Source organism: Lemur catta, chromosome 4 (genome assembly GCF_020740605.2).
Source record: "Lemur catta isolate mLemCat1 chromosome 4, mLemCat1.pri, whole genome shotgun sequence".
NCBI classification, from domain to species: domain Eukaryota; kingdom Metazoa; phylum Chordata; class Mammalia; order Primates; family Lemuridae; genus Lemur; species Lemur catta.
Genome location: NC_059131.1, coordinates 67,073,199 through 67,313,646, shown reverse-complemented (window position 1 = coordinate 67,313,646; position 240,448 = coordinate 67,073,199). Strand labels below are relative to the sequence as shown.

General features: G+C 38.6%; 2 protein-coding genes and 2 non-coding genes across 9 annotated transcripts; 3 read left to right on the top strand and 1 right to left on the bottom strand.

Annotated features, from left to right (window-relative positions):
• Positions 1 to 25,878: 25,878 nt before the first annotated feature.
• LOC123637144 (charged multivesicular body protein 3) lies at positions 25,879 to 119,103 on the top strand. 6 transcript variants are annotated; one of them, XM_045550030.1, is made up of 7 exons: positions 26,516 to 27,118; positions 29,283 to 29,422; positions 83,344 to 83,404; positions 92,754 to 92,933; positions 114,233 to 114,354; positions 117,086 to 117,200; positions 118,571 to 119,103. In XM_045550030.1, exons 1-7 carry the CDS (start codon positions 26,893 to 26,895, stop codon positions 118,714 to 118,716), a joined length of 990 nt encoding a protein of 329 aa, XP_045405986.1. In that variant the 5' UTR covers positions 26,516 to 26,892; the 3' UTR covers positions 118,717 to 119,103. The 6 variants fall into 6 exon arrangements, with proteins under 6 accessions (XP_045405981.1, XP_045405982.1, XP_045405985.1 ...); XM_045550027.1 differs by lacking the exons at positions 26,516 to 27,118; positions 29,283 to 29,422 and adding an exon at positions 68,596 to 68,788; XM_045550028.1 differs by lacking the exons at positions 26,516 to 27,118; positions 29,283 to 29,422 and adding an exon at positions 69,145 to 69,396.
• LOC123637632 lies at positions 65,458 to 65,576 on the top strand. The gene has a single exon (XR_006734987.1). It is a non-coding gene; the product is annotated as a small nucleolar RNA SNORA32 (small nucleolar RNA).
• On the top strand, positions 109,041 to 109,146 carry LOC123637591. Its single transcript, XR_006734955.1, has one exon. It is a non-coding gene; the product is annotated as a U6 spliceosomal RNA (small nuclear RNA).
• Positions 119,104 to 130,128: 11,025 nt separating the features above from the next.
• Positions 130,129 to 181,081, bottom strand: KDM3A (lysine demethylase 3A). The gene is made up of 26 exons (XM_045550024.1): positions 180,936 to 181,081; positions 180,160 to 180,375; positions 173,052 to 173,207; positions 171,427 to 171,537; positions 166,672 to 166,774; positions 165,773 to 165,897; positions 165,451 to 165,523; positions 165,245 to 165,333; positions 158,581 to 158,744; positions 156,291 to 156,796; positions 152,977 to 153,181; positions 149,313 to 149,527; positions 146,338 to 146,490; positions 146,102 to 146,197; positions 145,593 to 145,720; positions 143,952 to 144,147; positions 142,441 to 142,613; positions 141,812 to 142,048; positions 139,915 to 140,086; positions 139,406 to 139,493; positions 138,193 to 138,323; positions 133,448 to 133,567; positions 133,229 to 133,368; positions 131,833 to 132,009; positions 131,597 to 131,731; positions 130,129 to 130,814 (listed from the first exon to the last, which is right to left on the bottom strand). The coding sequence occupies exons 2-26, from the start codon at positions 180,343 to 180,345 to the stop codon at positions 130,734 to 130,736; spliced, it is 3,960 nt and encodes a 1,319-aa protein (XP_045405980.1). The 5' UTR covers positions 180,346 to 180,375; positions 180,936 to 181,081; the 3' UTR covers positions 130,129 to 130,733.
• Between the last annotated feature and the right edge of the window lie 59,367 nt (positions 181,082 to 240,448).

Genomic DNA, 240,448 nt, shown 5'->3' with positions numbered 1-240,448 from the left:
CAGAGCAGTGAACAAGTCAGGCAACAGCCTTTCTAGTTGTGGAATGTCAGATAATACCCAGTAAATGAATTGATTAAAGATGGCTACCTCATTACCAAAGGAGGAAAGAAAAAAAGTTGGTAATAAGTGCTATGAAAGAAAGAAAACAGAACACTATACTGGAAAGTGACTTGGGGAAGAGATAGGGCAGAAAGAAAGTTACTTTAGCCAGGATGGTAAGGAAAGATCTCAGGGATGACACTTGAGCTCAGCCATGAAGGATGAGAGTGAGCCAACCATGTGTATTAGTTATATATTGCTACATAACAAATTATCCCACAATGTAGCAGCTTGAAACTACAAACATTTATTATTTCACAGTTTCTGTGGGTCAGTGATCAGGCATGGTTTGGCTGAGTGTCTTTGGTTCAGGGTTTCTCATGAGGCTAAATTCCAGGTATTAGCTGGGTTTGTCATCAACTTAAGGCTGTCCCGGAGGAGGAGGTCGGCTTCCAGTCTCACCCACATGGTGTTGGCAGGCCCTGGGTCCTCAGTGGCTGTTGGCCAGAGGCATCTGTTCCTTGTCACATGGGCCTCTAGTGAGTAAGAGAGAGAGTGCGCCCTGAATGGGAGCCACCTTCTTTCTGTAACCCATCATCTTTCCTGCATTCTGTTCACTAAAAGTGAGTCACTAAATCCAGCCCATACTCAAGGGCAGGGGATTACACAAAGGTGTGAGTGCCAGGAGGCAGGGATGGTTGGGGCCATCTTAGCAACTGCCTATCATATGATACAAAGAGATAGGAGAGGGAGACCCTAGTTGTGCTTGAGAAAGTGAGGGGAGGCTGATAGAGGCAAGCTGTACTAAATAAAGTAAAAAAAAAAAAAAAAGTGGTAGATGAGGTAGTCAGAAGGCAGACCATGCAGGGCCTAATAAGTTTTGATTTTATTATATGTGCAGTAGGAACCAGTGAAGGGTTTTAAGTAAGGGAGTTATTTCTTTCTTTCTGTTGAGTCTGGAAGCAGTGGTACCCCAGAAGCAATGAGCATACCTAGGACCCAGATCTTGGTTTCTAAATTCTATTCTCCATTAAAAGAAACCAGGGCTCCTGAAAGGAATGGCTTATTCCAAGGCTGAGGCAGGGAAAGTATAAAAGCCTAGAATATCTTCTGGTACAAGAAAGTAAGGAAATGCTCAAAATGATAGGGGAATATTGAAAAAAATATAAGAGCCAATGTGAAGGTGCCCCCAGTAGTCAAATCTGGGACAATATGACCAACAAAAATAAGGATGGTAATGAATTATAAGCCATAGAATCAAATAAATACCCTTGAGTGCATGCTAATGTAAAAATTGAATAAATAAATAAATGGAGGAGAATAGATGGCTCTTCCTTGAAATTGAGTTATAATTAATAAATGTAGATAGAAAGATAAAGATGGAAAATCACCATTTGGCAAATACCACAATAATAATTGTTGCAGGCAAGAATCATCAAAAAATGCTAAAATTCATAGACAAAAGTATAATGAGAAATAGGATATTTTAGTATCTCCCCACAAAGTGCTTAATATTAATAATTACAAAGGAAACAATAGCAACTGTTCAGTAAAAAAAAAAAAAAAAAACGTAACAGATACCATACCTTAACCAAGTGATCTAAAAGTAAAAGGATGCAAAAAGATACACTATCCTAACACTAGTCAAAAGGAAGCTAGAGTAGCTACACTAATTTCAGACTAAGTAGATTTCAAATCAAAGGATATCACTATGGATAAAGAAGTTCATTTCATAATGATAATCAAAAGTATAGAACAATCCTAAACATTTATACATCTAGTGACAGAGCTTCAAAATATATAAAGCAAAAATTGATAGGATTATGCAGACAAACCCATAAGTTGAATTGGAAATTTCAATGTTCTCTGCAGAAATTCAGCAAGGATAAAAAAGTACATCCTTTATAACATCAACCAACTTGACTTGGTTGACATTTATTGAACACTCTACCAATAACAGCCAAATGCACATTCTTCTCAAGTGCACATGAGACATTCACCAAGACAGATCATATTCTGATCACAAAACAAGTATTAATAAATTCAAAAGGATTCAAGTCATACAAAGTATGTTATTTGAACACAATGGAATTAAATTAGACATTAATAACTGAAATATTTGTAGAAAAATCTGCAAGTATTTGGAAACAAAAGGATACGTTTCTAAATAACATATAGGAAGAGATTTAATCAAGATGGTGGACGAGAAAAACCGCCAGCCAGTGTCTCTGCAAGAAAGATCTTAGAAGAAAGTGAAAAAAAATAATAATAAAGAGGCAGACAAACATAGATCAGGAGAGAGTCGGAAGGAAGGGTGCCTGAAACTACAGGAGACTCCACAGGAAGAAGCTGCGGAGGAGAACTGGAAGGAGAAAGGCCCCAGGGAGGCTTGGAGACCAGCAACAATAGTAGGTGGAGCAGTTACATTTCCCCTCCCTTGTGTTTTGGACTGCAGGTGGGCTCCTGAGCAGAGAGACCTGCCCACACCAGCCCAGAGACAGCTGCCGCCAATGAGCCGTGAGTCTCTTGCGCACAGGGCACCAGGCTCCCAGCTCCCTCGGGGCACCTCTGGATCCGCAGACCCGAGCCCATCGGTAGGCGCCATATTTGCTTCATTCTCCCCTCCCCTTTCCCTACCGGCTGCTGCCGAGAGAGACAATTTAGCCACCACCCGGAAGCATCTGCAGGGAACGGGACCTTTCCTTTGGGGGACCTACAGCAGACTGAGGGGTATTCAGATTGTGAGCTCCCTACCCGCCAGCCCTCCTAGGTGCTGCTTGCCTGGTGACTCCAGGAGAGCAGGGCAAATCCTGAGGCGAAGGGACTCGATCCAGCTTGGGCACCCCGTGGGTGACTTGAGACCAGCACTCCTCTCCCTGGAAGGGTCAGGGATTGATCTCCAGGACCCAGGGGACAGGCCTGCAGACCAGATCCTGTACACTCAGGTCTTGATTGTATTGCCCTGGGGCACAGAAGGGATATTTGTGAATGACCCTACTGAGTGTGTGTGCCTTCAGGGGTAGATCAGCATGCTTAAGGGGCAACCCTCCTCTCACAGGAAGGCCGTGCACCCAGCCCAGGCTGTGATCTTGGGCAGGGACCCTCCTGGCCTGCATGACAGCCAAGGGAGATCCACTGGCTTGAGGTCCTGCCTGCTGGCAGAGCCCTGGGAGAAACTGCGGAATAGGGGGCAGTGGAAAAGAGCAAGGCCTGCTCTAGACTGTAGGTCTCAGACAGCCCTATCCCTACATGCAGACTTTTCTGCTGAGTGGGGCCATTCCAGCCCCTCCCTGGCAGCTTTGCCCAGAGGCAAAGAACAGAACTTTGACCCTTGCTAACAGCATTTGTGGAGCTTGAGGGCAGGCTCACCCAACCCAGCTCTCCCCAGACTCACACCCTGACCTTTCCCCACTGAGGTGCAGAATAAGGACACACCTGAAAGTCCCAGGGCCCCAGCCACCATGTGAAGTGCCTCTCCAGAGGAACAAAAGCTGGTTACAGGGCCCAAAAATAACACTGCAGCCTGCCCCTCCGAGCAAGCGCCACCTACTGACAGGGAGGTCATTCTGCACACCCTTTTACTTCATCTACTGACTCATCATATAGAGTGTGGTCGAATCTCACCCACAAACACCACCTACTGGCTCAGAGACTAAACAGGATGTATCATTATCCAAATGAAAATCTAAAGGTAAGAAGCAACAGCTGATCTAGATGGGAAGGAATCAGCGAAAGAACTCTGGAAGTATGAAGAATCAAATGGAAAGCACACCCCCAAGGAGAAACACCAGCTCTCTAGCAAAGGACATTAACCAAATTCAGAACACTAAAATGACAGAAGAATTTCAAACATGGATCTTAAGAAAACTCAATATATGCAAGAAAAAATGGATGACTAACACAAAGAAACCACAAAAAAATTCCAGGACTTGGAAGAAAAATTCACTAAAGAAATTGAAATATTAAAGAAAAATCGAACTGAACTCCTGGAAATGAAGAATTTATTCAGGGGTGGAAACCCTCAAGAGCAGGACAGATCAAACAGAAGAAAGAATCTCAGAGATCGAAGATGAAACCTTCCAGTTAAATAAGTCAGTCACAGAGATAGAGCAAAGAAATAAGAGAAAAGACCAGAGGCTGCAAGAAATGTGGGATTATGTGAAGAAGCCTAACGTGAGAGTTATGGGCATTCCTGAGGGTGAAGAAGACAATACACAAGGGTTGGGTAAGCTATTTTAAGATATAATTGAGGAAAATTTCCCAGGCCTTGCTAAAAATCTAGATAAACAGGTACAAGAAGCCCAAAGGACCCTTGGGAGATTCATTGTAAATAGGAAGACATCATGTCACGCAGTCATCAGACTGACCAAAATATCCACTAAAGAGGCCCTTGGAGCTGTAAGACAAAGGAAACAAGTAACATACAAAGGAAAGCCCATCTGAATAATGCCATATTTCTCAACTGAAACCTTACAAGCAAGAAGAGACTGGGGCCCCATTCTCACTCTTCTGAAACAGAATAATGCCCAGCCTAGAATCTTGTACTCAGCAAAGCTAAGTTTTGTATATGAAGGAGAAATTAAGACATTTTCTGACAAAGACAGGGAATTCACCAAGACAAGACCAGCCCTCCAAGAAGTACTCAAAACAGAGTTGCACATGGACCAGCACAAGAAACACTCACAAATGTAAAACTACTCAAAAGCTAAAGATCAAAGGCCAGATACCACAATGGTGCAAGAAAGAAAACATAGCAATGAAGTTCTACCCAACAGGATGAACACAAATCTGCCCCACCTATCAGTTCTCTCAATAAATGTGAATGGCTTGAACTCCTCACTCAAGAGACATCAGCTGGCCCAATGGATAAAAAAAAAAACAAAAAAAAACAAGCCAAGTATCTGCTGTCTCCAGGAAACTCATCTAACCTGCAAAGATGCATTTAGACTGAAAATAAAGGGGTGGAAATCGATATTTCAAGCAAACGGAAATGAAAAGAAGGCTGATGTGGCAGTTTTAATTTCAGATAACTTAGTTTTTAGATCAACAAAAGTAATGAGAGACAAAAATGGTCACTATATAATGGTGAAGGGTACAGTTCAACAAGAAGACATAACTATACTTAATATGTATGCACCCAACTTAGGTGCGCCCAAATTCATAAAGCAAACCCTACTTGAACTAAACCAAATGATAAACAGCAACACCATAATAGCCAGAGACTTCAACACCCCTCTGACAGCACAGGGCAGATCTTCCAAACAGAAAATAAACAAAGAAATAATGGACTTAAAGAGAACACTAGAACAAATGGGCCTGACTGACATTTATAGGACATTCTATTCAAATTCCACTGACTATACGTTCTTCTCATCAGCTCATGGGACATTCTCTAAGATTGACCATATCCTAGGACACAAAGCATGTCTTAAAAAATTAAAAAAAATAGAAATTATACCATGCATCTTCTTAGATCACAGTGGAATAAAAGTAGAAATCAACCCTAACAGAAATTCTCATTTCTACTCAAATTCGTGGAAGCTAAAGAACCTTCTCCTGAACGACCATTTCATAAATGAGGAAATCGAGATGGAAATCAAAAGGTTCTTTGAACTAAATGAGAAAGGAGACACAAGTTATCAAAATCTGTGGGACACAGCTAAAGCAGTACTGAGAGGAAAGTTTATTTCCATAAATGCCTATATCAAAAAGACAGAAAATTTACAAATAAAAAACCTAATGAATAGACTCAAAGAGCTAGAGAAAGAAGAACAGACCGATTCCAAACCCAGCAGAAGGCGTGAAATTAATAAGATCAAATCAGAACTAAATGAAGTGGACAACAGGAAAACTATATGGGAGATTAATAAAACAAAAAGTTGGTTCTTTGAAAAGATAAACAAAATCGACATGCCTTTGGCTAGACTAACTAAGACCAGAAAAGAAAAATCTCTAATAACCTCCATCAGGAACATGAAAGGAGAAGTTACAACTGATGCTACAGAGATACAAGATATCATCTATGAATTCTACAAAAACCTTTATGCACACAAATTGGAAAATGCGGAGGAAATGGACAAATTTTTAGAAACACGCAACCTCCCTAGGCTCAACCAGGAAGAAATAGAATTCCTGAACAGACCAATATCAAGAACTGAAATCGAAACAGCAATAAAAAACCTCCCCAAAAAGAAAAGCCCAGGACCAGATGGCTTCACACCCGAATTTTACCACACCTACAAAGAAGAACTGATGCCTGTCCTACAAAAGTTATTCCACAACATTGAGGAATACGGAGTCCTCCCCAATACATTTTATGAAGCTAACATAACTCTAATACCAAAACCAGGAAAGGATGCAACAAAAATAGAAAACTACAGACCAATATCCCTCATGAATATAGATGCAAAAATTCTCAATAAAATCCTAGCAAATTGAATCCAGGTGCTTATCAAGAAAATAATCCATCATGACCAAGTGGACTTCATCCCAGAGATGCAGGGACGGTTCAACATACACAAATCTATAAATGTAATACACTACATAAATAGAAGCAAAAACAAAGACCATATGATCCTCTCAATAGACGCAGAAAAAGCATTTGACAAAATTCAACATCCTTTTATGATAAGAACGCTTAACAAAATAGGCATAGACGGGGCCTACCTAAAAATGATACAAGCCATATATGATAAACCCACAGCCAACATCATACTGAATGGGGAAAAATTGAAAGCCTTCCCACTTAGAACTGGAACCAGGCAAGGTTGCCCCCTGTCTCCACTGCTATTCAACATAATGTTGGAAGTCCTTGTGAGAGCAATCAGGAAAGAGAGCAGAATCAAGGGTGTCCAAATGGGGACAGAAGAGATCAAACTCTCACTCTTTGTGGATGATATGATATTATATCTAGAAAACCCCAAGGATTCAACCAAGAGACTCCTGGAACTGATAAATGAATTCAGTAGAGTCTCAGGATACAAAATCAATACACACAAATCAGAGGCATTCATATATGCCAATAACAGTCAAACTGAGAACCAAATCAAAGACTCAATAGCCTTCATGATAGCAACAAAGAAAATAAAGTACCTAGGAATACATTTAACTAAGGAGGTAAAAGACCTCTACAGGGAGAACTATGAAACACTGAGGAAGGAAATTGCAGAGCATGTAAACAGGTAGAAAACCATACCATGCTTGTGGATCAGAAAAATCAACATTGTTAAAATGTCTATACTACCCAAAGTGATCTACAGATTCAGCGCAATCCCTATTAAATTACTAACATCATTTTTCACAGATATAGAAAAAATAATTTTACACTTTGTATGGAACTAGAGAAGGCCCCATTTAGCAAAAGCAACTTTAGGCAGTAAGAACAAAATGGGAGGTATTAATTTACCAGACTTCAAACTATACTACAAGGCTGTGGTTATTAAATCAGCTTGGTATTGACACAAGAACAAGGACACAGACCAGTGGAACAGAACTGAGAATGCAGATATAAAACCATCCTCATATAGCCATCTAATCTTTGACAAAGCAGACAAAAACATACTCTGGGGAAAAGAATCCTTATTCAATAAATGGTGCTGGGAAAACTGGATAGCCACATGTAGAAGACTGAAACAGGACCCACACTTTTCACCTCTCACAAAAATCAAATCACAGTGGATAACAGACTTAAACTTAAGGTGCGAAACTATTAGAATTCTAGAAGAAAATGTGGGAAAAACTCTTATAGACATTGGCCTAGGCAAAGAATTTATGAGGAAGACCCCAAAGTTAATCACAGCACCAACAAAAATAAATAAATGGGACCTGATTAAATTAAAAAGCTTCTGCACAGCCAGAGAAACTGTCACAAAAGCAAACAGACAACCTACAGAATGGGAAAAAATTTTCGCCTACACATCTGATAAAGGACTGATAACTAGAATCTATTTAGAACTCAGGAAAATCAGCAAGAAAAAATCAAACAACCCTATCAAAAAGTGGGCAAAGGACATGAATAGAAATTTTTCAAAAGAAGACAGAAGAATGGCCAACAAACATATGAAAAAATGCTCAACATCTCTAATCATCAGGGAAATGCAAATCAAAACCACAATGAGATAACACTTAACTCCAGTGAGAATGGCCTTTATCAAAAAGTCCCTTAGCAACAAATGTTGGTGTGGATGTGGAGAGACAGGAACACTCATACACTGCTGGTGGGACTGCAAACTAGTGCACCCTCTGTGGAAAGCAATATGGAGATACCTTAAGCAGATACAAGTAGATGTACCATTTGATCTATCAATCCCATTATTGGGCATCTACCCAAAAGAACAAAAGACATTCTATAAAAAAGACATCTGCACTCGAATATTTATAGCAGCACAAGTCACAATTCCAAAGATGTAGAAACAACCCAAGTGCCCATCAATACATGAGTGGGTTAATAAAATGTGGTATATGTATACCATGGAGTACTACTCAGCTATAAGAAATAATGGTGATATAGCACCTCTTGTATCTTCCTGGATAGAGCTGGATCCCATTCTACTAAGTGAAGTATCCCAAGAATGTAAAAATAATCACCACATGTATTCACCATCAAATTGGTTTCACTGATCATCACCTAAGAGCACATTTAGGAATAACATTAATGGGGTGTCGGGCAGATGTGTAGAGGGGAGGAGATGGGTGTATACATACATAATGAGTGCACCATCTAGGGGATGGACATGCTTGAAACTCTGATTTGGGGCGGGGGTGGGGGGCAAGGTAAACTCTTGTACCCGCATAATATGCTGAAATTTTAAAAAATGTAAAAAAAACAACATACGCATAAAAGAAACAAAAAAGTAATTAAAATTATTTTGAACTGGTAAAACTAAAAATGCCACAAATCAGAATTTGTGGGATGTTGCTAAGGCAGTTTTGAGTGGAAAATTTATAAGACCAAACACATAATAGAAGAAAGGTTTCAAATCAATAACCTCAGCTTCCACCTTAATGAACTAGAAAAAGCACAGCAAATTAAACCCAAAGTAAGCAGAAGAAAGCAAAAAAATAGGATCAAAGCAAAATTAATAAAATAGAAAACAGAAAAACAATAAAGAAAATCAATGAAACCAAAAGCTTGTTTTTTGAGAAAACCAATAAAATTGATAAAACTGTTGCCAGACATGTTAGGGCAAAAAGAATAAACAAATGACAATGAGAGGAATGAGAGAAGGGGAATCACTTCAGATGCTTACAGATATTAAAAGGATAAAAAAGGAATATTATGAGTAATTTTATGCCAACAAATTTGACAATTTAGATGAAATGAATAATTTCCTTGAATGATAAAAATTCCCAAAACTCATTCAAAAATCAATAAATCGTCTGAATAGACCTATATTTGATAGAGAAGATGACATAGTTCAAAAACCTCCCACAAAGAAAACTCCAGGCTCAGTGATTTCATGGGTAAATTCTGCCAAACATTTAATAGAATAAATAATACCAATGCTACAAAATTTTTTTCAAAAATATTGAAAAGAAAGGAATAGTTCCCAGTTCTTTCTCCAAGGCCAGGATTAAACAAAAACATTACAAGAAAAGAACACTATATGGCCGGGCGCAGTGGCTCATGCCTGTAATCCTCACACTCTGGGAGTGCGAGGCGGGCGGATCCCTTGAGCTCAAGAGTTCGAGACCAGCCTGAGCAAGAATGAGACCCCGTCTCTACTAAAAAAATAGAAAGAAATTAGCTGGACCACTAAAAATATAGAAAAAATTAGCCAGGCATGCTGGCACATGCCTGTAGTCTCAGTTACTCAGGAGGCTGAGGCAGAAGGAGTTTGAGCCCAGGAGTTTGAGGTTGCTGTGAGCTAGGCTGACACCATGACACTCTAGCCCAGGCAACAGAGTGAGACTCTGTCTCAAAAAAAAAAGAACACTATAGACCAATATCCTTCATTAAAAAATTCTATACAAAATGTTAGCAAATTGAATTCAACAATATATTAAAAGGACAATACATCATATGATCAAGTGGGAATCAATTAATATAATTCAACATATTAACAAACTAAAAAAATTATATGATCATCTCAATAGATGTTGAGAAAGCATTTAACAAAATTCAGCATTCATTCCTGATAAAGACTCTCAGGAAACTCAAATTAAAAGGAAACTTCTTCAACCTGATAAAGTGCATCTAAGAAACTGATAACCACCATCATACTTAATGGTAAAAGCCTAAATACTTTCCCCCTAAGATCGTGAATGAGGCAGGAATGTCTGGTCTTACACTTCAACTCAACATTGTACTGGTGGTTTTAGACAGTGCAATCAGACAAGAAAAAGAAATAAAAGACATCAAGATTGAAAAGAAACAAGTAAAACTGTTTTTATTTGCAGATGACACAATTGTCTATGTAAAAATATGATAGAATCTAATAAGAAAGGTATTAGATGTGAATTTACCCAACCCCTCCTCAACCCTCCGACCTGCTTGGTTTCTATTGAGTCTTACTACTATATGTGCACATGGGTATTGATCAATTAGTTCTAGTTTAGTAATGAATACATGTGGTATTTGTTTTTCCATTCTTGCAGCCCACATATAACTTTGACTCAAACTGCACAAAAACAAATCATATAACTAAAACCTTTGTACCCCTATTATATTCCGAAATTTAAAAAATTTTTTATTTGAACGTTGTCACTGTGGCAGTAAATGAACCAGTTTTTTTTAAAAAAGAAAGCTATTATAACTAATAAGATTAATGATATTAGTAAGATTTCAGGGTAGAAGACCAATATACAAAAATCAATTGTTTCTTATACTAGCAACAAATAATTGGAAATTGAAATTTTAAAAAGTACTACTTAAAATAAAAATGAAATACTCATAGAGAAACTTCACAAAAGACCTGTACACTAAAACCTACAAAATATTACAGAAAGAAATTAAAGAAGAATTAAACAAATGAAGACATATGCTTTGTTCATGGACCAGAAGACTCAAAGACATCAATTGTTCTCAAATTGATCTATAGATTCAATGTGATCCTAGTCAAAATCCCAGAAGGATTTTTTTTGTAGAAATTGACAAGCTGAGTTTGAAATCCCTATGGAAATGCAAAGACCCTATAATATCCAAACAAGTCTGACAAGACAAAGGTGGCCCTTTATCAGATATGTAGATTGGGAATATTTTCTCCCATTCTGTAGGTTGTCTATTTGCTCTGTTGATTATTTCCTTAGCTGTGCAGAGGCCTTTTTTATTTTTTCCTCACTCACTTTATTTTTATTCAGTTCATTACATTAATATCCAGTGGATGCAGCTCTAATAAGTAGCTTGAAAGGTATGAATGCTGCTGGTCAGGTATTTACTTGATTTGAAGATTGAACAAAAGGAGGAAGATGGAATGAAATTAGAGCACAAGAAAACTAAGAAAAGAAAGATCTCATTATCCAGGGCTATCATGAATTATTAAGATAAATTTTGATATTTTCTCCTTTTTAGTCCTGTTAGCTTAGATTCTTTTTTTTTTATTTCAGTTTATTATGGGGGTACAAAAGTTCAGGTTATATATATTGCCCATGCTCCCCCACCCCCCCCAAGTCTGAGCTTCAAGCATGTCCATTCCCTAGACAGTGCACATTGCACTCATTATGTAGGTATACACCCATCCCTGTCCCCCACCCCCCATCCCCCGAGTCAGAACTTCAAGCGTGTCCATTCCCTAGACAGTGCACATCACACTCATCATGTAGGTATACACCCATCCCCTCCCCTCACCCCCATCCCCCCTAGTCAGAATTTCAAGTGTGTCCATTCCCCAGACAGTGCGCATCGCACTCATCAAGTAGGTATACACCCATCCCCTCCCCCCAGCTCCCACCTCTGTCTGATACCCAATTGGTGTTATTCCCAAATGTGCACTAAGGTGATGATCAGGGAAACCAATTTGCTGGTGAGTACATGTGGTGTTTATTTTTCCATTCTTGGGATACTTCACTTAATAGAATGGGTTCCAACTCTCTCCAGGAGAACCAAAGAGATGCCATATCACCATTGTTTCTTTTTTTTTTTTAATTTTAATTTTATTTGAGACAGAGTCTCACTCTGTTGCCCGGGCTAGAGTGCCGTGGCATCAGCCTAGCTCACAGCAACCTCAAACTCCTGGGCTCAAGCAATCCTCCTGCCTCAGCCTCCCGTGTAGCTGGGACTACAGGCATGCACCACCATGCCCAGCTCATTTTTTATATATATTTTTAGCTATCCATATTATTTCTTTCTTTTTTTAGTAGAGATGGGGTCTCGCTCTTGCTCAGGCTGGTCTCGAACTCCTGAGCTCAAGCAATCTGCCCGCCTCGGCCTCCCAAGTGCTAGGATTACAGGCATGAGCCACCGTGCCCAGCCCTCCATTGTTTCTTATAGCTGAGTAATACTCCATGGTATACATATACCACATTTTACTAATCCATTCATGAATTGATGGGCATTTGGGTTGTTTCCACATCTTTGCAATTGTGAATTGTGCTGCTATAAACATTCGGGTGCAGGTGTCTTTTTTATAGAATGACTTTTGTTCTTCTGGGTAGATGCCCAATAATGGGATTGCTGGATCAGATGGTAGGTCTACCTGAATCTGCTTAAGGTATCTCCATATTGCTTTCCACAGGGGCTGTACTAGTTTACAGTCCCACCAGCAGAGGCCTTTTAATTTAATCAAGTCCCACTTATTTATTTTTGTTGTGGTCATAATTGCCATTGGGATCTTAGTCATAAATTCTTTGCCTAGACTGATATCTAGAAGAGTTTTCCCTACATTTTCTTCTATAATTCTTATGGTTTCGTGCCTTACATTTAAGTCTTTTACCCATCTTGAATTAATTTTTGTGCATGATGAGAGACAGTGGTCCTGTTTCATTCTTCTGCATGTGGCTCTCCAATTTTCCCAGCACCATTTATTGAATAGGGCTTCTTTTCCCCAGTGTATATTGTGGTCTGCTTTGTCAAAGATCAGTTGGCTGTAGGTGTATGATTTTATATCTGGGTTCTCTATTCTGTTCCTTGGTCCATGTCTTTGTTTTTGTACTAATACCATGCTGTTTTGGTTATTATAGCCTTGTAGTACAGTTTAAAGTCTGGTAATGTGATGCCCCCAGCTTTATACTTCTTGTTTAGAATTGCTTTGGCTCTTTGGGCTCTTTTCTGGTTCCCAATGAAGCATAGAATTATTTTTTCTATTATCCGTGAAATATTCCATTGGTATTTTGATGGGGATTGCATTGAATCTAAAAATATCTCAAACAAATGAGCAAGAAAAAAACAAGCAACCCCATTAAAAAGTGGGCAAAAGGCAGGAACAAATGTTTTTCAAAAAAAGAGAGACAAATGGCCAACAAACATATGAAAAAATGCTCAACATTATTAATCATCAGGGAAATGCAAATTAAAACGACAATGAGATGCCACATTACTCCTGTTAAAATGGCTTTTATTTAAAAGTCCACGAACAATAGATGCTGGTGCAGATGCAGAGAGAAAGGAACACTTATACACTGTTGGTGGGACTGCAAATTAGTGCAACTCCTATGGAAAATAGTATGGAGATTTCTTAAAGAACTAAAAGTAGGCCTACCATTCAATCCAGCAATCCCACTACTGGGTATCTACTCAAAGGAAAATAACCCATTTTATCAAAAAGACACCTGTACTTGAATGTTTATTGCAGCACAATTCATAATTACAAAAATCTGGAATCAACCCAAGTGCTTATCGATTCATGAATGAAGTAACAAAATGTGGTATATGTCTACCATGGAGTACTACTCATCCATAAGAAAGGATGAATTAATGCCTTTTGCAGCAATTTCAAAGGAATTGGAGACCGCTATCCTAAGCGAAGTATCTCAAGAATGGAAAAATAAACATCACACGTACTCTGTAATAAATGGGAACTAACCAATGAGCACACATGTGCACAGAGGGAAGTAAAAGTCACTGGAAATCAAGCAGGGGAGAGGGGCAGGGGGGAAGGGGCAAAATCCCACCTAACAGGTACAATGAACACTATTTGGGTGATGGAGTGTTGTTTATAGCCCTGACTCAAGCTGTGTAACAAAAACATTTGTACCCCCTTAATATTTTGAAATAAAAAGACAAAGTTGGGAAACACTACCTGACTTCAAGAATTATTTTAAAGCTATGCTAGTGAAGACAGTATGACATTGGTGTACAGATAGAAAAATAGCTCAATAGAACAGAATAGAAAGTCCAGAAATAAACCACACATATATGGACAACCTATATGTGTGTGTGTATATATATATATATATTTTTTTTTTTTTTTCAGATAGAGTCTCTCTCTGTTGCCCAGGCTAGAGTGCAGTAGCATGATCATACCTTACTGCAACCTCAAACTCCTGGGCTCGAGCAATTCTCTTGTCTCAGCCTCCCAAGTATCTGGGACTATAGGCACGCACCACCGTGCCTGGCTAATTTTTCTATTTTTTGTAGAGAAAGGTCTCACTATGTTGCCAAGGCTGGTCTTGAACTCCTGACCTCAAGCAATCTTCCCATCTTGGCCTCCCAAAGTGCTAAGATTATAGGCATGATCCACCATGCCCAGCCTGGACAGCTGATTTTTATAAAGATGCAAAGGTAATAAAGTAGAGAAAGGATAGACTTTTCAACAAATTGTGCTGGAAAAAATTGCATAAACCATGGAAAAAAATGAATTTAGATCCATATCTCACACCATATGCAAAAATTAACTCAAAATATGTCATAGACCTAAATTTAAAACATAAATCTATACAACTTCTAGAAGAAAACACAGGAGAATGTCTTTGTGACCTTGGAATAGGCAAATATCTCATAAATACAACACCAAAAGCATAATATTTAAAAGAATAAATTAATTAATTTTAACTTCATTAAAATTAAAAGCTTCTATTCTTTAAAAAACCCTCTTAATATAATGAAAAGCCAAGACACAGACTGGGAAAAAATCTTTGCAAAGCACACATTAATATCTGCTAAAGGATTTGTATCCATATTATGTACTCTCAAAACTCAACACTCAGATAAAAAATAAAGCAATAAAAAATTGAGTGAAAGATTAAAGAGACAATTTAAGATACATGGATGAAAAATAAACATACCAAAAAATGCTCAATGTCATTCGTCATTAGGTAAATGCAAATTAAATACACAATGAAATAACACTGAACACCTATTAGAATGGCTAAAATTAAAAAGATTGGCCATAACAAGTGTTGACAAGGATGTGGAAGAAATGGAACTCTTGTGAGTTACTATCAACTTCTGTGATAATGTAAATGTTACAACCACTTTGGAAAACAATTGGCAGTTTCTCAAGAAGTTGAACATATAATAATCATATGATCCACCCATTCCACTCCTAGGTTGTCACTCAAGAGAAAAATAAACATATAACCATACAAAAGCTTTTATGCAAATGTCCACAAAAGCTTTATTTGCAATAGCCAAAAGCTGGAAACAGCTCCACTGTCCATTAACAGGTGAAGGGATAAACTATGTTATATCCACAACATGGAATACTATTCAGCAATAAAAAAGAATGAATTATTCCTACATGTAACAATATGGATGAATCTTACAATTATCATGCTGAGTGAAAGAAACCAGCCAGAAAAGAGTATATACCGTATGATTAAATTTATATAAAGCTGTAGAAAATGCAAACAATCTATAGTGACAGAAAGCAGGTCAGTGGCTGCTTAGAGATGGGGAATAAGGTGGTGTGGGAGGGAGGGATTACAAAGACGTAAGAGAAAACTTTTGGGGGTGATACACATGTTCACTATCTTAATTATAGTGATGATTTCAAAGGTGTATACACATGTAAAAATTGTAGATTTTAAACTTGGAGTTTATTGTAAAGTTTATATATATAAAGCTTTATGTATTATATATAAACTTTAATATATCTACACACACATATATCTTTATTGAAATATAGTTGACCTATGGTAAACTGCATATTTGCACATTTATATATAAGGCTTTAAAAAAAAAACAAACTTTAGCCTAGAAGTGAAAATGTCACTTCTCATGTTTCATTGGCCAGTAAAAGTCACATGTCCTCACCTAACTCCCAGGGGGCAGGAAAGTACATGCTTACCACATGTCTGGAAGAAGAGAGTTGGATATTTGTATATAGTACCAATAACTACCACACTCAACAGTAAACAAGCTGTTTTTTAATAACTAGAAAACTTGTCCCATTTGTTACATAATAGAATTCACATTCTATGCAGAATGACCAAACAACAGTGGACTTAGCAGCCCTTACTCAAAAGTCTTGCAAAGATTCAGCTGTTTTCACTGTAATGGGGAGGAACAAAAGTTAAATAAGATTAGCCAAGTAACTCAAACCTTTCCCTATCAATCTTAGAAATTAGTACTTCTTAGAATCTAAGAAAATAAGTTTTAAAAAAAATAAACTAGGAGAAAGTGTGAGCAACCATTTGGCCTAGCTCCTGTCTTCTGGCCCATGAAGTTTAATGTAAACAATACAAGAGAGAGAGTGGATCAGAGACTGACTTCACAATGATAAATTTCTTTTCCTGAATTGATTCTCTTCATGGTCAAGAAATTTTTCATGCCCAACAAAAACAAAAGATTATGATTTAGAGAGAAGGTCTCACCATTTTGCCCAGGCTGGCCTTAAACTCCTTCCTCAGTCTCCTGGGTAGTTGGAATTGTAGACACAAGCCACCATGCTGGCTTTTAATTTTTTTTTTCTTTTTTTAGAGACAGGGTTTCACTCAGTCACCCAAGCTAGAGTGTAGTGGCATGATCACAACACACTGCAACCTCAAACTCCTGGGTTCAAGCAATCCTCCCATCTCAGCCTCCTGAGTAGCTAAAACTACAGGTGCCCCCACAATGCCCAGCTAATTTTTTTTAATTTTTTATATTTTTTGTAGAGACATAATCTTGCTATGTTGCCCAGATTAGTCCCGGACTCCCAGCCTCAAGTGATCCTCCTACCTGGGCCTCCCAACGTGCTGGGATTACAGGCGTGAGCCACCAAGCCCAGCCCAAAATTTTTTTTATTTTAAACGAATTTCCTTTTTTCTGTTCTTAGCAATCACTTTGATGACTTGGTCAGAAATATTGAAGCAAAAGCTCTCTAGCATATGAAAGGGCGAATATCTTAATGTGCAAAAAAACTCTTTGTACTCAGTATGGAAAAAAGACAAACATTTTACTTCTTTTTCTAGCAACATGGCAGATTGTGTTAATATAGTCCCTACCTCAACTCCAGCAGGCCTTCTTTCTGAAACACACATAGAAATGCTGTGTCTGCTGTATTATTTTCTGTACTTTTTATACGTACTTTTAACTATTTTTAATTTTTTAAAAGAAAAACAAACGTCCTAATAAAAAGTGGTCCTAAGAGAACATGGGCAATTCACAAAAGAAAAACACATATGAACTAAAACATATGAGGAAAGAAGTAATTTATTATTCTAAGAAGTAGTTTAAATCAAAATAGCAATGAGATACCATTTCAACTACAAAATTGGCAAATATTTTTTAAATGAGAATATCCAGAATAATTGAGGTTATCAAACCTATATTTTAGCAGGATAATCAATTGATACAAACTTGTGTGTTATGAGAAAGTGGTGGGATAGTGCGTATTTTACATTTTCTTCTTCTTTTTGCTTATATGTATTTTCTAAATTTTCTAAAACAAACATATATTACTTTTGTAATAAAATATACATTTTAATCCTCCCCTTTTAATTGAGAGCAATATTGCTATCTTAAAGTTCTCTCTTTAGTCTACCCTTCTCCATGCTAACCAATGTCAATTTTTTTATGTTTCCTTAAAAGACCTAATTTTCATTCTGAAATTGTATTTATCAAAATTTTCAGAACTTTCTTCATTTGTACCATGTGCTTAAATTGAGTTTACTTTCTGAATTATTCTACCATAACAGGTTTGAATTTTTGAAAAAGGCTTTTCTAGTTTCTCTTAGATTTATGTTTTCGTTACATTTCACCTAAAACATCCATTGGCCAGACTGATACTGAAAAACATGTGCATACTAACTGTATTCTTTTGTCTAAAAACAGACTTATTAAGTACTGTCTATGTACTCTGGTACTGTCCCTATGAATCGTAACAAGGATATGTATGTATCAGTGAATGAGGGCACATGTATTTGTGTGTGTGTGTGTGTGTGTGTGTGTGTGTGTGTGTATAAAACATGTGCCTTGCACAGGGCTTAGTGCTGTCTAAGCTTTACTTCATTTAGTCCTCACAACATTCTTATGAGAGCCTTATTGTTATTTCCATTTTACAGATCAGGCTTAGAGAGGGGCTATGACATGAAAGCGCAGAAGGTAGGCCATAGAGATAGCATCTGGGAAAAAAAGAGAGTAGTACAGACTATGTACGTAAGACTATGTACAATGCAGCATATGAGAAATGCCACAATTTGTTGAAAAATATGCACACAAAGAATTTCCTGGACTTTCACTTATTTCAATAATTCTGTTCCAGAGTGTAAGGGTTTTTGGCTTGGCCGGCGCCAGAGAAAGAAAGATGAGCAGAGTTGAAAGGGATAAGTAAAGAGGCTTTATTGGAGCACTCCTGGGTGAGGGTAACGGGTCCCAAGAGAGAGGGGACCAGGCGAGGTTCTCAGGTCCCAGGGGAGAGGGGCCTGAGAAGTCACATTACCCAGAAGTCTGAGTAGGTTTATATATGTTTTTGGGGCTGGGGGCTGGGGGTTTCTTTGGCGGGAAGATTTTGGTGCCAAGAATGAGGAATTTCTTTGTTGCAGTTTTAGGGTGGGCATTGAGAAGTAGGAGGGGCCTGTGGTATGTGTAGACTCCAGGAACCGTGACTCTTATCAGGGTAACCATCCAGGTGTGGTCATCCTTTAACTTAGCTGGGCCTTGCAGGCATTGTTCTCGCCAGCTCTCGTGGGCTGCTTCTTTTTCCATTAGGGAGGGGAGGGGTGCCCGCCACCAGCCTTACACAGAGGACCAGATTCATGGGTGTGCGAACAGTGCAATTGGACAGGGCCCCAAGTTCAGAAGGGCCCTGCGCACTTGAAGTTTAGCACTCTGTGGTTGCTGTCTTGAAATTCTTAATCATTTTACTTTTGAATTTGTGTTTTGCAAGTGAAGTCTGATGGACATTGGAGCGTGTGCCATCAGCTCACATGTGGTTCTGCCTGCTGCCAGCTCCCCATCTCCCTGGAATGGGTCCTTGGCAGCCTGTTCTCCATTGCCGGGTGCCTGGGGCCCTGCCCAGCCTCCTCTTCTCTGTGTGTGCTCTCCCCACTGTGGCAGCTGCTCCACCTTCCCAAACAGGGGTGGCAACTGGGTTGTGTCCGTGGTGGGGGCGGGGAGGTCCGTGTTGCCCTCTGCCCCCAGTGAAGACCTGGGCTCAAGCCCAGGGAGACTTGAGGCTGGGCACTTGCACCCTAGGGTGTTTCAGGGCAGGGCTTGGCAGCACCACAGCTGTTTAATGACAACTCGCTGCAGGCAGGTCTCTGGCCCACCCTTAATCCAGATACTGAGCTTGTCCTGGCCCTGAGGTTGCAATCCCTTCAGGGCCAACTGTCTGTTACATGTTGGCCTAGCACTAAGCATTGGCCTGCGGCTGGAGGGAGGGGGCCCCTGCGCCTGTGAGCACCTGCCCTTGCCCTGCGAGTATCCCCTGCTCAAGGGGCAGCTATATTAAATGGCAAATTTAAAATAACCATCAAGACAGGTCAAGAGAGAAACCATCAAAGAAATGAAGAGCTTTATATTTTAATACTTTTAATGTCACTGTTTGTCCAGCTTTTTGAACAACGGCCTGCATTTTCATTTTGTAGTAGCTGGAAAATTATGTAGCTAGTCCTGCTGTCCCTGCATCAGATCATGTGTCATTGTAGCTTCAGGCGATCAGAGAAGGGACCAGTTTACTCCAGAAGGAAAGGTGACTTCTTATTTGCTTTTTACAGCTTTATTTACCTTTGCCTTCAAAGTGTTTATTTGGGAAGTCCTACTGCTTGTTGTTCCTGGTGTTGGAAGAAGCACCACTGGTGACTATTTTCTGCAGAGGAAGCTGCCAACCACTGATACAATTTCTTGACTGTGCACGGGAAGGCGAAGTTGGAAGAATTGAGAAAGGAAACAAGAAATTAGGAATTTTAGATTCCTAAACTGTATGACTAACCATTGCCTCCCATAACTACAATTCTGTTAATTTTTTCTGGGTTTGATGCTGTATGTTCCTCCTTTTGGCAACCTCATCTTCAAGGAAGCCACACAAAAGGCTGGCTAGGTGGCCAGAGAAGGGCTGTTTATTATACTGATGGCAAAGTACAAAGAGAGCTGCCCCAGGGTGCATTCCTTTCAGCTTTATTGAAAGTCACTTTCTCAGGTGAAAACACAGTCCTTTTTTTTGAAGATACCAGCTTGAATGCCAAATAGGCCTCCAAATAAAGCGTGGAGGCATTGCTTTTTTCTGCAGAGAATGGCCTCAATGCACTGGAAAAAGCAACTTGGGAGCAATGCTGTGGTGATAGTCAGTCAACAGGGTCATCTCCACACAGGATGGACAGGACAGACAGTTCTCACAGTCACAGCAGGGGAAGTGCCTGGAGAAGGCATTCTGGGGCAAGTGGGATTTTCTCACAGCAACAATGTAGTAGGTAGCTACAAGCTAAGAGCTTAATCTTAACTTTTCTTTTTATTGACCACAAATGCCATATTCAAATCCACTATAAATTACATAATTATATGCTGCCCAATAGTAAGCTCTCAAAATGTAAATTAGTTTGGTAATACAGAAATTGATTATATAAATTTTCAATTAACTTTGTTTAACTGTTTAGGGGACACCCCTGGAAGCTGGGTTGTGTAGGTGTGGGAAGTATGGGAGGAGAGGATCAAAAGAAGGAAAGAGAGCTATAGGCTGAGAAGGCAGAATCTGGGGGGACTGCAGGTTTCAGGAGGTGGTAGGTATGTACCTCCTAGCATTACCTTATAACAGTGATGAAACTGGCAAAGAGCTCCCAGGGTGAGTTGCTGAAGGGGGAGCTTTTCTACATCAAGGGCTACCCGTATCATCCTTTTTATTATTAGTTACTAATAAAATTAACATTTAGGTCCCCAGATAGAAAATATCAAATATGTTTACATGCTGGAGACAGACTTAAAATAGTTCCCTTACCTCTTCAATCTGTGCTTAGCTGTTCATATCAGCCAGACATAGATGATAAACACCTAACTCATCTAAGTAGGACTCAGATTACTAGCCATTTTTTTTTTGCCATTTCTAGCCATTTTTACCATTTTTTAAAAAACCAAAATGTGTATTTGATAATGGGATGAGAGAGCAAAGTACAAAAAATAGGGTGTTTTCCTTTGCCTTTATTTGCCACTGTCCTTGCCCACACAGAAAGCAAGTTAGTGAATGATGGGATTCTTTTTCCCATGCTCCCTGCCTACCATTCTCAGGTCCTTTGAGTTCCATCCTTGCCCCTCTGGCACTCTGGAATTGATTATGTCTTGGATGCAGAGAGCTCTATAGTTTTTTAAAAAATGCAGCTGAAGATGACAACAAATTCCAAGAACCCCAGAGCCCAACTCTTTCATGCTCTAGCCTATAGGGCCTGCTATAGTGCAACAGTCTCAGGGACGTTCTCTGGGCCCACCCTCTTCCTGGGCAACCAGTGTGGAAAGGGCTGGAGGATGTTTATGAGAGCCAGACCCGAATGGGGTGGACATCACTTCCGCTCACCTCCCATTGGCCACAGTTCAGTCACTTACCCAACCTAACTGCAAGAAAGGCCACAAGCTGTGGTCTGTTGAGACTCCTAGGAAGAGGCAATGACACGGTGGACTCATAGCACTACCTCTGCCATACTAACCAGCTGATGCCACGGAACCCAGGAAATGTTCAGAAATTGGAAGCACAACACCCTGGAAGCCCAGGGTGGAGGGTGAGGCCAAAAACTGGAGGATTTGCTCCAAGTCTCCTAAGGTACAGTTGGGCCCTGTGCAGCCAGGCACTTGCCCCTCCACTACCACAGGGAAAGATGAGAGGTTTATCCTCTGATGTAAACAGATTGGCTCTGGACTTGGAAACACCGGGCACAGCTCATAGCTAAGACAGGGAGATGAGACACCCTACTGAAAAGTGTGATATTAAGCACAAGCCTAAGAGCTAAGGCTTGATATCCCCAGCTCCTCCCACTCAGTCCCCCAATGCTGGCCATACATGAACTTTCTAGGCAGGATTCCTCACTCAAGAAAGCAAACAGGTTGGAGAAAAGAATGATAGGTCCTCCCAGAGAAATAACTGGGCTCTGCCCTTTCATCCTACAGTGAGTCCTAACCACTCTCAGAGAACTTGCAGTGAGCTTTCCAGTACCTCAAACATATGAACCTATCAACAAACAGAGAGCTGGGAATTACCAATTAATTAAAGGGAATCTCTAATGTAAAAGACAAAGTCCAAAATAAACAAATAGAAAATAAGCCCAGATCAAAGAGGCAATGTAAAGGGAAAAAGCAACCTTAGAGGAAAAGCCGCTGTAACTAATATCTTCAGAGGGATATGAGAATATATTGCATACATAAAACAAAAAGAACAGGGTGCTATAGACAAGGCACATCTCAGTAACAAGAAAGCTTTTGGAAATTAAAACGATAGACAAAATTAAGAATTTAGCAGAAGCGGTAGAAGATAAAGTTGAAGACATCTCAGAAAGTAGAATGAATGGCAAAGAGAAAAACTGGAGAAAATAAAATAAAATTATAAGATCAGTTTAGGAGTTCTAACATCTCACTAACAGGAGTTCCAGAAAAGTGAGAAAATGGACAGAGGAAATTATCAAAGAATTTCCCGGAACTGAATGAAGGTCATGAGTTGCCATATTGAAAGGCATTCAACACAATGAAGGGATGGAAACTTGCATTGAGGTACATCATAAAAGTTAAGAACACCAAGGATGAAAGGAAGACTCAAAGAGTGTATAGATAGAACAAACAAGTCACTTTTAAAGGACAGGAATCAGAATGACACTAGACTTCCAACAGCAACAGCAGAAGCCAAAAGATAATGGATCAATGCTTTCAAAATTCTGAGGAGAAATGATTTCCAACTTAAAATTCTGTACTTGGCCAAACTATCATTCATTCAAACATGAGCATAATTACAACTTACTCCCAAATGGTTCAAGAAAGAAGTATGCATTTATACTCTAGAGAAAAGATGTGATATAAAAAAATATGGCAAAAGGCTAACAATTAATGCATTGGTAAGGAAGTTTTTGTAATATTCTTGCAAGTCTTCTCTAAGTTTGAAAAAAAACAACACCCAAACACCAGCATGAGGGTAAAATAAAGGAATTTTTAGACGTGGAAGATTTCCAAAGCTTATCTTCATGCCCACTTTCTTACTAAACCATTGTAGAACAGGATGTGTTCCCTGCAAACAAGGAAGTGAAAGAACAAAGTGCAACCATGGGATCAAGAAAACACAGAATCCAACATAGAAGAGAAGAAACAGGAAGTCCTAGGATGACAGATGTGGAATGGGTATGGGGAGTAACTAGCATGGCCTAGAGCAAGAGGACAAAGGACAGAAGGTTTATTTTCAATAAATTATGGAAGTGGTAGCCCTGCTTTTTGAGTAATTTTAGAGTTCAGAGCATTTGGAGATGATAAGTGGATAGGGCCATAGAAAATAGAACAAACCAAAATTTTGAGTTAATTATTAACTCCAGGGAAAATGAATAATTGTGCTAGAAAGGAAATATAAAAGATGTGGTTCAGCCATGAACAAGATTTATGTGGTTCTTCTGGATAAAGACTTCTTGAAATAAAAAAAAAGATTTATATGGGCATATTAATATAAAAAGAATATATAATATAATCATGATGTGAGTGAGGGGAGGGAAATGGTTTGTGAATGGAGGGTATAAAAGAGATAATTCCTTATCTTCCATGGTAAGAAATCAATAGATAATGTATAAAATGGAAAAATCAAGAAAAGCAGTAGAGCCAGGCACAGTGACTCATGCCTGAAATCCCAGTATTTGGGGAGGCCAAGGTGGGAGGATTGCTTGAGGCCAGGAGTTTGAAACAAGCCTGAGCAACATAGAGAGACCCCATCATTTCAAAAAAAAAAAATTTAAAAATTTAGCCAGGTGTGGTGGCCTGTTGCCCCAGCTACTCTGGAGGCTAAGGCAGGTAGAGTGCTTGACTGACATGCTCAAGGATTCTGAACTTTCAGAACCAAGCTTGTTAGAATGAATTGTTTAATACAGTCGCCCACACTGATCTGCCAGTCATGGAAATAAAGCCACATGGAAGCTAGTTAAGACAGCACAGCAGTGTCCAAGAGCCGGCTGGACATTCCTTTGCCTCCTCCTCTGATTCTTTCTCTCTGCCCCCTGGGCCCATGTCCTTCTAATACCTCCCCCACTAGCTGAGCACTGAAATGCCTTTGTTCGCTTTATTTCAAATGGGTACCATTCTGAGGCTACATTCTTACAGTCCATTCTTTGCTTTCCATTTCTCATTTGCTTCAAGATTGAGTGAGGATCACACTCCCTTTCTTCCTAAAACTTTCACCCATAGTTTAGGATAGTTGACAGTTTTACACAATGGCTAACATTTCCCCATTTCCCTTGTAATTCTTTTCTTTCTTTTTCCCTTCCTTATCAAAAGGGGCTGGTCGAAGCCAAACTTGTTCAGTTTATAAACCCAACTCCTACCTCCCTCAAGACTGGCATAGAGATTGATATAAAGAATATGCTAGCCTGGAGCGGTGGCTCACGCCTGTAATCCCAGCACTATGGGAGGCAACCGGGAAGATTGCTTGAGGCCAGGAGTTAGAGACCAGCCTGGGCAACATAGTGAGGTGAGGCCCCATATCTACAAAAAAATTAAAAAAAAAATTAGCCAGGAGAGGTGGGGTTTGCCTGTAGTCCCTGCTACTGGGGAGGCTGAGGCAGGAGGATCACTTGAGCCTGGGAGTTGGAGGTTGCAGTGAGCTGTGATCAGGCCACTGTACTCCAGTGTACTCCAGTGTGAGAAACAGAGCAAAATCCTGTCTCACCAAAAAAAATAATAAAATAAAAATTAAAAAGTATGTTCGACTCAGGCTAAATAAATACAGAACCAAGTATTGCATGCTTGTCCGTATTACTCATTTTATATAAGTTCCTCTTGCTGGCAGTATCCATATTCAGGGTGGGTCACGAAATAAAATACACGGAACTTTGGAACTTTTGAACTGGACGTATCAACACTCAACAACCTTTGTCCTAGGAACTCATGACAACTGGGCCTAGTTCTAACTCCTATTTTGACTAAACCTCCAACAAAACCATATTCTCGGGTGGAGGTGGAAAAACATTTGTTTTCTGGGTTTTGCCTTCTATCACCTCAAACCAAGTGTGCCAAAATTTTCCCAATGCACCAGGGCTCAGCATAACACGTACATTTTCATTTTTACCGATTTTAAGAGGACAGTTAACTACCCTATTTTTACAAAAAAATACACATAGTGACACAGTCCAAAGACCAATGCTCACCATCGATTACTAAATATCTGCAGGACACAACGGGTGAGAGCAGACAAGACACCTGAGAGGCAACTTTTGGAGCTGTCGGGAAGGCAAGCCCGGCAGCGGCCCCGCCCTTCCTGGCCGCCCGGTCGCTTGGCCCGCCCCTCACCCCGCGGCACCCATCTTTCCCCACCCCCGGCCCCTGCGGGCCCACCCCTCGAGGCCCCGCCCCGGTCCCGCCCCCGCCCCACTGCGACGTCAGTTGTTATGTCTCGGCCCCGGCCGCGGCCGCAGCTGATCCGCTGCTCTGGAGTCTACGGCCGCGGCCTCCGGAGGTGCCCGGGGTGTCGGGGACGGCGGCCGCGACCCGTGCCGTCCGTCTGAGCGGGGCGGGCGCTGCGTGGCCAGGAAGCAACCTAATAGCCGCCAGGGGCAGCCGTCTTGGGGCCTATTTTTGCTTTTTTCCCTCCGAGATCGTCGCCCCGCGCGCCTGATTTCCCTCTGCAGAGACCGCGACGCCCCCTCCTGGGCCGGCCGCGGTGCCCGCCCGCCTGAGAGGCGCCGCCCGCCCGCCGGCCGGAGCGAACCTGGAGCCGCCGCCGCCGCTGTGCCCGCCGCGCTTCTCGCGGAGCTTGGGCTGCCAGCAGGGCCTGGGGCCTGGGCGCCGGGCGGGGCGCTGCGGCGGCCGCCTCTCCTCGCGCCAGGCGCGCTGGGCCCCAGGCCTGGCCGGGCCGACCGCCGCGCCCTCCTGACCCGCCGCCGCGGGAGTCCGGCCCCAACCGCCTGCCCGACCCGCCGCCCCTCCGGCCTCGCCCTGCCGCCCGGACCCCGCTTCCTTTGTGGATGTGAAATATTTTTTGGTCTCTCCCCCTGCCCCTTGAGATTACGGTACCGGAGGGCCGCCCCCTGCTGCCTGGGTCAGTGTCCCCCGCCGGGGGAAATGTCCCTCGTTTTGTTCTACTCCGCGGGCTCTCCCTTTCGGTGTTTAATGGATGGGATTTTTTGACTTTTTCCCGTTTATTTTTCTCGCCTCTTGACTGGAAGGCCGGGCGCGAGGCTCTGCGCCTCTGTCCCCCTCGTCTCTTCCTCACCCCCGCGCGGACACCCCAGTCACCTGTCTCCCGGCGGGGGATGGCTGGCCAGTGACTGCGGCCGGGCCGGCCCGCGCGCGAACCCGGTGCCCTCGCCCAGGCCGCCGCCGTGAAGCCACACTCCCCTGCCCTCGACCCTCTTTCCCGCATTCCGAGCCCTCTGGAAAGAGAGGGGACACTGGGGAAGATGTGGCTGAAGCTTTTTTTCCTGCTCCTCTATTTTCTGGTCCTGTTCGTCCTGGCCAGGTTTTTTGAGGCCGTTGTGTGGTATGAAACTGGCATCTTTGCCACCCAGCTGGTGGATCCGGTGGCGCTGAGCTTCAAGAAGCTGAAGACCATTTTGGAGTGCCGGGGGCTGGGCTACTCAGGACTGCCCGAGAAGAAGGATGTCCGGGAGCTGGTGGAAAAGTCAGGCGAGTGTCAGGCTCCCGGGGTCCCCTCCACCTGGGGGAGGGGGCGACCTGAACCCCTCGTACCGGGCTGTTCCCCCAGAGTGAGGCGTTCCCTGGAAGTGTTAAGCAGACTGCTAGGAGAGCTGCCCATGTTTTCTTTGTCCAGGTTTTCTACAGTAAAATACGTGGATCCCAGTTTTAAGGAGGCTGAAATTATTTGTAGGGGTGTTGGTGTGTCTTTTTAAGGTTTTTTTAAAATGACAGTTTAAAGTGTAGCTTCTTAGAGTTGTTTACTAAGTTGAGTGATTTTTCTCAAAATTCGGGAATGTCAACCATTAGAAACTCAAAAGCATCGTCAGTTGAAGTTCGTGAGAATGTAAGAAAAGAAAAACTCCAAAACGTTGTCTGTAAGTAGCCGTATTTGTCACTGTAGTACTAACAAGCTACCCTGAGGAGAAACCATCATTGGAATACTTAGTATCAAAGAGGCATTTGGGCCTAAGGTTTAAATGTTAAATTATGAGTTTGGATATAAAGTGTGCACTATACATTTTTAGCTTTTCATACTTTAAATTTGGTGAAAACAAGGTGAACATTTTGTGTGAATGCCTGCCTTGTTTGTTTTGAGTTTGTATTTCTGTCAGGATTAAAAAAAAAATTTGTCTCACATGTAAACTTTTTTTTTTTTTTTTTTTTTGCCTTCTGTATCGCAGGCACCCTTGCATCATGTAATAGGTTGAGAAATAGAATTGAAACAGTGCTAATGTATTTTCAGTAACTCCTGGTTTGGGGTCGTATTGGGTGAGAAATATAGTTAATTTTTTTCAGTGCTGGACAAAGTGTATCTTTGTTTAGATGTACTTCATGAGAGGGGAATGTATAATAATTTGAGACAGGCATTCTGGGTTGCTGTAGGAAGCAGATGAAACTGATGGTTATCTCTTTTTTGTTGTTTCAAGTATATCTGTCAAGCCGTGTCTTTTACAAAACAAATTTTTTCCTTATTTAGTACCCTATAGCCATGTAGTGTGATATATAAGACTATGAACTCCATAGCAGTTTAACACTTGCATATTTGTAGGTTAAGGGTTATAAAACTCACATCTTACTACAGGGTAGAGGAGGGAAAACCACTCTGCAAAAGTGATAAATTTTCTCTAGAGAAAATATGAAATCATGTATTATTCTTGCCCCTTGTTTACTGACTTTTTTCGGTGACTTTTATTTCTACCACAGGAAGGAAAAATGGAGTAAGTAAACATATCTAATAAATAAACTCTCAGTTTAGAAATGAGAAGTATCTTAACTGCCAAAGCCAAATCATTTTTCATGTAAAATAGTTTGATTGCACATTTATTTTTTTTGATTTATTATTGCTTTCCTTTGGGGCTAAAAATTCTTGTCACACTGAATGTTTAAGGAGTCCACATATAATCTAAAGAATATATCCCATAAAAATGACTCAAATCTCATATTTTATAGCAGAAGAGTCTTGGTATGATAGTTTAACTTTAAAACTTTATTTGTTGTGAATGGTTTGGCTGCTATCATGACACAGCATCTGGTTTCTCACTGTGTAATATTAAAGACAAAAGTTAAAATAATTTGACTTTAGTGTTTTCCTTTGTTTTTTATTTAGTGATACAAGCTCCAAATTAACACGGTAAATTTGTGTTTGAATGTGGAGTTTGTTTTATCTAATAGTAAAGTTGTAACCTCCAAGTCATGCAAACCCCACTGCTATTTTAAGTAGCGCCGATGGCAAATTCTGTGAACGCAATTCTAAATTTTAAGTAAGAAGCATATAAGCCATATTATTTAAAAATTATATGAAGCCTGGACATGCCATACACAAAACTAAGTAATTCATATTGTGATGGCTTTTTGGACTGGTATAATTTCAATAATTTCCTAACAATTATGTGATGACCCCACTAGAATATAAGCTCTACTCTATAAGAGAGGGATTTTTTTCACTCTTGCCTGAAACATATGAAGTTCTTATTACATATTTATTGAATGTATGAATCTTAAATGGTGTATTCAGGTTCTACTGTTCTTTTCTGTGGATTGCAATGCAAGTACAATAAGATGATTCTTAGCCGTGTGAAAAATGGAATTAATCATTGAAATTGGAAACAAGATTTTTGAAATCTTATTAGTGTTATTTTTTATCTTTCTTCAGGTGACTTGATGGAGGGTGAACTCTATTCTGCTCTTAAGGAAGAAGAAGCATCTGAATCTGTGTCTAGTACAAATTTCAGTGGTGAAATGCATTTCTATGAGCTTGTAGAAGATACAAAAGATGGCATCTGGCTGGTTCAGGTATCAGAAGCAGTGATAGTTCTTGATAATTTGAGAAGCTTAAAAGAAGTTATTTTTACTAAAATAGTATGTACCAGTGACACTTCTGTGTACTTGTGTCATGTTTCTTAGACATAACTCAGTTCTCATAGGGAGGCTCTAATGCCCTCTTAAAGAGGCTTGGAGACCAAGGAGAATGAAAATTGAAGAGTGGGAAAGTTGGGGAATGAAGGTTGACTTTTTTGTTTAGAATCAGCAGAAGCAAATCCGTTTGAGTTGTTGGCTCTTCATTGAAGTGAGAAACACACATATATATCCCTTTTATTTAGTGATTTGCACTGTTTGTCTCAGTTTTTATTAACTTCAATTTTGAATTCAGTAGCCCAAATAATTTTTGTATGTAAAGGAAGAACCCTAAAGTAAAAGTTAAGGAATCCTTCTATTAGGGAAATAGCCAACTTTGTGACTATGGAGGGGCAGCTGTGTTGAGGGGAATGGTGGGAACTGCTCATTACTTTGTTTATGATGATGAGATTATAATTTTTAATGCTAGTTTTTATGATATCAAAACTGTGAGATTTAATTAGCATATCAGAAGTTTAGAGCTATGAAGGACCTTAAAAAGAATCTTTTATACTTCCCAAAATGTAGTTTATGGTAAACAAATGGGCATATGTTATCATTTATGTATTTTAATGTAAATTAGAAAAATCTATATTGAATATGTGATTTCATAAATATTGCTTAGGACAAAGCTAAAGTTATTTAAATTTTAAAAATATGAGTTTACCTCACATCAAGTAAATCAATGTCATGAATGTGATTAAAATTATTAATGTGATCTGTGAATGGCTAAAGCTTGGAAGTTATGTCAGACTAACCTCTTCTGAGGCTCTGAGAGGTGGAGTAGCTTGCACAAGGTCATGGGACTAGTTGATGATACTGAACCAGGATCAAATCCCAGGTTCCCTGATTTGTTGTCCAGTGCTTTTTGTCACTTCACACTGGGTTTGACAAAGTTTGATTCAGGGTATGAAAATTAAAACAGCTTCATCTTCATATTTCTTTCTGAGAACAAAGACCACAAAATATGGTAGAAAAAGCTTTGAGTTCAGAGACCTCAGTTGCAGATCTGGTACTGTCACTGACAGTGGTATGATTGTGGATAGTTAGATTTTCTATTATATATAGCCTCTAATAAATACATATACATCTAAAGAGGATGGGATAATACGGTAGTTCACTGTGCTTAAGGGTTGTGATTTGGGAATTCTTCCAGAGATTGCACTGGATATCTGTGGCCTTTCCTTTATTGTAACCTTCCTATTGTGTTTGGTCTTTTACCTTCCAGATAATCGAATTCAGTAATTTTTAAGTTCAGCGATGGGAGAATATGAGAGGGTATGGGTGCAGTCTATACATTATCCATTTCAATTTTAGTTTATTTCTGTGTTAGTTAATTGGTATTGAAAAATAAGCCATAGCTTTTTTAAAGCTTTAATTTATAAGTAAATTGTTATTCATTTCTTTTCTCTGGTATTTATTTCTGATAGTCTGATTAAGAAAGACTTAACCAGTTTTGATAATTTTAGATTTTATTGCTGAGATTGAGTTGAGTAGCCAGTTCCACTCCCCTGTGTTCATTGTTTAAATGTCACCCACATTGACTAATCCCATAGGAATGAATGGTGAAGATGCTGAGCACCTTTGAAACTTGGAGAAACCGTGACAAAAGTCTGGAAATTCTTTTGGTGTATATTACTAGGATGCTATCTGTAGGCAACCAACACATCCTGGTTCACCAGTTAGCAATATGTTCTTGGCTTATTAATGATCTATTTTTTGATGTGCTATTAAAGATATACATGAATTAAGCTCCCTTAATATGTGACAAAATTCATTGAATAGTTTATTCAGCAGATATGTGTGTGCCGGGCCTTGTTCTGGGCCCTGGAGATATACCAGGAACACACATCAAGCTAAGACCTTGCTCTCTCAGGCAGCTCACATTCCAGCTGGGAAAGGCAGACACCAAACAAATAAATATTTAGTATTACATCAGTTAGTGGACAATGCTAAGAAGAAAAATAAGCAGGCTAAGGAGATAGAGAATGGCAAAGAATTCTTTGATAAGATGTCACTTGAATGAAGTAAGGAACAAATAATGACAGTGAATGTTAGCATTATAAATCCTGGTCACTAAATTATTTTTCTCTGAAAATGTTTTTAAACCTCATATGTATTAATAGTAGAAAAATGACTCCTAAGAAAAATGGAATGTATTTATATGGTTTTCTGTGTATAGAAATGATGCAGTAGGGCACACAGTTTTTCCAGTGACGCTCAAGGTTTGTATTTATCACCACTGTCTGGCTTATGTTCTTTGGGGCCAGTGGCTTACATCTGTCAAATGGCTGGCTTGGTCTTGAAGAACTATCTCTGGCAGGACAACCAAGAAGAGTGAGGTTGAAACCCTGTCCTTGGCACTGTAAATAGCCAACTAAGCACAGACATTCTGGTTTAAACTCTCAAAAGAGGATTGAGAGGTTTTTTTTTTTTTTTTTTAGCTGTACTTAAAATTGAAAATATCTGCTAGAAACAGAAGAGAAATACTCTCTGTTGCTTGCCATTCTTTCAGCTCCAATCGTATTTATCAAAAGGATAACTTTTACGAGTTCAGTTTTTAATAATTTTAATTATTATTTTCTTCTATTTACAGTAGTTGCCCGTGTCCAAGCGGGATACATCTAAGACCCCAGTGGATGCCTGAAACTGCAGATAGTGTACCCATGTACACTATGATTTTTTTGTGTACATACATACTTATGATAAAGTTTAGTTATAAGTTAGGCAAAGTGGCCGGGCGCAGTGGCTCACGCCTGTAATCCTAGCACTCTGGGAGGCCGAGGCGGGTGGATCGCTTGAGGTCAGGAGTTCGAGACCAGCCTGAGTAAGAGCAAGACCCCGTCTCTACTAAAAAATAGAAAGAAATTATCTGGCCAACTAAAATATATATAGAAAAAATTAGCCGGGCATGGTGACGCATGCCTGTAGTCCCAGCTACTCAGGAGGCTGAGGCAGTAGGATCGCCTAAGCCCAGGAGTTTGAGGTTGCTGTGAGCTAGGCTGATGCCACGGCACTCACTCTAGCCGGGGCAACAAAGTGAGACTCTGTCTCAAAAAAAAAAAAAAAAAAAAAAAATAGGCAAAGTAACACATTAACAACTAATAATAAAATAGAATAATTATAATAATATAATAAAATTTATGTGCATGTGGTCTCTCTCTCTTAAAATACCTTATTGTATGTAATATTTTTGGACCGTGGTTGACCAGGGAGAGTGAAACCCCTGATAAGGGGGAACTATTGTATTTTAAAAGAAGCTGACTAATTTGTTTGCTTTATCATTTTTTTTAAGTCTGTGAGGAGTGTTGTCATAGATGAAGATGCATAGATCCCAGCTAGATCCTCTTCAAATTTTCAAGCTTTTCCATGTTTATCCAGTATTTTTTATAATATGAGATGAACAGAACTAATTTTAGTTTTTGAGGTGGCAACATACATGTGACATCTTTACCAAAACATACTATGTAGTCCATAAAGAACTAAGTCCTCTTTTTTCCTAACAGTTTTTTCTAACGGTGTTAGTTTTTCTGCTTTGTTTTTAACCTAAGCTCACATCTTTCATTAGCTATTCATTTTTCAGTTTTGTGGATTCTTTGACCCTAGTCATCTTCTTAGAAAAACAAATAGAAGATAGTAACTTTTCTTTCAAAAGACTCTTGGTTAGAGAGGCAGATGGTATAGTGCATAGGCTTGTGAAATGTAAAAGTTAGCAGAATTTATAAGTTTTAGGGATTTACCTTCTTAACATTTCTATTTCTCTATTTTGACTTTTGTCTTAGTTCAAAGAAGGACATATTTGTTCTCTACTGGTTGTGTCACATCATAAGGAATTTAAAGTCACTGGAATTGAGGTAGCAGTGAAAAGTATCATATGATTTGAAGTAAAGCTTTGGGTCAATATTTACTGAAGTATTATGTTAATATATTTCCTGCTTGGCTGAAAAGAGTTAATGGCTGATTTTAAACTTGTTTATCTTTGTTCATAGACAATAGTTTTGTTCAGGGAGATTCTAACTTATTTATTCCTCACTTAATACTACTATGGAGGTGAAATACATAGCAAGCCATTTTATCCTATATTTTCTATTGGTGAAAAACTTTTATATATGTGTACTCATAAAGTAAGCTAGTGAGAATACCAAAAAAAAATTAAAATGCCATTGAGTTTTGTTTTTGTCAATCATTTGTCCTCACTTTTAATGATTTTATACAGTTTGCTTATCCATCTATATCTATCTATATCTATCTATCTATCTATCTATATATATACACTTAGGTTGGTCTATGATTTTGAACATTGAGACTCCCTATTATAATGAAATATTGAGAGATGCAGAAAATATCATAGCATAGCACTCCGTTTGGTGCAAGGAGTTACGTTATTTAATTAAGCCTGGATCTTATTGTGTGGGATTAACAATATTAAAAGAGGTATACCAAATATTCTTATCAGTAGTAAACCTCACCTCTAAAGAATAGGTAGAAGTGTATTTTTAATGCATGGAATTGGACGTCTTTATGTCTGACTGGAGTCAAGAACATTGGGGCAGTTGCATAGCAAGGTACTATTTATGCTAATGTTTGTCCAGAAAACATTCCAGATGACAGGTTGCTGGGGAAGGGACTTTCATTGTAACAGAAATCAAAAACTTGGAGTCTTTCCTTTAGACAATCTGTGTAATCAGAAGTAGAAGAATGAGTTATTGAACTATAAAAAGCTGAAATAGTTTGGTTTCACGTAAATATTTAATGAGCACCATTTGAGCTAGGCACGATATTGGCTGCAAGGAATATATATATTGGTGAGCAAGTGTAAGGGTGCCAAATACAGAGGCAGATACCCTGGGAAAGGGAATGGAAAGATTGCTTCACCTCTACCCTGTGTTGCCAAGTCTGTTTCAGACCTGGAACTCAAGCTGTACTTTTGTCCAGTTTTTTTTTCTAGTGTCTGAAAATATTCCTCACAGAGAATGCTCCTTCCCAAACTACTGAGGAATATGTCTCCCCTTTTTATTAGATTAGCAATGTGGTTGCCACTCACAGTCATCGTGCATGCTTTTAGGATATGAGCTATAAACTGGGGACTCTTACTGGTATAACATAGTAATAATAGGCTTGCAGTATTTTGTTGTTCTGTATGACTCATCCAGATGAGTTATTTTGTGAAAATATTAACATTTTTATAGTAGTTGTTTAATTCAACCTCCACCAAATTTAATTCATGCTAAACCTTCAGTTGAGTAATATAACTATATAGGACATTGGACAAAGCATTTTTTAATTGTATAAATATAGCTATAGAGCATATAAAATACTTTCATGCAATGCCTAGGGGATTTTTCATTTTTTTGTAGCTCTCTCAGTCAGGGATCCTTAAACTCTTCAAAAACAGATGCCAGAACAGCTTGCTAAATAAATAAGGACCTGGGGTTGAACATTGTCCTGTATGTGCCCCAGGGCTGTTCCCAACTTTTTCTCTCACTTCTGTTATTTTCAGCTGGAGCCAGGAGGTACCTGGGAACAACCCCCTCTCATTCCTCCTTCCTTTCCTAGCATTGGAGCTCTTATCATATGTCTGAAAGATACCTGTGCAGTGAACAGTATCTTCACTGAAAGATGTCCCCAGACTTAGGGCCATGTTTACATTGACAAGGCAACTTCTAAATTCCTTGAAGCAATGTCATTATATACATAGGCCTGAAATGTTTGGGTTATTTGTAACCTTGATCAAGAAATAGGAAAATGTCTGAAAAGAGAGTTCTTTAAAAAAGAGGGCAAAGAGCAGAGAGTGTGGTGATACAATTGCACAGAGACTTCTTCATCCTCCTGGGGAATACAAAAAATGAGTTCAAGATTTCTTTGATCACTTGACCAAAAGAACTGTTGTACTGACTCTTGAATAGTAGCAAAAAAAAAAAAAAAGGAGAAAGAAGAAGAAGCCTTCGTTGCTTGATCTTCCTGATTCTCCAGGTAAAACTTGTAAAATACTTTTGGACCACAGAAAAAATGTGAAAGCTAGGGACTTACTGGGTAGTGTAACCAGTATGAACCTCCTCAAAAAGAGCTTTTACCTCTTCAGACCATGGCCTCCAATTGCCTTTTCTTTCTTACCTCAGCCATCTTAGTATTTAAATAAGAACTCACATCTCCCTTAATAAGACCATTTATTTTCATTAAAAAGTACTATCAAAACCATTTGCTTAATGCCCTAAATTGTGTATATGTATTAAGCATCAAAGTTACGTTAGAAGATGTTCAGTATGAATGTACATTTCTGTAAGTATGAGGATGATAGTATCAGTGGAGTATCTCAGAGGTTACTGGACAATGACTTCTTGGCACATAAAGTGAACTTCAAGTCACTCCTCGTCACTGTGCACTTTCTCTTCTGCTGCCCTCTGGCATTTATTAGACTTTCCAGCAGAGAGGCCACAGATGAAGTAGTACACCACCTCCTGCCTCTCCCAGGGACTTGACTTTTGTCATTCATTTCACACACCCATCTGGAACTTCACTTCTGAAAGCTTTGTGAACATGAAAATGGCCCTTTCTCCCAGAAAGATTAGAGACCCACAGAGTATTGTGTTATAATTTTGAATTGAATAGTATCAGTAATATAGCATTTATGAAAATAAACTTGGCCCGTATACCCTGGACTTAAGTCAAACAGATGGTTTCATGATAACTTTAGACATTTTTAGCATTTTAGACATTTAAGTTCCCATTTAGTTATTTTTCTGTTTTGTTTTTAATATTTTTTGTTTTTTACTGGTATCTTCACTGAAATTCTGCCTTTATTCAAGGCAGGAAGATTAGGGGATAAAGGGAAAAGGTGTTAATGATTAGAAAGGCTGCAATTTATAAATAAGAGAAGTCAGTACATATTTTGAATGTTAAATTAGAATTTTTTTTTTTTTTTTGAAACAGAGTCTTGCTCTGTAACCCTGGGTAGAGTGCAGTGGTATCATCATAGCTCACTGCAACCTCAAACTCCTGGGCTCAAGCAGTCCTCCTGCCTCAGCCTCCAGAGTAGCTGGGACTACAGACACATGGCATGAAGCCTGGCTAATTTTTCTTTTTTTTTTTTTTTCCAGTAGAGACAGAGTCTCGCTCTTGCTCAGGCTGGTCTTGAACTTCTGAGCTCAAGCAATCCTCCTGCCTTTGTCTCCCAGAGTGCTAAGATGACAGGCATGAGCCACCGTGCCCGGCTTCTTTTCTTTGTTGAAAAATCTTTTTCTTCTCCTAATCCTGTGTTTGAAAGCTATTTGCAAATTTGAAGTAGAAGTTCAAGAATGTAAAATTCATTATGGTAATTTTTTTATATGTTAGAGCCTCTCATATGTGTTAAGGAAAAAGCCTCAGATGTAGTAGTATTTATTGGTTTTGTCAAAGCATAGTTTAATAGAAAACATGTGTTTGACTCTTGGCTTCATAATTATACTTTTAAAAAATTTGAACTTGTTGAACCTACATGTGATAATTTTAGTAAGCTTTATTTATATTACTGTTTAAATTTTTCTTTTCAAAGCAAAGAGAAATGACTCCAAGGGACATTTTCTTCCTGTGTAACTTAATTCTAGAGAAGAGCCCACATGGTGGAGAACATGGCTAGCTTTTTAATATGATTTTGACTCCCCCTCTGTGTAACTGAGTGTGGGAGTTTAATGTACTCTTCCGTGTTTAAAGTCTTTTCCAGTTGGATAGTTGTTCCTTCTATAAGAATTGCAATGATAATATGGTGATACAGTAAATAAGGACTGGGAACAGAATATCTTTTTCAAAAAAGTAAAATTATAGTGTAGATACAAATGATTGGTTTGACTCCATTCTAGGTAATTAAAGTTTATTTTTTTTCTGTTTTTGAGAATAGGTCATAGCAAATGACAGAAGTCCCTTGGTGGGTAAAATTCACTGGGAGAAAATGGTAAAAAAGGTGTCAAGATTTGGAATACGTACGGGCACATTTAACTGTTCCAGCGATCCCAGGTAAGTTCATTAGGCAAATCTTACAATTTTGAGTCCTGAGACCAGGATCTTTCTTGTTTCGGAAAGATAATGTATTAGAAGCCTGCTTGAACTGAAAGCTAATTATGATGATTAGCACACTGTTGGTTACATAGGTACTTGATTAATAGTTTTTGATAAACTGACCGTTATTTTCTTTCTCTCTGAGATCATTCTCTGTCTTTCTGTCTCTGTCTTTCTCTGTCTCTTTTTCTCTTCTGTGTTCTTTCTATCGAATATATGTCTTAAGGCTGTATCTTCAGTCCTTTTTGTTTCAATTTTCCTTTTCAAAGACACCTCAGCACATTGATGGCTTTAGGTGACCTGTGCTGATCGAAATCATCTTCCATCATTCTGACCTCTAGTTTACATTCCTTTCCTCATTTCCATAGATACGTTCTTTTCCCTAAAACCTAGTGTCCAAAATCAGATTCATCCTCTTATTCTTTAATCAACCATGTGCCCTTTCTACCTTTCCTTTTTCTGTCCTTTACTGTTTTTCTCTTTCCATTTTCTCAGATAAGAATCCTTGGAGACATTTTTGTTTTTTTTGTTATCTCCAGTATTCAGTCATATTATTTCGAATTTTCTTATTCCGTTATTTCTTCTTTGAAATGTTTTTTTTTTCCATTTCTAGTGCCACCAAGTTATAACTTACATTCATTCATTTAATTATCCATTTGATGAATGTTTAACACAAGATTAGCATGTACCACATGTTTTGTTTTGTGCAGAGGAGGAAGCATATGATATGTATGTAGACAACCCCACAATATTAGGTAGTTTCTCATGTAGGTAGACGTGCTTGACTTACCTATGTCCTGTATGTGTTGGCCACAGTGGTTGTAGAAACCCACCTAAACCATTGCTACACCTCCTTTCCACTGGCCCCACATTTGCTTCTCTTCTCCTCATAACTCTTGTTCTGCCTGCTAGTAATGTAGGCTGAGATCTATGGTAGGAGCTCCCCTAAGAGTTGGGGATAAGAAGGGAAGTTCCTGTATCTCTTAAATCACATTTAGTCTCCTAATCTAGACACAAAGCTCCCATTCTAATCTTTGCCATAGAATGTTGGTCACATCCTAATATCTTTTGTTGAAATGTCTGAGACAGCCTAAATCTTAATGTTCTTATGAAAAAGCAATTATTATTATTTTTGTCCTTCTTTTGTTAAAGACCTTAGCATTTGGTCTGATTCTATCATTCCCAAACAGATTCTAACTGAAAGATCTTTTTTCCTCTCACAGATGATTACAATACCAGAACAAATGATAGTGCTGATATTTTGATTTTTTTAGATAATTTTAAAAGTCAGTATTAATATCACTACCTTATTAAAAAATATTCAGAATTCATTTTCTAAAAATCAGTGTAACCAAATAATACATTTCAAACATGGAAGTTTATAAACATATTAGAAAATATGAAATAAAAACAAATTTTTAAAAATACAAAGGTTAAGCACATATTAAAATCTAATATAAGTTGTTAGATAAAATTAATAACAAATTCAGAAATAGAGGCCAGGTGCAATGGCTCACACCTGTAATTCCAGTGCTTTGGAAGGCCAAGGTAAGAGGATCACTTGAGCCCAGGAGTTTGAACCCAGCCTGGGCAATGTAGTAAGACTATGTCTCTACAAAAAAATTTAAAAAAACAAATTAGCCAGGCATGGTGATGTGTGCCCGTAGTCCCAGCTACTCAGGAGGCTAAGCTGAGAGGATCGCTTGAGCCTAGGAGTTGGATGCTGCAGTGAGCTATGATCTTGTTGCTGCACTCCAGCCTGGGTGACAGAGTGAGACCTCATCTCTAAAAAAAAAAAAGAAAGAAAGAAAAAGAAAGAGTAGGAGTTAATTTTTTTTTAAGTGTATCTTATAAAGCAAAGTACATCAGAAGTGTCATAATTCAGTCCAGTGGATTTGGGTGTAAATTTTTCTAGCTTTTCTTTTGAAAAGCTCTTTCTGATTTTTTTTTTTTTTTTTTTGAAAGAGTCTTGCTCTGTTGTCAGGTCTAGAGTGCCATGGTGTCAGCCTAGCTCACAGCAACCTCAAACTCCTGGGCTTAAGCAATCCTCCTTCCTCAGCCTCCCAAGTACCTGGGACCACAGACATGTGCCACCATGCCTGGCTAATTTTTTTTTTCTATTTTAGTTGACCAGCTAATTTCTTTCTATTTTTAGTAAAGATGGGGTCTCATTCTTGCTCAGGCTGGTCTCGAACTCCTGACCTCAAGTGATCCTCCCACCTCAGCCTCCCCAAGTGCTAGGATTACAAGCATGAGCCACCACGCCCCCGCCTCTTTCTGATTCTATATTAGCTGAGGAATAGGGAAGAGATATATAAAAGCTACATCCAGATATTTTCCTCTAAATCCTTCATCTTCAAATAATCCTTATTTGTTGATTGAAGAGATCTTTTTTGAGTAACTTTTTGCTTTTTTGTTGATTGAAGCTATAATTTTTTGTTATTAAAAATTACATCTACACTTCATCTTAAGCTCCATCACAAAGATGATTTTGATGCCCAGTGACTTGTATAAGTTTCGATATTGTGTTGTCTCCTCATTTGGAAAGTCTTCCAACTAGAATAAGAACTGTTCTTGACATAGAAGCTGTACTTAGTCGGGGTCAGTTTTTTTCTGTGGAGATATAGAACAACAAAATACAGAGATACAAAAAAGAATGTTCAGAATTTCAATGCAGGTTGTAAGTGGGCAGAGAATAGTGTTATTCAGGAAGTGTTTTAATCACATACTGAATAATTGAGTCGTCATCTTGATTTCAGATTTGTAGAAATCCCAAAACTCTGTATTCCACTGTCTGTGCTGCTTTCTTTGACTGTCATGCCTTCTCTGGGTGGCCTCTGGGGCAGACTCATTCAATATGCTGGTTCCATTGTATAGCTGTACTTTTCTGATCTGTTTGGCTCCTGTCTTAGTCTGGTTTTTGTTGCTATAAAAGACTACCTGAGGCTGGATAATTTATTAAAAAAAGAAATTTATTTAGCTCACAGTTCTGCGGGTTGTACAAGAAGCATGGAGCTGGCAGGTGCTTGGCTTCTGGTGAAGGATTTTTTGCTGCCAAAACATGGCAGAGGTCAAAAGGGAAGCAGGCATGTGCAAAGAGGGACCAAACCCAAGGGGTTCTGGCTTTATAACAACCTACTCTCTTGGGAACTAATCCTTTCCCATGAGAACTAATCCAAGTCTTTTGAGAGCTAGAACTTACTTGCTACCTCAAGAGCAGCACCAAGCCTTTGATGAGATATCCGCCTCCATGATCCAAACACCTCCACTAGGCCCTACCTCCCAATACCGCCACACTGGGGTTCAGATTTCAACATGAGATTTGGTGGGACAAACAAACCATATCCAAACCATAGTAGCTCCCCTGAGAACATTCAGGGCCATGGCTTCTGGGCAGCTTCTCACCCTGTCCAGTTGTAGCAGTTTTAATTTCTTTCTCCGTATACTCAGCAGGGGTAGTCTTGCCTGACTCTACCTCCTCTCATTCCCCAACCAAGAGATCTGTTTCAAAGGGCTTTTCCTGTCAGGTCCACGCTCTGTTCTTTTTTCGGAGAAAGTAGATGAGGTGGCATTTATGTGTGTATCTGAGGGCAGGGGATATAGGGACTAGTAAAGAGAAGAAGGGCAACATGGGAATTGCAGGAGCTGAGTGATAAACAGGAAAGCTTATGGTGAAAGTGTCAGGGATGAGGGGCCTATGGAATAGGCAGGAAAGGAGAAGGGAAAGGGAATGGGGAATTGGAAAGAGAGCCAGGAAAGCCAAGGAGACCAATGACCTTGTCTGAAGAAATGGCATATAGAAACAGGAATACCAAGCTTTCTTTTTAAATATAGCATGCCACACCAGAAACTAGAATACCAAAACTCATTAGCCATATTTCCTATCATTTTTAGTCTTTAAATTCTCTAAGAGATCTCAAAAGTCTCTAAGAGAGCCCAAAAGATTTACTTTAAGAACTAGAGGATATTTTTCATGGTATTGTCACTGAATTTATTTAGACCTTTAAAAGTTTTTTTTTTTTGAATTGGCAATAAAAAAGTGTTTATATTGATATAAGGTAATACACTATCATTCTTAAAAAACAGTGTGTACATTAGTTTTCATTTATGTTTAGTGGTAGAGTTTTAAAACTAATATGGTATACTATATTTATGTTTTTGATTTCTTTAGACCAGTGTTTAGAAACTATATATTAGTAGCCTGATGTTTCATAACTATTAGAGATCTTTTCCAGGTATGAAAAACATTTGATTTGAAAGCTATATGATGACGTTTGGAATTTTCTTTTCTTGGGTACTCTTAAATTCTATCCAGAATGATAAATCTTAAACTGTCACTTATCTCTGAACTGAAAAGAAACCACACAATATATTTGTTTCCTTACATAAAGAAATGTATACACTTAGATCTTGTCATTTTTACAGAGTAAGGTTTTCTGTCAGAAAGACTGGCATTTAATTTATGACACAAATCAGAAGCCAAGGTAGTTATAGGAAGATAAAAAGAATAGCCAAGAGTAGAAATGTGTCATAACAAATGCCATATGCAATTAAAACATTAAAGCTAATTAAAGATATTTAAGATGTAAATAAGGGAATTATCCATATGCATTTGACTTGTTGCTTTTTTTGGAGAGGGTAAAAATAGAATTCACGTTAATGAATTATTATTTTGCATCGCATAGAAGATATTTTGTAGGAATGTATACTTTTCAAGCCATTTCAGTTAAAGCAGTATTGATGTTAATGGAATCTATCTTGTTGGGGAAGTGAATCAACTCAACAAGAAGCTAAGAGTCATGGTCGGTGATTCTGAGTCACCCAGATAGTTTTCCAGAGTCATTACTAACCTTGTTTTTAAGATATAACATGTTGTCTTCATTTTTCTAAAACTATATCACAAAATTCCTGAGATAAAATTAGTTGTATTATCGGTATAAAACCATATGCTACTATATGTCAACTTTTTTCTCTCTTAATATCTGATCATATGATGCTTATTTAATTTAATAAAATAATAATCCATGCTAAGCATAACATCTATGATTTTTACATCAATACTCTGAGTAGCAAAATAAGAAATAAAACATTTATTACAATTCATTTACAAACCTGTAAGTAACAAAATGTATCCATGTGGTGAATTTTCTTTTTTTACAACTTCATTGAGGTAAATTTTACATATCATAAAATTCCACATGGTAGGTTTATGGAAAAAATACTTGAAAAAAAAGGAAAATGTTTTCACTTAAAATCTCTCCACTGTGATACAATAGATGTTTTCATCATTTCCTTTCATTTGTTGTCTAGTTTTTTAGGGGGAGATTGGATATCACAAATCTCAGAGCAAGAAGCTCTCTGTTTCCAAAAGGAATAGAGTTATGACCCTGCTGGATAAATCTAAACAAATAACTTAATTTTAGTTAAATTCTCCTGTATTTACTCTGCTATAAGTAGGGACAATTCTTAGACTGAATCTCTTAATGTAAACACTTTCTCTCTTTGTTTCCTCTGCATTAAATTTCAGTTGCTCTTTTCTAGATTAGCTTTTGTAACAGTGCTACAGTGTAGCAGTGTTACTTTGTAACGGTGCCTGTGTGCATCAGGTGTTGTTAATAAACGGGTGCCTCAGTTAATAAACGGGTGTGCATGACCGCTACCCTCAAGGAGCTTGCACCAAATCAGGGATTCGGCAGAGTGTAGGATAATCTATTTTCTTCTCCTTTTTTCTGCCCATCTGAATTTTTTTTTTTTTTTTTTTTTTTTTTTTTTTGAGACAGAGTCTTGCTCTGTTGCCCTGGCTAGAGTGCCGTGGCGTCAGCCCAGCTCACAGCAACCTCAAACTCCTGGGCTCAAGCAATCCTTCTGCCTCAGCCTCCCAAGTAGCTGGGACTACAGGCATGCGCCACCATGCCCAGCTAATTTATATATATATATATATTTTTTTTTTTTAGCTGTCCAGATCATTTCTTTCTATTTTTTAGTAGAGACGGGGTCTTGCTCCTACTCAGGCTGGTCTCAAACTCCTGAGCTCAAGCAATCCACCTGCCTCGGCCTCCCAGAGTGCTAGGATTACAGGCGTGAGCCACCGCACCCAGCCATGCCCATCTGAATTTTAACTGTCCTTCAAGACCTAGTTCAATTCCCAAACCTTTCGTAAAATCTTTACCAGCTCAAATTCCCAATGATATTTCCTTTCTTTGAATTTTTTTGCATTAACATATATGTTTTTTGACTCTGTTTTGTCTCTTTAATAGGATTTTAAATTCCTTGTAAGCAGAAATTATTTGCCTATTATCTTTTGGATCTTAGCACACTACACAGTAGTAGGTACATAAGAGATGCTGAAGTATTTGCTGATTCCTTTGACTCAAAGACTTTTCATGATACACTTTCTTTTAAAAAAAAAGAAACATAGAAATGTAAAACAAAGTGTAAAAAGCTTGCCTTTCCTCTTGCACAGCTGCCATGTATTGGTACTACTTTTTGATTATTTGGAGGTTATTTGGTTTGGGGAAGAGGTGTTAAAGGAATTTACGAGAGGAAGATAAATTGTTTGCACAACAGCCTAGCTATTTACTCACAGTTTATTCTCTTATAGATACTGCAGGAGAAGAGGCTGGGTACGATCCACACTCATTATGTCAGTTCCGCAAACAAGTACTTCTAAAGGGAAAGTCATGCTTAAAGAATACAGTGGACGTAAGGTTGAAGTAGAGCACATTTTTAAATGGATAACTGCTCATGCAGCTTCTCGGATCAAAACCATTTATAATGCTGAGCATTTGAAAGAAGAATGGAATAAAAGTGATCAGTATTGGGTAAAAATATACCTATTTGCAAACCTTGACCAACCCCCAGCTTTCTTCTCTGCACTAAGTATAAAATTTACTGGAAGAGTTGAGTTTATTTTTGTAAATGTGGAAAACTGGGACAACAAGAGTTATATGACAGATATTGGTGTATATAACATGCCATCATACATACTTAGAACTCCTGAAGGAATTTACAGATATGGAAACCACACAGGCGAATTTATATCCCTTCAGGCCATGGATTCATTTTTGCGCTCATTACAACCTGAAGTAAATGATCTCTTTGTTTTGAGCTTGGTTCTAGTAAATCTTATGGCTTGGATGGACTTATTTATTACACAGGGAGCTACCATAAAGCGATTTGTGGTTCTCATAAGCACTTTAGGGACGTATAATTCTCTATTAATTATTTCCTGGCTCCCTGTGTTGGGCTTTTTACAGCTCCCTTACTTAGATAGCTTTTATGAATACAGCTTAAAGTTACTGAGATACTCCAATACAACCACACTGGCTTCGTGGGTAAGGGCAGACTGGATGTTTTATTCTTCACACCCAGCCCTGTTTCTCAGTACATACCTTGGACATGGTTTGCTAATTGATTACTTTGAGAAAAAGAGACGACGCAACAACAACAACAATGATGAAGTCAATGCCAATAACTTAGAATGGTTATCAAGTCTGTGGGACTGGTACACCAGCTACCTCTTCCACCCGATTGCTTCTTTTCAGAACTTTCCTGTAGAATCTGATTGGGACGAAGACCCTGACTTATTCTTGGAGCGGTTAGCTTTCCCTGACCTTTGGCTTCACCCTCTGATACCAACTGATTATATAAAAAATTTACCAATGTGGCGATTTAAATGTCTTGGAGTCCAGTCTGAAGAGGAAATGTCAGAAGGTTCTCAAGATATTGAAAATGATTCAGACAGCGAGAACACAGACACTTTTAGCAGTGAGAAGGAAGCATTTGAAGATAAACAAAGCATCCTTCACAATTCTCCAGGAAAAGCAAGTCTCTGTGATGATGAGGCTTGTTCATGTGCCAATAAGTATTGTCAGACCAGCCCATATGAAAGGAAGGGGAGGTCATATGGATCATATAACACTAATGAAGACATGGAACCTGATTGGTTAACTTGGCCTGCTGACATGCTGCACTGTACTGAATGTGTTGTTTGCCTAGAGAATTTTGAAAATGGATGTTTGTTAATGGGATTGCCTTGTGGTCATGTGTTTCATCAGAATTGCATTGTGATGTGGTTGGCTGGGGGTCGACACTGTTGCCCTGTTTGCCGGTGGCCTTCTTATAAAAAAAAGCAGCCATATGCACAACACCAGCCCTTGTCAAATGACGTCCCATCTTAACCATGTGCAATTTGTCCTTTATAAGCTTTGAGTATCTTACAGCTTGCCTTTTTAATGTTAGTCACAATGTTTTTGTGGTTTGAAGTTTAGTTTAATGTTAGTGCAGTGACAGGAAATACACATTATGCTAATGTTGATGACAGAATTTATTTGGTTGCCTTGTGTGTCAATTGAATGCATACTTAATTGTAAAAATTTTTATTTACAACATTGGAAATTCAGAAGTTAATGTTTTTTGTAAGCACAAAAGGAGTATGATAGAAATTTATCCTAGTAAGACTTTACAAGGTAGGATCAAATTCTGATGGAATTGAGCCGGTTTCTTATCCTAAATGTTTCCTCCCTTTTTACAATCTCTGTCCAGCACCTATTGGTTAAATAATGTATGCTCTGAGACATAAAATTAAAACAGACCTATGAAATAAATTATTTTAAAACCAGAAGATTACAGGTTTTCCACTGTTAAATTGTTTTTGAAAAAGTGGTTGAGTGCCATAGGTGTTTTGCTGGTTTGTTAATTTCACAGGTAAGTCAAACATAATTCTTGACTCACGTAGAGGGGGAAAAAAGACAGAAATTATGTTGTTGACACTGGCTAGAGGTGATATTGATTCACCTTTTATCTTGGTTAGCTTTGATGGGAAAGAATTTCATGGTGGGCTTTTTTTTAAGTATTAAATAATTTATTACTATTTAGTACATTCATATAAATAAAATCAACTATAGCATATTAGCTACATATAGATTATTTCTCCTGACTTTTTATTTTGAAAATTTTCAAGACTACAGAAAAGTTGTAAGAATGGTATAATGAACATCCATTTCTCTGTTTTATCTCCTCTGTGTGTATATTTATTTTTTCTTTCTCTTATCTTTTTTGCTGATCCCTTTGAAAATTAATTTCAGTCATCATGATGCTTCACTCCTAAATATATTACCACATATTTCCTAAGAACAAGGACATTCTTTTACATAACTATTATATCATTATCCCACCCAAGAAATTTAACATTGCTTCAGTAATATCTAATAATATAATCCCTAGTCCCCAATTGCACCTAAAATATCCTTTATATCTTTATTTTTTTTGTTTTGTTTCATTTTTATTGTGAACTCAGACAAGGTTCATGCATTGGTTTTCGTCGCTCTCCTTTCATTCTAGAGAAATTCCCCTTTTCTGATACTAAAATTTTTAAAGAGTACAGGCCAGTTGACTTACAGAATTCTCCACATTCTTGATTTGTCTGAGTGTTTCTTTCATGATTAGATTTAAATTAAAGAATATCGCCTAGAATGATATGTACTTCCCATTCTTATGACATCAGAAGGCACATGACGTCGGATGTCAGTTTGTCCCATTGTTGGTGATACTAAATTGGATGAAAGTGATACATGCTTTATCTTTCTATTGTAAGATACTTTTTCACTTTGAGAAGGAACCTGTGAGACCATGTGAATATGCTGTTCCTCCATAATCTTTAACACAATGGTTTTATCATCTGTTAATGATTCTTTGCTTCAAACAAACATTAAATAGGAATTGCAACATAGGGATTTTCTAATTCCATCATTCATCTACATTTTTTACCTGGCATTTTTTTTTGTGAACAAGAGCTTTCCATTTTTCTTTAACACTTTGAATATTACTGAGGACTCAGATTTTTTTTATATATATATTCTCTGTGTTAAAATTTATTATTTTTGATGCTGAAATTATCCCAAAGTTGGCTAGGGGAAGCTCCTCTAAGCCAGCTCTTATGTCCTGTTGACCTGTCCCTTTAATCTTGAAGCACTTCCTTTTTTACACAAGGTGTTCAGGCTCACTTTGTGTTTTCCCTGACTTTGTGCTATAATCAGCCATTTCTTCGAAGTGCCCAAGTTTCGTGATGGACTTTTAAAATCCTTAATTGAATACCACCCAAAATGGTAAGAAAATTCTCTCTTTCTGAATTGCTGCTAGAGTACTAACAAACATTTTTTCCCCCTTCATGGTGCATTGTGCCTCGCTTTCATATGCTAATAGAAATAGTAAGGTCTGGCAGTTACTAACTTTGTATTAATATCTGGGAGCTTTAAAAGGAATAGTGCCAAGTACTGCTCCTTGTGCTCTAATCTTCCTCTGGAAAAAAGTAACCATATTATTGTAAATGTTACTATTTTCTGGGGTTCTGCCATTGGTCCACTGCTCTTTCCTCTCAGAGTTTTATTGGATATCTACCAAATCTACACATCCAAGCAAAAGACCCTCCCCGATCTTCAGTTTCATATAACAGCTGTCTGTCTGCTGAACAGCTCCTTCTGGATGCTTTTAAGTACTTAGTCTAAAACAGCTTTTCATCCTCTCTCCCCACCCCGAGTCCTCCACTTAAGGTCCTGATTTCACTTAATGAGAAATATATATTTCATTATGAAATGTACACAAAAGTATGAAAATTTAAAAAGACAAAATCTCTCTTCCAGTATTCCAGGGCACATCATACCTTGGAGACAACTAGCTTAGAGGATAAATCAATCTCTAACACTGGCTTTCATGATTCTTCATAATCTATTCCTGGCCTACCTCTTAGACTCATTGTGATATTCCATACTGGTTGTTGCCCCAGTCTCATGCTCTAGTTTTTCTCAACTTGGTGCTTTACTATTCTCTCTACCTGGTGTTCTCACCCCTTCCTCTCTGCCTTGCCTGGCAAGATCCCACTTTCTCCAGAAATTTTATACCTTCCCACCCATCTTCTCCTTCCTCACCAGGCTTATAAAGGAACAAAGATAACTATACAATGAACACTTAAGTGAATGTCACCTTACTCAAGTGATCAAACTTAACATCATCAACAATGGAGCAAATTGATGTGTACCTTTCTATAGCCCAATAATACCTTGTACATGCCTGTCATACTTAGCTGCATTGAATTAAAACTCTATGCGTGTGTCTTCTTTGGATGAATTCTTTTATGGTAGGAACTGTGATTTATTCATCTACATATTCATAGTGCATGGTAGAAAATATTTTGAATGTTAGACGTGTAATAAAAAATATTGTAATGAAGTCCAGGAAAAATAATTGCCAAAGGTTAATGTCTCCAGGTGAGCTTGACTCATCCCTTAATAGTTAAGCACAGCAAATAATGCTTTTTTCAGATTTTCCTGGAGGTGGAGAATTGAAGGAAATATTCAAGTTTGATGTATTCTAAACTTTTTGTTTAAAAAGTAAGCTTACTTAGGCTGGGAGTTCAAGACCAGCCTGGGCAACATAGCAAGACCCCATCTCTAAAAAAGTGAAAAATTAGTTGGATGTGGCGGTGTATGCCTATAGTCCTAGCTACTGGGGAGGCTGAGGCAGGAGGATTGTTTGAGCTGCTGCTTTATCAATTAAGTTTATGTGATATTCTAAATCCTTTGTTGTCATTTCGACAATGTTCACAGCATTCTTCACCAGGAGTAGATTCCATCTCAGAAAATCACTTTGCTCATCCATAGGAAGCAACTCCTCATCAAGTTTTACGATGAGATTGCAGCAATTCAGTCAGCTCTTCAGGCTCCATTTCTTGTTTTCATGCTATGTCCACGACATCTGCAGTTACCCCCTCCACTGGAGTCTTGAACCCCTCAGTCATTCACTTGGATTGGAATCAGCTTCTTCCAAACTCCCGCTAAAGTTGATATTTTGACCTCTTCCCATGAATCATGAATGTTCTTAATGGCATCTAGAATGGTGAATCGTTTCCAGGAGTTTTTCAATTTACTTTGTCCAGATCCATCAGAGGACAGTCAGTCTGTCCTTTGAAGCTTTGAAGCCAGACGTTAACTTCTCTCTAGCTATGAAAGTCCTAGATGTCATCTTCTTTTAATAGAAGGTTTTCATCTACACTGAAAATCTGTGTTTAGTGTAGCCACTTTCATCAAGGATCTTAGCTAGATCTTCTGGATCTAGCACTTGCTGCTTCCCCATGCATTTTTATGTCATGGAGATGGCTTCTTAAACCTCATGAACCAACCTCTGCTAGCTTCAGACTTTTCTGCAGCTTCCTCACTTCTCTCAGCCTTCATGGAATTGAAGAGAGTTAGGGTCTTGCTCTGGATTAGGCATAGGCTTAAGAGAGTGTTGTGAATGGTTTGATTTTTATTCGGACCACTCAAACTTTCTCCCTATCAGCAATAAAACTGTTTTGCTTTCTTATCATTAAGGTGTTCACTGGAAGAGCACTTTTCATTTCCTTCAAGAACTTTCCTTTGCATTCACTTGGCAGAAGAGCTGGCTTTCAGCCTATCTCAGTTTTCAACATGCCTTGCTCATTAAGCTTAATCATTTCTGGCTTTTGATTTAAAGAAACCTACAACTCTTACTTGAACACTTGGAGGTCATTATAGGGTTATTAATTGACCTAATTTCAATATTCTGTGCTCAAGGAATAGGGAGGCCTGAGAAGAGGAAGAGAGACAGGTTGGCGTAAGAGGGCTGCCAGTCAGTGGAGCAGTCAGGACACATACATTTATTGATTAAATTTGCTGTCCTTATGTGGTCACACGTCCTGGAACCCCAAAACAATTGCAATAGTAACGTCAAAGATACCACTGATCACAGATCACCATAACAGATATAATAATGAAAAAGTTTGCAATATTACAAGAATTATCAAAATGTGACACAGAGACACAAAGTGAACACATATGCTTGGGGAAATGGCACTGATAGATTTGCTCCGGGCAAGATTGTCATAAGGCTTCAATTTGTAAAAAACGCAATATCTGTGAAGTGCAATAAAGTGACACACAATAAAATGAGGTATGCCTGGTACTTGTTATTGTCAAGTTCTCGTAGTTTATCCGTGTAATGGGATAATAGGCTCTTTACATTAGATGTTAAACAAATAGTATTTGAATGCTCTTATTTAGTCTGTTTTAAAATACACTCTTAGTATTGACATAGAGGACATTTTGTAGGTTGGGTTGGGACAGAAATCTTGTACCTGGATGCCCTTATAAAGAGTTAATGCCTAACAGTCTCCTCAGTCTTGCCATAAACCATGCCATTAGTTGTATAATCTAAAAATGATTTTTACATACAGTGCATACTTAGTGTCACTACTGTTCTAAAATTCTATAAGCTCTTTTCATTTGGGAAGGTACTTTCAGAATGCCATCTATTTGTTGATAAAGCAGAGTCTGGTGACATGTTTCCACATGGGTAACTTATTTGTGAGGTCTTTCCACAAAGGAAGTAGTAGGATTTCAGACATAGCAAAAGAGAAGTTAGAACTCCCTGATATCTTCAGGGTAGCTTTTATTTTTATTGTTTAAGTTCTTTCCATTTCTTTTTACTTAATTCCTGAGCCAAACAGCTAAAACAGTAGGTCTTTGGAACAAAATTCCTCAAGCTGACTCCCAGCTTTGTTGCCAGAAGCTTGGGTAGGAGATACCTCTTAAAATGCCAAACACAGCAATATCTCAGGCTTTTAAAACAAAATTGTTAAAATTATTTGTTAGTATTGAATATGGTGGACAGTGACAAATCTTGACATATATTGCTTTGTTTCAAAAGCACCTAGTTTTGTTTGATGGGGGAAAAAAAGAATGTAATTCTTATAGTTTTTCTTTTCTTTTCTTTTCTTTTTTTTGAGACAGAGTGTCACTTTGTTGCCCTGGCTAGAGTGAGTGCCGTGGCGTCAGCCTAGCTCACAGCAACCTCAAACTCCTGGGCTTAAGCGATCCTACTGCCTCAGCCTCCCGAGTAGCTGGGACTACAGGCATGCGCCACCGTGCCCGGCTAATTTTTTCTATATATATTTTAGTTGGCCAGCTAATTTGTTTCTATTTTTAGTAGAGATGGGGTCTCACTCTTGCTCAGGCTGGTCTCGAACTCCTGACCTCAAGCGATCCGCCCGCCTCGGCCTCCCAGAGTGCTAGGATTACAGGCGTGAGCCACAACGCCCGGCCCTTATAGTTTTTCTATTTAAAATTATAGAATCTAAGTATTAGAAGCCAATTTGAAGATCATTTAATCCCATTTAGATTCTTGATGTTCCTGTTATGAATTGGCACATTCATCATCTAACAAAAGGCATGCTACGTTTGCAAAAATCTATAAACATTCTACCTGCCAGGATCCACAAAAAAAGCGTGCAGTTAGCTGGCAGCACAGCAACAGCAAGTGCTGAAAGCCCAGATCTGGACACTTTGTTGGACACTTCCCATGTCATCATCTTTGGGAAGGAGGATGGGTCAGGAGTTTATCTCTGGAAAAGCTGATTTTAATGTAACCAATTGCTCTGAAATACGATATTTCTTTCCATTATTTGTCAAAATAGCACATATTTAACCAGGATTTTTATTTAGAGAGAAACCTGTGAACTGTAAGATATTAAAGCATCCTTGTAAGTTCAGCACCAAACTCATTCCATTACCCCAAACATATCCAAAAAAGGGAACAGGAAAGATGAGAGCAGCTTTCTCCTGTTTCAGTCAAGCATATCCTCTGCTGTTATGGAATGGGGGCAGATTTACACAGCCTCTACTATATTTTTGTGGCTAAGGATGAGAGGTAACACTGCCAAAGCAAAAAGCAGTTTCTTGCATAATATATGCACCAGATTGGGTTACAAAGAAATTTTTAAAAATCCTTTACAATTTCAAAGTTTTCTAAGGACTAGAAAAGCCTGCAATAACTCATTCGGTTGCATTTCTTTAACTCTAAGCAAGAATCTATACAGTTAACCCATTCTGGAAAAATATGTGTTTTACATAAATCTGTTAATCAGAGATCTAGAGTTTGTTCAAACAGCGTAGAGTTGTTAGTCAAGGAATATGTGTTGTTAACCATAAGCTACGTGTTTATCTGAGGATTATTCCATGGTCTGAGTGCAGTACTAATGTTTCCTGAAATAATATTCCTACGGGGCAAACTATAGAAAGGAATTGGAAAAGGCTTCTGATGCCTCATAACATGCATTAATTAGCTAAAAAGGAAAGGGCTGGGACAGGAAAGGGATGAGCAGTACCCTCACCTTCTACTCCTTCTTTAACCACTTCCAGGCATCTAGGGAAAATACATTCTTTTTTCCCTTTAGTTAAAGCTTTTACTAAAGGGCAATATATCTCTATGAATGTATATGAATATTGAATATGCAGGTTCTTAATTTGTCACAAAGTCAACACACATAACCCATCACTCAAACCAAGAAACAGAACAATTGCCAGCCATATTCAGAAATCTCCCTCTGGTTATTTCCTGGTGGAAGAGACATTATCTCCACTGTCCTCCCCAAATGTAATCTCTAAGATAACTTCTGAAATCGTAGATAAGTTTTGCCTCTTTTTAAAAAAAAAATTTTTATTTTTGGAGACAGGCTCTCACTCTGTTGCCCGGGATAGAATGCAGTGGTATCATCATAGCTCACTAGAAACTCACACTCATGAGTTAAAGTGATCCTCTTGCCTCAGCCTCCCAAGTAGCTGGGACTACAGGAATGCACCACCATGCCTGGCTAATTTTTCTACTTTTTTTGTAGAGATGGGGTCTCGCTTTTGCTCAGGCTGTTCTGGAACTGCTGGCTGCAAGCGATCCTCTTGCCTCGTCCACCCAAAGTGCTAGCATTACAATCATGAGCCCGCCCCACCCAGTTTTGCCTCTTTTTAAATGTTATACAAATGGAATCATATAGGACGTACTCTTTTGTGTATAGTTTCTTTCATTTACAATTAAGATTGTGAAGTTCATTTCTATGTACAGCAGTAGTTTGTCCACTTTTATTGCTGTGTAGAATTATATTGTATGAACATACCACGATTGACCACAACTATATTGTATGAACATACCAACGTTCTGTTATGATGAACATTTAGCTTATTTTCAGTTTTTGGCAGTTGTAAATAGTACTACTATGTAAAAGGCAAAAGATTTATATGATCTGAAGAGAAACCAGAGTATACAAATAGTACTACTATGAATATTCTTTTTTTAATTTTTTTTTTTTTTTGAGACAAAGTCTACCTCTGTCACCCAGGCTGGAGTGCAGTGGCATCATCATAGCTTGCTAAAACCTTGAACTCCTGGGCTCAAGCAATCCTCCTGCCTCAGCCTTCCAAGTAACCAGGACTACAGGCACTCACTACCACGCCTGGCTAATTTTCCTATTTTTAAAATAGAGATGGTGTCTTGCTATGTTTCTTAGGCTGGTCTTGAACTTCTAACCGTAGGAGATCCTCCCACCTTGGCCTCCCAAAGTGCTAGGATTACAGACATAAGCCACCATGCCTGGCCTTGAATATTTTTGTATATGACTTTGGTTCATATATGTTCACGTTTCTGTTGTGGGTGAAATTTCTGGGTTATTGAGTATGCCTATGTTTAGATTTGGAAGACACTGATGGTTTTCTAAAGTGGTTGTACCAATTTACTTTTTCTTTAACAGTGTATGAGAGTTCTAGTGTTCTACATTCTTGCTAACATTTGATGTTACTTTTTTTTCATTTCTGGTTGACTATATAGAGATATATCTCTTTGTGGTTCTAATATGCATTTCTCTGAGAACTAATGAGGCTAAGACCATTGTCATGCTTATTGGCCATTTGAAAAACCTCTTTGTGAAGTGCTTGTTAAAATCTTTTTCCCATTTTTTTATTGAGTGGCTGTCTGTCTTTTTCTTATTGAATTATAGCAGTTCTTCATATATTCTGGATTTGAGTCCATGTCAAATACATTTATTGCAAAAATTTTCTCCCAGTCTATGGCTTTCGTTTTAGGAGGGAAGAGGGTTTTTTGTTTTTAAATCTTTTTTTCCCCCTTGGAAAAATTCAATCATATACAAAAGTAGAGATATTAATATAATTAATCTCCATGTACCCAACTTCAACAATTATCGACTCATGGCCAATTGTTTCAGCTGTATCCCCACTAAAAATCACCCTCTTTTGTTGCCTTAATATGCCCTTTTGTTTTTATTATTTATCCCTTTAACTTTTATTACTTCATTCAACATTTATTTATTCTTCTATATTTATTGGATGAAATATGATTGGATTAGTAGTTAAATCCAATGAATACATTTTGGTACTTACATTACCTGAGCTGTCTGCATATGGTGACTCTGTTGACCACTTCCTCCTTGAAATTCCTTTCCCTTAAGCCTCTGTGGTAATACTCTACCTGGTTTTCACCTACTTCTCTGATCCTTTCTTCATAATTTCCTTCCTTGAATTTTCTTCCTCCCCTGCTTCGTCAGAGTTATTATTTCCCTAGAGCTCTGTTCTAGTTTTCAACTCATTTGGGTAATTCTGTCATAGTCACGTCTTTAACTTCAGTTACATGCTGATGCCTTCTAAATCTATATCTCCAGTCCAGAACACTCTGTTCAATACTAGATGTGGATATGGATTATTTGCTGGGCATCTCACTTGGATGACCCACAAGTACCCAGGGCAGCCTTCTGATTTTCTCACCCCATTCCAATCCATTCTCCCATTCTTCCATTATACTATACTTAAAATTTTTTTATTAGACAGCAAAATAAAGCAGAAAGTACAGAGATTTCCAATATAGCCCCTGTCCTCACACATGCACAGCCTTACCTGATATCAACATCCTTCACAGAATGGTACATTTGTTACAATCAATGAATCTATATTCACATATCATTATTTCTCAAAGTCCATAGTTTACATTAGGGTTAACCCCTCATGTTATACATTCTATGGGTTTGGACAAATGATAATGGCATGTAGAGTCATTGTACTGCCCTAAAATCCTTTTTGCTCTGAGTATTCATCCTTTCCTTCCTCCAACCTTGGCAACCACTGATCTTTTTACTATCTCCATACTTTTGCCTTTTTCCAGTATGTCCTATAAATTGGAAATATGTAGTACATTAACTTTTTCAGATTTGCAATATACATTTAAATTTCCTCTATGTCTTTTCTGGTGTCCCTGAGTTCTTTGTTTTATCATTTCTTTTCTGTTTAGAGAATTTTTTGTTTAAAGACTACCCATTGTTTTAGGATAATTTCCTGGTGACAAATTTTCTTAGTTTTATTTCACCTAAGAAAGTTTTGATTTCCCTTTTGTATTAGAGTTCTCTGGAGAGATAGAACCAATAGGAGATAGATAGATAGATAGACAGACAGAGAGATGTGAGAGGATTTATTAGGGGAATTGGATCATGTTATTACAGAGGTTTACAAGTCCCATGATAAGCTGTATGCAAGCTGAAGACCTTTGGAAGCTGGTGGCATGACTCAGTCCAAATCTGAAAGCCTCAAAATGAGGAACTTGATGGCGCAACTCTGAGTCAAAGGCCAAAAGTCTGAGAACCCAGAAAGCCACTGGTGCAGGTCCCAAAGTCCAAAGGCCAGATAACCTGGAGTTCTGATGTCTAAGAACAGGAGAAGGGTGTCCTAGCTCCAGGAGAGAGAGAGTGCATTTGCCTTTCCTCTGCTCTTTTGTTCTATCCTGGCCCATAGCCAACTGGATGGTGCCCGCCCACATTGAGTACAGATCTTCCCCATTCAGTTCACTGATTCACATGCCAATATCCTCTGGAAACACACTTACAGACACACTCAGAAATAATGCCCCACCACCTATGTAAGTATCCCTTAATTTAGTAAAGTTGACGCTTAAAATTAACCATCACTCCATTCCTGAAGAATATTTTCTCTGGATATAGAATTCTGGGCTGACAATTCTTTTCTTCTGGTACTTAAAAAAATATTGTATCGCTTCCAGTTGTCCTTTATGGTTTCTGATGAGAAATCCACTGTTACTTGTTTCTCTCATACATTACCTAGTGTCTTTTTTCCTCTTGCTGCTTTCAAGTACTTTTTCAGCCCTGCTCTCTTTCTTTCCTTCCAGGAGTCTGATGATACAAACATTATATAATTTTTTATAGTTTCACAGGTCTCTGAGGCTCTGTTCTATTTTTCTTTTCAATCTATTTTCTCTCTGTTGTTCAGATTGGGTGATTTCTATATTGTTCTACCTTCTATTTCACTGATTTTTTTTTTTCCTTTGTGGTCTCCAATCTACTGTTGAGCCTATCTACTGAGATTTTTATTTTGGTTATTGTGTTTTTCAATTCTAAAATTAACATTTGATTCTTCTTTAAATCTTCTCTTTTCTTTGCTGAGATTTTCTATTTTTTTCATTTGTTTCAAGCATGTTTTTAATTGCTTGTTGAAGCATTTTTTAAAATCATAGCTGTTTGAAAATCTTTGTTAGAGTACAGCCATTATGGAAAACAGCATTCCCTGAATAATTATAAATAGAACTACCTACTATATGATCCAGCAATCCCACTACTGGATATATATCCAAAGGAAATGAAATCAGTATGTCAAAGAGATATCTGCACTTCCACATTCATTGCAACGTTATTCACAATAGCCAAGATACGAAATCAACTTAAGGGTCCACCAATGGATGAATGGATAAAGAAAATATGGTATATAAACAAAATGGAATAATATTTGGCCTTAAAAAAGAAGGAAATCCTGTCATTGTTGACAACACGGGTAAGCCTGGAAGACATTATGTTAAGTGGAATGTCTGGCACAGAAAGAGAAATAGTACCTGATCTCTTATATGTGGAATCTAAAACAAACATCAAACTCATAGGAACAAGGAATAAAATGATGGTTTCCAGCAGATTAGGGTAGGGAGAGGAGGATTAGGGAGACATTGGCCATAGGATACAAAATTTTAGTTTGACAGGAGGAATAAGTTTAAAAGATATATTGTACAACCTGGTGACTGTAGTTAAGAACAATGTATTGTATGCTTGAAAAGTGCTAAGCATAGATTTTAAGTGTTCTCATCACAAGAAAAGGATACATATGTGAGGTAATACATACATTAATTAGCTCAATTTAGCCATGCCACAATGTATACATATTCCAAAGTATCACTTTGTACACCATAAATATATACAATTTTATTTGTCAATTTAAAAATAAATTTAAAAAATCTTTATTAGATAATTCTAACATCTCAATCATCTCAGTGTTGTCATCTATATTAGTAACAAATTACCATAAACTAGGTGGCTTAAAACAACAGAAAATTATTCTCTTGTGGTTCTTGAGGCTGGAAGTCTGAAATTAAAGTGTTGGCAGGGCCAGACTCCCTCTGAAGGCTCTAGGGAGGAATCATTCCTTGCCTCTTCCAGCTTCTGGTGATTGCAGACATCTTTGATGTTCTTTGTCATTTAGATACATCACTCTAATCTCTGTCTCTGTACATGGCTTTCTCCCTGCGTGTCTGTTTCTTTTCCCTCATAAAGACACCAGTCATACTGGATTTAGGACCTACCCTAGTCCTGTATAATTTCATCTTAACTTGATTTATCTGCAAAGACTCTTTTTCCAAATAACATCACATTTGCAGGCTCGGAGTAGACATGAATTTTGGGGAGACACTTTTCAACCTAGTAAAGCATCTGTTGATTGTCTCTTTTCATTGTGTTTAAAATCTTCCTGGTTGTTGGTATGATGAGCAATTTTTATTTGAAACCCAGACATTTTCATATTATGCTCTGAGATTTTGTATCTTATTTAAACCTCAGTTTCTGCTGGCTTTCTCTGACACTGCTTTGGTAGGAAAAGTGGGGGTGCTACCTTTTTACTTCCAAGTTCTCTACTCAGCCTCTAGTGAGATCCAGAAGAGGTTCCTCTTTAATGTGGGCAGAGATGGGAGTTCCAGTTCTTCATGTGGTCACCAAAGACATTGTGGTGGGGGTGTTCTTATTATCACTGGGTGATGGAGAAAGTTCTGGATCTCCTTTAGGCCTCCTCTGACACCACCCCAGGGTTGCCTTGTTACTATCCGGTATGGGGAAAACCCAGGCTCCCCAATTTCAATTATGATTTCTTCTTTGACTTATCAGTTATTTGGAAATATGTTCTTACATTTCCAATTTTTTTTGTTTTCTTTTTATCAATGATTTCTAACCCAATTGAAATGTGGTCATGTAATGTGATGTGTATCAAAATGATTTCTTCACTTCCTTTCTATTCTAGAACATAGTCAATTTTGGTAAATATTCTATGTGTGGTAAATTATTCTTTATTTGATATGTACAGGATATGACAATTAAATCAAGCATATCTTGTTTTGATCTCTTCTCTGTCTTTATCAAATGGTTGTCTTATTGATCTATTAATTAATGAAAGAAAAGTCTTAAAAATTTCCCTTCATGATGGTGGGTGTTATGGACTGACTTATATCCCCCCAAAATTGAGATGTTGAAGCCCTAACTCCCAATGTGATTGTATTTGGAGATGGGGTCTTTAGAAAGGTAATTAAGGTTAGATGAGATCATAAGGATAGGGCCGTAATCTGATAGAGCTAATGCTGCCCTTATAAGAACAGGAAGAGACTCCCATAGATCTCTCTCTCTCTTTCCCACTGTGGGACACAGAGAAGGGTCCATGTGAGATCACAGTGAGAAGGTGGTCATCTGCAAAGCAGGAAGAGAGTCCACACCAAGAACCATATTGCTAGCACCTTTATCTGGGTCTTCTATTCTCCAGAATTGTGAGAAAATAAATTCCTGTTGTTTAAGCCACCCAGTCTTTGGTATTTTGTTATGACAGCCTGAGAAGACTAATACAGTGGGTTTATGCATTTTTCCTTGAAATTATGTCAGGTTTTGCTTCACTTTTTTTTTTTTTTTAAGATAATATGTTTAGCCAAGGCGCTGTGGCTCACGCCTGTAATCCTAGCACTCTGGGAGGCCGAGACAGGTGGATCGTTTGAGCTCAGGAGTTCGAGACCAGCCTGAGCAAGAGCGAGACCCTGTCTCTACTAAAAATAGAAAGAAATTATCTGGACAACTAAAGATAGATAGAAAAAATTAGCCGGGCATGGTGGCATATGCCTGTAGTCCCAGCTACTGGGGAGGCTGAGGCAGAAGGATTGCTTGAGCCCAGGAGTTTGAGGTTGCTGTGAGCTAGACTGATGCCACGGCACTCTAGCCTGGGCAACAAAGTAAGACTCTGTCTCAAAAAAAAAAAAAAAAAAGATTATATGTTTACCCTCCAGGTAAATTGGAAAGTTTATCATTATATAGTAAACTTCTTTATCCCTAAAAAGTTATTTTGCCTTAGAATCTATTTCATCTGATAATATAGCTATAACAGTTTTATTTTGGTAGATATTTGCCTGGTAAATATGTTTTTTCATGTCTTTCTTACTTTTTTATTTTCCATCTTTCTGTATCCTGTGTTGTAGGTGTGTCTCTTTTAAACAGCTTAAAACTAGATGTAAAGAAATCCAATCTGAAAATCTCTACCTTTTTACTGGTGAGTTTAGTCCATTTCATTGTGAATACTGACATATCTTTAATTTAATTAAATTAATTCTGCCATTGTCTTTTGTGCCTTCTACTTTTCCTGACTTTTCTGTCTTCCTTCCTGTCTTATTTACAGTAGTATTCTTAATTCCATTTTTTCTCTCCATTTTGGAAGTTCTGCTTTTTTTTGTTTTTTGAGATGGGGTCAGTCTCACTCTGTCACCCAAGCTGGGGTGTAGTGGTGTGACTGTAGGTCACTGCTGCCTCGAACTCCTAGGCTCAAGTGATCCTCCCAACTCAGCCTTATGAGTAGCTAGGAGTACAAGTGTGCACCACCACACTCAGCTAATTTTTAAATTTAAAAAAATTTTTAAATTATCTTATTAAACTCCCCAAATTATATTTTTTTAAATATAATCAACTTTTTAAAAGATTAACCTCAAGTTCACTAAATTATTTGTCATGATTTCTTCTTGTATCTAAGACCTTCCTTCTGAGATCATTGTTATTATTTCTAAAATACATTCTTTAGAATTTTGTTTAGCGTTGATCTGCTGGCTAGTGGGGTTTTTTTGGTCTGTTGTTAGGTTTTTGTCCCCCCTGAAGATGTCTTCATTTTACTTCCATTTAGGGATGGTAATTTAGTAGGGCATATGGCTGTAAGTTAATTGTTTTGGTTTTTTTCCCTCAGCACTTTGGAGATATTCTTTCACTTTCTTTCAGCTTTCTTTGTTGCTCCTGAGAAGGGTGTTGCCAGTCTGATTGTTGTCCTTTCATATGTATCTGTCTTTTCTCTCTGGATACTTTTAAGGTCTTCTCCATGTCTTTGATGTTCTGCACTGATACTGTAATGTGTAGCTGTTTTATTTAACCTGCCTGAGATTTACGTACAGTTATGCATTGTCTAACAACCTTTCAGGCGACAGTTGATGACATATATGACAACAGTCCTATACGATTATAATACTGTATTTTTACTGTATTTTTCTATGTTTAGATCCACAAATACTTACCATTGTGTTGCAATTACTAATGATATTCAGTACAGTAATATGCTATACAGGTTTGTAGCCTAGGAGCAATAGGCTTTACCCTATAGCCTAGGTGTGTATTAGGCTGTACCATCTAGGTTAATGTAAGTATATTCTATGATGTTCACACAATACTGAAATCTCCTAATGACACATTTCTTAGAACATATGTCCATTATTAAGTGACACATGACTACTTCCTGATTCTTAAGATTAGTATGTTAATAAATTTGTAGAAATTCTTAGCCATTATCCTTTCAAAATCTTGTCTCTCCCAGTTTCTCATTTCCATCTTTCTGGAACTTCAATTAAACATATAATAGATATTCATATTCTAACATCTGTATCTCATCATCTTTCTTATATACTCATGTCTTCGTATCTCTCTAAGATTATTATTATTTTGGATAATTCATATCTATCTTCTGATTTACTTATTTTTTCCTGAGTTATGTTTAATCTGCTGCTTAATTTATTCATTGAGGTTTATTGAGTGACTAAGCTTTTTTATTTCAATCACTGTATTTTTCATGTCTAGAAATTCTTTTATTCTTTTTCAATGTTACCTGGTCATTTTTTATGGTCTGTTGTTTCTTTCAAGTTCCTCTTTTATTTCTGTGAACATTTTAAGCATAACATTTTATATTCTACATTTGAGAATTCTAATATCTGAAGTGCTTTGCAGCATAATTGTGATGCTTTTTAAATTTACTCTTGGCCATAGATGTTTGTCTCCTTGTATATTTGGAAATTTTTGTTGATCTTACTTTGTAGGAATAATATAGTTCCTGGATTTGGGGTATGTTTATTCAAAAAGAGCGTTCATTGCTTCTGTCAAGTATTCATGATGTTATAAATCTAGGAGCAATTTAAATTAATATCTACGGTTCAAATTTCCAGTTCTATGGAGGTAGAATAAATTTAAACATGAAGGCTGCCTTATTATTATGGTTTCTCAAGAAAACCTCTACTTTTAATTTTTCACAAGAGCTACAGGCTGAGACAAACATCATCTTGTTGGCTCCCTTTGTCAGCAGGTAGGGATTTTTTCTGTACCCTGTCTTTTCACTGAGGATGAGGTCTTCAAAACTCCCAACTTCAGGGGATCTCAATTTTGCTTCACCAGTTGGCCCAGCCAAAAGCCTTGCTTCTTGTTCCCCTGCCCAAACATTAAAACCAAACGTGCTATTTTATTCTCTTTCCATGAAGTTCGAGAACAGGCAAAACTAATCTGTGCAGATCAAAGCCAGAATAATGGTTTTCTTTTAAGGATATTGACTGAGAATGGACTGAGGGAGCCTTTTTTTTTTTTTAATTTCCAAATGCTACACCAACCAGAGGGGGCTTTTTTAGATTTTGAAAATGTTTTTAATATTGATCTACATACTGCTTTTATAGATATATACATAGGTAAAAATTCATTGTGTGGTACACTTAAGACCTATGCACTTTACTGTCTATAGATTTTATTACATTTTTTTTTAAAGTGACACAAACAAGGTCCTATTTTCCTGTCACTGGAAGACATTCCTGATTTCTCTTTTTAAAGAGATCATACACGCACAATAAAATAATTCTGGTTGTATTTTTATCAAAATTCTCCCTGTGTTTGTAGTGAGTTTTTAGAACACCTAATCCACAGTAATGTTGAATGTGTAAGTTGCATGTTACTCTTCTAATTCCGATACTGTTTTTGGAGACCTCAGTATTGTTTAAATATTCAAGCTGGATTTTTAACAAAACTTTAGGCTTTGTCTTTGCTTGGGGAAATAAGGGAAGGCACATGAATCTCCCATGAAGGAGCTTTAGTGGTAGAAATTATGCTCTACAGGGCAACGAGGAGTGGTCACAGTGATTATTGTGATTCCCCTGGGGAAGGGGCAACCTCCAAGCTGGAGTCAGCCTTGAGAGATCTACTTTCCCTTCCCAGGTGAAGACTGTCACTACTTTGGGGCCCATTATGGAGGACAGATGTTTGTTTATTTTTAAAGGATTCGGCTAGCCATTCTTCCCCTACCTTTTATCACTCTCTTTTTTTCTTTCAAGTGAGGCACCCATGTGTATATATGAAGGTTGTTATAGGTTGAACTGTGCCCTCTCAAAAGATGAACTTGAAGTCCTAACCCCTAGTACCTTATAATGCAACCTTATTTGGAAATATGGTAATTGCCTTATGTTCATAGCAGATTGGAGTGATGCAGCTGCAAGCCAACGAATGCCGGTGATTGGCAGGCATCACCAGAAGCTAGGAAGAGGCAAGAAAGTATCCAATCCAGAGTCTCAGATGGAGCATAGTCCTGCTGACACCTTGATTTTGGACTTCTAGCCTCCAGAACTTTGAAAAAATAAATTTCTGTTGTTTTAAGCCACGCAGGTTGTGGTACTTTGTCATAGCAGTCCTAGGAAACTAACACAAGGATCATTGTTAGGTTCGTGGAGGAAAGTTGGAAATGGTCAAGAGATGACTCAAGGTCTGTCTTTGCCTTATTAATAGCAAGATATAAGCTGTGGGTTAGGACTCCCTTGGTCCTGAAGTTTAGTCATAAATGAAGATAAATCCACTCCAAATTATTATATAAGTCATGGGAGGGAATTCAATTTCCAAAGATTGGTTTATATCTAACATTTCCGGGGACCATCTGTCGTATAAAACAAGGTGTATCTTGGCTTTATTAGGCCAAAATTCTTGCCAGGAATTGGGTTGTGATTTTCTTGCCCAAAGCATTTCAGTTAACAATCTACCTGGCAAATGGGGAACAGTTGTGAGCCAGGAAGCACCCTAAGATTGGATATCTTAGTGAAATGAGCAAGAACAAACTGGGACCTGAAGGACAAACAGTCGTTTCTGTTTTTCATTTATTTCTATTTTTCATTTCAAATTCAGGGAATGATTTAAGGCACAGGCATTGGTGTGCCTCTCAAGTCAAGGGTACGTATCTATTTATAATATTTTCAGGGATCAGGAGGAGAATGCACATAAAGCCTTTGAAAATGTGTGTGAATAAACGTCTATGTGAACATATGGCAGGGGAGTGTGATCCTGTTAAACACTTGCTGTGTTTGGCAGGAGCCAAGAGCTAGAATGCCTGCTCACTTAGTTCTTCCCACACCCTCAGATGTGTGAGTCTTAGCAGGTGGGAGGATCTGTGGCTTGCTTCCTGAGGTCTATGTAGGAAGGACAAACTACAGCCCCAGATGCAGCTAGGGAGTGCTTTGTCCAATGACAAGGCAATATCAGGACACAAGTGGAGAGTACATATTGCTCTGAGGGTGGAGCTTGAAAAACTGTGGAAGGAAGATATACAGTGGCATTCTAGGTGAATAGCATTGATGTGTTTACAGGGCCCTGTCAGTACCTGTGGTCTCGGTATCTCATTGAGAGGCCATATGTCAAATCAAACCTGCCTCCGCACCCTGTTAGGCCCCTCTGCCCTGATCACTAACTGTAGAATAAATGCATCTTTAAGGATCTGAAATGCCTGTGGCCTTAAAGCCCTACTCAGAAACTGGAAAGGCTCTTTGGCACATGCTGTTTCTTTTGCTCTGGATAGTCTTCATCTCTCTGCTAGCTCATCCTTCAGGTCTCAGCTTATACATCACCTGCTCAGGAACAGTCACTGATCACCATGTTCTCACAGTCAGGATTTTGCACATTTATAGTAATGCACTCAATTTTATTTATAACCACTTTTAATACCTGTGCTTCTCATCAGATTGTTTGAGGTTCTTTTTTTGTTCACAGTTGTTTTACTATAGCCTATAGAATGCCTGACACATAACAGGCATTTGATAAATATTGTTGACTAATTGGCAGCCCAGTATCTTCCTACTTGAAAAATTGCTGACTCATAGTTCTTTCTGAAAAAAAGGAAGGAGACTTCAAAAATTAGCCACATTTTCAAAGAACTCCTTCACATTAAAAATGGAAGGAAGGGACTTAGAAGGAAACCCAGGAAAGGATTGTGTCCTGGAAGACATGAGAAGAAATTTTTTCAAGGAGGAGAGAACTCCTGATACTTCAAAAGCCACTAATAATTCAAGACTTCTCTAACATAAAACTGTCTGGTGCTGAGAATTTTATCTCTAAACAGTAAACATGGTCATTACCAAGGTTTTTATTTAATTTTTTTTTTTTTTTTGAGACAGAGTCTTGCTCTGTCACCCTGGGTAGAGTGCATCATAGCTCACTGCAAGCTCAAACTCCTGGTCTCAAGCAATTCTCCTGCCTCAGCCTCCCAAGTATAAATAGTTGAGACTACAGGTGTGTGCCATGACACCCTGGCTGATTTTTCTATTTTTAGTAGAGATGGGGTCTTGCTATTGCTCAGGCTGGTCTCGAACTTCTGAGCTCAAGCAATCCTCCCGCCTCGGCCTCTCAGAGTGTTAGGATTACAGGCATGAGCCACCGCGCCCAGCCACCAAGTCTTTTAGAATGCAGTTTCTCATTTGCTGTGGACATGACCATAAAAAAAACTTCCCACTAGGTTTTCTATCTGCTACCTTGCTAGCAATCAGCCTATTTGGAACATTTTATTGAAAAAAAACAAAAACAAAAACAACCAACCAAACAAATCTTCTAGGAGAGAAGACTCAAAGCAAAACAATCACTGACTTAAATCGGCAAGGGCTGGCAGATGGTGACAATCTCACAAAATCAAAAAGTTTGAGTTACACAGGCACATCTAGCTCACAGAATAACTGGATTGGTTTGAATCAAAATGTAAATCCACCTTTGGAGGATGCCATCAATAGTGTGAGCTTTGAAGAAACCATGAGTACAGTAGTACAATTTTCAGCCCAAGATGCACAATATATGGGCCACCTGTAACATCCATAGGGCACAAAGACACATGAAAAAGTCTTCCTAAATAACTCAGGTGCTACTCAGCATTCACGTATTCCATGGAGTTAATTAATACGATAGTTTTCATTAACTAATTTAAAAATAAATACACTGCCATTGCACAAAGGTCAAACAACATGGAAGTATATAGCATAAGATGCAACAGTCCCTCTTACTCACTGGCCATTTTATTTCATTCCCCCTTTGTAACCATTGTTAAAGTTTGTGGATTTCATTTCAACTCTTCTTCCATACTTGTTCAATCATGTTTGTGTGAAATTTTTACATACATGAGATTATACTTAAAAAAATTTGTATTTTGCATAGTATTTCATAGAATGGGCAGAAAATACTTGAGCATCATTCCATTCATGAACATTAAAGAAATAACTATTATCTAAAATGTTACAATAAAAGTTGTTTTACATACAAAAAACCATGGAAGGATGGAAGATAATTCAGTGGAAAATGGGCAAATCATATGAAGAGGCAAGTCACAGAAGAAATTCAGATGGTCAACAAATACACAGAAAAGATGCTTATCCAGACTGGTAATCAGAGAAATGAGAATTAAACAATATTTTATACCCTTATATGGGCAAACATTTAAAAGATCTATAACATTTATTGCTAGCAAGGATTTAGGCAATAGAGTGCTGGTACACTCTACTGGTAGGAGTTCATAACAATACAATCTGTATGGAGGATATTGGTAGTACATTTTAAATTTTTAACTGTGCCTAGGTTTGCAGGATTATTTACTAGGGAAAAACTGAAAAGAACTTAATGTCATATAATAGGTAAGTGGTCAAATAAATTATGGTATATTCCTGCTATGAATTGCTATAGTTATTGATGCTGATGAAAATCTATGTTAAAATTTTTAAAAAGGAAATTGCAGAAAAATATGTATAATATAGTCCCAATTAAGTAAAAATATATAAAAGTATATTCTCCAAAGGAGAAGGTCTCAAAGGAGTCACACTATGTATATTTAATAGTTGGTGTGAATCCTGAGACCTATTCCCCTGAGGAAGTAGAATGGGGTTTTTACTTTTTACAATGAAACATGTGCTGCTATTTTTAAAGAGAACTTTATCGAAGTATGATTGACACAAAATAAATTGCACTTAAACTGTCCAAATTGATTTTACATTGTATACATCGGTGAAACTATCACCACAATCAAGATGTTATCCATCACTCCCCAAAACTTCCCATGTCTCTTGGTAATCCCTCCTTTCTGCCTCTTTCTGACCCCTCTCCTGTCCCCTGGCAACCACTGATCTACCTTGTGTCGGTATAATTGAGTTTGAATTTTCTAGAATGTTATTTAAATGGAATCATACAGTATGTACTCTTTATTTTCTGGCTTCTTTCACTCAGCATTATTATTTTGAGAGTCATCCATATTGTTGCAGTTATCGATAGTTTATTCTTTATTGCTCAGTACTATTCCTCTGTACGGATCTATTACACAATTGGTTTATCCGTTCACTTGATGGATATTTGGATTATTTTCGGTTTTTGGTTATTACAAATAGAGCTGCTATGAACATTTGTGCACAAGCCCTTGCAAAGACATTCACTTTTTTTCTTCTCTTGGGTAAATAGGAATGGAATGGCAAGGATACATAGGTGTATGGTTAGCATTTTAAGAAACTGCCAAAATGTTTTCAAAGTGGTTGTACCATTTTGCATTCTCACCAGACATGAGAGTGTGGGACTGAGGTAATAAATGATCTCTTCATTATCATCAGGTGAAGTAATGACAGCAACCAGCTTATTGTGTAAGTTCAATCAGGGATTGTCCCTGCTAAAATGTATCTAGTAGACCAGCCTGAGCAAGAGTGAGACCCCGTCTCTACTAAAAATAGAAAGAAATTATCTGGCCAACTAAGAATATATAGAGAAAAAATTAGCCGGGCATGGTGGCGCATGCCTGTAGTCCCAGCTACTCGGGAGGCTGAGGCAGGATTGCTTCAGCCCAGGAGTTTGAGGTTGCTGTGGGCTAGGCTGACGCCACGGCACTCACTCTAGCCGGGCAACAGAGTGAGACTCTGTCTGAAAAAAAAAATAAATAAATAAAATAAAATGTATCTAGTCCTCTTTAGTCAAATTCCTTTGGGAATCTGATTAAGGTCACAGTCGGTGTGGGGTGTACGATGACATACATATGGACAAATGCCAGGTAGGTATCACCCACGTTGGAAAAGGCCTTAATAAAAACTGTGACAGTAGGGATGGAAAGGAGAGAGCTTAAGTTCTCACACATTGAAAAGTCAGAATTGTTGGGACTTGGGAAGAGGGGGAGAGAAGACAACGCCTAGGTTTTAGTGAATAGGTGATGGTGGTGTCAGCATAGGGGAGTAGTAAGTTTGGCGGAAGAAGAGTTCATTTCTGGTCTGTTGCCTGTGAAGAGCCTACAACACACAAAGACGAAGCTGTTCACAAAGTGTAAATGTACACGTTTGGGTGGTGCAACAACATACAAGTTTGGGTGAAGTATCAAGAGCAACTGTAGTTAGCAAATGTAGTTAGCAAATGTAGTCAATACGTATGTTATCTTTCGCAGCAATCACTTCCACACCTCACGAAAAACACCTACACCTTGAGGTCCTATACACATTCCCTCCCACAACGCGTGCAATGACGTAATCCTTTTCTACCAGAGACCCCGCCCAAATCTAGTATGCGCATGCGTTGCGCATGCGCACCACCCCAAGTGCCGCCACTCCCTTCTCTGGGAGTCTGGACTCTCTTCCTCTCGGTCAGCCCCGCCCAGGCGGCTGCCCGTGACCTGCCTAGGCGCAGGGAACGGAAAGCCAGAAGGGGCAAGACGAGTTTAGTTCGCCATGGGGCTTTTTGGAAAAACCCAGGAGAAGCCTCCCAAAGAGCTGGTAAGGGTTACAGCGGCGGCAAATGAGCGGGTGGATTTGTGTGGGGCGTCGTGGAATTGGTAAACGGCTGGACACTTTCCTGCACCGGCTGCCCGGTACCGCCCGGCCGCCACTTCCGGGGCCTCTCACTTGAGTGCGGGGCCGGAGGAAGAATCTTTAGGAGTCGGCTGTAGGGTGAGAGAGCCCCTGTTACCTCAGCTCTAGACCTGGTAGCCGAGGGCTGGATGAACAGTTTCTCAACCTCGCCATAGGGCGCGGAGATAGCGACACGGTCTTGGCCTGTGGAAACCCCTCTGTGCGCATTGGTACGTCCCGCCCGGAACCTTTTCCCGCGCAGGCCCCGCCCTCTCACGCCGGTGTTTTTACGGACCACCGGGCGAACCTGCCCCTGCCAGGAGTGTTCTGGGAGGACCCGGCTACCACCGCGGGAAGGTCCAGGCACCTGCTGTCCCTTTTCGTCTACCCTGTTGTAACGAGTGGGAGGCTCTGTTTCCTCCTTCTCCTCCAGTACAACCTTATGTTGACTTCTGACACTTACTAATTATAGCAGGGATCCAACCAAGAAGAATGCCATCAAAGATAGCGCTGGACCCGACTTCGAACTCCAGGTGTGCCTATTAATTGAGATAATGTTGGGAGGCAAGCGGTTGAAAATGCCCTGCCGGGTCAGTCTGCTTCCCCACATCTTAACTTTGTGAGCTTAGGAAAGTTAACTTCTCTGTGCCTTAGTCTTCTCCACTGTCGCATAAGAATGATAATAGTATCATCTCATTAATTGAAGATTAAAAGATGTAAATTTTTTTTAAGTAGTGCTAGTTACAGCCTTGCTGTTCAAGTGCAGACCAGCAGAGCATAAATATCACCTGGGAGCTTGTTAGAACTCTCGGGCCCTACCCCAGACCTACTGAATCAGATTTTGGATTCTGACAAGATCTCTAATGATTAGTATACTCATTAATGCTAAAGAAGCACTGTTATACAACATCCAGACTTGTCCATAATAGGAAAAACCTAAAATCTTTCAACAAATGATCTTGCCTTATTATCTGTGGCAGGCATGTTTTTAAAACCATCTCATATATCATGTAATTTCTGGCGCATAATACATGTGTTAATTTTTTTGTTAATCAAACGTCAGTATTAATTTCATCAGGCAACTTATTCTGTTTTGCTCCCTGGTAAAATAAAAATTGTGGAGCTTAAAAGTGTGTGACATCACTTTGTAAACTGTAGTATATTATATACATGTATATTCTAACATGCTAGTTATTTTAGAATTGTGTTTTTGATGGTAGGGAGAGATGATACATTACCTTCAGTTTCTGGCCTTAGTGTTGCCATTCATAAATTGATTCTGAGGAAACAAACAAGATCCTGGGGAAAATGGTCTTATTACTGTTTAAAGTGTAGTTTAACAGTGTATGTTCCTGTATGTATTACTTATAGATTATTTAAAAATGATAAATATTGCTAAGAATACAACGTCAGTATACTTTTTCAGTAGGGTAACCTACCTGGGAAAGCTACTTAACATGAGAATACAGCAGGGTTGATGTATGAGATTGGTTTTAAAAATATGCCTGCCAGAGCTGAACAAGTAGTAACATTTATTAAATATAGGATTTCACTATTTTTCATTATGGACAAGTCCAGGTGTTGTAGAGCAGTACTTCTTAAGCATTAATGTGCACACTAATCACTGGAGATCTTGTCAGCATTAAAAATTTGATTCAGTAGGTCTAGGGTAGGGCCCAGGAATTCTAACAAGCTCCCAGGTGATATTGATGCTGCTTGTTTGCACTTGAGTAGGAAGATTGTAGAATGTGTAAAGATCAGCGTTAGCTACCACCTTTAGCCAACGTATTGAACCCGGCTTGTACTACATACTTTGTTGGGACTTTGAATATTACAATGTAGGTATTGTTGTTATCCCTACTTCACAGGCGTGGAACTGAGGCATAGAGTGTTTAAGTAATTTGCCAAAGGTCATTCAGTTTGTAAATTACCGCACCAGAGGTTATAATCTAGTAAGTATCCTGAGGCCTTTACTCATAACGTTATATCATGCTATTTATGCAGCCTCCCAAAAGGGGATTTTAAAGATGAAATAAGCCAAAGAACTTAACTTCTAGCAAATGAGATAAACATTTCAAGAACAAGTTTGGATTGGTTACTGCATATATAGTTATAGGAGTTCAGAGGTTGGAGTGAGCAGCTCTAGGCCGGAATGATCAGAAATGATTTGACCCATCACTATCGTGTTTTCCACACCCTTCCTGCCTATGAATGGGTCCTTGACTATTTCGTAGGATTTTTAGTATTAGATAGATGATCCATTTTATCTGGTGCTGGAGATACCCTACCTAAGATTTTCTTCAAGTTCCTCCTCAGTTCTTCAGAGTACACTTTCAGTTCTGATTATATGTTGTTTTAGTTTTTCGAAAGATTCTCTGCTTTAGTTTCAGCTTTTTTAGTACTAAGCACTAGGGTCTCTCTCACACCTTGTGACTTGGAAACAAAATGTTTTTGTCACTTGCTACAGTTATTTAGCATGAGTCTGTAATTCAAGAAAGTGCCAATAAAGCAGGGATGGTGTATTAGGGTTCTCCAGAGAACCAGAACCAACAGGATGGATAGATAGATGAGAGAGAATTTAATATGGAAATTGACTCGTGATTATGGAGGCTAAGTCCCATGATACACCATCTACAAGCTGGAGAACCAGAGAAGCTGGTGATGTACCTCATTCCTAGACTGAAGGCCTGAGAATGAGGAGAGGGGGTTGGACTCCAGAACTTCCATCATTGTGCCCCCCCCCATGGAAGGGAACACTGTTCGAAGTTCTGGAGTCCAAAGGCTGGAGAACCTGGAGTTCTTGATGTCCAAGGACAGGAGGAGAAGGATGTCTGAGCTTCACAAGAAAGAGAACAAGAATTCACCTTTCCTCTGCCTTTTTGTTCTATCTGGGCCCTCAACCAATTGGATGCTGCCCACCCACATTGGGTGAGAATAGATCTTTCTTACTCAGTCCACTGATTGAAATGTTAGTCTTTTCCAGAAACACTCTCATAGACATACCCAGGAATAGTGCTTTACCAGCTATCTGGGTATCCCTCAACCCAGCTGAGGTGACAGCCAAAATTAACAATCACAGATGGAAAATACTTTTTGTCTTTGTAGAGCTGGTGATGCACAGATGAAGTATTGAGAGCCATATATGCATAAGAAGAGAAGTAATGTTTGTTTTTTTTTTTTTTAAGGAGGAGGAAGAAATAAGATACTCAACTTCATAAAAGAAACTAAGCAAAGGAAATTTTTTAAAATGTGATAATGTTGACAGAAAGGGAAGAGGGATTAGAGAAAGAGAGGGAATTGACTAAATACTGTTGTGTCAGCTGGGCAACTCTTGAGTTGAGATAAATTTATAATATGGCTTCTATTGGGGGCTGGAAGATGCAGGCATGAGGGCCCAGGTTCTGACACAGGATAAGGAGGGGCCAGGTGCAGTCATTGCTATACCATCGTGGTTGTCACACCTGGTACCATTTAGGCCATGATGACAGGTCAGGCAAGTAAGATACATTATGGGTGGTAGTCCAAGCACTCTTATATATTAATAGTAGGTAGCACAGAGTAGGTGCTAAATAAATGTTTGTTGAATAATAAGTGAATATCAGAATAAAGTTCAGTAAGATTTAATCGGTCAGGGAGTCCCAAGATGAGCAGTGTTTCAAGGAATTTTCCAGGAAGACATTTGCTATGTAAATAGCCTTTACAAACTAAAGTCATTGCCCCTAGACATCTCAGACACTTTGGTGGAGACATCTTAGTGGTGAAACCTGTCTTACAGGGTACAAGTAACACAATACTGGACATGCTGAGGATGAGGATGCTTTATAATCCATTTAGAAACGTGTGACAATCTTGGGGTGGGAATCGGGGGGACATGAGATTCTGCTGGAAAGAGATTCTTCTTTTGGACTTGAGATTCTGCTGGAAAATTGTGCTGTCTTAGGGACTTCACTGATTTAGCCTTTGGGTAATGCTACCCGAATTCTTAAATCATATGACTACCTTAAGTCCTTAGACTGGGTCATGACTCCTTGTAACATACTATCAGGAAAGGGAAGAAAATGAGAAGGGGAGATAGAGGAAAAGATGAAGCTTCATTCACTTAGTTCATACAACAAAGACTGCAATATTTTGGTGTGCATTGGGTTTACAAAAATAAGGGAATGATGACTTCAAAAAATATAGTTTACTGGGGAGACTGACATGTGAGCAAATACTTATACTTTAGGGCAGTAATATAAATATAAACAAAGTCTTTGATGTTACAGTGGAGGGAGTGATTAACTCTTGAGAGTAGGGAAGGAGAACTGGTCAGGGAGGGTGTCTGGGTCTTGTCACAAGAGGCATTAGCGAGGCAGACAGGTAGGTATAAGATTAGGAAAGTGGAGGCATTCCTAGCACAGTGAACTGCATATGCAAGGATAGAAGTGTGGAAGATAGAAGAGCCAGGAAAAAGTTCAGAATGGTTGGAGGATGAAATGCTGTTCTGAGTGGGATGTAGGAGGAGTGATGATAGTGGTAAGATGTAACATTGGAGAGGGAGGTAGAGGGCAGATTAGCAGAGGTCCGTGTGTCATGCCTGCAAAACATGGGGAGCATTCAGAACAGTGGTTTAGGGCATGAATTGGATAGAAGAGATTTAGGTAGGGAGGCCAGTTAGTGGCCCAGGAGAGAGACAATACTGGTCTTAACTAAGAATGGGAATGGAGAGGATCAGTTTTAGAAATATTTAGGATATATAGTCAGAATTTGCTATCTACTACATGTGAGATAAGAGTGCAAAGATGATTCTTAGGTTTCTGTTTAACCCTGCCCTCCAATCACTCCTATCCATACCTCTGAATGGCAGTGCTATGAAGTGAAATGGAGAGAATTCAGGGAAACAGCAGGTTTGATGAGAATGGTGATGATGGAGGAAAGTGCGCTGAAGAGCTCAGTTTTGTACAGAATTAAAGAGATCAGAGAAGATAGACAGGACTATCCTGAGAGAATATTTTTCTCTTCTACTTTGTGTCCTCAGCAAAACTGTAAGTTACTTGAGAGCAAGGATTATGTTTTTATTTATGCTTTCACCCACTGTGCTGGCATAATGTTGAACTCCAATAAAAGTAAGGTGCCCATTAAGTACTTGTTTGATGGACAGAAGTAGAGATGGTGAGAGAGAACACTTGGACATTTGATAATGGAGCTGACATATACTCCACTGACAGTGATCAGAATAGGCAGATTTTGATCTAAGCTCACTTACATTTGTTGGTGTGGGCTAATTTCTAGTTTTACATATATTTTAGGTTGTCTGAAATGATACACAAAATTATAGTTTCACTGGGTCAAAATCAGGGTAGCAGAGGGAGATGCTTCCTTCAGAGATCAAAGATTTCAGGGAGAGGAGCTCAGCAGCTGAGGGACAAAAATAGGAGGGAAGCTTACTTTTCTCTATATACTTTTCTGTATCTTTTGAATTTGTGCCATTAAAAAGTATTAAAATTATCATCTCAAAAATATTGTTGGAGCCAGTGTTTGTTTTTTTCCCCCACTTTAAATTGATTTTATGTATTTCTGCTTTTGTTTAAGAATTTGCTTGTTATGTTTTTTTCTAGTCCTTTGATTTCTCTCATGAAAATGTAAAAAATTATTTAATATTTTTAATTAAATAAAGAACAGAGGACAGTAGATACCCATTGAGGTAGGCTGAACAATGGCCCCCCATAGATATCAGGTGCTAATTCCTGGAACCTATAATGCTACCTTATTTGGAAAAAGGGTTCTTGTCGGTATGAATAAATCAAGACTCTTGAGATGGTGGGCCCTAAATGCAATCACCTGTATTTTTATAAAAGGGAGTTAGAGGGACATTTGACTCAAACAGATGAGGAAAAGGCAATGTGAACATAGAGCAGAAAGAAAATTGAAGATGCTGGCTTTGAAGATTAGAGTGATGCATCCACAAGCTAAGGAGTGCCAGCAGCTATAAGGAGTGGGAAGGGTCAAGAAATGGATTCTCTCCTAGATCCTTTGGAGGAAGCATATCCCTTCTGCTACCTTGATTTTGGCCCAGTGAAACTGATTTTTGATTTCTGGACTTCAGAATTGTGAGACAAGAAATTTCTGTTTGAAGTACTTTGTTATGGTGACCTCAGGAAACAAGTATACTTTTATACATGCTTACTTTCTTTATCCTGTTTCCTTACATTCTCACAGAGAGTGACAGCAAATGTCCTAAATTTGGTGTGCCTAGTATTTTGTATATTTTGAAAATGAGATTTATTCATACTCTTACATGTGGACATTTAGATTGTTTTTTTGGTAACACAACAGTGCTGCAATGAACAGTCTAATATCCTTGTGTATTTGTGAAAGAATTTCTTTAGAATATATGTCTACAAGTGAAATTATTGAATCTTAGGCTGTGACTTCTTTGTAAAAATAGCCAAATTGGCCTCCAAAAACAGTTGAACTGATTTATAAATTCACCAGCAAATATGAAAGTTCCCTGACTTTACATCTTCTCTAACACTTGTTATTGAATTTTTGACTTTTGCCAATCTTAGAGGAATGAGATTACTATCTGGCTTTTTCCTGATTACCAGTGAGGTCGAGCATCTTTTAACATTTTTATCTTCTCAATTATGTGGCTTGTCATTTCACTGTTGTATATATTGTCATAAAGACACTGTCTTTGTAATGAAGAGTTTAGTTTCTTCTTAAAATAGAACACCTACAAAATGCTAAGTACTTTATTTTAAAATTTTATTATGAAAAATTTTAAACTTTAAGAAAAGTAGAAGAAATAGTAGTGTTTTATTCCATTGGGACTGCTATAACAAAATATCATAAACTAGATAGCTTATAAACAACAGAAATTTATTTTCCACAGTTATGGAGGCTGAGAAGTTCAAGATCAAGGTACTGGCAGATTTGGTGTCTGGTGAGGCCCCTGCTTTCTGGTTTATAGATGGCACCTTCTTTCTGTGTCCTTATGTGGTGGAAGGAGCAAACAAGCTCCCTAGGACCGATTTTCTAAGGGCATTATTCCCATTCCTAATGGACCTAATCACCTCTCAGAAGGCCCACCTCCTAATACCATCACCTTGAGGTTTAGGATTTCAACATAAGAATTTTGGGGGATGCACAGACATTCATACCATAGTAGACAGCATAATGAAAACCCATGTATTAATCATCTAAATTCAGACTTTAATAGTCTTTGGCTATTGTTTGATAAACCTAATTTTTTGGCTGAATCATTTTGAAGAATAGTAAAGATGACACATTTCACATTTCAGATTGCATCTCTAGAAAATATGGAAATTCTCCTACACAATGGACAAAATTTCCTTAATATCAAGTATCCAGTCCGTATTTAAATTCCTCCCATGTGTTCCCAATGTCTTTTTTTTTTTTTTTGAGACAGAGTCTTGCTCTATCACCCAACCTCAGGGAGGAGTAGCTAGGACTATAGACATGTACCACCATGTCTGGCTAATTTTTAAGATTTTTTGCAGAGACTGGGTTCTTGCTATGTTGCCCAGGCTGGTCTCAAACTCCTGGCCTCAAGTGATCCTCCTGTCTGGGCCTTCCAAAGATTATAGGTGTGAGCCACTGCTCCCAGGCCCCCAGTATGTCTTTTATAATTTTTTTTTAAGTTAAGATCCAGTGAAGGACCATGTTTTGTATTTATTTGCTTTTGTTTGATAATCTGCTGCCTTTTAGTTTTTTGTTTTTTTGTTTGTTTTGTTTTTTTGAGACAGAGTCTCACTCTGTTGCCTTGAGTAGAGTGCTGTGGTGTCTGCCTAGCTCACAGCAACCTCATACTACTGGGCTCAAGAGAACCTCCTGTTTCAGCCTCCCGAGTAGCTGGGTCTACAGGCACAAGCCCTGATGGCTGGCTAATTTTTCTATTTTTAGTAGTGACAGGGTCTTGTTCTTGCTCAGGTGTCGAGCTCCTGAGCTCAAGCAATCCTCCCACCTTGGCCTCCCAGAATGCTAGGATTACAGGTGTGAGCCACCAAGCTTGGCCTCTCCTGTCTTTTGCTTATAACATTGTAAGAGTAAAGACTTTTTTGTTAAGAGTAGGCCATTTGTCTTATAGACTGTTCCTCGTTCTGGATTTGTCTGATTGTATCTTGTGGTTAGCTTTTTCCAGGAAATGGAAATTGGGTCTGAAGCTCGATTAAATTCAAGTTAAACAATTTTGGCAAACATACCTCACAGGTAATCTGTGTACTTCTTAGTATATCACATCAGACAGCGTATAATGTCTGGTTGTCTCATACATAGTGATGCTAATAACTTTGGGCACTTGGATGAGGTAGTGACAGCCAGATCTCGGCTGTTATGTTTTTCCTTTTGCTGCTAGTAAGTAATCTGAAGAGTGGGTGATACTCTGGCACCGTATGAATGTCCTGTTTCTCATTAACTGTTCACTTAGACACTTTAGGACCTGTTGGTGTCCCTCTCTTGATCAACTATTCTGTAAGAGTTTTTAGAATGGTGATTTTTCTAATTCTGTGATTTATTCCTCATTTATTATTATTATTTTTTAAATAGAGACTGGGTCTCGCTGTTGCCTCAGGCTGGTCTCAAACTCCTGACCTCAGTGATCCTCCTGCCGTGGTCTACCAGAATGTTAGGATTGCAGGCATGAGCCACCGTGCTTGGCCTATTCCTCATTTTTTAGATGGCAGTCTTCTGTAAAGATCTGTCCCTCATTATCTGGGGCTGTTTGTTAACCTGGCCATACAGTTTCTACTGAAAAGGCAGGATAAGTACTTACTGTTTTTTCTTTAATCACCAACATTTAGAATAAGGAATTGATTGGTATAATAGTATCCAGTAGTGTCAAATGCTTTCTCTCCCCACTCCACCCCTCTCAGAAACACCATTTTGGACTCATGGATTTTTATATATTTAGTGTGTTACAGTCAGTTCTAACCATTATTCTGTTTGATGCTGAAATACTTAAAAATTTGGCCAGTGGGAGCTGTTTCAAGCCAGTTCCTATCTCCTTTTAAGATAACCTTATTCATCTTTGAATGTTTTCTTATTTTCTGGCATAATATATCCTGGTGTGATTTGTGTATTCCCAGCCTGAGACCTGAAATCAGCCATTTCTCTAAGAAGCACTAGTTTCTTTTAGTGGGAATGCTATTTAGAAACCAAAATTTGGGTGCTCATGATTTTTCTTGATACTGGAGTGTCCCTGCTTCTAGGCCTTTTTATGGAACAGAACTAGGAAATAGAGTCTTTTAAAAATCACAAGGCTGATTATGGACTAAGGTGTTTTGAGCCAACCCTCTGTGAAAAATAACTAGGAGAGCTAAACAAAAAGTATAGCTATTTGAAGTCACTAAAAGCTACCAAGGCAGTGAGAAGTTGCAAAATCAAGATCCTAGAGAAGGGGGAAGCTGAATTACATGAAGCCAATCATTTGGGACCACTTTCCCCCTAAAGAGATCCTCTAATTCCTGAAATGCAGTGGCTGACAAACTGAGAATTTGAGTAGAGCTTTTGATAGACCCTGTGGTTGGGGAGTATAAAAATTGGAGTTCATAAGGGCCTCTGGTAAATATCTAGGGCTTTTGGTTGGTACTCTGAAAGGATACACCTTAGCAGTAACAGAGAGCAGGAAATAGACTGGCATGCACAAAAACTGAAGCCCAGCTGCAAATACTTTCTATCCCTGATTGGATTAATATTAATTAAGAACCACTTGCCAGTGCACTTTAGCTAGATGTTTGCCAGAAGCAAATGTAAGTCCTCTCTGGAAGAAAATGACATCATCCAAAGACTTAAATTATCCCGCAGATAGATTTTCACATACTGTCATCCCTTGGTACCTGTGGGGGATTGGTTCCAGGACCCTCAATACCCAAATCCGTGAATGCTCAAGTCCCTGATATAAAATGATATAGTATTTGCACATCCTCCTATATACTTGCAATCATCTCTAGATTACTTATAATACCCAATACAATGTAAATGCTACATAAATTGTTATACTGTATTGTATAGGGAGTAATGACAAGAAAAAAAAGTCTGTACATGTTCAGTACAGATGGAACCATCCTTTTTTTTTTTTTTAATATTTTTGATCTGTGGTTGGTTGAATCCAGAGATGCAGAATCCACAGATAAGGAGGGCCAACTGTACAATGTTCAGAATTCAGTTTTTAAAAACATTTATTCATAGGAGATCTCTATATGTCCTGGACACAAAATCCTTATAAATGCCTTTTATTTATTACCATTTATATGGTTAGAAATATCTTCTCCCAATTTGTGATATTTTACTTCTTAATGGAGTCTTATGATGAATAGTAATTCTTAATTTCAATATAGATAAAAACATGAAGTGTATTCCCTTTAATGGTTTTTGCTTTTTGTGTACTGTTTAAGAAATCCTTCTCTAACCTGAAATCATGAATATATTCTCCTCTACTGTCATCTTAAAGTAACGCAGTTTGGCATTCTGTATATATGTCTTCAGTCCACCTAGAATTATTTTCAGTGGGGGATGGAACAGGGATTCAATCATTTTGTTTTCTATTTGTCTTGCCATTTGTCTCAGCATTATTTATGTAAAATGCTCTCTTACTGATTTTAGTTTTCTTTGCCTAGTTTGTCTGACATATAGTAGACTTTATAAATGAATTTGAATAAAGGAATATTTTGATAGTGTGAAATTTTTTTGTAGGTTTCTTATGGTTTTCACAGCATATTGTCTAATAGATTTTTTTTATACTGTACTCCTTATGTTCTATTTACTTATCAATTATAAATGCCTTTTGTTTATTACTGAAATCCTATTGGCACTAAATAAATGTTTGTTGAATTTTCTTTTTATCTGCTTTAAATTTCCTTTGGTTTATTATAGTGCTGTTGACAGTTACAATAAGACTTGTTTGATACATTTTTTAATTTTTATTTCCATTTTTTAGTTTTGGAGACAGAGTCTCATTCTGTTGCCCCGGGTACAGTGCAGTGGCATCATCACAGTTCACTGCAACCTCAAACTCCTGAGCTCAAGCCATCCTCCTACCTCAGCCTCCTGAGTAGCTGGGAATATAGGCGTGAGCCACCACGCCTGGCTAATTTTTCTATTTTGTAGAGACACAGGGGTCTCACTCTTGCTCAGTCTGGTCTCGAGCTCCTGGTTCCAAGTGATCCTCCCACCTCAGTCCCCAAAGTGCTAGGATTACAGGCATGAGCCACCGCACCCAGTCCGATACATTTTTTTGAGCTCTTTGTCTTGGACTATATTTCTTAACCCTAACAGAACATTAGAATCACCTGGAGAGACTTTAAATTTGCTACCTGTCATTTGGAGTCTACCTCCAGCACAGTTAAATTAGTATTTTTTGTTTCCCAGTTGGCTTTTGTGTGTAGTTCAGGTTGAGAAGCACTGGTATGGGACATGACCAGATACTTCGGTTCTTTGCATTTCTCTTAGGTATGTTTTCTTTTGCAAAGTCCCTTTTGATTTTACAAGTTTAAAAGGAATTTTTCTTTTTGACAAGTTCTGTGGAACTTTTACTCTTTGACATTTTAAAACATACATAGAAAGTTTCTGGAAATTTTTGTTACATAATTGTTATTTATGGCTGAAGTTTTTTGTCCTTTCTTCATATCTCATATTCCATGCAGTTAACTTCTGCAGGTACTTATTGACCATTTGCTTTGTGCCAGGCATTATGCAAAGGCTTGGTGAATAACAAAAGGTCTTTGATCTTCTGGAGGCTGTAGTCTCCTCATAAGTAATTATAATGAGCTTTACAAAAGAGAAAGGGTATAATGTTCTGTGTAGTTAAAAAGCAGGGGGTATTTAACCTATTTTGGGGATCAGGGAATGACTCTCTGAAGTAATATTTAAGCTTAGACTTTAAGAATGAGTTTAGAAAACATGTTCTTTAGATAAATTGGATTTTATCAAAAGTAAAACTTTTGTGTATCAAAGAACGTTATCAAGAACGTGAAAAGACAGTGTACAGAATGGGAGAAAATATTTGCATATCATGTCTCTGATAAGAGTTTACTATCAGAATATATAAAGAACTCATACAATTTAACTATAAAAAGATATACAACCCAACTAAAAAATGGACAGAAGACATAAATAGATAGTTCTCCAAAGGAGATCTACAAATGGCACGTGAAAAGACATCCAACTTCGTTAGGCATTAAGAAAATGCAAATCAAAACCACAGTGAGATACCACTTCACATCCAGTAGATTGAGTATCACAAAAAAATTGGAAAATAACAAGTGTTGGTAAAATGTGGAGAAATAGGAACTCTTGTATAGTATATTGCTGATGGAAATGTAAAATAGTGACTCTACGGTGAAAAACAGTTTGGCAGATACTCAAAAAGACATGGAATTACCATTTTACCCAGCACTTATACTTCTAAGTATATACTCAAAAGAATTGAAAACAGGCACTCAAGAAAATACTTGTACATGAATGCTCAGAGCAACACTTTGAAATAGCCAAGGTACAAATAACCCAAATATCCATCAACAGATGGATGAGTAAACAAGTTGTGTTATATACATATTATGTAATGGAATAATATCTATCCATAAAAAGTACTGATGTACTGATACATGCTATAACATGGATGACCTTGAAAACCTATCCATTTAGCATAGAAACCAGAAACAAAAGGTCGCACATTGTATGCTTCCTTTTATATGAAATATTCAGAATAGACAATTCCATAGAGATAGCAAATTAGTGGTTGCCAGGGAATTGAGGGGTGGGGCATAGGAAGAGATTATATAAAGGGATCGTGTGTTCTTCTGGGTAGTTGAAAAAGTTTTGAACCTAGAGAGAGTTGGTGGTTGTACAACATTGTAAATACACTAAATGCCACTGATTGTATACTTTAAAGTGGTTGATTGTATTATATAAATTTCACTTCCAAAAAATGTACATAAACCTAATATTACATTTTTAAAAATTGTCCAATTCACTTGGCAGTTCTTAAAAAAAATTATATGAACATACAGTTTTAAGTGCTTAAATATTTCTTCTGAGTTTGTCAACCGAAATAAATAACAAGTAGAGAGGCTCTCTAAAAGAAATTGTTTGAGAGTAGAGCATTGCAATGGGAATATATGAGCCATAGTAAACTGCGTGTGTATTCATGGAGGTAAAGGAAGGCAAGGGTTTTTAAAGGAAGAAAAGGATTACGTAATTGTTTGAAATGATTATCCTTGGCTGCAAAGACCAATAACAAGGGTGATGCCAGTCTGAGGCTGGACAGGCAATTTCTGGACCGATGTCCTTGCAGAAATATTTTTTGTATAAAGTTGTGGTGGCCTTTGTGTAAGGTTGTGTTTTTTGCAGAGTCTTTTGTGATAGTTTTTGTTAAGGCATACGAGTGTGAGAATCTTATTTCTTAGCCTTTTCTAGCTGTGTTTGTCAGGGTTTTTAAAACACTAGTCCATTTTGATTCTGTCAACTTTCATAAAATATTATAATTATTGTTGTTACATAATCAATATTTTACACATTTTAAATAATTATTAAACATTAAAAGTGAAATTTATTGGAAATGTATCTTCTAATGATAAAGATTTTTTATGTCATTTAGTTTGTGTCCACTGATGAATACTATATGAATGAATGCTAAAAGGATTTACCATCAATTCTATTCCTATTTTATGATTTATTAGACTCAAGTGCTGAGAAACCGTGTTAATACAATAAGCAAATGGTAATGGAAGGAGTTTTGTTATGACAGTGTCACTTCTACTTAGTCATATGCCAAAAAGCACATGGTGATTTAGTATAAAATTGACTTTTAATGACTAATCATCTGACAACTCAGGTTTTCCTTCAATTTTTTTGAAAAATGAAGAATTGGAAAACAGTTCACTTGCATAACAATTTGGTAATCATTAGAGTCATTTACTACTTTCTCAACACCTACACCAGTATTTCCAGTCAGCCCTATGTTTAGTGCTTCAGAGGTTTTTGCCTGTCAGGGAACTGTACCATGGTAATAAGAGACAAGGGTTGGGGAATGTTTTTCTTTTGCAAAATAAAAAAGCATTATTGTTAAAGGGAAGAAGGAAAAGATTAATTCTCATGACATAGGCAGAGTAGTTTTGAAATGATTACATGTCAAAGTTGAAAATCTTCTGATGCCCTTAAAACTATCTGTGCCCATGCATCTCTTGAAAACTCTTTGTGTACCCACAGAATGCCACACTCCTTCTGAGGTTTTATATAAAGTGCTTCTTACTGCCTGCCTTCAGCTAAGAATCTTCGAATAGCTTGGAATTTCTATGCACTGTGAATAAAAAGATAAAAAATTTAAAAAGTAGAATTTGACTCTAAAGTTGTATCTTTGAAAAATGGCTGTATTTTTTATTTTATGTCTGGAATAAATGTAGAATTAACACAAAATTCTGTAAAAGTGATTGAATTAGGACTGTTGGCTTGTGTTATAATTCCTTTTCTAAAATCTTTCCCAGGTCAATGAATGGTCATTGAAGATAAGAAAGGAAATGAGAGTTGTTGACAGGCAAATAAGAGGTAAATTATAATTTTATGTCTCCTATTCTCTGCCCTCTTGGTATATTTTGCTTCAGTTCATAAAAATAAACTGCATCTGTATATTATAAGACATAGTTTATTCCTATATTATTTACAGCTGTACTTAGTTTGCTTTTTAATTCTATAATCAGTATTAAAAAAGAAATAATTAAACTATATAAGAGCAGAAGAAACCTTGCTACTTATAAAGAAATGTCTTTATGGAATTCAAATGAAATAAATTACACATAAGTAAGGAATGCAATTCCATTATCACCACTCTGTTTATCTTAGCATGACTGTAAATTGAGGAAAATATATTTCTAAATGAAGTTAATTTTTTTTTGAGTTCCACTTAAAATTAAGGTAATTTGCAAAGGGATGGTAATGTTTAAAACTTTTAAGATATTTAACACTTTCGTGATTAGAGAAAAATTAATACCATAAATATATACCAACATAACTCCTTTAAAAAAGAAGTGGAGATTGGTCAGAAAGTGACTGCCATTAAAAAAAAAAAAAGAAGAAAGAATTGGAGAGGGGAATTCCATTCCAAGCCATGATGGAGTAAATTGGTTCTGGACTTGAACTTGTACTCCTATCGTAAATAAAAATTTAGACAAAGCAAGAAAGAAAAAACTGCACAAAGTCTATCAACCAGCTGTTTTCAAACATTGGGCATCTGGCCATACAGGATTATGATCACTGAGAAAAAAGAAACGCAAAGAGCTGTGATATGGCCCTGTCTTTCTGTGTGGAGATACTTTCAGGACCAAAGGCCATAGAAGGAGATTCCAAGCTGAGCATGGTGGTTTCACTGAGTTGAGGAGACAGAGATTAGGCTTCAGGGAGGCTGAAATGGCTGGAATTTGTGGGGCAGAGTATCAGAGAGAAGGGAAATATTCAGAAAGAACTCCAAATATCTGCATAGGAACCCTTTGAGTCTTTGGCTGAACACTAAGCTGTGCTTTACTTAGAGTGAAATTTCGAGAGACTAGGCAAAGAACAATCACAGGGAACAGAACAACTACCAGGAAGCTATAAGCTGAACAATTCCCAGAGCTAATAAAAGTTTGAGAGATGGCTGAATTCTGATCAGACACAGTAAAGAGACTTTGAACATCTGGGACATTCAGTAGAGACCTCAGAAGGGTCAGACCTTAGTATTAAGGCTAAGGTAACCCTAGAATAAAGGCTACCATAAGCCCATAATCAACAAACAAGACTTAAAAATAAGACTTGAAAGCTGATCTCCAAGTAACTTAACTGCCTGCCAAAATAAAGCTTAACGTTCTTTAAAAGACAACTACAAAATTCAGACACACAACAATGAAACATTCACGGTGGCCAGCATCCTATAAAAAATTATTGTGAAGAATTAGGAAAATGTGACCGAAAATCAAGATAAAAGTCAGGCTATAGATATAGAACCCCCCCAAAAAGATTATTGAATTAGCAGGCAAGGATTTTAAACAGCTATTTTAAATATGTTGAAGAGTTTAAAGGAAAACACGAACATAATGAGGAGATAAATAGAATATATAGAAAAGTACAAAATGGAATTTCTAGAGATGAAAGCTCTGAAATAAAGTAAAGTTAAATGAAAACTTTACTGAATGGGCTTAACAGCAGATTAGACACTACAAAAAATAAGATCAGTGAAAATGAACATAGTACAGATTGAGTATCCCTAGTCTGAAAATCAAAAATGATCCAGTGAGCATTTCCTTTGAGTGTCATGTTGGTGCCCAAAAAGTTTTAAAATTTTGGAGCATTTTGGATTTTGCATTTTCTGGTTAGGGATGCTCAACCAGTATAACGCAAATTCTGAAAATCAAAAAAAACCCTGAATGACTTTGTTCCCAAGCATTTTGGACAAGGAATACTCAGCCTGTAATATAAATTATCCAAACTGTAGTACAGAAAGAAAAAAGAAAAAAACAACACAGAGCTTCTGTGACTTGTGGAATGATATCAAGTGGTCTAATGTGTAATTTGAATCTTAGGAGGAGAGGAGTCAGGAAGGGAGCAGATGAAGTAATAGCTGAATATTTTCCAAACGTGATGAAAATGGTAAGCCCGCAGATCCAAGGACCATCTCCAAATAGGATAAACACACAAAAAACCATACAAAGGCCTAGCATGTTCAAATTACTAAAAGCAGAGATAAAACGGCCCAAGAAAAAAAGACATGTTAAGTATAAGAAACAGTGATAAGCATGATTAAAAAATTCATATCCGAAACATTACAAAATATCTTTAATATGGTGAAAGAAAAATAAAAAATATCTTATCCTAGACCCAATGAAAATAGCATTCAAAGGTGAAGGTGAAATAAAGATGTTTTCAAATAAAAGATGGAGAGAACTTGTTGGCAGTACAAGAAATTTTAAAGGAAGTTGTAGGCTAAAGGAAAATCATGCCAGATACAAACTTGGATTTATACAAAGGAATGAAGCATGCTGGAAATGGTAAGTATACAAGTAAATGACTTTTGTCTCTTTTAAAAGTTTCTTTAACAACTTAATGACTTTTTTTTTCTTTGTATATATTCATAGCATATTCAAATGCAATTTTGCTACACTGATATATTGCATTGTCCTGAAGTCAAGGCCTTCAGTGCACCCACCCACCAAGCAACCTCCCATCATCCATCCCCTCACCCTTCTGAGTCTCCATTGTCCATCATTCCCCACTCTGCTTCCATATGTACCCATTATTTAGCTCCCTCTTATAAGTGAGAATATGCGATATTTGTCTCTGAGTTGTGGCCTCCAGTTCCATCAATGTTGCTGCAAAAGACATGATTACATTCTTGTTAATGACTGAATAGTATTCCATTGTGTACATATGACCACATTTTCTTTATCCAGTCTTCCATTGTTAGGCACTTAGGTTGATTCCATATCTTTGCTGTTGTGAATAGTGCTACAATAACAAACAAGTGCAGGTATCTTTTTATATATTCATTTCTTTTTCTTTGGGGAGATACCCAATAGTGGGATTGCTGGGTGGTATGGTATTAATAGTTCTATTTTTAGTTCTTTGAGAAATCCCCATACTGTTTTTCTTAGAGGTTGTAATAATTTACATTTTCACCAACAATGTATAAGAGTTCTCTTTTCTCTGCATCCTCTATAACGTGATTTTTTTGTCTTCTTAATAATAGCTATTCTAATTGGTGTAAATAAGATGATATCTCATTGTGTTTTTAATTTGCATCTCTTTGATGATCAGTGATGTTGAACATTTTTTTCATATGCTTGTTGGCCATTTGTCTTCTTTTGAAAAATGTTTATTCATGTCCTTGGCCCAATTTTTAATGCAGTTGTTTGGTTTTTTGTTGTTGAGTTTCTTGTAATTCTGGATATTGGTGTATATTGTTATTGGTGTACAGAGTCCTTTGTCAGATGTACAGTTTGCAAATATTTTCTCCCATTCCACAGGTTATCTGTTTATACTGTTGATTATTTCTTTTGCTGTGTAGAAGCTTTATGGTTTAGTTAAGTCCCGTTTGTCTATTTTTGGTTTTGTTGCCTGTGTTTTTGAGGTCTTAATCATGAATTCTTTTCCTAGGTCAATGTCCAGAAGAGTTTTCCCTAGATTTTATTCTAGTATTTTTATAGTTTCAGGTCATACATTCAAGTCATTAATTCATCTTGAGTTGATTTTTGTATATGATTAGAGATAGGGATTCAGTTTCATTCTTCTGCATATGACAGTCCAATTTTCCTAGCACCATTTATTGAAAAGAGTGTGCTTTCCCTGGTGTATATTCTTGTCGACTTTGTCAAAGACAGTTGGGTGTAAGTATGTGGCTTTATTTCTGGGTTCTCTATTCTGTTCCATTCATCTGTGTGTCTGTTTTCATACCACTACCATGCTGTTTTGGTTACGTAACCCATAGTATAATTTGAAATCAGGCAATGTGATGCCTCCAGTTTTATTGTTTTTGCTTAGGATTTCCTTGGCTGTTCGGGCTCTTTTTTGGTTCCATATGAACTTTGGAATTGTTTTTTCTAATTCTGTGGAAATGACATTGGTATTTTGATAGAGTGGGCATTGAATCTATTGATTGCTTTGGGCAATATCTTCCAACCCACGAGCATGGGTGTTTTTTCATTTGTTTGTGTCATCTACAATTTCTTTTATCGGTGTTTTGTGTTTTTGTTGTAGAAATCTTTCACCTCCTTGGTTAAATTTATTCCTAGGTATTTTATTTTTTGTGTAGCTATTGTAAATGGGATTGTCATCTTGATTTGGTTCTTGTCTAGATCATTACTGGTGTATAGAATGCTACTGATTTCTGTATATTGATTTTGTATTGTGAAACTTTACTGTTCATTTATCAAATCTAATAGTTTTTTGGTGGAGTCTTTAGGGTTTTATAGATATAAGATTGTTGTATCATCAGTGAATAGCGATAATTTGAGTTCCTCTTTTCCAGTGTGGATGCATTTTATTTTTTTTTCCTGCTTAATTGTTCTGGTGAGGACTTGGGCATCCTTGTCTTGTTCCAGGTCTTAGGGGGAATGCTTTCAACTTCTCCCCATTAAGTATGATGGTAGCTGTGGATTTGTTCTATGTGGCCTTTATTATTTTGAGGTATGTTCCTTCACTGCCTAGTTTGTTGAGGATTTTTGTCATGAAGGGATGCTGAGTTTTATTGGATGCTTTTACTGTGTCTGTTGAGGTGATCATGTGGTTTTTGTCCTTAATTCTGCTTATGTAATGTATCACATTTATTGGTTTGTGTATGTTAAACCATCCTTGCATCCCTCGTATAAAACTCACTTGATCGTGACGTCTTATCTTTTTGATGTGCTGTTGGATTCAGTTTGCTAGTATTTTGTTGAGGATGTTTGCATCTCTGTTCATCAGGGATGTTGGTCTGTAGTTTTATCGTTGTTGTGTCCTTTTCTGGTTTTGATATCGGTGATACTGTCTTCATAGATGAGTTAGGGAGAATTCCTTCCTCCTCGATTATTTGGGAACAGTTTCCAGAAGATTGGTATTAGTTCTTTTTTGCTTATTTGAGAGAATTTAGCTGTGAATCCATCTGGTCCTGGGCTTTTTTTTTTTTTTTTTGTGGGGGGTGATTTTTAAATTACTGATTCAATCTTGCTACTCATTATTGGTCTCTTCAGGAGTTCTGTTTCCTCCCAGTTCAATCTCATGAGATTGTATGTTTCCAGGAATTTATCCATTTCCTATGGGTTTCCTAGTTTGTGAGCATGTATTTTTTAATAGTCTCTGTGATCTTTTGTCTTTCTGTGGTATCAGTTATAATTTTTCCTTTTTCATTTCTGATTTTGTTTGTATGGATCTTTTCTTGGTGAGTCTAGTTAATGGCTTATCAATTTTGTTTATCTTTTTGAAGAACCAACTTTTAATTTCATTGATCCTTTGTGTTGTTTTTTGGGTCTCTATTTTATTTAGTTCTGCTCTGATCTTTGTTATTTCTGTTCTTCTGCTTACTTTGAATTTGGTTCTTATTTTTCTAGTTCCTATGGTGTGATGTTAGGTTGTTAATTTGTGATCTTTCTACTGTTTGATGTAGGCATTTCATGCTATAAAACTTCCCTCTTAGCACTGCTTTTTCTGTATCCCATAGGTTTTGGTATGTTGTGTTTTTATTTTCAATCGTTTCAAAAAATTTTTAATTTTGGTTTTAATTTCTTTATTGAACCAGTGATTGTTCAGGAGGATGTTATTTAATTTCCATGTATTGGTATAGTTTCCCAAGTTCCTCTTTGTATTGATTTCTAACTTTATTCCACCATGGTCTGAGAAGATAATTGATATGATTTAGATTTTTAAAAATTGATTAAGACTTGCTTTGTGGCCTGACATGTGGTCTGCCTTAAAGAATGTTTCATGTGCTGATGAAAAGAGTGTATATTCTGTAGTTGTTGGGTAGAGTATTCTATAAATGCCTGTTAAGTCCATTGTGTCTAAAGTCCAACATAAGTCCAGTGTTTCTTTGTTGATTTTCTGTCTCAGTGATCTGGTACTGTGAGTTGGGTGTCGAAGTCCCCTGCTATTATTGTATTATTGTCTTTCTCTTTATTTATTTACTTTTTTGGAATTAAAATATATAGAGTATTTGTCTAATTCTTATTAGTGAAATAATTTTTTTTAAATTTCAGAATATTAGTGGGGTCCATACACTTTGGTCTTATAAATTGCCTTTGCACCACCCAAGTCAAAGCCACAAGCATGTCCATCCCCCAGACAGGGTGCACTCCACCCATTTGGTATGAATTTACCGATCCCCTCCTCCCCTCTCCCACCTGTTGTCTGTCTCTTTAAGTCTAGTAATATTTCTTTTGTGAATGAATCTTTGTGCTCAAATATTGGGTGCATATATATTTAGGATTGTTATATCTTCTTGCTGAATCAATCCTTTTATCATTCATGGATTCCACGTGGGTTTCCTTTCTGGAGCAATGTCTCTGTGCAATCTCTAGGCAGCTCCCTATGTTAGGCCCAAGACTTGTGTGGGTCATGGGGTTCTGCTATAGCCAGGATCATAAAAACCCATTTTGGTGTATGGAGCTGTGGGGGTTTCTCTCTTACCGTTTCCATGTGTTAAGGAGCTTCTTCTGGCTCTCACCCAGTCCTCGGCTGGGCAAGCTGCCTTGGACCCTCTCCTTACTTACTTTTGGTACTTCTCGTCACTTCTCTGGTGAATCCTAGCATTCTCTCCTAGATGATCTGTTCAAAATGCGAGTATCTCCTTACTGTTCTGGTTCCTCTCCATGGAGGAGGCACATGCTACCTGTGTCTAGTTGGCCATCTTGATCCCTCTCCTAACTTATTGATTCTTTTTTTTTTTTTTTTTTTTTTTAAGACAGAGTCTCACTCTGGTGCCTGGGCTAGAGTGCCATGGTGTCAGCCTAGCTCACAGCAACCTCAAACTCCTGGGCTCAAGCGATCCTCCTGCCTCAGCCTCCCGAGTAGCTGGGACTACAGGCATGTGCCACCATGCCCAGCTAATTTTTCTATATATATTTTAGCTGTCCATATAATTTCTTTCTATTTTTAGTAGAGACAGGGTCTCGCTCTTGCTCAGGCTGGTCTCGAACTCCTGAGCTCAAACAATCCGCCCATCTGGGCCTCCCAGAGTGCCAGGATTACAGGCGTTAGCCATTGCGCCCGGCCCTTATTGATTCTTGATAAGTGAAAATAATAATGTGTTGTGGGGCTTGTAACATCTGTAGAGGTAAAATGTATGACAATAATAGCACAAATAATTGATTAGTGTCGAAAATTAATAAATAAATGTTGGAAACCTCAGAAATTCCATTAGTGTCTCACAAGCCTTGCATATTCCTTTTTTGTGCTATGCACATTATATTCCTTCTCACATCCATAACTCATTTATCCTTTTAAATGATCTTTAAGCACTATCTCTTCCATGGCTGTTTTCTATTATTTGTCATCAATAGGAATTCATCAATTTACTAACTTTAACATGGCATCAGAAAAAGATTCTGGCTTTTGGAGTCTTAACACTACCAGTTTTAAACTCTTACTTTGCTATTAGCCATCTGTCTTTAATAAACTTCTTTGACTTGTATAGAATTGTTTTGACAATCTGTGAATATGTGGAAAGTATTTAGGACAGTACCTAACATACAGTAGAGACTTTACTGTTTATTGATGGTTATACCACAAAAAGGTGGTGGGATGCTTAGACAAAGCATGACTATGAAATAATGTGATTGTTTGAAAAGTTACTTGTGGAAGCATATGAGGATTTATCATAGGAACACTTTCAGGATCTTTCATTTGGCTTAATATTAGCAGTCAGGGTGAATGGATTTTTAAAAAATATTAGTGCAAAAATGAGTAACTAAAGTTAATCTGTGTTCTTAGAAGTCAAGATAATGGTTATACTTGTTGGGGGGATGATGAATTAAAGTGGGGTGTTGTGGCATGTTGATCTGTTTCTTGATCTAAGTCCTGCTTACGTGAGTGTGCTTAATTTGTGAAAATTTACATAGCTCTACATTTATGTGCACATTTCTATATATATGCTATATTTCAAAAAAAAGTTAAAAAGAAAAATAATAGTAATTTAAAGCAAAGTATAACTATAGGTAGTTCTCGGCATCAGATGGAAGATTCATGGTAGTCCAACATTTTTAGCTTTCAGTCAAATATACCACATTTTGAACACTCATGATAGGTAGTAATTGGAGTAAATTTGAGTAATTCATTTTGCCTCATTCCTCAGATGAAAATAGGTAGCTTGGGTGACCCCTGTGACTTTAAAGGTAATAATACACATAAAAATGCAGAATGATACAAAGGAGAAAGTTAAAATTACCCTGAAATCCTACCACTCATAGATAACTACTACACACATTTTGGTGATCATCCTTCCAGATATATTTTTCTCTTTCTTTGTTTTACAGAACAAAGACACAAATGTCTGTTTATAAATTGATCAGATTAGGCTTGCTGCTGCTTTTTACTTATTTTTGTTATAAAACTGACCATTGTAACCATTTTAAGAGTACAGTGAATTGGCATTAAGTACTTAATTCATATTGTTGTGCAACTATTACTATTATTCATCTCTAGATCTTTTTCCTGATACACGCTGAAACTCTGTACCGATTAAAAAATAACCTGCATTTCTCCCTACTCCCAGAAAGTAGAATGGTGGTTGCCAGAGGAAGGGGGAGTTATTGTTTAATGGATACAGAGTTTCAATTTTGAAAGATGGAAACAAATTTTAGATAGTAGTGCTGGTTGTACAATAGTATGAATGTACTTCATACTCCTGAATTGTATACTTAATGACTAGGATAGTAAATTTTATATTATATATATCTTATCACAATTTTAAAAATTGAGAAAAATGCTACTCAATCATAAAGAATATAATACAGACATATCTTACCTCTATCTGATGCTGATATGAAACTTTTAATATGTTTAGGGTTTCTTTAAGTTGCAAGTTTTTATAAATCATTAGTGATTGTACAGAAATTGTACTTCCATAATTGTGGAAATACTCCTTATTAATTATTGGAGCAGGCTCTGGAATACATTCGCAGTAATTTTTAAAGTTCTTAGAGTGGTACCAACACATGTTAGAATGGGCTTGCAAAGGTATTTTGAAATTTTGTCAAGTATAATAGGATCACACTTTTCTTTTTACTCTTAAACTACTTTAATGTTGTTTTTGAAAATGATGAATACCCACCACATTGTTTTGATTTCATTTATATCTTCCTGTGTTTTCAATAGACACATTTAGATCACAATAAGAGTGGCTTTGAGTGTCAGTAGATCTGATTTACCCTTGATTTTTGGTGTTCTGTTCTAAATTTAGATATCCAAAGAGAAGAAGAAAAAGTGAAACGATCTGTGAAAGATGCTGCCAAGAAGGGCCAGAAGGATGTCTGTGTAGTTCTGGCCAAGGAGATGATCAGGTCAAGGAAGGCTGTGAGCAAGCTCTATGCATCCAAAGCACACATGAACTCAGTCCTTATGGGTATGAAGAATCAGCTTGGTAAGGCCACTTACTTTACCGTCTCCTTGTAATGCTGATGTTATCACTATTACTATCAGTGTGGGTTTCCTTGAATAGGAAGAAATTAGCTCTGGTTTTTATTTTTTATTTTTTTAGAGATAGATCGCTCTGTCACCCAGGCTAGAGTGCAGTGGCATCATCATAACCATCATAACTCGCTGCAACTTCGTACTCCTGGGCTCAAGTGATCCTCCCACCCCCGCTTCTCCAATAGCTGAAACTACAGGTGCACACCACCATGCCTGGCTGATTTTTAAACACAAGGTCTTGCTGTATTGCCCAGGCTGGTCTCAAACTTCTGGCTTCAAGTTATCCTCCCACCTCAGCCTCCTGAAGTGCTGGGATTGCAGGCATGAGCCACTGAGTCTGGTTTTTATTTTTTGTATGGTCTTAGTTGGGTGTTATACAAAATGCAAAATGTAATAATAATTATCTTATTCATTTCTTTTGCCATTGTTTTCAAAGTAATAACAAAATCTACATATAAATCTGCTTTGTTTAGAAATGAGAATATATTGAATAATGTTATCAAGTAACCTGGGAATTGAGTTGTAGGGGTAAGAGGCCAGCCTGTATGTTGGGAAGAGGGATGAAGAAAAGAGTTTCCTCTCTTTGTCCTAGGCCAAGACCAGCCTCAGGCAAAATTTTAAACCAACCTGTTTGGCTTTCACTTTCACCCACCTCCCTTTCTGCCTTATCACTGACTGTCTACCTACTGCTTCCTCACATCTTAGGAATCTGCAGGTCACATAATGGGTATTCAGCGTACATGGGAACCATCAATTTTAGATGACTTTTAAAAACCCATGATATTTAAACTAAAAATAAACATCATTTTATTTCCTTTCAGTGTCTAGTACCATGCTGTTTGTGGTCTTTCACAGGTATCTGTTTCCAGGTCAGTGACAGCTTGAGTCATGGGTTAAGTTTTACATCCAGTTGGTTTCTTTTCTTATTCTGTTAAATTAGGAAGTCTTAACTCAGAATTATATTTCTTTGGTAATGGTAGCAAAGTGACTGTCGGATATTTAGATTGAATACAGACTCAGAAATTCTGCTGGAGCTGGGTATGGTGGCATGCATTTGTAGTCCCAGCTGCACGGGAGGCTGAGGCAGGAGGATGGCCTGAGCCCAGGAGTTTGAGGCTGTAGTTTGTGTTGATCACACCTGTGAATAGCCATTGCACTCCAGCCTGGGCAGTACAGCAAGACCCTGGCTCTAAAAAAAAAAGAAAAAGAAATTATGGAGAAGATTTTCACTAAAGAATATTTTCAACTCTCTGTTGATGCGTATATCACACTCAAAAGAAGCTACAAGACTGAATGTTTTAATTTATAGGATGGTGCCAAATGTATTATTCAGTTGTATTTGGCTCTGAAAGTATTTCTTAATGTTCAATTTTAACATTTGAATGTAGTTTCTAAATATGCCTAACAATGAATGTATCATTAGTTTCTTTTTCTAGATACTGAAGAGAATAATTATGGGTTGGGAAAGAGTAAAAAAATATAACAAACTGTACCATATCTTGTTAAAAAATATCTATCAGGATTATGTTCGCTTTTAAAAATCATGTTATTTCAACCCTAAAGTGATAAATTTAGGCCTTTAAATTCTGGATATATCGCCTAGATAATGCCTTTTGATCAAGCTGAGAATTCAGTGTCATAAAGAAATAGTTTAATCTTATCTGTCACTTTGAAAGGTCAGGTAAATACTTTTGACTTTTACAGCCAGCTTTGAAAATTTCCTATTGGTTCCCGTAACATGCTGAAAAGATGCATGTTTAATTCACGATGATAAGCTTATTTTAAAAATTTTTACTGTTTCCTTTACTGAATCAACATCAGAAAACACATTGCTTATTTTGCCTTTTCTCCCCTACGAATAAAGTAGTATATACACAGCCTGTTTTTTCCGCAATTGTGGAGATAAAAGCACAGAAGATAATATAATAAATGCTTACGTATCTATCACCCAGAACTAATAAAATTTAACATTTTGTTGTATTTGCCTTTTATATTATAGAAGAAATAAAACATTATTATAGTACCGAAGCTCCTTTGAAGCTCATTTAATACCCCTTCTCAATTCCATCCCCTTCTCTCCCAACCTCCCCAGAGGAAACCACTATCATGAATCTCAAAATTTGTATAAATGGTATCATGCTGTGTATACCCTTCTACATCTTTTGCCCTCATTTATCATTGTGATTTTGAATGATAAATATAGAGCTAGTTCATTCATTTGAACTACTGGATGGAATTCCTTTTTTTTTTCTGTTCCCCCATCGATGGACATTTAGGTTGTTTTCAATTTTGTATAAATGTTTAGGGTAGTTATATACTCAGAATTGCTGGTAAACATCTGGGTTTAAATTTTGCTAGAATTACAAAATTGCTTTCCAAAGAGGCTTTACTAATTTATATTTCCAGCAGCAACAGATGAGAGAGTTCTTTTTTCCATACCTTTTCACCAACCCTTGATATTGTCAGACTTTTTAATTTTAAAGAAATTTTATCTTGTTTAATATTTCTCTTGGAGCTACTCAACTTGAGCATTGTCTTCACCCTTTCTTCCTTTGTACTGATTCCAAAATACCTTTTCAAGCAGTTACAATCATAACAAGTAATCATTTATCCATATGAAAAAAATCTTTCTCATAACTTACACTTTCAGTAGTAAGTAGAAAAGCTCTCATATGTACTGCACATAAGTCCAGAGCCTATTCTTTAAATATACACCCTTAATGATATGTTTGCTTAAATATGTATTGTGGCTTTACCATAACTGAAAAGAAAAATATCTGCTGTTTGGTCTCAAAATGTTAAGGTGCTCTAGGGCTCCCTACTTAGTCCTCTGCTCTCTTCTTTCACCTAGTTGAGCTCATCTAACTCTGTGTGTTTAAATTTGATTTCCAAATTTTATTTTCAAGCCTGACTTTATATCTCTAAGCATCTCCACTCAAATTTCTTAATGGGTACCTCAAAATTAATATATCCATACCAAATAAATCTTGATTTTCTTTACCCCACCACTTGCCCATCTTCCAATCCTTCTCATCTCTTTAAATGGAACCACCATCTACCCAGTTTTCTCCAGCCAAAAACCTAGGATTCATCCTTAATTTCCTTTCTTTCCTTCAGAGTCCTGTCACTCAGCCTCCATAGTAGAGCTTTATATTTTTCTACTTATGTACATTGTGGCATCTTAGTTCAAGCTGGTATCATCTCTTGCCTGGATTACTCTTTGTCTCCTTGCTTGCATATGCACTCAGCTAACAATTCATACTTCATGCAGCATGAGTGATCTTCATGAAGTGAATGTGTGATCATGGTATTCTTTCTATTTAAAATATTGTGGTTTCTCGGTGCATTTAAATTAAGACCCAAATTCTTAGTCTGATCTGTAAGGCCCTACGGGGTCTGACAATTGCTCTGACCTCGTCTCCTACTTTTCCCCTTTTTACTCTGTATCCAGCCACACTGACCTTTCTAATCCTGGAACTGGCCAAGCTTATTCCTGTCACGGAACCTTCACACTTGATGTTCTCTCTGCCAAGCACATTCTTCTCCATCTCTTTGAATGGATCACTCCTTCTTGTCATTCAAGCATTCAAGTCTTGTCATTCAAGTCTTAGTTCAGATTCAGGCACTGAGTGAAGCCTTTCTTAAAGTCTCCCCCATCCCCTTGCCCGCCTACCACTATTTTATTATCATTACAACATTCCCTTTAATTTCCTTATAGCTTTTATAAGTATCTGAAATTAACTTGTTCATTTATTTTGAGCTTGTATATTGTCTCCTTGCATTAACACCTTGTCTAGTCTGCTAATATATCTCCAGCTCCAAAAACAGTGTCTGGCTCAGTTAATGTTTGTGAAAAGAATAAATCTGCTAGCATCTTCAAGTGATGGTAATTGCACTTTCATAATATACACCCTTGATATTATTAAATGTGGAGCAGAATGGTTTAACAAAGGAATTTTGTCATTAGCTTATTCTACTTTCTCTCAATGTATTTTTCATGAACTTTTCAGCTGGTTTCACAGATTTCTTGGCAATACTGTGACTTGTTCGTGTGTTTACTGTGGAAAGTGCAGTCTTGAATAATACCTTGGTAATTTTGCTCTCTTCTTTACCTGTAGTGTCAAAACTCGTTAGGCTCACGTTGGAATGGATCAGTTTTGCATATATTCTGTCTAGAACAGTGATTTTTGGTGTATGGTCCATGTGACCCCTGGGAGTCCCAAAACCCTTTCAGGGAGCTCTACAAGGTCGAAACTATTTTCCTAATAATAGTAAGATGTTTTTTACCTTTGTCACTGTGTTGACATTTGCACTAATTGTGCAAAACCAGTGGTGGGAAAACTGTTGGAACCTCAGCACCAGTCAAGGTTGTGGTGCCTAACTGTTCTAGGAGTTACTGTGTTCTTTACTGCCACACACTTGCAGTTAAGGAAGAAAAGTCAGTTTCACTTAAGAATCCTTGATGAAGCAGTACAGATTATTTTATTAAATCATAACTAGTGAGTACACATCTTTTAGTATTCTGAGTGGCAAAATGGAAAGTTGTATTATTAATTATACCGATTCCCTCTTTCCTAACTGAATTACAGCTTTCAGAGAGCTGCCAGCTTGAAAATTAGTTACTAAGACTGTATTTTTATTTCTTTAGCAATAGTTAATAAGCGTTTTATGTATCACATTCTGATATGTATCAATGTATTGTAATTTGAAGAGGGAGAAAAATAAAAGTTATTGTTTCTTATATATAGATACATATATATATCTCAGATTTTTGTTATTGTTTTTGATTAAAAAAGGAAAACACACATTTTGCCTTGAAGGCTAGGGATAGGTGTTTTTAGCACTTGTTAAATGTCTTGATCATCTAGAATGGTAGAGGAATCTCTATTAAGTCTGTTAATTGTAAAATCTTAGTCCTGTCATTAATGTTGAATATCTAGAGGCTAAGATTCTTCAAGGAGGGTATTGTCTTTGAGGAGTCCACCTCCCAGTGGAAAACCTGTGTGATCTTTCAGACCCAACCATATGCAATTTAAAAGGCTTTACCTGGCAGACCTCTCTGGGAGACCTGCCCTCCCCACACTAGTCTTGGTGCACAACCAGTGCATTGTAGTCTTTTAAGGGAGTCTCAGTCAAGGATTCAGGTTCCTCTGGCCAGCCAACCTCATAAGTTTATGTGTATTCTTAGCCCAGATGCTTCCTTTCAGACTCGTCTTTATTGAGAGCCAAAGCATGGGGACTGGAGCAACCTTGGCAGAAGCCTACCCAGGCCCCTCTTTTAAGACCTTGTTAATGGGTGGGGAGAGAAACCTTAAAGGCACTTTTCTCCACTCTGACTCAGTACTGAGTACCTTCTAACTGCTAGCCCCTCTCCCCCCTCTTCCTGTGTGGCCACTAGGTCCATAAAATGGCAAGGAGACCTTTGTTTTAGGGTCCTGTCTGGGATGATGCATCTGACCCTTACCTGGCTTTTGGTATACACTATTGTGGTAAGTGATTAAAGGCTTGCCTGACTGGCTTATTGTCTTAACTGACTCCTCGACACCTGCTAGCAGCTTGGTTCAATTCTTGACAGTCTTTTTCTGTATTTTTTACTTAATTCAGTACTGTATGCTCCTGATTTTCATATATTGTATATTTTTTCCTACAGTCCACATAAAGCATGCTGTCTCCTAAAAATTCTAATCTTTTGGTGTTTAACAGTACCTTAGACTAGGAAATAACACAGAAAACTCTTTACTTTGAATTTTGATTTGGAAAATACAACAGTGTTCCTCATTTGAGTCTCGTTTAGAAACCTCTACTTTCCCTTTTACCAAAGTAATTTCCAAGTGGATTAAAAATTGAGAAAAAGTAAATTTAGAAAATCTAGTTTAATATTTGTATAATGTTGAAATGGGGAAATATTTTCCAAATCTAACATATAAAACCCTTTTAGAAAACTTAAAAGGTTGATATATTTGACAACATAAAACACTTACACTTACAAAAACTCACAAGTCAGAAGATAAGGTGGCTAAGTACTTGTAATAAACAAAGGGTTGATAGCTTATTCAAAAACCTTTTGCAAGTCAATATGAAAAAAAATTAGATAACTCAAAGATAAAGAATAAATGGCTATATGAAAAGATACTCAATCCCATTAATAACATTTAAAATATAGTTTAAAAAATGAGATAATTGCATTTCTCCTGTCAAAGTTGCCAGGGATTGGGAAAATACACACTCTCGTTTATTTTGGTATAATTGTTAATTGGTGTAACTTTTTTGGAAGGCATTTTGGCAACATCAGAATTTAAATATACACTTTCTTTTATATAGAAATGTGGTTTCAGGTACAAAAGCATTTATTTATAAGAATTTTTATTGTGACAGATTTTTCAAACTGGAGTCTAGCAACTCCTCCAGGGAACGTATTCTGGTGTCTATGAGTTTTCTGACAATTAAAAATTTTTTAATTTGACTTTTAGTACCCTTCAAAAATTGAATATGTGAATACTCTGGGTCATGTTATAATCGATTACTGTCTCGTGAGATTTCATTCCTATTATTTGCATTATTGTTTATGAGGTTTGTTGCCAGATTTAATTGTGGCAATCCAATGTGAAAAGAGGAAAACCCAACTTAACTAAGTGGCCTTGCCAAGGAAGTCCCATCTGATGAAAGGATTTTCTGTAGTCTTAATAGAGAAAAATGGGAAAGGAGTCACCGGCAGACACACAAGGCATTATATGTATATGTTCTCAAATATCAAAATAATTTACCTGCAGCATTACCTATGTTATAAGTGGTGTTTTAGTTCCAGCAAAGTATCACATGAAATTTATTTATGTTGTTAATGTGAATTTTATTGATTTTGAAGTTTTTTATATTTAATTTCACTTTTGTATTAGTTTTGTAATTGTACAGTTATAAGCATCAGGCATTGTTACCCAATTATATAGATAATTAAGGCCAGAAATGGAAAGCTATTGGTAACAGGGGGGCTGTTAACATTGTTTTTCCCCCATAGAGGATTGAATCAGTAATTAGGTATATTCAGGTTTCAGCATAGTACTTGGCCAGTAAGAAGTTGTTAGTGATGCATTGTTTAATAAATAAGCAAGTTGCAGAACAGTATATATAGTATGATCTCACTCTCTAAATAAATAAGTAAATAGAGGATGCATTTGTATAAGTGTGTTAATAAATGGTAAACAGATAAAGAGAGGACTGAAAAAGATATACTCCAAACTGTTAATAGGTTTACTTCTGAGGAGAGAAGTTGGATTACAGGGAAGAAAAATTTTTCACTTTTTATTCTAATATATACTTTTGTTATTGTTTGAATCCTCCTGCATTGTTTTCTTTTTATTATAACTTCTTATTATGGAAAATCTAAGCATATGCAAAAGTAGAGTGAATAGTTAAATGAATCCCTGTGTACCTATCACCCAGCTTAAACTATTGTCAACTCTTGGCTGGTTTTTACTTTCATGTATATCCTCACCTATCTCCTGTATTTCAGTATACATGAATATCCACAGAGGGTTGGTTCGAGGACCCCCACAGATACTAAAATACACATATGCTCAAGTCTCTGATAGAAAATGGGGTAGTATTTGCATATAACCTATGCATATCCTCCTGTGTACTTTAAATCTTCTCTAGATTAATTATAATGCCTAATACAGTGTAATTGCTATGCAAATAGTTGTTATGCTGTATTATTTAGGGAATAATGACAAGAAAAAAAATGGCTATATGTGTTCAGCACAGGTGCAGCTATCCATTTTGTTGTTGAATATTTTTGATCCTCAGTTGGTTGAATCCACAGATATAGAACCCACGGATACAGAGGGCCAACTGTCGTTTCATTTGTAAATATTTCCACATGAATTTATAAAAGATAAGGGTCCTATCCTCCTGTTCCTTGGTGAGTCCTTTCAGTTTGAGGGCTTGTATTCTTCAGTGCTTGGATGAGAGCATGTACATTTCCTTTCCACTATATTTTCTTTCTTTTTTTTTTTTTTGAGACAGAGTCTCACTCTGTTGCCCAGGCTAGAGTGAGTGCTGTGGCATCAGCCCAGCTCACAGCAACCTCAAACTCCTGGGCTTAAGCGATCCTACTGCTTCAGCCTCCCGAGTAGCTGGGACTACAGGCATGCGCCACCATGCCCGGCTAATTTTTTTTCTATATATATTTTTTTAGTTGTCCAGATAATTTCTTTCTATTTTTAGTAGAGACAGGGTCTCGCTCTTGCTCAGGCTGGTCTTGAACTCCTGACCTCAAGCGATCCTTCCGCCTTGGCCTCCCAGAGTACTAGGATTACAGGCGTGAGCCACTGCGCCCGGCCTACTATATTTTCTGTTTCTTTCTGAATGCAAATGATTTTAGTCAGTTGTTGGATTTCCCAGACTGATCCTTTAATTTTTTCTTTCTCATGTTCTGTTTTGAGGATAATAATAGTACCTTCCTCGTAGGCTGGTTGAGGCTTAATTTATTGCCTAGCACATGGTAATTGCTGTATATGTAGGTTCTAAATATTATCATCATCAATTTCGTCTCTGTGTTCTACTTTCTGAGAAATTTCCTTAACTTTATTTTGCACTTCTCTTGAATTCTTTATTTTGGCTATCTTAATTTTAATGTTCAGGAAAGAATTCTCATTCTGTTCCTATTTCATTTATGCAGTATTATCTTCTATTAATATTAATGATAGTCTCTTTTTGAAATTTTCTTGTGTTCCTTGCATTGTTTCTCAGAGCTTCCTCTCCCAATCATCCTCTTCTTCTTCGGTGTCCCTCTTCTCTTTTTTAAGAAAGAGGTTGGAGGAGGGAGGGAGAGTGGGGGAGAGGAGGTTAGGGGAGGCTAGATTAAGTGTAGGCTTCCTGAGAACCTTCCCCAGTCTTTTCAGGTAGATAGACTGAGTTACATACCAAAATGTTAACTCATTCAATAAATGTATATCTTTTATTTAGCCTTTATTGTGTGCCAGACACTGGGGTTAAAATTGTGAACATTATAGGTGTAGTCACTGCCTTCTAGGTATGAAGTAAAAAGCAAATAATCGACTAAGTTTAACAAAAATAAACAATAAATTCAGTAACCAAATAAATAGATGTTTATAATTGCAAACTGTGATATGCATTTGGAGACTGTAAAGAGAAATGCAGAATCAAGGGTGGCTCCTTTCAGGCACTGATAAAATCTGAAGGAAGATGAGCAATTAAGTGTATGTATGAGGGGTCCAGTGTGCTTGGCCAGCATGTGTGAAGAATGCCCTGGGGTTATAAGGAACTGTGTATTCACGACACTGAAGGAAGGTCTGGACAGTACTGAGCAAGGGCGAGGGATGGCTGGAGATGAGCAGGGAGGTGAAGAAGACAATTTTTATAGCTGTTAGCAGAGCAAGGGTTCTTAAAGACAAATTCCAAGTGAGATGTGCTATAGCAGTGGTGTAGATGAAGTGCAATGGGAGTTCAGAGGATAACTATTTTGGGAAGAATCAGGGAGGCATCTGAGTACAAAGGAATTGGTTCGGGCTGTGTTCAGGACACAGTTTGACAGGAGTGCATGAAAGGGAGCAGTGGGAGGGGAAGCTGGAAGGGTAGGTAAGTCAGAGTCAGAATTCTGAGAGTTACCCTGAGGAACTTTATTTATTTATTTATTTTAAGAGATAAAGTCTCATACCATCACCCAGTCCAAATTGCTGGGACTACAGGTGTCAGCCACCTCACCTGGCCAAGGCTGAGGAATTTTAATTTCATTTCACAGACAGTGGAAAGCTTTGGCATATTGTAAGCACAGAGTGCAGGTGCAGGGAGGGACAATGCAATGAGATTGGAGGCAGCGGGACCTGAGAAATAATAGGGTAAGTTGGTCTAGTGGGTACAGAGTAAGAGGATGCTATGAAGAACTGCTCTGGACACAGAGTAAATGGGACTTGGTGAAGGTATAAACAAGCCTGAGATGCTCTAAGCCCTTCAGCCTAGAAAGACTGCAGGGTTGTTAAAAGACACTGGAAGCCTGGGCAACATAGACTCTGCCTCTATAAAAAATAAAAATATCAGCCAGACATGGTGGTATGTGCCTGTAGTCTCAGCTACTAGGGAGGCTGAGGCAGGAGGATCACTTGAGCCCAGGAGTTGAGGCTGCAGTGAACTTCAGCCTAGGTGACAGAGCAAGACTCTATCAAAAAAAACCCCAAAAAACCAAAAAAAAAAACACCACTGGAAACACAGAAGAACAGATCTAAGAGAGAAAGGAGATTCCACTTGGGACTGACCAGACCAGCTAAGCATAATGCTGGGAGGAGGGACCCCAGAGAGGGTTGTTGAGAGGGTTTATAGTGGAATGTTGCTTGTTAGGAGAGTAAATACAGCAGAACGAGTAACAGGATAGAACTTGAGGCAGGGTAGGAGGGAAGACTACATTCTAGGAGTGGAAAAAGAGAAAACTAGAAACAGTTTTCCAGAGTAACCAGAGTTCCTGAGAGGTCTTTGTCTGTGTTGCCATGGACCCCATCCCACCCTTAGCCTATTACTGCTTTGAAAAGCTACATTTTGACAAAGTCATTCCTTTTCCTCAAGATGTTCCCCTATTAAAATGCAGATGGCCTTGGGAGGGGTAAGTCTGTTAAGCCTTGTCAGCTATTAATACATTGTCATGATTAGATGCTTTGCAAGTGACAGCTTTCCGACAGCAGCTCCTTGCAGAATAAGACAGATGATGAATATGTTTTGATTGGGGAAGAGGGTTAAGGGAGAGGTTCAAAGGTGGGGGAGGAAATAGAATTACCAAATAATCCAGCAATTCTACTTATGGATATATACCCAAATGATTTGAAAGCAGGGACTCAAACAGGTATTTGCACAGCAATATTCATAGCAGCAGCATTAACAATAGCCAAAAGGTGGAAGTAACCCAAATGTCCATCAGCAGACTAATGGGTAAACAAAATGTAGTATGTCCAGACAATAGAATATCATTCAGCCTTAAAAAGGAAGGAAATTCCAACACACGCTACAAAGTGGATGAACCTTGAAGACATTATGCTAAGTGAAATAAGCATGTCAAAAAAGGACAAATACTGTATGATTCCATTTATATGAGGTACGTAGAGTAGTAAAATTTAGAGACAGTACAATGGTGGTTGGCAAGGGTAAGGGGTAGTGGGAAGTGGGGAATTAGTGTTTGATGGGTACAATTTCAGTTTTGGAAAAGGAGAAAAGTTCTGGAAATGATGGTGATGGCTGCACAACAGTGTGAATGTACCTAATGCCACTTAACTATACATTTAAAAATGGTAAGAAATCATAAATTTTGTTATGTGTATTTTTGGTTAAGATAATAGATTTTATGTTATGTATATTTTACCATAAAATATACATGTACAGGTATATTTTATGTAATGTATATTTACCTGAGGCGGGTCTGGTGAGGTCCTGGTGGCAGAAATGCGTGAGAACTCAAAGCTCGTAGATTGTGGGGACAGCATAGCATGTCTAGAGGGGCAGGCAGGGTGGTGCATCAGCCTAGGTTCGTTTGCGTTCTTTGTTTTGTTTCTGTGCTTTGATTGTTGTACTTGAAAGTGAGTCTGCAAGGTCTGGATCTTTGGGGTCAAACATAACATTTGTGAAATTTAAACTGGTATGTTGAATCAAAACATATTTTTAATGATTTTTTAGTATCTTTAACTTAAAAGTGATACAGGCTTATTGTTTTAAAAATGCTACAGAAATATATAAAACAAAAAGTTAATGCTCACCAATCCCTTGTCTTGGCTTCATTGAGGCACCTTATCCACCAGTAACTACTATTAAAGTACCGTAAGAAAGAACAGGTCTTTCCCTTTATTTGGTATTTATGTTTAACTATGATTTAGCATATACAAGATTAAAATTGTTTCTTTAAGGCTTGCTGAACAATAAGTAATCTTCTAAAATAAATATATGTATCTGTTATATATTGTCTGTCCATGGTGCTGTTTATTCAATGGTTTTAAGTTTTCTTTTTTTTTTTTAATTTTTTTTTTTTTTTTTTTTTTGAGACAGCGTCTCGCTTTGTTGCCCGGGCTAGAGTGAGTGCCGTGGTGTCAGCCTAGCTCACAGCAACCTCAAACTCCTGGGCTTAAGCGATCCTACTGCCTCAGCCTCCGGAGTAGCTGGGACTACAGGCATGCGCCACCATGCCCGGCTAATTTTTGCTATATATGTTTTAGTTGGCCAGATAATTTCTTCCTATTTTTTTAGTAGAGACGGGGGTCTCGCTCTTGCTCAGGCTGGTCTTGAACTCCTGACCTTGAGTGATCCACCTGCCTCGGCCTCCCAGAGTGCTAGGATTACAGGTGTGAGCCACCGCGCCCGGCCTGGTTTTAAGTTTTATAAATTCAAATTCTGTAGTGTGCAATTGTCTTTTTCAAATGAAATATTTTCCCCTATACAAACAAAACACATTAAATGAAATTTTTTAAGGAAAAAAAATCTACCTCCTTAACAAATTATGATTTTTTTCATATTTAATTTTAGGTGTTATTCATATGAAGGTTTATTTCATGCTCTGTAAATATAGTGTAAGAACACATCATTGGCATTAAATGAGAGTGACACAGGACATTCATCCCTCTAGACTTTTAAAACCCTATCTCTGTAGCAAGCTGGACCATCACAAAGCCTCCACCACCAGCTTCTTTCCTAAAGAAATGCCTTTACTGAGTTCTTTTCACAGTAATCCTTTGTTTGTCTTGATAATGGATAAGAAACAGCCATATGAAGATTATTTCTATAACTTCTATATAATTACTAGTATAGTCAATAAAGATTGTATACTTTAATATTCCTTAAGATAAAAACCAGGGAAGAAATTTATCTTAGAACCTACTGCTGGAGAAAAATATCTTTCCCAGTGAAGCAGTGTGCCTCTATCAGTATCTTACAACCAAAATATTATTAACCTTTGTGCTTTAAGCTCCTGAGATGCTCACAGCTGAATTTAATTTCAGCTGCAGCAGCTTGTTAGCCTTGGTCACTGATTCTCAGCAGGGGGCAATTTTGCTTCTTAGAGCTGCGATTTCCAACCCAACCCCCCACCCCAGCAGCCAGTTGGTACTGGTCCGTGGCCTGTTAGGAACCAGGCTGCACAGGAGGTGAGTGGCGGGCAAGTGAGCAAAGCTTCACCTGTATTTACAGCTGCCCCCCCATCACTCGCATCACTGCCTGAGCTCTGCCTCCTATAAGATCAGCAGCAACATTAGATTTTCATAGGAGCACAAACCCTACTGTAAACTGCACATGCAAGGGATCTAGGTTGCGTGCTCCTTAGGAGAATCTAATGCCTGATGATCTGAGGTGAAGCTGAGGCGGTGATGCTAGCCCTGGAGAGTGGCTGCAAATACAGATTATCGTTAGCAGAGAGGTTTGACTGCACCATAAATGTAATGCACTTGAGTCAGCTCAAAACTATCCTGCCGCCACCTCACACCAGTCCATGAAACCTGGTCCCAGTGTCAAAAAGGTTGGGGACTGCTGCCTTAGAGGACATTTGGCAGTGTTTGGAGACATTTTTGGTTGTCACAACTGGGGTTTGGGGGGGTTACTACTGGAATCTTGCTAGCAGAAACCAAAGGTGCTGCTAAACACTCTAGAATGAATAAAACTACCTACAACAAAAAAATTATCCTATCCAAACTGTCAAAGTGCATTTGTTGAGAAACTGCAGCCCACATTAATGGAGTCAACTCACCCCTTTCAGCTTTTGTATTTATTTTATTGTACCTACCATATATGTCTTTTTAATAAACCACTTCAAATTATTTTTTCAGGTGGTAGTGTATGAGTAATAAATAAACATGACTTTAATTTTGAAAATTTGTCAAATGTACATGGTTATGGTATTTTATGACTGTAGGTTTTGGTCCCCCATATTATAAGTTTCCCCTTATTATAGAATGTTTGTACTGTCTTCTTTTAATTTTTATCTTTCTGTTTTTTGTTTCTTATTGTGGTAGATGTTTCTTTGGAAATCACTTATCTCTTAACTTTTTTTTTTGTTACAAGGAAGAAGTATCTTAGTCTCTTAAAAGAATTTTACTTTTGAGGCTCGAATGTTTTTAATATCACTTCTCTGAGCTTTCATCTGTCATTATTGTGAAATACCATTATAAGATTTCCTATTTTCTCATAATCTTATTCATTGTGTTTGTAATTGCCAATTTTAAGTTGGCTTTTAAAAACCACACTGTCAGTCTAGTTTGTGACTATATTGCTCCCTTGGGCCCTTGCCACCAATGAGATACATTTTGCTGTGGATGCCACTTGTAATATTATTTTAATTTTCTTTTAAAATTTATCTATAATTCATATAAGAGCCTGTGATAGGTGGAGTGAATTCTGTTTTTGTCACTTTCATTATTGGTGTCTAAATTCTTTTCAGAATATTTCCATAAGTTTTTGCATCTACTGATTGCGAAACTAATTATTTAGCCACTTCTCTTCCATGTTTGGTGGTGGTTATTATAATATGATATAATGTTTATAGCAGAAATTGTCTCTATGTACATAATATTCTTTTGTTTTTTATTTGTATCTCTGGCAGGCATGGGAATGCAGTGTTTTAATTTTATATTCTCTTTTCTAAGGTGGCTTTTTATTAAGGTTTTTATTTTTAGAAAAATGTAGACACTCATACATGCAGTTGTAAGAAATAATACAAAGAGATTCTGTGTAGCTTTCACCTGGTTTCCTTCAGTGGTAGCATCTTGCAGAACTGAAGTACAGTATCACAGTCAGGATATTGGCATTGATGCAGTAAAGCAACAAAATATCTCCATCAGTTCAAGGATCCCTCATATTGCTCTTTTATAGCCATACCTACTTCCCTCGCATCCTCACCCCCTACTTAATCTCTGGCAACTGCTAATTTGTTCTCCATTTCTATAATTCTGTCATCTCAATAATATTATATAAATGGAATTATATAGTATGTAACCTCTTGGGATTGGCTTTTTTCACTCAGCATAATTGTCTGGAAAGTAATCCAGGTTTTTTAATGTATCAGTAGATAATTTCTTTTTATTGCTGAGCAGTATTCTATTTTGTGGATATACCACAGTTTATTTAACCATTCAACCATTGTAGGACTTCTGGGTTGTTTCCAGTTATTGGCTATTATGAATAAAGCTGCTTATATATGAAAGTGTATAGGTTTTTGCATGAATGTAAGTCTTCATTTCTCTCAGATAAATGCCCAGTAGAACAATTGCTGAGTTTTATGGTGGCATAGAACAAATTGTCAAATTGTTGTCTAGAGATACTGTATCATTTTAAATTCCTACCAGCCAATGTATGAGAGGTCCAGTTTTTCTGCATCTTCCCCGACATTTGGTGTTGTCACTATTTTTTATTTTAGCCATTCTGATAGGTGTGTAGGGCTGATTGTGGTTTTAATTTGTATTTCCTTAATGGCTAATGATTAGAAACATCCTTTCATGTGCTTATTTCTCCTCTTTTGTGAAATGATACTTCTTTACTTTTGTGTTATCTCCAAAATTCTCCACAATAAAATGTTATAAACTTAATTCTTTTAATCCTTTTATGTCTATTTCTGGTTTTTAGTTTCTTTTCCTGCCTCACTTGCTCTGTTTTTGTCGCCTGTATGTGGGTATTCTATGTCTGTAATTTCAAACATTGAGAGAACTAGTTTCTATTTGTTGTAATCCCTTTCTAACCTTCTGCCATATAAAATTGGTTATTGTCTGTTTATTTTTATAAAGAAATCTTCTAGAATTTTTATGTTCAATACAAAAAAAGAAAAAACATATTTCTGACCCAATATTAAATATGTAGTATTTATATAGGAGCACCTGAGTCTTTATAAAGCTACCTCAGTGTTGTTTCCTATCAAGATACTAATATGTTTAATATTTTTCCCCAATTTGAATATGATAGTTTTCCCTGTTCTCTTCTAAATTCATTTATTGGTTTATTCAACAAATATTAGAGTGTCAGCTGTGTCAGGCACAATGCTAGGCAACAGAAACGAAACAGTGGCTCCCCTGCCAAATAAAAAAGAAATCTAGTGCTCTCATAGGCAGCACGTACACTTAAATTAGAACAATATTGAGAGGATTAGCATGGCCTCTGAACAAGGATGAATACAAATTTGTGAAGCATTCTACAGTTTAAAAAAACTTCATCCACCAAGTCTCCATTGTATAGAGCTTTCACTGGGGCCCGGCCCCCCACGCTGAGGGAGGAACAAGGAAGAGGCCCTGAAGTTGGAGAGAGCCTGGAACCCAGGGGGACCTGCAGACAGGCCTGGGGCAGGGTAGGGCTCCAGCAAAAACGAGCTGTGACCAGTGAAACGCTGCTCATTTTATTTCATGATTCCCTCTGTATAACTTTGATCTTTCTAATTTTAAATATGGTCAGCTAGTTTTTATAATGCTGACTTAGTAATGTTTTCTGTAGAATTTTAGATTTATTTTAGGAGAATTTTTTTATTGTAAAATATATATAACAAAATTTGCCATTTAAACATTTTACACATGTAATTCAATGGCATTTAACATTTAACTAAATATAAGAATACTATGAATGCTTTGGTTTTTGAAGATTTTAGATAAGAGATACTTTCTGCTGTTAAATAATTCTTTGTAGATTGATTCATTTTTGCATTCAGCAACTATTTATTAATGCATTCTATGTGACCAAGCATCTTGTTAATACAGTGGGACACAATCACTGCACCGATGCCACTTATATTCCAGTATGTCATGTATGTTCTTGTTTTTTAAATGCAGTATTTTGGCAGTAAGCCACCCATGCCTTTTGAATATGAATCAACTTTGATCTTAATGGGTTTATATAATATATTTGAAGACATTTTTAGTATTTTATTATAAATAGGACCTGAGTTCATTAGACTATTACATAGCAATGCTATGATTAGGATTTTGTTCAGACTTTAGAATTAGTGTTATATATACCTTCATAAAATATAAAGGGTGATATTTTTGTTTTCTTTTGTTATATTAGTTGAAGAGTATGTTTAGCAACAAGTAACAGAAAACATGATCGTAGTGGCTTATAACAGAGCTATGGGATTAGGTTTCTTTTCCTGTCTCATTGCCAGTCCCTGCTTTGAGCTGGTTCTCTTGTGCATGGGACTTGAGCCTACCCATCAGCGCTTTCTCCAAGTCAGGAGCCAACCAGTGAGAGGCAAGGTGGGGTCATGCATCCTAACCAACTGTCATACATCCGGGACATTCATAAGGTACATTTATAAATAATTAAGTAGCACTTTATGTTTGTATGTGTGTGTCAGTTTACAAGGCTCTTTGATATATGTGATCTCATTCAGTCTTCACAAATAAGGAAAACAGGTCAGCTGGCTGAACCACTGTCTTAAATCAGTCAGGAAATAGCAGAGCTGGGGTTCAAACCCAGCTCTCTGTGGTCCAAGTCATATGTGCACTAACTAGCCAGGGAAGAAAAAAGTCCAGCCACTCTCTTGCAGATTGGTTTTGTAGATTCTGTAGGGAAATCCTGATGTCAGAAGTGACTGCAGTGGACCGGGTCCTTCCAGTCTCATCATACAAAATGGCAGTCTTAAATCCAGGAGTCCCTGCTGTTACTCTTAATTTCATCTTCTGGGTGTAGTTTTTATTATTTAGTAAACTTATTTTTTAGAGCAGTTTTAGGTTCACAGAAAAACTGAGTAGAAAATACGGAGTTTCCTGATACCTCTGCCCCACACATGCATAGCCTCCACCACCACATTTGTTACAGTTGATAAAACTAAATTGACACATCATTATCACCCATTATATAATGTAATGTGAAGTCCATAGTTTACATTAGAGTTCACGCTTGGTGCTGTACATTCTGTGGGTTTGGACAAATGTATAATGACATGAATCCACCATTATAGTATTACACAGAATAGTTTCACTGGCCTGAAACTACACCTGTTCATCCCTTTCCCCCCCCCAACCTTTGGCAACCACTAGTCTTTTATTGTCTCCATAGTTTTACCTTTTCTGGAATGTCATATAGTTGTTTTTTTTAAATTTTTTTATTATTTCAGCATATTACGGGGGTACAAATGTTTAGGTTACATATATTGAGAATGTCATATAGTCTGAATCATACAATATGTTGCCTTTTCAGACTGGCTTCTTTCACTTAGTAATATGCATTTAAGTTTCCTCCATGTCTTTTCATGGCTTGATAGCACATTTGTTTTTAGCATTGAATAATATTCCATTGTCTGGATGTAACAGTTTATCCATACGCCTACTGAAAGACATCTTGGTTACCTCCACGTTTTCACAATTATGAACAAAGCTGCTATAAACATCTGTGTGCAGGTTTTTGTGTGGACATAAGTTTTTAATACATTTGGATAAAAACAAAGGAGCATGATTGGTAGATCATATGGTTAAGTATATGTCTAGTTTTGTAAGAAACTGACAAAGTGTCTTCCAAAGTGGCCAAACCATTTGCATTCTCATCAGTAATAAATGAGAGTCCCTGTTGCTCCACATCCTCACCAGCATTAGGTGTTGTCAGTGGTCTGGATTTTCGCCATTCTAATAGGTTTTTCGTGGTATCTCATTGTTTTTATGTGCAATCTCCTTATGACATTTGATTTTGAACATCTTTTCATATGCTTACTTGCCATCTGTATAACTTCTTGGTGAGGTGTCTGTTCAGGTCTTTTGCCCATTTATTAATTTGGTTGTTTTATTGAGTTTCAAGAATTCTTTGTATGTTGTGGATACCAGTCCTTTAACAGATATGTCTTTTGCAAATTTTTCTTGCCACTTGTGGCTTATCTTCTCATTCTTTTGAAGGCATGGCTTTTTATTATGAAATAATTATCTGCCACGCCTTTTTTTCCTTTTGGAACATAGAAAATACATCTTTGTCCAGTCTTTTATACCTGTGTCTAAGTTTGTTTTGTGCTGCTATAACAGAATATCTGAGACTGGGCAATTTATAAAGAATGTAGAAATTTATTTCTCACTGTTCTAGAGGCTGGAAAGTCCAAGATCAAGGTGCCAGCAAGGTCAGTTGTCTGGTGAGGGCTGCATCCTGTGGGGGGTAGGAACACTGTGTCCTCATCTGGCAGAAGGGCACAGGAGCATGAACTCCCTCCCTCAGTTTCTTTTATGAGAGCACCTAATCCCATTCATGAGGTGGAGCCTCATGGCCTCATCACCTCTTAAAGCCCCCACCTCTTAATACTGTCACACTGGCAACACTGGAATTTTAGAGGGGTCATATTCAAACCATGGCAACCTCCTTTGTTTTGAGTTAACAAGTGTACAATATACATTTAGTTTGGCCTTTTAAAAACCCACTTTCCCTCTCCATTTTGATTGGTTATCAACTTAAATCTTTTTTTATTTTATTCCTTATTTATTTATTTATTTTTATTTATTTATTTTTTTGAGACAGAGTCTCACTCTGTTGTCCAGGCTAGAGTGCCGTGGCGTCAGCCTAGCTCACAGCAACCTCAAACTCCTGGCCTCAAGCAATCCTTCTGCCTTAGCCTCCTGAGTAGCTAGGACTACAGGCATGTGCCACCATGCCCGGCTAATTTTTTCTATATATATTTTTAGTTGTCCATATAATATCTTTCTATTTTTAGTAGAAACAGGGTCTCACCCTTGCTCAGGCTGGTCTCAAACTCCTGAGCTCAAATGATCCACCTGCCTCGGCCTCCCAGAGTGCTAGGATTACAGGCGTGAGCCACCACACCCGGCCAACTTAAATCTTTTTGTAATAAGTTTTATTTCTAAGTTCATTTTGCTTCCTCTTTCTCTTACTACATTGACTCTTCCTTTGTTGTTCAATCTACTAATCAGAAATTTATACCTTTTTCAGAATACAAGTGATTCATTACTTAACACTTCTAGTCATAGTTTTTTCCATGTCTCCCATCTTTTTACTTATTTTTACTAATTCCCAGCTCAAAAAAGTTAATTGAATACATGTCACGTTCAGGCACTCTCTCTGGGTTACAAACTCAGGATGTAAAATAAGGATAAAACACAGGCCCATGTAGACATCAGACTTTTATAATTCAAACAGAATTATCTGGAATTTGCTTTATTTTTACCCTTTTCTTCTCATCTTCATACAATAATCAATAGTAACTTTAACATTTTAGAATCTCTGTCTTTTTGATATCATTATAATGCCATATGTAATTTATTGCTTATTTCAGCCATACAGATTCTTGATACTTCCTCTGTCATTATACTAATTTTAATTAATAAATATTTTACTTTCCTATTCCAATGTTAAGAGAAATGAAGTATTCTCCAAAACTAGCAAACTTCTTTACTCCTTTAGAAAAAATCACATATTGCTATATACATGTCAGACAGACATTTCCCTGGTCAGGCTTATTTTTCCTTAGATGGGAAAGCTTCCTAAAGTCTGGATTCCACTAGAGGTAAACCTGTAGTGACTCCTGGCTGAGCCGGAGCCGTGGCACTGGAGGAAGTCTGTGTGCCATTGTTAGTGAACAGCTTGATGTATAACAGTTCTCAGAACTTTAAGTCTCATGAAATTCCAAAAGAGATTTGGAGGGTTGCTAACTCTTTGTCATGTTAAAGACATCTGGGAGAAGGGAGGAAATCATCTTCTGCTACTTCCACAATTTCTTATAAAGAAGATTGTAGTATGCATATGATCTCAGACTACAGAATGTTTCTCCCCAGCAAGGAACTGTAACTACCTCACACTGTCAAACATATATTCACTGTGTCTTATCCCAATGTCTCTCATTTTAACGAGGACCAGTGACAAGCTCCACACAGAGTAGACTCTGCCCATAGGCTGATGTATAGTATATGGGAAGCTCTACTCGGGCAGTTTAAAGCCTTCTTGTTCCAGTGTGGCCCTTAACAGGTCTAGAGCTGTTCCTCCAATTTGTGTCTTGTCCTGGGTGTCACAGTCATTCCCAGCTGGCTTCCTTCCCTAAAAAGGGCAGCTACAGGGCTTCAGGCAGGCCACTCTGCAGATTGGCCAGTTGTCCTGTATGCTCAGAGAATTCACACCAACAGTAGCCCAGCTAACACAATTTAGAAAAGTCAGTCCTCTTGGTCAACTAGACAGTAAAGTAGTCTAAAGTTATATAAAATAACTTCGGGAGTCTATCTGCTACTGCTTCCATTTATTGGAATGCCTCATAATTTGGCTGTCTCTCTTTATTCCATCTTGTTGAACAATTTGACTGTACCCCTTCCCTTTCAGCGGTCCTGCGAGTGGCTGGTTCCCTGCAGAAGAGCACAGAAGTGATGAAGGCCATGCAAAGTCTTGTGAAGATCCCAGAAATTCAGGCCACCATGCGGGAGCTATCCAAAGAGATGATGAAGGTGACCTGGCATTAGCCCTGCTGCCCATTCCAAACCACTGAGAGTAAATCTCAGCAAGTGTAGGGGGTAGGGATATGGGTGGGTGGAAATGGACAGACTACAGCTGCTGGACAGAAATGATTTTGAGAATAGAAGAGCAGCCATTAACGCTGGTGGAAACCATTTTTGAGCTGAACGTGGCAGAGGCTGGGTCAGATTGCCAGAGTGTTCCTTGGAAGAATTTTTATGTATACCCAGAGTTCTGGGGGAGATGGGGGATCCAGGGAACAACCATTTAGGAATCAAGGAGATAAGGTTTGCAGTTTCCATCATGGCCAAGGAGATGGAGGGAAACATTTACAAAAACATGCAGCAGACCAGATTTGGCCTGCAGGCTGTAGTTTGCTGATCTCTGTTTTAAACTAAAAGAGGAGAGACTGAGAACCAAATAGAAAGTACATAAATACTTGCCACCCCCAGGATCAGAGCCTGGCAAGGAACTATACTGGTGGCCTTCAGAAGGGACAGGGATAAGGAGGGTATTGTCAGAGTCCCCACAGCCAGTGGTGCACCACACTCACTGTCCCAGCCACCCTGGGAGGGGTGGGTATTTTCGTCCCCTTTTTACACAGAAGGAAGCTGAGTCTGAGCTGCCAGGTAACTTTCCTGAAGGCACCTCAGTCATTTAAGTGAAGATCTGATGTTGAAGCACAGGTGCCTGACCTTATCACCTGAGCTGCCACAGAGGAAATGGTGATGGGTAGTCCTCACAGGTGCTGTTCATGCCTCAGACCTTGGCCTGACAACCAAGAGTGTACATTTCAAATTCTTGTATAGAGTTTGTGCATAGAAGTCACCTCCCTTCCTCCTGGGGAATTTCATTAACGAACTTGACTTATACAAAAGGTTATAAGGCATGGAGAAAGGGACTGGAGAAGAAAATTGATAGGAAAGAAAAGCAACATAAAACTCCCAGGGCCAGGTGTTGGCCTTGGGCAGGAGCAGTAAGGAAGAAACTGGGTGAGGAGGGTCTGTCCTTTAAAAGTGGTGGATGGATGTCTTGCCCCAAGGTTGGTGATGACTGTCCATCTAGAACTGGGTAACAAGATCATTCTTGGAGTGTTTCTCACACCCACTCATTTTAAGTCATACAGCCAACAGGATTGGAGGGGAATCCTGTTTTTAGAATCTGGACTCTTTTTCACAATGGATTCTGAATACTGGAGTAATACAGATGTGGAGGACGGCTTGCATATAGTAGATACTGAAGCCTCCCATGGGGGTCCAGCTCCTTGAGGGCAGGGACATTGCCCTAGTCACTGTGGTTATTGCCAGAGCCTGGCCTGTTATGTGGCACAGAGCAGGAATTTGAATGGTTGCTGATTGAATGAATAAATGAGTGACAGCTTCTACCTCCAGAATACAGTCAGGATTCTGGTGGGTTCTTTTAACCAGTTAGCAAGTATTTATTGAACCTGTTTTATAGTAGTCCCAGCACTAAGATGACTTCCATTCAGGAAGGCCCCAGGGCTCCACCTGGGTGACCATGAATGTGAGTTTATTTGTTCATTTTAGTTGGGAAGAAAGGATCGAAGAATGGGCAGAATAGGGTACTAGCTAGATTCATGTCATTAAGAGTCACTTCAGTGGTTTGGAAGTAGAAAGGCAGACAGGTTAGAGAGTTGCTTTAAATCTGATCCCATCGGCATAGTGAGAGTTGTACCCTGGCTGAGTACAGGTGAGCCAAAGCTGGAGCTGCTGCATGTGACCACCTGCTCCTTCAATCACTGGAATGTCAAGGTACAAAGCTAGGGGCTCATTTCTTTCAGGTGACAAGGCAATCAGGATTTTTCTTTTCTGGCAGCTTCTCAGAAGCCTGAACACATGCTTTCCCTCTGCTCTCCACCATAGCCACTCAGCCCCTTCCTACTTCTTCTACCGAGGAATGTCAACAGCCCCCTTTTTGACATTTGAGAGTGCTGTTATGACCCTTTGCTTCAATAACAAAGAACACTCAGTAGGGCCTTTTCTGTGAGTTTAGGGCACTGCTAAGCAGGAATAATGCAGGGCCTGGTTGTGTTGGGCTGGTGTTAGAGCCATTTGCTTGTGCCTGCCATGGTGCCACCTTGAGGACAAAGCACAGGGCTCCCAGTAAAATGTTTGGTCTTTACCTTGTTGGGTCCAGAAACATTGTTTCAGTTCTCCAAGGAGTGGGTGAATTGATTGATCCTTGCAGACCCACCAGGTCACCCTGGGCCAGCAGCTGTAACGTGGACATGCTGGAGTGCTCTTCAGGCTTTTTCTGGATTCCCACCCTGCTCTTGGCATTTGTTATCACAGTGTCTACTCTGACTCCAGCCAGTTTTCATACTCTGTTCTAAATCCTGCATTCACAGATTATATTTGCAATGTTAGGGCAGATACTTTGCAAGACAGCTCAGGGAACATACTTATCTGTCAGCAAGTTTTTCCCCAAATGCTGCCATTATAGTCTGGGTTATTTTAGGAAGCTCTGCTGATAGCTAGTAGTGGCAGTCCCCAAGCCTAGTGCTAAACTTGGAGACCGATTTCCCTTTGGGCATTTGCTGCCTTTCTGCAGAGGACAGACAGCATCCAGTATTTCCTCTGGCCAACTGTCAACTCTTGAAAGGATGGATGGGACTTGAAACAAGCTTGGTCCAGATGGTGTCTAGGGGTGTCTGATGGAAACAGATTTAACAGTTGCAGGAAATGACATGTTTATTCTGTTTAGGCTGGGATCATAGAGGAGATGTTAGAGGACACTTTTGAAAGCATGGATGATCAGGAAGAAATGGAGGAAGAAGCAGAAATGGAAATTGACAAAATTCTGTTTGAAATTACAGCAGGTATGACCATGAGATTGATTCGCCCTTTCTCTTCTTTTATGGCCATTCTTCCTGCTGTTTCTTTAGGCTGTAATTCCCTTCTCCTTTTTTTATTTTTTAAGAGTATGTAAGTTATTTCTTGAAAATTAAGAACTATATCTATAACTATCTTTAAAAAACACAAAAATAAAGAATTCTCAAAATTTCTAGAATTTCCCAAATGGTAAGGAGCAATACTATTCTCATATAGGGCTGTTGGGAATTTAAATTGGTATAAATTTTCTTGAAATCAATTTGGCAGTAACTGTTAAAAGCCCTTGACCTAACAGATTGACTTCTGGGAGTTGTCTCTAGTAGCATTATTTATAACATTGAAAAGTTTGAAACAACCTAAATGCCTGATACAATATTGGTCAAATCAGTTATAGCTATTTTAATGGAATACTATACAGCTGTGATAGATGATATTGAAATATATTCATTAACATGGAAAGATGTTTACAAAATATTACATGAAAAAAGCCTCGTACTTTTGTATACGAAACGTCTATGAAGGAGAATAAATAAAATTATCTCTGAGTGATGGTTAATCAGTTTTTAAACTTTAGTTTTACTTCTGAATTTTCTGAGTTTTATGTTTAATGAAAAAATGGGTAGATTTAATTTTTATTTGTTCATTTGGTTTAAGTTGCTGGGAGAAAGGAGACAGTTATTCCAAGAAAACACTTTGTGAAGATTTAGAAACAATTTGGTTTTTATTCAGGGAGAAGATTTTGAGTTAAGTTTCAGTAGTGTTTAGGAATTTAGGTGCTTCAGAATCAAGATTCTTAAAATCAAAACTCCTTGCAGCCGGGCGCGGTGGCTCACGCCTGTAATCCCAGCCCTCTGGGAGGCTGAGGCGGGTGGATCGCTCGAGGTCAGGAGTTCGAGACCAGCCTGAGCGAGACCCCGTCTCTACTAAAAATAGAAAGGAATTATCTGGACAACTAAAAATATATATAGAAAAAAAAAATTAGCCGGGCATGGTGGCGCATGCCTGTAGTCCCAGCTACTAGGGAGGCTGAGGCAGTAGGATCGCTTAAGCCCAGGAGTTTGAGGTTGCTGTGAGCTAGGCAGACGCCATGGCACTCACTCTAGCCCGGGCAACAAAGTGACACTCTGTCTCAAAAAAAAAAAAAAAAAAAACTCCTTGCAATTATTATGACTTTGGTATCATTCCAAGTTGCTGTTTGCACATTTGCCCTTGAGCAAAACCCTTCCCAAACAGCCTATTTTACTGCCCCTTTTCTGTATTTGTCAGATTGGTCCAGGAATGAAAGGCAGGGAGCAGTGAGGGAATACTTCCTTAAGCCGATGTGGTGTTAGTGGTGTTAATTGCTCTTTCTTTTCAGGGGCATTGGGCAAGGCACCCAGTAAAGTGACTGATGCCCTTCCTGAAACTGAACCTTTAGGAGCGATGGCTGCCTCAGAGGATGAGGAAGAAGAAGAAGAGGCTCTGGAGGCCATGCAGTCCCGGCTGGCCACACTCCGCAGCTAGGGGTTGCTCAGCTGGGCCCTCAGGCTCTCCTCATGGCTCACCTGCTGGGTGTGCACACACTCCTCTGAAGAGCCACCGTCTTATGTATCTCTTTGCACTGCACCTCTGTGGTGAGCCACTGCATTTTCAAAAAGGTTCTCTGCTATTATCCCTTCACTCTGCAGAGGTTTTGGGATCTTAAAGGAATTCTTCTTAGGAAGGTGGTGTAATTAAATGCATCATTTTCAGGAGCATAAACAGAAGTATCTTATTGGGGGGAGAGCAAAGAAATTCATCTTCTCATGAAACACTTCTGAAAAGAAGTGATTGCTGAATGTTGAGGACTTTGCATTTTGTCTGTAAAACACTACATATGTGGGTTTTAATAAATTTCTGCTTTAACACTTGGCCCCATTGTAGATTGTCATGTACAATGAACTTTCAAGGTGTTGCTGTCCCAGATTGTTTCATATATTGGCCTTGGAAAGAGAGGAGGGGCTATAGCAAGAGTTTGGGACTTGGAGGCTCAGGAGAAGTCACTTCTGCCCTGAGTGTGCTGCTCCCCAGCCTTCAGTCATTGTGTGGGAGCCACTCTTCTGCATTTTGTCATCTATTTAACAAAAAGGATGCTTAGGAACTGTGCTGCTTGTCCCATTGGCTGGATGGCTGTATTATGTCCTCGGATGTATTTGTGGCTGTGTTTACAGGTTTTGTCCGTTCCGTCCCTTTGCAAGTTGCACCAAGATCAGACAGCTGTAGGATTAGTCATCTTTCACCCTCTTATTGTCTGTTCCTGCTTTGAGCTGATTATCTTGTGCATGGGACTTGGGCCTATCAACTAGCACGTTCTCAAAGCCAGGAGCTGACCGTGAGGGGCAAGTTGTTATCATGTCATCACCATGTATCATAACCAACTCTCATGCATCAGGGACGTTCTTAAGATACATTTATAAATAATTTCAGCAGTAGCACTTATATTTGTATGTGTTTGACAGTTTATAAAGCTCTTTGACATATGTGATCTCATTCAGTCTTCACAAATAAGGGAAACAGCTGAACTTGGTAAGTGGCCAAGCTGGGGTTCAAACCCAGGTCCCTCTGATCCAAGTCCTGGGTGCACTAACTTAGCCAGGGAGGAAAAAAAACCCCAACCACTCACAGGTTGGTTTTTGTTTATTCTGTAGCAAAATCCTGAAACAATAGGGTCCTTCTAGTCTGATCATAGAATATGGCAATCTTGAATCCAGAGGACCCTCTTACTACTCCTGATGTCATCTTCAGGGAATAGTTTTGTTTTTTAAAACAAACTATTTTTTAGATCAGTTGTAGGTTTGTAGCAAAATTGAGCAGAAAATACCGAGATTTCCCATATACTGCCTGCCCCCACACATGCATAGCCTCTACCACTATGAACATCCCACACCAGAGTGGTATATTTGTTACAGTCTACACTGACACATCATTATCTCCCAAAGTACATCATTTATATTAGAATTCACTCTTGGTGTTGTACATTCTATGGGTCTGACAAGTGCATACTATCACGTATCCAGCACATCATGGTATAATGCAGAATAGTTTCACAGCCCTAAAACTCCTTTTGTGTTCTACCTGTTCACCCCACGCCCTGCTAATTCCCTTGTAATCACTGGTCTTTGTTTTTTACTGTCTCCAAGGTTTTGCCTTTTCTAGAATGTCATATGTTAATAGTTTGAATCATATAATATGTTGCCTCTTCAGACTGGCTTCTTTTACTTAGTAATATGCATTTAAGTTTCCTCCATGTCTTTTCATGGCTTGATGGCTCATTTATTTTTAGCATTGAATAATATTAGGTTGGTACAAAAGTAATTGTAGCATTGTTGAAATTTGCCATTTGATATTGGAATACATTCTTAAATGTGGTTACGTTACACATCATTTTAATGTGCATTTCTCGCTTTATGTTTTTTTGCTAATGACTTATTACTTGCTGTTTATTTTAGACCATGGAAATGATGTTAGACAAAAAGCAAATTCAAGGGTGATTTTCTTATTTGAGTTCAAAATGGGTCATAAAGCAGTGGAGACAACTCGCAACATCAACCCCACATTGGCCCAGGAACTGCTAACGAACGTACAGTGCAGTGGTGGTTCAAGAAGTTTCACAAAGGAGACGAGAGCCTTGAAGATGAGCGCAGTGGCCGGCCATCGGAAGTTGACAACAACCAATTGAGAGCAATCATTGAAGCTGATCCTCTTACGACTACACAAGAAGTTGCCAAAGACCTTAACGTCAATGGTTCAGCATTTGAAGCAAATTGGAAAAGTGAAAAAGCTTAATATGTGAGTGCCTCATGAGCTGACTGAAAATAAAAAAAATCGCCGTTTTTGAAGTATCATCATCTTTTCTTATAAACAACGAACCATTTCTGATCACATTGTGATGTGCAACAAAAAGTGGATTTTATATGACAATTGGCAACAACCATCTCAGTGGTTGGACCGAGAAGCTCCAAAGCACTTCCCCAAGCCAAACTTGCACCAAAAAAAGGCCATGGTCACCGTTTGGTGCTCTGCTGCCAGTCTGATCCACTACGGCTTTCTGAATCCTGGCAAAACCTTTACATCTGAGAAGTATGCTCAGCAAATCAATGAGATGCACCGAAAACTGCAACACCTACAGCTGGCATTGGTCAACAGAAAGGGCCCAGTCCTTCTCCATGACAATGCCCAATAGCACATTGCACAACCGATGCTTCAAAAGTTGAACGAGTTGGGCTACGAAGTTTTGCCTCATCTGCCATATTCACCTGACCTCTCACCAGCTGACTACCACTTCAAGCATCTCAACAACTTTTTGCGGGGAAAACGCTTCCACAACCAGCAGGATGCAGAAAATGCTTTCCAAGAGTTCACGGAATCCCAAAGCATGAATTTTTATGCTACAGGAATAAACAAACTTATTTCTTGTTGGCAAAAATGTGTTGATTGTATTGGTTCCTATTTTGATTAATAAAGATGTGTTTGAGGCTAGTTGATTTAAAATTCACAGTACAAAACCGCAGTTACTTTTGCACCAACCTAATATTCCATTGTCTAGATGTATCATAGTTTATTCATTCACCTACTGAAAGACATCTTGGTTGGTTCCAAGTTTATTATGAATAGAACATGCCATAAACATCTGTGTGCACATTTTTGTGTGGACATAAATTTTTAATTCATCGGTGTAAATACCAAGGAGCTTGACTGCTGGTATGGTAAGCATATGTCTAGTTTTCTAAGAGACTGCCAAAGTGGCTGTACTGTAATTGGTATTCACACCAGCAATGACTGAGAGTTCCTATTCCTCCACCTCTTTGCCAGCATTTAATGTTGTCAATGGCCTGGATTTTGGCCATTCTAATAGGTTTCTAGTGGTATTTCATTATTGTTTTAATTTGCAATCCTCTAATAATATGATTTTGAACATCTTTTCATATGCTTACTTACCATCTGTATATCTTCTTGGTGAGGTGTCTGTTCAGGTCTTTTGCCCATTTTTTAATCGGGTTTTCTGATTATTGAATTTTAAGTGTTATGTATTTTGGATAACAGTCCTCTAACACATATGCCTTCTGCAAATATTTTATTCCAGTCTGTGGTTTGTCCTCTCATTCTCTTGAAAATGTCTTTTGCAGAACAGAAGGTTTTACTTTTATTGAAATACAGCTTATCAAGTTTTTCATGGATTGTACCTTTGGTGTATCATCACCAAACCCAAGGTCATCTAGATTTTTCTCCTGTGTTATCTTCTAATAGTTATAATTTTGTGTTTTACATTTAGACCTGTGATCTATTTTGAATTAATTTTTATGAAGGGTATTAAGGTCTGTGTCTAGGTTCATTTTTTTTGCATGTGATATCCAGTTATAGGGCACCATTTGTTGATTGATAGACTATCTTTTCTCCATTATATTGCATTTGCTCCCTTGTCAAAGATCAGTTGACTTGAATTTGTGTGGGTCTGTTTCTGAGCTGCCTATTTGTTTCCAGTGATTGATTTGTCTATTCTTTCAACATTACCACACTGTCTTGATTACTGTAGCTTTATAGTGTAGCTTAAAGTTGGGTATTGTCAGGCCTCTGACTTTGTTCTTTTCTTTTAGTATTGTGTTGGCTATTCTAGGTCTTTTGCCTCTTCATCTAAACATAGGGTTGCTTTGTTTTAATTTTTAAAGAGGTCATATTTTTTTCCATTCTTGCTTTCAGGCTAAGGAAACACACTGTTGGCTCGTTATCATATCATATGTTCTTTTTTCCCTCATGTATACCCTGTGGGGTATCATTGGAGACACAGTGAGTCAGATACTATCTTAGTCCTAAAAATGTATAACCTGGAAGGCAAATAATGGTTGTACAGATCTGCAATAAGTTTTCCTCTATCTTCAGATACTCCACTTGGTGGAGCAATAACAGCACCAGCTCCTACAGACAGGCTCTAATTGGTGCTCTAGTAAAACCATTCATTCAATTCCAAGGGCACTTAAACTATCATTCCACACCACCACCCTATCTGTTCTATTTCCAAACAGCTTACTGTTTAAAAAAAAAATCACTTTCCAGGTTGAGGTGGTTCCCCAGGAGTTCACTCTAGGCAGGTTGTAACCTGACCTTAGCTGCCCCTCCCAACTCTATTTCTTCTCTGAAAGATGTCTTCCTAAGCAATAAGCAGCTGTACAGCTCACATGGCCTTAGGCACCCCTGTCTTGCATATTCCCAGGTGTTTATCTTAGAACTCCTAGAGGGAAGGAGCTATGACTCATTTGTCCCCAAATAGTACTAGTCATACCTGCTCTGGTCCTGTCCCCAACTCCACAACTGTGGTTATGGTCACAACTGAAAAATCATACAGATTCAAAGCACTGAATAACTGGAATCATTTTCCTTGTCCTACCCTAGTGACAGGTGCTCTTCAAATGCTAATTTGTATTATCATAAGAAAAAGATCTGACAGTGACATGAACTTGGAAAATGTTTGGTTAAACTAAACATAAAAAAGGTTTCTTTACAACTTTTTAGAGGCTTTCATATATTTTTGCCTAATTTATTTGACCAAGATAGTTTTCTTTTGAGACATCAGAATTATTTAATAACATCCCCCAGCCACTGAACCATTTCAGAAATGCAGGTCTAAGCCACCTTTTTTAGGCTAAAGAAGTTCTCTTTGGCCAGGTCCAGTGGCTCACACCTGTAATCACAGTGCTTTGGGAGGCTGAGATGGGAGGATTGCTTGAGCCCAGGAGTTCGTGACCAGCCTAGGCAACATAGCAAGACCCTGTCTCTATAAAAAATGTTTTAATTAGCTGGGTATGGTGGTGTGCACATGTAGTCCTAGCTACCTGGGAGGCTAAGGCAGGATTGCTTGAGCCCAGGAGTTCCTCACCCCCCTACCCAGCTTGACAGCCCACATTTTAGCATGGGACTTTGGTCCCTGGTTCCAAAGGAAACAAAGCAGAACATATTCACAAATCAGCATGTTTGTCTGTCCTAACCTGTCTGTGGGGACTCACACAAGGTACTCACTCTGGTTTGCCTAATTTAGAATCTACCTGGTAGAAAAGCAGCTCAAAAAGACAGTAAGGCAATCAAAAAATTGTGTACCTGCATGAGGCAAAAGATTATAATTGAAACATACAATGGACTGCCTAAAATCTGGGAAGAAAAGCTGGTGCAGTAAAGGACATTAAACTAAAGGAAACTGGGAAAACACCATGAACAAAATGAGAATATCAATGAAGAGAAATTATAAAATGGAACCAGATAAAAACTGTGGAGCTGAAATGTATAATAACCACAAGGAAAAATATAGGAGTTCAACAGCAGGTCTGAGTGGGCAGAAGAAAGAATCAGCAAACCTGAAAATAGGATATGTGAAAAGATTCAGCTCAAGGAACAGAAAGAAAAAGAAATGAAAACAAGTTGATGCAATGCTGGGCATGGTGGCTCATACCTGTAATCCTAACAACTCAGGAAGCTGAGGCAAGAGGATCCTTTGATGCAAGGAGTTTGAGACCAGCCTGGGCAATACAGCAAGACCCCCATCTCTTTAAAAAAATAAAAAAAGAAAGAAAATTAGCTGGTTATGGTGACACGTGCCTGTAGTCTCAGCTACTCAGGAGGATCACTTGAGCCCAGGAGTCTGAGGCTGTAGTGAGCTCTGACTGTACTGCTACACTCCAGCCTGGGTGACAGAATGAGACCTCATCTCAAAAAACTAAAAGAGACCGGGTGTCGCTTATACCTGTAATCCTAGCACTTTGGGAGGCTGAGGCAGGAGGATCCCTTGAGGTCAAAAGTTCAAGACCAGCCTGGGCACCATAGTCTCCATCTCTACAAAAATATTTTAAATATAAATAAAAAAAGAAAAGTCAATACAGCCTAAGGAACTTGTGGGACACCATCAGGCTTACCAACAGACACATTATGGCAGTCCCAGAAGAAGAGAGAAAAGGACAGAAACAATATTTGAAGAAATAATGGCTGAAAACCTCCCAAATCTATAACATGAATCTATACATCCAAGAAAATCAATGACTTCCAAACAGGATAAACTCAAAGGGATCCACACTGAGACAACATGACAATTGAAGAAACGAAGATTCTTCAAAGCAGCAACAGAGAACTGACTCATCATGTACAAGAGATGGTCAATAAGATTAACACACAATTTTTTATCAGAAGCCACAGAGGCCAGAGGCAGTAAACACATTTAAGGTACCGAAAGAAAAGACTATCAATGAAGAATTCTATATCCAGAAAAATTATCCTTCAAAAATGAAAAATCAGGGCATTCCCTGACAAAAACAAGGGAGTTTACTAGTAGACCTGATCTACAATACATGCAAAAGTGAGACCTTAAGGCTGAAATGAAACAACATTAGACAGTAACTTAACCATACCAAAAAAAAAAAAAAGAAAGAACACCAGAACAGGTAATTATAAGTAAATATAAAAGCCAGTATTATTATACTTTTGGTTTGTAACTCATCCTTTTTTCCTATATGATTTAAAGGTGAATACATAAAACATTATAAATCTATGTTAATGGGCACAATGTATAGAGATGTAATCTGTGACAACAGCATCAAGGAGGGATGGAGATGTATACAAGCAGAGGTTTTGTATACTACTAAAACAAAGTTTATGATGTTAATTGCAATCCCTAAGGTAACCACTAAGAAAATAGCTAAAAAATAAACAGAAAAGGAAAGGAAAATAAAAATGGAAAATGACAAAATTTCAACTAAGTATGAAAGAGAGGCAGTAATGGAGGAGGAGAGGAACAAAAAGAATGGAACAGAAAACAAATGGCTAAACAGCAGAAGTCATCTCATTACCCTAAATATAAATACATTAAACTCTCCAGTTAAAAGGCAGATAGGGAGAATAGATAAAAACATGATCTAGCTGTATGCTGAGTCAATTTAGATACAAGGGGAAAAAAAAAAAAAACTGTTAAAAGGATGGAAAAAGATTCCATGGAAATAGTAACCAAAAGAGAGCTGGGGTATCTATATTATTATCAGACAAAATAGGTTTCAGTTAAAAAGATTACAAGAGACAAAGATACTATATGGTGATAAAAGAGTCAGTCCATCAAGAAAATATAGTAATTATAAATATATTTACGTCTAACAACAGAACTCCAAAAGATGAGGCAAAGATTGCCAAAACTGAAGAGAGAAACAGTTCTACAATAACAGCTGGAGACTTCAGTACTTACAGTAGTGAACATATCAACCAAGCAGAAACATCAATAAAGAAGTAAAAGACTTGAAAAACACTATATATCAATTAGACCTAATATGATCCACTGAACAGCAGCAAAATGCACATTGTTCTCAAATGCAAATGGCTACAAAACAAGTTTGAAGAAACTTAAAAAGACTGAAATCATACAAAGTGTCTTTTCTGAACACAATGAAATGAAATTAGAAGTCACTAACAGAGGAAAACTCAAAAACTAGCAAATATGTGGAAATTAATCATAAAGCAACCAAAGGGTCAAGGAAGAAATCACAAGGAAATCAGAAAATATTTGAGACAAATGAAAATGGAAACAACATGGCAATGCACAGGAGATGCAGCAAAAATTGTGCTCTGAGAGATATTTATGGCTGTAAATATTTATATTAAAAAAGAAGAAAGATTTCAAATCAATAACTGTCTTAGTCTGTTTGGGCTGCTATTAACAAAATACTTTAGACTGAACAATTTATAAACAACAGAAATTTATTGCTCACAGTACTTGGGGCTGGGAAGTCCAAGATCAAGGCATCAACAGATTTGGTATCTGGTGAAGGCTTGTTCTGTTTCATGGATGGCACCTTCTGTGTCCTCACATTTCAGAAGGGGCAAGGGAACTTGCTCCAGCCTGTTTTATAAGGGCACTAATCCCAGTGGGCCCCCTCCCACCCCTTAATACTATCACAGTGGGTATTAGATTCCAATATATGAATTTTTTTTTGGGGGGGGAATACCAACTTTCAGACCACAGCAATAACCTAACTGTACACCTTAAGGAATTAGAAAAAGAGCAAACTAACCCCAAAGGTAGCAGAAGAATAGTTCAGAGGTAAATGAAACTGGAAACAGAAAAATAATGCAGAAAATAAAAAAAAATCAAAAGATGGTTCTATGAAAAGATCAACAAAATTAACAAACCTTGAGCTAGATTGACCAAGGCAGGGGGGGGGGCACAAGTTACTAAAACGAAAGAAGGGACATTACTGCCAACTTTACACGAATAAAAAAGATTATGAGAATGTTATGAACAACTGTATCTCAACATGTTAGATAACCTAGATGAAATGGACAAATTCCTAGAAACACACAAACTACCAAAATTGACCAATATTTAGTAAGGGGGCTTAATCAGTAATCAAAAACCTATTAAAAACCAGGCATAGTACCTCATGCCTGTAAGGTTAGCACTCTGGGAGGCCAAGGTGGGGGGACTGCTTGAGCCCAGGAGTTCAAGACCAACCTGGGCAACATAGCAAGACCCTATCTCTACAAGAAGTAGAAAAATTAGCCTGGTGTGGTGGTGCTTACCTGTAGTCTAGCTACTTGAGCAGCTGAGGTGAGAGGATCACTTGAGCCCAGGAGTTCAAGGTTGCAGTGAGCTGTGATTGGGCCACTGCACTCCAGCCTATGTGACAGAGCAAGACCCTGTCCCTTAAAAAACAAAGAAACAAAAAAACTACCAACAAGGATGAAATGATTTCACTGGTGAATTCTATAAAACTTAAGAATCAACACCAATTCTTCTCAAACTCTCCTCCAAAAGATTGGAGAGAGGGGAACACTTCCTAACTCATTCAACAAGGTCAGCAATACCCTGATACCAAAGTCGGGTAAAGATACTACAAGAAAACTACAAATTCCCATTATGGTTATAGATACAAAAATACTAGAAAACCAGATCTAGCAGCATTTTAAAGGATTATATCCATGACCAAGTGAGATTTGTCCCAGTAATGCAAGGGTGGTTCAACCTATGAGAATCATTCAATTTAATACACCACATTAATAGCATGAAGGGGGAAAACCCTCAAGATGTCTATTGTCAAGGGGAAAACACGACAAAATCCAACACCTTTCAGGATAAAATACCACTAAAACTAGGGGAAAAAAGGGAACTTCCTCAACATGATAAAGGCCATAGACGAAAAATGCATAGCCAAATCACTGTATAGTGAAAGACAGAAAGCTTTTCCCCAAAGATCAGGAATAAGATAAGGATGCCCACTTTCACTAATTTTATTCAACACGAAACTGGAAAATCTAGCCAGAGCAATTAGGCAAGGAAAGGAAAGGCATCCAGATTAGAAAGGAAGAAGTAAAATCACTATGTTTATAGAAGATATGATCTTATTAAATGTAAAGTTGCAGGATATAACATCAACACCAAAAATCAGTTGCATTTATAAATATTAGCAATGAACAATATAAAAAGGAAATTAGTAATTCCACTTAGGATAGCATCAAAATGAATAAAATACTTAGGAATAAATTTAACTGAGGAGGTGCAAACTTATACACCGAAAAATACAAAACATTGCTGAAAGAAATTAAAGATGACACAAATATATAGTACAATATCCCATATTCACAGATTGCAAGACTTAATATTATTAAGATGACATACCACCCCAAGCCACATACAGGTTCAATGCAATCACTATCAAAACCCAGATGGCATTTTTGCAGAAATAGCAAAACCCAACCCAAAATTCATATGGAATTTCAAGGGAACCTATTTAAAATAATCATGAAAAAAAAGAACAAAGTTGGAGAACTCACAGTTCTGGATTTCAAAAGTTACACAAATCAAAACAGTGTACTACTGGCATAAGATAAATACACAGACCAATGGAATAGCTTGAGAGCCTGGTAATAAGCTTTCACATTTATGGTGAATTGATTTTTGACTAGAGTGCCAAGACCATTCAGTGGAGAAAGAACAGTTTCCTCAACAAATGGTGCTGGGAAAACTGAATATCCACATTCAAAAGAATGAAGTTGAACCCTTACTTACCTTATACTCACCCATATGAAAAAATTAACTCGAAATGAATCAAAAACCTAATTTCAAAGCCAAAACTATAAAACTCCTAGAAGAAAACAAGAGCAAATCTTATGACCTTGGATTTGGCAACAAATTCTTAACTCTAACACCAATCCTCTGACTACCTACTCAGCCTAAAGGTTAAAACCCAGGCTCTTAGGCCTCATCTGTACTACTTGATTTTAATTTAACTCCTTTTCTTATAGCTATAGCAGCCTAGGAGAATTCAGTGGGCTACAGAAAGCTGCTGCTTTATAAATTTTCTTCCTTTACAGAGATGAATATTTAGGTATTAATGTCCTAAAACTTATAATTTCATTCTCCTTTGTAAATTTATATTACAAAGGGCCAGGAGATTATTTCAATCTCTCACCTTTTCAGAACCATTTAACCAGTCACTATTTAGCTTTTTTAATTATTAATTCCTATTACTAAATTTAATTAATTGGTGGTGATTCCTTGTAAAATTGTGGCTGTGTTTCCACCTGGCTAGGGAGACATCTCCATGTTAGTTTTATAATTATCACTAAATCATCTAATTTCTTTGCTTTTAAGAAGAGTTCCAGCCAGGCGTGGTGGCTCACGCCTGTAATCCTAGCACTCTGGGAGGCCAAGGCAGGAGGATCGTCCTCGAGGTCAGGAGTTTGAGGTTGCTGTGAGCTAGGCTGATGCCATAGCACCCTACCCCAGGCAACAGAGTGAGACTCTGTCTCAATAAAAAAAGAAAAAGAAAAAAAGAAAAAAAAAAAGAGTTCCTAGAGCAATCTCTTAGACCTGCATTTGATAAAAGGTATGTTGAATCCACAACCAGAGGATAATGCCAATAAACTGAGCCAAAATATTATACGAATATTTTAATGCAAAATGCTTAACACTTAAAATTAGCAAAGCTTCATTTAAATTAAAATTCCATTTAACTAAAGATGGTTAACCCCAAGAATTGTACAGTAGTTGATTTCTGCCATATAATGCCAGTCCTATGCATTATAATAAGAACTGCATCATCAGCTGTCACTTCTTCCATTGCTCTTCTGGACCATAAGAGGTGAGGGAGAGGGTACTCGGACACAAAGCAAAATACAACCCAAATAAACTGCGCAGTGATTGCTAATAGTTATAAATCCATTTTGACTAAGCTGTCCAAACAGCCAGGGAATAACTGCAGGTGTTGTTCCAGAGCTGACATGAGGTTTTTGTTTTTACAGCCTGGTAAAATTGCTGCACTAGGTGAGAAGTCACAGTTTAAGGATGCATGTTCAGTAAATAGTTACTACATATACACATTTAGTGTCTGTAAACACTAGAAATATACATTAGACAGAGTACCCTCACAAGTCGGGTACAGTTTAAAAAAAGATGAGGTAACATGAAATCTCAAAGTCCACAGGAATCCTGCCTGAAGAGTTTGAACAGCTGCCAGTAATTCACTTCCAATGTGTAGGGATTAAGGTTTGCCAAAACCGGATTCACTGGCTTTCAGCATTGCAACTGCATCTTTAACTGCATGGTAGATAACATTCTTCACCTAAAACAATGGGAGAAAATATGGTCATTTTATCCTTGTATTGAAAATCTGTTATTAAGAATAAACTTTTCTACCAATTTTATTACATTCTCTCAGAATTTAAAACTCAGTATTCAATAGGAAATGTCAATACTAGAAAGGCTCCTGGGCTTCTTCAGACCAGTATTTCACACATATTTTAAACCCACTCCTCCTCTGAAGAAGTTAAAAGCTCATTTTCGCCTTTCTACAGGCTTTGATTCCACATAAACCTACCCAGGATGAGAACAGGGAGAGGTAAATTCCAAGGGACAGTTTTATTATTTTTCATAGTATATATAGTTCCCCCAATTTTCCAAACATGAAATTATGTTACATAATTCGCTACTGAAAGTCTTTTCAAAATACCATGCCCTCAGATCCCTTTCAAACCAGAGATTCAATTCTGCTCTACCTAAGGCTGATGAGAACATTGCAGCACTAAAAGTCAAGCACTATGTTTAAGAGTCCTGACTGGCAGCTGGACCATGATCAGAAGTCAGATGTATTTACTTTCAGTACTAAAGCCTTTCTCTTTGGGGATAGTCCCTTACAGAGCCTAAACAATATCAAATCAAACCAAGGTGAGATTTCTTCTAGGTTTGTTCCTCCTTCCCTTAAGTAGATAGTACGAGATAGAAAGCCAGTTCATCAACTCACTGTACTGAGTGTGATATGGCCAAGTTCACTTACTCTCTATATAAGGTCAATAAAGGTCCATGAACCCATAGTCAGAGAATGCTAAGAATCAGTGCTATTTTTACCTGTAATTTATCTTCATGATTGGTGTGAGTCTGTGACAGATAACGGAATTCCTGAGTAAGCCAGAAGCAGTGTTTAACATGCTCTGGAGAAACAAAATCTTCAGCTACTTTGATACAGCTATATAAGTTATGAACCTGGAAAATACCAAACCATATCAGTAAAAAAAAAAAAAAAAAAAAAAAAACCTCAAAAATTCATAGTATAAAGAGAATAAAGAAAAAGGAAAGATTCTTGCCTGATGTGGAGCTCCTGCTGGGATAAACACCACATCCCCAAGAAACTGTACAATAGCCCAGCCTTGAACTCCATACTCTTGATGAAGACGCTTTCTTAGTGATCGGTCTAAATACCAGCTCTGATCATGAATAGGATCATGGTCTGCTGGGTTTTCTTGACCTTGCTCTTCTGATACCTAGAATACATCCAAAATATTATGCAACTGAGCAACATGCTAAGGCCCAATAGGGCATTTTTCCTTTGACTAGTGTTGGCAGTTAGTAAATGGCATGCCTTCTTCAACATTAAATGTCTCCATTGGCAGAAAAACACAAGTGGTACTCAAAGACATTAACAGAATGAATCAATAAAAGAATGACAAAGAAAATGTGGCTTCCCTGCCATTATTTCCTATAAACCATGACTAGGAGTCTCTGCATATTTTGTAAATCCTATATTTGGACAGTATTTTGGTCTAGACTTCTAAATGTAAGTAGGCTCAAGTTCCTTAGAAATGAAGTTGTTTTGTAGTTATTAAAAACCTATATTCCTTAACAGTCTGACTTATAAAACATAGTCCCTAAGTTAGGTACAGATTATATTTGTTTATTCTAGACCCAGTATCTGGCAAAGCACAGACTTAGAATGAGGCTATCAGAGGAATAACATGGTAACCAGCAGGTTATCTGAAAGACTCAAATGATCCTTAGCCAGAAATACCTTGATTCAAACAAATGCTTGTTAAGGACCTACTTGGTGCCAGGTAATGGGCTAGGAGTGTTTATATCCAAGCCTCATAAATACTGAAGAATATCAGCCAAGACCTGGGTTGCAACCAGCAGCGTTCGTGCCAAACAAGTTTAAAACTGAACATGCCCCATCTGTCCAGTTGCCTAGAACTTCCACCACAGAGCCCTTGCTGAACAACCCACCAACTACAGGGAAAACCTAGAATGTTCCAAATCCCTGCATCCCTTGCTAATGACAAGTAGGGCCTCTTACTATGTAACAGTAGACAAAACCAATAGGGACTTCAGTAACTCAATTAGAACATGGCTGCTCAGGGCCAAGGATTGACATGTGAACTTCTGAAGTACTCAGATTCCCAAGGCAATAAAAACAAATGACAACTGCTGGGAGATAATTATAATAGATGAACCAACGTAGAGAACAAAAATCTCCAAATACATTATAATATAAAATGTAGACATAAAAGATAAGCCTCCTCTTTTTAGAAATGTGACCCTCATCATTTAGAATCCTTGTTCCTTAACAACTACCTTCAGCCTATCCAATCTGATATGCACAGATTGCACTTTTGAGATTGTGACAATTCCCCAGCAAGCCAGTCAGATAATTTATGATACTGCTATTCTCTATGCCCCTGCTTACATGCCATAGGGTAAGGAACACACCTTTTTAAGGAATTCCCTTATCTTCTCTGTGTCCTTAGCAGCATATATGTGCCAGAGTGCTCCTGGCTTCTCTTTTCCTTCAATAAATCGCTTTATTGTGAGTTCATCAGAATCTCCATCTTGGATGGTTTTAAGGACTTCTAGAGCAAGAGAAAGCAAATATCAGACCACAGGCCCTACCCCAGAGAGTAAGCCCCACTTTTATGCTCAGTACCCTACCTTCTTCTTGCTCACATTGTCCTTTAGGAATTCCCACATAAACCATGACATTGGCTGCATCAGAAACATCTAAGTGAAGATTTGTTGTTCCATATTTCCGATCTTCTGGAGTGATCAATCCTGTTAAAGGAAAATGCCTTAAATTTACCAAAGACAACAAAGGCTGCCATAGTCTTTTCACTCCCTGGGAGATACTTAGTCGCAAAATTTAAAAGCTGCCTCTCTAATCATGCAAAATTAAAAGAAAAATATTTAATATTAAGTTCCTTTATCCTTTCAACTTTGAATGAAACTAATCTCTTATCAAATATTTGACTATAAAAATAAAAAACAACTCCTAATTCTAAGACTTCTGTTTCTGGTAATTGGCAAAGTAGGTCCCTGATTGACCCTCTTGCTGAGAACTAAAAATTCTGGATGAAATAATTGCAAAAAAGATTTTTTAAGTAAATCAATGTGCTGGCAAGAAAAGAAGGATTACTTGGGGGCCAAAACAGCAGGAAATGGGAGGAGTAAAGAAGGCTCTTGAAGCTGGGATTTGCCAAAAGGGTATTTGCTTAATCAAGTGAGCTCAAGCTTTGGTTGTTGCCACAGTCTAGGAGTGTTCTAGGGCAAAAGACAAAGCCCAAGGTCCACTCACAATGGGGAGCCTAACAGAAAGCCCCCACCCACATACACATAAAGCTGGGACCTCAAATGCCTACACTGAGTGTAAGAGGAAACACGCGTTCCTTGTTCCTCTCAACTGTAAAAGAGGGGTGAGCCAGGATGAGCAGTCCCCTCTGACGTTTAGTCTGTGGATCTAATTCTTTACCCAGAGGAGAAGGTTAACCTTGCTCGACAATCACCCCAAAGCTCACTAAGCCATGTAGTCACCTTGGGTGGCCCCATCCTGACACTAGGACTCTGCTTCTTGAACTGGACAGCAGAGGAAAGCATGGCTCGCGGTGAGCAAGCAGAGAGCGTTTTCTGACCTGCCAGCCTCTGAAAGGCCCTGTGCCGTTTGCAGGAGGGCTTTACCTCTGGCTTGCCCAGGGCTGTGGTTTTAGAGAAACTATACTTACGAGGGGGCACCTCATCATTCCAACTGGGACAAGGACCTAAGAACTTCTGGAGCAGGAGAAAGCAAATATTGCTTTTTTTTCTTTTTTAAAATAGAAGTCCACGGTGTTTCATTTCAGGAGCCCTGCATGCTGCTGTAACTGGAGGATGAGTATATGGGGAGTCACTGTACTAGACTCTCAAGTTTTCAGTATGTGTGGAAAATATTTCCACAGTAAAAAAGTAAAATTTAAGAAAAAAAGCAATGAACAGGATAGAAATAAAATGAATGAAATTAACATAGTTATACTAATGACAACATGGATGAATAAAAAGTCTGATTCTATTTATATAAAATTCAAACTTAGGTTAAAAACAAAATTGTGCAGGAACACAAATCTATATGGTAAAATTATGAGGGAATGATGAACACAAGCTTCAGGACAGTGGTCAAGAGGAAGCACAGAGGAAGGGGCTAGCACTGGGAGGAGGAGTGAGGAAAGGAGAACAGATCTCAAAGCCTCATGAGGGGCTGACGGCCTGCTGGTGTGGCCAGTGCCCCCCTGAGTAAAAGTGAGCTATACGAATCGAGGAAGGAACGATACCGCCAGCCACTTGCCCAAAGTCCATCTGACCCCAGCCACGAGTTATGGCACATTGATAAAACCAGACTGTACACTGAGGGAATCTGAACTCAGATGAAACCAAGATTGAAAAAGCCTAAAACAGAAAATCCTGAAACAAAACATCATCGACTTTTTTTTTTTTGAGACAGCGTCTCACTCTGTTGCCCGGGCTAGAGTGAGTGCTGTGGCGTCAGCCTAGCTCACAGCAACCTCAAACTCCTGGGCTTAAGCGATCCTACTGCCTCAGCCTCCCGAGTAGCTGGGACTACAGGCATGCGCCACCATGCCCGGCTAATATTTTCTATATATACTTTTAGTTGTCCAGATAATTTATTTCTAGTTTTAGTAGTGACGGGGTCTCGCTCTTGCTCAGGCTGGTCTCGAACTCCTAACCTCGAGCAATCCACCCGCCTCGGCCTCCCAGAGGGCTAGGATTACAGGCGTGCACCACCGTGCCCGGCCACCATCGACTTTTATTAAAAAACATAAACTGAAATAGTAGAGGCTGTTGGGTAATGGGGCACTGAGGTGTGAAAAAGGTAGGGAGATGGGCTCTAGCTTAGAAATCAGGGGACCCAAGAAGCCTCAGCCCTGCCACTAGCTGCCCCTTGGAGATCCTGAGCAGGTCAGTGTCCCTTCTATTGTCCTCAGATCCTGGTCCCCATTTGTAAAATGGGTGATGTTGTTGGAGCTGGAGAGAGGCTGGACTCTGTGATCTCTCCAAAGAGCCTTTGCCCCTTACTTTGACTGACTAAAGAGTCGCAGCTCAATCACCCTAAGGACCTCTCTTTAATGATGTTTACAATATGGTATATGGTGTCTAAAAATGAACACATTTTCAGTTTTTGTTGTTGTTTTTTTTTTTTGAGACAGAGTCTCGCTCTGTTGCCCGGGCTAGAGTGAGTGCTGTGGCGTCAGCCTAGCTCACAGCAACCTCAAACTCCTGGGCTTAAGGGATCCTACTGCCTCAGCCTCCCGAGTAGCTGGGACTACAGGCATGTGCCACCATGCCTAATTTTTTTTCTATATATATTTTTAGTTGGCCAGATAATTTCTTTCTATTTTTAGTAGAGACGGGGTCTTGCTCTTGCTCAGGCTGGTCTTGAACTCCTGACCTCGAGCTATCAACCTGCCTTGGCCTCCCAGAATGCTAGGATTACAGGCGTGAGCCACCGCGCCCGGCCTCACATTTTCGTTTTCAACCCCTAAATGCTTGCTTCTGGATGGCAATAATTTTGTCCTAGGAAAAGCTTTTATAGAGTAACACTGCCCTCTATTAGTGTCTAGGAGGAAAGACCAGCTGCCAAGCTATTTAAACCAATCAGGTAACTTACTGTGAAAATTTCTCAGATAGCCACTCCTATCCTATAAAGCATGAATTATCGCTATACAATATTATACCACATACTTATTGGAAAAGGGCTTTCATATACGTAAATTTATTATAAACTCCCACTATAATAAAGAGAATGTGCCCGAGATCCCAAACATCTAGTTGCTCTGATCAGGCTCTGAAGGGCTCAAAGGAAGGGAACTCAGCTAAAGAACATGCTGCGACCCCACAGCATATGAAGGGCTAACTGGGACCTGAGAAGCAAGGAACAGGCAAGAGGACTTCTTCCTGTCTTCTCTCCCACACACCATTTCTCACCCTACCCTGGCAGAACTATCTTGGGTATGTAGACCATTGGGAGCTTCCAAACAGAAGCACTCCCCTCTTGGAATATTCCCCAACTACCCTCCTGATGGTCCCCTCCTGGGCTGACTCAACCATAACAGAAGAACCGTGGGGCTGGGGTTCTGATCCTTCCCCATACCCACCCCCAGCCAACGGTCTCTGGAGAACAAGGCAAAGACACCAACAGACTTTGTCCTTTTTGAGTAGGACACCCTCAGGTTTAAGAGACCGGAAATGGAAGATGACATGGAAGCAATTATGGGAGGAAGGAATAAAATCAAAGAAATAATTTCCAAGAGGATGGAAAAGTAGAGGCCAAATAGTATAAAAGAGTAAATGAAATTCACTGCAAGATTTAAACAAGTGGAATTTCATTCAATAATTGATAAATAACTTCTTCAAAATGGCTAACTTTAATCCTGCCCTAATTAAAGATCTTATGTAAAACTTGTCAAGATCACAGTAATAATGACAAAAGACAACTTTCGTAAATGTAGAAACCAATCTTTATCCCAAACAAACCTCTCCTTCCCTGCTAGACAGTTTACTGAATCATGCCCAAATAATAAAAATCCAATTCAAAGGGTGCTTTCAATACTAACTTAAGTAATTAACTTCTACTCACCAACATAGAACACTGCATTTAAGTGTAGTAGGTGTTAAAAACAGCTAGAATGCTAGCAGATTGACCTAAATGTCCATCAACATTAAAATCACTAATTATATTCTTTCAATGAAGTATCATGTAACCATTAAAAATTATCATACCAAAGACTACCAAGCAACACATAAAGATCTTACAATATAAAATTGGATACAGAAAAGAGAAAAATACAGAATTGCATATGCCCTACAATTGCAACTATAAAAAGGAAATACATATGCACATGGCCAAGAAAGGAAAGGAAGTAAGTAAAAATGAAGTGTTAAGTGTTAGGATTATAGATGTTTTCCATCTTTCCTTCCCCATTTAATCAATTTTCCAAACATTTTGACTTGTTTTATTTCTGTTTTAAAGTTAGCCATTTCCGGCCGGGTGCGGTGGCTCACGCCTATAATCCTAGCACTCTGGGAGGCTAAGGCGGGAGGATCGCTCAAGGTCAGGAGTTCGAGACCAACCTGAGCAAGAGCGAGACCTTATCTCTACTAAAAATAGAAAGAAATTAGCTGGACAGCTAAAAATATATAAAGAAAAAAATTAGCCGGGCATGGTGGTGCATGCCTGTAGTCCCAGCTACTCCGGAGGCTGAGGCAGGAGGATTGCTTGAGCCCAGGAGTTTGAGGTTGCTGTGAGCTAGGCTGATGCCATGGCACTCTAGCCCAGGCAACAGAGCAAGACTCTGTCTCAAAAAAAAAAAAAAAAAAAAAAAAAAACCAAAAGTTAGCCATTTCCTACTTACCATAAGCATTATACATCTTGGGACCCAGATCTGGACGAACAAAGTAGTTTGGCAGTCTAGAGGCCAAGTTCAGTTTGCCATCTCGCCTTGTGTACTCAGGCAGTGGGATGTTGGCCATTAGATCATCAAACCTAGGACAAGAGAAGCAGGAATTTGCAAAATAAGCTTGCCTTTCTAATTCATTATTGTGTGACTTGTTTTGTTCCTTCTATATCAAAAGGAACAAATATATCTGTGATCATGAAGATGAGATAGCTATTAATAATACTTAAGGTTAGAATTATAGTAGTTGTGAACAAAGATGGCTTTTTTGTCTCCTGCACCACACAAATGTGCCAAAATCACCTAGAATATTTCAGACAGAAGATCTGAGCAATATATTCCTGATGATAAGTGAAACTCAGGGATGTATTACTGATTAGTTGTTAGGATCCTTTTTAAGGTTTCAAACTCAAACCTTTTTAAGGTTTCTACTAATTAGATGTCTTGTTGTCTAACTCAATGATGTAAATGTATTATACAGAACCCTGACAAGTCTGATCCCATGACTGCCTCCAAACTAGCCTTGCAAGCCTAAGTCAACAGTCAACCTCTTCTCTAGCAGAGCACTACCATGGAGCTTTCATTAGTGAGCCAGATCTAAAAGCCAGTAACTTCTTCATCTCATTTAAAAATACACACACCTCCAAAGATTATAGATTAGAAATAAAAAATCAGCATTAGCCAGGCACGGTGGCTCACGCCTGTAACCCTAGCACGCTGGGAGGCTGAGGCCAGTGGATCGTTTGAGCTCAGGAGTTCGAGACCAGCCTGAGCAAGACCGAGACCGTGTCTCCACTTAAAAATGGAAAGAAATTAGCTGGACAACTAAAAAAATAGAAAGAAATTAGTTGGACAACTAAAAATATATAGAAAAAAAAATTAGCCAGGCATGGTGGCGCATGCCTGTAGTCCCAGCTACTCCGGAGGCTGAGGCAGGAGGACTGCTTAAGCCCAGGAGTTTGAGGTTGCTGTGAGCTAGGCTGACACCACGGCACTCTGGCCTGGCCAACAGAGTGAGACTCCGTCTCTAAATAAATAAATAAATAAATAAAATCAGCACCAGTAAAACTATGGAACTTTCATATTTCCCTGAAAACTATTTCTCACTACCATAAAAAAAGAATTTATTCCAACAAGTCAGAATCATTTCTCCCCACCTTCATAAGCGTACCTGGAAGGCATCATATCTCTAAAATCTTCTCCTGGTGGCCAGTCCTTAAGTTTCAGTACCATTGGTTCTTGTTCATTTTTCAAACGATCTGAAAGATAACCAGAATAAATGAATTGTTACTATTTACAGCTCAAGAAACAGACCAAAATAAATGACAAATTAGCATTCTGTGCCTCAAAAATGCAAATAAAACATATTTTTATTTCTGTAAAATTTTCATAATCTGATACATTTAGAATTTTTTTTAATATTCCCCCCTGCCAATTGCCAACCATTTTATTTCTACAGAATCAAGAAATCCATTTGAACCGAGGTGGCAGCAAGGTGCAGCAAAATAAAGATCACCAACTAATAAATTTGTATTGGGGTCCTGTCTTTTCTAGATGCATATTAAATTGTAATTCATTCTTTGAGATTCAGCCATTCCCTTTTGCCCAGTACACATAGGAGGAGATAGACACTAATTTTAAACTCCAAAATCCTGGAAAATGCTGATCTTTAATACATACTTGGAACATCTTCAAATCCATCCCAGAAGTCTCCTACTGTGGCTCCTGTGATGATTTCATTGGTCCTGCAATTAACTAGATCAACTTCCTGCTCACCAAACTCTTTCTTGAAGGATTCAGGTTTCCAAAGTTCAGCATTCAATTTATGATGCACTCCTGACACCATCACTGGCTAGAAGAGAAGGAAGACTTTAGTCTGAACTGCCCCAGCTCTGTCCCCATGCTTGCAGGCAGTCCCTCTTCAAACTGCTGCCAGTTTGTTTCCATGTGGCTGGTTGTCAGTCTCAGATGATGAAGTGACAGCTTAGGCTTAGCTCTCTGAGCTCCCAAAGCATCTCTAATCTTCACCATTCATTTGCTCTGTACCACTTGCTCTCAAACTATATTAGTTAGCTTCTAGAAGAAAAGATCACCCTTCCAATTTAGATCCCATTACTCACAGCAAGGCCCAGGGCCAGGCCGGGGATATAAAGGAGCCAAGGGCCAGCAGGAGTGTCCAGTCCAAAGAGGGGCGATATCACTGTCCTCTAGCCTGTTACTGCAAGGCAGGAATATGGACATGACGGTGCTGGGTCTTTTGGCTAAGACAAGCCAGAAATCCTGATACTTGTGTGAAATAGCCTAACTTTAAAATATTGGCAATAAGTTTTTTTAATATAAAAAATTTACATATGATATATAATCCAAGAAAAACCTGCTGGTAGACTGTATTCAGCCTATCATTTTGCATCCTCTGTATTAATGATTAAATGAGCTGAAAAAACATTTTTAGAATTTTGTTATTTTTTTTGGTTAAACTCTCACATTTTTCTATTTAGCAATTCTCCCAAATTCTTGTCAAAGAGCAAACTGTTCCTTCAGTGAGGACTCCATTTAGCCAAAACGAGAAGCCAAAGATCCAGAAAAAAAGAACCAAAACAAGAAAGCACAGGAGCAGGCCTAGGAAGTCTCCTAAAGATATCAACCAAAACTTAAGATCTAACAATGCTGCCCTTTAAAGCAGACTATACACCGAATCCAACATGATGCCACATGGCTTTGGCCCACCTAGAAATGCCTTCAGTATGAGGTTTTAGTTCATGGGAGAAGGATGCATGACTTTTTATCATATTTTGTCTAATCCTCTGATACGGTTTCGATGTTTGCCCCCTCCAAATCTCATGCTGAAATTTGATCCCCAGTGTTGGAGATGGGGCCAAGTGGGAAATGTTTGGGTCATGGGGGCAGATCCTTCACGAATAGCTTGGTGCCCTCCCCGAGGTAATGACCAAGTTCTTGCTCCATTAGTTCACATGAAAGCTGGTTGTTTAAAATAGCGTGGCACCATCTCCTCTAGCTCTTACTCCTTCTCTCACCATGTGACACATCTGCTTCCCCCTTCACCTCTGCCTTGAATGGAAGCTCCCTGAAGCCCTCGCCAGAACAGCTGCTGGCACCATGCAGCTGGTGCCTGCAGAACTGGGAGCCTTATAAGCCTCTTTTGTTTATAAATTACCCAGCCACAGTATTTCTTTGCAGCAGTGCAAAACAGACTAAAACATCCCTTAAAGCCCATCAGCCTCTTTGTCGCACTCCCACTTCCCCTGTTGAGGTTTACCACACAAGAATCACTAAGCCTGGATGATCTCATCAAAAATCCAATGATTACTGGTTGGAAGCAATCAAAGTGTGATTGAAAAAGACAGCTCAGGAATGTCCGCTATAAAAAATAAAACTCACAGTCAACACCCTGCCCTGATTATATTCACTCTAAACAATAAAGTATAAAAACAGGAGGTAAAGGAAATGCCACTTATATCTGAGAGGGGGAAAAAGCTGCAGTAGAATTGTGAGAAATCTGCCAAAGGAACTGAGAGAGAGGTGTGAACTGAGTTGGGGGAGCAGAGGCCCCTATTACCTGCCCTTGTTTCCAGCACTCCCTAAACACATTCCAGTTGCTCTTGTTGTTGGGATCTTGCAAGCATAGCAAGCGATTATCACATAGCCAATAGTGAGGAGTGTCGAAGCCCAGAATGCTGGGCTTGATCGTCAGTCCTTGAGGCCTTTTGGATAAATCGGAGGACGTCTTATTTTGCACCAAAGAGGCAAAGATGTCATCAAGGATTTTTGGTGTATTCTTGAGTCCATTTTCTGTCTGAATTTGAGAAAGAACACAAATCTTAAATATGCTGTTCCTGACCACCAAAAAATCCCATCCCTATAATGGTAGGATAAGTATATACTGTATATCCAGAAAAGAGTCCAAGCCAGGACCCTCAGGCAAAGAGGCATGTCTCCTGTCCCTACTTGACATCACAAGTCATAGAACTGTGTATAGGAAAAAGTGTAACAGGAAAAAGCAGCCCACCCCTGAATTACAGCCCTGTGAAACCCATCAGTCAATGACTCAGCCTTCTGTACCCACAAAAGTAAGCATGGAATTCATAGCCTCCTTTCTACTTTCAGTTTCAGCTTCTCTAGTATCTTCTTGTTCTGTCTCTACTCAACTTTACAAGGTGGAGCACAAAAAGTAAAACAAGCACATACCTTTCCTGTAGAGGAATTCAAGAGATTTCGGAGGAAACCAGAATTATTGTTGCTTACAGGTGTCAAAATTGTGCTGTTAAAGGTGTGGAGGACTGTGCTGGATTTGCTCAAAGGCGGAAGGGGTGGAAGGCATTTGATTTCATTCTTTAAAATTGGCATGGTTGGCTGTTTTTCTAAAATAAAACCAAAAACATCCAGATGAAAAAGCATTCTGAAAGTCAAATCCCTTATTAGTATTCTTTTAGCAGAATTACTTTAGAACTTGGTTTTCATTTACTGGAACCAAAAAACTTAATGGGATAAATAGTAATGATATTATTCATTTAGACAAGGATTCCCAACTGATGTTAAAACACCAATATCCAATGTACAGACAATACTATGGCAAAGCTATCTTTTAAACTTTTATTTTCTATTTGTTTGGTTTGGGCATACAAAATACAACCCATTTTTGTAAACTGACTTTGTATCTAGCAATCTGGATAAATATATTTAGTAAATGTAGATCTTTTGGGTTTTCACATGTATTGTCTACAAATATCAACGGTGTTATCTCCTTTACATTTTTTTTTTTTTTGGCCTTACTGCACTGGCCAGGACTCCTTGTACAATGCTTAATGAAGTAGTGATACAAGTAATACAGCTGTTTGGGCTCATTCCTGAACCCAAAGTGAAACTGTTAGAAACCTCAACCAATTAAAAAAGAATTCAACCATTATTTATGATGTTTGCTGTCAGTTTTTTGTTGAAACTCTTGATTAAGAACGTTCCCTTCTACTCTTAATTTGAAAGTTTTTTTAAAAATCATAAATAGGTATTGAATTTTACTAAATGTTCTTCTGCATATTGTCACATGATTTTTTGCCTAAATTTCTGAATGTTAAACTACATCTGCATTTGTGAAAAAATCTTGCTATATAATTGCTTTGTTTGTGGCGTCAAATTTGATTCACTAAAATTTTGTTCAGGATTTTTGCATGAAAGAAATCGACCTGCAATTTTTCTCTCTTGTAACATAGCCATAAAGCAGAATTCCCTAAATTTTAATCTAACTCTACCTGATTCCAAAGCCTCTGGTTCTTTATACTATCATCAAGCATCCTGAGACAACAGCACAGATGACAAAAATAAAACTAAAGCCAGTACATTCCAATTTAGACAAAATAGGAACTATACATAGGGTAAGGATAGAAAGGTGAAAAAAATCACTTATTAAAACAAATCTCAGCACACTCCATTCTTGCTGTACACAATCTCAACCTTACTGTGGCTCAGTGGTAGAATTCACAATCTCAGCCTCACATAGAGTTCTATCAGCAGCCAAAGTTCTCCTCTTTGGCGCTGCATTTCAACACACTTTCATTTGTGGCAGGTTCCCAGATGACTACATGGAACCACGCTCCATTCCACACAACTCCTAACCACTGTTCTCAGAGCAACTGAGGTTACCAAGTCCCTCTATGCATGGGCTAAAGTACTCAGGAACAAATCTGAAAGCAGAAAACACTCACCCTTGTTTTCCTTATTGACGTTCCCGCTGGTTAGGTCTGTCAGCCAGTTTAAAGGAGATGTGCTAGCTGGACAGGCAGGCTTCACGCTGCTGGCTGGCTTGGAGGCTGCTTCCCCAGCCACAGTGGCTGGTTCCAACACTGAGGGATTCTGCTGGAGCACGGCACCAAGAGTTGGTTTTTCTCCAGTTAAGGAAGTCTGTGTTAAATATAAAAGGAGAATTTTACATAAGCTAAAGAAGGACATTTTCTCTTTTTACCTTTTCCCCTAACAGCCCACCAGTAAGAGGTAAATATCCAAAAGAAAACCACCTAATAAATAGCCCTGGATATCACCACAGCTGGAGTAATCCTGCAATAGTAGCGAACTACTAGGTAGGAGAGATGTTGACAACTTAAACAGAGCGAGGCATTTCCCTCTCCACCCCTTTACCACCCGTCCCACGCTGGTGCATCTCCCCATCACTTCACGGACCACATTGCTTCAAAATGACCAGTTTATGCCTGTCTCCCCTGTAAACTCATCCCAGAATCCAGAATAGGCACTCAAAACAAGGTTGTCAAATGACTAAATGACAGGCTGGAAAGGTAAAACCATGATTTCAAAAGGAAACAGGATGCAGAAAAAGAGAATATGCTCTTTTGATTTAGCTTTAAAATGAGATGAGGAGCTCTTAAAAGAACTTATAAACTTAAAAAGAAACCTGGAAAGAGCACATCACTTATTCTGTTACTTAAAAATCTGCCTTGACAACTCAGGTAGTGAGTTTATACATACATGAGAAGAAGGAAAGAATATTCAAATTCCTTATGGTCGAGGCCCTCCCTTTATATGTGATATAATTCCGTGATGTCCAACCATCAATATCATTTATTAGTCCTGTGTTACTGATAAAGAAGCTGAAGCACATAAAAATCGGCTCATCTGAGCCAAATTAACACAACTAGAAAGTGGCAGGAAAGGAATTCTAATTCAGTTCTGACTCCAAAGATCACAACTCTTCTACCCTCCCATGCTGCTTTTGACATTACAGCCCTATAAAAATGTAAATTTGTTGTTATTAAACACAGTGTAGGATAATGATTACTGGGAAAGGGACAGAAAGGGGACAACAGAGGTAGAGGGAGGAAAGGGATGCAACCTGCAAGAGGCATACGAAGACCAAGAGAATGCACATTTTTTACATTGGTTGATGGGTACATAAAGGTTCATCATTATTTCCTTCAACTCTTCATAAACGTTATAGGTAAAATATATTTAGGAATGTAAACAATTTTCAAACTAACTTAAAAAATTTTCATTCTGCAAAACACATGAGAAGTTTTTAAAAACCCACACAAATTTGATAGCAACTTATCAGGTAGACTAACACAAGAGGTTTATCTTTTGTCAAAAAACATAAATGTAAAACCAACTATAAGAGGCCACAAATGAGGTCCACAAAAGTTATATGAAGAGTGAGAATGGGTCCCTGAAATGTCACATTACTTGTATGAATTCTTTCTCTCTCTCTTTCTCTCTCTCTCCCCCCTAACAGCTGTCCCCAGGTTCCTTTCAAATGCACTCTAGAAATCCTTGGGTTATTTGAAAAACAGATAAACAACAATCAAAAGGGATGGTGAATCTGGCATAAACAGCAATACCTGTTTTAGGTCTTCCTTTGAGGCTGGCTTTGAAAAGAGTTTGAATTGCCTGTTTGAACAGGGACAATTTGCCTTTATTCCCCATTTTGCTCTTACAGAATGAACAATATCTCCAACATCATAGAGGGCTAAAAACAAAAAAAAGGGGGGGGGGCAGAGGTAAACATTTGAACAAATGTATTAGGTACTTTCAACTTCAACATTACGGAGCAGAAGCTGGCATTTTCCACAGAATTACTTTTCCCACTCCCTCCTTAGAATCTTGCCACAGAGGGCTTCCCCAAAAGCAATTTCTTTCTGCTACAAAACTAGCCACAAGACCTTAATCAGAAAGTGTTAGGGGCATTACTGAATACACCTCTGGACAACTTATAGTACATGCTAAAATAAAGTTAGCAAGTAATTACACTATATAAAGTAAAACCAAACTACCATGAGTTAACCTATGAGTTAACCTATGAGTTAATCAAGACAAGGGGAAAGAAAAATCACTGCACCACAAGAAATACCTTTCCCAGGAATGATCTGTGTAGGCATTAAGTTCTCTGGTTCATGTATCTGACTCTTCACACATCTTAGCCAAGAGAAAGTCTTGTAAGCAGCACCTGCAAATAACTGATTTGTAGTAACTGTTCGTTATGGACTCTGGTCCCATGTGCTTCAGACATCTATCAACCACAAATCAATGAAAGGCTTGATTTAACTGTGTTAAGGGGGCTAGAGGAGAAATCCAGTCAGTTCTCACCCTGTTGGCAATTCTTTCTCTTCATCCGGTAGCAATCCACACACACTCCAAACCCACACCGAGGACACACCCAGTGCAGGTTGAAGATGGTAGTGTCGCACACATCACACATTTCTCGAACACCTTTGACAGCTCTCTTCCAAGCAACCTGTCCTGCAAAAATCAATAAATCAGTTAGTGTTTTACTGGGGATGGAGAGGGCTTCTGAAACCAAACATGAACAGTAGAGAGAGTCGTCATTCCTCCTTGTGACTAGAGTTCTCGTTAACTCTGTTCAGCCTTCGTGGCAAATGCTGCCTCCTCCATGAAGCTCTCCTGGATTCCCCCCAGCATTCTCATCAATTTGTATGTGTACTTCAGACTCACACCTCTTCGCATTGTACATATGCAGCACAGTTTTACCTCCCCCTAGGAGACTGGACTCTGTTCGGGCTGTGCAGCAGTAGTTACAAAGCTGGAGCTCAGGCACAGGTATCACAGTAGGGGTTCTTAACCTTTTGAGTCATGAGTCCCTTTGAGAATCTAAAGTCAGCATCAGCCAGGCTTTCTCCAAGGGGGAAAAAAATTTACTTGGCTCCAAGACCCCTATAGTCAGCATAGTGCATCAGGTTATTCATAGATATCCTAAATCTACTCAAACTGCCCATTAAAAACCTCAGGGTACTTAGGGGGTCTGGAGGGAGCAGCACATTAACTTAGTGCAGCCACAATGGTCCAAGGTCAGTTACTTCACCAGCGAGATTCAGAAACTTGATTTTGCCAGTGGCAGGAGTGATGCAGGCACCCAGGACTGACTCACACTAATCAAATATCCAGCAGGTTAAGGTACGACCTAGGATTCTACAAAGCAGGATTTTCTTTTCCAGTAGCTAAGACCTAATTAATGGGAGAGAGGGCCTTCCAGGACCAAACAGGCCATCAGACCTCCCCCAGCATGGAGGAGTACCAAATCAGGAATCAGAAAGCTTCAAGAAGTATACGCAAAGGGAGGACATTCTCGTGGGTCACAGAAAAGCCCAAAGTCTACTGACCAGAAGACTCCTTTCAGTCAGTCAGTCAGTCAGTCAGTGTGTGTCTCTCCCTCCAGAGCAACACTGGATCAATACTGAAGCATTCTTGTTCTATGGAGAATATCTTTTTCCTAATCCAGTCTGTGGTTAATTCATCCTTTCTTCAGACTGAACATAATCCAAATGACCAAACTTCAGTTTACACCAAATTAATCCAATTGCACCAAATCAATCCATTTGCCAAGTAAACTGCCATTTTATTATAATGTAATAGCCCTAGGCACAATAATACATAAGAGTTTTAGGCATTCTACAAATGAGATCTTAAGAACTTCACCTAGGTCACTCTGATTAGACTATTTTACTAGAAAGTACTCTTAGATCTCTTAGCCACCCATTTAATGATTATTTGTAACTGAAAAGACAGAGTAAAAGTATAATGGTCAAGATCTGCTTCCTAATCTAAGGATCAGAGGGCAACCCCTCTGGGTATGGTGGCATCTTTCAGTAACACTCACAGTGAGTTTCTCTTGCCAACCTGATCGGCTTGTCACAGAGGAAAGAAAGAAAGAACAGGATAATCAAAAAGACAAGGAGGAAAGGTTAATCACATTTAAATCTTCAAGGAAGAGAGTTTCTTAATTAAGCTCTTAAAAGACAACTGTGCCTTTTACTCTACGGAAAAAAATGCATTTTTCAGATGACTCACCTTTACCAAAGAAAAAACCATCATGTATTTAAAACAGCCTTGCTTATTCAGGAGCAAAGCTACTAACACATTTCAAAAGTCTTTTCACTTTGCAGTCATGTATATACCACCACTAGACGAGTCACTTAACAACTTGTCTTTCAATCTACTACTTTTATTTAAATGTATTTAATAAAGAAACTTTGTATCTCCACTGAAAATGGAAAACTAATATCACTTGTCCTAAATAGATTATAGGAGAAAAAAAGTTTAAGAAGATTTTTAACTTATTCGAGTCTCTATTACCCCAAAAGGAACAGAGTTGTTCTCCAGCTGCTTTCTTTCAGTATGACTCTGGTTGCCCCAGGAGCTCACTCCCTGTTCTCTCACCCATCTCTGGATTTCTGCTTCTGGGAATGCCCTAGTTCCTGTTCCTTGAACTCTGAGATGTAATCATATACACACCTATCCACTATGTTATTTTTGTGCTTAAGCTAGCTTCAGTTAGTCTCTGATGGTTACAACCAAAATCTCACAACTGGTGTAGATGCTGCTTACCTTCAACATATTTGATTATGCAAAGTCTAAAACAAGGAATGAAAGGCTTCACTTTTAACTTTCAACCATTTGGGAAAGATAAAATGATGGGAAAATGTGAGATTTATGAGACAGATGCTCCATGGTGCTTCTGGCTGGATATCTCATTTCTACAGAGCCACACAGACAGGAAGGGGTTGTGTTGTCCTCCCAGACATCCTACTGTGAGATGTCATGAAGGAGTTCTGGCTCTAATGTGTCATCCACACTGGTCGCTGTGGCTTACTGGGCTGTAAGATCAGTGTGAGAGTGCTCCTAAAGAGTAGGGTCACAGACCAGCAGAACTTCCAAGTACTCCCTTCAAACACTGACAACCATTTTAATCTAAGTTTGTTCCCATTCTCATGCCTGGGACCCAGCCCTGCAGACTCTCAATCAGTGGGTCTGGGGTAGAGCCTGTCCATTCTTATGAAATATATTCCTGATTAAGAACCTTTGCCTCAAAATAAACCAACCTGAGACCTCATCCCTTTTTGGTGAGCCTGCCCTGCTGGTGAAGCTGTGCCAATTCCATTGCCACCTCACCTTTACCTTTCCTAACAAAAGGAAAAATGTAACATTATCATATTGAAGTCATCTAAACTTCTGGGTGAAAATGAAACCATGCAATTGGGACTTAGATATCAGGGACAAAAATCAAGTTGGATTCAAAAATCCTACCCCCTAAGAGATGCTCTTACTGTGTGGCTCAATAGTTGACATAGCTTCCTTTTCAGAAATCACCATTTGACAGAAGTGGTCTCCAATGTTGGCCAGGATATACTTTGCTGTGTCCAAATCAGTCCCCACAATGTTTCTGGTTAAAGGTAACCACAAGCCAATTGCTTCATTGTCATACTTGTTCGGTGTTAAGAAGCCTTCTACCCGCAACACACCATGTTTGTTGAACTGTAACCTAGGGGAAGCAGGACAAAAAACAGTGTATATATATGTATACACACACACACACACACACACTCCCCACTGATTTACATCTTGTAGTTACTAATTTTCTTTTGTAACGATGGAGTCTTGCTATGTTGCCCAGGCTGGTCTCAAACTCCTGGCCTCAAGCAATCCTCCCACCTCAGCCTCTCAAAGTGCTGAGATTACATGTGTGAGCCATCATGCCTGGCCTATTTAAATACTATTTAAATCAATAAAATCCTTCCCAGTTTTCTGTAATCTCTATAGCTAATTATAGCCAATTATTATTTGGCAATATTAGTAGAAAGAGAAAAAAAACTTAAGTTTTCTCCCAAGAGACAGGCAAGAGAGGGGGAGCAGGTACGGGAGAAGGAAGGAGGAAGAGAGGTATACTGTGCACTCAAACCAAGATATAATCACACTGCTTCCAGGGACAGCTGTTCAACCTGCTGGACTGGGGACTTAGCAGCAAGGACAATACACAAGTTACTATACAAGTAAGGCAATAACAAACAGAAGGTGATAAATAGTCTGATCAGATCTGAATACAACTACTACTTAAAAATAAAGCTCAGCAACAGAAGGGTAATGAAGCAATGACCATGTTGATCTGTGAAGTACTCGGTACTCAGCTGAAGCCTAGCTTCATACTACTGTGCAAACTCCTGGAATGAGAAAAAGCATTAAAATGAGCCTCAGAACCAAAGACATCGAGTGAAAGACAGAACGATTTTTCGGTATTTGTTTTCAATTTTCTATATCCCTGGAATGTTTTTTATAAGCTACGTACTAGTTTTGAATTTTTAAAAAATACAATATTTCTAGTTGGAGACATAAGAAATAGACATCGAGAGGACTGCTTGACACCAGAAGTTCGAGACCAGCCTGGGCAACATAGCGAGACCCCCATCTCTACTAAAATAAAAAATAATAAATTAAATTTTAAAAATAATGATAGATGTAAAACAATGGAGTAGGCTATGATAAATACCATGACAGTCATTAAATCTTATAGGAGCAGAGGAGAAAATATTGACTATGCGTTTTGTGGGGCTAATGTGAAGAAGACTTCATGGTGGAGGTAGTATTTGAGCTTGCCTTGGAAGAAAAGGTAGATAACTAGGTAAAAAGAAGGTATGTCCAGGAGACAGTATTAAGGACAAAAGAAAGAAAACTACCCGTGAATTGGGTGACAACAGACTAATTAGATTAGACCAAAAGATTATTCAAATAGGTAAGAATCAGGAAGAAGTTGGAGAGGTAAGTCGGGATCAATTGCTGAAAGCCTTCAACATTTTGCTGGGGACTTTAATTTTTTCACTAGGCACTATGCAGCTATCAGAACTCTTTGAGCCTGTGAGAAACACACAAATTTGTGTTTTAGAAAAACCATTTGTCCACAACAGTGTAGAATGATCTAGAAGGACAAGAGACTAGGAGTTGCATAACAGATGCAAAATTATTTCAAGTAGCCCAAAAAGTGCAAGTTGTTAACTGAAATAGTCATAACACTAAAGAACATATTTGAAAACATTTCAAAGTGGGAGGTAATGGCAACAGGACTTAGCAACTGGGCTTTACCATAGAAACACTATCCCTACTCTTACTTTATCTGCAGGAGAGTTTAATGAGACATAAACTTGATAAGGACACTAAGGACAGCCTCAATCTTCATCCTCAGTATCAGGGAAAAAAAGTTAAATTATGATATTCTTTTACCAGAGAAGTGAGTTTGTTCTAGTTTCTACTAGACTGGCTTCTAATATGCAATATTAAGCAAAAGTACTTTCCCCTTTAAAGAAGTCTAAAATGGAAAAACAGCTAAGTCATAAAGTCAATGATTTCTAGATGGTTACAAAAGTATAGTTTTTTAAACAATCTCTAATAATCTTACAAAGAATAAAAGAAAGAAAAAAATTATACCCTCCCCTAAAACATCCTTGCAACTTAAACCAAACAATCTCTCATCCAGTCCAGTTATACCTTTTACAGCAGAGGAGCCATAATGGCATGAAAGCAAGTCTATAATAGGAACACGAAGACTTGTACAAAGCACAATCATTTTTCACGGTTTTTCCAAAATGTATATAAGTACAAATGCATATGCATCTTAACATACTTAACCTGTGTAAGAAAAAGTCCTCCTGAGAGTAAGTAGAATAGAACTAACCTTTACTGAGAGCTTATTCTGGGCCAAGTGTTATTCAGAATATATATAAATATATACATATGTTAACAGTATCACAGCTCTAAATACTACCCACATGTTTTATCATGTGCTTTTGCAATTTACACAGGAATAGGGCAAACTAGTATCTAAAACTCCCCTTCAGTTAAATAAGCCTGAATCTGAAAGTTAAGAACATACATATAATTAATGATCTAAATTGCCCATGCATTTAATTCAGTTCATCAGCAATCTTTTAACTTAGATAAAATGAAAGGGAGGAGGAAAACAGGAAGAAATTAAAGTCAACACTTCTGTGTATGATTAGAACTAGCTGAACCTGAAAGTATCTAGATTTCTGAGAAAGTGAATTCTATCTAAAGTTCAACAATATTCAGAACAACACTGTTCATTTATATCAACAAAGCAGAAGGCTTTCTCTTGACTCAGAATAAATTAATTTAAAGAAAATGAATTTGATTTTAAAAAACTACAACATAAATGCGAAAGTTTTGCCTATAAAATTGGAAAAGGTCTTAAAATAAAAGATATGTCTCTCCCTGCTGGCAAAGGTAGAAAAGACAGGCATGCCCAAACCCTGCAGTGGGTCTGGATGCAGGTGCAACTAGAGGATAATCTGGTAGAACATGTGTATCAAAGCCTTAAAACACACACACCTCTGACCAGTAATGCCACTTCTAGTAATCCTTCCAAAGTAAATAATCAGGGATGTGGACAAGGAGATTATCATTTCACCGTTATTTCTAACGGCAAAATATACAAAATAATCTTAATACCAACAAGGGAATTGGTTAAATGAATTATCAAACACTATTATAACGGGGTCTTACAGAGAAATTCAAAAGTATGTGCAGAAAAATGTTAACACGATCAGAGTGTTTCTACTACGTACTGGGAAGGTAAGATTCAAAACAGCATATGCAATACACCAAGTAGGTATGAATACATTTTATGATCATACAAACATTAAAAATGCACTGTAAAGTTAACAGTAGTTATTTATAATGGTTTTTCAGAACCTTCAGCATTTTTCTATAATGTCTGTAACTTTCAGAAATAATTTGTATTTTAAAGTTTCTTTGCTTTAAAAAAATTGAAAAGGGGAATGAAAAGTAAATAATAAATGCAATGAGATCTAGATTCCCAAGCCCATAGATCATATTAATCTCTACCTTTACTGCTGATAAAAGAGGAACCCAAAAGTATGCCAGAGGGCCCAGATTATCTAAGCTTCCTCCAAACTGCCTCACCTCCTGAAATGAAAGAAGCGACAAAACACAGGCGAGTCCTTCTGTTGATCCTTATCCTTGCGGAGACTGTCCAAGCGACACTCCCGGCACTTGGGCAGTTGTGCGACAATGTTCACGCAGGAATCATCCTGCACAAAGGCCTCTCCACTCTGCTGTAGCTTCTTGAGTTTAGCTGGGTCTGTCAAAACTGATTTCCGGGATGGGGCTAAGGAAACAAAAGATTAAGGAAATAGGACCTCAAATTTTTGAACATCACATCAGTATTTGACTGAATTCTCTTCAAAAACCCAATTTCCCCAAAAAGAGAACTCCCCTTTCTCCATTCCTGGTTCAGCTGTAATTTCTATAAATGGCTCAACAGAAGGCAATTAGCAGAACAATTGGAAAAGTTTTACTCTCTTCCCATCCAAGTACTAACCAGGCCCGACCCTGCTTAGCTTCCGAGATCAGACGAGATCGGGAGCGTTCAGGGTGGTATGGCCGTAGATGTTTTACTCTCTTTATAAAACAAGTAAAACAGTTAGTGTATACTTTTACTCACAACTCTAAATAAGAGATATTTTAGTAAGACTTTTCCAAAAATTGAAACTTAGTGCAACATTAGCAATGCAGAGACAGATTCATCTCAACAGAGGCCTGTCTTTGTGTACATTGGTTCTGTCACTTTCCAAACTCAGAAAAGACTGATTTAAAGTGTGTTTTCTAAAGTACTACACAAAAGCTAACCATTCTGAATATAATTAAAAACCAAATAGCTTTCCTGCATAGCCCCTTAGTCTATGAAGTAAGAGCTATCTTCTAAATGCCTCCAAGAGATGTCACTTGACTCTTGATGTGTCTTCAATTTCTTTCACACATATGGTCCACTCAGGAAATAAGAGCATTGGCTAAAGACAGGATTGTGATTTTAAGAAAATGCAGGTTTTAAGTTTTAACTTGTAATGGGCAAGAGAACTTGAAATGTTAACATGATTTCTAACGAAAAAAAGAAAAAGTAGAGATGTAACAGGAAAGAGCAATCACTGCATCAGCACAAATAACACAAAAAGGAATCCATTTGTAAGTCAAGAGCCTTATGGAATATTTTGTAGAAAATGGACAGAAAAGACCTTTTCTAAGGTCCAAGTGAGCTAAGAAGAGGGAAGTAGGTTCTTAGGCAAACAAACAAAAGACAAAAACAAACAATTTCTGGGGAACCAGTTGAGAGACAGGTGGAAGAGGCTAGTCTTGGAGAAAATTGGAAGATCCCAAACCAAAGAAGGTTTTAAATATTAATAAACATTTTCAATAATTACCTTAGGGGTGATCTAATCTTACCTCTCTTTTAAAGCAGGACTAGAGCACACTGTAAAATGCTAAACGATGCTGTCAGTCCTTGATCCCTTAAACATTCTTATTCAGTTATAGTGAAAGAGAAGGTAAAGTAAGAAAGGAGACAAAATAAGAGATTAGTAAAGGATGGAGTTTTAATTACTCAGATATCGAAAGACATCAGCCTTTGAGTTGGGCCAGGTTTTCAAAGGTAGAGTCCAAAAGTTATCTTATCTGTTCTTCCCTGGCTTAAAAGAGGAAATATCTAGAAATAATACAGAAGTTGAACTGGTTAAATCTAGCTTTTCAGTGAGGACAGCAATGGTTGATTCCATTAGTGATTCTCTCAATTCAGAGCAGAGCCAAGAGAAAAATGTCATGGCCACTTCTGAAGAGTCACACATCTGAACAGAAAAAAGGCAGCTGTTTTACTCCGGTTTGCTTTTGTTTTCTAGCCCCTAAGTGGAGCAAGGGAGCAGAACAGATTTCCAAGTCTTTCTGTACCAACAAACAATACTAATGGACACAGTTCAGAAATCCTGGTAGGTTCCGTTCACACTCTCTCACTCCTCAGCCAAATGTCACAGTAGATAGCAGGATGTGACTAGGTTTTTCATTTCTTTTAAAATCACATTAGATGGGGATAGCTGCACAATATATTACATGAGGCAAAGCTGGACTCCATAACTCACTGGCGTATGTATCATGAGCTTACTGCACTAGAATTTTTACTGTTTCTTCACATAATATTAAAAGAATTTGCTTTAAAAACTAGCTGAGTGTGAGGGCTGATGACTCAAGAAGAATAAAGAAATAGAACAAGGATATGGTTATGAATATTCACTTTCTTTTTGGAGTTACATAATTCCTGGGGAACAGGATAACCTTATGCAATTAATTTAAGGCAAATTAACAGCTATGTTATCTTAAACCTCAAGAATGAAGAAGCTGGGTTAGAAGTATCACCGGGCAAAGACATCTCCTTCTAACTCTATATTAAAAAAAGACTCAAGTCAAATCCACCGATCTTGCCCTCTAGTTTCACAGAGGCCTGTAGTAAAAAGCTAGTATAGATATATCAATTCTTTACTGATTCAAATAAATAGTTTTTAAAGTTTTTTAAAAGTTAACAAAATACATACTAATTTTCCCACATAGCTGACAATTACCATAAGGCATCTTTAAATTGTAATAGCTCTGAAACTTTTGACATGCTGAAGCCATTTTATTCTTCGTTTAATTCTAGTAACAGAGCTTCTCAAAACTATCATCATTGTATCACAGTCCTAAACTTAACATAAGTAGCATGAAGTACACACATACCATTTTCCCTATAAGAAGAGTATTTTGTTACAAATTGTGGGAGCAGCAAGACATCCCCTTAAGCAAAGCGACTCTTCCAGTGTTTTAGCCCTGTCCTTAAGATCTTAAGCCAAAGTCCCTTTTCCAGAGGATGCAATTCTGGGTTTTTGTTTTAATTTCAGATCTGGGCTACCTGTGTGTGCATAAAGTGTCACCTCTTCCACTCCAACCTGGATATTACAGAAAGACAAGTGATAGGCTGAAGATAAAGTAATCACCAGATCACTTTACATTTTGTTTCAAAAATATTTTCTTACAACCAAGAATTGGGAACCACCTAATAGGAATCACTTAAATTATATGTAGATGCATATAATGGAATCACTGCATCTTTAAAATGCTGGTAAGACACCTATACTAATTCACAGGATAAAACTGTTGACATGAACACATTTGTGTAATATAGTTTATATTTCTATATACACAAAACCAGGTAGACGAAAATATTACAAATAATAATTTCTGAGATTTGGGGGATTATACTTTCTTCTTTTAAACTTTTCTGATTATATGAACTTTTTCTACAAAGTCATTTTCATATATTTTCTCATGGGTAAGAAATATAAATATATATATATGTATATATCTCTCTCTCTACCATCTCTTACCTTCTACCAATAAAGATATTTAGAAACACTCACCATTTGGGATTTTGTTGTTGCTTCTTGTACAACAGCTTTCATTATCTACTTTTACTGAAGATTCCTTTAAATTCTGTGATCTGCAAGCTAAACTTGAAAGTTCTACATTTTTTTCTGCAAAACTATTATGGCTATCACTGCTGACACCTGCTTTCATTTCTGGCATATGTGAAAGGACATCAGATGTTGAAGGTGCATGTTCTAGGTGCTTCTGTAGTTCAGGAGTACTGGCAATTTCCACTTCTGCCTTAGAAGAAGCCTTTGTAGGTAGGCCAGTCAATGGTTGTGGGACAGATTCCAATCTGTTTTCCTGATCAGTGTTTGTCTTAGGCTGGGTACAGCTACCTTTTGGCTCACTCAGAATTTTCAAGTCTCCAGTTCCAATCTGAGAAGACTTTGTGGAGAGCAACCCTGCTTTGCAGACAACATCTGGTTTTGTTCTCAGCATTTCAGCCTTTATATTTAGACAGGAAGAAAGTTCTTCTGGTAAACTCTGCTTATGACATCTGAAAAAGATAATATGGAAAACTAGCATCCTGGTCTCTTTTATCTCTTCTTTACCTTCCAAAACTCATTCTCATTTGGTTCCCTAAGGCAACCAGTAAGAAAAAGAAAACTGCTTATGTTAGAGAATTTATGATAGGTTTCTGTGAGCTGAAGTTAACAGTCATCAGTCAGAGGCTCTGCAAAAATATATTTAACACTCAAAAAATACAACCCTAAATTTTATCTGCGTGTTCTCATAAATCTTTAACTACTTAAGTTAGTTCTACTTCTTATAGCTTAATGAACCTTAGCTTTCCCTCAAAACAAACAATATCATGTGGATCCACAGAATACACTGTGTAGATAAGATCAGTGGTTTTCAAGTGTCAAAACTAAAAGTCCACAGGGCCAATTCTGAAAGTTTCTCTTTTTTTTTTTTCCAGAGAAACCTCTGCTGAATTCTCTTTCTTATATATAGAAGATGATGCTTGAATTTGAAAGATAAAACTAGCATTCTTGCTGCTTGCCAACACCCAGAAATTCAATCTTATGGCAGATAAATGTAGCAAGATAAAAATTTTAAAATATGTATGTTTCTTAGAAATGTCAGAAACCCCCTCAAAGATATTCACACAAAATGTAATTAAAAACTAACAACAAACTACCAGCAGCACAAAATCCTGCCCTGCTATGAACATTTAACCAGCTATAACAGTGAATAATTTTATTCCTGTTTGTTCAGTGATCAGGACCCAAAGCAAACAGAACAGCTGACCGATTACATGCTTGTTCACAAGGATTCAATATTTTCCCCACACATCTTACTAGGGATATCCTTGAAGAATTTTAGTTTCTTCGAAATTCATCCTAAAGTTCTTCCTCCAGCAAAATGCAAAGCCTTTTTTTTTCTATTATACTTCTTTATTCCTGCCTCTAACAAAGGATTTTTCACCCTGGAAAAGAATTTCTCATTTAAGAACTCTGATTAAAAATCCTTGCTTCGATATCACTGAACTTCCTATTGCTCTACTTTTCTATTTTGAAGATGGCTCCTCCTTCCATCTGACTGCTATGTGGCCATCCTCCAACTCTACCCCAGGTGGCCAACTTTTCTCCCAGTGAACCAGTGTGCTCAGCCACTCTCCCACCTTTTTGCAGCAACTTTCCAAAATCTACTTTTCTATACCACAGTCTCTCTGACCCGTATAAGTCTCTATCAACTGCCCATGCAGACCACCCTCTTCTCCCAAAAGAGATCATTCCCTTAAAACCACTCTGTCAACCTTGTACCTACTACAAATTTCTGGTTAAACTTTATATTTCTTATTTATTTTCTTCCTCTATAAATTAGTAACAATACCAACTACATCTACTATTGCTTCTTCATTTCTGTTAGTCTTAGAATCTTCTCTGTCGCATTTCTCACCTATACTTGGGTCAACTCACGTCTAGGCTGATGAGAACCCTTCTGACCTCAGTCTTCTACATACCACCAAGCTGATCCCTTTTCTCTGAAAGCACACACCTATTCTGCAAATGTCTGTAGTATTTCCACTGATCCTTCTCACTATATTATCAAGGCAAAAAAGCTTCTCTTTTCTCATGCCCCCTTTCACTTCTATACCATTTTCCACGCTGTTCTCTGTGTCTTCTACCCTTTTCACCTCTGAAGGCACCTATCAATCTCAACCTTTCCTTTGGGTAACTTCAGTGAAAAACCTCCCTGGACAACCTGAAGAATAAACCATGACTAAAATGTCATTTTTATTATTATGATTAAACTTCTTTAACAAATACTACTCACCCTTGAGGAATTTTTGCTCCAAGGTTAGGTGGAGAGTTGGCAGCCTGGGGAGTACTTTCCTGTCTTGGGTCCTTACTAGGTGGAGTTGCTGCAGTACAGCCAAGGAGTATCTCCTTAAAAACTGTTGTGGGAACAGACTGTACAGGACACATACTGGGAGAGGCCTAAAAGATACCAAATCCACAGATATGAAAAGGAAAGTCTGGGGGAGGGAGGGTGGGGGGACAAAAAAGGAAAGTCCCTAGTCGAGAAATTACAAAGTGCTAGCAAAATGCAAGATAATTTGCTTGGTTTACTACTAAATAAGCACAGCACCATCACCAAATAAAAAGGACAGTAAAACAAGTGATAAATCACAAAATTAAGGACTCATATCTGAATGCTATAAATAAATCACTCCAGCTTTTTCATAAAACTTAAGTATTTCTATAAAAGATCACAAGCATATCGTTTTCAGACCTCTGAATCATTATGTCAGGAAATTGCAGTCATGTGGCAATTACGTTAATAATGCAATACACAGAAGTGAATATTTAAGTGACAGTCTCTAATGGTGGCAGCTTCACATGCATTCATTTTGACATGACTTCAGTGCCCACCACGCACTTACTGCGTAGACTGGCAGGAGACCAGACCACATAGGACTCTTGTAGGCAATGGTGCCTACTGGGTACCAAGATAAGCCTTTGCAATGCAATAAAGGTTGAGGACATGGTTCTTGCTCTTATGTGGCTCATCAAGTCACAAAGGTCATCCCAAGCTGCAAAAAAATCAAGTCATGACAGGCCTGTGGGACAAAGTTAGGACATCCGTCCCCCTTCCTTTTTCATGTGATTTTATCTTCACAAAAATATAACTATGAATCTACTTCTTATCAGTTTATACTATCCACAAAAATAAACTTCCCGCTACGAAACAAGAAATAAACTCAAGACAACTAAACATACTATGGCTGAACCAGGTGAAGTCACTTTACCCATCTTCACCTCTTATGCTTTAAGTCAGGTACTTCAAGTCATGTACCTTTTTCAATAACCTGTTTCACACCACAATGACCTTTATATTTACCTTACCACCAAATCTAAACTTCAAGAATCTCCAGATTTTCTTCATCTTCTAGTTATTAACTTCTAAAATTTGATGTAGAACTTCCCTTATAGGTTTTTTAAACCTCACAATTCTGAATACATTTATGTGTAGTCTACTGATGAATCTTTTTCTCATTTACTCTGATAGCCTTTCAAGGACTCTCTAGTATATGCTATGTAGAAATATCTGAAAATTAAAAAGAATTTAATCACTATCAGAGTTTTGGCATAGCTTCAAACTATTTTTAAGTACTAAATTGTCTGATCACATATTATACTGTTTTAGTCAACTAAAATTTGGTTAAATATTAGTTTAGTGTTCTCCAGAAGGTATATGTTTGTTTTGGGTTTTGTTTTGGCTTTTTTTATGGGGGGGGGGACTTTGGCTATTTTAAGAATACCTTTGGGATAGTCAACTTTACCTCTCTAGAGCTGTTTCCTAATCCTTTAAATGAGAAAATTAGTTAAGTTTATTCCTAAAGAAAGTCTCTTTTGACTATAATACTTTACAATTCTCTGGTAATCTGAGGTTAGCCTCCCAAAGTTTAATTGCCAAATCATATCAAAATGCTTATCCAAGGTTCACTTTTACCAAGGACCTTTCCTCATAGGAATCACCTTCCTTATTTTGAATATGTTTAGAGTTGATGCACTAACACCTTTCTTTAAATTAGTCTGACAACATCCTTAACAAAATTGGATTACAAACCTAAGCAAGAATTTTTACTCTGTACAACATCCATCAAGCTGCTCATGTTGAAAAAAAACCCTCCATCTCTCTCATTTCCCATATCCAATCAATGAACCAATAAATCCTGCCTCCATTTCCAAAGTATTTATTAAATCTATCCATTTCTTTCCATGACACCATCTTTCCCTAAACTATCCAGCTCCTACCTGGCCTGACTTCCATCTGTTCTTGCTGAATCCTCTGCCTCCTACTCAAAATCTATTCTACCACAGGGCAATCTTTATGAAATATAAATCAAATAAGATCATGGCACTCCACTGCTTACAAAAATCCCATGTGGTCCAGTCTCCTGCAAACTCCCACACCCCCACACGCTCATCTCTTTCGCTCTCCCCCTTGCTCACACAACTACACTGGCTTCCTTTCTGGTCTTCAAACATGATAAGCCCTTTCTTGCATGGGCCTTTGTACTTGCTATTCTCTCTGCCTGCACAGTTTTCACTGGCTTGTTGGCTCCATCCTTTCACACTCAAGTCTGTTAGACTGTCACCTCCTCAGAATCTCGGATCACTCTTTCCAAAGCTGCATCCTACAAGCTTCCCCCTTACTCTTTATCATATTCCTGTGTTTACACCTTTCATAGCACTTACCACATCATGAAAGTACCTTTTATTTATTGTCTCCTCACAATGGATGTATACTTCTTATGGACAGAGGCCCACTGTTATACCACATAAAGCCAAACATATGGCAGATGCTCAATAAATAAGACTGGTGGAATGAATGCTGTTAGCATTTAATATTTTAAAATAGCTATAAATATGTAAGTCTTATGAGTTACCTGAAGAGATAGGCATTAAGGCTCACCACTGTAGATCAGTGCCTAGCACTTATTAAACATTAAATATTTGCTAGGAGGGAGGGAGGGAAGAAGGAAGGTAGGAAGGAGAGAGAAACCTGTTTTATAATAGTGATTCACTACACCAAGGAAAGGATCTGGAGAGGAGAGGCAACAACAGCACAGTGGATAAGAGTATTGGATTTTGGTGTTAGACCTTGGTTTGAAGTCAGTCTCTGACACTTCCTAGCACGTTGCTCACATTTGTAAAATGAGAGTAATAAAGCATATTTTATAGGGCTGTGCTTTACCATAGTGCCTGGCACCTAGTAAAATCAATCAGTTTTGGAGATTTGAGCAGTTTTCTAATCTTAAAGCAGAAAAATATTGTGGAAATTTTCCCAGTTCTGTCACCATGTTATAATTAACATAACTTAGGGTGTTCTTCCTTTGAGGAACTGAAGTATATCCCTTTACAACTTTCCTACGGTTGAGCTCAACAGGGATAGGACTCCGATTTCCAAGCCCATCTTCACGTGCACAGCTCTGCCCTGGCCTCTGACTTGACAAAGGGTCAAAGTTTCTTCTTACCTGAAGAGTTTTCCCTGAAGGTCTTCTATACCAGTCATGGCAATAGTTCCTCCCTGCCAGCAGACGGAGATAATATAATTGAGTGTACGACTGTATTCTATAAAGGATACTGCTGGCTCACAATCCTTGGCAGACTCTTTCCCAATTAACCAAGCAACATCGTAACTCTGAGGAATAGTCTGCTAGGCAGAGAAGACCTTCAAGGAGCCAGATATCACTGGCAAACAGGTTTATCTTAACCGAAAGTATCCATCAAAGCAGCCAAGAGTCTTGCCTACCTAATCCCAAATGTCTTCCAAAGACCACCCTAAAAGTAAACTCTGTGCCAGTCCAACACATCTGGGAAATGCAAACGCAGTGAGAATCGTGCCAAGTGTTACTGTACTCACCTTTCACTCACACAATTAACTCTCTTTCTCTCCCCACTGCTTTCTTTACCTCTCCAGCCCTGTTGAAATCTAGGCTAGGCCAGTGTTTCCAAAACTTGTCTGATCACAAGAATCACCCAGAATGAAAAAGAATATTTACTGATATGGAAAAATAATTACAATATACTGTAAGAGAATCAAAGAGGCTACAAGAGAATATGATTTTTAGTTTTAAAAAACAAAAATCCAAATAAACATAAACAGGCCTCCATGATATATAGGGGAAAAAACAGACAGGAGGGAAGTATTCCAAAATGTGAACAAAGTCTCTGAGAAGTATGACTATAAGTGACATTTTTAAAATGAGAATAACTTCAATAAGCAAAAAATAATTTTCTAAAACTTCTAATACCCAGGTAAAAATCTACCACCTCCAACTTCCTTTAGAATGAGAAGACTATAAAGTTCAAGAGCTGCAACAGTCATTTTTAAAACACTGAATTTAGTTTCTTATTTTAGATGCAGAAGAAACTTATCTCTAGGCTAAAGTTCAGACTTACTTTTTTAATACCTTCTGATTGTACCTAACATCAGTTCAACAGCACACAAGTTTGTTGAGCATGGATAATATGGACAACATGCTGAGAAAGAAAAAAGTCATGCTCCCTGCTCTACAAGAGTTTGAGTCAGGCAGAGAGAATCACATTATATATGTATGTAAATTACCACATTTTATAAGCATCTCCTTGAAGGCTACAAATTTACTTGCTCAATCACCTTTCTTATTGCTGATAAACTTTACTCTGATGAACTGGTACCTTCTCCCACAGGAGGTCCCCAATGACCTCAGTTCTGCCTGCAACCCAGGTTGATTCCTCCACTATCCAACAGGATATGCCATTCCTATTCCCTGACCCCTCTCCCCAACACATCTTGAGGCTCTCCTTTTCATCACACCCGACCATTTATACCGATGCATTCTCCGTAACAGGCAAAACCCAACCAACTTCTCCAGATTGATCTTTACTACCTCTACCCTAGCTTGCTAACCATTTCTCCAATGTCAAAACCTGATAGGTTATTATTTTACCCTATTCCTCCCTCAGCTTGTAATACTGTGGATTACCTTCACAATATCCTCTCTGAACATAACTCTAAGATGCAATAATCACTTGCTTGGCATCCTTTTTATAACCCTTACTATAATTACTTCCCCAGGCCCTTACTGTCTGTTACCTTCTAGACCAGGGATTCCTATTCCCCCCAGCTGAGCCCCTATGTATACTAGGAGACTACACAGTATCATAAATAATCACCTGACCATGTCACTTGAGCTTTCTTAGCTAGAACTATCATTTTCTATGAAGTAGACATTCCATTTGTTCTACTCACTTTATTTGGTAGATTCCCATTTCCTCAGTTCTAACACCTAGTCTTCCACCAAATCCAATCAGTGCTGCCTTCTAAATAGTTATCCATCTCCTTAGCTACTGCCCCACTTCAAGCCTGTTTATGATGGGAAATCCCACTAGTCTAACCAGTGCTCATTTCTTTTCTCACCTCCTTCCCTCATCCATCATCTATAAAGCTCAAGTCAGTCTCCTGAACTTAAAACCCCTGAACACCCCAACTCCCCAACCCAATACCCATCTGTAGGGTAAAACCCAAAATTTCTTTCTCTTATCCTGTCTCTCTCTCTCTCTTCCCGTACCCCAGCCACAATGAATCACTTGCCCTTCAACAAACAGGACATGTCCTCTCTGAGAGCTTCTACCCAGGCTGCTTCCTGAGGAACCTGCACTACTCCTGCTCAGAGCACTCCCCCAGCACTTGTGGGAGCCCTGTGCAAGTTTGTGTCCCTCACCACACTGTGGACGCTGAGACAGGGACTTCAGATATCTCCCTGTCTCCAGGACCAACAATCCACCACCCAGTCAGTGCTCAATATAGTATCGCTGGTTTCTCAGGATGGACTTACTTGAAATTACTTTGTAAACTTTAAGGCAAAAATGAAAGGTAATAATGCTAATTTCCATAATTACCTTTTCATTCTTTCCTGAACAACCTGAGCCTCCACTCAAGAGGTCAAGCCTATACCCTTGGAAGGAAGACAAAAGTTTTAGACACCTTGGCTTACAAAGCTTTTGATGAAGTATCAAAGTTCCTTTGCCTGTACACAGGCAAAAGACTCAGGAAAGCCAATCAACCATCCTAGCTACACAGACTCTTAAGTATTTGTGCAGCACAGTGCTTGCTCTGGTTCTAGTTGATGCTACAGTCCCATCTACCCTTGACCCAGAACTCTAGATTTAGTCATTGACCCTGGCTCACTCCCCATGCCATTTCTCCTTGCCTTGCTCCCCCAGACCTCAAGGTTATCTCTCAAATGTTGCCAACAATCTTAACAATATTAGCTGGGTCAGTGTTAAAATTCTAACCTCCTGGAGCAGAACAATATAAAGGTGTTTTTGATAATACAGGAAACTATGCATGTAACAAGTTCATTTGAATTCCTAAGGTGTGAAAAAGTTATTTGTACTCTAATAGGTCCTAATGATTGAGAAATTAAAAGAGAAATAGTCTTGGTCCAAACCGTAAGTATTTCGGCAAAGAATTAAATCCGGTACGTGAACTCACCGTGGCATTCATAGAAGCCTATACTTTTCTGGGCAGAAATTAGTAATGGCAAACCAACCACCTCCTTTGCAAAACCAGTACCTTTGTTTACCCAATAATAAATGAGCAATCAGATGTCCTATTTCAACACCCCATCTACTTGGAATTCTAAGGTTCCTCCCCTCTTTTCATGCCAGGCACTGACAAATACAGCTCAATTTACCTTCAAGAAATTGTCAAACTATTGAAAATCTCCAGCAAATACAAAAACAGGAAACTTTTTTTACACAAAAAACAGTGAACCAGAAACTTATATTATCTCCATCTGCTTGAGTGTAGAAATTATGGCCAAGATCTGGAACTATCAAAGAAGAGCAGAGAAGACAGCTATATCACTACAAAAAAAACCTGGCTGTGCACTGTTAGAATTAAGGAAAGCTTTATACACGTGACAAAAATAAATCAAGGTTACCTCAGAACAAGATTTCACTTGTTTGGAAACCAGGCTTCCATTATTCTCAGAAGACTTGCGTTTTACGGCTGTGATTCTTGTAGAATTACCTAAAATATTTAACAATGGATAAGTTGGCTTCTCTGTTTAGAGAGAGTGATATGAGAAGAAACCGGAAAGAGGGGAAGGGAAAGGAAGAATACTTTAACCAAACAATGTATCCTTACCACATTTCACAAGGTTATCATGTACAACTTCAACATGAATCAGTGATGGATCGACAATTTTCAGTGCTGGAATCTTAAAAATAAATAGAACAAAGATACTGGAAATTGAAAAAATGCTCAAGAATATACTGAAAGTCAGCCCCATTAACATGACAATAGGGGCTTCTTACTAATCACTTCTTTTTAAAACTGTGATTATTTCTATTTCTACTCTAATATTTTATTATAAAATAACAAAGATATTTAGCTCCTAGATCATGAATTCTTGTACAGTTATCTTGCCCCATCAACTTATCTTACAGGCAGTTATCATTGTCTTTACCTCCTCACAGTTGACTTGAAGAGTTTTTGATGCTGGGTTTCCATTTACAACAGTTGCTGAAAACCACTGAGTAGATGGATCCAAGCTATAAATTTTTACTTCTGAACCAACTAAGTTTTTGTCACCTAAAAAAAAAAAAAAAAAAAAAAATTCCTAGAGCAATCTACATTATCTCCCAATAGCACCACCATCTAGGACAATCTTTTCCTAAGTCTTTAATAAAAATGCAGTAAATAAAAGTAAATATCAAAAGAATCACTATAAACATAAGATGACAGATATTTCAGCAAAGCTAGGAGAAAATTTAAACTTTTTATTTTAAAAATCCATTTTCCTATGAATTTAGAGTGGTAATATATTTATTCTAGCATGTGGTCTCAGACCAAGTAGTATCAGACAATTCATCAAGACCTAACTCATTGTCCTGTGTGTCCTGGTGTAGAGTTGTAGAGGAACCAAATTCAGAACCTCATAAGAAATGCTAAATCTGATTCCAAAAAAAAAAAAAAAATTTTGACTGTAGAAACTCACAGTAAATGGGAAAGTAAGGAGTATAAAATTAATAATGCCTTGTCAATTTCATAGGGCTGAAATTCCAAATATCAAATTCCATGTCAAAATATAGCTGAGCTTTTTTAATATCTACTTTACTTTTATAGTGTCACATAATTCCTAAATTTTCCAAATTTCAGAGACTTCAGACTATATTAAGACCTTAAGGCATCTGGTTGCATAAGTAAAGCAAAAAAGGAAAAAATTTTTTAATTTTTAAATTACTTTTAAAAATTTTTTAGAAAAAAAATTTCAATGAGAGAATGAGTGAGAGGGGCTAAACCCTAGCTTCTTACAAGCAATCATGAGTCAACTCATGAACTATCACCAACAGATAATCTATATACCTTGTAAAAGATGGCTTTCATCTAAATGTTTCACAATCAAAGCTTGAAATTCTTTACTGACGTCCTGATTATCCGTAAGAGAAAGTCGAAGATTATTTACATCCTAAAAAATGAAAGATCATTATGTGTTAAGATAACAAAGAGAGTTGTTTAAATTCCAGTGAATATTTCAACTGATTTAATCAGATGGGTTAAAGTAGTGTCAACTAGCCATCTAACAGCACCATATCACTGCAATTCCAGTAAACTGGACAGGTCAAAAAGTCAGAAACCATCAAGTGACCACACGTATAGGGCAGACTGAAGTGAAGTTAATTAGCCCAAGCTCGAAGCATGAGAGATATTAAGAGTGACTCAAAGCATAATTTTAAACATAACTTTGGCTATGGGAAAATATTAAGCAAACTAAGCTGGTCAATCCAAGTAAAAAACACTCTGTATCCCAAACATTGGGGATAAGGAAATCACAGATCCAAATCCAAATGGAAAAAGACACAGATAAGACACACAGGAGACAGATGTATATGTTCAATTCAATGAAATTGCTGTTCTGAGTTTTTTTTCCTCCTTAATTTTTCTTTTTCATTTTATTTTTAAGCACTACATAACATACTGCACACTACATAATACACTGCAGAACCTTCTAGCAGGGATAAGATGACCATAACTGAGTTATTTTTTCATCAGTCAGGAAAATGCTTCCTTAATCAATGTTCTCCAAACCCTCTGACACATAGTAATGATTAACTCCAGAGATGTGCACGTCCCTTTCCATCAAACACCACTGGTATGAATAATGGGTAACCCTTCTTTCCTTGCCCCAATTAGTGAACCTGTGAACGTACCCATCGGCCACTGTGGGGATGAACAAGCATGTGGCCATGATGGCAATTCCAGGGACAATCACGAAGCACACCTCAGCATGGTTACCTAGGCCAACACCCTACTTCTAGGCCCCTTAATGGGGCCTAGCCTTCTGCTCCCTTCCCAGTAAGAAATTGCTATTTTTAATGAACAACTCATTTCACACTGTTTCATTTAATCTAACTAGTTTCCAAATGCATTCTTCTTTATAAAAAGTAAGGGAGGGGCCAGGCACGGTGGCTCACGCCTGTAATCCTAGCATTCTGGGAGGCCAAGGCGGGCATATCACTCAAGGTCAGGAGTTCAAGACCAGCCTGAGCAACAGCAAGACCCCCGTCTCTACTAAAAATAGAAAGAAATTATATGGACAGTTAAAAATATATATAGAAAAATTAGCCGAGCATGGTGGCACACGCCTGTAGTCCCAGCTACTCAGGAGGCTGAGGCACGAAGATTGCTTGAGCCCAGGAGTTTGAGGTTACTGTGAGCTAGGCTGACGCCATGGCACTCACTCTAGCCCAGGCAACAGAGTGAGACTCTGTCTCAAAAAAAAAAAAAAAAAAAAACCAAAAAAAAAAACAGTAAGGGAGGTGGGAAGGACAAACAGAAAATCTGAATGAATAGCTTAAGGCTTAAGAGTAAGCCAGTTTTGAAACACTCAATTCTTGGCAGCAGCTCCATTCTTGGCACTATGCCATAGTCTTCTGGCTTTGTGTGCACACCCAGTTATGATAAATGTATACAGAAACTGTCAATAGCAATAACCTGCCAAACCAAATTCTAGCAGGGCAAAGAAAAACAGTGGTAAACATAGAAGCTCTTCCAGTATCAGGCCTTTATGCTTTTCTTCCACTGTGAAATGGATACAGGCCAAAAATGGATCATTCATTTCTCCCACTGGGAAGGATAACTAGTCTCTTAGGGAGGGGGACTATGTTGGAAAAATGCATTTCTTTAGCCAACTAACCATTAGGAAAACCTAGGGTCTCCATGAGAGCTCAACATTAACTACCAGAATGGGTTTGTTTTTGGTTTTTTTATCATGCATTTATTGCTACTGCAATTTCAAGAAATCTAATTGTATTCTCCAACTCTTACTACAAGATGAAACAGCACATTAACGGAGAGAGCCACTAAGGGCTCTTCAACACAGTAGAATAATTTTAGTCTGCCAGGGAGAGTTTTAGTACTCAACAAAAGCACCTGATACTTGCCCAAATACCTTGTCTTTTTCTTACCCACAGACAACTGAGTCAAATTCTATTTAAAGGCAGACCTTAAGTTTCAATCCAACTTTTGCATATGCCCAATGGTTTTTCAGGTGCTCTGTGCATTATTTAGAGCAAGCATCCTACTTGGGTAATCACAACCCCAACATGGAATTTCATACAGTAGAAGCCTGATGTGATCACCCAGATCTACAAGATAATGCCCTGATCAGAACTAAACTTTCACCACTATTATCATCAGTAAAAGTTAAGTGCACACATTATAGTTCCCCTGATAAATTACATGTTAATATTACGTTAATGACAACATTCACACTGACGGCCCACAGTGCATCTTCCTCAGAATGAATATAAACTTACTGATTTAGATTTTTTTTTTTCAATCTCAGGAAACAAAACAGAGTTCTACTTTAACTGAAAAGCTTGGACACATGAAAGATGTAAATTCAGATAGTAATGTTAAGATGTAAAAACTACGCCATCACTCTGTAAAGCAAAATATCTACAACTCCCCTGTATGTTTCTTGATCCTTACAAGCAAGTCAATTTTACTTTTAAGGCAGGAAAAATCTCAAGATGTCTAGCTAAGACACGAAGGCAACTTGTGTCTGAAATTAACTTAAATGAAAGCATCTTTCTCTGTTCTATTTTTAAACATTATAAAATAAGGTTCAGATAATGAGCCTTGTTTTTACTCACTTCTAGGATATGGAAGTAAAAGTCACAATCAAGTAGAAAGAAAGCCAGTGTTTTGGGCTTTCCTATATAGGCCCAGCAATCCAATGACCATTGACCCTAAATTGCCTTTTAACAAATAGATCTGATGGTTCCACATGCCACAGAAACAAGTCAGGTCTGAAGTCACAAAACAGAAGTTGGTAAAGGGGATTATTAAGCTTCATAAATGACATCTAAAAGATGAATGCTATTATAAAACCAACATTATTACAAGGGTAGTAGTCTGTGCAAATTAATTTTTGTGTTCTTCCCCTTTCTTCCAATACCTTTATAACAAACAATCACATATGAGGAAAGACATAGGAGCCTAAATGTTGTGGGGGAAAAAAGGTGAGAGTTTGACAAGCTAATTGTGTATATATGTATATACAATCAATTCTCTTCATTAACATTAGTAATGTTCTATCAGTTTGCCAAAAACACTGAATTAGCAAACACTGAACCATTGCTCCTAGGGGAAATACAATGGTAGGTTCCTGCAAACCTCTGGTCACAACATTTTCACCAACCAATCAATACGTAATCTTGTTTTATGTGTGTCTCTGTTGAGACACCGTATTTAATATATACCGCTGATTCATTAACCTTGAACTTATGGCCAAGGGCATTATAATTCATAGCTGAACCAAGTTCATGTATTTCATTCTTAAGATATATCACAGCATTTCAGCACTACTTTGGGGGGCCATTTTCAACAGTTAAAAGCACCAGAAAAAATGCACAAAAATGAAGGACTAAATAGACCACAGAAAGGACACTTGTTTACAGTATGAGAGCTGAGAGAAGGCAGAACATTGCCCTATTTGACCTCAGCCAGGAACCTGCATCAGGCAACTCAAATTGTTCGTGGTTCTGTGCATATTTGCAAATGACTATGAATAAGTATTGATTTGGAGGTTACAAATGTATTTTGGCAAGTAGTTGAATTCACAAACATAGAATGCATGAATGAGAATTGACTGTATGTATGCATATATATGTGTGGGTATATATGCATATATATAATTATATATAAATAATAATCTACCTTTTTTTTTTTCCTGTTTAAGAGATGGGGTCTTGCTCCGTCACCCAGGCTAGAGTGCAGTGGCATAATCATAGCTCACTGTAACCTCAAACTCTTGACCTCAAGTGATCCTCCTACCTCAACCTCCTGAGTCACTGGGATTACAAACATGAGCCACTGTACCTAGCCAATAGTCTACTTTTAAATTTTATTTTATTGTCACCTAGGTGTTTCCATACATATACACTATGAAACATAGTACCCTTGTCCTTTTAATCCCAAATGGACAGCACCAACCCAGTGGCTAACATTGAGGGATAATGTCTAATAACTGCTGATAGGATAGGTTCTTTTCTCTGTTAGGTATCTGAATTAGAGCAATCAACATCAATATAGCTGACCCTTGAACAAGATGAGTTTGAACTGTGTGGGTCCACTTATACCTGATTTTCTTCTACCTCTGCCACCCCAGAGACAGCATGGAAGCATGATCAATTGCTCTTCTTCCTCCTTCTCCTCAGCATACTCAACCTGAAGACAACTAGGATGAAGACCTTTATAATGATCCACTTCCACTTAACAAACAGTAGATAGATTTTCTCTTCCTTATGATTTTCTTTACAACACTTTCTTTTCTCTAGCTTAGTTTATTGTAAGAATACACTATACAATACGTAGAAACATACAAAATATGTGTTGATTGACTATTTATTTTAATCGTAAGGCTTCCAGTCAACAGTAGGCTATTAGTAGTTAAATTTGGGTGGGGGGCGTCAAAAGTTATACATAGATTTTCAACTGTTAGAGGGGTCAGCACCCCAATGCCTGCATTGTTCAAAGGTCAACTATACTTTAGTTCTCATGTTAAAGGAGTGTGTATTTCTATTTTTCTGGTGTAATACTGTTTCTATGTTTTACCTGTATAGGCTTCAAAAGGTCTCTGGACAGAAATACTCTCTGTTGATCTCCCAGAAAGCGAACAGAAGTTATGGAGCCCAAACCAGCTTTGTCCAACAGTGATTTGTACACCTAAAAGAAAACAAAAGAAAATGTTTAGCATCGTAAGTGCTGTCAGCATAATTCTGAAAATATAATAAGAACTGGCAATTTTCCACGAGTACAGAAAGTGACAAAGCCATTAAGTTTTTTATTTACTGCAAATTATCTCGTAACAACTATGCAGCCACAGATCACACAATTTTTATTCAAACCCAGTAATTTCAACCAGATGCATGTTTGAGAGTCATTAATATATAGGTTTTGGGCCACACATCCATACTTTCCCAAAAATTAATGCAAAAAATGTGCATATACATTTTTCAGGAAGACAGGGCCATATTTTTAACCAATTCTTAACAGCTGGAAAAAAAATATGAAGAGCAAAATTAACTTTAACCACAACCCTACAGCCCTCAAAAATCTCCAGCAGTTCATCTCACTTATGGGCAAAATCTTAACTTTGCTAGCACCACACGCAAGGCCCTTCACAATTCTGGTCAGCCTTTGATTATCCTCTCGGCCTTTCCAACTATCCAAATATGACCCTTCCTCCTTTAAGCCCCAGCTCATGTCCCACAAAGCCTGAACTGTCCTCTCCAGACACAGTGATCACGCTTCTCTTACTGTACCAGATTTACAATGTGGATACAACACAATCATATACTGACTTATAGTATCTCTTGAGCCAAAAAATATTATAAGCCAGAGAGAACCTTAGTGATTAATAAGATTAAGGCTGAAAACCCTTACAGGGAGCAAGGCAACTGCTACTATTCAGCTATAGCCTGTTGCTGCCATAAGCAATTGCCACAAGGCCCCAGTGTTGCCCATATCTTGCAGTTTTTAAGACAATGGAAATCTCGATTTTTAAGATGTACTCTCCACATTTTTACAAACAGGCAACTATTTCAAATTTTCTGAAAACACTGCGAGGGCCAAACCAAACAGATCTATATGTTTACGTATGACTATTGATTTCTGACCTCTGACATTGCCCACATTCCCTCTACCCCCATTTTTCTTTCTTTTCTTTTTTCGAAGACAGACAGGGTCTTGCTCTGTTGCCCAGGCTGGAGTGTAGTGGCATAATCACAGCTCACTATCACCTTAGTCTCCTGGGCTCAAGTGATCCTCCTGCCTCAGCCTCCTAAGTAGCTAGGCATATGGGAGCCTATCACCATACCTGGCTAATTTTTTAATTTTTGTACAGACTATGTTTCCCAGGCTGGTCTTGAACTCCTGGCCTCAAGCGATCCTCCTGCCTCAGTCTCCCAAGGCACTGGTATTACAGGTGTGAGCCACTGTACCCAGCCTGTTCACATTTTTCAAGTGAAGAAAATGAGGCCCAAGAAAGTTAAGGGACTCACACAGAGTCACAGAGTTCCTGACAGCACTGGCAAAAGATTCTAGGTGCTTTCTGACTCTTCTGGTCTATTATTTCCCAGAGGGTCAAACATAGGCATTACATATATATTATCCTTGTTTAACTCATAATGAATGAAATGCCTCTTCTCATAAATTCAATAAGCCCAAGTTTTACTCACAATCGCAGGCCACTGAACAATTCGTTCAGAAATTTCAGGAGACTTTCGTTCAGCCAAAACTAAGTTATGCTCTACTAAAAATGCTCTTCTACGAAGGCTGTAGACATCTATCCATCTTCTCTTCCTCCAAGATTCCCCATCAAACTCCACACACACCTAGAGAAACAAAATTGAAAAAAGCAGTTTCAATTAACAAAAGTAAACATTACAAATGCCCAGGCTGAATTATAACCTTATTGTTCTACTTGAATCTTTTATCTGGATGTGCTGTCCCCCTTCCAGCTCCCAGCCTACAATAAAATAACCAGACATGAACCAAGCTTTGGCTCCCAAACCATTTTGGAATGCAAAAGTCAAGGGCTTTTGGGGCCAGTCTCTGTCCGCAAAGTAACCTCCAGTCTGAAGTCCAGAAACCAAAGAACCCCCACTTAGCAGGTTCTTACATATGTTAATTTGACATCTGAGCTTTGGGAATTGGAAGAGACAAATTTGAAACCCAAAAGAAGTATCTGCATTTTAATTCTTTGTTGACATTGTATGTGGGTTTAAAATGATCTCCCATCAACACAATCCACCATCTGCTTTTGAATTCTGGTAGGATTTAGAACAAGACTCAATATATGGCACACCTTCAATACACCTTTCAGTTGAATAAGCTGGGAAATTTACCTGAGAATTTGGAGTCTAAGACTGCTGCTTTGTTTGCTAAATATAGAAAAAAGTTTAATAATAAATGACCCCAGAGTTTTCCAGAACTACCTCCAGTTTCTTGTATGAAAGTTAAACTACCTTTGAAATATTGTTTTCCAAGTAATTATAAGGTATTTTGCTTCTCACCTGTAAAATACCTTCAATCCTAAAGCCACGACCCTCACAACTTATATAAATATTTTAAGATGAAAAAGTCAACCCAAGAGTGGGTTTCTGGTAGGACGCAGAATGATTCACAAAATCTTAAAGGCCATATAAATGCACCAAACACTCTAGCTCATTATGAATATGCTAGGATTAATTTATCCTAGATCTTTCTTAATGCTTTTTGTATTTCAATGATTACAATAAACTTCCTCAATATTTGGTGTAAAAAGCATTGTTTTTATTTTATTTAATATTCTGGCCAGGCACAATGGCTCAGGCCTGTAATCCCAGCACTTTGAGAGGCTAAGGCAGGAGAGGAGGATCCCTCAAGGCCAGGAATTCAAGACCAACCTGGGCAACATAGCAAGAACCCATCTCTCCAAAAAATTTCTAAAATTAGCTGGGTAAAGTAGTCCCAGCTACTCAAGAGGCTGAGGTGGAAGGATTGCTTGAGGCCAGGAGTTTGAGGTTACAGTGAGCTTTGATCACGCCACTGCAATCCAGCCTGTGTGACAGAATAAGACTCAGCCTCTTTAAAAAGAAAAATAAAACAAAATTCCTCCTCTTACTAAAGAGTTCTCTCATTTTGGTTTCAAGGAATTAGTTAATAAATCTACTATCTACCAAGTCTGCTCATAATTTCATAGACATCATTCATATATTCCTTTTTAACCTGTAGTTTACTAACTAGTTAACTTTTGATCATCTGTCAGAACCCAATTCAAAAATCCTTTCCTCAAAGAAACCTCCCTTTACCAAAGAGCCTCCCTCTCCCAAGGGAGGTCCATCCCCTCGCTAATTGTACTCAAAGCTTTGTACTTTTCCTTCCTAGCACTTATCCACATTTTGCATTATTTATTTGTGGTTAACTGATTGACATAAATTCCAGTATTGTCAAAGTCTGTCTGGTCTTTCACTTACTGCTGTATATCATTGGTATACAGTACCTTATCAGTACTCAAATGTTTGTTAGAATAAATAAATGAATAAATTTCTCTCTCAATTAGGCTCCTATCTTGTTTCTCTCATCTACTTAGGAGGCAGTAATATACCACTAGCCCCAATCCCAAACTTTCTCTAGTCTACAGGATACATCTAAAATCAATAAAATGTAACATTCCCTTCTTCCCCAACAAAACCTGCATCCCCAACTTCCCAGTCAACTTCACCTAGGAAGCTACATATCTTCTTGGTATGGCAGGCTTTTAACTTTGCAGTTATTACTGAATACTTTCTAAATCAGAATAAATGCAAATATGTGAATACCTATGTGGCAAGGCTTTGTCTACTACACCCTGGTTATATATTGTTCTACCACTGTAACAGACCAAATGGTCCTTCACAAAGGTGTGCAGAGACTGCCCATGTTGTTTTCTGTTTCCCAGCCATGGAATCAAGATCCTCTGGCATCTCCTCTAAATTGACTAGTTTTTCTGCCCCATTAATCACATTAACTTTAAACCCAACCTAGTTTTAGGTGACAGATTTTCCCACCTATCAGCAACATGGTATAAGAGGAATGAGAATATACAAATTTCAGAATCAAAGAAATGTAGATTTGAATTCCAGCTATATTGAAGCTTTTTTAGAATGATTTTACATACATAAAATAAAATACATCCAATTACAAAGGAAACCAATTAACCTGCAACCCAGGTAAAGAATTCTTGCTTAAGTCTAATTGTTAGGTATATCGTAAAAGGCAATGTACGTAAAGTACCTGGCAAGGCAACTAGGTAGTTTTAAGACTTTCATGTTAATTCAAATCTTAAATTATCGGGGTATCAATTCTTAAGTTAGGAGTGGGAGAGGGAGAGTCTTTATCATGATTATATCTACTCAGCAAAAAAAAAAAAAAAGGTGAAGGATTTAAGATCTTAAGTGGTTTCCCAATTCTTATCAGATTACTGTTTAAAACCTAAGACAACCCTAAACCAAAATTCACACAGGGTCCCTTATTCATATCCAAAGTTTTGAGTGATTTCTTTTCTAAAAAAGTTTAGCTCCTTAAAATATATTTAAGTTTATGACTTTAAAATATTATGTTGTGTCAGTCAAAAATTCACATTAACTTTGGTTTGAAAAAAGGTGACTTTTTAAATAATAAATAAAATCAACAAGTTGTGAACTTCCTTACTAATCCTTCAAAAGTTTCCTATCGAAACCATGTATGTCTTTCATTTGTCTGAGGTTTTATATTTAATGACATTTGCCCCAAAAAGCCTCTTCTGCAGATATTTCTATTAAAAAAATTTAAATTCAGGAGAAACTAACTTTACCAAACTCATCCAAGCTGATAAATATAACTATTAAATAGTTTCTAGTCCAAATTGTGTTCTCTCTCCCATGTTCTCCTGTCTCCTGGCCCAGTGTCTGATTGCAAAGGCCAAAAAGAGGCCAATTATGACTTACTACCCATGATTTCCAAATTTATTCTTCTTTCAAATAGGATATCTTGTAAATGTGTACCCTATTAGCCTATCAAATACCTTGACCAGATGTTGGATATTTCATATTAATTATTTCAAGCTAATTTTTCCCCAACAGAAAATCTCTTCATGATACATGAATATAATCTTAAAATCTCCCACTCTTAGCATATACTCATCTCACTTGAGGATGTGATTATGAAAACCATCAGAAAGGCCAAGGAAAACATTTCCAAGTTTAAAAGTAAGAGCACAGAATGGCATGGTTTTTAGTCAAGAAGTTTTAATTACATACCTACTCTATGCTCAGCACTACAATGCAGAATACCACTTAATTCACTCTGCCACAAATTAAGAAATTAATTCATTATGCTTCTATTTATGTCTTCTTACATCTAAATAAAATGCTTGTCTAAAATCCCAGAGTCTAGCTTTCATTTATAAGTACAGTTTTTATTACACTGTGCTAGGAGTTTCTCATTTTACATGGCTTGACTGGCAGCAGAAACCACCAACATTCAAGCTCCAATTGTATGCAAGGATGAAAGGCTAGGCATTGGTCAAGGCACCCAATTGCTAACAATAGCAGGAAATGGTACATATAGATGGCAAGGACTACTTATCTGCCAAGTACACCTCTAAGGACTAACAAGGAGCAGAAGACTCAAGGAAAAGGTAGTTTTAAAGGAAGAGACAGACAAGTTAGGGAAGGAGGGCATTCATAGCATACAAAATTATGTGTACACAATCAATTAGGAAACAACTTGCTTCATACTCAAATAGAAGGAGTAGGATAAAAATAAGATTAAAGAAGTCCTTATAACCACATCTAACTAAGATCTGTTGTCACTGCAGATGAAGAGAATGCCACTGCCCTATCAGATTATTTCTAAACTCTTTCTCCATAATAAAAGTAGTAATTTTATGATCTCTTCATTTATTCATTCAAATATTTTAGCACATACTACCTGCCACGCACCGTTGTAGGTGCTAGGGATACAGAGGCTGGCAAAATAAAGTGCTCTAACCTCACTCCACCTGAATATTAAAGCCTTGTGTTTAAGGTCTGAAGACAAACTTGGACAAGTTATTTAATTTCTTTAAGCCTCAATTTTTGACACTAAAAAAATGTAATTTACCATCTACATATGTGAGGATTAAATGCCACATAATACCCCCTGAATCATTATTATCTATTGTTATTATGTCTTCAGCTTCTTTGTAACCAACTACTAGACATAGTGTCTTTTTGTTACCTAAGTAACTGACTTTGTTACAGTCTCTGTCTAGGTGAAACAAAGTTAACAAGCCTTGGCCTCATTTAATATCATCGGTAACTACGTAACTACTAAAGCAAGCCAGTCTAGACAGACTTGTATTTGTACTAATACTAGAAGAACAGCTGCATACTACTTGAATTTTATTTATTCATATTCATATCAGCTTCCAGCCCAATGTCCCCCAAAAACTTAATGCCCCTAAGCCCAGGTATAAGCATGGTCTTAGTTACTTTGTTTCTGCCTACATTTCACCAAGCAAGCACTGATTTTAGTGTTTCAAAATCCTATCTTTTGTTAAATACAGCATGGCCCCTAAACTTAAGCCAGTTACTTCATCTGCTACTCAACTAAGGAATATACGGATAAATCATGATTTAAAAAGAGAAACAGAGTAGACTGGCACCTCACATGAGGGCTGAGTTGTGAACTCTGTAGGTAAGGCAAAAATCCAACCTAGCCAAAATTGTTCTTGAATTGAAATCCCAGGTGTCTTCCACTTAGGCACCAAAGGGCATGGAGAAGACACACAGCAAAACCTGGATTCAAATCCTCCCTCCATCACTTAGTAGCTAATTATGCAAGTCTGGTCAAGACTCCTTTTCCCAAATCTATTTCCTCATTCTGAAAAAGATATCACCACCTCCTCAAAGGTTGAGGAGAGCAAAGAGATGTGGAAATTAAAAAAAAAAAAAATACAAAAAAAGAACCTCCTAGATTTCTTGCCTAACTCAATAAGTCCTCAATCACTGCCAGGGAAGAGAAGGGAACACTTTTAGTCTCTCATTATCTGCCAAAGAACTAAAGATGGTAAAGTTTAAATAAAATATTGTTTCCATTCAAATCAGATAAAAACAAACGCAAAGAAAATTTTACTTGGTACGTGAAATAAACCACAACAACCATGATTGAAATCTAGTACACAAAGCCTATTTTACATAGAAAGGTTATTAACCTAAAGCAAATAGATTGGTCATCCCTGCATCAGAATACATTATCTCTATAAACATCAAAACCTGATTTGGTAGAATGAGTGAAATGGGGAAAAAAACCAAACTTCACAGTGTATGACAGGAGCCCTTTTGTGGCACAGCTCTTGATCACAGATGTGATAGTTAAGAGGGTAGCATCTGAAGTAAAACTTCCTGGATTAGACAGAATACAGGCTATGCCAATTTCTAGGTATGTGACCTTGGGCAAAATACTTAATATCCCTCAGGCACAGTATTCTCATCTGTAAAATGGAGAAAGTAGTAGTATCCACTTCCAAGATCTGCTCTAATAATTAAATAAAACCATGGCTGTGAAGTGTTTTGCAAGATGCTTGGCATGTGCTCAATGGTCATTCCTCCTTTGCAACATGAAGACAAGACACACAAACCTTAATATATAACCATATATCCTTTTCCTACAACCTTTTGTGGACTAATACTAGTTTGGGCATGCACTGTCACTGTGAAAACGTTCAAATGAACAGTGTTCCAGAAATCAACACATCTTCGACTGTCAATGCTAAAACTTGCTCTTTTATATGCGCACAGTTTTCAAGAAAAAGCAAAGATGATGACCAAGTGAAGATATATCCATTACCCAGAGTGTAAATATCTTCTGTTCTGACAAGCTTCCTTCAAGTTATCACCACTTTGGAGTCTTTGTTAGAAACCTTTTTTATTTTTGCACAAAGGAGTCTTTGTTGGTATAATGGCTTCCTCACTGGTTGTTCCCAGACAATCCTTTCAAACCAATACTTCTATTAGAAAGCACAATCAGAATTCATCTCTTTGAAGAGATCTAACAGAAAAAGGTTCCGAGTGTCATTCTGATTTAAAAAATCACTGGCTGCACTTGTTCCCATTTCTCTCCCTCCCCTCAAACACCGAAGTGTGATATTTTCAAGCCATTCCTCCAACACACCATATATGGTGTAGCTCCACCCCGTCCCTCCATATATGGTCATATCCCACACCCACCCACGGACTCATCATAGACAACCAGGAACCCAATCCTGCCCTGACCCACCATATACGGACAAATACCCACCCTAAACGCCAAACAGAACTAAGCTCCTCCCTCTAAACTCACTTCATTTTTGACAAGTCTGAAAGTTTTTTCAAAAAGTTGAGTGGAGAAATCAAGAAGTACAAACAAACAAAAACGCATCTGAAAGTACTTCCAAGCGCTAACCCTCAATTCTTTATGATTCCAAACGTCACCCACTTGCCCAACCTAATACTAACAATAACACTATTCCTTTTGTAAAAATAATCCCACAGCCCTAGTGGGGCACAGCACCGGCATTACTGAAGCCTGTCTAAACAACCCTAAGCCCATTATTAAACCCAGGCAGCCAGGAACTCTAGGCCAAACACACCTCGGCTCTACACAACCATTTCAAAGACTTTCAAGGTCTAGTTTTCTGCACCTTCAGATCAGATGCCAACTTTCTGGTCGCCGGTTTTCAGAAAACGGAGGGAGGGGACCGACTGTCGCGTTACCAAGGTAACTGCGAAACGTCCGGCCGCCGAGGCCCGGGAGCGCTTTTACCTTCAGATCTTTCTTGGTAACATCAGTGTGGGAGACAGCTCGAATGGTCCCGGAGTGCCAGGGCCACTCGGCGACGCGCTCCACGTCCCAGCTGTCGTGGCCGCCTTCGCTGCCGTCGGCTGCGAACAGACTGAGGAATCGCTTCCCCACCAATACCGGCCAACTTTCTCCGAGCGTGAGCACCATGGTTTCCACGCCTGCAGGAAGGGCTCCTCCCTGCCAAAACACAAAAACAAAATGCGATGGGGGCGGCCGGGGGGGGGGGCCGAGAAAAGACGGCGGGGGAGGGGTCCTAACCCTGCGCCGAGGACGCGACCCCAGGCGGACCCCGCACCCGAGCCGTCCACCCGCGCCCTCTCCGCCCCCTGGCTCCCTCCCCCACCGCAAACACGGGCCCAAACGCCTCGTGACCCTCGCTCTCCCAAGTTTCGCTTTCCTAAAACCTTAAACCTAAACGCAGAGGGAGTGAGGGGGACAATTATTTGAGGCTCAAGTGGATTTTAAAGTGTTCGTTCCTCATCCCGGAAAAGAAAAGGCCCCCAATGCAGAGGGCCTGTCCCGGGCGGCCGGGTCCCCGCCCCGGACGGCCCCGCGGGGAGGGTGGGCGAGCCCGCGATTCCGCACTTGCCCCGCCGCCCCGCCCCGGCACCCCGAATCCCGGCCGCCGACCCCCGGGCGCACGTCGCCAGGGCCTGCGCAGCGGCGGCGGGGCCGCGCGCTCGGTGCCATCACCTTTCTCCCTCCTCTCCCCGCAGCCGAGGCCGCGGCGCTCTTACCCCGCCTCCCGCCTCCCTGAGTCACCGGCGGCCGTCGCCGTTTCCAGCCGCCCAGCCGACTCTAGCTCTGACTTGGTTCAAGAGCTCTCACAAGACACGCACAGCCTCCCGGGCCCGCCCCCTCGGAGCCGCTTCGGCCGTTCATTGGCTGAGGCACAGGAGCTGGGCGAGGCTTGTGGGGAAACAGACCATCACCATTGGCCAGCCTGGCGAGGGCGGGGCGGGAGAAAAAAAACAATTCCTTGGCTGCCTCCTCCCTTTACCCTCCCCCTTCCGACTCCCGGGCGACCCCCCATTAGGTTAAAGTACACAGAGAGTAAGCGAGAGATCCCTCCGCCACAGGCCTATTCTTTCCATTTATTGCCTCATAATATACAATAAAGTCCCGCGAAATCGGTTATCAACTTTGAGGACCGGAGGAAAATTGCCGTGACGCACAGATAATACTGAATGACGAGACCCTAGGCTGGAAGTGGCTATTGGATTGCTCTTCAAGTGCGTAGGCTGTCGACCGAAGATGGGCCTTCTACTTGGCGGAAGAATCTCACAGGAAGGAGTGAGACCGAAGCAGAACCTTTGGGGGGGGGTGGGGAGGGAAGGGAACGTGCGGTTTCAGGCGTACTCAGTTAGAGGGAGGAGCTACAGTGCTCTGGAAGCTCGTGCGCAAGCGCTTCTCGGAGCAGGAGCTCGAGCTTGGGCTGCTGGGCGAAATGGCCGCGGGAGGCGGGGCTCACGTGGTACTGATCATGGAACGTCTAAAGTCCGCCATTTTGAAGGATAAATGAAGAAAGGCATGGGTCATTGGGAAATGATGTTCATTAAATCTAAAAGAAAAGAGACCACTTGGTATAATGTAGAATTTTTTTATGTAAAAGGGAGAGGAGAAGATATTCTGAGAATTACAAAGAAATTGAGAAACAGAGATGTGAAGGCTATAATGAATGATGCAAGATGTGAAAGAGAAGGTGACTTTGAAGGACAAAGGAGATAGATAATTGTGTGCTTTGGATCTGAAGTATCTTGGTTGAATGAAGAATTGGAATGAAGGCATTGAAGACCTCTTTATAAAGTCTGGTGCTTGAGACTGCATCACATTTAATCTTTAAGATAACAACTGAAGAACTCATGCTCCCAATTTTACAAATGTGAGAACTAAGAGTCAGGAAAAAGTTCAGAAACCTGTTTCAGGATTATACAGGCAAATTAACTCCAGGTGCTGATTTTAAACAAGTGTTCTGAATATGTGACCTTAAGTTTTTAAAGTTAAGAATAACAGTGAAGAATTCAATTGGATTTATAATTTGCAGACCATTAAAGGGGGGGAAGGGACAAGGAAAACCTATCCAGTTCAACAAAAGGCAGAAATGGGAACAAGAAAAGCACAAGAAGCTAGAAGAAAGTATGATAAATAAAATGAAATAAAACTAGAGGAGTAAGTACAATAAATATAAATGGGTTAATTTCACCCATTTAAATTTAAAATGACAGTTGAGATTAAAAACAAAATTAAAGTTCATTTCTCCATTAGCCAGGAAGGATGTGTAGAGGTTGACATACCTAGCAAGGACAGTAACTACCAGAGCTTCCAGCATGTTGACAAAACCTCAGATTGGCCAGGTGGCTGCAATTTCATATTGTTGGAGCAGTTGTTGTATCCCTGGGGATTACAGCTCTCTATAAGTTTGCTGTGGCTGAACCAAGAAAGAAGGTATATGCTGATTTCTACAGAAATTATGCTTCTATGAAAGATTTTGAGGTGGCAGGGAAGGCTCATATCTTTCAGAGTGTAAAGTGATTTTGGGAATTTAAAGAATTTCTTTGGGTTGAATTACATGTAAATTTTTCACTGACATATGTTCCTAGCAATGAATATGTGGGCTAAGGAATAGTTTCTCGTGATAAATAAACAATTAACAACTTTTGAAAATTCAGCCATAAATTGATCACAAGCAAACTGCAATGATACAGAAAATTTGAAAATATTGGGCTAAAGAATTTTAATTAAATAGTATTCAAAGGAAAGCAATATAGCAATATTAACATAATTGAAGGGGAAAACATGAAAAGAGAAAGGATTTTATATTAATAAAGGACAAACTCCATTAAGGTAATATACACTCCTGAGCTATTATGACTCTGAAACCATAGCATAGCCTAAGCTAATACTATTAGAAATATGGGAAAGTTTCCACAGTTTGTAATCAGAGTAGAAGATATAAATACTTCTATCCCAGAAATAGACACCATATAGATTAAAAACCAACTGATAGTATGAAGGACTTAGATTATATAATTAGTTATAATAATTAACTATTAATTTGAAAAACAATTGCTAAAGAACAAGTTCTACCAAACCTCAAGAAACATGTAATTCCTGTGTTGTATTCATGATTACAGAACTTAAAAAAGATGGAAAGATATCCAAAGCATTTTATAAAATGTGCACAATGTATTACCAAATCTGAACCAGGAGAGTACAAGAAAGGAAAACTATGGTTCAATTACACTTATGAACATAGATGAAAAACTCATATAAAATATGAGAAAATCAAATCCAGCAATATTTTTAAAAATAATCACCTTTTTTTTTCTTTTTTTTTTTTGGCGGAGGTGTCTCTGTCACTCGGGCTGGAGCACAGTGCCACAATCATAGCTCACTATAGACTTGAAGTCCTGGGCTCAAGTGATCCTCCTGCCTTAGTCTTTGGAGTAGGACTAAAACTGTGTGCCACTATGTCTGGCTAATTTTTTAGATTTTTTTGGTACAGATGGAGTCTTGTTATATAGCCCAAGCTGGTCTTGAATTCCTTATCTCAACTGATCCTCCCACCTCAGCCTCCTAAAGCACTAGGACTACAGGCATGAGCTGTCACACCCAACCAATTATCATGGTTAATTAGGGTTATCACATGAAGATAAGGGTATGTCAACATTAGAAAATTACTATAATTCACCACAACAGGTTAAAAGAGAAAAATTGGTAGGAAAATTATAGTTAATAACATATATTTCAAAATAGCAGAAGAGAAAAATTGTAATGCTCGTAACACAAGGAAAAGATAAATGTTTGAGGTGATGGATATCCCAATTACCCTGATTTGATCATCACACAGTGTATATATGTGACAAAATATCACATGTACCCCTAAAATATGTACCACTATGATATATCCATTAAAAACACAAAAAGAGAAAAATCATTTGTTCATTTTAGTGGAGATTAAAAAGAGTATACATGATCTTAAAAGTCTTTCTAAATTAGGAAAAAGTATTCTAAACTAGGAAAGTAGGAATACTAAAAACACACAATTATATTCAATATCCATTTTTAAAAATATTTTTAAACATCCTAAAAGTCTAGGAATATAAGATATGTACCATAGGAAAACACCCACATACATGAACTAGAAAACATTTACAGGGTTGTTTATTTCCATGTTGATGAGATTGTAAAAAAATGGAAATAATCTGAATGTACCACAATTGAGGAATGAATAAATAAAATAAATAAATGAAATGTGATATGTATATTGGAAAGCTGTAGAGCATTTGAAAAGGAATGAAAAATATCTAGATTACCAGTAAAAAATAGGTTATAAAAACATATTTTGGTTGAAAAAGAAAGTTGCATTTGGTACTATATAAAATACACATAGAAAAAAACAGTATACATGTTCTGTTAAGTACGTAAAAACATAAATAATGGTTGCTGGTACTGAGGGTGCAGACCAGAATTGGAGGTGGAAGTCAAAGGCAATCAGGATTATTTGTAATTCTTACTTTTTTTGTATTTAAAATTTTTTCACCTTATTTATTTTCAATAGACAAGTAAAAATTATATGTATTTATGGTGTACAACATGATGTTTATATATGTATATATAAACACACACACATTGTGGAATAGCTAAATCAAGCTATTTAACATATGCATTACCTCACATATCATATTTTTGTGGTGAGAACACAAAATCTATTCTTAGAAATTTTTAAATATACAATATATTCACTATAGTCACCATAATGTATTAATACAATAGATCTCTTAAACTTATTCCTCCTGTCTAACTAAAATTTTGTGTCCTTTGGTCAACATATCCCCAATCTCCCAAGCCCCTGTAATTTTCTCATTTTTGTAAGGTGAATGTATTCATGTTATTTTTAAAATTTAAAGTTAATTTTTTTCAATTTTATTTTATTTTATTATTTCAGAATATTATGGGGTACAACATTTTGGTTACATGAATTGCTTTTGTACAGTTTGAGTTAAAGTTATAAGTGTGTCCATCACCCAGATAGTGTGCATTATACCCATTAGGTGTGAATTTATCCATTTCCTCCTCCTCCCTCCCACCTGCTTGGTTTCTGTTGTATTTTTACTACCATATGTGCACATAAGTGTTGATCCATTAGTTCCAATCTAGTAGTGAGTACATGTGATATTTGTTTTTCCATTCTTGCAATAATTCACTTAAAAGGATGGTCTCCAGTTCCATAGAGGTTGTTACAAGAGGTATTATAATAGTTCACCACTTTTTTATGGCTGAGTAGTACTACATGGTATACATATTTTATTAATTTTATTAATATTTACATTTTATTAATCCACTTATGTATTGATGGGCACTTGGGTTAACTCCACATCTTTGTGATTGAGAATTGTGCTGCTATGAACAGTTGAGTGCAGGTGTCATTTTTATAGAGTGTCTTTTTGTCCTTTGGGTAAATAGTAGTGGGATTGCTGGATCAAATGGTAGCTTTATTTTTAGTTCTTTGGTTTATCTCCATACTACTTTCCATAGAGGTTGTTTTAGTTTGCAGTTCCATCAACAGTGTGTAAGTGTTCCTTTTTCCCTTGCATCTACTCCAGAATCTGTTGTTTTGGGACTTTTTGATAAAAGCGATTCTCACTGGGGTTAAGTGATATCTCATTGTGGCTTTGATTTGCATTTCTCTGGTGATTAGAGACACTGAGCATTTTTTCTTCTGTTTATTGTCCATTAGTCTATCTTCTTTTAAAAAGCTTCTGTTCATGTCTTTTTATGGGTTATTTGATGTTTTCTTGCTGATTTGCTTGAGTTCTTTGTAGATTCTGGTTATTAGCCCATTATCAGATGTATAGTGTGCAAATACTTTCTCCCATTCTGTAGGTTGTCTATTCATGCTATCAATTGTTTTCTTGGCTGTGCAGAAGCTTTTTAATTTAGTCATGTCACATTTCTTTATTTTTGTTGTTGCTGTGATTGCCTTTGGGATCTTCCTCATAAACTCTTTGCCAAGTCCAGTATCTGTAAGAGTTTTTCCAACCTCTTCTAGGATTCTTATAGTTTCATGCCTTAGGTTTAAGTCTGTTATCTGTCATGAATTAACTTTTGTGAGTGGTGCAGATACTGCTTCAGTCTTCTACTTGTGGCTATCCAATTTTCCCAGCACCATTTATTGGATAGGGATTATTTTCCCCAGTGTATGTTTTTGTCTGCTTTGTCAAATATCAGACAGCAAATGAGGATGGTTTTATATCTGAGTTTTCTGCTCTGATCCATAGGTATATGTCTCTGTTCTTGTGCCAGAACCATGCTGTTTTACTTACTATAGCCTTGTAGTATAGCTTGAAGTCTGGTAAAGTGATGCCTTCCAGTTTGTTCATTTTGCTTCAGGTTGCTTTGGCTATTTGTGGTCTTTTCTGGTTCCGTATGAAGCATAGAATTATTTTTTCTAGAACTGCAAAAAATGACATTGGTATTTTAGTGGGGATTGCATTGAATCTGTAAATCACTATGGGTAGTATAGACATTTTAACAATGTTGATTCTGCTGATCCATGAGCATTATATGTTTTCCCGTTTGTTTACCTCCTCTGCAGTTTCTTTCCTCAGTGTTTTGTAGTTCTTCCTGTAGAGGCCTTTCACCTCCTTGGTTAAATATATTCCTAGTTATTTTATTTTCTTTGTTACTATTGTGGAAGGTATTGAGTCTTTGATTTGATTCTCAGATTGCCTGTTGTTGGCATATATGAATGCTACTGATTTGTGTACATTAATTTTGTAACCTGAAACTTTGCTGAATTTATTTATCAATTTCAGGAGTCTCTTCACAGAATCTTCGATGTTTTCTAGATATAAGATCATATCATCAGCAAAGAGCAATAATTTGGCCTCTTATTTCCCCATTTGGATAAGCTTGATTTCCTTCTCGGGCTTTATTGCTCTGGCTAGGACTTCCAAAACTATGTTAACCAGAAGTGCTGACAGTGGGCAACCTGGTCTGGTTTCAGTTCTAAGTGGGAATGCTTTTAATTTTTCCCCATTGAGTATGATGTTTCCTGTGGGTTTGTCATATATGACTTTTATAATATTGAGGTATGTTTCATCTACACTTATTTTGTTAGGCATTCTTATACAACAGTGCTGGATTATGTCAAATCTTTTTCTGTGTCTATTGAGAGGATCATGTGGTCTTTGTTTTGCTTCTATTTATGTGGTGAATTACATTTATAGATTTGTGTATGTTGAACCATCCTTGCATCTCTGATATGAAGCCCACTTGGTCATGGTAGATTATTTTTTCCATGTGCAGCTCAGTTAGATTTGCTCAGATTTTATTGAGAATTTTTGCATCTATACTCATAAGGCATATTGGTCTGTAGTTTTCTTTTTTTGTTGTGTCTTTTCCTGACTTTGGCATCAAGGTGATATTGGCTCTGTAAAACGAGTTGGGGAGGATTCTTTCCTACCTGATGTGATGGAATAATTTCTGTGGTAGAGGTACCAGTTCTTCTTTGCAGGTCTGGCAAAATTCACATATGAAACCATGTGGTCCAGAACTTTCTTTTGTTGGAAGATTTTTTATTGCTGCTTCAATTTCAATACTTAATATTGGTCTATTCAGATCAATATCAATTTCTTCCTGATTGAGCCTAGGGAGGCTATGTGCTTCCAAGAATTTGTCCATTTCCTCAATGTTCTCAAGTTTATGTGCATAGAGATTTTTACAGTATTCCAAGATGATATTTTGTATTTCCAAGGTATCAGTAGTGATTTATCCTTTTTCATTTCTGATTGAGCATATTGGGGTCCTTTCTTTTCTGCTTCTGGTTAATCCAATGAGAGGCCCATCAATTTCGTTTATCTTTTCAAAGAACTAACTTTTTGTTTCATTAATCTTCTGTAATCATTAATCTTCTTTTGTTATTGATTTCATTTAGCTCTGCTCTGATCTTGGTCATTACTTTTCTTCTGCTAGGTTTGGTATTGATTTGCTGTTCCTTTTACAGTTCCTTGAGATGATTCATTAAATTATTGATTTGTGATCTTTCTGACTTTTGGATGTAGGCATTTATGGCTATGAATTTTCCTCTTATGACTGCTTTTGCTGAATCCCACAGATTTTGATAACTTGTGTCCCCTTTGTCATTTAGCTCAAAGAATACTTTGATTTCCATCTTAATTTCCTCCTTGACCCAATAATCATTCAGCAGTAGGTTCTTTAATTTCCATGACTATGTGTAGAGTTGTGTGTGTCTGTTGGAATTGATTTCTAATTCTATTCTAGTGTGGTCTGAGAAGATATATGGTATAATTTCTTTTTTTTTAATTTGTTGAGACACATTTTGTAGCCTAGGATATGACCAATATTAGAGAATGTCCCATGAGCTGATGAGAAAAGTGTATATTAAGTGGTTTGGGGGTAGAGTGCTCTGTAAATATCTGTTTGGCCGATTTGTTCTAGAGTTCTGTTTAAGTTCATCATTCCTTTGCTCATTTTCTTCTTGGAGCATCTGTCCCATTCTGTCAATGAGGTGTTGAAGTCTCTGGCTACTATGATGCTGCTGTTTATCATTTTGTGTAGATCAAGTAGGGTTTGCTTTATGGATATGGGTGTACCTGTGTTAGGTGCATAAATATTTAGGACCATTATGTCTTCTTGTTGAATTGTTCCCTTCACTGTTATGTAATGACCATCTTTCTCTTTCTTTACTTTTGCTGATTTGAAGTTTATGTTATCTGAAATGAGAAAGCTACACCAGCTTTCTTTTGGTTTCCATTTGCATAGAATATTTTTTCCATCCCTTCACCTTGAGTCTGAATGAGTTCTTGTGAGTTAGATATGTTTCCTGGAGACAGTAGATACTTGGCTTGTGTTTTTTTATCCATTCAGTCAGCCTAGATCTCTTGAATGGAAAGTTCAATCCATTCATATTTATTGAAAGAATTGATAAGCGGGGTGGATTTCTGTTCATCTTGTTGAGTATAACTTTATTGTTTTGTTTTACCACTTGAGTCATTATGGTATATGGGCTCTGAGCTTTAGCTTTTGGATGACTTTACACTGGTGGGTACCTATTGTGCTGATCCATGTATAATGCATTGCTGACTACTTCTTGCAGGGCAGGTCTTATTTTGACAAATCTCCTCAGTGTTTGCTTGTCTGAGAAAGTCTTTATTTCCCCCTCATATGAGAAACTTAGTTTTGCAAGCTACAGAATTCTAGGCTGGCCATTATTGTGTTTGAGAAGACTGAGAATGGGACCCAAGTCCCTTCTAGCTGGTAAGGTCTCAGTTGAGAAGTCTGCAGTTAGTCTGATAGGTTTTCCTTTGTACCTTACCTGTTGCTTTCACCTTACAGCTCATAGGAGTGCCTCTTTCATGTTTATTTTGGCCAGTCTGATGACTATGTGTCATGGTGATTGCCTCTTCACAATGAATCTCTGAGGGGTCCTTTGAGCTTCTTTTACCTGGATATCTAGATTTCTAGCAAGGCCAACAAAATTTTCCTCAATTATTTCCTCAAATAGATTTTCCAACCCTTGTGTATTTTCTTTTTTACCCTCAGAGATGCCTATGATTGTTATGTTAAGCCTTTTTACATAATCTCATATTTCTTGTAGGTTTTGTTCATTCCTCTTATTTCTCAGTTCTTTCTCTTTTGACTGACTTGTTTAACTTATAGAAGTTGTCTTCAAGCTCTGAGATTCTTTCTTCTGCCTGAGTTAGCCTATTCTAAGGCTTTCCACTGTGTTTTGTATTTCCTTGAATGAATTTTTTATTTCTAGAAGTTATGTTTCTTTTTTTAATAATTTGATTTCTTTAGTAAATTTTTCATTCATATCTTGTATTGTTTTTGTGGTTTCTTTGTGTTGGGTTTCTATGTTTTCTCATATTTCATTGATCTTCCTTACAATCCATATTTCAAATTCTTCATCTCTCTAATTTCGATGTTTTCATTTTGGTTGGTATCCATTGGTGAGGAGTTGTTTTTTAGGGGGGTGTCCTTTCACTCTGATTTTTCATGTTTCCAGGGTTCTTTTGCTGATTTCTTCTCATGTGGCCTTCCAGTTGAGAACTGGGGGTGCTAGGCCTGGCTCACAGTCCTTCCTCTGGGTCCCTGAAAATCAATCCCTGAGCATGCCAGGGAGAGGAATGCTGATCCTGAATTGCCTATAGGGAGTTCTAGCAGGTTTGGTATACCTCTTGGATTACCTGTGACCTGCTGTTTTCACCTCTTCCCAACAGTGTGTAGTGAATTAGGTCCCTCACCTTAATCTCAGTGATGGTGGGTGGTACTTGTGTGTATAAATCATCTGCTCCCTCTTTGCTCAAGTTGGGAGGCATTATGCTTAGCTGTGGAGTTCTTCCCCCCATCATTGATTGATTTTTGCATGGAAGGTTCAGCTGCCAAGATAGTATTTTGTGCCTGTGATAAGCTCTGTCCCAAAGGTGTGGGTTATGAATGCCCCAAGCTTTGAGACCCTGTAGCTTGAAGGGATTTGCTTCATTTCTACTCTTCCTGAGGTGGGATGTGGAGCAAGACAAATCATGGCTGGATTGTACGAGCCTGAAAGGCTTTACAAAGCTTTGGCAGGGCCTAGAAGTTGCTTTTCTGGTTACTAGGGGCAGCTGCTGGTAGGAGGTTCAAACTCTCCAAACCAGGAGAGCTGTTCACAGGCCCCAGGCTGGGACCTTTCTGCCCTAATCCAGTAGCACAGTTTTTCTGTGGGGAGGGTTAGGTGTTCCCTCAAATGGCCACTCCTTCAGCCCCCTGACACCCTGTAAAATTGAGTCAGTATATGCTGTAAAGGGCTGTGCAAATTTACTTCCCTGTCAGCAGGTGGCACTTGCCACAAGGAACAAGCTGCAATGTTGTTTTGGGGTCCCAGTCTACTCCAGTCCCTCAGGGGAAGCATTCAAATACCCCAGGTGGTGGATGGAGCCCTGGAAATTTCAGGTGAGTCCTTATTCTCTGACACAGCAGAGGTGAGTGAGGGAGTGCAGCTGGGCAAGGCTGGGTTGGGTGAGCTTGCCCTCAGGCTCTACAAAAGCTGGCAAGGTAGCTGTTTTGGCAGGGGTCAAAGGTTTGCTCCCAGCTTCTGGGCAAAGCTACCAGGGAGGGGCTGAATTGCCCCACCCAACCAGAAAGTCTGCTTGTGGATGAGGGGCCATCTGAGATTCACAATCTGGCAGTCTGCAGTGGGCCTTGCTCCTCTCCCCCCTTCTCTGTTTCACGGTCTCCTCCCCCGACATCTGCTGGCAGGCAGGAGTTCAAGCCAGTTGAGCTCCCCCAAGACTATGCTGCAGGCCAGGAGGTTCCTTGCCCAGGATCCCAGCCTGCACTGAGATTACAGCCCTCCCATGGGGGAATGGGTGCCCTGTGAGCATGCCACACCTAGGACCCACACCACACTCTCCCCCCAGATCTGCCCATGTGGGCTCTCTCTCACCTCCCAAGGCCAAGAACATCAATCCCTGACCATGCCAGGGAGAAGCTTGCTGGTCCCAAGTCACCTACAGCATTCCTGAGCCAGATCAATGTTCCTCCACCTTAGGGTGTGCCCCACTCTGATGGAGCCACTGGGCAAGCAGCACTAGGGAGTGCTGGCAAGCAGGGAGATCAATGACCAAGCACGCCTCAGTCTGCTGAAGGACCCCAAGAGGAAAAGCCTGAGCCCCACTCTCTGTGGAAGACTCAGTGTGGTGGCTTAATTGTCTCTCTTGGCAGTCATGGGAAGGGGAAGCGAAGGAAAAGAGTCTAGATGGAGGAATGCACTCTGGCATTTCCAGCCCTCTCTTCAGGAGGCATTCCACCCAGAATATCCAGGCTCTGCAGTCACACAGATCACATAGGACCCACTGGAGCCCTGTGGCTCCTGCAGTCTGGGCCAGAGTTGGGAAATGTCTATGTGAGAATAAGCAAGATGAAACCTAAGGATTTGAAGCCCCCTGAGGAGGACAAAGGCACATAGTGAATAGAGAAGCAATATGGTGCCTGCCATCCTGGCTTGGGTTTGTGGGTTGGAAAGCAACCCCAGAGGGCTGGGGCCTGGTGACCTGTCCTTAAGAAGCTCCTAGTTCACTGGCAGCGGCAGCTTTTGGGCTCATGGGCAGAATGTCTCTCCAGCAGCTTGGGAACTCACCAACTCTCAGAGATGCAAGGAAGGGAGAAACAAACCACTCCACCTACTCTTCTTACTAGACTCCAAGCCTCTCAGGGATTGATCTTTACCAATACCTTGTTCCTTCTTGTTCTGGTCTGCAACTTCTTACTGTGGAGTTTTGTGAAGGTTCCGGCACCCTTTCTTCAGACTCACATCCGATCTATGTTTGTTTGTTGATTTTTTTCTCTTTCATCTAAAACTTCTTCTTCTTACTGAGATGCTCTAGCAGCTGGGTCTCAGTTTAGCCATCTTAGAAAAAGCCTAAAGTTAATTTTTAAATGCCATTAATGAAATCTACTATATTAACAGGTTAAAGGAGAAAATATATGTAATTATTTCAGTGGATGCACTAAAAAAAAGAATTTATAAAGCTTCAATTCCATTCATAATAAAAACTCTTAGCAAACTATGAGTAGAAGAAAACTCCATGACTTGGTAAAAGTTATCTACAAGAAATATACTTAAACATCATATATAATTATAACATTTTAGAAATATTCCCATTTTAGAAAATTCCCATTTTAGAAATATCAGGAACAAGATAAAGATGCCCAATGCTAACAGTACTACTTGAGTTGCAATAGAGGTTAATTGCTAATGTAATAAGACAAGAAAAGTAAATAATACAATATAAACATTGGAATGGAAGAAAAATCCACACAATTTGTAGATAACTCAAGAACCTTAATGACAATTTACTAGAATTAATACAAGAGTCAAGAAAGTGGTATAATAAAAGATAAACAAACAAAAATAAAAATAATTCCTATTCCTTAACAAGCCATTAATTAGAACATACAGTAGAAAAAAAGAAACCATTAATGATAATAAAAACTACAGAATACCTGAAAATAAACATAACATGAAATGAATAAAACCTATATGAAGAAAACTGTAAGACTTAACTGCCATGTATAAAAGAAGATTAGAAAAATTCTATCTTCTTATATGACCTGATAAAATAAAGGTGTCATTTCTCTTCAAATTAAGCAATGAATGAATATAAAATTAAGACAAATATATAAATATTCAAGAGAACACAAACAGAGCAATGTTATCTAGGAAAAATTAGTTTATGATTAACATAATATTTCTAGTGAGTATAAATAATAAACTATTCAATATATGCTTTGGAGTCTATTGATTATCCATTAGAAAAAAAAAAAGTCAGATTACTATATCAGTATTCACAAAAATAAGTTCCAGGTGGATCAAAGAGCTAAATATTTAAAAATCTAGTAAAGTATTTTAAGGTTTTTTTCTTCTTTCCATCCTCTTTCTCTTTCCTTTTATCTTTGAACATTTCAGTCCTAAAGCCATTAGGAGAGACAAAGCAAGGTAGATTTTCATAAGGAGAGGCTACTTGGCCTGAAATGTTAGAGCTCAAAAGAGTGGTAGCTTGGTATGGGAATTCAGAACCCAAGAAAGGTGAGAAGAGTAGACACACAGAAGATTAACTGAGCATGAAGTATCTACAGTCCAAGAGGAGTGAGGAGGGCACCTATGAACGGGGGTAGCCTTGTGTGATATGTTAGGGCCTAAATAAGGTGAAGAGACTGTTTACATGGGAGGGGGAGCTAGCATCAGGTAACAGAGCCTGAGAAGGGTGAGGAGAGTGTCTGTGTGGGACAGTGGTCTGGCATGTATGTCAGAGCCCCAGGATGGTAAAGACAGCATTCATGTAGGGACCAGCGATGGGCACTGAAAAGACCAACAAGAGCAATCTTAGAAGTAGGAGAACCAGGAGAGAGATGCATCCTGGAAACAAGCCAGAGAGAAATTTATTAAATAATTTGGAGGACCATTCACTCAGGTTAAAGAATACACTGAGGTCAAGACTCAAGACAGATGGAAGACTGAGCATCAGGATATTGACACTACCAACAAATATATTTAAGCCTGCTGTTTTGCCAGAAATCACTTCTACTGGTTAGTAAAAATTATTATGCAAGTTCCAGCATATATGTTTCATCAAAATGCTGCCACTAACCAGTTGAGTTAACTCTTAGGTCCAAGAGACATCAGAAGTTTTTAAAAGCCTTTGAAAAATTAGCAGCTGGAAATTTGGATTCTTCTTGGGCCTTGATTCCTCAACGACGAAACAAGTGGAGTACTTTTTATTATTATTATTTTTTTTTTTTGCCTAAATCTGCTTCTCTTAAATAGTACAAGACTAAATGGTATTTTGTGTGAAAATGTAAATGTCTTATGCTCTTTCTATTAATGCAATGCACCTGTGACAATGAAGGCAGTACAGAGCATCATCGCTAAGCCCCTTGCCTCTGGATTTTTTAAAAAGATTTTTTTCTGTTGAGGAATAATCTATATCCAGAGAAATGCTTACAGAGGGGCTAAAAGTATAAGACAGGGGTGGGGAACATTTTCATGTTGAAAGGCCGCATTAATTTAACTGTAATCAAATAAGGCCACATTCAAGAAACTGCAATTAGATATACTTAAAAATGTACGTTATTTTGTAAAAATCTAACTACTATGTACTTAATAATTTCAAAAAATAAAAACCATTTTTTAATTTTAAAGTTAACTAACCTTTTAATGACTTTGTTGTGTCTACCTTTTGTTGGAAAGCATTTGAATATTTGATTGCAGCATGGAAGGTCTGTAGTTTCAGTTAATCCTCTAGATCTGTGGTCCCCATCCCTGGGCTATAGACTGGTACTGGTTCATGGCCTATTAGGAACTGGACCACACAGCAAGAGGTGAGCAGTGGGCAGGCAAGTGAGCAAAGCCCCTCCCTATCATTCACATCACTCCCTGAGGTCTGCCTCCTGTCAGATCAGCAGTGGCATTAGATTCTGCGTTATGGTGAGTTGTATAATTATTTCATTGTATATTACAATGTAATAATAATAATAGAAATAAAGTACACAATAAATGTAATGCACATGAATTATCCCCAAACCATCATCTCACCCCGGTCTGTGGAAAAACTGTCTTCCATGAAACTGGTCCCTGGTGCCAAAAGTGTTAGGGACCACTGCTGTAGATGGATATCAGTCATTTGTGACTTTAAGAGCATCTTGATTTGGGTTAGGTAGGAGAATGTAGATTCTCAGCAATAAGTGGTTGAAAAGCAAGAAAGCATTTTTCGGGCATGTCGCCAAAGGCATGGGTATTCTACTGCATTTTTCCATATTTCAATTGGATTTTTCTTAGCATTAAATAATGACTTTAAAATGTCAACTACTAAAAATTCAATCAATTCCATCTGTAGTTCTTAAAGTGCCTTGGTGATACCAACTAGGTGAGGCTGAAATGCTAATTTCAGTGTGATGTCATGATTCTCAAAGTCGGTGAACCTGTCACTGTATTCTCCAATTAATAGGTCCATAATAGCTGTGTATTCTTCAAATGATTCACATATATTATCCTGTCATTAGTGACCTTTACTAACTGGGGAAAATGTGCATCTGAAATTTCCTTTTGAAGAAGTGTTTTGAAAAAAGATAGCTTTTGTTGAAATGCTTGGATTTTTTGCCACATATCATAAACAGACTTAGTTTGATCTTGCAAAGAAATATTCAAGTTGTTTTGATTTGACATGATATCACACAGAAATGCTACATTCCTATAGAAATCTTCTTTCAATAATTCACACTGCTCTTCATAAAATTTAACTATCTGTTCTCACAGATATAAAATTTTAGCCAATACCTGTCCCTGAGATAGCCAATGCACTTTAAAATGATACAGCAAATCCACACTGTATACCTCAATATGCTCAACTTTAGCATGTTACAAAATTGACCATGTCATGTTCCATTTGCACAAATATAGTTAACAATACGTATAACTTATTGCAAAATTCACTTAAAATAGCAGCTTTAGCACAGAGATTTTGCTGATGCAAGATACAATGAAAACAAATGAGAGCATCTGGATCTGTTAATACTTTTTTTATCTATGCAATAAACCCTTCATGTTTTCCTGTCATGGAAGGTGCATTGTCTGTACATATACTCACTAAATTTACCAAATTCAGTCCAACTTCATGACATTTACCTTGAAAGTTGTTGAAGATATCTACTCCCTGTATGCTATTCACAAGGGTGCCCAAAGTGAGTAACTCTTCATAGCAAAGAAAATCTTGTTATGACCCAACTGAAGTATATAACCTGAGCCAAGTCAGTAGTATTGGTTAATTCATCCAAAGCAACTGAATAATATATATTTTCCTCTTGAAGTATTGCATGAAGTTATTCTGTTAAGTTGAAGGCTAATTCATGCCACTGATCAGTTATGGTTCTCCTTGAGAGAGGCAGTCGTTTGTACTTTGAAACATTGTTGGGGGTCTAAGCATCCTACAACTTTGACAATGCATTCTTTCACAATTTCTACATCACTGAATGGCTTCCCTTTTTCCTGAGTATATAAATTACTTTATAAGTTGCTTCAGTGGCTTTATTTCCAGGTATTATTGCTGCTTGAAAGAATTGTCTTTTGCTTTTGCTTTCACTTTTTAATTTCTACAATACAATGTTTCATGCCTCTCCCTCTAATTTAAAATATTTGTGGTCCTTATGAGTGTTACAATGCTTATGAGCACTGAATTTCTTTAATGTTGATATTGAAGTATCACAAAGCAACCAAATCATCTTATCTTTAGCAGAAACAATAATATTGCCCTTCCCAGTCCTCATTAAAAAATCTGTTTTCTTCCTTCAGCGTTCTCTTGGTCTTCTTTGACATGATGGGCTGTTAAGCAGACAGAATTAAAAAATACTGTCAAGCTGTGAAACTATTTACAAATTCCAGTTCAAACAGAAACACAGTGCACTGTTGTCAAAAGCTGATACCAGACTGGCATAATCGAACCTCATGAACTCTCACCAAGCAGCCTCATGCGGTAGTAGCACCAGTCAGGTGGGGAAGTTAGAACTAAATCATGAGCATAGCAACTGTCAATTTAGCCCTTATGGCTGACAATGTTCTAATTCTTCCAGTCAATCTGTGAGGATTATTTGGTTGAAACTTATTTTATTCATTGATATTCATTAAATATGTTCATTTTTAAAATAAAATTAAAAAGAACAAAAATATATTAATATGGATAAAAGGATTTGTTCTGTAAAATTTGGATTTAGTCAGAAGGCCACACTTAAGGACCTAGAAGGCCATATGTGGCCTTAAGGCCTCAGGTTCCCCACCCTCAGTATAGGAGGAATCTAGGATAATTCCCAATTTTCTGGCTTTAGCCATGGGGTGGATGGTGATACTATCCATGAGACAGAAGACAGTTAAGTCTGGTTTAGTGCAGAGAAAGCTGGTTTAGTGCAGATGCGAGTTGGTCCAAGGATACTTACAGGTTAATTTTGTATTCCTCAGCTACAGTGGATGATTCATTCAACATTGAACAAAGATTTACTGAGCACCTACTACGTGCTAGGACCTGTTTCTAGGCACTAGGGATATAGTAATTAATAAAACAGAAAAAAATTCTTGCCCTCTTGGAGCTTACATGCTAGTAGGGAGATGGGAAAAAATAAATTGTTATATCATACAGAGTGTCAGAGAATGATAAGTGCTATGAAGAAAAATAAAGCTAGGAACAGGGTCTTCACTGGGAGGGTGACATCTGGGCAAAGACCTGAGTATGTGAGGGAACAAGCCATGTGGGTAACTGGGGAAAAAGCATTCCGGCAGAGGGATCAGCCAGTGCCCTAAGGCAGGAGGAGTGTGTCTTGCACATCACATGGAGGCCGGAGTGGCTGCAGAAGGGTGAGCAAAGGTCAACAGAAGGCCAGTGTTAGTCCTTACAGCCACTGTAAGCACTTTGGATTTTAGAGTGAGTGAAATGGGCAACCACTGGAAGGTTTTCAGACAAAGAAAAACATGATATGACATGCATTTGACCAGGATCCTCGTTGGGCAAGAGTAGAAGTTGGGGGTCCAGTTAGGAAGCTATTGGTCTAGGTGGGAGATGTTGAGCAGTAGAGGTGATGGAGAGGTGGTCTGATTATAAATGTATTTTGAAGGCTTTTCCAGTGGATTGGATATGATGTGTGAGTGATGAGGGTACAACACAGCCTATGCCAACATATCACCTCATTTTCACATAGCAGCCTTACAGATACTCTTCATGAGTGGCATTTGCTAAGTTGCTGTGCTTACTTCTGTGGTTCACTGCCATTTCTATATCCATGAGCATCTGAGCTTGATGGTGCCAATTATGGTATCTTTAACATCACCACAAAATATTTATCCAAGCTCTATATCCTCTTAGCATGACCTTCAAGAAGCATGTGCTTTCTGTTCTTACATGCTGCATAATATATTGAAATACTAACTTAGTGTTCTTATTCTCCATAAATTTTTTAGCAAATGAATTTGTATCTGGTTGTTTTAAATCTGCTTTTCTTAGATTACTAGTAAGTCTGAAAGCTTCTTACCCTTTTTCTAAAAATTGTTTATTCATATCCTTTGTCCATTGATTAATTAGGGAGTTAATGATTGTGTTACTGATTTCTATACCTTCTTTATAAAGAAAAGTACAATTTTTAAGATCAATAACCTACCAGGAGATTGGAACCTATTTATTCTGAAACATCTCACTGGAAGCCCCAGATAAATACATGCTTTAAAAGATGGGTTATTTTGGTTTTGTTCATTTGTTTGTTTTTATTGGAAAGAGAAGTACATTTCTATTTAATAGGCTATGTCAAGGGGATAATTACAGGGGTAAACAAATTCTTTTCACAATATGGCAAAATACCGTCTGAAAACAGTGACAGGAACCTACAAAGTCTGGTGGGTAAGCAGGAGTCCTAGATCAGGCTTCAAAACCAGATTCATGGTGACTACTAACGAGAATTGCAAATCCATATGAAACCAGGATTTGATGAAGTTACAATCAATAATACTAAGGCTAATTTAATAGGTAAGGTAACTTCTTGTACTTAATGTTCATTAATTCATTTAAGCCATACTTATTAACTGTACAGTTGAGCTGTTTCAATGAAAAGTTGATTTTCTGGCTGTTTTGTATCTTCCCCTCCAGATTTGCTCTTCTCCTTTGTCTATGCCCCAGGAGGCTGACCCTCCTGTTGGGTAGGAGATTGGAGGGTGGGAAAAGAAAGGTGGGTGTTTGTTTATTCTCTGGCTCTTTCTTTCCCTTCTGGGCCCTTCCTTAACTTCATTCTTCCAGTAACCCCTCCTTCCTCTTGCCCCTTCCGGCAAGGGATGGTAATGGCTCCACAGTGTCACTGTCCTTGGAGTACTGCACCATCCCTGTGGTTTCCCTTACCCTGTAAATAGTTCTTTCACTCCATTGTCCTCAATTATTGCTTGGGCATGCTATTACCACCAGGATCCTGACTGATAAAATGATGTGCCTTATTAAAAAGGAAGGAAGAGAAGGAGGGAAAGAAGGAAGGCAGGAAGGAAGGAAGGGAGGAAGGGGTACAAATTCAGCTGTCACCTTCCAATTTGGTACTACTATTAATTGGTGAAAAGTATCCAAAGAGGAAATAACCTTTTAACACCAGACTTATAATACAAATCAAGTAATGACAAACCGTGTGACATACTGCCCCTTTTTCCTCACACACCTCTGCCTACTTGTATCATGTCCTGGTACCTTTCTTTGTCAGGTGTGTTGGCAGAGACAGCTAGTTGTCTCTGCACAGTCATTCTCCCCTTCTTTTAGTAATGAACTTCCCAGTTTTAGCTGAGCCCATAGCTTTCCAGCTCCAGGTTTTATTTCTGAGCCTTCCTTAGAGCTAGATGTGCCCATATGGCTAAGCATTGGCTAATGGGATATGAGCAGAAATAATGAGTACACCTCCAGGTCTTGCCTTTAAAGGAAAGGCATGACCTCCACTTCACCTTTTTTCTTTCCCTCCTGTTGGCCAGAGTGTATAGGCTGGAGTGTCCCAGTTTGTGCCAGTTCCTGACATAGGATTATCTGCAATAAAACTGGGAAAGTCTCAGGCAAACTGATGAGTTGGTCACCCTAGGTGTGGGTATGATGGCAGGGACTGGAGGAGCCATTTTGCAAACTGCATGTTGAAGACAGAAGGAGGTCGGGCCCCCACCTCACGACTCTTACCTAATTGAAAAATAAACTCTTATTTTGTTCAAGCTATCAGTACTTTGGTTTCTTTTGTAATAATAGAATCTATACCCCAACAATGCATGTTTTTTCATCTACTATTTTTTTCTCTTTCCTTTCCTCTTCTTCTGGTGGCTTGGCAGCTCTATCTTACTGTTACAATATGATAATGATTTTTTTTTTAATTTACTTGTTTTATGTTGTGTTTTAAAAACGATGGCCTATTAAACATAGGTTTACCATATGGCCCAGCAATTCCACTTCTAGTTATATACTTAAAAGAATTGAAAACTGGTACTAAAAAAAAAAAAACAAAAAAACTGATACCCAAATGTTTATTGTAGCACTATTCACAATAGCCAAAAGGTAGAAACAACCCAAATGTCCATCAATTGAATGGATAAACAAAATGTGGTATATCCATATAATGGAATGTTGTTAGGCCATAAAAAGTAATGAAGTATTGATACATGCTGCAACATGGATGGACCTTGAAAATATTACTCTAAGTGAATGAAGCCAGATACAAAAAGCCATTTATTGTATGATGCCATTTATATGAAATACTCAGAATATGACATTCCAAAGAGACAGATTAATGGTTGCTTTGGGTTGGAAGGAGTGGGGAATGGGGAATGACTGTTTAATAGGTACAGGGTTTCTTTTTGGGGTGATAAAAATGTACTGGAACTAGATAGTAGTTGTGGTTGTACAGTATTGTGAATGTACTAATGGCACTGAATGGTACTCTTTAAAATGATTGAGATGAATTTTATGTAATATGAATATCACCAGAGAAAGAGAGAGAGAGACAGAAAATCTATTTAAGCAGAGCTGAGAAAGCATAGGAAGCCAGATGAGTTCTCTTTCTCCTTCCAACAGGTTTTTCTTCCTGTTTTATCTTCCCTGTAACTTCCTGGATAGCTGGGGTGTAACATGCCTAGGGCACCTTGCCTCTGCCGCTTTCACCACTGGCACTTTGAGGAAGGTTCTGTTTGCCACTAGACTGAGTGCTGGGTGCCTTTTGTATAGGTCAGAGATCTGAGGCAACTGCAGAGGTCTGACGTGCTAGCTGATCCGATGAGGAAGACCTCAACAATTTGCCCCTGTTAAGAGTTAGCCTTACATCTAAGTACATTAGAATGGGTACTAGGTTAATTCTGATATAGGAAATTGTAGAGAGAATAATGGCACCCTAAGATGTCCATACTCTAATCCCTAGAATCTGAGAATACGTTACCTTACATGCACAAGGGATTTTGCAGATGCAATTAAGAATTTTGAGATGGAAAGATTATTATCCTGGATTATCTAGGTGGCCCTTATATAATCACAGGAGTCCTTATTCAGATTCAGAAAGATAGATTCAGAACAGGCACAGTGGCTTACGCCTGTATCCCAGCACTTTGGGAGGCAGAAGGATCGCTTGAGGCCAGGAGTTGGAGACCAGCCTAGGAAACATAGCCAGACCCTGTCTCTACAAAAAAATTTTAAAAATTAGCCAGGCATGGTGGCATGTGACTGTAGTCCTAGCTACTCAGGAGACTGAGGCAGGAGGATCTCTTGAGTACAGAAGTTGGAGGTTACAGTGAGCTATGATTGTACCACTGCACTCCAGTCTGGGCAACAGAGTGGAACTCTGTCTCAAAAAAAATAAATAAAACAGTTTCAGAAGGAGATGTGATAATGGAAATGGGAGTGGGGGAGGAGAAAGAGAAGAGGAGAGAGAGGTTTCAGGGTGCTGTGCTGCTGGCTTTAAAGATGGAGGAGAAGGCGCTAAGAGCTAAAGAATGCAGGGGGCCTCTGGAAGCTGGAAGAGACATATATTCTCCCCTAGAGTCTCCAGAAGGAACACAGTTCTGCTAAAAATCACACCTAAAAATCATACCTTGATTTTAGGACTTCTGAGCTCCAAAACTGTAAGATAATAAATTTGTGTTGTTTTAAGCCAAAAAAAAAAAATTAATGGCCCAGTTGAAACTTTTCTGGTTCTCCCTCAAAAAAATCCAAACATATTAGAAATGTTTTGGTTTTTTCCTCCTGTGTAGCTGTAATGAAAGAGGGCTTTTTCCTCCTAGTGAATTAATAATAAAGGCTATCATTTGTTGATGGTTTATAACATAATTTGTAAGCTTTATCTCATAGAATTTTCCAAATAGCCTAATAAGGTAGTGTTAACTATTCCTACTTTTCTGATGACAAACGAGGCTTAGAAAGGTTAGGAAACTTGCCTAAAGAGCGGGTAGCTAAGAAGGGTGAATTAGTGTGTCTCCAAAGCCGGCGCGTGCATTTACCGTCCTGCACTGTTTGTGCCTCTCGTGTAAGAAGGCGCCCGTCCCTGCCACAGCAGGTTATTGACTGCTACAGCTGCAACGGGACACATGCAAGCGGGTGAGAGAGGCCTCCGGCAGGCCGGTCGCTTTGACAGATTTGGGCTGTCAGCTGCTTTCTATTGCAGTGCACTTCCTCCCCTGGAGCCGCCTCCCAGGGGCTCCCACTGGAGTCTGGGTGTGAGGACGAGGGGGCTGGATTCCTGCTCCTTTTCTCTGCTTCTCTGCCCCCACCTGGAACCTTCTTTCACTTTCCTGTTGGGGCTGCTTCAACCCTAAATTCCTTCTTAAACACTCACCCTTAACTATTTTTCATGTGTGTGTTGTATCTTATTAAGGATTTAGTTTGAAATATTTTGGCCTTTGTACTTTTGTGTGGTCTTGGTGTGTTTTTTACTCTGACTTATGTTGTTTCGAATTAATTTAAATCATATTACTTGTTCACCTTTCAAGTCTTTCTATTTCATATTTCATCTTTTTAATCTTTTCGTATTTCTATTTCATTGTGTTAATTTTCATATTTCTGTTTTATCTTTTTAATCTTTTCATCTTTTGTTTTTAATGTTTTCTTCTTAAACATTTTTTATATGCAATTTGAAAAATATTTTCTTTTCTAACATTTTTTATTTTTAATCTTTTTTGGCTATTTTTCTTTCTTTAATATATTTTTTTTAGCCTACTATACTTTGGCAGTCACTATTTTATCTTCAACATTTTTGATTTTTTTGTTTTACTTGTTTCAGTGTATTTTTACTTTTTTAATTCTTTACATCTTAAATTATTTAGCTTCTTTATTTTTATTTATTTTATAATTTCTCCTCTTCTCCTTTTAGTCTCTTATTATCTGAACATTTTAAATTGGCTTTGGGGTTTATTTATTCATTTTTAAAGGTTATTTTGGTACTTTTTGTTGGTGTCCATTTTCATATTTAACATTATTTTAAATTCCTTTAAAAATAATTTTATATTCAAACAGTGTCATTAATTTCACCATATGAATTATTAAGCTTCTGGTTTTTCTGTTTTGAATTTGTTTCATGCATTTGAACCATGATTCTTTTCTTCCCCTTTTCATTTTATTCCTTCTTCCCCTTAGATAGATAACTTTTCATCTTAATAAGTTTCATCTATTCTTTCCAATTCTCAGGTTCAACTCTTTACCGTTTGTTTTCATAATGGTTGTCAGGAAACTGGTGGGAAGTTGAAACCTTCGACAAAAACTCTCACCATAAACTGGGGGATTTCTTTGCAGCTAAGGCTACAGCTGTCTCTCTGGCTTCTCTTAATAGATTTCACATGCTCTTCAACACGACTCAGAAAACTTAAAAAGGATAATGAGGGAAATAAATCACCCTGCTGAAATGAGAGAGCCTTCTGGCCCTGGAGAGCCTCCTCTCTTTTGCCAATACCGCCCTGTCCTTCCCCTTTCTACAAATCCTCCCTCCGTTCCCATCCCCCCAAGCCTGGATCAGGACTAGCACTCAAAATCTGTGGGACCGGTGATTCGCTTTCTCTGGAACTGCATTCTCTGCTAAAGCCACTACCCTATTAGCCTCAACCTCTTTCATCTCGTGGCCTTAATTAACTGCAACCCTCTTCTGCTGTAGCACCTTGAGCGTGGGAAGTTCATCCTTCATCCTTCACACACCCAGCACCTAGGGGAAAGGCCAGTGCTCTTTCTAACCCAAACTCCTCCACCTTTGTATAAAAATACCTCCTCCTTTGAGGCTGATTCCACTGGCTTTTATCACTTTCCCTCCTTCTTATTGCTGCTCATCCACATTCAATAAAGAATTTAGTTCCTGCCGGGCAGTTTTTCTGCTACCTTCCCAGGTGACTTCAGAGACCATGTGGATAACCCAATGACCAATTCCACACCGAGCCTCCCAGTTTCCATAGTAAACTTCCAAACTTAGGTCAATTTAGCCTAAGGTTTTTCTAACCATTAGTTCCTCTAAGGGCAGCTTCATTTAAATCCAGTCTCCTTTTGGCATCTCTGTAGGTGGCCTCTTCCTGCCTTACATTACACACCTTATTGAGCTGAATCCTTGCAACGTCCCTTTGAAATAGGTACTTTTATTAAAACCTACTTTACAGATGAGAAAACTGAGGCTCAGAACTCTAGAAAGAGAAATTTGGTAACATTGATCAAAATTTAATAAGCACTTATCCTTGAGTCTGCGATTCCATTTCCAAGAGTTTATCCTACAGATCTAGTCAGGCTCATGCATGCATACTTCATGACATATAAAGATGATCACTGCAAGACTAAGGGACTGATTAAATAAAGTATGATACAACTCTACTGGGATACTTTGCAGCAGGGAAAAAGAAAGAAAATAGCAGGGAATGACTGTCAGGACATATTATTAAATGAAAAAGCCAGTGTAAAACAGTATATAACACCTACTCCCATTTGTACTTTGTTTAAAAAACCAGATATTATAAACTTATATTTATGTATGCCTGGACTATTTCCATAATGAGGTCCAAGATACTGATGACAAGTTTTGTCTCTGAGAAGGAGACTGGAGTTTCAGAGAAGAGGAAATTACTTTTGCTTACACCTGTGTGCTGGTAATTTAAAAAAAAATCCATATGCATGTGTTACATGCATGTTTTACTTTTTCAATTTAAAAATAGCTGAAATGTTCTTCCAAATGTTATGATTCTAGCAATAAACACTTGTTAATAGAACTAAAGACATGAATTATAGCCAGTTTTTATATGTTCATTTTCTGTGATCTCTAGGGTCAGAAAATATTCATAGTAAATCTCTAGCTTGCTGTGCACCAGCTGAGTGGTGTGCGATTTAACACTCTCGCTGAGCTTGAGGGGGCAGCATGTGAAAGTGAAGCCGAACTGTGATGGGAGTGAACCAGGGACTGCTTTGTGCTGATGTTCTTTGTCCTCATGCTCCTGAAAAAATGTCTTTAGCAAGTGAGTAGGTGTGAATCCCAGTCCATAAATAAAGGTATGTCAGAAATGTAAGCTTGTTTACTTTCTATAACTCCCTTTAAATTTTGTCTCTGATCTAGCAGAAGAATCTAACTTGAGTCCTGGCTGGGGTCCCCATTTGTTAGGTTGTGTCATGGTTTAGGGACCTTCCACTGGCCTAAGAGATGGGCGTGCGGGGTGCCCATGCAGTCACCAGCCGTCAGAGCGGGGGCTCTGCTGCTCTGTGCCTGCTAAACACTTGGGCATCTTTTTGAGGCTGCAAAAAGACAGTGAAGACGTGGGTACCTGTTCCTTCAAAACCTACGGATCCACTCCCTCCCTGGCCCTCTTTCCTCCCTCTTATCTAACTCCTTCTTCTAGCCCTTTTGGGTTTGGGGATGATCCTTCTCTCATTTTAAATTTATTCAAGGCTCTGTCTTTATGCCCATGAATTCACAACAGATTTGTGGGAAACTTCCACTGATACTCCATTATATGCCTCCCTTGAGACAAGGAAGTATTAATAAGTTACTTACTATCTCTATACCTTAGTTTCCTCATCTGTAAAATCGAAATAATAATAGTACCAATATAAAAGCATTGTTGTAAAAACAAAATATGAGGTGTTAGGACAGTTCCTGGTGCCTACATAGTAAATACATGGTCCATGAACCAAGAATGGCTTGCATGTTTTTAAATTGTTGGGAAAAAATCAGAGGAACAATAACATTTTATGACACATGAGAATTATATGAAATTCAAATTTCAGTGCCTAAAAATAAAGTTTTATTGGAACACAGCCATGTTCATTCATTTATGTACTATCTATGGCTGCTATCACACTACAACAGCAGAGTTCAGTAGCTGTGACAGAGGTCAAATGGCTGCAAACCCAAAAATATTTACTGTCTGCTCTTTAATAGAAAAAGTTTGCTGACCTCTATATAGACTGAAGCCAGAGAAGGACTATATCTAAGGCCAGGTAGAGCAATACTTACCTCATGAAAGTGACAAGGGGTCCCCCTTGTGGGTGCCTGGGTCAGAGGGGGGGATCTGAGATTAGACCATAGACAGAGATAGGGTCCCAGTGTCTCAACCTGCCAATTATGCTGGTGTCAGGATGATTGGATGCTTCAGAGCCCATGAGCTTGAGCCAGGGAAATATGTATTCAGAAGGGAGAACACTTCCCTGATCCCATGACTTGCTTTGACTTTGAATGCTTTGAGTGCATTGGAAATGACATTGTGTAGCTTCCAAGGTCAGGCTTTTGGGGGCATTATAACTTTTTTTTCAGTGGAGTGCTGCCTTGAGTCTACCATGCTCTGAGGAAGCCCAAACTAGCCACCTGGTAAGACCACATGGAGAGGAACTGAGATACCCCAGCCAACAACTTCAGCTGAGCCCAGCCCCCAGCTGACCAACCAGCCCATCACCTGTGCCAGCCTAGACCATGTGGAATAGAGGAACCACCCAGTTAACCCATGCATGACAACCATCATGACAGAATTCATGACAGAATTGTCAGAAATAATAAGTTGTCATTTTAAACCTTTAAGTTTGGGGGTGATTTGGTACATAGCAATGGATACCTAATACACTCCCGTACTCTCCGACACCAGAGATATATGAGGCAGTGTATTCCATCTGCATAGCCCATACTAGTGCCTCCCAAGTGAATGTCTCAGCAATTTCCATTCATAGAGTCTGCTTCCTAGAACTGGTTTTGCTACCAGTCACCTTATATCAAGTTCCCTGGAAATGGAGCCTGAGACAGCGATTCAGGTGTGTGTGATTTATCAAGGGCATGCTCTCAGACGGGAGGGAGTGATGAAGCTAGTTAACCCAGGGAGAAGGAGCGAAGCAGGGTGTGGTCTCAGCCTGAGCAGCCCAGCCACACAGGGGCCTCTAAAGCCCTGCTCCTTCCTTGAGGCAGGAAGGTGGGTTTAAAAAACACCTTTACTGAGGTATAATTCACATACCATACAATTCACCCATTTAAAGGGTACAATTTAATGGTTTTAGCACATTCACAGACATGTGCAACCATCACCACCATCAATTTTAGAATATTTTCATCACATGAAAAAGAAACCCTGTACCCTAATTATCCCCTCTCTTTCCTCCATCCCCTTCAACCCTAAGCAACCACTAATCTACTTTCTGTCTCTATACATTTCCTTACTGTGAACATTTCATATAAATGGACTCGAACTCCTGGCCTCAAGCGATCCTCCCACCTCAGCCTCCCAGAGCGCTAGGATTACAGGCATGAGCCACCGTGCCTGGCCAAAATGGAATCATGCAATATGCAGTCTTTTGTGACTGGCTTCTTTCACTTAGCATAATGTTTACAAGATTCATTCATGTCGTAGCATGCATTCCTTTTTGTGGTCAAATAATATTCATTTTTATGGATGTGCCAATTTTTTTTTGCCAATTCACCAGTTGATATAAATTTGGATTTTGTCTACCTTTTGGCTATTATGAATAGTGCTGCTGTAAACACTTACATATAAGTTTTTGTCTAGACATACATTTTCATTTATCTTGTGTATGTATCTAGGGGTGAAATTTCTTAATTATATGGTAACTCGATGTGTAATTGTTTGAGGAACTGCCAGACTGTTTTCCAAAGTGGCTGTACCATTTTACATTCCCGCTAGCAGTGTGCGAGGGTTCTGATTTCTCTAGATCCTCTACAGCACCTGCTATTCTCTGGCTTTTTTATTTTTATTTTTTATTGAGACAAGGTCTTGCTGTGGTGCCCGGGTTAGAGTGCAGTGACATTATCATAGCTCACTACAACTTCAAACTCCTGAGCTCAAGCGATCCTCCTGCCTCAGCCTCCTGAGTAGCTGGGACTACAGGTGGGCACCACCACGCCTGGCTAATTCTTTGGCTTTTTGATTCTAGCCATCCTAGTGGATGTGAAGCGGTATCTTACTGTGGTTTAATTTGCATTCCCCTGCTGACTAATGATGTTGAGCGTCTTTCTAAGTGCACATTGGCTATCTGTATATCTTCTTTAGAGAAATGTCTATTCAGATCTATTACCCATTTTATAATTGGATTGTCTTTTTATTATTGAGCTGTAAGAGTTCTTTATACATTCTAGTACAAGCCCCTATCAAACGTACTATTTGCAAATATTTTCTTCTATTCTGTGGGTTTCATTTTAATTTTCTTGATGGTGTCCTTTGAAGCACAAAAGTTTTTAGTTGTAATGAAGTCCAATTTTTCTATTTTTGCTTTTATTGCTCACACTTTTGGTGTTATATCTAAGAATCCATTGCCAAATCAAAGTTCATGAAGATTTACCCCTATGCTTTCTTCTGAGAGTTTTGTAATTTTAGCTTTTACACTTAGGTCTTTGATACATTTTGAGTTAATTTTTACATGTGGTGTGAGGTTAGGATCCAACTTTATTCTTTTGCACATGGCTATACAATTGTCCCAGCATCATTTGTTGAAAAGATTAATCTTTCCTCAGTAAGTGATCTTGGCATTAAAATCAGTTGGCAATAGACACGTGGTTTTATTTGTGGACTCTCAATTCTATTCCATTGATCTTTCTGTCTAGCCTTACATCAGTATCAAACTGTCTTGATTAATGTTTTGTAGTAAATGTTAAAATTGGGAATTTTGAGGCTTTCTACTTCATTCTTCTTTTTCAAGATTGTTATGGCTATTCTTGCAATTCTACATGAGTTTTAGAATTAAATTGTCAATTTCTACAAAGAAGCCCACTGGGATTCTGACATGGATTACATTGAATCTATAGATAAGTTTGGGGAGTATTGCTATCTTATCAATATTAAGTCTTCTAATCTATGAACATGAGGTGTTTTTCCATTTATTTAGATCTTCTTTAATTTCCTTCAACAATGTTTTGTAATTTTCAGAGTGTAAATTTTGTAATTCTTTTGTTAAATTTATTCCTAAGTGTTTTATTATTTTTGATGCTATTGTAAATGAAATTGTTTTTAATTGTGTTTTTATATTGTTCATTGCAAGTATATAGAAATAAAATTGTTTTTTATATTTATTTTCTACCGTGTAACCATGCTGAATTTATTAATTCTAGTAGGTTTTTTGTGTATTCCTTAGGATTTTTTTTTTTTTTTTTTTTTTGAGACAGAGTCTCACTCTATTGCCTGGGCTAGAGTGCCGTGGCGTCAGCCTAGCTCACAGCAACCTCAAACTCCTGGGCTCAAGTGATCCTTCTGCCTCAGCCTCCTGAGTAGCTGGGACTACAGGCATGTGCCACCATGCCCGGCTAATTTTTTCTATTTTTAGTGGTTTGGCTAATTTCTTTCTATTTTTAGTAGAGACGGGGTCTCGCTCTTGCTCAGGCTGGTCTCGAACTCCTGAGCTCAAACAATCCTCCCGCCTCGGCCTCCCAGAGTGCTAGGATTACAGGCGTGAGCCACCATGCCCGGCCCCTTAGGATTTTCCATATACAAGATCATGTCATCTGGGAATAAAGATAGTTTTACTTCCTTTCCTAATCTGGATGCCTTTTATTCCTTATTTTTGCCTAATTGCCCTGGCTAAAACTCTAGTACAATACTGAATAGAAATGATAAAAGTTGGCATCCTTGTCTGGTCCCTGCTCTCAGGAGAAAAGCATCCAGTCTTTCACCACGGTGTTAGCTGTGGGTTTCTCGTAGACGCTCTTCATCAGATTGAGTTCCCTTCTATTCCTAGTTTTTAAGTGTCTTTACCATGAAAGGGTGTTGGACTTTAGTCGAATGCTTTTTATATGTGTATTGAGACAATTATGTGGTTTTTATTAGGTTGTTAAGTATGAAATGTCTGATTTCCTTACATACTAAGTTTGACAGTTGATATCTCTGACATTTCACTTTGACGCTTCTTTTAAAACTTTTATTGTGAAGGTACATCCTCATTCTTTCAAATGCATGTTTGGCTTGTGATTATCTTTCACATGTTTTTAGACCAATTTTTGTGAAATCATGGTTAAGTCAAAAATTCGTTTATTTTTGAATATGAGTTCCATTGTGGAACCAATGCTGCACAGACAGCTTGAAATATCCATGAAGTGTTTGGGAAGGATGTGGCTAATGAACCCACAGTATGTCCATGATTTGAGAAGTTCCATTCTGGTGACTTTAATCTTGAAATTGAGCCATGTGGGCCCCCTGAGACCAAGGTGAATAATGATGAGCTGAAAGCTGTAGTGGAAGCAAATCCATCTCAACCTACGTGTAAATTAGCAGCAAGGTTTGACATCACTATTCCAACAATATTGGACCATTTGAAACAAATGGGCAAGATAAAGGCTGGATAGATGGGTACCGCATGAATTAAATGAGCATTAGAAGAGAAATCATCTCAATGCTTCCTTTCTTTGCTGTCATGACATAAAGGTGAACCATTTCTACACTGTATTGTTACATTTTGATGAAAAATGGATTCTTTTTGACAATCACAAGTGTTTGGCACAATGACTGGATAAAGATGAAGTGCCGAAACACAGTCCAAAACCAAATATTCATCAAAAAAGGCTAATAGTGTCTGTTTGGTGGTCCAACGCTGGTATTATCCACTACAGCTTCATGAAACCTGGTCTATCAATTACAGAGGATGTCTACTGCCACCAGTTGGACAAAATGATGAGGATGCTTGCAATTAAGCTGCCAAAAATTCGTCAATAGAGACAGGCCAATCCTGTCGCTGGACTTGGAAACTCTCTTGTCATCCACCGTATTCACCAGACCTTGTACCAATTGACTACCACTTCTTCCAGCCCACTTCTTGCAAGGAAAAATATTCAATTCTCAACAAGCTGTGGAAAACACTTTTGTGATTTCATTGCCACTCGCTCTCCAGGCTTCTTTGCTGCTGACATAAACAAGCTACTCTTAAGATGACAAAACTGTGTCAATAGTTTAGATGCTCACTTTGATTAATTATACTGCTTCTTGTTTGAGATAGAATGAATTTTTGATTCAAAATCGGACATTTCATATTTAATGACCTAAATTATTTTTTATTTTTTTTTTTTCCTATTGATGTTGTATATTACATTAATTGATTTGGGGATGTTAAACCAAACCATCATTCCTGGGTTAAATTGCACTGAGTCATAGTTCTTTCTATATGCTGCAGGATTCTGTTTGGTAATATTTTGTAGAGCATTTTTGTGTCCATATTTATAAAATATATTGGTCTGTAGTTTTCTTTTTTTGTCATGTCTTTGGTTTTGATATCAGGGTAATACTGGCCTCATAGAATTAGTTGGGAATTGTTTTCTCCTCTTCTATTTTTTGGAAGTTTGTGAGGAACTGGTATTCTTTTTTGAAATGTTTGATAGAATTTAGTGGAGTAGCTATCTGGACCTGGGCTTTTCTTTGTATGTAGTTTTTGATTACTAACTCAATCTCTTTTATTTGTTATAGGCCTCTTTGGAATTTCTATTTCTTCTGGAGTCTATTTTAGTAGTTTGTGTCTTTCTTGGAATGTGTCCATTTCATCTAAGTTATCTAATTTATTGGCATATAATGGTTCATAGTGTTCCTTTATAATGCTTTTTATTTCTGTATGGTTAGTAATAACGTTCCCTCTTTTATTTCTAATTCCAATCATCTGAGTCTTCTCTTTTTTTTCTTGGTTAATCTGGCAAAAGTTTTGTCAGTTTTGTTGATCTTTTGAAGAATCAAATTCTGGTTTAACTGTTTTTTTACATGATCTTTCTATTTTATTGATTTCTGCTCTAATTTTCAATATTTCCTTTCTTCTGCTTTTTTTTTAGGTTTGGTTTGATCTTTTCTTGTCAGTGTCTTGAGATAGAATGCGAGGTTACAATCTGAGATCTTTATTCTTTCTTAATATAGGCATTTACAACTATACACTTCCTTCTAAGCACTGTTTTAGCTGTATCTCATAAATTTTGGTATGCTGCATCTTCATTTTCTTTCATCTCAAAGCATTATCTAATTTCCCTTTTGATTTTTTTCTCTGACCTATTTGTTACTTAGGATTGTGTTTTTTAATTTCCACATATTTGTGAGTTTCCCAAATTTCTCTGTGTTTTTGATTTTTAATGTCATTCCCTTTAGTGGGAGAATATACTTCATATTATTTCTATCCTTTTAAACTTATTTGATGGCTTAGCAGATGGTCTACCCTGGAGAATAATCCATGTGCTCTTGAGAAGAATGTATATTCTGGTGTTGGTGAGTAGAATGTTACAAAAATGCCTCTTAGGTTTAGAGTGTTAAGTATTCTATTAATATTTCCTTCTTGATCTTCAATCTAGTTGTTCTATCCATAATGTAAGTGGGGCATAGGAGTCTTCAACTATTATTGTTGAATTGTCTATTTCTCCCTTTATCTCTATCAGATTTGCCTCATATTTTGGTTCTCTCTTACTAGGTTTATATATTTTTATAGTTGTTATATCTTCCTCATGACTGACATTTTATAAAAATGTCCTATTTAAAATCTCTAGTAATTTTCTTTTAATTTTAAAGTCTATTTTATCTGATAGTAGTATAGTCACTTGAGCTCTCTTGTGGTTGCTGTTTGCATGCTATATATTTTTCCATTCTTTTAATTTATTTGTATCTATGAAACAAAAATGTTTCTCTTATAGATAGCATATAGTTGGCTCTTGCTTTTTAAAAATACAGCATGACAATTTCTGCCTTTTAATTGAATTGTCTCATCCATTCACATTTAATATTTTTATTGATATAGTTGGATTTATGCCTGCCATTTTACTTTTTGGTTTTCTATGTGTCTCATGTCTTTTTTGTTCCTCTATTCCTTCTTTACAGCTTTCTTTTGCATTAAATAAAAATTTTCTAATGCAGTACTGTAATTACTTTAATGATTTTTACTATCTTTTTTGAGGTTTTTTTAGTGGTTATTCTAGGGCTTATCATATACAACTTATCAGAAACAACCTTAGGTTTATACTAACTTAATTCCAATGAGATATAGAAACATTTGTCCTATATAGCTCTATTCCCTTTTTGTGGTATTATTATTATACATATTACATCTATAAATGTTACAAACCCAGAAATATATTTTATTACTTTATATAATTGTATGAGTTTTATAGAAACTAAGAGAAGAAATAAGAGTAATTATACGTTTATAGCTTTTGTTATATTAACCTTCTTACTCATCACTTCTGATTTTTTCTTTTTTTCTTTTTTTGTGTAGATTTGAGTTACCATCTGGAGTAATTTCCTTAGCACAACACAGCTTTGCCCCCACCTATTTCTTTTGTGCTGTTCTTGGCATATATACTATATTTATAAATGTTATAGACCAAACAATACATTATATACATGTGGTCTTATTCAATTGGTTTTTAATTCAGTTGAAAAGAAAGGAAAAAGAACATGCATTTATACTCTTTTTTTAAATTACTTAGTTATCTTTACTGATGTTTTTGGTTTGTTTTTTGATTCAGACTACTGTCTGGGTCAGTTGGGTCTCAACCTGAAGAACTTCTTTCAGTTTTGCTTATAAGACTAGCAAAAAAATTCTCCCCGTTTTTGTTTATCTGGGAATGTCTTTATTTGCCCTTCATTTTTAAAAGATTGCTTTGTGGATACAGAATTCTTGGTTGACAGCTTATTTCTTTGAGAATTTTGAGTATGTTATCCCACTGCTTTATACCTTCTAATATTTCTGCTGAGAATTCAACTGTCAACCTTACTGCGTTCCCTTGTAAGTGACACATTGTTTTTCTCTTGCTGCTTTCAAGATTTCCTCCTTGTCTTTGGCTGTCAGAATTTTTATTATGATGTGTCTGTTCATCTTTTACCCTTTACCCTTCTTGGGGCTTGTTTAGTTTCCTGAATGTGTCGATTTTTGTTTTTGAATAAATTCAGGAAATTTTTAGCCGTTATTTCTTTAGATGTTTTTTGCTTCTTTATCTTTCTCTTCTTCTAATAATAATACCATTACATGTATGTTGATGTGCTTAATAGCACCCCACATTTCTCTGAGACTTTTCATTTCTTCATTCTTTTTTCTTTCTGTTTTTCAGATTGTGTAATCTCTATCAATCTACCTTCGAGTTCTCTAATTCTTTCTTCTGCCAGTTCAAAGCTACTCTTGAGCCCCTCTAGCAAATTTTTCATTTCAGTTTTTATAACTTTTGACTCAAGAATTTACGTTTGCTTCTTTTTGAAAATTTATATCTCTTTATGATACTCTCTATTTAATGCAACATTGTGATCATACCTTCTTTTACTTCTTTAATCATGGTTTTCTTTAGTTCATTGAACATATTTATAATAGCTACTTTGAAAGCTTTGTCTGTAAAATCTAATATCTATTCACGGTCATGGGCAGTTTTTGTTGCTTGACCCAGTGTGGGGGTCATACTTTCCTGTTTCTTTTGCATGTCTCATAATTTTTTGTTAGAAACTGGACATTTTAGATAATATAGCAACTCTGGGTACTGGTTCTCTCCTCTGGGGCTTGTTATTATTATTTGCTTGTTTTTTAGTGACTGGCTGGATTATTTTGATGGAGTCATTTCCACCCTCCCCTATAGTGTTTAGTCTCTGATGTTTCTTCTTAGAGGGTGCAGCCTTGGTATGACCAGTCACCCGGGGGTGAAAGTGGTTTTGGCCAGGCTTTCTTTGACTGTCTCTTTCCATGAACACACCCAGCTATTAAGCTCCACTAATTGTCAGCTGATATGTCCTGGGGCATAACTTGCTCCACAGACTAAACCAATGAAATTCAGCTCCTTGGAAGGGACAGTTCCCAAGGTCAGTTTTTGAGATTTGTTCTGATGCCCTGCAAGCCCCTCCCAGCTCTCTCCTTCCCCAGTTCTTTCAAGCAAACCATCTCACCCCTGGTTTAGCATATATGTACAATGAGTCCACCAATTTCCTCTCAGCTGTCTTTCACCACAATGTCCACTGGTTTTGAGAGTGCCTTTAGGCCTGAACTTCTCCACACTCTATTGCAAATAAGAAATCCCTCTCTCAGGACCTTTTTGTGTTCCCAAGTTAGTAAACTTTTAGCTGTGGGCTACCCTTGGATAGGAGTGGGAAGGGGCATAATATCCCACATAAGACAGTGCCCATTTGGCTGAGGACAATTCTCTGGAGAAAGAGTCAGCTGTGAGCTGTCAGCAGCCAATTCCACAGCAGTTGGGGGATAGATGTCTTACGCATATAAAGGGGATCTGGGTAGGTGACAACTGAATTCCACTATATTACTCAGGGCTGGGTCTAAGGTGAGGTAATTAAGGCACCCATTTGCAGGGTCATGCAAGTGCAGGCTCAACATCTGAGAGTGAGCACCTCCTGAAATTGTGACTCCAAGGTGTCTCACTTGCCTTCCTAGTCCTAGCCTGGACACTACTTATCCTTTGATTTCTCCATTAACTAGACCTATACCTTTCACCCCACCAGTGACTCCTTCTAGAAACATAACCAATTCCCCAACCTCCTGTGCATCAGTATAACCCTGTAAACATTTCCATTGCAATGAATAGAACATTGCATCATTTTCTTTTTGTATCTTAATTTTTCCCTCATATCTGTTCACACACTGGGCCATTGCTCCACAAAGCCAGGAATGGGGTTTAATTTTTCCTGGCATCTTTAGCTCTGAGGCATACTAGGCATTCAATAAGTGGCTAATTAAACAAATGAATGGATGGTGAATGAATCTAAGCAGTCACTCGGCTCCTACTTCACAGTAAGTCTATAAAATGTGTGTTAGAGCTGGAGCCTCCCTTCCAGAGCATCTAATCCAGTGTTTCACAAACTTAATAATATTAACAACTGTTTTAAAGAAAAAATCCTCACAAACCCCCTGAGACTACTTTTGTGGACCCCAAGGTCCTTGTTCTCTAGTTTGAGAAGAAGTCACATAAAGGCCAAGTGCAGTGGCTTGTGCCCACAATCCTAGAATTCTGGGAGGCCAAGGAGAGAAAATCGCTTTAGCTCAGGAGTTTGAGACGAGCCTGAGCAAGAGAGAGACCCCATCTCTACTAAAAATAGAAAAATGAGCCAGGTGTGGTGGCATGCACCTGTAGTCCCAGCTACTCGGGAGGCTGAGGCAGGAGAATCACTTGAACCCAGGACTTTGAGGTTGCTGTGAGCTAGGCTGACACCACAGAACTCTAGCCCAGGTGACAGAGCGAGACTCTGTCTCAGAAAAAAATACCTCACATAAGAAAGTCTTATTCTATGAATACTTCCATGATTTTTTCACTGCAAATAGGAAGGTTTGGCTTTATAAATTATTAAAGTTTTTTTAGATTATCATCAAAATGAAATCAGGAAATTAAAAATTGCTCTTGGAACTAGGCCTCCTACAGATACCCTAGTTCTCACCCAAACCCCTCATTTTAACTCATTAAGCTTCACAGGCTAGGAAACTTGGAGTCTGCATTTCAGTTCTGCCAATGTTTAGCTTTGGAGATGGACAAGTCATTTGACCTATCAGAGCCTCAGTTTCCTCATCCACGAAGGTGCAATAATAACATTGACATCACAGGGTTGCCATGGACATTAATTAGAAAATCCAGGACCCAGCCTGAGCAATAGCAAGACCCTGTCTCTACTAAAAATAGAAAAAATCAGCTGGGGATGTTGGCACGTGCCTGTAGTCCCAGCTGCTCAGGAGGCTGAGGCAGAAGGATCACTTGAGCCCATGAGTTTGAACATCACGGCACTCTACCCAGGGTGACAGAATGAGACTCCAACTCAAAAAAAAAAAAAAAAAAAGAAAGAAAAGAAAATCCAGGAAAGTGCTTTGGACACTGCGCTGGGCCATACACACTGTAGTTGGTTATTATTGCTCACGAGTGAAGCATGGCACGGGAAGCATCAGACCTTTGCATTAGCACTTTGCCAGGAGTTATGGAGATGGAGTAGGGCCCAACACATGAGGATGGAGGTTCTATTGTCCCTGTGTCATATTGCTGGCAAGTCAGTTTGGCCTTGCTTGCTCAGTCAGGAAGGACAGAGGCTTCCCCAGGGTGATGTTCTCTTCTTTGTCTCATTACTGCCTTCCAAGCACACACCCTGGCTCCAGTGGGGCAGCATGTTCCTATGTGGCCAGAGGCCCATAAAATCCCATCAGGTAGATGATAGTATCCCAACTTGACAGATCAGGGAGCTGGAGAAGTGAAGCCCAAGGCCACACAGCTAGCACCTAAATCTGGAATTCAGAACCAAGCCTGGCTCCAGGCTCCTTGTACATGTTGCCTCCTTGTGGACCATGTGCTGCTCCTGAGGCAAAGCAGAGACCACAACAGTCCATTTCTTGGAACACGCCCCATGCTTTCCAGAATCAAGATAGGTGCATAGCTAAGGTATTAGACAAACCCAACTTCTGGGGGGCTCATCTGGGTGGAGGGAGGAGATCACCCTGTTTGTGGCATTGTGGTGTTAGTGGCATTGTGGTTGGTTTGCTTTGCAGGGAGTGAGGGAGATGTAATGATGAGGAGCATGAAAGGAAAGACAGTGTCAGGGACAGTGAGGACAGAGGGAAGACCAGGGTGATAAAGGGGAAATGAGTGAAGACAAAGTGGAAGGGGCAGAGAGCCAGGAGGTTTGCTGAGGGCATTGGCACTAGACCATGAGCTCACCCGTGCATAGTGATCGTGGAGTCTGCACACCTAACCCGGTGCTTGGCACAGTGTAACTTCACAGTAAATGCTTCTGGCTGAACCATCAAACCCAGGGAGATTTATTGAATAGCACTGGAAGAAGTAGTAGATCTCAAAACACTGCCCCCCAAATTATCACAAAAATGCCTGTGAAGATGAAGAAAATAAGCTGATCTTGCAGCGGCTCTTAAAACTGAGACCAACAGGCAATCATTAGACAGATAAACTGGGATCTGATTATGAGACAGATGTTGCCATTCTGAGAAAAACGCCCAGGCTACAGCTCCCGGTGCTTACCCAGCTTTGCCTTGTGAGTACTGGATGTGAGAAAGCAAGATTCTTTCACCTAGGTCTGCCCTCCGGCTCAGATACTCAAAGCATAGGAAAAACAAAAACTGGCATTTAATCCACCCCTTTAAGTCCCTTGGATATTTCTTTATGCGCCTTTGTGCACACTTTATTTCTGTGTATACTTTGCTTCTCCTTCATACCCTCCATTCTCACATTCCATATTTCTGGAGGTAGACACTGCCCATCCCAGGGAATATGGCAGTGAGTATTGTGTGTGTGTATGTTGGAGAGTGGAGCTTGTGGGATGTGTGTGTGTGCACAGCACATCTTGGGAAATTAATTCTAAGAGTAAAGAGTTGTCTGTGGGAGGGACCCAAAGGACCCCACAGAAGTTCATCCAAGAGATATTCCATTCACTTAGAGAACCAGAGAAATACAGGAGGGGGTAGTGCAAAGGTCCCTTGGGAAAGGGAATCAGGCAGGGAACTAAGAAATTAACCTGCTTCAAGCTGTGGCTCTAAAAAGAGAAACCAAGCCCCATGGAGGGTAGGACTGAGAGCCACCTACCCCCAAATAATCTGAGCGGTCACATCTTGCCTTGTTGATGTGGAGTAAAGAAAAAAACGACATTGGCTTTATAACAAAATGATAGATTTTTTAAAAAAGGAAACAGCATTAGGAAGAATTAGAAGGATAGCAAAGTCTCTGAAAGATCCAGAAGAAAATTTTAGGAAACAGGTTGGCCATAACCACGTACTGGTGTATGTATGGCATATACTGTGTGCTATAGGACAGCACCCTGGCCTCTCAGCTGACACTGCACCTGACCCTTCCACAGGCCATTTCACTGCTTAATCAAGCCAGCTGATCTGGGATGATGTGTGACACGTGGTATAACCAGTGAATTCTATAGACATGAGCTCATTGCTAAACTCCCTTCCCCATAAAATGAATTCCTTGATCATAGGCAATTTTGTGTGAGTTACCAAGGTAATGAGCAAGGTATTCTTTAAGTTCACAAATGGTGATGGCAGAAGCACCGTCAACAGGGAATGCAAATCCTTATCTTAAGTATCTATTCCCATGAAGACAAATTGCTGTCTCCTCCATAATGGAAAAGGTCCAATATAATTAATGTAAGATGTGGGGGCCCGCTTGTGTTCCAAGGTTAAGTGTCATAATGAGGCCTCGGTGTTGATCCCTGCTGTAGGGACACTGGGCACTCAGCAGTGACAGTAGTCAGATTAGTCTTGGTTAAGAGAAGTCCAAGTTGGTGAGCTCACGCATAAATTTTATCCCTGCCACCAGGGCCATTTTGTTCATGGGCCCATTGAGCATGCATCAAAGTATTTAAAGGAAATCACTTTCAGCCATGTGGGTTATATTGCCCACCAGACCTTTGAAAGCCCCCTCTGCAGTAGACGCTCTTTGGTGAATATTCACAGGGGTTACAAACATGTACTTCTTTAGTGCCCATTTTAAGGGGTCTACACATATACTTCTCTCCAGACCTTCTTGTCATCAGCCTCACAATCTCGTTCTTTGTACATCATTGACAAGTATTCCAATCCATTAACTACTGACCATAAATTGGAATAGTTTCACTCCCCAGAGCATCTCTCTTTCTGCACTAAGTGGACAACAGATGTACTGCTTACAATTCTGCTTGTTGGGAGGATTTCCCTCCACCCCTGTCTTTCAGATTTGCTCCTCAGGGGAGATATAAAACAGCAGCTGTTCCCTTGTGGGCTTATCATACAGACTCATCTGCAAACCAAGGCTGTGCTTTTTCTCCCTCTGTCAACTAGTCATAGGCAACTCCCCATGACGTGATAGGTGTGGGTTGAGAGAGAAGTGGTGAGGAAGTGGCAATAAGAACTGCTGGAGTGTGGGTCACCTGCCCATGTAATTTTTTTGAGCCTGTTAGACCTGTTTGGGCCTTATCTTGTATATACCATTTCCATTTTATGCTCAGTACCGCTACACACTCCAATTTTATGACTCAGTAGAATAGATAATAGCCAGTTCATGATGGACAGTTTGGGTTGCCTGGTGCTTCATGTTCTCTATCAGGGGCCAAACTCAGCCTTGTTCTTGGAATTGGTGCCCAGGCTTTGTGGTCTCATGGAGTTTCTGACTGTCTTCTCTGAAGATGGCACAGGGCTTCCTGTGTGCAAAAGAGGCCCCTGCACTAAAGGCTTCCCTGACATAATTTTGTTACTGCATTAACCAGAATAATAATGACTAACCTGACTTTCGCTTCTATTTGGTTAAGCTTCACAACAATTTGGTGAAGTAGGTTTTATCGTCTCATTTAATCAGAAGAGGAAAGCTGAGACATAGCTCTAGAGGTAAAATGCCTTGCCCAAGTTTGCATGGCTCAAAAGTGGTGACAGCTGGAGTCAGACTGCCACCTACAACACCATCTCCTTACCCAGCCAAAGTAGCTTCCTGCAGACATGTTGGTACCAGCAGCCTGTGGAGTCTTAATGCACAGAGACAGATTAGATTTATTTAGCTTGGGCCAAGGGATAGGACATGGGGTGGGGTAGCTAAAGCCAAGGATATCAGTGATTCTCGGTACAGGCTGATTTTGCTGAACTTCAAAGGACTACATTCTTAAAGGTGATGTCTACATTATAATGTATACTGAAGTATCTATCAATGACATGATATTATATCTAAAATCTGTTTAAAATAGCCAGGAAGAGAGAAGTCACTGATGAAACAAGATTGATCACGTGTTGATAATTGCTGAAGCTGAGTAATGAAAATATAATTCATTATGCTATTCTCTCCACATAATAAAAAAGTAAAATATATATTATATTTACCATGGTAGAACACATTCTGGGCCATAAACACACCTTAACAAGTTTAAAACAATAGAAATTACACAATGTCTGCTCTTAGACTATAATAGAATTGAACTAGAAATTGATAATATAAAGATACCTGGAAAATCTCAAAATACTTAGAGATTAAACAATATACTTCAAAACAATTCGTAGGCCAAGGAAGAAATCTCAAGAGAATTTTTAAAATATATTTAACTAAGTAATACAACTTATCAAAGTCTGTGGGATGCAATGAAAGTAGTGCTTAGAGGGAAATATATATAGCATTGACTGTACATATTAGAAAAGAAGAAAGATCAAAATCAATAATCTAAGCTTCTACCTTAGAAAACTACAAAAAGAAGACAAAATTAAATCTAAAGTAAACAGAAAAGATATAATTAAAATTAGACCAGAAATCAATAAAATCAAAAACAGAAAATCAGTAGAGAAAATCCACAAAACCTAAATCTTGTTCTTTGAAAACATCAATAAAATTGATAAACAAGCCTCTAGCCAAGCTAAATAAGAAAAAAGGAGCAAGGGCACAATTACTAATGTCAAAAATGAAAGAACATCACTATGGATCATATGGACATTAAAGGAAAGATAAAGGAATATTATGAACAATTCTATGCCCACAAATTTGACAACCTAGATAAAATAGACCAATTCCTTGGAAGTCACAGCCTGCCAAAACTAACCTAAGAAGAAATAGACAATCTGAATATGCTTATAGTAGTAACTAGATTGAATCAAGAATTAATCAAGAATTAATAATCTTCCCCCCAAAAAACAATTAATAAGCTTCCAAAACAGAAAGCACCAGATCCAGATGGGTTCACTGGTGAATTTTACCAACAATTTAAGTAAAAAAATCATAGAAATTATCTATAATCTCTTCCAGATGATAGCAGCAGAGGGAATACTGCTTAACTCATTCTATGAGGTCAGCACTGATCTAATAACAAAGCCAGACAAAGACATTACAAGAATATAAAACTACAGGCCAGTATCTCTCATGAACATAGATGCAAAGCCCTCAACAAAATATCAGCAAGTTGAATGCAGTATAAAAGGAATTATACACCATGACAAAGTGGGATTTATACCAGGTATCTAAGGCTGGTTCAACATTCAAAAATCAGTTAATGTAATCCATTGCATCGACTGGCTAAAGAAGAAAAATTACATGATCATACCAATAGATGCAGAAAAAGCATTTGACAAATTTCAACACCCATTCATGACTAAAACCTCTCTGCAAACTAGGAATAGAGAGGAACTTCCTCAACCTGCCGGCCGGGCGCGGTGGCTAACGCCTGTAATTCTAGCACTCTGGGAGGCCGAGGCAGGTGGATCGTTTGAGCTCAGGAGTTCGAGACCAGCCTGAGCAAGAGCGAGACCCTATCTCAACTAAAAATAGAAAGAAATTATATGGACAACTAAAAATATATACAGAAAAAATTAGCCAGGCAGGTGGGCACGTGCCTGTAGTCCCAGCTACTCAGGAGGCTGAGGCAGAAGGATCACTTGAGCCCAGGAGTTTGAGGTTGCTGTGAGCTAGGCTGACACCATGGCACTCTAGCCCAGGCAACAGAGGGAGACTCTGTCTAAAAAAAAAAAAGGAACATCTGCAAAACACCACACAACTAACATCATACTTAATGGTGAGAAACTTGAAGCTTTTCTGCTAAGATCAGGAACAAGTCAAGTATGTCCCCTCTGACCCCTCCTTTTCAACATTGTATTGTAAGTCATAGCTAATACAAGAAGAGACAGAAATAAAAGTATATAGATTGAGAAGGAAGAAATAAAACTGCTTTGTTTGAAGGTGATATAATTACATAAAGAAAATTTTGCAAAAGTCAAAGCTTTTATAGCTTTCCTTTATACCAGCAACGAACAAGTGGAATTTGACCTTTAAAACACATTACCATTTACATTAGCACCCCAAAAATGAAATACTTAGGTATAAATCTATCAAAATTATGCAAGATCTATATGAACAAAACTGCAAAACTCTGATGAAAGATAACAAAGAAAAACTAAATAAATGGAGAAAGATTCCATATTCATGGATAGGAAGACTCAATATTGTCAAGATGTCAATGCTTCCTGACTTGACTTACAGATTCCATGTAATCCAAATCAAAATTCCAGCAAGTTATTTTTTGGATATTGGTAAATTAATTCTAAAGTTTATATGGAGGGGAAAAAGGCCCAGAATAGCCAACTCAACACTGAAAGAGAAGAGCAAAGTTAGAGGACTGACCTTATCTGACTTTAAAGGTTGCTATAAAGCTATGGTAATCAAGACGGTATGATATTGGTAAAAGAATAGACAAACAGATCAATGGAACAGAATAGAGAGCCCAGTAATAGACTCACACAAATATAGTTGATTGATCTTTGGCAAAGGATCAACAAAAATACAATGGAACAAAGATAGACTTTTCAACAAATGGTGCTGGAACAATCTAGAAACAAACTTTATGCTCTTCAAAAGAATTAACTCAAAATGGATTATAGATCTACATGTAAAACACAAAACTATAAACTCCTAGAAGATAACAGGAGAAAATTGAGGTAACTTTGGCATGGCAATGACTTTTTCAATATACCACCAAAGGCATGATCCATGAAAGAAAGAATCGATAAGTTTGACTTCATTAAAATTAAAAAATTCTGCTCTGTGAAAAACAATGCCAAGAGAATAAGAAGACAAGCTATATATTGGGAGAAAATATTTGCAAAAGACACATCTGAAAAAGACTATTACCCAAAATATATAAAGAAGTTTTAAAATTCAATAAGAAAATGAAAAAAAAAACAATTAAAAATGGGAAAAGACCTGAACAGACACCTCACCAAAGAAGATATACAAAGGAAAAGTATGCATATGAAAAGATGTTCAATGTCATATGTCATGAGGGAATTGCAAATCAAAACAACAATGAAGTACTACTGCACATCTATCTGAAACCTGAAACATGGACAACACCAAATGCTGATGAGGATGTAGAGCAACAGGAACTCTAATTCATTGCTGGTGGGAATGCAAAATGGTATAGCAGTTTGGCAATTTCTTGTAAAACTGAACATACTCTTACCAGACGATCGCACTACTTGGTATTTATCCAAATGAACTGAAAACTTATGTCCACACAAAAACCTGCACATGAATGTTTATAACAGCTTTATTCATAATTAATAAAACTTGGAAGCAAACAAGATATCTCTCAGTGGGTAAATGGATGAATAAACTGATACCTCCAGGCAATGGAATGTTATTCAGTACTAAAAATAAATGAGCTATCAAGCTGTGAAAAATCATGGAGGAAACTCAAATGCATATTATTAAGTGAAAGAAGCCAGGCTGGAAAGGCTACATATTGTATGATTCCAACTACAGGAATTCTGGAAAAGGCAAAAGTATGGCGGCTGTAAAAAGATCAATGGTTGTCAGCAGGTGGGGGAAGGAGGGATGAATAGGCAGCAAATAAAGGACTTTTAAGGCAGTGAAACCATTTTTTTATGAAACTACAATGTTGGATACATGTCATTGTACATTTGTACAACATATAGAATGTACAACACAAAGAATGATCTGTGATGTAAACTATGGACTTTGGGTGGTGATGTGTCAATGTAGGTTCATGGATTGCAAATGTACCACTCTGCAAATGTCAATAGCAAGAGAAGCTATGCACATGTGGAGCAGAGGGTATATGGGAAATCTTTGCACTTTCTGCTCAATTTTGCTGTGAACCTAAAACTGCTCTCCAAAATAAAATGTATGTGTATATATATACAAATATATATACATGCACACACACATACATGCATATATACTATATGTATATATAATAGTTTATACAAATGATAATCTACTTTTAAGAGGAGTGAGGTAGGAAAAAGAGTCTGCACAAACAAATAAATGTAATGGGTATAAATATCACTCTGCTAAATTTATTTTTCTTAAATCTACTTAATTCTGACTCTGAGCGAGACCTTGTCCTTCCTACATAGTCCATCTTGGACACTGCCAGGCCCCTTTTCCTCCTGGGAAGTCATAGCACTCCAGGATACTGCTATAGAGCCCTGAGAATCAGAGGAAGGTTCCTACTCTGCATTTCATCACAGTTGCCACTGTCTTCCTCATTTTCCAGGCCTGTAGTGTTTCCAGGGATGGTGCCTTTTTGCTTTGAGGTCACATTTGGGACCCAAGAATCTTTGCTGAGGTTGGAAATGCCCTACTGGGGTCTCAGCCTCCCTCTTCTCCATACTCACTCATCCTCCTGAGGCCTGGCTACCATCTCATGGGACCTGAGCAGAGTGAAAGTGACCACAACTAATAGGCCCTCAGACTCCTTCCTTTCCCATTCAATTGCAGGGGAAGACCTGATTCTCGAAGGTCTTGTACCTTGCGTACATCCATCTTAATCCCTTCAGTGCTGACCCACGCCACAAAAGCAGACAGGCCTCTCTCTTGAAACTGTGTTGATGCTCTGCTTCAAGGAAAGTCCAGACAGAGGGACCACTAAACCTGGCCACCTGGGAAAACTGGAAGAGGACAAGAGGGAAAAGTGAGGGGATGGGGGAAAAGACAGAGAGAAACAATCATTTTCTACTGTGCATTAGGTGAGAGCACCAGGTGAGAATCAGGACGGGCTGGGGTGCTGTTGGATACCTTCGGCTCCTCCTCCTCTCCCTGCCTAGATCTGAGCTATGTCAGCTCTGTGAGGGCCCACACCTCATGGGGCTGCCTCCCATCTACGCTCCTCTGTGTTTGTGCTACACGGCCCCCAGATGGGGCCATTGTTCTTTTTCCTTGGCCTTAAGGTAAAATTGTCACTCACCTGCTGTCCCCTCCACTAGACTGTGCACTCCTAGGGCATCTCAGGGTTCTAGGGAGCTGAGTCTGGTACACAGAGTGATGAAGACAGTTGTTGCATGGGAAAGGCCTCCTACCTCTTTCTACCAAGCCCTTCCACGAGAGCCAGGGAGCAATCCGATCTGCCTCTTCTCACATGTCCTCACCCTGCAGCTGCCCAGGAGGCCTCAGGTGCAGAAGGTACAGATGGGCAGTTCCCATGGGCATGGCTTGACCTACTCTGTGAAATTCCTTATTCCCACTCCTCCCACACACACAGAGGAAGGAGCTAAGGGCCTCCAGAAAGGGGGTATCTTCAGGCTGCTAAAACTCCAGAGTATCACAGAGTTTTCCACGGGCCATAACTATCTGAACACAGGCTCCAGCAGGTGGCTTGCCTGCGGCAGCCGGGAAGTGTGGCCCCATCAGAGGCCAGGGTGCACTGAAACCTCAAGTCTCACCTGCCCCTCTGCCAGGGTTAACATGCCTGCCTGACATTCCTGAAGGCCCTGAGTGTTCAGCCCCACGTCAGCAGCCATGAGGACAAAGACATGGACACGTATGCATTCTTCCCTCAAGGGGACTTTACTGAGATGTTGGGGACCAGTCCTGGGTCAGTGGAAACAGCTTGAACTGCTCACCCTATCCCACCCAAAATACCTTTACAGCTGCCACAGGATGCTCTAGAGACAGCTCTCCCATAATGTCTCCCCAGATTCACCCCCCTCCTTTATCTCTTCACTCTTAGACTCACCCCCAAAGGTTATGTTTGTATTTGAAATAGGAATGTGGAAGGTTATAATGTGGTGTTTCTACCCTCATGCATGCACTGCTTCTATGATTTTTCCCATGCATGCCTTCCTATGATGTACTCATTTTTTCTTGTTATGCCTTACCTATGTTTTTTACCTACATAAATATCAAATGCCATAAACAGATGAACTGTAAAAATGAATACATATCTGACAGTTGCCACCCTTTTCAACACAGATCCTCTAAAGTCCCTAAGGGTGGAGAAGAGAGGATTGAGATTGCTTATAGGTGATATTGTAGGCTAGGCGGATCTGGAAGTGGTGACACCATTTCTGTCTACAGTCCATTGTCTAGACCTCAGTCACGAGGCCCCAACCCAAGGACAAGTCACCTGGGAAGTGCAGTTTAGTTGTGTGCTCAGGAGCAGGAAGCAAATGTATTGGTGGCCACTTAGCCAGACTTTGTCTCCCCAAAGTAGTGAGAAAAGCATTAGATAAATTAGGCATTAGAGTCATTCTTTTAAAATGCAGTTATCCAGGCCTCAGTGCATTTGAAAGGTGGGAAAAATAATACCAGCCCTGCCCATGTCATTGGGTATTTTCAGGTACAAATAACATCAACATATAGTTTATAAATTTTTTTGTCAAATTGAACTCTAAAGGACTAAGCAGAGGCAGGAGGAGGGTCCTACTGGGGAGAGAAGCCAGAGCAGCAGGAATTGCTCCAAAACAAAGAATCCTTTGTTGACTTTCCTTTAGGTAAGAGTCAAAGTTTCAGTCAACATAAGAAGGGCATATAAGTACATAATAACATTTCATGAAAACTGCCACTCATTCAATTCTATTGTTTTGGCCAAGTTAATTTTATTTTAGTGTGTTTTAATTCTTTGAAAAAAGACAGGGGAAATAAAAGAAAAGAAAACTTACTTATAAACTGCTGTCTTTTGAATTACAAAAAGATGTCAAAATCCTTCTCTCTGACTGCTTCAATTCCAGTCCCCAGAGTTAACCTTGCTACAGTTTACTTGACACTGTATCATTTACTAGTTTTGCTACTGCTTAAAAAGGCACATGGGTATAAAAATACCCACATATGATGGTACATTCATACAATAAAATATTACTCAGCAATAAAAAGGAACAAACTATTGATAAATACAACTTGAATCTCAAGGATAATATGATAAGTGGAAAAAGCTAATCTCAAAGGTCACATACTGTATTATTCCATCTATATAACATTCTTGAAATGACAGAATTATAGCTATGGAGAACAGATTAGTGTTGCTAGGCATTAGAGAAGGGGTTTAGGGAGGAGTTCTTTGTAGCAATGTAACAGCTCTGTATGTTAATTGTGGTGGTGGTTACATGAATTTGTACATGTGATAAAATTACATAAAACCATACACACACACACCCAAATGGATGCATATAAAAACTGATGAAATCTGAATAAGCTTCATAACCCAATTAGTATTGTAACAATGTCCATTTCCTGGTTTTGATATTCTGTTATGTATATATGAGATTTTACTATTGAGGAAAGCTGGATAAAGGGCACACGGGCTCGCTCTGGACTATTTTTAAAACTTCCAGAGTGATGTGAGCAAGATGGCAGAATAGAAGACCCCCACTCCTGTACCACTCCTTCCACAGAAGTACAACTAACAACTATTGAAAGACAAGAATAAGAATACAACCCTGAATTCACCAGAACTCAGGGGAGAAAGGGAAAGAGACCCTGGTCCACAGAAACAAGAAAAAACACAACTGCAGCATCCTCTTATTATGACCAAGGGACCCTGGAGATTAGCGTTTCTCTTTTTTATCAAACTTCTGTACCTTCCTGGGGGAGGGGAGGCTCAGGGAAATGTGACTGTTCCCTCATGTCACTTCAGAGCCATAGGAAGACAGGTGAGGCTGTCCCCAGACCTCTGTGTCCCTGGCATCCATTCAGCCACTGTTACTCTGCCACCGCCCATTGCTTGAGGGCATGAGATACTCCTTCAAGGCCCCAGAGTTCTGGAGAGAAGGAGGGAACAGAGCTCCTCAGCTCTCAGATCTCCAAACGTACAAACTCTGTCTGTGCTGTCCAAATGGCAGCCATAGCCAAGTGTGTGTATTTACACTTAAATTAATTAAAACTGTTGCTTCCCCTTCAGCTATTTTCTGCTCCACAGGCCAGAGAGGATTTTAATATCTTTCCAGTGTGCGTGTGTGTTTGTTTTTGTGCGTGTGTGTGTGTGTGTGTGTGTGTGTGTGTGTGTGTGTAGAGGGACCATATTGGATAATAGTTTAAACACCCCTTCCCCAGCCTCTCCATTATTCTTCCTCTTTCATTATTTCCTCAGTGATATCTGTCATTAAATTGCTGGATTTTCATCAGACTCCTGAAAAGAGGAAAGAGTTGGTCACACAGTGACTTATTAAAAGTGTCCTATGAAAATTCAATTCCTTTTTATCCTACGACAAGCTATTAAAATAGATAAAGATTAATATACTTTATTATTTGACATGAATATTAGATTTTATTGTGAAGCAGCATGGATATCTTGGCCATACTGAATTCTGTTTTTAAAAAAAAGGATTCTGGTATGCTGCTCTGGCAAGGGCAAAGCTAAGAAAAGGGAATCTCATCTTAGTGATTGTTTCAGAGAGAACATCAGACCCAAATGAATCGGTAAATATCTAGCAGCGCAGGAGGGAGGTTTTGAAGAGGAGGGAGAGAGGTTCTGCAGTGGGTGCATAAACTGTGGAAAGCCCTGCTGCCTGCTGTCAGGAACAGAGTTTTATGAAGGCCACGTTATCACGCTGCTGCATGTTTTTGTTCTCACTCTGCCCTTGCACAAAGGAAGATTCAAGAGATATAGGAAGAGGAAATGATATGAGCAGAAAAGATCCTCATCCTACCCACACCCCAGTGGAGCTGTAAATAGGCAGTTAAAGGTCTGTGCTCCTGGAGAGAAATCAGATCTTGAATGTAACCCTTTAGAAGGAATTGTGAAGTCAGGCTTCCTTCCTGCTACTGAATCTGGAGATGTGCATGTTCCTTGAGTGTGTTCTAGATTTTTTTAAATTATAAAGGTAACACATTTCTAATCTAGGAAACGTGGAAAATATAGACAAGTGTGAAGAAAAGAAAATTAATCACTATCTGGAGATAAACACCATTATCATTTCCTTCTGTTTTATTATACACACACACACACCTTTTAATTTTAACATAATTGGGAATATATCATAGACACACTATTTTGCCCTTTTTTCCTTTTTATATTATGTAATGAGTATATTCCCATTCTATTGAAAATTATTTTAAAATATCATTTTAATGACCACATATTTCATCTTGTAAACACACCAGAATTTATTTAACCCTGATGTCAAACTTTTAAGTGCTTTTTTTCTCTCTCATAAATTACACAACAATAAACACTTCTTTGCTTCTGCTTAGCATGGGTTCTTAGGAATGGAAATTCTAGATTAAATAACATGAGTTTCTGTAAAGTCTCTGATGCACACATGGCCAGGTGCCAATCGGCAAGCCCCTACCTGCTTAAATTCCAACGACAGACAAGTTTAAGCTGTTTTCTACGGACAATGAAGGTCCCATTCAAATCAAAGGATACCTTTTTTCAGTGTCCTGAACATTCTAAGATATTTATGGGGCATGCCAGTTATCAATTCATTGTTTTTCAGCTCCAAATTCACCCTTTTTGCCTGCTCTGTGAAAATGAGTCTGGGACCTTTAAATATTTTTCCTTTCCCAGAGACACTAAACCTTTGTCAGTAGAGGGTGCTGGAGAGACATTGCACGAAGAAAGAGTTTTGCCTCCTGGTTCCAGTGTACTTATTTGTTCAATAGGTTCCTGTGGTAAACATAGCTTCTCCAGCCTCAGGCTCCTGCAATGCCTGGTAGCCAGCAGCTTCCCCTGGCACTCCACCAGTGGCAGTTTTATAGTGGAGTGCCTCCACTGAACCTCCCCAGGCGCAGCTTTCCCCAGCACCCAATAGGGCTGATTTCCAGCAAGTTCTGCTGATACAGCACCTCAGCAATTCTGTCATGCTACAGGCCCTAGTGGACCCAGAGGTGGCAGCTGCTCCTTATATCCATCATTTCTATATTCTTCAGAGTTCCCTTTGCTTCTTACTGGCCAATCCTTTGTGATTCCAATCCATTATTATAGAAAATTCTTTATAAAAACTTTCCCTATTCAAATTACTGTATGATTTCTATCTTCTGCTTAGACCCAGACTGACCCAGGGGCTAACCCAACCTGATTACAGAAAAGATCTCTCTAGTGAGTGATGTAGACTGACTCCTCAAAACAGCCTGGATCCCAGCTCTGCCCTAGCCCCAAATATACTATGCTGCAGTTTTAAATAATTCAAAGTCTGGCTTAAATTTCCCCTTAAGCTTTCAGGATGCAAAGTGTTATTGGAATATAATTTAGGAGGCAGAGTTAGGTATTACGGAACTAGTGCTTCTTCCTCTTTCCTGACAGCCTCAACTCAGCAGCCACCAAGTTCACTCAAGTCCTCCATTTCTTCTCTCCTCCTCTGTTAATGTCTTTCCATCTCCCTCTCCCCATTTCCGGCGCCACATACAGCAACAGATTCTTGCTGTCACCAGGTAATTCTCCCCTCTACATATTGCTCCTTCACTCAAAACCAGCGGCCTTGGGTTAACAGACCCCAGCCCTGACCTTGGGTGATTAGCGACCTTGTGAACTAACGAGGATCATTTATTTTCCCTTTCCTGCTATCAGTGAGAGCCACCAGCAAATTGAGGCTGCCTGACTTGTCGGGTATATAAAAGATATTAAGGATAACAGCTATTCTGCTCTGCTGAGTGTAAAAGAAAAGCTTCAGTTTAGAGATAGTTAATTCCTCCTTCTCTGCTCACTGGATATTGCACATGTCCTTCAAGATCCAAATCACACATTATTCTTTCAATGATTCTTTCTACCAGCTTATCAGTGGAAATGAATACATTTTCCCTCTATGCCCTTAATGTGTTTATCCATTGGCTATAGTGCAGATCACAGCTGGCTGGGTTAAAATTGAGTTTCCCTAAACAGGCAAACTTTCTAGGGGAAAATAAAAAAAAAATTGAGTTTCTCATCATTTTGTGAACTCTTAATGAGAAAATGCCATGTCTTTTCCATTTTTGTGTTGGTTCATAATAAATGCCTAATTAATAAATACTATATTGTTTTGTTAACAGTAATGAAATCAATACTATGTGATAAACATACAGAGGAAAATAACAAGCAGATTCAGATGAACTCTAGACAGCTGGTTCTCAAATTTAGCTTACATCAGAGTCCTGGAAGGACTTGTTAAAACAGATTCCTAGGGCCTACCTATACAGTTTCTAATTCAGTAGGTCTGGGGTGGGGACCCAAAATTTGCATTTAATCAAGTTCCCATGTGAGATTGAAGTTGTTATTTATGGACTACACCTTGAGACCCGTTAGGCTAACCCACCCCCATCTGCCTTAATGTTCCCTCCTGCTTCTATAAGCCTCAGATTAACCCCAGGTGTGAGCTGACTTCCCGGGCACACTTTGCCCTTTGCCCTGGAGCAGCACCTGTCGTGGAATCACAGTTTTTTTGTTTGTTTGTTTGTTTGTTTGAGACAGGGCCTCATTCTGTTGCCCAGAGTGGAATGCAGTGGCACTACCAGAGCTCACTCAACCTCAAACTCCTGGGCTCAAGCAATCCTTCTGCCTCAGCCTCCCAAGTAGCTTGAGCTACAGGTATGAGCCACTACACCCAGCTATTTTTTTTTTAATTTATTTTATTTTTTGTATAGACAGGGTCTCACTAGGTTGCCAGGCTGGTCTCGAACTTCTAGCCTCAAGCAGTCCTCCTGCCTCAGCCTTCCAAAGTGCTAGGATGACAGGCATGAGCCACCACAGAATCACAGATTCTTAACCGACATGTCAATCACAGAAACTCCGGAATTTTTTCTTAATCCAATTTTGCGCCCCAAAGCAGGAATCCCTTTTGAGCACCAGTGGCCCCAATTGTCCTATTCCCCTCAAGCTGGATACTCTCTCAGTTGGACATGAATAGTTTTCACCTCGCCTGGCTGCCTCTGATGAGCCCAGGACTGCACATGATGCCTAGAGGTCAGCTGACCCGCACCAGGGACCGTCCCCCATGCCGGCTCCTGTGGGCACCTCTTTTGTTTTGAAATTCTTATCCAACCGTCCTGAAATTTGCTAGATCCTCACGGAGGATAAGTGTTCGATCAGTCTGGGTTTGAACGTGGGTTTAACTTACGGACTTCGCCGAGCTGCATGCATTCCCTCCTGACGGCTGAGCCCCGGCTGCAGGCAGTGGGGTCTTCCAAGCGCCGCCTCCTCCCCACCCACCGCGGGTGTTTTTTTCAGGCCTTCCCCGCCTGCTCCCCCAGAGGGCGCACCCGCCCCAGGCCAGAGCCCCAAGAGTCCCCTTCTCTGAGCGGCAGAACCGGGGCCTTCCCTTGGCGACACCGCTAGATGCCAGGAGAAATCCGGTAGCCCAGGCCGGCTTCTCAGCGGGACAGACTGCAGGGTGCAGGCACTGGACAGGCGCCAAGGGGGCGATTTAACGAGGAAAAATACATTGAAAGCACTTTCCACCGGCCTGGTACACAATCTTGTTTTAACTGTTAGTTACTATTAACTTTAGATCGATTGACACCCATTTGAGTTGAGTATTTTCTTTTCTCATCCGACGGAGGGATGTTTGCAGGAAAGAGCCACCACACAGGGCTCTGCAATTAGAGGGAAGGTGTGGGGTGGGGAAGGAAAGATGAGGAGGGGGCAGAGTAGGCTGGGGGTGGGGAGGACGCAACGTGAACATACTGCGTGCCACGTGCGTTGCAGACACTGCTTAATGTAATCCTGAGAGTAAAGCAAAAGAAGTACGAGAAAACTATCCCTGTTTTACAGACTGGGAATGAGGCACAGAGAGGCACCCAAGGACAGCAGGTAGTAGAGCTGGGTTTGAACCCAGGAGTTGAAAGGCTGTGCGGCTCTTCACACTAGCCTTGCCTGGAGGGCAGGGCACTGAGGACGCTCACGGTGAAGGGCGCCTGGGGAAGGGCCAAGGGGACTCAGCAAGGAGAGGTTGGGTTTTGGAGGACACTGTCTCAGGGGGCTGCTCCCCGGAGCTCCACTCGAGCCAGTAACAAAGCCCAGGACCCCAGGCCCTCCCCACACACAGCCCAGTGAACCACCACCTCCTTCTGCCTCTGAAATTACATCCCAGACCTCCCAACTTTTGTCCCTTACCAACTCTTTCTTGAGATTGGACAAAGGGATACATCACCTGATGGAGGCAAAGTTTAATAGTTTGCTGCCAGGTTGCCTGGGTTTGCATCCATGCCCTATCGCTAACAAGCTCTGAGCCCTTGGGCAAGTTACTTAACTGTTCTGGGACTCAGTTTCCTTATCTGTAAAATGGGGGAATAATAACACTCAGCTCCTGAGCTTAAATGAGTTATATGTGTGAGCCCCTTTGCACAGTGTCTGGCATAGAGGAAGCATAGGTCAGGATTATGGGAGTGTATCCAACAGGTCAAAGATTAGTTTGGGCTGGCTTTGCTACCAGCTGGTCTGTCCACTTCAGGGAGCCACTTTCTGTCTTTTGTCAGAGGTTTCCTCCTCCATAAGGCAATAGCAGACTCCTTTGGCTAGTACTGGGTGTCAGTGCTGTTCTATGCTCTTGACACATATTGAATAATGCAATGCCCCTGACCACCCTTGGGGATAGGTGGTCACAATGGGGCTCAGAGAGGAGAAGACATGTGCTGAATGTCACAGGGATACAAGGGGCAAAGTTAAGAATCACAGTTCTTTCTTCAGACATAATCCCATAATGAAGTTAGTCCAGCCAGTAAAATAGCACAACACACTTTGGCACAGGGTGGGTGAGGTAGGAAATGGCCTGGAGCCTGGTGTCACCTGACAACTGCCCATCCCTCCCCTGGCTACTTTAAGGACCTTCCAGCTCAGGAGACCACAAAGAGTACTTTCCCAATGCCTTTTGTTTTTTTAGCCACTCATATTTCTGTTTTCTTTATCTCCATGCTCAGTGTCAACAAATAACTTTAGGATAAAATATATCCATTTCTGAATCTCCACTTTTTCTTTAGACAATCTTTCCATCTGGAAGGCTCTGGCTCTCTGCTTCACCCATTTTCACAATAATTAAAATAGCTGATATTTACTGAATGCTTACTTTATGGTATATACTTGAGAAAAAAATCCTTTGAAATATTAGCTCATTTAGGCTTCAGAACAACCCTATGAGGCTGAAACTATTTTTGTCCCTATTTTGTAGGTTTTTCTATCACTGCATATTGCTTCTCCTGCTAAGTCGTGTCCTAAGCCCTGTGCTATCTTCAGCTCTGTTGTTTCTTCCTTTCTTTCTTTTTATGTGCACATGTCTTATCTGCCCTTCTCTGTTACTTACTAGCTCCTTGACCTTGGACACGTTATTTACATCAAAAGGCTAGATGGTAGACTAAAATGAGACAATGCTTGTAAAGTGCTTAGCATGGTGCCTGGCATGCTGGGTGCTTAATAAATGGTAGTTTTTATTATTACATTTTTTAATAAGAACTGGATCATATAGCCTCCAAATGCCTTTTGCCTCCTGGTTGTCTCCTCAGCACCCCGCCTTGCATATTTTTAGCAAAATTCTGCTAATTCACTAGTATTACCTGCACACCCAGGTCATAGTATCATGTCTACTGTACAAAGGGGAAAACAGGTGTGGGGCGCCTCCTGGCCCTGGGCCGATGCCTAGACTTTGCAAAGAGCTATTTTCCAAGGGCCACCTTATGGCTGCCATCACAAAGCCACAGCACTGTACATTTTGCTCATATAACTGAAATTCTCACCCTGGGCCCTGCAGATGATACAGGAAGAGCCCTGACCACAGAGGACATGGAGAAACAAAGGCAGCTCCAAGGGGGTTTCTGAGGGCAGTCTCCCCATGGCAGTTTGTTAGGGCTTCTGTGACAAACTACCACAGACTGGGTGGCTTAAAACAGAAATTTATTCTCTCACAGTGCTGGAGGCCAGAAATCTGAAATCAGAGTGTTGGCAGGGTTGGTTCCTTCTCAAGGCTCCAAGGGAGAATCTGTTCTATGTCTCGCTCCTAGCTTTGGGTGATTGCCAGCAATCCTTGGCATTCCTTGGCTGTATCGCTCCCATGAGATGCGTCTCCCATGGACAGAGACAGGATGCATCTCCCATCTCTGTCTCCATCATCACATGGTCTTCTTCCTTGTGTATGTCTCCGTGTGTCCTCTCCTCTTCTTATAAGGACACCAGATATTGGATTTAGGGCCTCGCTTAATCTGGTATGACCTTATCTCAACTAATTACATCTGCAAAGACTCTACTTTCCAAATAAGGTCACATTCTAAGGTTCTGGGTAGCTATGAATTTTTTTCTTTCAATTTGTTTAATATACAAAAACATCACACAATGCAAAGAAATTCAGAATGTATCATGAAGCTATTGATACTTATCTGAAGGTGGCTGACAGCAATGGCTAAATTAGTCATGCTACTAATTTATCTCCAAAGTTTTGTTTAGCACATCAGAAATATCTTTTCCTAGCTATGAATATTGAGTGGGATGCTATTCCATCTACTCACTCTCTCACCTCCCATCCCATCGGTGGGGATGCTACTGTTCCTAGGGTCTGATCCAAGTCCCTCACAGGGAGAGAGAGAGAGACATGGTCTACAAGTCCATGACACCGGACTTAGATCCAAAGAAACACAGACAAGCTCTCTCTTAATTGGAACATAACATTTGAATTGATCTAATTCTATCATTCACTGAGGAGAAGGGAAGGAGGAGAGTGGTATTAGGGATGGAGTGGAAAAAAACAGTATAGTGTGACAAATTTGGCTCTGACTTCAGATATTTCTGCACAAATCTTTCAGGAAGGTCGCCCAGTGATTTTTGAGAAAATGGTGAATATTATTTTAGGGATATTTTTAGAATTCATCACCAAAGCCCCCCAGAGGTAAACGGAACCTCTATAAATTCACTCAAGTGCAATGTCTTAGTCCATTTGGGCTGCTATAACAAAATACTATAAACTGGGTAGTTTATAAACAACAAAATTTATTTTTCACAGTTCTGGAGGCTTGGAAGTCCAAGATCAAAGTAGATTCAGTATTTGTCAAGGGCCTATTTTCTGGTTCATAGATGGTGAATTCTCGCTGCATCCTCTCATGATAAAAGGGGCAAGGGATCTCTCTTGGGCCTCTTTTAAAGGGCACTAATCCTATTCATGAGGGCAAAGCTCACACAACCTAATCACTTCCCAAAGGCCCCACTTCCTAATTCCATCACCTTGGGGGTTAGGATTTCAACATGTAAATCTTGGAGGGATAAAAACATTCAGAAATGCAGCATCTGGATAAAATGTAAAGAATGATGTCTTGGCTTGAAAGACTTTTAAATGTTGGATTTTTTTTTCTTTTTTAAGACTGCCTTATTCTGTCATCCAGGCTGTAATATAATGGCCTGACCATAGCTCACTGCAGCCTCCAACTCCTGGGCTCAAGGGATCCTCACACCCTAGCCACTTGAGTAGCTGGGACTACAGGCATATGCCACAATGCCAGGCTAATTTTTTTTAAGTTTTCTTTAGAGCCGAGGTCTTGCTATGTTGCCCAGGCTGGTCTTGAACTCCTGGCCTCAAGTGATCCTTCCACGCCGGCCTCCCAAAGAGCTGGGATTACAGGCATGAGTCACCATGCCTGGTCTGAAAATACTGGGTTTTCAAGATGCTGCCTGAATGTTTGAGGTTTATTTCTTCCACTATTATCCACAGCAGTATATTTATATTTGTTAGATTGCTGTTTCAATTTGGGGGCATAAAAAACAAAACCAAACAAAACAAACCAGCTACCCTACCCTTAGCATGTAGTCAGTCCTTCATTCAAATTGAGCACCTAGTAGGTGTTCAACATATTTATGGGCACCTTTGTCTGTAAAAATTATTAAAAATTATATTTTACCATAGCGTGGGTACAAAGAACATAATCCAGGCTAGATTATGTCCATTTTTTCCCTCACGTTTTAAAAGAAATTAAAACATTTTCATGGGCCCTTAAAATATCATGGGCCCTAGGCACTGTGCCTACTGGTGGCTATGTGAGCTCTGCTATCCGTGACATGCTGGCTAGCAGGAGTTGGGGAATTTGCATTTGAACAGTACGATGCCCACTATACCTACAGGAAGAAAGAGATCTGTGTTTTCAGAAATGGTCCCAAATATAAAAAAGCAAGAGCAGGTCCCAAGAGATGGCCCTAGGGAGACTCCCAGGTGCCTGGATAAGTCTTTGACCTTAGCCACCCTCTCCCCAGAATGGGGGCCCTGAGTGTGGTGGGCTGTACTGTCACGAGGAGAGTTGCCAGGAGGGGGAGGCAGAAGCAGAACAGAAGGAAGGAGGGAAGCAGATGCACACCTGCAATTTCAGAGCTTGGACTAGGGCAGGATTTTTATTTAACCTTTTGCAGGGAGTGAGGCTGTCAATGATATCTTTGAGAGTCACATGAAAGTTTTGGATCCACTCCTGGCACAATGCACGTATGCACACAAAAACCAATGTTTACACAAACTTTCTGGGGTTAACAAAGGGTCCAGGTTCACACCCTCAGGTCCAAGGCACCTCCCTATACTCTGGAAAAGAGAAGCAATACAACAGGATCATTTCCCTCCCACACCACAGGCTCCCTACTCTTGGAATCCAGACTCCAGGCTGGAATACACAACTACCTTGTGGGTTAATCACACGTCCCTGCTGGCTGGCACCTAACCACCATGGGCAGCACAGTTTCTGTGGGGAAATGCACTCCTGCTTCCAGAACAGACTTCTAAAGGACTCATGAAGCACAACTGAGTTTGTCATTTGGGGGTTGGTTGTCCTGATGATAATCCGCTTTAATGAGCTCTAGTGAGAACAAAGCAGCCTTTTCTAGGCCTTTTCTTGTGGCCTTGGCTCTGGGCGTAAATGCTTCCCTCCTCGGAATCCCAGTGTCCCACAGGCTGGCTGTCCTGTGCCGCAGCACCCAGCGCTCCTCATGCTCACCGGCTCTGGGGGAGAGATGAGGCTCTGTGGCAGTAATTCACCAGCTTGCACAGAACCCACTTCGGAATGGAGAGAAGAAGAAAGGGCTTTAATTAATTCTGAATTAAAATGACTAGAAAAAAATCCAGTCTAGCAATCAGAGAAAGCAAACTTAAAATTAAGCTAACCGTGGAAGGCAGAATTTCAAGTTTCACACACTTCTCTGGCTCAAAGTATTAATGTTGATCTTGTTTTTGAAGTAATCACTTTAAGCTAAACCAATTCAAATATAAAAACTAAAGATTGTTTCGTTAAATAAAAATTAAAGAATATAAATATCCAGTATATATATTTATATCATATAAATATTTTACTTATGTACTAGTTATGTATATATTTTTATAAATAATATAAATCTGTATTACTTATATTTAAATACATTTGTATATATAAATATTATTTCTTTATATATTTTTTATATAGCATGTATGCATTTTTGGATATTTATATGCTTTTCATTCAATAACCAAGTACTATTATTCTAACAAAACAATCTTTTGTTTCATTGTGGTTATGGCAGGGAAGCAGCTGAAATTTAGGGAGTGATTCCTTTGCATCTGCCCTGCAGCTGCTACCTGCTTCATATGTGTTATTTCACTTAGTTTTACTTTATCTGAAAAACAACCTTGTGGGAGATCACCATTTTATGGATAAAGAAACTGAGGTTCTTAAAATAATTATTATTGTTACAATAATAATATTATTGTAATTATAATTATTGTAATAATAATAATTATAAATAATTGTTTATTTTAATAATAATTATTATTATTTCTATTGAAATAGAATCTTCTGGAATAGCCAAAATTTTGTTTCCTGAAAGGAGGGGGTGAACTAGGTTTCTCCTGGTCTAGAAATTCTCGGCTTGTATAATCAGCACAATTCTCTCTTTTAGAGAAAAAGCTTCTCTTACTTTTTGGGACTTGTCAGCCAGGTCTACTGGAACAATGTGGTGGAAGGGAAGTGTGAACTTCCCTCACATTTCTCAGTGAGACATTGCCCATGAAATCTAGTCAACACCCTCCAGGTCCTGCCCAGAGGATCCTGGGCCCTTGGGGAAGGAGGGGAGAGCAGTGAGCTCTGCTCAGGCTTGGTCCAGCCCAGCTTTGTGGGATAATGAATGAACTCCTTAGATGGCCACCAGCAAGGCTGCAAACACGCTAAAGAAGTCAGGAAGCTAAAGAGAGAGAGGGGTAGAAGCTGGGAA

Coding starts and splice junctions, on each gene's coding strand:
- LOC123637144 (XM_045550025.1), top strand. CDS start 26,893: ATGTGGCTGAAGCTTTTTTTCCTGCTCCTCTATTTTCTGGTCCTGTTC. Junction 29,423..37,397: donor ATGGCATCTGGCTGGTTCAG/GTATCAGAAGCA, acceptor TTTTGAGAATAG/GTCATAGCAAATGACAGAAG. Junction 37,514..44,156: donor AACTGTTCCAGCGATCCCAG/GTAAGTTCATTA, acceptor ATTCTCTTATAG/ATACTGCAGGAGAAGAGGCT.
- KDM3A (XM_045550024.1), bottom strand. CDS start 180,345: ATGGTGCTCACGCTCGGAGAAAGTTGGCCGGTATTGGTGGGGAAGCGA. Junction 158,745..165,244: donor AAGTGAAATCTTGTTCTGAG/GTAACCTTGATT, acceptor GGTATCTTTTAG/GCCTCTCCCAGTATGTGTCC. Junction 153,182..156,290: donor CAACAACAAAATCCCAAATG/GTGAGTGTTTCT, acceptor TTGTTTCCTTAG/CCCCATCCCGGAAATCAGTT.